General features: G+C 42.2%; 2 protein-coding genes across 2 annotated transcripts; both read left to right on the forward strand.

The window, feature by feature from the left end:
• Window positions 1-5,343: 5,343 nt before the first annotated feature.
• Window positions 5,344-225,774, forward strand: COL22A1 (collagen type XXII alpha 1 chain). The gene is made up of 64 exons (XM_074830381.1): window positions 5,344-5,440; window positions 10,236-10,802; window positions 52,366-52,440; window positions 69,396-69,507; window positions 78,493-78,616; window positions 80,667-80,942; window positions 82,008-82,088; window positions 82,695-82,808; window positions 83,388-83,432; window positions 88,727-88,780; window positions 89,573-89,608; window positions 112,935-112,988; window positions 114,338-114,391; window positions 119,311-119,364; window positions 122,217-122,261; window positions 126,987-127,040; window positions 128,855-128,908; window positions 129,615-129,626; window positions 130,636-130,671; window positions 132,334-132,363; window positions 133,259-133,312; window positions 134,260-134,313; window positions 144,033-144,086; window positions 153,075-153,128; window positions 153,489-153,542; window positions 154,528-154,581; window positions 156,980-157,033; window positions 157,455-157,490; window positions 160,761-160,823; window positions 162,762-162,815; window positions 163,883-163,924; window positions 165,813-165,845; window positions 169,167-169,220; window positions 169,748-169,801; window positions 170,956-171,009; window positions 173,005-173,058; window positions 174,633-174,686; window positions 175,674-175,778; window positions 176,298-176,342; window positions 178,867-178,944; window positions 186,573-186,608; window positions 187,533-187,586; window positions 195,725-195,769; window positions 196,218-196,265; window positions 198,185-198,298; window positions 198,487-198,540; window positions 200,711-200,764; window positions 201,507-201,560; window positions 203,098-203,151; window positions 204,434-204,487; window positions 205,316-205,369; window positions 206,451-206,504; window positions 207,103-207,147; window positions 210,399-210,452; window positions 211,426-211,479; window positions 213,438-213,491; window positions 216,013-216,084; window positions 217,843-217,878; window positions 218,140-218,184; window positions 218,490-218,669; window positions 220,804-220,870; window positions 222,237-222,419; window positions 222,787-222,864; window positions 223,806-225,774. The coding sequence occupies exons 1-64, from the start codon at window positions 5,344-5,346 to the stop codon at window positions 223,991-223,993; spliced, it is 4,809 nt and encodes a 1,602-aa protein (XP_074686482.1). The 3' UTR covers window positions 223,994-225,774.
• Window positions 225,775-231,559: 5,785 nt separating this feature from the next.
• Window positions 231,560-232,360, forward strand: LOC141929358 (uncharacterized). Its single transcript, XM_074842825.1, has one exon. The coding sequence runs from the start codon at window positions 231,560-231,562 to the stop codon at window positions 232,358-232,360; it is 801 nt and encodes a 266-aa protein (XP_074698926.1).
• Window positions 232,361-243,793: the final 11,433 nt, after the last annotated feature.

A 243,793-nucleotide genomic window follows, 5' to 3' on the forward strand; every position in this document is an offset into this window, starting at 1 on the left:
TAGTTCCAGCACCAAGTACTTCAGGGCAGTAATAGAGTTCAGCTAAGGCAAACTGATGGGTTTGCATGGTCTGCTGATCTTTCCCACCACCCTATTTCATCTTCTATAAAGCTGACAGATCACTTTGGCTAGCAGTCATGCTAACCATCTCTCTGTGTCTGATTGGTTTTTTAGGGATTAGGGTAGAAGTTGCTCTTGAGACATGATATTTCAAAAGAAGAGAAGAAATGTCTCAGCCCCTGCAGCCTCGCTGGCACTTAGAGCAGACATTGGAGAGCTGTTTGCTAGCAGGGTGCATGAATGTCCCCATCCAGCATACTGTGGAGCTGCTGACAGACTCCTCCTTGATTTCAGCAGACTTTGGATCAGTTGTAGTTGAATAAAGTACCTCAGCAACAACTCTGGTGTTAGCTGAGAATTTTCTGCCCTATTATTCACACGGGTTTTGAAATAATGCCCACTGCAATCAATGGTCCTCTTTTCATGAACTACAGTTGGCTTTGGATCAGGCTTGGGAAGATGCATATCTTCCAGAAATGCCATCGGATGATTTCTTTAAAATGCATCGAACAAAGATATATGACCGCATGGGCTGATCAGGGGGAAGAAAGTCCCATCTCTCTTTTATATGGTTGGCTTCCTGCTCATATCAGCAATAATTTAGATAATTAAATTGCTTAGTTCAGTAGTTGGAAGAGACATGATCAACAAGCTGAATCTACTGAGCTGTCAGATATATTAGTGTTCTGGGATTTTTTGTTTTTCTTTTTTTTTTGGTGTGTGTGAAAATTTGTGTAATTGGACACTGTCTTTTTCGCCCCAGGTTAACTTCTTCTTCAGAGGAGCATACCAAAGACATTTAAGATCACATATGAATGCCAGCATAGTTAGAACATTTATGGCATACAGTGATGTTCAGCGGCAGCAGATGAATGGATGAAATTAAGCGCAATAATAGTATCAGCCCACCTTGAATTTAACAGTAAGACGAAGTTCACTGGTATATTTTAGTAAAATGTAAGTAAAAGCTCAGATATGTTAACGAGCACACTGAAGTCCATAACTGGACATGCTTTTTACATTCAGCCTTGAATCACTGATCTTTTTACTGTCCCTGTAGGGTCTTTGAACTTTTGCTCACCTGAGGTAGAAGCAGTTTTATTAACTCACACTCCTGAAATGCTCATCTTACTATTGACTCCAGTTTTGTTTTGTTCTGTTTTATTAATATTTGTGACTGAATCACGCCTCTGAAGGATGAAAGAGACCACAGAAAGTGTTCTGTTTTTTTCTGTCTCTAACTCACATGGTTGTTGCTGTTGGTGACATCTTTCAAACCAGGACAGAAGAGCAGTCTCTGGAGAGGCTGAGGTAGAGAATATCGAGTGCTTGTGCTTAAATTTAAGGCTTGTCCTAGAAATGCCGTGAAGTTTTCATCTCTGCCACATTCTTTGCATCTGCCCCTTCTTTTCCCTTTATTTTTTCAAGATGCCGTTTCTAAACAGTTTTGCATCTATTATTTCATATAAGTTTTTCCTCCTTGTCCCCTGAATTAAAATGATGCAACAGCATTCTCTGAGAAATAAGGTTAGAACAAAGTCACTATATGTCTCTTCAGGATCAGGCTCTGGCAGGACAAAGAGAGAGCAGAATAGAAAACACCATTTTTGCAACGGACAGGGGTTTCATTTTCTAAATAAACTGATGTCAGGATATTCTTTGACTTTGGTTCAGTCAGGAATAAACCCCATGATAAAATGCAGCCCAGCTATATGGTTTCAGTCTGGATATGTATGATTCTTGGAAAGCAGAGCCCTAGCTGTATTCCTAGCCTCAAGGGATAAAGCTCAAGAAGACAAAGCAGCATCCCTTAAAATACAGGAGTTCAAGGGAAGCTCAACGGTGAGCAAAATATTAAAATGTGTTTGAGATGAGAAGATACAGTTGTCCTTCAGCTTTTTTTTTAAATTCTGCTTTTTATGAGCGTGTTTACTTACTGTTCAAAAGTAGAGAGGCCTTACCATGGGTGCTCATTGCCCTAAAACTCTATACCAACCCCCCTGAAAAAGCCATACTGACGTTGAAGGTTATATAGAGCTTGTGTCTATCTTCTGTATATTGTTTGTGCAGCTGTGAGGCGATATGAATAGCTTAGTACGGTGCCTGTATTTTAAATGTAGAGAGCTCACTTTAACATTTACTAGTGTGCTCCTTAGCCTGGATGCCATTCCCACATTATGTTTGCATGTAGCCAGAATTATTCACTTCTTTTTTTCCCATCAAACTATTAAAAAAGAACCTCAGACACAGAGCCCGCAGTTTGGTAATAAACTCGGACGTCACAGGATTTGTTAGTTCTTTTTGCAATATCACTTAATACATCTAAATGTGTCACAAGGGAATTTCAAAGTGATGTTTGTGAGATAAAAAGAAAAAAGGAGGTATTTTTAAAGGATGTGCATTGACTTAGGCCACTTTGAGGAAATTATTCCCACATGATAGGCTGAACTAAAAATAATAATAATAAAAAAATACATGTTGGCCATTTGGAAATAGGGTCAACTAAACAAAATTTCTTATTCCTGGATCACTCTGAAGCCTAAACAGTCCCACTTTTGGCTCCTTTTTGACCCTTTTTCCTGGAAGGGGAAATAAATGTTGATCAGCTGCTGTAGTCTCAAACTGGGCTCAGTCTCACAATGACAGACTGAGGTGGGAAAGAAACCAGTGTGGAAAACCCATTACAAAAAATGCTTTATCTCCAACCTTTCTTCTAATACCCCTGAAGACTTCCTTGCCATGATATGAGTCCTGTTGATGTGAATGGGGCAATTTTCGCTCACTGATATATCCATACATAAAGCAGCTGCAAATTAAGAGACTTGGTTCAGTTCTTCATGTATAAAAATGTAAGAAATGGTGTATTTTGGCCTGAATGCAAGAATAATCTTGAACCACGAATATGTATTAAAGCCACCACAGGTAATCATTATAGATTTTAAGCAGATATTCTGATTTGATGTGGTTTTTTTCCCCACTACTTTTAGTCTAAATGACTGTTATGAGATGCCTTTCAGCATTCATAATGCAGCAATGAGCTCTTGAAGGGTTTTGGCAAAGAGTGGAGAGGAATGATGCCTTAGAGACGCAGCTCTCGGACCTGGTCATGTCGGTGGTCCTTCTGCTGGGGCAGAAGTCATGCGTGTACCAAGTGAGCCACGTCCACCAAGCTCCCTGTAGCGCCACATATGCTGCCTGTTGAGCCAACGTTGGTCCATCCTGCCGCCGTTCTGCTGACTGACACCAGCTGCTGCTCTGCTCCTTTTATCCTGGCCTCATGTGGGTTAGCAGCTGGCAAAGACTGTTTTTAATATTGTATTTATAAAACTTCGCAGCCGTGCAAGCCCAGACACAGAGAAAGGACTTTTTGAGCTCTCAGCACTAGGAGTGCAGAACGCCGCACGGCAGATCTGGTTTCCCATCTCTCACTGCCGCCACTAACCTGCTCTCCCATCACCAGTGCCAGAAAACAACATTTCCGAAAAAATACATGGGAGGAAAAACCTTGGGCTGAAGCCTCCCATAGCTATTTTAAGTAATGCTTGTCCTGATCCCTCTGCAGGCGGCTGCCTGATCGGTATTTCAGTAATGTACTTATTTAAAAGGAAATTCTAACTACTGTAGGGTACAGTGATATTTTCATGCCCTTTTTACCCTGCAACCTTTTCCAGCTGGCTCAAACCTGAGCACCTCACTGTCTTGTAGGGACACCGTCTGGCTGACATGTAAACTACAGCACCTGCTTGTGCCCTTTGGATTTAGGGATGGTACATGAATTAGCATGCTTTTTTTTGCCTTTTTTTTTTTTTTGTAAATTCTTTCTTGCATTTATGTTCCACTGCTGGCAGATATTTCCAGTTTTTATCTGCAGCGTTTATTAGATGTATTGTTTTTCTCCTTGTCTGCATATGATATGGACGTTTGAAAATGTAGGAGCCTGTATTTTGTCCTGGAAGTAAGGATTTACAGCTCTGTCTCTACAACTGCATAAGATTTTCCCCCTTTTTATTTCCTAAACCAGCATGACATGCACTTTATTTCTGGGGTACATGGTAGAGATAGTCCCAACATTTGACTGATCAAAACTGGTTTTGAACAAATTCTGACACCACCATTCTTTTTGTCTGTGATTCCCAAAGAACCCTATTGCATTGAAAAGAAATGCAGTGATCTAAAACATACAGTGCAGCAATGCAGCAATGATCTAAAACATACAGTGTCCCCTTCGTGCCTGTTTTACCCAGCTATCAACAGTTAGAAGCTGATGTGCATGTTAAAAGACAGAGGAAGTGGAAATTCCCTAAGAAAATGGACAAAGAAATCTGCATTAAAGAGGAAAACACAGGTTTGGGAGCTGGGAGAGAGTTTTCCAAAATGATTCCTTAGGCAGTAAGAGCTACAGAGTGGAAACTGTTTTATCCTCTGTATGTGTACACAATAGATAGAAGTGCAATGTTTTCATGATCTAATAAAAAATAATAAACCAACAGCAATAAGTCAATAACAATTTATTTTTTTTTTTAAAGAAGAGAGTTGATCTAGTGTTAGAAAACAAAGCTAGACTTTTAACAGTCCAGGCACTTTGCCTGGCTTGTTACAATACTGACTGGCTTCAAGCTAAACTCAAACCTTAAATTGAAGATCGTCCACCTGAGCTTTTGTACTTCTTTAAACTAAATAGTTGAAAGATGTGATCTGAAGCTGCTGAGTTTACTCCTGTAGAGAAGGGCTGATGGCAACAAATAGGTACATGAAAACAGCCGCGTATTTTTAGCGTTTGTCATTTCTGAGGCTCCAGAACTGAAAGCAGCAATGGGTGAAGTGGCAACCAGTTGTGTGTGACTTGCAGTGGTTTGTATCTTGGCACTGCTTTGTGTATCTCCTAATGATGAATGCATGGGAGGGCCAGGTCAAGAATGGTTTCCACTCCAGTGCATTGATTGTGTAGTTGGCAGTGGGCTCAATTAAAGTATAATAATCTGGTAATGTCTCTCCTGTTTCCATTCAGGCTGCTGCACACTGAATAGAGCTAGCGAAAGACTATAGCTTTTGAAAGTAGGTGAACTCCTGCCTCTTTGTCTGAGTGGTTTGCGTCTAGTCAACTAAAATGACAAGCAGAAGAAACAACTCCCCAAAACGTTGCTCCCATGATTTGCATCATTACTGCTGTTTGTGTTTCTATGAGATAACACTTGCTCTTTATTTTCCTTTCTAGGCTACAGATTGGATTTCTAGAGAGCTCCTCACCACGGAGAAAAGACAAGCTGATGTGAGAAAGGAGATATGGATATATCCATTATGGGAAGATGCCGTGTGCCCCATCTCCTGGTTCTTCTCACATTCGTGTTCAGCAGGGAGAGAACTGAGGCACAAAGAGCAGGTATGCGCTGTTCGGCTTACTGCCTCGTGCTTAGTAGCTGCTGGACTGTTTACGTGGCTGAGAAGCTATTTTTCCTAGAAGGAAAACAATAAAAAACCCAAGCAAGACATTTACTGCTGAAAAGACATAAAATAGACCTTCGGGATGGAGATAGCTCAGGGATCAAAGTTATGATTTACCTAGGGTCTCTTGTTCTGCTGCAGGCTTAGAGAGGTCAGCTCAGCGACCCACAGCAAGGGGAGCAGCATAGTTTACACTGGATATGCTTTGTCTACCCCGCACTGGCATGAAGATCACTTCTTCCATTGCCTTCAGTGGGTGTCAGATTAGACCTGGTCAATCTTCTATCTGTCTGAGACTTTCCTAGTGAGCTAAACAGGGCCAGGGAACTGTTCATACCCTCTCTTGGTTCATGCTGTCTAGTTGCTAGCATGGTCCCTGGCTTGGCTTTTGGCCTGTGCTGAGGAGCACTTTCCCCCAATGCCACTGAATGCATTAGAGGATGGTGCAGCTGAGGGACTGTTCCTCTAGGACATGTTCTTTTTTGAGGGGTGGTAGGAAGAGTTGAGATCTGGCTGTGAATGATGCTACACCTCAGGGACAGAAAACGGTTCTAGACCCACACAGTTTATTGGTATAAAAGCCCAAGAATACTTTGAGATGGAGGCTTTGTCTCTTTTTCTAGGAAAGATGCTATTCTGTAGGCTTGGGTAATTTATAAGAAAGAAAAGGCTTTTTTAGAACTCTCAGTCTAAGGAATAGCTGCTTTACAGTTTTGTTATGTGATCTATATAAGGCTTTTTGGATGAAGTTTAACAGGAGAAGGTACTTAGTAACAAAACAAAGTGAAATCATGTTTTTTTCTGCCTGTGGATCAGTCACAGGAAGAATATGGTGGTATCACCTATGTTCATTCTGTGATTAAATATTTTTGGGCTTACGGCTTGTTTGTGAACTATTTTTAATAGCAATATTGCAAAACAGTTGACTCAGTGTCTGGGTGGATGAACACAACTCCTGGAATTATGCTTCCAGAGAGTATTCCTGTAATTGTGAAACTGAAAGTTCACTTTCTATGAATTATCTCCCATATTCCCTTAACATTAACTGTTTCTGCCAGTAAACAATATTATTATATCATTCTTGGAAAACAACCAATTTTGTCCAGCAGTGGACATTACCGTGCTAAAAATGCAGATTAATATTTACTAAAAGCTTGTCTGCAGCATTTCATCGCACTGCCATCAGGTCTGTAAGCAAAGAATCACTGACTCTAAGAAAATGATCCTGAAAGATCATCTTTTTATTCCCTGCAATACTGCCTGAATAGGCATCACTTTTTATACCTTAAACCCCGCTTGTTTTAAGGCTCATCACCCTTGAACACAGACAGGATTCATTCTGTCTGTTCTGTTTGTTTTTAAATTGCAGTCATCTCACCTGCTGAGAGTCATTAAAATAAGCAACAGGAAGGTCTGTACCTTGTGAGTTTTATACTCAAACCTTTATATTCTCTTGTTAGGCTCACCCAATTAATATTCTTTCAAACAGAATAGACTAATATGATAATTAATTTGAGGGGGGAAAGTGGAGATTTCTTGCTTACCTTTTACTGTCATATATTCTATCATTTATATTCTGCAAAAATCAAGCAGAACTGCACTTGACTGTCTTGCCGATACACACAGATGTAATGTGACTTACATCCCATAATAGAAAATGATATACACCATCATCTCCACACTCTGATTACCTTTAAGAGAGTTTTTCCAGCCAGACCTTTCTTGCTCTATGGTTAGAGATAAGCATTCCCTCACTCACAAAATGCCGTCACAGAACACGATCCCATGTGGACAGGTTGTTTCCAACGTGATCCCATGGATGAGTTGTTGCCAATGTGATCCCAATTCCACATGCATAGGTTGTTCCTGAAGAAATTGAAGGAGCAGCAGCTCCTGGAATGTACTCTGCTACAGAAGTTCACACAGAAACAGATGATGCTCATTTTTCATCATCACCTGCACCACACCGGGTGTATATTCAACCACTCTCATGGCCATCATGTAATACCATGAGCACCATACAGTGTTATAATGCCTACCTATAATGCTCTTACTCTTATCTGAAGGCAAATTCTCATCATGTGGCTGAGCTAACCACATTCTCCAGTGCAGTGAGCTGTTCTGGGATTCCTGTCCTCTTCAGGGCAGTTGCACAGCCCCAGGATGATCAAAAGCACCAGACCTAATTTATGAACTGTAAGGTCAAATTTGGATGTGGGAGAAGACTTCGTGACCTTCCTGTAGGCTCAAATGCTGGAACTTGGTGAGGAAATATGGCAACAGCATCATTCCCCCCACTTTCAGTAGCATGATTCATATTTCTGTTCACTGAGCTGGCTGCCAAGCAAGAGCTTGACTGGATGGACTGTGTATGGTACCTCCCTACTCTTTGGTCTGTTCCAGGGAGAAGAGTCCTGGTCCTCAGCTATTATCCACATTGGGTGCATTTACATCAGTGCTTTAGCTCTGGGCAGGTGTGCAGCAAGGACAGATGACTTCCTGAGGGATGGCAGGACAGGGACTCACCAGCCACAGCCTGTCTCACCACCCCCAGCCAGGGAGAAGGGAAGGCTGGGGGATGATAGCCAGGCTCAACTGACAATTCAAATTCCCAGACAAGCTCATAGTGATGAAGCAGGTCCAAGATCAAGCCAGGAGCATGAGTCAGACAGTCAGGGTCCAGATCAGGTCCAAAGACAGCATCCAGGGTCAGCCACTCCCCAGGCAAATCCACAGAGGTGAGGCAGGTCTGAGGTGAAGCCAGGAAATCAGTCCATGGTTAAGGCAAGGAACAAAGGTGGGAGCCTCACCCTAAAAGCAGCTACCAGAGGAAGAAGAGACAGGTCTTTCTTGAATGTTTCCAGAAGAGCTTTCTGAGGAACTCACCCAAGGCCAGGGAGCCATAGCATCCAAACCCAGGAGAAGGGGTTTACTGTCAGGGCCCCCACAAGGATTTCAAACTTTCACTGGGAATCTTCCAAGCATCTCCACTTACTGTGCTTTGGTTCATATCATGGAGCAGTCCTGGACTGACTTCTGATGAAACTGAATGGCAGTTATATGTGCACTTCAGATGCACATATAATGGGTCCCAGTCACTGATGGATATTTAGTTGCTGGGACCTGGTTGGAACTAGGCTGATGTGAGTGAAAACATGCAAACCGTACAGTGGGAATGTCACTTTTTAATGTATGGAGAGCTGAAATGTCCTCAGTGGGCATACCCTGGAGTTATGTATTCTAACAAATACTCTCAGATTTTCTAATCAAGGGAGATGGGTTGGTCAGTCCAGGTCAGAGCCCAGAGGAGTTTATTAACATGGTTGTGATGGGAACAGTTGGGGGAATCAGGGTTCTGCAGTGAAATAGGAGTCAACAGAACAGATCTGCTCTCAGTGGGTGTGGGTAGATGTGGGCTACTATTAGCTACACAATTAGCTCAGATCATGGTAAAGCAGTAGGATTTAAAGGCAACTGCCAACAGTTTAGTAGCCAGATAGAAAATCTCCAGTTCAGTGGGACACAGGAAAACCCTGTTACTCTGAGAGAAATAGTGTCACAGGCACTGGTATGGACCAGCTCTCTGTCCTGTATCATGTTACATGTGCTCTGTTCTCCACATGATTGGTCAAATTAGTTTTTTGCCATTGGTTCAAACAAGCAGTTGTACTTTTGAGATGACATAAGACAAGAAGTACTGGAGAAACAATGGTTGGTGGTTGCGACAACAGACAAATTGACTTTGTAGAGCAGCTTTCAATCTTGAAACTCATAATTTGTTAGGGATTATGGTCTATAATAGTGAATTAAATAAACATATGTATATATATACTTTTTTGCCAATTAAGGCATTATGTTGATAAATCTTTGGCATCTGTGGGACATTTATGAATCTACTGCCTCCTGGCTTGCATATATTCAGAAACAGCTAGAAAACATCTCCTGGGAGATCTACTTTCTTGGCAAGTGGTTGACAAATATATGACCTGTCTGCCTTCATAATGGCAAGCTGCCATTAAAATATGTTTGCCTTTCGGATTACATAGGCCTCATATTACAAATATCATGGCTGGAGGCAAAAGGGTGGTTGTGAGGGTAAGTGAACTTTTCCCTTACAAAGCAACTGCCCTTTGTTGTCAAGGAAGCCATCCCAGTATTCAGTGAGTCATCCTTTAGTCAATAGTCAATGGCAGAGGGCCTCAAAATCAAAATAATCTTGTTATAAACTTGCTTCACCAACATATCATGCTGAGCAAAAGAACTGCTTCTAGCTAAGCATAAATAAATCATAATGCTAATGAAAGAGGGAACATGAAAGCTTCACTACTTGTGGTCAGCATTGGCCTAGGCAAGGTCAGGACAGGTCTCTTGATCTGCCAAGGTCATTTCAGAGCATTGCCTCAGCAAAGGCACTGCAACGAAGTTTGAGAAAAATAGCTTCATATGCATGCAGATGGTGTAGGTGAAAGATTGAGCAGACGCAGTTAGTAGAGTAGGAAGAGAAAGGGTTTGCATTTCAAAGTGAAGTGTGTGCTGATCTGTAGAAGTCCTGAAACAGATGAGGTGAATCACAAGGAAGAAAGGCTGAGAATCTGCACTTTCTCTGCAGGATAGGGAGAGGGTTTGCTGCCTCCTCCAAATTGCTCACAAGGGAGCCATGCCTAGGGAGTATTTGGTATGTCTGGTACTCTTCTTTCATCTTCCCTTAGCGATATTTTCTGCTACTCCTGCAGGTTGCAAGAATGTTCATTATGACCTTGTATTCATCTTGGATGCCTCCTCCAGCGTCGGAAAAGAAGATTTTGAGAAAGTTCGGCAGTGGGTGTCTAATTTGGTGGAAACTTTTGAAATTGGCCCAGACAAAACCCGTGTAGGTGTGGTGCGATACAGCGATCATCCAACCACAGAGTTTGACCTGGGAAAGTATAAAACCCGTGAAGAAATCAAAGAGGCTGCACGAAAGATTAAGTATTATGGAGGTAATACAAACACTGGAGATGCTCTCAGGTACATCAACACCTACGGTTTTTCTAAAGAAGCTGGTGGGAGACTTAGTGATCGAACTGTTAAAAAAGTGGCTATCCTTTTGACTGATGGAAGGAGCCAGGATTATGTCTTGGATCCAGCCACTGCAGCCCATCAGGCTGGGATTAGGATCTTTGCTGTGGGTGTTGGAGAAGCCTTAAAAGAGGAACTTGATGAGATTGCTTCAGAACCCAAGTCTGCTCACGTGTTTCATGTCTCTGATTACAACGCTATCGATAAAATTCGGGGGAAGCTGAGAAGGCGTCTCTGTGAAAGTAAGTAGATCTTCCAGTTCTTCTACACAATTAGAATTATAATACATTCAGTTAGCATATAGGTGTGAAAAGCTGTGACTGTTTTCTTTCATACTTATAATTCTATATTGATAATTCTTTATTTTAGTGTCTTCCACTCTGTTCCACTCTGTAAGAAGTCATTTTACTACCTGGACTGTAATGAAGTGATCACTTCTGGGTTGTTTTGCTCAAGTCAGTATTAAATATAGGTCAGCTTCTAGTGATCAACTAGAGAACAAAATGTGAATTCCCTTTTGATTCTGATATAGTTCAATTCCTTTATAATATTTTGGACTACTGAATATTAAGGGTGTCATCTTATTTATAGCCAGATTTTGATTTATTTTGTATAGGAACTGTTTTTACCCCCCCTTGTTTTCTGGCATTGTACGGTGAAGAGAGTACTCTGGGTGCTGCTGAGAATGACCCTTTAGGAAGCGAAAGGATACTTGTGCTTTTCTGCCTTTCAGCATTCCAACTCTACTGGCAACTGGTGTTCACTAGTGCTCTGGTCATCAATCACATAAACCTTGGTGACATTTTGAATGACTTTTAATGGAGAACAATGTGTGAAATTCACACTGAATAAATGAACTTTGGAATTCCAGCCCCTTGGTGAAGAACACTGTAATGGCATTATGGCTGGTATCTCCCAGCACTTTAATGGGAACAGCAATCACGTAGCCCTTTCTTCTTCCATCACTGATAAATAACTCTCTTGTTCTTAGTGACTGCATAAAAGCTACCTGGTTTTGCTGCTTTTTGCAGCATGTGTTGTGGTTGCTGTGAGTTCTTTGGGTCAAAATCATGAGACACCTACAACAGTTGACTCCCCATGTGATTCTGTAACACATGGCAGCATTACAATAACCAGGTCTGTAGACTGGCAAATTGTGTTACTGCCAGGTTTCAGTAAGGTGCTAGAAAAAAAGCAAGCCTTTGTGGTGAAGCTCTTATTGCTGTCTGTGACCTCCATTTGCAAGAAAAAATGTGTTAACATAATGCTCTGGGCTTATGTATGCTTCTTAAAGAGTGGCTACCACGAGCAGGCATAAACTAGTTGGCACTGCCCAGCAGTATCAAGGTGTGACTGCTTTTTTGCAGCCTGAATGAAAATGGGTATGGGTAGTGTAATCCAAATACAAGTGGAAGTCATGGTTGATACTGACTGTAAGTTATGCAGACTGAAGGAGCTTGGTCTTTTTCCCTGAAAAATGTAATCATACGCACAACTAGGGTGTAATAAAGAAGGCTAAACTCTTCTGGTGGGCAATAGCTTCCTACTGCAGCTGCTGAACTCTCACAATGTGATTTTCCTTTGAAATTCTATTACTTCCCTTTTTTAAAGCAAGTGTTTTAAGTACTTTGTACCTGGGTCAGTGTTTGTCAACTTCTCAAAAAATCACGTATCCATCTGTCAGAGTATAATGCCATTTGTCTATGGCTTTCTGAGGCCATACTAATATCCACATGTGTGGGCACACCACTTCTCATTAGATTTCAAAGGATCACTGGGAGCATCCTTCATCCTGAGTGATAGCAGTCACTCTCCAAGGTGTTTATATCCACCTGCACTAGTGGGTTTGATGGGTAGACATAAAGCCTCTAAAAGGGTAAGTGAAAGGGAAGGGTTTAGTTTTATGAGATACAAGGAGCTTTTAAGGGGAAAACATGCTTGTGGTGGGTTAACCTTGGCTGGATGCTGTCACGGATGAAAGTATTGACACGGTAATATTTAGTAAGAAATCTAGGTTTATTAATAACTAACAGCAATTTATTATTATAAAATAATTCAGAGATACTAAAAGAAAGAAAAGCGACTTATTCAGATTCTAAAATGACAAGATTCACACTAACTTACTTAACGGTACCTATATATATATATACACATGCATGCACATAACAAAATGGACAAACATACAGAAACAAAGGTGTTTGGATTCAGTAGAATGAACACAGAACAGACATACACACACAGAAACAAGGGTACGTACACACACACACACACACACACACACACACACACACAGAGTAAAGAGAAGCTAGCTCAAAGAAAATTTCCCTCTCGAGTTTAGAGCAAATACTCACAATGCCTTGGCATTCCTCAACGGGCGATAATTGAGACTCGAGCGGGGGACTTCGCCCTGGCCTTCCGTCTGGAGCAGACGACACCTTAAGGGTTTGGTACCTGAGAGGCGTCCCAGCTCAGGGGAGATGCTGGTCACAGGCCCACTGCGATCCAGAAGAGCTCAAAGGGTCTCCCTGGTGGTCGCCATTTATAGGGTCCAAGATAATTGACTTTTGTCAAATGCCTTCTGGTGCCTTCCAGCAGTTACACAAGAATTTGATTAATGTGCGACTCTGTTATTGTTCCCATTTGACCACATCCCAGGCACAGGTGTGCCAGGCCCTTAGGAGTTGATGGGCCATTTTAACCATTTCCGAGCAATCGGGAGGGGCAGGAGCCAGGCTCGTTAACATTGTCAGTCCTTATCTCCACAGACTGGTGTATAGCTCGGGGGATGTGGGTGGAATCGCACCTAGCACCAAGCAGCCCAACAAAGAGGGGCGGGGGGGGGGGGGGGGGGGGGCGGGGGGGGTAAGGATTGCACCACCACAGATGCCAGATGCCCAACAAGCTGCTCTGTCACTCCCCTCCTCAACTGGACAGGAGATAGAAAATATGACAAAAGTCTTGTGGGTTAAGATAAGGACAGGGAGAGATCACTCATCAATTACTGTTGGGCAAAACAGACTCGACTTGAGGAAATTAATTTATTACCAATCAAATCAGAGTAGGATAATGCAAAATAAAAACAAGTCTTAAAACACCTTCCCCACACCCCTTCCTTCTTCCCGGGCTTAACTTTATTCCCAGTTTTCTCTACCTTCTCCCCCTCAATGACGCAGAGGGTTGGGGAATGGGGGTTGTAGTCAGTTCATCAAACTTTGTTTCTGCCGCTCCTTCCTCCTCAGGGGGAGGACTCCTCACACTCTTCCCCTGCTCCAGCGTGGGGTCCCTCCAATGGGAGACAGTTCTCCATGAACTTCTCCAATGTGAGTCCTTCCCATGAGCTGCAATTCTTCATGAACTGCTCCAGTGTGGGTACCTCCCATGGGGTCACAAATCCTGCCAGCAAACCTGCTCCAGCGTGGGTTCCTCTCTCCACAGGGCCACAGGTCCTGCCAGGACCCTGCTCCAGCATGGGCTTCTCACAGGGTCACAGCCTCCTTTGGGCATCCCCCTGCTCCAGCGTGGGGTCCTCCCCGGGCTGCAGGTGGAGATGTGCTCCACCATGGACCTCCATGGGTGCAGGGCACAGCTGCCTCACCATGGGCTGCACCACGGGCTGCAGGGGAATCTCTGCTCTGGTGCCTGGAGCACCTCCTGCCCCTCCTTCTTCACTGACCTTCGTGTCTGCAGAGTTGCTTCCCTCAGAAATTCTTACTCCTCTCTCTGGATGCAATTGCACCAGGGTTTTTTTCCCTCTTCATAAATACGTTACCCCACGGGCACTACCACCATCGCTGATGGGCTCAGCCTTGGCCAACAGCGGGTCTGTCTTGGAGCCGGCTGGCGTTGGCTCTGTGGGACATGGGGGAGCTTCTGGCAGCTTCTCACAGAAGCCACTCTGTAGCACCCCCGCTACCAAAACCTTGCCACACAAACCCAATAGAAGGCTGCTAAATGGATTGCTTTCAGTGTAAGGACAAAGGGAATCAGACAGCCATCAATGAACATTAATAAGGAAGGCATCAGAGAGGAGGGAATTAGTGGAACAAACAGCAAGTGGATAATGTGCACATAGTGAGGATCACTCAGGTAGAGATATAAGGATGTTAACAGTGACAAAGGCAACTGAGTATCCGGGTACATGGGACACAGTGTATGCAGGTGGATTTGAAGAAGTGGATGCCGGTAAAAAGAGGGGTTATCAACTAGACAGCAAACTCAGGTGCAATGGTGTGATTTCCACAGCAACAGCAGTTCTAGAAGAAAGGTCTGCCATAGCTGTTCTGAGGCAGTGTTCTTCTGATCCAAGAACTCTGGTGAGATGGTCTAACATCCCTAAATCCTTCATGCCAGCCTTGATGTGGGACATCATGTTGTCAGTGTCTGGCCTCAGTCCCTCTCGCTGCAATTGGAGCACAGTTTTATCCTGCTGGATATCAAAAATATTTTATTCTGTTCCTCTGTACATCAGTCTTTTCTGCTTGGAAGGCTGTTACATATCTTGCCTAAGTCTTTTCTTCCTAGATTTAAAGCAGGAAAACTGCTTGTTGGCAGAATCAGGCTTGTCATACTTACTTATTTTATTTATTGTTTTGCATGCAAAATGTTTTTAATAGGTATGATGTTTAGATCAGATCTAAACAAACAAGAAATTCTTGCTGTCACTGAAGCCAACAGTGAGAGCACCATCAGCACAAGTATTAAAGTAGAGATCAGGTAACTTTTTTGTTACTTGGATACATGAGGTGGAACTGGTTTGGGGGGGTGAGAGAGGGCTGGTGGAAAACAGGACTAAGTGGTTTCTTGTGCTTGTGCTGCTTTTAAATTTCATGTTAACACAGTAGGAACAGGAAAGGAGTTCACGGTAAGGGCTATGCCTTATACATATTTAGAAGGTAAAACTTTTAATAGCTATTGTAGTTAACTTTCTGTGGTTTTAATGACAGCACTGCATAAAATGGGAACATACAAACCACTGGGTGGGTGGAGGACGTGACAAGGGCACATGCCAAGCTGCTGTGTAGTTTGTGCTCATTCTAAGACAAAAGCATATATTGCCACAGCCAAGCTAGTGTTTTAATAGATATAATCCTTTGTGAGCTCCTGAGAGTCGCATGAATCAAAGGGCGGAAATGGTAGAAAGTTTTTTTCTTTGATGAGTCTTTCAGTCCTTGTACTGCTGTACTACTGAAATGTGAAGAATCCTGAAGTGTTTAAAATACTGGATTTCATGCCAGCAGCTGTTCAGAATCACTTGTCTCAGGTCTCACTGGACGTCTGTCCTAGACTCAGTCATTCCAATCTTGCTATATTTGATGGAATTTGTTGCTAAGAACATGACATTAAGTGCATTAATAGCATTTGAGCTCTCATTTGATCTTGTGGAAGTAAGCATAGCAGAATCGAAAAATAACATGTCTGCTCAGTGGGACGTTGTGGCAGTGGGAGATATTTTTGCCAAACATCTCCATTACATTCTGCACTATAGTTAGCAGGCAAAAATGGGAGATGCTTTCACAGGAAAGCAGGAGAAATATATATTCTGCTAAAAATTCCAGAGATGCTACATGCTTCCTAAATAGCGTTTCTGCTTATATGTTGTAGAGATAACAACAGGGAGCTATGGAATATTTAAAAATATACTAGCATCTGCTTCTGGTAGGTAAATAGTAGGTTTATGCTCATCAAAGAGAGCTAATTGCTTTGATTTCAACCCAGATTTAATTTAAATCTGGATCTGACAAGTTAGTGCATGTACAAAGTTTTCAACATGGCTTGAAACTGGTAGCACTGGTGTTTAACACTATCATCTGACATTTAAGCCTCAGTGGCGAAGACATTGCAATGGTGACCTAAAACACCCATACCTGCTCAGAGGTAGTTGTTTCTTAAAAACACTGATTGCAGTGCTTTGGATGCTGTAATATTTGAGTTGATTCTGTTATCATTAAGCCAGCCAGGTGATAAGATACAGTTTGCAAAGCTGAGCAAAATCATTCTCCAAAAACATTCTCACTCTTTACTGACTCTGTAATGCAGAAGCCTGTGACTTGGCACCTTCAGAATACAGGGTGTGTATGTGCGATTACTAAGCCTCTGCTCTACTGCAAAAAATCAGATTTCACAACTTGAAAATGAATTTGGCTTGAGAGGTACAGTCTCAGCTAAGATTTGGGTGCTTTTTTCTACAGCTAGTAATAGGAGAAAAATAAGCAGATGTTTTCTAAGGAAGTACCATAGGAGTACTGTGCTCGGCTTTGGTCTATGTCCAGTAGTGACTTTCATGTATAATGTAGCCGTTTCTACAACCAGTTTTTAGTTGCCTGTGAGCTTGATGAGCTCCTTGCCATGATGAGTTCCTCTGCAAGTCTGTGGAAGACCAAAGGACTATGTCATCATATGGATCTCAAATGCTTTGCAAACACAAGGAGATGAAGCTGAAATGTTTCAATGACTGGTTGGTACCAATGGCTTGTCACTGGTTTCTGTTGATATAGTGAGGCCTGTGATAAAATATCAAAAGCAGTCACATGTTCAGATGATTCATAACATTTTTTTTTCTATTTGTACGTGTCTTTGTTGACTTTGTGTTGTGTATGTAGTGCATAAAATATAAGTCTTATGCTACCACTGTACTGTATCTGATGCAAAAGGGCTTCCAGCCTTCAAGGCAACCCCTTGAACACCATTCAGAGTAATAGTCTAGAAGCTTCACAGACATCTTTTTTGAAGTCAGCTTTGCTCAAGTTCATGGTATGTTCACAGAAGAACAGCAAGCTGTTTCTTCTTGACCTTCAGTGTTAAAAATATCTCATGCACAGAGACCATGACAACGGGTAGGCATCTGAATTGCTGTATGTTGACTGACAGTTCCTAAGAGACTTATCGATATAGTCAAATCTCACATCTCACTAAAATAACGGATCACATCAGCACCTAACAGTATTTGCCTAACTGTTGACCTCCATTTTATACTTCCTGTTGAGGTCTGAGATTTCACTGTAAAAGCATTCATTTCTAGAGAGCTTTGCATTAGACATCATGGAATAGGAAAGGAACTTGAACTCCACAAGCTGACAGGAGTGAGAATATTAAGGTATTTTAATGAACTCAATTGTGGTAGTTGTTTTAATGCTTTTAGTTTGTTGAGCAGAATTTTTGGACTTGGGAATTTGTAGACTGGTTTTACTTTCATAGATGGAGTATGACTCTGTTTGGGTTCTTCAAAAGTTCAGCTTAGCTGTAGTTCCAAGTCTTGCTTAGTCTTACTGCAAGAGCTCTTTTTCATTGTTGTGATGGCTTGTAGAGAGCTCTTACAAATGTGAACATCGCTTCTTGCCATCTGGCAGAACTCGGTACATGCCACAAGTGCACCTATACATTTACTTGGAAAAATTTGTGGCACCTACCTCCATGCTGAATGCAGAGAAAATTGAAGTGTTTTGGAGTAATAACTGATGCCTAACAGGCTGGTTAAAGTCTGATTAGCACAATATGTCCCATGAGGATAATCTAACTCTTGTGCTTCAAGCTCATGTATACATCACACCTGTCACAGGCAGCATTCTTAGTAGAACATTCCACATTTGGCTGCTTAAGAGTATATCCAGGCTAAGTGCAGCTACTAACATTTTGATTCTCACTTGAAAATCTAGTCACTTCCAGATGGTTTTGGAAGTCTGTTAAAAGCTCAGCAGACAACTGCTGCATTTTTAAAAGCTGCAGCTAGGCAGTGATCCAGCTGATATCACCTCTGATATCTCCTGTTGCTTCTTGATGCTCTTCTCCCCCAGCTGCAGTGGTGGCTTTCTCAAACTCTGTAACATCAACTTCTCACAATCTCTCATGTCACAGATGACAAGATTGCTGGCTAAATGCAGCTTCATGTGAAGGCATAAAATGCCTGTGACAGAATTTCCAACTGATTTAACTTTTGCTTGAAAGAGAAGAAAAAAAATTCACTTTTAATGGATGATATGCTGGGAGGAGGTAAAATATTTGATGGGTTTAGTGGTGATGACATTACACAAATTTCTTCTGCCATGGGACATGTTGAAGGACAGCCTGGTGTCTTGGATTATGGCTCCAGGAAGCACAGCAAAGGTATTCTTTCTCTCTTACAGCAATTTTTGTTTTCAAATCAAATGCCTAAAACTCTCAGATCTGATTTTCCACTTGATCCAGTCATCACCAGCTTAGAGCAAGATGGTTCCAAGCTGGTGTCTGACAGGCAGAAGTCCTTGAGCTCAGGGAGTGTGCAGTGGCTGCTGGTTGGTGTCCTCAGTTCCTCCACAGATAATGTAGAAGTGGCTGTTTACCCATATCATAACTACACTTCTGTTCTTCCACTGTGTAATCTCCATATAATTTAAATTTTATGTGTCCAAAGAAGGGCAGCAAAGCTGGTGAAGGGTCTAGAGCACAAGTCTTATGAGCAGTGGCTGAGGGAACTGGGGATGTTTAGTCTGGAGAAAATGAGGCTCAGGGGAACCTTATAGCTCTCTATAGCTACCTGAAAGGAGGTTGTAGTGAGGTGGGTGCCAGTCTCTTTTCCCAAGTAACAAGAAATAAGACAAGAGGAAATGGCCTCAAGTTGTGCCAGGGGAGGTTTAGATTGGATATTAGGAAAAATTTTTTCACCGAAAGGGTTATCAAGCATCATAGCAGGCTGCCCACAGGAGTGGTTGAGTGACCATCCCTGAATGTATTTAAAAGACGTGTAGAAGTGGGTGCTTGGGGACATGGTTTAGTGGTGGACTTGGCAGTGTTAGGTTTATGGTTGCACTCAATGATCTTAAAGGTCTTTTCCAACCCAAATGATTCTATGATTCTAAATAACTTCCTATTTTGCTTGAAACTCTGAAATGAATAGGTTATTTCTGAGATTAGCAGCAGTGCTGTTTTATGACCAGTTGAAGCCAGCCCCACCGCTAAAAAAAGAAAGTCTTATGCTTCCTAACTTCCTTCTCCCATCGACCAGCACAGGCATTTATGTGGCTCCACCATGAGCTACAGCAGGTAGTGTCACAGATGAAAGTATTGACACAGTAATGATTTAGTAAGAAATCTAGATTTATTAATAGCTAACAGCAATTTATTATTATTACAAAATAATTCAGAAATGCTGAAAGAAAGGAAAGCAACTTATTCACAGATTCTAAAATGACAAGATTCACACTAACTTACTTAATGGTACCTTAATTTATACATATATACATGCTCCTACACAAAACATACAAACACACACACAGACAAAAGTATTGGGATCCAGTAGAATGAACACAAAACATACAAACACACACACAGAAATGAAAGTATCTGGATCCAGTAGAATGAAGTACGTACCCACACACCAATAAGCAGAGAAAGAACAGGTAAAAGAGAAGCTAGCTCAAAAGAAAATTTCCCTCTCAAGTTTAGAGTAAATACTCACAATGCCTTAGCATTCCTCAACGGGCGATAATTGAGACTCGAGCAGGTGGACTTCGCCCTGGCCTTCTGTCAGCTCTGGCAGCAGACGACACCTTAAGGGTTTGGTACCTGAGAGGCATCCCAGCTCAGGGGAGATGCTGGTCACAGGCCCGCTGCGATCCAGGAGAGCTCAAAGGGTCTCCCTTGTGGTCACCATTTATAGGGTCCAAGATAATTGACTTTTGTCAGATACCATCTGGTGCCTTCCAGCAGTTCCACAAGAACTTGATGAATGTGCAACTCTATTATTGTTCCCATTTGACCACATCCCAGGCACAGTTGTGCCAGGCCCTTAGGAGTTGATGGCCCATTTTAACCATTTCCAATCAATCAGGAGGGGCAGGAGCCAGGCTCGTTAACGTTATCAGTCCTTATCTCCACAGATTGGTGTATAGCTCAGGGATGTGGGTGGAATCTCACATAGCACCAAGCAGCCTAAAAGGAGGGGCGGGGAGGGGTAAGAATTGCACCACCACAGGTAGCTAATGAATGTTTTTGTTTTCTTTCCCAGATTAGTTTTTACTCAGATTTAGTTCACCATGCAGCCACATGGACATTTGCTGTTCCAGGGGAGGAACAGGCACAAGGGGAAAACAAACAACTAGGAGTAGGAGGAAGACCTGGATTGTGTCATTTGATACAATGCTAGTTCATGTCAGCTTGATGACCATTAGCTAAGGACTTCAGAAAGCTGAGGAAAATCCTCCATGTGCTCCCACTGTAAACTTGAGCCTCTGCTCTGCTATCCTCTGGTTTAAGTGTGCACAATGTGGATTTCTAGGCAGGTTCTTCCCATTCAAGCTCCACTTCTAGGCTTCAGCACAGCTTGTTTGCCTTGAATAAACAGCATTTTAAACAAAAATATCCCACCGCAGACGGATCTCTTCATGATTCTGTTCCATTTTCCTTAAATAGGCTTTTCAGTATGCGTAATTATTGCTGCTTTACTACTGACTTAGCTTCTGGTTGTTCAGGGGTGTAGCTGTAATGACAGAGCTCTCCCTCCTCGGACAGGTGCTGTCTCTGTCTGGGAGTCTCCCAGCAGGAGTCATTGGTAGGTGGGATGAGCAAGCTGACCACCACCTTCACTTAGATACAGACTGACTGTCAGTGCCTCCAGGCAGCACTTTGATATTTCTGTGATCCTGCACCCGGGTAGCTCCTCTCCCCCAGAACAGATGTTATCTCTGTTACAGTTTTGGAAAGTGATTTATCGATTTATTTTTCTTACCTTGTACGTTAGAAAAAGCAATGTCTTAGACATAGCCTTCAGGTGAGGAGAAAATTCAGCCTTGCAGCAGCTGTGGCCTGATTTCTTCTTTTTGCTAAGGGAGCGAAGGTATGAATCCAGCAGTCAGCCAGAGTCTTAGCAATAAGTCTGTGGCAGAAAATGGTGTTGCTTCTGCTCTGATACAGCTGAGGAGTCTGTTCCAAACCTGCAGCTCCATACAGACTGCTGGGAACCTTAATAAGGGACTCTGAAGGTAGAAATGTAATAAAATGAGATCAATTAAACCTTTTGCTCTTGCCTTTCTTATCTCCAGGTTCTTTAACAGTTATGTACAAATAGTAGCATCATAAAGCATGGACAAACACATAAAGCAATGAATCTCTGGACTGCCAACAATTTCTTGTCTGAAATCACAGAATCTAGCTGAATGATAACATCTTCCCTAGCTTGTAATAGTTTTTCTTGCATTTCAGACAAGAAATCTCTGTGAACAATGTTTGATGTACAGTAAAACTAATTGTAAAGGCAGAGAGAAGATTAGACTCATGACAAATAAAAGTAAGTCCCAGACATTAGAAAGAAACATTGAGACAATCAGGAAAAGTATGGGTCTCAGTGGCAGGAGAAATTACATCTTATGAAAAAGTAATGTGCCGTTTAGAGAACAAAAAGAGGAAAAATATGGTGACTATGGGAGCCATTTCTAAATAGTGTAGGAATGAAAGAGAAATACAGAAATAGGAACAGGCAAAAAGCTGGAACATATTGTCATGTGCTGAAAGTTATTAGTAGCTTGTTTTTCAACACCGCCTGCAGCCCTCATTGATTTTGCAGGAGCTGTGGGTGCTCAGCACTTTCAAAATTAGGCTGTGGAGCCCAATACTTATCCAGCTGCAATCAGAAGGAGGCTTTCTGTCTGCTCTGGTGGAGTCCAAATGATGGGGTGAAAGAGAGGACTCATCCTTAGGGCAGCACTATCTTCGTGTTTGCTTTCTGATGGACTGATGAGTGCTCAGTAGAAAGAATAACCTCTGAGGTTTCACGTTTAGTTACAGGCTTTTCTGTGCAAGAGAAACAGAGAGATGAGGAGAAAACCCTTTATGTGTGTCCTTCACAAAGCTAAAATGTTTTAAACCTCAGCAGCTCTTGTGCCGTCAGGGCTTTCTTCTTCATTAACAGCCCCTAAACTGAAAGGACACCCCTTACTTAATGTTCTAGGACTGCCTTTTTTTTTTTTTTTTTTTTTTTTTTTTTTGTAAACACTTTATGTAGCTATTCCCATAAAAATCTAATGGTATCTTTCAGCACAGGCTGTAAATGGAGGTAGACCATCACCTGCCCTGGATGGGTCCACCTGTAAATTAAAGATTTCCTCTGCTCTCCCTTAATTTGGGGATGTACTTCTATTTAGGTTACAGAAAGCCAAGTCCGGAGAGGTGCTGTGGAGGTATAGTTCCAGTTCTGGTGGTGGAGCTGGCAGAATTTACTGCAAATGTTAGAGAAGTGTGAATGTTTGTCAGAGCATGCAAAACCCCACACAATGCATTAAAGGTCCCATCATAGCATATTATAATTTTGCTGAAACCCAGTGGGTTTCCTGAACCCTACAGTTTCTTATGAAATTAATGTTTCTGTAAACCCTCTATAGCAATGGTGAGTTTGGTCTCTCAGGGCTGTTTGTTGCTTTTTTTTTAACTTCTGACTCCATGTATTCAAGCCTCAAAGTCTTGTGATGAAAAACTGCAATGAGAGCTGTGGTTCCTAATATTCCAGGCATTGAGGGAGCTTGAAGGTACCACGGGGGATGCTGGGTCTCATGGGAGGGAGGAACACAACTGTTGCTGGTCACAGACTGCCTGTGACACTTGGGTGAAAGTTTAGCACAAAAACTCTGGCATGGGTAAATAGCTACTTTCTCATCAAATAGATTCACTGGAAAAATGAAGACCTTTCACAGGATTTGCATCACCTGAAAGTCAAACTGATTTTTGGAAACAGTTTCAGAGGCAGAAGTGAACTGTAAGAACAAAACTGTGCTCAGACCTAGATAAGCTGTCACATTAAGACTTGAAACAAAATGGGCAGGACCACCTATTTTTAAGATCTGGGATGAAACCATTACTTCCAGTTCTGTGTCTTGCTGAGCTGTTTTTAGAAGCCCGTGTTGTTTATCCCTGTGTTCAGGACTGAAGGAAAGCTTGTCATTTAAATTTCTAAAGGGCTTATTTTGCAGCTGTAGGTAGATCTCTGATACATATAAACCTTGTGTCGACTCTCTGCAAAAGAGATCTTCATATTCTTACTGAAGTTCAAACTCAAACGACATAACCATTTCCCTTTTCATCCTTTGTTAATATGAAGTGGTGCATCCTTTCGTCTGTGGAAGTTTGTAAAGGTTCTCAGCCCTTTCTGCTACTGAATTACAACTTCTCATTTTGTTTTCAAATGAACTGAGCCAACAGGCAAAATGGAATTGTAATGTACTGGTCTGCTGAGAATATTTCTTCCCCAGTGGTAGAGCTGCAGTATGATTTAGCTGGTGGTCTATTTTTGTTAGTAAATTGTAGGGTTAGTGTTTCAATCCCATCAAATTTCCTACAAGTTACACCCAAATACCAAATTCCTTTTCAAATCAGTAATCTTGTTTATAAGGTGAAACAAAAGCAGTGGGAGCATTTTGATCACCTAGGAGAACTGCTTTTTGATAAAGTACTAATTAGGTTCTTTAAAATGCAAATAAGAGATTGTAGCAAGCTCTGCTATATTAATGTAGTTACAAATGATGGAGAACAGTTCAGAGTTCTGCATAAAATGTCTTTTGGCACACTCTCCATTTTGGGAACTGTGAGTACTACTGCTAATGCTGACTAGAAGTAGGGAGGGTATCTTTCAGGGAGCGTAGCTCAATTAGATACTGTGAGTTTTGTCACTTGTTATCCTAAACTGTTCAATAGCAGCCTTGTGTGATGTCAGGTGGGTGATTTGAGCCCAGAGGGCAACTGAACACCATGCAGCTGCTTGCTCACCCCTTCCCCTTCAGGAATGGGAAGTAAAAAATAAAGTAAAAGGCTTGGGAATCGAGATAAGAATAGGGAGGGATGATTCACCCATTCTGGACACAGGCAAAAGACAGACTTGTTAGGGGAAGAAAAAACATCAATTTAATTCGAACACTAACAACCACAGTTAACAGACAGAGTAAGACAGTGAGAAGCATTTCCACATGTTAAACACACCTTCCCCTTACACCTCCCTTCTTCCCTGGCTCAGTTTTGCTCCCAGTTTCTCCACCTACTCCCCCCAAAATGGGGGGTGCAGTCAGTTCATCATCAGATGTCTCTGCAGCTCCTTCCTCCTCACGGCAGGGGGAGGACTTCTCACATTCTTTCCCGGCTCCAGCATGGTGTCCCTCTCACAGGAGACAGTCCTCTACCAACTTTCTCCAACGTGAGTCCTTCCCACAGGCCGCAGCCCTTCCTGAGCTGCTCTGGCCTGGGTCCCTCCTGTGTGTTGCAATCCTCCCAGTGCTGAACAACAACGGTGGGGGCTTCTTCCCTCAGAGTCCCAAACTTCTTCAGGCTCAGTCACCTGCTCCACTGTGGGGTCCTCCATGGGCTGCAGGTGGGCATCTGCTCCACTGGTCACCTCCATGGGTGGCAGGGGGACAGCCTGCCCTCTCTCCATGGGCTGCAGGGGAGTCTCTGCTCTGGCACAACTCCTTCCCTCATCCTCCTTTCTTCCTCTGACCTCGGTGTTCGTGGAGGTGTCCTCCTCTCAACTCCTCCTTCCAACTCCAGCTCCTCCTCCCAGGTTCCCATTCTTAGATACATTATCATAGAGGTGCAGCTGATTTGTGGAAAACAGGCTCTACAACTCAAATAGAGTTATAAAGCAGGTATGTTTACTCCAGCACCGGGGTGCAAGGAGATTTCTCCACAAAGCTTGCACACACCCAGCAGATTTTACCAGAAACTTATAGTGTGTGGATATACACATTCATTGGATTACATAATACAAATATACATATGGATAAGTAAGGCTGGGTTAGTTCTAGAGGCTGGTGTCAGCAGTTTATGTTCTGTTTGTGCCTGCACATTGCCTCCTGGTGGGCGTCGTCGGGGGTCTTTTGGAGGAAGGCTCGTAGTCTTTTTCACCATGTACTTTTCCTCGGAGCATGCGCAGATTCTCTTGGCCAATTTCTTGAACAACAAGAGTGGTTTCAGCCAGTTTACTCATTCTATCTTATCTAAAAGTACCAGTGTATCGATTTCTACCATCCATATATGGCTATCTATTTATTAAAAGACTAAACTAGCTAGAGCACATCTGCTTTCCAAGGACAAGAAACATATTTTTGCCAAACATAGTAATTCTTGGTAAGTTTCCACAGACAACTGCTTTGTTTTGATGAACACAGTAGTCCTTGGTAAGCTTCCACAGAACAGTCAGGGCAAGCAGGATTATTAAGCAATATTCAGAAATCATTATAAGTTGCTATAAGTAAATAAATTGAAAAGCAGGTGATCATTTCCTTGTATCACAGCCACCATCACTAATTGACTCAGCCTTGGTCAGAGGAGGGTCTGACTTGGAGCCAGGGGAGCTTTAAAAAGCTTCTCACAGGGGCCACTGCTGTAGCACCCTCCCCTACCAAAACCACACATAAACCCATCACATCAGGTTTCAAAACTCTGTTCATTTCCTTACAGCTTAATAGTCAACATTTAGTGTCAGTTTGGCTATAACTTGATCTGTACTCTAGGAAATAAAGAAATTTATATATAAAATAGATACATATGTGTGTATGTGTGTGTGTAAAGACATATATTTTTATATATATAAACTCTGGAAAATAAAGCTGTGTCCTTTCAGCCTGAAGCATCTCTTTTTTTTTTTACAGTGAGGTAGATAAAAAGCCATAACACGTTAAAGCCTAGTGAAGATGAAATACAGGACATTTTTACTGCAGTGTAACTACACACGATCAACCCAATCCACCACCTCTGGGCAAGACTTCGTTTAGCTACACTGCAGTAGAAATCACTGTGCTTTGTTCCTCCAGGGTTTTATAGCAAGATGGATAGCATATATTAGTTATCTACTATAAAAACCTCTCAGTTTTGGCAGTGAAGACATAACATCTCTGTGAGTGGCTGCAATACTAATATGACACAAGTAGGATGGTGCAGTAGAATTTTAGTCGCGAGTGCTAACGCTTTCTGGCAAATGACTCTAATAGCTTGAGGGTGTTTCTGAGTTTAAAACAGATGTTGGATCAGAACTGAGATCCATAAATTGAATTAAACAACATTAGGTCTTTATATTCAAGCATCTTCAGTGGGATCCATATCATCTAACTGCAGTGGCCTGAGAGTTATTTGTCTAGACTCTTTTGATAGTCAGTGGAAAGGAATAGACACCTCCAGAGAGTGATTCATCCTTTTGTAAGAAGACTGTCCAAGACAGGTGGCATGATTCAACCTCTGAGTGCCTCTCTCTTTTCATTAATTTTTGAGAGAGCTTAGATAACTTGCTCGCACCAGATTCCTCATTTTGACAGCCAAAAGCAAAAGAGTTTAATTTTTCCCCACCGTGTTCTGGGAATACAATAATATTTAGTTCCTTACATCAGTAAATCAGTCTGTTGGGATTTACATTACTGATGCAGATAGAGGCCATTGTGGTTGCAAGCTCAGGTGTGTATGTTGCATTTCTCATCTAGCTACCTGACGCTGCGGTATTTGTGCTGTTGCAGGAGACAATGCCAGTTTAGAGAACTATTGTCAAGTATTGCCATATGTTTTGGGTCAAACATTGTACTGCTAAATTTACTTTATTCCTAAGGGGATACTCCTGCGAGAAGAATGGTTTTCTCTCCCTTATCTTGGGCTTCTTCCTAAACGTTGTGATAAACTGGCCCTTGAAGTGCATTGTGATGCTACCTGGTGCAGTCTTTTGACTCATTATAGCAAGGAGATAATGCTTTAAAAAACAACTAATGGCTGAAATACAATTAAGAGTAACAGAGGAGGAGACAGCTATTTTAATTAATGTTGTTGAAAGACACCTTTGCTGCAAATAGCCTCTTTTTTTTTGTTGTTAATTGAAGCATGAAGGTTGCATCCTGAGACAGGCCTGCAAATCTGCTCTTGCTTAATGATCTTTCCGGTTTTCACTGTAACAAAGTCAGACCCCAAAACAAACTGTACTCTACTGGAATCAAAATGGGAAGGATGCCAGCTCAGACCAGCTCTCATGTTATCCAAGTCTGTGTTACTGGTGCATACCGATTGTCCTCCCATACAAACAAGCTAAGAATTCACTTGTAGGACATGGTGAAAAAACCCTGTGGAAGAACTGCCGGTGCATCCTGTGGGTTTGGGGCTATGAACGTGAATGGAAAGCTGGCAAATGACTTTGAACCAGGAGAGTTCCTAAGTATGGGTTTAGGTAATTAAAAGATCTTAGTTCAAGTTTTTGATGATTTCACTGTGAGTGCCATTTGCAGAAGTGTCCATGTGAACGGTGGCTCTGCAGTAGTGTCTGCTGGAAGACAGCATGGCTTGTTTTGAATATTGAATTTGAATATTTGAATATAAGCATGACACATGTAATAAGGATCATGATAGACAGGGGATGTGTTCAGGGCTAACAATCTCAGGGGACTGAAGTGATCCAGACCAGCCTTTGAGTCTCAGATCCCTGAAACCCAATCTCAATGCTCCCTGGTGCAACACACTGCACAGCTCCAGCAGAGGTAAAAGAGGTCTGCTTGGCACTTTGGAAAAGTCACTTAGGTGTCTAGATTAAGAACCTTGGATATCCATTTTTTTTCAATTCCTGACACTATATTTCCCTACATATATTGTCAATGCCTAGCCCCAAGAGGCTTTTTAGAGTGCAAACTCTGGGCGTAATGCTCTGGCCCTAGCTCAGCTTATTGACAACCTGCAATCATGACTCCTCTTCCAGAGAAACGACCCCCATTCTACACTTGTGGACCCATTAGTTCAGAGCTCACTGCTTTAATGAAAAGGATAACAGAGTATAAGCCAGGGAAGTCGTCATTATCTCAGCTGTAATGCATAGGCCATAAGACTTACTTGAAGTGTGTATGTGTAACATCTCATGAAAAAAGGAAAATGTCCTAGAAAATTTACTGTGTTAGTTACAAATCAATATATTTAGGGAGATATCTGCTAACTATTCCTCCAAGCTATCAGAGCTCTGTGCTGGAATAATGAGTCATGCATGTTGATTTTTAACAGATCTGTTTAAGGACTAGTGTAAAATTTGCAGAGCTACAAATCTTTCAAAAATTCAACATCATTTCCACTAGCTGTTCCTATTTCTATTAGCAAGCATAGCAGCTGATGCTTGTCTTGTTTACCTATCTGATAAACTGTTCTTTGACTCTGTAGTGGCCTTGATAGTATGAATTAATATTAAGTAAGAATTAATTACTTTAGGCTAATATTATATTTATAATGTATTTATCACCAACTGAATATTTACATGCTCACAGCTTTATGCTGTGAGACACTGCAGTTTCACACAATGTAAGATGGTACACGAGAATCTCTTTAATTTATGGCTGGTTCATAATCAAGGACTTTTATCATCTATAATTAGCAGTTTATCCCAGTGGGTGGGATTTTTTTTTTTTGTTCTAAATCCTTTTGCATATTATTATTCAGTTAAAAATACTGTCCTGGGTACTTGCTGGCAGCACAAGAATACAGCATAGGACCACTAAACAAATGGAATTAGTGGATGGACTGCTACACCCTGCCACCACATCCAGCTCTACAAACTATTTTTGAGTTGATTACATCCCTCAAGTAATTTGGCTTTGGAGGTGGATGTGTTTATTTGTTTTACAGCAGGGGTCCTGTAATAAAGTCTCTGCTTTTTTCTTTGATTTTCATGAGCAAATGCCTTGATCATAAAATGTTATGCTCTGCTGAAATTTCCAAACCCATCTCTTGATCTCACAGGGACAAGAAAGTTTTTCCTTGTTCAGATCCTACTGCAGATTATTTCTTTTTTTTTTTATTCTTTTAACATTAATGGTCTTACTTTAGATTATAACTAAAGCAGTAAGTTTTATTTTGGGACTCTCATCTGGAGCATGGAGTAGTTTCACTCATCTGTGTTTATGCTCAGTAATATCTCACTGCTAATTATTTTCCATGAACTAGTAGGGTAGCAAGATAGTAACTGTTTAATTAACCAAACATCTCATAAAGTATTAGACTCTGATTTGCCACAACTTTGTACAGCTATTTACACTAATTTTGAGTTATTTCTAGTGAATCCAATGGCTTTCTAAGCTCACACAACAGGGCAGTAGAAGATCTCAGAAAAAAACCCTTTGTTGAGCTGATTTAGACGTGGTGCAGTTCCCTTCCTTATGGGAAACTCTGAAGATTTTCCGTGAGAAGTTTGGTGTACCCAAGCATAAAGAGGATGCGTGTTGGGGCTTAGAGATCCTGGTGTCATATCTAATATCTTCAGTCCTAAAAGAACTTTTGTCCTACTAGCAGGGAAGATATGAGAAACAGATTTAGAAATTCTTCTTAGGAGATTGTTCCTCACTCCCGACTATATGTGGAGGTATTGCGTATGGGGAAGGGGAGGATGACCCTACATCTTCCTAGTGTGCTCAGCACCGTCCAGCACTCAAGACGGACCTGATGGACCTGGCCTGGTTCTGTAGGTTCTGGATGGTGTTTCTGCTCATGTCTCTTCTACTGCTGGTTGACAGGCGTCACCAATGTTGTGCCAGGACGTTGGTGCAGTTCAGGAATGGTGCAGGAGCACTTGAGGCTGTAATTGTGTGAGGCTGGCCCTTTCATCTTCTGTTCTTTTCTTTTTTCTTCTCAATAATTGCCTTCCCTTCACCACAAAACGTACAGGAGAAAAACAGCTTTTCAGGAAAAGTGTTTTCTACCCGTAACTCTGTGCTGTGGTGGAACAAGAGGGAGGAATGCCAAGAAGGGCAGATAAATTTATGCCAATAAGTTCATAGTCACAGAGGTTGGTTTGTCTGTGGTTTTTCTCCCCCCATCCACACTTCATTATAGCATAAGCTTCCAAGTAACCTGCTGTCACCAGAAAGCAATGGGACTGAGGGCACCAAGGGCACTCCCCTCTGCATCTGCTTTGCCCAGGGAGCCACTGCCTGTGATTTTGTAGTTTCAAACTGAGCAGGAGATGAAGTGTTGATCAAGTCACTAAGTGGAAGGTGCTGGCTGGTCGTCTGATTGCGGATATGGGCCCTTCCTGGTGGTCACTGATGGGGGACTCCACATCTCCCATGGACTCGAGCATCCTCCACAGTCCTACCTTGAAATTAGCCTCTTTTGACGTACAGGGTCTATCCAGCATCCTTTCTTTTCTCCTCTTCTGCACTCAGTTCTTTTTATAGCATCCACTATTTTTTTAATGTATATATATGCTTATATATATATATTTAACTGGAAGTGAATCAAGTCATTTTATTTCAGTAAATGCAAATAAAATGTAGGGAATGGAAACCACAGGGGTGGCTAAACATGCTATTCATTCTGGGTGGATCTGTGCTCCCACGGGGGTAGTGGAGTGTCCTAATTTCAGAATAGTACAGATGGAGTTTTCATTAAAACAGTAGATGTTTAATTATATAACTTTGGATGGGAAAGTGGAGAATGTAGACATGTATCTTCAATGTATCTATAATTATATAGTAATGACTGTATTTTTTGTTGTGTTTTTAGTGGTGGGGATTTTTTTTGACACGTTGTGGATGATTTTCCTAGGGTTGATAGGACTTACGAAAAAGTAGCTGAAGTCAGGAAAGAGAAACCAGTGTCTGAGTGTTTTTCTGTTCTTAGGCTGAGCTTTTCATGTCACTTTCTGTCTGAAATGTCAGGCTGGATACTGAGTTTGATTCTCCCTACACTTTTGGGTTTGTAGCTGAGGAGGAACTGTGCTAGGGTGATAGCGTGGAGAAGTGTTTAATGTTATCTTTCAGTGAGGAAAACATAACACAGTGCTTACTCCCCTGCGATTCTGTCTAGCAGCATTTAACCTTCCCTGCTGGATACACTCATTCAGCTATGGCAGCTCTTTTCAATGAAGGTGAAGGATAAAGACATGAAATCCAAATGTGGGAGGTGGATACTCTCTTGGTTAAAATGGGCCAGCTCAGGAAGCGATTCTAGTAAGGTACACCACTGCAACATTAATTCAAAAGCAATTACATTTAGCAGTTTATCTGTGTATATAAAGTAGTTAATGCAAATAATATATTGGATCTACACGTGCAGCTTTGTATCTGTCTGGACAGATACTTTGTGATGAAAACTTGGGCTTGCTCAGTATTTGTGCAAGGTATTAAGAGAGTCATGGCACTGTGGACATGGTGCCAGCGCTGCCTCCATTGTAGACCCTTTCAAACACTGTCCTGTCCTTAGCTGTGTTTTCCCAGCCCTCCTTTCAAATCAGGAGAGAAGGTGTGTCTATAGTCTAGTCTTGTGTCTCTGTTTTCTATGCATAAGTCCAAATTCATTCTCACTCAATAGTTACACCAGGTGTGAATCTGCCTCATGATTAAAAGACTTGTTTCTGACCAGGGATGAATCTGGCCTTTCATCAGAACTTCACTGCCCAGAGACAATGCTGCTGTTCTCTCTTTATGCTCTCGATGTTTACTAAAAGGACTATATAGTCTCTGTGGAGCTTCTCACCTTTATTATATTTGGAGAAACATGATCTCAGTAACATTCTGATTAAAAGAATGGACATTGTGGGTTTTATATTTATCCTAGTCTAAGGAAACAGTTTAAAATATACTCCTTTAGAACAAGACTGCCAGTCTGTTTAGTGTATCACTCTTTACTTTGGGCTGAATCTGAATCTTACCTTTAAATTATTCTTTTATTTGGAGTTGTATATGACCTTGCAGTGACTTACTTAGAAAAGTCATGCCACATGAAACACTGGTATTGCTAATGACCAAAATTCCCAAGGAGATATTAATTTCCAAACAAGCAGGTATTGCTGTGGGACATGAGATGTCTAATGTCCTGTGCAAGAGGCCTTGATGCCGGTTATAGTTTTCTGTAGCTGTAAAATCTGTGAATCTGACAGAGAGCTGAAAAAAGCTCTTTGTTGAGAGGTCACCAATATATTTGCTTTACGCTTTCTCCCAGCAGAAGAGCCACCAGAGCATCTCTTAGACTATGAGCTTTCAGGCCCTGGTGGGAGGGACATTTAAATCTCTAAGTGTGTATATGTATAGGGTGATTTGCAGCATCTTGGCCCTGGCATGGGTGGAAGATGGGAAGAAGTAAAAAATGGAATACATGTCCTTTGATTAGAAAGCAAACTGTGCTTTAATAGAGATGATTAGAGAAAAATTGAAGACTTTGTCCATAAGGCAGTAGAGTGGTTTTTCTTATGTGGTGGCCTGGAAGCCTGCCAAGATGTTTCTCAGTAACTAATTCTGAATCAGTTATGGGCACAGAAAACAGCGCCACATATCTAACACTTAACAGGGAAAAAGGGCATATGCTCATGCTGGTGATCACTGCAGAAAGCAAGCTCTTGCTTTCCCACTGCTGGGTCCATTTTGCTCCCCCTGATTTATCTGCTTCCCAAGAGGAAGTGGTGGAACAATTCAAGAGGAACTGGCCTTGAGACTGATCATTATAAAGACAGTTCCTCTGTGAAGCTATTGATGTGATGGCTTGTGGATGGCTAGGAAAGAAGAGATCCAAGATGGAACAAGTCTACCTTTGAAAGGACTCAGTCCTGCATTGTCTTACTTCTTATATGAAAATTCCCTCTTTCTGTAACACCATATATCGTATAAAAACTGTCCAAAGAAGTGCCACTGTGTAGGATTTGTAGGATGGAATCACTGTCATCTGGAAGGCATTCTGCTTGTGTCTCCTATTGTTTGCCAAGAGAGCTACCACTAGTATCTTAAGGCAACGTCCTGATGAAGCTTAAGCTACCAGTAGTAGCTACCATGGGTACATACTTGTCTCCTTTGTGCTGAAGTAACTGAGCCACATGCCTGCTGGTTCTAGATAGCTCAGAGTGAGCTCTGGGATTGAGGCAACCACTTTAAATAAGGCATCCTTCTCTGTGGATGAATATGATGAGGAATAGTGGTGGATAACTGGATTCTGTGTGTGCACGCACAGTGGAGCAAGGAGAAATGCAACCCAGACAGATGTGCTGTGTTAACATATGTCCTTGGAAGCTACACTACTGCCAGCATAAGGCCTGGGCCATGGCACTGTCCCACCATAGCCCATTGGACACTTGGTGGGATGGATTCACTCTGTGCTAATGAGCTCCTTCTAAACAATGACCAGACGTGGTTCAGGTAATAACACAGTCCCAGGCCAGGAACCTTTCCCTAAGAGGCAGTGGGAATGTGGCATCCTGGTTTTGGATGGATGGGAGCGGGGAGGATAATTTGGCTCTGCATTCTTGACCTTTTGGCCAAAGAGCAAGTTTGGTTTGTATAGAAACATAGAAGTGTTGAGCACTGTAAAGCAGATGGGATGTTTGAGTGTGGAAGCATTGGGCCATGCTACTCCATTCTGGGGCGTGGGTGGGGATTCCCTCAGCTAATCCTGAATGCTGTCATTGTCCTTCCTTTAGCAGCACAGCTATCAGGTTTGTAAGTCGTCCTTATGCACATCACATCCTTCATGGTGTCTTCTTCTATGTGGATTTGCGGTTTTGTACAGTGAACTGTGAAGTCTAATCTGAGACGTTGCTGGGCTGAGGAGCCCAGTAAAATACAAAAGCTCTGGAACCTCATGGCCAAAGAATGTGATGTATATCATTGTAAGGGTTTCTCACTGTTTACCAAGCCAAGGCTGTTTTTGACTGCTCCATGTGGGGAACTTGAGGCATGCTGCCTTTCCTGTCTCCTTCCTTTGCTCTCCAGTAATTCTGTGTCAGCCTTATCTACATTAATGTCTATTCACCTGAATGTTTCCGTATCCTCAGAATGAGTTTTGGGGGCTAGAAGCCATAACAGGACACATCACTGTTTCATAGCAGGTCTTGGTCATTAGGCATAGGGCTTAGTTTGTGGTGTCCTATGTTGCGCTTTTAGCTTTGTTTCTCTGCTATCACCAACAGCAGTAGTCGGGTGTTCGGAAAACAAAACACTCAGCTACATTCTGCACTCATCTACATTGATGTAAATCCAGATTAATTTCACGTTAATGAATGAGTAACTAAGCAAGAGAGTTGGCCTATCACCACGCTTAGCACTAATTAGTATTTTTCTTACCAGTGCCTGCAGAAAAGCCGATCTGTTTTGTATTCCGATCCGAAAAACACCTTCTGGTTTGTAGTAATTTTCATCACCAGCATGTATGTCATTCCTCTGGGTTTCCACAGCTGGTTAGAACATCCTGTTGCAGGACAAAATAGTTTAGCCGAGCTGCTGACGCTCAGCAAGTGTGGGACGCGGAAAGCTAGACTTGCTCTCTGCCATGGGGACTTCCCTGGAATTCATGCTGGCCTCTGTTTGCCCATAGCTGGTTTTTGTGATAGCCGTTTTTCATGTAAATAGACCAGCTTTTGTGAAATACCAGCACAGACCTGTGTGAGTGGCAGCTGTGCTCTGCGGTAAGGGTAGCTTTCCCTTTGTTGGGAGGGTTGGTACTTGCTCTCGGTTATTCAGAGACTCAATTAAAGGAGGCGAGCTGTGGTTATTAGTTGTGCTCACTGGGGCAGAGCACAATGAGGTCGGCTCGGTGTGTGAGGGAACCCCCTGGATGGTTCAGACAGCTCAGGCCTCCAAAAGACCCAGGGGGAAATGGGGAGGGGAAGAGGACAAAGCTCCGTGTGCTGGTGCCAGGCAGGGACACTTGGACTAAACATGCCATACGCAGTCCCGCTCTCTGGAGGGGATGTGGGGCGATGCGTGGGAATGGTGCTGGTGCCAACAAATCCTGGCAGTGGGGCCTTTGTTCACTGGCGGTATTTGCTGAGCTGATGGATCCCATTTCCATCGCCCTGAAGTAGAAGGTGGCAAAGGGCCAACTGGTCCACACTGGGACTTGTGGGGTGTGTTTTGGAGTTATTTGAAGTTTTTTTTAAGAAATGGATTAACTTCCTTAGCTCTATTTTCCATCCTCTGCATTCTTCTCTCGTGTATTCTGCATAATTTTTATAATGAACTTATACTTTTCGCCGCTTCATGCTTTTGGCCACTCTAGCTAATGGTAATTATACAGAATATTTATAATCTTATCAGAAAGCACTAATGAAATGCTTTAATGTGTCTAGCTATAATCTAGCAGACTTCAACACTGTTCCTTCCCTCACATACAAAGTCCCAGCCCAGTATGTGCCCTGATACACTTCTGCAAGCACAAACTCATTCTCCTGTGATCCTTGCCCAGAAACAATTTCTTCTTCAGGTCAGCACATAAAATATCGGCTCCCCAAGGTGGTACCTCTGTAAGCCAGGCCAGGTAAATGTGCACAAACCTTCAGCACATTCAGTAAGGCTCAAGTCTCTCTCTTAAAGAGGGGAGGAATCCAGCCTGCAAAAGGTACATGGTAGCTTCCTTAGGCATTGCAGTCCCATCGATAACATTAGCTCCTCTTCCAGTTCTCCCTCTACATTGTTAATGTATAACTGCAAGCCAAACCTCACTGAATAGGCAACTTCTCTAGTAAATAAAGCTGTGATACTGTTTGCCCAGGAGAGACAGAGGCTATGATCCAGGTGAAATACCAACTCTGCATTGATCAGTAGTTGCATTGCTGTCTAACTCCTCTGTAACACACCCACACAACTTCCCCAGTGCTCCTGGATATTATGGGCAACTGGGAATGATCCTCAGGGAGCTTTCTGCAGAGATGATTTTCTGTAGTGCTCCCTGATAAAAAAAAAAAAAAAAAGCTGATTGCCCTATCCTTTGCCAGGTGTTTGTGAGCCCTTCTGGCAGTGCCCTCTTTTTGTGTAGAGAGACATGAACATCCCAGCCAAGCTCCGTCCCTGCTTCTCTCTGCTTTTATTTTGCATCGTGCCCAACACACTCTGTATAAAATATGGGAAGTAACCACTAAAGAACTCCAAGGATTACTTCTCTAGGTGTTGACTATACTAGTAATAATCTGCCTCTGTGCTAATGCTGGAAAGGGAAGCAACATCTGAGATAATAGATGTGATAGGAAAAAAAAAAAATAAAGCAGTAGAGCCTGCCCGGTTCTCAGTGCCTGTGTGGCTTTTTGGTGCAAGGAAAGCATCTTTGTTTTAGTGATGTACAAAGGCGTAGACCAATGGTGCTTCTGAAGTTGCATGTCCACCCAGTGCTGTGCTGGAGCCACCTGCGGTGAGCTGGACTGGGGAAAGACACAGTGGGTTGTGCTGAAGAGGACCACAGTGGATCCCCATGCCAGGTGATGTGGAGTGAGGATGGGGAGCTGACTGTGAAATCCCACTTCACAGCTACATAGCCCCACCTGATGCAGCAGTTCCCAGAATATAATCTGCAGAAGTGTCACTTAGGAAGAAAAAAATCCAAAAGGAAGAAAAGGAATTGTTACTTGGCCTAAATTTGAAATGCAGGTTCCAGGGGTCCTTGAAAAAAAAATTAAGGGTGTGCAAATTAAAAAAACAAACAAACAACACCGAACCTGTGGGAATTAGTGCTTTAAAATGTGCAGTGACTCTGCAAGGACACCTTCTGGAGATTGGTTTCACTACAGACCAGTTCTGTTCAGCTGCTATGGAGGCATTTGATGACAGCAAATGTATCCTTTCCTGAGTCCACAAGAGCTTTTTCTGAGACCACTTTCCTTCTCAGACTGGAGAGGAGCGTGCAGGATGAGCTATTGCTGGAAGTTGTCCTTCAGGACTCATCAGAGGCTCTTGAGCTGAAATACTGTACTTCTGCCTGCAGTTTTTATTTTATTTCTGATTTAAACATCAATTTCAAAGCACTCTTTCCTAACTGGCAGCAAATAAAATTATCCACCTCCTGCACCATATACCCCTACATGCATGGGCTTGTGGACATTACATTGTGTAGAAAAAGAAACCTCTCAGAATTGGTTTGGGACCTCTTAATTAAATACCTGTCATAGGAAAAATGCTAATCCGTCAAGATTGAAACTTCCTAGGAAAAGCCAGTTTGGATAAGTTTTTGGTGATGGAGACAGATTGGGAAAAGGTTTTGAAGTTATTAAAATGTCTTATTTTGACCTTTTTTTTTTTTTTCCAAAGTGGAGAAGTTCTGTGTTCAGTCCAAATTGTCGATTACTTAATATATTATAAAAAGTCAATGCAAACCATGTTCCCCTTCAGAGAATCAGTGTGCTTGGCTCCCTTAGGGAGGAACCATGGGGACGGGTACAGTTGTGCCAAGTTTGCAGGTCCTCTAGAGGCACCGATTCTCTCACACTGTGGTGTATCTTTTGTGGCTGCGTAGCCGAAACTTTTACAGCTTTAATTCATCCTGGCATGTCTGTGTGGAGGCTTGGGTTGTATTGCTGGCAGACTAGCAGAAGAATAGCACAATTTGGCTCCAACACATGAATAAGATGGCACAGGTGTACTGCACAGTGTGGCAGTCCTGTATTATGGCACAGGGCTTCATAAATGGGAGTTTTTCTGGCACAGGTAGGCTCTTAGTGGGGAATGAAGACCTCAGTATCCAGAAGCGGGGCTGGAGCTGATGATTGATACTTGCACGCTTTCTGTCTCTTGAATTGTTTCCGTTTTGTACTCTGGGTTGATTCTCTCCCTCTCCTCTTCTGGCAGGGTTGTCTTGTCTGAAGCATAATGTCAGACCTCTTTTTACTCCTTAAAAATGAGTCATTGGCGTTTTTGAGTGGGGAAGACTCTGTTGGGGGGGAAAGGAAGAGGAAGAATGCATTTGAACTATGTGCACCTGGCTTGAGGAACAGAGCTCAGGTTGTGCCTGCTTTGATTTATAGTCCCCAAACACTTGCTTTCCAAGCTGCCATTGTACCATCCTTTGTGTGGCGGAGAGAGGAGGGGGCAGATGCCCTCATAAGCACTTCCCACTTAGTTGCTTTTCTTTCAGCTGCTTTTAGGCTTCAGAGGAGAGATTCCTGCAAGTGCCCATGGGAGTGAAGTGCCCAGATCTTAGGTAAACCTTAGGAAGTTTGGGCCTGGTGGCATGTATGGGAACTGGCAGGTGGATAAGGCTATTTGGATAAAATTAATATTGGACTGAAATGGTCTTTCAAAACATAAGTCAGAAGTGAACCCAGTGCTTTCAGCCTGGCTTTTTTTTAAAAAAAGTGTTTGAAAGCTGTAAACCCCAAATAGTCCCTTAAAGGTTTTTAATTCTGTGAAGATGCCAAACATTGATGTAAGTGACCCTTTTAAACTCTTTGCATGTAAAGAAGCAGGCACTGGTCTTCATTCTGCCATCTTTCAGTCATTTTGAATGTCTTTTTCCAGCTGGACTCTGTAGCATACTGGAAGGCAGAACCAGGAGTTCACTGAGCTCTGAAAGTTTGTGGTGATACCCAGTCTGGGACAAGTCCTTGTTCTCACATTATCAGTCACTTCATCCCTACACTGTTTCCATTGGTGTCGCCAAGGTTTATCACCATGAAGATTGTCAGAGGGATGGTTTGCTCTTAAAGGATCTCTTCGGAAGAGCTCTACTGACAAGAAGTGTCACATTGGTTTCTCTAGTTGGTGATGGGGCCTTGCACATGCCCACTGCTACCTTCTCCCTCTGTGTGGCCAGTTCAGCATCTTGCCCATGAAAGATCAAATTCAGGTAGTGGAAGGATGTGGACTGCAACCAGGCAAACTGCAGAGTTTACTGAGGTTCATCCAGGCCCTTCTGCCTGGATGTTAATTTATCCTGCTTCTTCTAAGAGGAAAGTAAAGTCACTTATTTATCTTAAAAAACCCTCTGTTTTGCAAAGGTGATGTTACAATTCTTTACAAAACAAAAACAAACTCTTAACCAGAGTCAAGTCTTGTATTTGTATGGAAATTTCCTTGCTTTGCTCTTGTGATATAATTATACTGCTGCTGGTTAGAATCCCAAAGCCGCTGTTACAGTGGCCCCCAAAAATACTCACATGGAAGACGATACTGTTCAATTTGAAGTTGTATAATTACACTAAAAGAGTAATGTCAGTCAGAGTCCCTCTTAAACATGTCCTTGAGCTATAGTTTTCTCTTGAAAGTTATTTGAGAAAAACTAGTGTATATTTATTGATCAGCTGAAAAGGCATCAGCTTTGAACTAGACTGCGTCCAATTCATTCACTTTTGGAACTACTGTGAAGTAACAGAATGCCATACCTGGATTTCTTGTTATTATTCTGGACAAGTTATTGTTTTTATAGCAAGTTTACAAATAAAATTTCCAGTCTTCGTGGGTTTTGCCTTTTTAAAATCAATTATAAACCCTAACTTGGCATCTCACCATTTTGGCAGTGCTCAAATTAGGATACTCTACACTCTCGTGTTGTGGCATGTGGGAGGATAATGGACAGACTGGCCTCTGCCTCCAGCCAGCAGTGGGAACTGATGGCTTCAGCAGATCTGTAGCTGTACCGCTCCGCTGGGCTCATTTGGGAAACATACCTTTCATGAATGCCGAGTGCAAGTGAGATTGATGGGGTTTTATAGCAGAAATATTGTAATGTTCCTATTCAGTGAGAGCCAACCTACCGAAGCTTCGCACTGAGTTTATTTTTAATCTCAGTTGTTTCAATTACAGGACTAACATAGAATTGCTACTTTAAAAACCAAATGAAGCAAAAACACCTCTCTCTCGTGTCAATAGTGTTTTACAATATTTGAGTCCACCCTAAAATGAGCCGTTGCTACAAGAGATTTAGCATTTTTTGCTACTATTTCTACCATCTCCCTGTTGTGTAATTTGCTGCTGGCAAAATTTTGCTTCCATATTAGTTGTTTAATAGCACAGGAAAAAAGATAAGAGAGATCTGCTTCTGTTAGTGGAGATGCTTCTCCTATTTCTACAATCAACACTTGCAACTGTAGTATTGATCCTTATAAGTTTTTAAAGGAGTATAAGGCACAGATGTTTCAGCTCAGCTCTTCCTACTGAACCATAGAAATCTCACTTGTTCATTACATTGGTGGATATTGGAATTGATCCATACCCAGTGGTGCAAAATCAGGAAGAGAAAAACCTTGTTTTGTAAAACTTCATGAGTGAGAAGGGAGAGAGAACAATGGAATTTTTGGATGCTTGGCAGTTCTGCACCTGTGAGGTTGTGGTCAGATTACAGTCTCCCTGGAGTGCTTTCTGTGGCCATTCACAGACTATTCATCCTCATCTACATCCCTGATGAGGCACTATATGCTTATCTTCTTTCTGCACTTTTGGGATCCTCACTTTGGTAGGTGATGTAGCTTTGTCTCCCCACAGCCAGGTGAGTAGTACCTTTAATCCTTGTTCTTCATCTGGGACACAGGGGCAAGCAGGAAACTTCCTCAGCCTTGTAACACTCTGCACTCTCCAGCCTAGGAAGTACAGGCAGCAAATGCAGCTAAAATTGTCCCAAGGAGGCCCATAGCTGGGTCAGGAGTGACATGGTCCATCTGTTCCCATAGAGCAGCCACTGGGGAAGGGCTTGTCTGTGTGGCTGCTGGCCCTTGGAGGATGCGCTCCAACTCAACTCCAGACTGTCATCCTGTTGAATGATAGGTCATCAGCATGAAGACATTTTCATGTCAATTTATCTGCTAAAACGCAATGATTTGCCATGCAGGACAAACCCTGTGGTTCATTAGGATCAAGCACACTTTTCATGATGAAGCTTCACCTCTTTCCCAAGATGGGAGAACCAGAGAGAAAGGCGTGGACTCATGCCCCAGAGTAGCAGTCAGTGCACAGCCTGGGTGGAAAGCATTGCAGCTGCTAATTGCTTTCCTCAAACTCTTGTGCTGTTTGCCGACAAGCTCCTTGGCACGCAGTCTGTGTATTTGTTTAGGGGCAGACACAAGCAAATTAGCTTGGAATTGCTGAGGCCTGATGCTATATTCATAGTTCCCATAGTGCCATTTATTCCCTGTGGGAGCATGTGCAAATTAATTCCGTATGCTGCTCACTTAAATGGTGCTAATTACATTAGCCCTCTTGACAATATACATCTGCTGTCAGCTGTCCAACGAGTTTCTTGCATTTGTGTGGGTATGTTAGAGAGGTAGAGGACATCAGTAAATCCTGCAGTGTAGGTATCTCTTGGAAAGATGTGTCCTCACCAAGATTCAGGAGCTTCTCTAGGAAATTTTAAAGGACATCTGAAGATGGGCTGTGGGTTAGAGTATGGGATCAACCTGGAGATATGGCTGTTGGGCTGTTCAACATTCCCTGTGTTGGTAGGGTTTTGTAGTTGTCACTTCATGTGTGCTGCTGGGGTGTGAGTACCCATAGTAGGATGGTCCCTTTTGGAATAAAGATCTAGAGCATGGGACAGACAGAAATGAGAAATAAAAAAAGCAGTGGAAGGAAACAAAAGAAGAGAGAGAAGCCTAGATCCAGGGTAAGAAGGTGGCATTAATACATAGCACAGCCTGCCACATTGTCGGGAAAACAGTATTTTTCAAATTTATGTGAACAGTTCTGGTGCAAATGAGGCAGGGCAGGAAGCAAAGTGCAGGAAAAGAATTTAACAATTTTTTTCTTTTTTCATTTTCAAAAGGACTTCAAGTGTTTTGCAGATGCCAGAACTCCCTGTATTTCCCTTGTCCCTACTTAAATAGGATACAACATTTCTTGGCTGTGCGCTCAGCCCCTTTCCCACTTTCTTGTTTGAACTGAATGCATGTAGAAACTGGTGACCTGTGACCATAAAATGAATTTAGCATTTTTGCCCAAGAGGCTCCTTTTGATCTTTATTACAGAGCTCTTAGCAAAGGATGATATTTACGGGCTGTATCTAAACTAGTAACTGTAAATGTGGCCAGAAGCATTCCTGAGCAATGTAATGCCCTTATCTGCATCGGTGTCTGGCACATTTTGGCCCAAGTGACCTAATACTTTCTCGGAACATTTTTAGGGCCCAGATGGGTATTTATAATATACCAGGGAGTGTTCATGGTCAGCAGCTGCCTTGTTTTGGAGGCTAAGACCATTTGCTAGCATAGATGTGGGCTCGAACATGCCTTGGCCTCAGGAGGCACCCAACCATGCTTGTTTTAATTGGATGGGTGTAAATGTGGTGCCTTTGGTAGATGTCTAAGTTGGGAACCATGTGTCCTTGTGTTCCCCTGTAACCAATAGGAAGAGGGTAGCTTTTTCAGGGGTAAATCAGGGCACCTAAATTGGGTTTCTGCTCTGAATTGCCCTCTGAAGGAGTCAAAGAAGAGCATCCTCTTCACTGGGACCTTAAATGTACACTGCATGAACGCTCTCTGGGATATAATACATAGTAGTGGTTTTGCTCGCCCTCTATGTGGAATATGACATCTACTGAGCACTGCCAGGCACTGAATGTGTGGTTACTCAAAGAACCACATTTTCTGGCTGCTGTGCTGATAAAAGGGGAGAGAGCCCTGCAAATGCAGATATCTACACTCCCACTGCAGTGACTTGGGACCTACTCAGCAGCCAGGGTTTGTCTGAAGAGCAATTCAGCTGTGTGTTGGTGCATTTTTAGAATAATGTTTTAGTGGAAAAATGTGACAGCCTTGGGATGTTATGAGGAATAGGGTGGGCTGTAGTTGTGTTTGCTCAGTCTATGAGCTGTGTTGTGGGGAGGGTTTATTATTCCCTTTCCATTTCATCGTAAGCATTTATGAGGCTCATCACTGTGGTGACAGAGTGCCTTGGTGTGCCAATATGGAAACCTCATCCAGAATCAATGCAGGCATTATTTGAAGGAGAAAAGGCAGAATCCACCTTGGCTGCAGCAGCCATGAATGGGTGATTTTCACGGCACTGATGGACTTTAAAATTCACAGTGTGAAGATAGAGTGTGATTTCAGAAAGGAAGTGAGAATTTCATAAGGCATTAAACTGCAAGGTGGAATCATATAATTGCTGTGATGCTCTGTTTTACCTACACCTTGCTACCAATTATAATGTTAGTATAGAAGCAATTGCAGTATCATTACACTGTCAGTGCCACCACTGTAATTGAAAAATATGCCATTTTTTTTCCTTACAAATTTGTTACCAAGGATGGGTGCCACTTTAAGGGTTGGTTCATTTGCTGGGAAAGAACATCTGACAATGAACATTTGCAAAAAGTATTTAGTGAATATGGTCAGAGCGTGGAGGTATTCTTTTAAAAGAAGTATTTTTCAAAGAGTTGGGGAAAAAAAAGTTAAATGTTAAGGCTTCATAATGGTCTGTGTACAATATTTTATTAAAGAAAAAAAGAACAAATAAAGGTAGTGCTATATATAGGAGTCACTTTCGCCATCAACTGACTGCAGGGAGTTAAGTGTGCTGAGGAACTGCTGCACAGCGAACCGTCTAAGTAATTGAAGAGCAGAGCTAATGGGGTCTGAGAAAGCTCCTCTGAGAAACTACTTTCATGAAATCTTTTTAACTTTAAGAAAAATTTTCTCACCAAGCCTTTCCCCTTTAAGTGTAGGCTTTGATGGGAAAATTTGTTTCAGTGTAGAAAAAGTTTGCAACATTAACTACAGAAAAAATGGAGCGTGCCCACCCCCCACCCCCCCCAATCCCCCAAATCTCTCCTTCTTGCAAGGTTATTATTGTTTAGCTCTGAAAAGCACACAAGATTCAGAGTTCATCTTTGGACAGTGGCTAAAGAATAGTTATTCCTTGCAAATATTTTGAAGTCTGGTCTAAAGTTTTGGGAGACAGCTTTTAATGAGGCCTGCATTTGCCAGACTATTTCCTTGTCCATGGATAGAATTTATGGTGGGCTAAATATTGCTGTCAGGGCATGAGCCAACTCAAATGTTTATGTTGAGAATATCACACTTCTTGAGAGAAAGTGGAGATTTTCTGTTGTGAGAATAGAATAATGATGGAGATGCAGGGAGTAGCAGAATCTCTGGCAAGGCACTGGGTGCTGCTGAGATTCTGGAATCCTAAAATTCTTAGTTTGGGGAAAAAAAAAAAAGAAACATGGTAATAAATAATGTTTGCTTTAACCTTCTTGTGTTTCTATTCTCACCTCTCTACTTTATTCTTGTGTAACTTGACAGCTACACGTGTTCAGCATTCATTATACACAAGTCCCTGGAGGAGCCCTTGGCAGCTGAGGGCTTACTTATTCTTGAAAGAATAAAAATGAAAATAAAGAAACAGTTCAAGCAGAGTCCTAAGGACAAAAGGATGGAGTGCTGGCAACTGGGTTTGTGTTTAGCACTTTACAGGGAAGGTTTCTCAACAGAAGGGCCTAAGGAGCAGCAAGATCACACCGTTCCTAGCCAGGGATCACTGTAACAGACAGCATACCACGACTTCAGCAAAACTCTCCAGGTGACGGAGTTGCTGTCAAAAGAGTGTTTTAGGGAGCAACTACTCAGGTTAGACTCATGGACAAGGCAGTTCTTCCAATAATTATGCTTCTCCTACAGTACAAATAGAAACTGAGATTCATAAACTTGTGGAGTGAAGGGGGAACACCATGGTCTGTCAGTGAGGGCTCCTGCAGCCCTGGCAGTTTCCCCATGTGGTACCTGCCCACTGGGTCTGGCTGAGTTCCTGCTGAGCCCCAAGGCAGATGTACGCATAGGCTGGATCTGGGGTTCTCAGTGGAGGGAGGGCCTCATGTCCTCCTCAGATAAAACAGTCCAGAGGTGGAAAAAGGAATTATCAGAAAGGAAAAAGTGCCTTATGGTTTTAGTCTGACTTGATTCAGTTTCAAGGGACAATTTGGCAGATGTAATAGCCCACTAACTACAGTGTAAAATCATTTCTCTGTTCTTTCTTTCTTTCTTTCTTTCTTTCTTTCTTTCTTTCTTTCTTTCTTTCTTTCTTTCTTTCTTTCTTTCCTTCCTTCCTTCCTTCCTTCCTTCCTTCCTTCCTTCCTTCCTTCCTTCCTTCCTTCCTTCCTTCCTTCCTTCCTTCCTTCCTTCCCTCTTTCCTTCTTTCCTTCTTTCCTTCCTTCTTTCCTTCTCTCTTTCTCTCTTTCTCTCTCTTTCTCTCTTTCTCTCTTTCCCTCTCTTTCCCTCTTTCCCTCTTTCCCTCTTTCCCTCTTTCCCTCTTCCTTCCTTCCTTCCTTCCTTCCTTCCTTCCTTCCTTCCTTCCTTCCTTCCTTCCTTCCTTCCTTCCTTCCTTCCTTCCTTCCTTCCTTCCTTCCTTCCTTCCTTCCTTCCTTCCTTCCCTCCTTCCCTCCTTCCCTCCTTCCCTCCTTCCCTCCTTCCTTTTCTCCACCACTCCCCCTGCCTCTTTCTCTCTGCTCTTCTCTTTCTCTTTTCCTTTCCCCTTTTTTCTATCCTTTTTTTTGACTTTCTTTTGAAATGGCTTGGAGGCAGAGACTTAAACTATCAGATCATTCACATTGTTCTTTTCCAAACTTGCAGCCCTATTATTACAGTTTCACGACAATATGTTATTAATGTTAATTTAATGCTAGTGAAAGTTCCTGAGCTGACATGCTCTTCTGACATGTCTCTTACAGTGCATATACTCTGTAAGACGTACTGTCTCTTATAATTTTAAAATATTTAACAGCTTAGGGATTTTTTCATAGGGAATGATAGGATGATATGTAAAATTCAGGCTTAAATCACTCATTATCATCAAACATATCTCAGTATGATTTGCTTACAGAAAAGGGTGTTATCTGCAGTTAGATCACTTTCAGAATACTACATTGTGCTTCCTTGAACAAGAAGCTCATACAAACCAAGTCAGTTTGTTTAGTGCTGAGGAGCATTTCATGGTTATAATTCAGAGGAGGATTTCATGGTCATATGAAGCAGGACAGAGTGCCACATATCCTTCAGGTTCTTACGCATATTTGTGATGGGAAACAACTCACTTAACTTTACCTGCTTTAAAATAAAGCATCTATTACAAAAGAGATACTCAAGTTTTGTCCATTTTCAGTGCAGAGAGTGGTGCATCCCATCCTAAAACTGGTGTCAAGACACCTGTAGAGGATGCTAAAATAACTCAGAATAGGTAAGAGTTTCTCAGTGCCCAATGTATTGCATCAGTTCTTGGTGTGTTCCCTCTGAAATGAAGCATTGCAAAGATCACAGTCTGTCTCTGACTAAGGGTACCTCCTGAGGGTGTATCCCTCAAGATGCTGGAGAAATTAAGCCCTTTGGGGTAATTTTAAGCTTTTCTGTCTATGTTCTCTAAATCACCACTTAGAAGAGGTTATTTATCTTTTTTGACTGTAAATAAAATGTAGGGAGAGTAGTCTTTCTATGCAAAAGCTAAACTTTATAAATGCTGATCCTAACTATCTGCTTTCATCAAAACCAAATAATACTCTACCAGGTGCACAATCACTATAAGATGTGTGAGCATCTTTTGAAAGCCTTCAGGATATGTTTTCCATAAGCAAATGTCCCCAGTCTTTGGAAATGATTGAATGCCTCTTTGACAGATACACGGTATCCATTTTTCTTGGAGATTCAATGGTCACTACGACTACAATAATTTTTCCCAATATTTTCTGTTGTTACTCATTTGTACGTAAGCAGCTCCCACAGCAGACATCTTATCAAATGTACCTCTGTTGCAGAGGACCTTGTAGGTTGAAGGACCTTGTAGGTTGGAGCAAGGAAGGAGTGGGATCAGGGTGGAAAAAACAGAGTCCTCGATGTGACATGTGCATCTCCTGTCAGTTCTGTGTGCCTGTGGTTATCCGTAAAGATCACCCCAGGAGTTGGGCAGGTAAAAATATGTTGTCCTTGAGTCATCAACAATACTTTTGGGAGGCTGAATTGGGTTTTGTCTTCTCTCACTGATGTAGGATCTGCAAACTGTTCTGAACAATTTGGAGATGTGTGAAAAAAGAGTGAAAAAGGAGGCTACAAGATTCAAACGGTTACCTTGCATTGAGTAAGTCATCTCCTGAGGAGTCTGTCTCTAGAGGAAGGGAATGAGGTTGCAGGTGACAGCCCTGAATGGACCTTCTGGTTGTAAGAAGCAAGTGACTAGGAGAATTTCACCAGCCAACCTAACAATACATACAGTCGTCTTCAGCAAGATTGGAATACTAGAGCATAACAATATTAAAAGAGAAGATACCTGGGAATCATAGAATCATAGAATAGTTTGGGTTGGAAGGGACTTTTAAAGGTCATCTAGTCCCACCAACCTGCAATAAGCAGGGATATCTTCAACTGGATCGAGTTGCTCAGAGCTCCATAGAACCTGGCCTTGAATGTTTCCAGGAATGGGACATCTACCACCTCTCTGGGCAACCTGGTCCAGTGTTTCACCACCCTCACTGTAAAAAATTTCTTCATTATATCTAGGCTAAATCTACCATCCTTTAGTTTAAAACCATTGCCCCTTGTCCTATCACAACAGGCCCTACTAAAAAGTTTGTCCCCATCTTTCTTTTAAGCACCCTTTAAGTACTGAAAGGCTGCAATAAGGTCTCCCTGGAGCCTTCCCTTGTCCAGGCAGAACAATCCCAACTCTCTCAGCCTTTCTTCACAGGAGAGGTGTCCATCCCTTTGATCATTTTTGTGGCCCTGCTCTGGACATGCTACAAGAGGTCTTTCCTGTGCTGAGGACCCCAGAGCTGGATGCAGTACTCCAGGAGCAGTCTTATGAGAGAGGAGTAGAGGGGCAGAATACACTCCCTTGACCTGCTGGCCTCACTTTTCTTGATGCAGCCCAGGATACAGTTGGCTTTTTGGGCTGTGAGCGCACATTGTCAGCTCACATCCAGTTTTTCATCCACCAGTACCCCCAAGTCCTTCTCATCAGGGCTGCTCCCAATCCATTAATGCCCCAGCCTGTATTGATACTGGGGGTTGCCCTGACCCATGTGCAGGACCTTGCACTTGGCCTTGTTGAATCTCATGAGATTCACATGGGCCCCCTTCTCAAGCTTGTCCAGGTCCCTCTGGATGGTGTCCCATAACTTAGACGTGTCAACCACACCACACAGCTTGGTGTCATCTACAAATTTTTATACATATAGCTTTGTAGTACAACACTAATTAAGGGCTTTGAAATGATGATAATGTATTGCTATTAAAAAATGAAAAAATTATTTATATGTATAGCTATGGATGAATTTGCCTGAGCTCTCTCACAAAAAAGTAATTATTGACATCTAAGCCAGTGAATAAAGTATAACAGAATGGGAATTATTATGTATCCCCATTCAAGGATTATAATTTTATGAGAAAGAGGTCATCTCTAACAAAACTAATTTCTTTCTGTGGAGAGTTACAGTTTGGTTGATATGGTAACTACCTAGATATAATACATTTGTTCTTAGGCATTGTTATTGCGTATTGAATGACATTTGCATTAAAAAGTAACACTCTACAATGGATTAAGAGCTGACTGATCTCATGTAGCAGGTGTCAGTGGAAACTCATCATTTCTAGTGCAGCTATAAAAGGGATATATAGCAGTTCTGGTGTTAATAAAATTTTCCATGAACCACATGCACATAAATGCAAAATCTTTGCTGATAAAATTTGTGGATAAAGCAAAGGATTGACAGAGTATTACATAAAATTGAGGACAAGGAAGCTGTTTTAAACAATATGTATTTGAAAGCAACTGCAACCTCATATAGATTTGAATGATGTGGGCGGTGAGGATGTAACAAGGAGCAGTGGCTGAAAGCTCAGGTCAGTCTGTTGTATCTTCTCTTTTGCGAATCTGTAAATGTTTACAAATTAGTAGAGCTGTAGCTGCAGTGCAGATTTTATTACTCTTTCTGCCTGTTGTGGTGGATGCTCATAGCTGCACGTCCTCCAAGCACTGTGAGTGTTTGCTCAAAGATTGGCCTGGCAGTAGCAGAAAGAATAGGCATAAACACTCTTCTTTGAAGTTAAAATGTTCAGGTCTATCAGGGATCTCACAGAAAGGCTCCAAAGGAGAGGAACAGCTTTTCTCTTGCCTTTCCTATCAGTATACCCCTGGGTGTAGCAATGAAACCTCATCACTAGTTGGGATGGATTGATGTGCTGTCCGTCTGTCACACTGATCCTTTGGACACAAGTAGCCGTGCTGCTAACTTGGATGGTAAAGCACTAACCTCTTTTGTGCCTCTGTGAATTATTCTGTAGCTGGAAAGTGAGCATTGCAATAATTTTCTTTATTTTGTGGACTATTGATGCTTGTGCCTTAGATGCAGACAGGAAGGGAGAAGCCAAAAGGAGCACAGGACATTTGTAAAATGAAAACCAAAGTGAGACCACAGTTCTTTAATAGGTAATAAGAGATTTAAAGGACAAAGCTGAAAGAAAAGCATAATATTAGTAACGCTGGCATTTCTATTTTTTGTGGCAGGACAGTTCTGCACTGAGGCCAAGCACATGAGTTTTCTGTATAGTCCTGGTTCCAAAACAGCATATAAAACTAGGAAGATTTTGCTACCTCATGCTTCCTTGCTAGGGTGCCATGGTTCTTTCTAATTGGACCTGGTGGAGGGTGGGTGATGTCATTAAAGACTGATGTGATAATTTATATATCTATAATTCAGGCATTACCTCCCTGTTGCATGAAGAGGTGTACTGCTGTTTTGTTCCTCCCTGTTTATCTCTCAGGAGTCCTGGGCAGCAGAGGTGAATGACATTTTGTCATTTTATTCATAACTTCCATTTGTTTACTCTTTATTTGGGGAAACTTTGCTCATTTTGATTTCTTAAGTGCCTTATTTTACTGTATAGCCATACATCTTCCAGTTCCAAGACTGGGGCTCAGAAGTGCTGTTTACTGCGCTGACTCAGTGCTTGTAACCAAAAGAGCATTTGTTGTTAACAAAACTGAGATTTAAAGGATCAGTATAACACCTGCACAGGGCTTCTGACACTTCTAAGCAAATCTTTTGTCAGTACAGCTTAGTTTTGAATTGGCATAGACATGGCCTAACTTTGGCTCTTGCAAGTCTTAACGGTTTAAAAATTTTTCAACTTTTAAAGTTCACCTAGCAGAGGAAAGCTTCCCTATTGTGTTGGGAAGTTGTGCAGACCTCTGATGGAGGGGGAACTACCACATGGTTTCACATGTCTAAAGTTAAGACATAAGAGTGTTTGAGTGAAATATCCTGTCTTTCAAACCAACAAGCATCAGGGAGCAAAAGAGACCTCTGGCTAAAATTTGCACAAAGTGACCCTGTGCATCAGTCAGTATTGGTTCCTGCTGTGGTGGAAAAAAAAAGTGACTACTCTGAATTTTATCTGTAGAAGCAGAAGCCCTAAAGATGGTCCAATGAAAATCTGAAATGCCCTGGATAACACACACTTGCATGAGTAATCAGTTTTTGGTCTCCCCCAGTGCTGCAGCAAAGGGGTGACTGAATATGTTTGACTGCTTTTGGTTGCTGTGTTGGCTGTTGGGGCTTCTGTCAATGGCTTGTACGTTCCCCTTTCTTTCCACTGAGCTGAGAGAGCCTCATCTGTAGCTGATAATCTGGACCGTAACTTCATTAGCACAATAAAACAGGAAATATATCTGATTTCATTGCTAGGCTTAACAAAACGTTGTGGAATATTAGGTTTTTTACTGAGAATCATGAAGCTGGAAGAGAGAGATAGGGCCAGCAATGTCCTCAGAAAAGTCATTTTTATCTCATGATTTTGGATGTAGCTTCACAAACACTTCAAGGTAAACCTGCTGTAGAAGGCTTCAGAGAGTCCTGTGAGATTATGCCCCATTGGTAAGGGCACTGCCTGGGCTTGGGTCACCTTCGGCTCCTGGCCCCTATCCCTTACGGAGCAGTTGGCCCTTGCTGCTCCTTTACAAGCACAACAATTAATGATACTGAAGGAATAACATAGTAAACACCAGGTGGAGATGATGCTAGCTACCATATGCATCAAGATGAATATTGCAACTGCAGAGAATATGTGTATTATCATGTCTGCAACTAGGCAAATGAAGGAATGGGATTGGCTGTCCTCACCTGATTGTTTTTTAAATCAGGGAAAGGGCATAAACGTGCGGCTGTACAAGCTGTGAGAAGTCAGGGGTTCGTTTTTATATTCTCATTAAACTGATTCCTTGAGCTACCTCTCCCCATTGTTTACAAGTGTGCAATTACCTATTGATCTGGGAAAACAAAGTATAAATAAATGTTACTTCAAAGATATGTCAGGAAAGAGGTAGATAGGTAAACAGTTCTCTCCAGAAAAGCATTTACTTGTGATTGTGGTGACACTAACTGAGAGCATGAGAAATGGCTGACAAAGGCTGGGTATTTTCATGACTTATTTGAAACCTCTGTGTAGGGGTGAATATTCTTCAAAATTTTAGTCATATTTAACTCTGCTTTCTGCTTGAACAGACTCAAGGAGCAGACACATAAATTGTCATGGTCCTGGAGGAGTGTTAACAGGGGAATCACAGGTAATCCAGTAAGATACAAGAGGGTGGGCTTCATGTTTTGTCTCTGACCTTGGTATGACTCAAGTCACTTCATCCTTCTGTGCTCTGGATTCCCTTTCCTGTTTTAGCACTTCAGGTCTGACGTTTTTCTGAGTAGGAGCTGTCCTTTCTGAACAATTTGGGCAGCACCCCAATGTCAGCTGGGCCTTCAGAACTTCCCTTCCAACCAATCTGAGAGTGGAGTCATATTCTATATTTTCATAGGTTTTTGTGACTTTCATGCAGGTTTACAGACCGGTGAAAGAGAAAAACCCAGAGTGATGTCCTAGCTGAGGAAAAGGCTTGGCTCATCTATGCTGTTTGGCTTCTTGGCTGGCCAGTCAGCAACAAGTGGCTTAAAACCAAATGTAGTGTATTGGGTCTCTTGCCCAGCATGTGGTTAGGGGATAGGATAGAGGAAGGATATTTAGCACATGCAAAGACTGGGAAGAGAATTATCGCTGTAGGACCATGTGCAAGTGTTGGATTTTTTCCAGGAGATCAGCCTTTGTTAGTTCCAAAATTATTTTTGTTCTGGAAGCTTTGTTAGCTTCTAAAATTAAGTGTTTACATGTGATAATTCTGTACTGGTTCATTTGCTTTTCAGATGTCCTGTGCCCAAATGTCCACGTGGAAGGAGATCGATTCAAACACACCAGTGGGGGGACTGATGAGATTCCAGGTAAAGAGACACACTTTTCTGCTCTATATCTGGGTATTGAAATAGTATAACTGTATGTTTCTAGTGTGATGTTCTGATTCATTACCCCTCTCCTAGTTGGCATTTTCTTAATCCAACACATATTCAGTGGTGGAGAAGTATATTAGAAACTGCGGGGCTGGAAAAGAGTTATCTGTTGACAGTCGACAGCAAATTAATCGTGAGCTTTCTTTTGATACGACAACAAATTAAAAAGCTAGTGGAGCTTAGTGCAGTAGATAGAGGAATGCAATAAGTCTTGGAGATTACTTTTTTTTTACCACTCCACATTTGATGAAATTTAATGTCCATTAATTTGATCCGTGATTATTGTGAGATGTCCAAGCAGATGGAAATTACCACTGAAGAAATGCTTACATATGTGTATATAATAATAATTTTAAAAAAATGGATAAAAAGTCCCACGAAGAACCATCTTTTCTGAAACACTGGTGAAAGATCAGGAGGAAAGCTAGTGTGGTGATATCTCTGCTTTTCTGAGTGCTGATATATCTTTCCAGCCAGCTGAAGGACTTAATCTGTCAGATATATGCGTGGGTTGCGCCTCTTTTCTAGCCCCCCAAGACTGTTTGAGCTGTTGGCAGAGAAAACCTGCCCATCAAGGATGTACTAGGAATATCTGTGACTGACCCAAGAACATAAGTCACTGCAGTGGGAGGCTGGAGGTTCTTCTGCAACTTGATTATGAGTAGAAATGGTCAAGGTCTGACAGCTCTGCTTACTCGCTCAGAGTTTCTTCATTGGGGGATTTTCACTGCCTGCACAAAGTATCCGTTCCAACTGTGCTGTCTGTAGGCAGCTATTTTGGCTGCAGTCTGATTACATCTAAGCCTGTGATAATGCTGGGTGGTAACATCTTTTCTGGTTGTTAGACCCAAACATCCATTTTCAACTGCTATTGCTAGGTCTTGCATTAACCTGTTCTGACAGTCTTCCTGTCACTGGGCTGTGCAAACAGTGGAGCTACTCAGCAAATAGCTCTGCTGGTTCTGAATGAACCAATTTCCACTGCGGAAGCTGCAGCTCAAAATGAGTAGGAGGATAGTGTCCCTCCTCAGATGATCATCTTCTATGTGATCCTTCCCAGAAGAATGGAGTTGCAAATGACTGCCTATGTCTAGTTCATATTTATCTGAATTTTAATTCAAGTGCTAATTAATGGACTCTATGCTTTTATCTGATGTCAAAAATATGTCTTCTGTTGAGCAGTGTAAAGGACAAGAATCCCAATTCAGGTCTGGCTCAAAAGTTTTGAGTAATGTGACATGTAGATTCATATATATATGTATATTTATATATGTATATACATACGCTTATGCTCTTCTGTATAGTTTTTAGCTTATTTTTCTTTTTACCTTCAAATCCCATTCCCTCCTAGAAAACAAGTCAATATTCAGCATTTTAACTTAAAAAATGACTTTGCTGTCTTAGATCTGTAGACTAGTTCAGGTGGAAAGGGTCCTATGGAAATCATGTTGTCCAATCTCAAAGCAGAGCCTACTTCGAAGTTAAGTCCACTTTGAAGTTAGAACAGGTTGTCCAGGACCTTGTACAGTTGAGTTTTGAGTATCTTCAAAGATGGACGTACCATGGGTCTTCTGGGAAACTGTTCCAGTTTTAGTCATTATCACACTGAATATTTTTTTTCTCTAATATCTAAACAGAATTTAACTTACCGCAACATGTCTGTTCCCCTGGTTAGACTGATAGCATAGGGCTGTCACTTATTTGACCTAGGGAACCTCTGTTCACTGTACAGTGTAAATGTTCACTGTGCCATGCAGTGACTTAATAACAGGATTGTTACAGTATTTAATTAAAGTGACATCTCTGGCCCCTCTCCGCCAACACGAGAGGATTTGTGCAAGGCTCCTGATTGCTCCTATATGGTGAGACAATAACGATTTCTTTCTCCTCCTGTTCCTGGTAATTAAGTAAATGTACGCCTCTTTGGAAAAAAATAAATGGATATTCTGGGTCTGCTAATGGTCATTGTGCTGCTGGAGGTGGATCAGTATAGGACCAAAATGCTGTTCCACTCCTTATTTACTCCTTACATACTCTATAGCATTTTCTGAAGACTCTGGCCCCTGGGCCCAATTCAAACAGAAAATTGCTGCCTTCTCCCAGCTAAGGTAGCTGAAAAATTTATGTCGACTTAGTGCGCGGTGTTTTCTCTTCCAAAAGGGTGTGTTGTGCTGTTAGTTGTTGCTGAAAGGCTTTTGTATTCTGCCCCAAAGAGGACAGCACTGCAGTTTTGAGGAGCAGCCTTCTTCCTGCTCCCTCACACTTGTAAGCATAGTTCAGCTCTGGGATTTCTGTGGGTTCACTGGTGACAGCCCTGAAGGGGAGGCTGTTCCTCTGCTACCCAGGTCCTCATATGTTCAAGGATTTGAAGTTAACACCTGTGTCTTCTGCTCTGCTTGGAAGCTTAATGACAACCAAAATTGATCCTTGCGCAGTAGGCTCCTCACACAGAACTTCATAGCTACATCTTGCACAAGCTTATTTCTAGATAGATGCAAAGTGCAGCACCATGGAGTGGAAGTTGCAGTAAATCTCATTTTGGGGACAGGGAAGACTGGGTTAAAAGGCTTCTCAGATTAAACACCTCTTTTCTCTCTCGGAGAGGGACAAGACATCAGAATTGAAGGTAAGAGGGACAAAAGTCTTTCTGGGGATGTTTTTTCATATATTTTTATTGGGTGAAATTCACCAGCAGATGACACAGGCAGTTATTTCACAGAGAACATCACCAATGCCAGTGCTTTCTTGTATACCCTACCTGCATACAAGTTATAGCCTGACTCCACTACCTTTAAGTCTGTGTCTGCAGTTAAATGAGTGTGAATTGAGTCACTCTAGATTAGTAGAAGTAAAAATAGAAGCTAAATCATAAAATGAGCTATACAAGTACAAACTTTGGGAGATGAAGGGAACCGGTGATGTGACTAAGAGATGGAAGATGTGTGGGATTCTGTTAAGTCAGATGCTGAGAGTATGTATGAGTGAGGGTAGGGAGGATGGCTCCATGCATAATCAAATGAATAACTGCATCAAAAAACACATTATGAGCTGGAGGGGAGCCAACAGACTAAACCGATACTTTCCTTTTAAAAGGCAGGTGATTTTTTTCTTTAGATAAACAGAACTAAGTAAATCTCATCTATCTGGACTTCAGCAAGCATTTGTTGGAGTACTGTATTGAAAGTCACTGCTAAAGTGAAAATGGTAGAGATTAATAATCGTTGTAAAGTGAGCCAGAAACTGGCTAGCAGAGAGATAATGATGAAGTTGCTAGGAAAGGGAATAACAAGTCAGAGCGCAGACAGTGGTGGACGTCTTCAGGGTCCAGTTTTAGGTCTAATCTTCTCTGTGAGTTTCCACTATATAGATTGGGATCAGAATATTGTTGAAAGAGGAGCTGGTTGGCCTCAAAACCTGGGATTTTTTCCAACTGACTTGGGACTATTAGTTTAAAAGTCCTGTTGTGGTACGTATGGGTCAGTAACAGGACTTTGTGCTATAAACTCATACTCTGGAAACTGATGATGTCATAGTCCGCAAAAGTTTGTAAGTCACAGTGCTGTACAGCTGGGGAAAAAGGCAAAGATCATTACTACATGAGGTAAAGCAGGTCTTGTAGAGATAGGGAAAAATTCATGAAAGTGGACAGGGTTTTGGTTACTGCTTATCTAGAAAAGTGTGCTCAGACCTCCTCAGCTCAGGAAAGATGGATTCAGCCTCCAGGAGCTATTAGTGTGTTCAGGAGCCAGAGAGACTATTTTCAAACAGGAGATTAAAAAAATGGGTTTGGTTAATCTTGCAGTGTGCAGGTGGAAAGGGGAGATACTATTGCTTTCTGCAAATAGATCAGGGGAATAGCAGAAGGGAGATAGGGGAATCATTCAAGCTAAAGGACAAAGAGTATAATAAGAAATGGGTATCAACTGTTTAAGAGATACATTCAAGACATTAGAAGAGGTTTCAAACTGTCAGAGATATGAAGTACTGGAACAAGTGGTGAAGTAGTAGTAATGGAGACAAATAAACAGTGATGGACAGTCATGAGTCCTCTCATAGCAGAGGATTGTTCTCTATGACCCTCTGATATCATAGCATTTAAATAAAAAATCACTATCTCTAGCATTCAGTAAGGGCTGCCACAGTGAAATAGGATTGCATGGGGTAAGAATATATAGGCACCTTTACTCTACTACTGATACAAATTTTGGCAGTGAAGTGAAGCAGCATCTGCTTAGCAGTTCATAATGCGTAAATTCAGAATGTAAATGTTGCTGCGTGCATTAGAAATCACACAGGGAATTTTGAAAGAAAGCGAGAAATCTGGTTAGAATGCCAGGATAAACACTGTTTCTCTTCCAGAAAGTCTGATATTTTAAAGCAATGCTTGACGACACTTTGAACAAAGTTCTTACAGCATCCTTGTAGGTACCATGTTTTCTTTTTATCAAGTAGAGAAATGAAGACAAAAGAGGGTTTAACTCATCTGCCCTGAAGTATTCAAAATAAAACCCCAGTTGTAATCCTTATCTCTTAGATTGCTGAATTGTTGTTTTGGTTCCGTCAGCATTTAACAAAGGATCATGGCCTACTATTAATCATGACCAGGCAGGAAAACACAGTGATAACATTTTACACCCTGAAGATGTCCCCCTTGTGTATTTTTATGAACCACTCTATTGCATTGAAACAACACATGAAAGTTATTGAAAATGAATTATACTTCTTGAGTTTTTAAAACTTCACATTTGAATTATTTGTATTTTAAACTAGACCTACAGGACATGGGATTTGGTTGCTGAAATCTGGATGATGTCTAGAATTAAAAATGGCTTGAGCTCTAGTCCTCAACATTATCCACCAGAGCAGATAATACTCCTCAACAGACACTGACTGCTGTTTTCAGAGGCAATCTGCCACAGAAGTAAAGGAAGACTTGAAATGATATCCATAAGTGCTAAGCAAAATTAAGGATACTTCCAGCCACTACATCACATTATACATCTCATACAAGCCACACTGGATGGTGTTAATGGGGCAAGGAGGGAACATAAAAACCATGACTCTAACTCCTAAGTAGTCACAAAGGCTGTGTGTATGAAGAACAGGAGAAATTGCATTATGGCTTGTACCACAAATTGACCTCAGCCTCTAACTCTCTTCCCCGTCTCAGAAACCTCCATGCGCAAATGAGCAAAATGCCAGTGTATTTATGACCTCTGTGTTTTTCTGTAGCTCTATAAAGGATGTTTGGGCATTTTACGATAGAGGCACTGGTTGTAAAACTAGTATCCTACAATTATAGACTGCAGTGGCTGGGTTTAACTGTCAGCATGTCTCCAGTGTCCTGCAGTTTGCAGCACAGGGTTCACATTCCAGAGATGCCAGTGACTCACCAGCTAATTATAATATCCCTGGGACTATTTATATTTGCCCAGTAAAACACATGGTAGCAGGAGGAAATTGGAGTGTCCAGGCTGTTGAACCTGCAGAACAAGCACATTAGACCCATGTCCTCTGGGGAACAAAAGCATTTTTGTGGTGCCTGTGTGATGGGCATTTTTACCTCCCTTTGCACTTGGAAGTCTGTATTGCCCCTCTCAGAGTCTCCTTGGGAAGCCCCTGAGAGACAAGTGGAAAATGCACAAGTAATAAAAGAGTAATTAGCACTGACTTGAGTGCTGATGTTCTTCATTCTCTAAGGATCTGGAAAGCTGAATGTGAACTGGGGTTCCTGAGACACATACATCTGGCTATAGCTGCTGTATATCCATGAGAAGTAAACAGGGAAAGTAGCAGCTGACCTGTACCTATAGTCCTAAGAGTCATTTCAGTCTCCTGTAAACTGGAGACAATGTCTGGACTTGTGCCATGGAGTGGATTTGTCCTCTGGGCTGGTAGGTGGGATTTGTTCAGTGCAGGTGACCTTACGAGTCTCTTTTAGCTTTGCTTTCTAGGAGTCTCTCTACTGTGCAATAGCTAATCTCATTATAGCCAAGATCATTGCACTTAAAATATCTTTGAAGTTTTTCAGAGGTTGCCAAATGATTCACCCATGTTCAAGGATATTTTAATACCACGTAAGTCCAAGAAAACCAGGTCAAGCAATCATCTATGACTTCTAAGTGTAGTCATTGCAGTCCTATGGGCTAGCTCTAACCTGCACATTAGATGTGCGCTGTGGCAAGCCCGGTGTCCAGGTCCCCCAGATATCCAGCGTGGGGACCTGTGGTTGTTTCTTTTGGGCTTATGTACCAAGGAATTCCCCTGCTGCAGAAACCAAAGGATTGGGAAGTAGAAGTGTGTAGTCACCCCAACAGGGGTAGGGTGCCACCAAATGTGCATCTGGATTAGAAGCCTGGAAAAGCTCAAGCATCCTGCAGAATACAAATAACCCCGCTCTCATCAACAGAGCTGGGTTGAGGAGTTCCTTGAATTAAAACCCCATGTTTTAAATTAATCTTTTTCCTAGTATGGTCAGAGATGTAGCTATTACCCAACATTCTGGATCTCAGTGGACTTCTGGCACTGTGAATGACCTGACCAGCACTAGGCATCAGATCTGCATTGGGGCAGGTAGCCTGGCTGAGCTGCTTAATGGCAGTGTGAAACATGGAGAACAAATGCTGAAATTACTTTAGAGTCTGCTACTGCAGGAAGAAAACTGGTAACAGCTGAGCAGTCCCTGTGAAAGACTTTCCCTGGTCTGAATCCCAGCAGCAACAAATTCTGACTTCTGCATTCACATAAAAGACTTAACAAGGGTTAACCATGCACAGGAATGTGCACACAAAGTATTCAGATCTACCTGCATATTAAAAAAATAAAAATAAGTCTACCCCAAATGCTTTTTTTTTTATGTAGCACTATTTACTTTCTCCCAGAAGTTAAACAAGCCATGATTTTTTCTTATTGCAGTGCACGTGAGGTTGATGAAAAGGAAATAAATTAATTCGATTTTTAACTATTTGTAGCCCAAGAAGCAACCAGTCCTTTGGCTATAAGAAGGGTAATAGATTGGCTTACCATGAGGTACTTCCAGATATTTCTCGGTCCAAATATTTTAGATTAATTCTATTCTATTCTATTAATTCTATTCAGAAAGACATTCCTGCAAAAGAGGGGCCTGGATATACCATCCCATAAATTCTTCATCAGTGCAAGCTTTTTGGCCATTATGCACACATGATGGGAAGAAGGCACATACACAATTTCAATAAATACCTCCTAACACTTGGAGTTAAATCAGCCCGTCTGATGTGAGTGGTCCCTGATAACAGCTCTGGCCAGGTTTTTGTGTACTTACGTAGGTCTAATTTGTTTTGTACTGATCATCTGGCATAAAGGAACCACTACAGTCTCTTAGAGAGCAGTCCCTACCTGCTTTCATAATAGGCCTTGTTTGTAGCACCTGAAATTAATGGGAATATTTTTATTTTCATGAGTCGCACCTTGATGGGGTTTTCTTATAGCCCAGATAGTAGCATTACAAGGAGAATCTAGCAGGTTATGTCTTAGTAAGGTGTTTTTCCTTAAATACCTTTTCTTACCCTAAAAATAATACTAGCCTCTTGTATGAGCAAGCAGTAAGAATTGTTGGTACTTATGTTGATTTCATCAGTCCTGTCACTCTGCTCTCACAAACTTATCCACTGTCATTTTTCTCAGCTATATGTGTAGAGTCCTCTTGGGTGCTACCAACAAAACCTTTATTCAAAGAAGTGTAGGGTCCTCCCCCCTCCACTGTTATCCCAAGTGATGAGTTTGCAGTTCTGCCATTTTATGGATTTCCAGAGGAACACAGAGCACCTTAGGGCCCGAGGAACTCAAAAGAGAACTTCAAAATAGAGGGACTAATTAAAATCAGAACATAATACAAATACTCCTGGTAAGTTCAGCTGGTGCAAGACTATCTGGCATACAAGGACATCAAAGGAATAATGAACCTCTGTTTAATCTTGTAAATCACTGAAGCAGGAAAGGAGCTGAAAGAGGGCCCATGGCACTAAGCCAAATGTCTATCACTGAGAAAATGGAGAATGACTTCAGCACAGAAAAACCTTCAGTAATGAGGCAAAGAGTTCAGTGTCAAAACCAGCTTTCAGTGTTGTTCAGTATGCCACTAGCAACTGTCCGAAAACTGAGAGGCAAAAGGGTAAGAGTAGACTGATGTAAATAAACAGAACAATGCATCAAATGAAGTGATGTGTTATTAACATGAGATCAGGTGTTGGAAGGTGCTGCCTCAGAGGCAGCCAATGTAGACATGTATTTATTTCCTGTTTCTACAGCAGGCTGGGGATTAGGTTACAACAGCCCTTTCCACCAGGTGGGATGGCTATAACTGTATTCATTTGTTTGCTTGTGGTTTTGACCTCTCTCTCTCTCTCTTTCTCTCATACTGTGCGTTTGGACTAATTTTCTTTCTGGTTTTATATCCCTTTCATCTTTCCTGAAGTGTTATCTTTCCCATGTAAGGGTACCAAGTGCTATGCTGATGTCGACTTGCTCTTCTCCCACAATCTGTCTTATCTGTTTTTGACTGAAGCTTTAGGCTGATGTTTCTGAAACAGAGTGGCCCATAGTTCAACCTGGTGACCACCTGCTCACCTGCCTCACTGCCTCCTGATGCTTGCTTCTTTTTGAGGTGTAAGTGTGTGATATACCTCAAGCAATGCCCCTGACCTTGATAATCCCAAATATGGATTGGTGCTCGAGCTGAGATCAAGCTCTTTTTGTGATCTGCATGGGATTCCTGTGGTGCTTGTTTGCAAGCACCAGGAAAATGTATAAATTGTGTCTCCCAAGTGTTGTGATGCGAAGGAAGCAAACCAGGATCAGTACACCAACAGCCTGAGTGGTGGCATTGTGTACTGGGGGTAAATCAGGTCTATTACTGTTACAGAACTGATACCATCTAAAGGGTCCTCTAAACCACTTTATGGAGTGTCACCTAGAAGGTAGTAGGCTTGCTGGAATATACCTTCTTCATGCTGGCGTAAGAGCTGCTCTGTGTGCTTCAACAAAACCTCATTATTAGCTTAAGCTCTTAGCTGCTCTCCTCACTGAAATCTGGTGGATCTGGTGAGAAGGAAGTCAGACCAGCACAAAGTGCTGCTTAAATCCCAACCATAACATCTGTGGAAAGAAAGGGCAACTGGTTAATAGCAAGAACCTCTTTAAAACACTCTTGAGGCCCTTTAATCTATAGGCTTTGGAAAATTTTATAGTTCCAAAATTCCCTTGCAAGCTGCTTGTAAAATATAGCAAATTAATTCTTTTAATGGCTTGTGCAACCCCTTTACTCACCACACTACTTCATGCAGGGCTTGTGGGCTGCCAGTAAATCTCTCTGGATTGTTTCTCCAGAGGTGCGGTCCTTAATGCTTTGGGAATAAATCAGATAATCACTGCTGGCTGATGATGCTGAATCAAACCGTTGAGCTGGGAGTGCCTGATGTGGGGTGAATTATCCATGCAAAAATAAGCTTCTGTGTTTTCTGTCTTTGATGGAGAGGTGAACTAGAGGGGAATAAACAGTGCGAGATGACAGAATTCTTATCCGTTGTAAGTCTTTGGAAATCAGTTCTTTTGACAGCCAGAGAGTTTAAAAAAATTAGTCCAACAAAATACTTTCTTTCAAGCCCCTTTTTACAATCATTCACAATGAGACAGGTCTAAACACTATCTTTGCTGCAGGACTCTGACCTTACCTGTTGTCTAGATTATCACAAGCCAACAAGTGACATCTCTGTGCCCCACAGGGATGCTGGGACAATGTGAAGATATAGTGTCTTGCTGCTTTGACATTGACCCCAGGGTTGTTATCATAGACATTTCACCAACTCAAGCAGCTGGTCATCAAGAAAGAGGAAAAGGACTTTCTGACTGCCTCCTGCCAGCATGCCAGGAAGACTAGGACATTGAAGGATGATAGCATCAGTATGCACCTCACATCCTTCTAAATACTACTTCTTGTTGCCAAGTGGAACTATGATTGGGGCAGTGATGTACTGATATGGATGTAGGTAATTTTAATGTGGTGGAAGAGCCTTGGAGATGGAGACTTCAGTGAGCTCTTAAAAATATCCTTAATATCTGATGCTCTGTCAGCTCTTGCCAGGATTTCCTTTCCTGTGGAGGAAGGAATGTCAGGAACAGCAAAAAATGCTGTAGCAGATGATGGATACTATAACAATAACAGCAACACATGTTGAATAAAGTAGTAAGTCTCCCCTTCAAGGTTTGGACATTTTTACTTCAATCCCAGCCCTGAACTGAGACACATCTTGGTTGTCCAGAAATAGCTGGTTTCAGCCTAGAGCATTGTGGAAGATAAGGATGACAAAGGTTTCGATATGGTAGAAGAAAAATACCCCTCATCTACATTCTGACTTAAAGTAACTAATTGCCAGACATAGCTGGTTAAATGCACTATTTAGCTTCAGAATATGGCATGATAACATTTTTTTTCTGTTATTTTTAATTATATATTAGCACAGAAAGTACCTAAGACAGGTAACAAAACTGAGGACTATTTATAGTAGTAATAGCTTTGCAGACCATACTAGAGGAATTGAAAGGGATGTTCAGGATCTAGTGAGCATGCAGGCTCTTCCTTGTCAGCACAGGCAATCCATGAAAGCTTAACTTTCCAGACTGCAGAAATGTTAGGCAAGAAAATTGATAAGATCTTGTATTTGCTGAAAGGCTCCCGAGTGATACTGTTCTTCCTAGGAATTTATACACTCCTCTAGTCTACCATAAAGTTTATTGCCATTGACCTCCCTCTAGTAAAAGTAACATATGCTGTTTTATCACAGGCAATACAGATTGCTATTTTCAGAAGTCTCTGAGAACCAGTAGCTGATGACAACCTCCCTGACCTTGGTTATTGGTGATACTCCATCAAAACATTAACAAGGCTGATAGTTCATCTGAGAGTTTAAGCAAGACCAGAGTATGGAGCATTTCCTGCAAAAGCTGCTTTGTTTTATGTTAGTGCTTGTGGCTGGAAATCCACAATCCAGACACATCACCTGAGGCTCTGATGGCCAGTGCCTTTCCTGATTCCTCTCTCACCTGCTTTCCACATTTCTCTCCAGGCCACTGTCTCACCAGAAACTTTCACAGTTAGAAGTAGCCCAGAAGTTCCCCCTGTGAGTGTTACCTTGGGCTCCTTGGGAATGCAAAGCAGGACACTTTTCTCAGAAGGTTTCTTTAGGCTAAAGAAGAAGTTAATGGCTCTGTCCTACTTTGAGAAGACTTTCCAAATGTGCACACAGCCATGTTTTCTATTAAAATTTCCTTTTGTTGCTATGGTTTACTGGGTTTGGGTGCTCTTTTTATTTTGGGGGATTTCTTGCCCCTGAACACAGGACAGACAGGAAAATGTCAACATGCACACTAGCTGCCACGATGCTGTCCATATCAGATCCTTAATGGAGTCAGGCAGAAATCCAGCTCATACTCAGGGCAACCAACCATGGCCCCTTTAGTCTGGTCTTGAAATAATTACCTTGAAACAAAAGGACCACTGGACAAGTACAGGGCTGTTTGATTGTCCTTTGGCCACGCTTTAGGATGTGGTTGGGTGCAGTGTGGACATCCTGTAAAAGAGAATCTGGTCGCATATTACAGCTAGATGATGTAGAAGTTGTCGAGTGCCAAGTTCTGCCATCTTGTCCCTGTGACAGGCAGATCTGAGTGTGTTTTCTGATTCTGGAAAAATGGTCTGCTTCTTGTAAGGGAGTTATTACTTGCAAGTAGAGAGGCATTCGGCTGATTTGATCAGTGGGGCAATGCATAAGAAATTGCTTTCCAAGCCAAGTATGCTGTTAGGAATCTGAGCTTCTTTTTCAGGTCACTATTTTAATTTTAATGTTAATGGACTAGGGTGTGCTACTTTTCAGGAGATGCAATCATGTTAGAGGGTTTCAGTGGCCCCATATTGTTATAGTAACTATAATGAAGTAGGAGGCATGATCAAAGAGCATTATTCATCTTAATAATTGCCATATTTATGGCATTACTGATTAAATAGTTTATAAACCAATTGAGAAAACACACCTGCCCTGGTACACAAAAGAACACCTTTCAAATCAAATCGACTGAGAACAGGAAAGTCCTACCCTTTCATCCTGTGCTTGAGCATGGTGCAATAGGTAACAGTAGCTTTGTCCTTGCTAAATTAGGCAGGTGTATTCTCTCCCATTTCACTCATGGAGAGGACTGGGAAGCTATGTGTAGGATCTCATTTTCCCTATGGCACTGACAATGTGGTCCCTCCTTGGTGGTGGAAAAACCAATGGACAGCCCGTATTTCTGCTGAACGACAGACTAAACAGCCAGTGAGATGTCTGGGGAAAGATCTAAGTGTCTGTTTCCACTGCACTGTTAGCAGCCAGACACTGCCAGGTGAAAAATCCTGTTCAAGTGTTGGAGAAATTATTACAGCATCATCTATTTTTTAAGTTACCACTGTGGTTCAAGACTAAATTAAAAGCATCATGCTGTTTCCCTCACAATCCCAGTTTCAGTCCTAAAGTCAGCAAGGGAGCATACTCAGTACAAAATGCTTCCAGGCACATGAAGTAAACAAAATAATAATAATGATAATAAATGCTATATATATTTTCTTGTCCTTCATCTGAAATAATCTTAGGGGTTACTTTAAAGGATAATTTAATTTGGAAGTTTCCCTAGGTGTCTTTTTTCCAGTCCCACCTGGGCAATCTACCTTGACTAATTTCTCAGCTTGAATGACAATATTTTGTATTTGTTTATTTCTTCTCCACTTAGAAATGTAGTGGTATCTGTTTAAAGAGACTCTTACAGTGAACGGTCAGGATAGCAAACTTAAGATATTGCTAGTCTGAATTTAAAAATCTGCAACCTTTATTCAATCCTGATGGCAAATGAGACAATGTAAATGTAAGTTATGTGTGATTAGTTAACATTTTTTTCCTCTTTACTTCTGCTTCATTCACTGCACAAAATGGATAGCATTCCCTATGAGTAGAATATATCTCACCCAGCTTCTGCAATCTGAAAATTACTGTCTGTATGGGCTCCCTTTCTGCTGAATGGAAGGAGGTAGGCACTGCCAAATAGTAATTCAGTCTGTCTTTAAGTAGGTCTGAGACAGATGTGATGAGTTGTCTTCTTAGAGACTCCTATATTTCTCTGCTGACCCACAAGGGAACTGAGGCAACCTGCATACATCAAATGTCTCCTTTTCAGACAGATAAAATTAGGTGAGATGTATCTCATCCTCAGTATAGTTCTTCATTGTTTAGTGTATAGCCCGATGCCACATTTTCTGTAATGCTATTACAGAGTCACAGAATCATTCAGGTTGGAAAAGACCCTTGGGATCATCAAGTCCAACCATCGGCCCAACTCTACAAAGTTCTCCCCTACACCACATCCCCCAATATCTCATCTGAACGACCCTTAAACACATCCAGGGATGGTGACTCCACCCCCTCCCTGGGCAGCCTATTCCACTGTCTGATCACTCTTGCTGTGAAAAATTTTTTCCTAGTGTCCAGTCTAATCCTTCAGCAACCAGTGTCCATTACCTCCATAGGCTTTGGCTGGCAATGGGGTATCTAAGTGTGGAGGTTATCTCACCAGCTATAGACCTTTACTGGGTGAGTTTAGCATGCAACCTGAGCATCCTAAGCTCTCTTTATGTCAATGGAGAGAAACACACACTTTTGCATCTGTTTTAGTATGAGATTAATCTTTCCCTAGAAGTGCCTGGGTTTGAGTTCTCTGTGCCTAACTGAATGAGAGTTGCTGTTATTGCCCTGTCTAGCGAGCTGCTATTTAGGCAGATGAACCCCATGTGAAGTGCTCTGTGAACATGAATTAGTTTGTCTCATAGCTGCCTCTAAGGAAAGTGGAGGCAATTTCTGAATTTGACACAGAACAAATTAATAGTGTTTTTCAAACAAAACCATTTGCTGGTTTTAAGTGTGGACTCTGACACATCTAGAGCTTAACATTCCTGTGGACCTACATGGAATTTTTCAAAGAACAACCCTCATTCATTCTTTAATGAAAAATATATCAAGAAATTTGCGATTTGCCAATCCGTAGCCTGAATAAGGAAAATCCTATTATGATTTACCTGTGTGCTTTGTCCAGTACCGAATGCAAATGAGATATTCTAAGTTGTGCGCGTGACTTATTTTCATTATAGCACGTTCTGTTTGCAAAATAGTTTAATAACTTTGCATATGTTTCATGGTGTTACTTAGGCTTTCTAAACTGCAAGTTGTTAGGAAATCTCAAAAAGAAAAAAAATTGATTAACTCTTACTCTTAACTTGTTTCCACTGGAAAAGCATGCTAATGTGCACACCCTCACAGTTGCTCATGATATGAATGTTAGCTTGAGTTGTCAGAGAAAGATGAGAGCAAGTTTGGGTCTGAGCAAATGAAGTTCTTGTCACTGTATCTTGCACTTGCGTACTTTGAGCAATGGATCCTTACAGGCTCCATGAGGTGAACAATACTCCACAGCTTGAGGACTCTGGTGACTTGACATTGCAACGTCACTTGAGCAGCTTTTCAGCCTTCACCATCCACAGCTCACCTCCAGTGAATGGTTAACAATTTCCTTTCCAAGTCAGCCTGATCTCTTCTTACCAGCAACACTCAGCTGCCTGCCTCACATTTCTGTGGTTGGTGTAGATGAGGAATGTGTACTGCATGGTGAAATGAGCTATGGGAGAGCTTATATGGACAGGTCATACTGGTTTTTATGTGATAGCCAGGAGGGAGCTCTCATGTTCTGGTAGGGTCTATTTGCTATGATTTGTAGCTGCAATCGTGAATGATTACAGTATGTCAGAAGGGTGTATCATTAGAGTTGTTGCAGAGGTGATTATGATGTGGAGCCATGAGGCCCTAAAGCATCTTAACTGCATTATTTGCCCTCCTGAATGTCCAGTAAAACCTGAAAATAGAGTGGACAGGAGGGAAAAGCTGTTGACAGCCAGGAAAGTCATTATAATACAAAAGACCTCAACTTGGCACCAGGCAACCATTTAAGTCTTTGCAAACAATTAAGATTATATTTCCTCAGAAAAAGCTATTTCTTCAGAAAAAGTTCCATGATGGAAGCTTTATGTTTTATTTACTGTCTGCTGTCACATCTTGATTAGTCTTGGGACTGGCCCACACAGGTTTTTTACACCTATTTATTCACATAAATTTGAAGAATAATATTATTAGGTAGGTACCTTTTCCTGTTGCAGTCGTTTTCAAGCCCTGCAGTGACCTTCAGCCTGAAAGTTTCATGAGGGCAACTAAGAAACCCAAGAATCTTAGGGCCCAATTTCACCACACAAAAATATCTATCTATCCTAGAAAAGATTTAGTAAGTCACTAACTGAACAAAGCTAAAAGCACTGCCATAGTTTAAAATCAGTTTATCAAAATAGGCTACTCTAGTATCACCAGATTTGTGTGCTGGAGTGACACACACGTGAGTTAATATGTGTAATTGTGCGTGTGTGAGGGAGTGAAGAGGTTGGAATAGCCCAAATACAAGAAAAACACATATTCTCTGCTCAGTTGCTCACAATCTGCTTTTTGCAGTGTTTTTGCCTCTAACTCCACAGTGTGTTTGGTTCTGGGAGCGGCTGTTAGTTTGGATGTGCATCCTGTGGAGCCAGTTTGGAGCTAAAAGCAGGATGGTTGCATCCACACAGTACTGCACCTTCAGGAACTGGATGCATTCAGGAGTGTGGCACAACTGTACCTGCACTGTCCCTGGCAGGGTTTAGCAGCTGGGACTTCATGTCACAAAAGCATGGGTTCGTTGTGTCTGGGACCATATTGACGCTGGAGCTGCATAGACACGTGTGTGTAGTTTATGACTGAGCTAATAACCCTTGTCAGAACAAAGTCAGAAGCTTTACATGAATATCTGCATTCAGGTTTAATAGCTCATGATAATGATGATTTGATTTGACTAAGAATAAATCATATTAAAATGATATGAAAAGTGTATATAGTCGAGTGTCTTGGACTAGCAGTTTTCATTAAAGCGATGTACTTAGAGTGGATCCAGAGGAGAACCATGAAAATGATCAGAGGGGTGGAACACCTCTGCTATGAAGAAAGGCTGAGAGAGTTGGGGATGTTCAGCCTGGAGAAGAGAAGACTCCAGGGAGTCCTTATTATGGCCTTACAATGTATAAAAGTGGCTTATAGGAAAGATGGAGACTTTTTACCAAGGCCTGTAGTGACAGGACAAGGGGCAACAGTTTTAAATTGAAAGAGAGAAAGAGAGTAGATTTAGATTGGAGATAAGGAAAAAAAAAAGTTATGATCAGGGTGGTGAGGAAATGGAAGAAGTTTCCCAGAGAAGCTGTGGATGCCCCATCATTGGAAGGGTTCAAGGCCAGGTTGGATGGGGCTTTGAGCAACTTGGTCTAGTGGAAGGTGTCCCTGCCCATGGCAGTGACTTGGAACTTGATGATCTTTGAAGGTCCCTTCCAACCCAAACCATTCTATGGTTCTCTGATTCTACAAATAAATGTTTCAGTCCACACCTGTGCATTTTTCTACATAGGGATTAATGAATTCTACAGCATTTTCAGGGTGTTGTGGCAATGCAAACAATAACTATTAATTTCTGGAGAACTCTGTTCTAATCTCTCCAGGACATGTTGAAGTTTGAATTTATGCTTGTTTCTCAGTTTTTGGAATAAGCAGATTAGACCATGTCAGAATTTTGTTCTGGCTTTTCCCAACAAGAACAAGGTTAATCTCTGAAGTGATGTGTTTGTGGGCTAAGATAACTACCTAAGTACATCTGAAGACATGTCCCACTGCCTGATCAATGTCTCGTATTTACACTTCCATTATGGACAGGATTTGACCTGATGGATTCGTTCAGCGTGAAACAGATTTTTGGAATGAAAGAAAATGGAATTCAGAGCGCTTATGTACGACTTGGAAGCTTCCCTGTTGTTCAGAAAACTGAGTGAGTACCCTGGTTTTTCACTTCATTTTCATCTGAGCCTCTGCTTTACATTATTTTGTTCCTCTAGGTTAACCTTGAGTAGTTATCTAGTACCTACACATATATTGCTGCTTTGATCAGTTCTTTCAGTTCTGCTGCCACAGAATTTATAAAATGTGGTCGGGAGCCTCCACACCAGCTACATGCTTCATCCTGGTAGAGTATGAGCTGGTTTTGGTGTATCTCAATGGTTGTGAGGAGCAGTGTCAAGATATTCACAAAAGAATTTAGGGCTTAATAAATAGCTTCTAAAAGGAATATTTGGTAGCACTCCCATTGAGATATATATTTGCTAATCACAAGAGACCAGTTCCTAGTAGATATTGTTATCAGGTAGCTAATATGGGGTTTGGCCTTGTAAAAGAATGAGCAATTTTTAATCCTGTGTCAACATGGATTGAATCCTTGGAGCCTTTTATGACCTAAGGCTGCCAGTTGTGTCATAGTCTATCAGAACAGTTTCTCTTTGGGTTGTCATTTGAGTCCTGCTAACATTAGCCTTGAAAAGAGTGAGTGCATAATTTCACTGAGAAACCATGAGCCATAGATTGAATTGTCATCATTAACATTTTTGCAGTAAATTTCTCTGTGCTGGTTTGAACTTCAGCTTAAAAAATCGATAGTAATTCCTTTCCTTCTTATGGATGAAGGCTGTTATTTTTTATTCTGTTTTAGCCCCCTTACTCTGCTCACTGCATCTTTGAGATTGTCCTGTGACTTGCATTTGCTTGATTTCACAATATTTTTTTCATCCTGGAGCCAACCTGGATTGATTTGCCCTTCTCCCCTCCCCCTCTTTCTCCATATAAACACTCAGTCCTTAAAAAAAAAAAAAAGCAAAAAGATGATATACTGAAAGGAAAACTGTTTGCTCTAAAGTCCATAAATGATGTCAAGTCTCAGGGTAAGTAAATTCATGATCTGGGAGAAGGCCAGTCAACTAAAGACACCTTGGTCTTGATAAGCAGTATATACATAACTGGTGCGTGGGGGGAGGGGCATAAATCTATTTTGTTTGGCTCACAGCAGTCTCTGGGTAGAATCTCTGCTTGCTGCAGCTTGTAACAGCTAGTGGTAGTGTGCTTTATCATTGTAAAGCATTACCACCAAGACTACATAGAAAGAAGCCCTTGGAGCGAAGAAGTCCAGTTTGAACTTAAGTTCTGGGAATGATGATCTACTGAATCTGAGCTCTGGGTGATACTATGACAAATAGGACTAGTGCAATCCTTGGGTGTATAAGCAGGAACTGTCAAGTAAGAGCTGACTATCTCTGTAGTCATATAGAATTCATATAGAATGGTTTGGGTTGGAAGGGACCTTAAAGATCGAGTCCCAAGCCCCCTGCCATGGGCAGGGACACCTTCCACTAGACCAGGTTACTCAAAGCCCCGTCCAACCTGGCCTTGAACACTGCCAGGGAGGGGGCAGCCACAGCTTCTCTGGGCAACCTGTGCCAGTGTCTCACCACCCTCACAGTAAAGAATTTCTAATGTCTAATCTAAATCTACCCTGTTTCAGTTTAAAAATGTTAACCCTTGTTCTATCACTGCACTCCCTGATCAAGAGTCCCTCCCCATCTTTCCTGTAGCCCCTTTAAGTACTGGAAGGCCTCTATAAGGTCTCCCTGGTGCCTTCTCTTCTCCAGCTGAACCCCCCCAACTCTCTCAGCCTGTCCTCATACGGGAGGTTCTCCAGCCCCCTGAGCATCTTTGTGGCCTCCTCTGGCCCCACTCAAGCAGGTCCGTGTCCTTCTTATGCTGGGGGCCCCGGAGCTGGACACAGCACTGCGGGGGGGGGTCTCACAAGAGTAAAGTAGGGTGGAGAGAATCCCCTCCCTCAACCTGCTGGCCATGCTCCTCTTCAGGCAACTTGGTCACCACTGCTGGGATGCTATGTCCAGTCCTTGTTTCCATAATTCAGTAGATAGAAGTGGAGTGGATAAAAGTTTAAAGAACTGTGAAGCAAGTCTAATAGTGTGAAATTAAAGAAGTGCAGTGTAGTCAGGTAAAATTAAGAAGTGGTTAACAACTGAGGTGATTGTTCTCTGCAAGAACCTCTGGGAAATAAAAATTTAGTAAAGGGTCTTTGGTGCTAGGGATAGTGGTAGACTGAGGGTCAGTGGCTACCTGTTAACGACATCAGAAAACAGCATGGAAGAAAGTTATGCTTTTAACAATGAATGTAATTAACCACTGAAACAAGCTAGCATAGATTACGGAGAGTTGTCCATTTGCATTCCTTTTTCAAATTAAGGGTTGAAGTACTTTGTTGTTGTTTCAGTTGTTGTTTTCCCAGGAAGACTTACGGAGTGAAGCCAGACCAACCAGCTATGATGACTTTCCTTCTGCTCAGATTGCACCTATTTATTTGTTGCTGTTGTTCCTAAAATAAGTAGAATATTTTATTGCCCAGGACAATAAGAAGTAAAACAGCCTTAATTGGTAGATTGAAATGACTAAGCGTCCTTTTTGAATAATTAACTGAAACATGGAATTAAAGAAGAACTTTTATATTTTCAGCCTTCTGTATTTTAACTTTCATACTCCAGTGGTTTGGGAATGAACCCATGGAAGGTGTCTGCATATTTGGTTCATTTTAGCCTTTGGATGTCAGGATTCTGAGATGGTGCATATAGGGTCATTGCTCACAGAAAAACAAATCTTTTAAAGCTGCACAAAACTGATAACTGGAATAATAAACAAAACAAAAACATCTGTCCTGTCTTGCAGATAACCTCAAGCAATGTTTAGCAACTGATAACAACATCTCATAATTAGATACAAAATCATTAACTGAGTAATATATGTAATTCACTTTATTATCTGCTTAAAGGATTTGTATCCTTTTATATAAGCACTAGAACTTTTAAAAAGTGACAACTTATCTGCCTGGGATATGTACCTATTTATCTTCCGATCTGGAGCCTACAACTATGAACTTTCTTCCTCTTTGTGGTGAGGCATCCTGTGATGGTTCTGTGCGCAAGTAAACAGCAGCCAGGAACTTGGCTGCAGTCAATATCCTGGTCACTGAGAGACTTACAGGTCTCTCTAGCTGGCTGAGGGCTGGTCTGTAAATCTGGTTGGTGCTTCTCCCCACTCCTCAGGTAACTGGGGCTGTCCTATTGTTTGCTGACATGGTTCCTCAGTGGATCTTCTGGCTAAAGCTGTGCCCCATATTTCTGGTTGTGGGTACTAAGTCTTGTTTCTCATTACTGTTGTCTTGGCTAATGCCAAGATTTTGGCTCACTATCTTGTTTGGTCTTCCATCTATTTCTCCTAGTCCTGACTCCAGACCCTTCCTCCTGGACATGTCCATCCCTCAATTTTGTCTTGCCGGGTCTAGTTCCAGACTGGCTCGGTCCTCATCTCAGCTGCCACCTCACAGAACTTCCTGATGCTTGGCCTAGCTTCTAGTCATGATCTGTTTGCTCTTTATATTAGTACACTGTTGTCTTCCTCAGTTTCTGAGTCTTGGGTTGTTTTGGGCATGTATACCTTGGTGTGTTTGTCTGGGGACTCTGTCTCCTGACATCAACGTTGTCGTCAGTTACCTGCCTTGGGTTTCTTTGTGAGCCCTTGCCCTAGTGTCATCATTTGTTCTGCTCCACAGAGAAGAAGATTCTACACAAAGCTACCAAATCCTCTTACACTAAACATGAAACCTGTTGAATGCTTCCTTGTTCCTCACTTGTTCTCAAACATATATTTCATATGAGGAACAGCAGAGACAGCTAAGATTCTTCAGCTTGGAGAATAGAAGGCTTGGAGGGGATCTTATCTATGTGTATAAATACCTGATGGGGAGGAAGCGAACAGGATGGAGCCAGAATCTTCTCAGTGATATCCATTGACAGGACAAGAAGCAATGGGAACAAATTAAAATCAGGAAATTCAATCTGAACACAAGAAAAACCTTTAGACTAGATGATCTCAAGAGGTCCCTTCCACCCTCAATGATTCTAGCATTTATAAATCAATGCTGCACCCTCCCCCACTCTCTGCCAGCCCTGTCTTTCCCTTTCCCACTCTCTTCCACCATACCAGAGGCAGCTGTTAGGCCTGCTCTGTGACCTGTCCCAAAATTTCTCATGGTGCTGGAGTTGGAAAAAGACCAAGATACTGTGCTGAAGTCAAGGATGAGACACTTGACTCCTTGCTCTAAGAAAGTGGTGAGAGCAGACTCACAGCTGAAGGATCTTGCTGTGGCCCCAATCTGATCTCATAACCTCTATTGCCAGACAAGTGCTTGTCATGTAGAAGAAAAAACATGTGTGACCAAATATGCTGTGAAGTGAGTAGAAATATGTCTATTAGAAGCACACCTGAAGAGTTTTTTCTAGGTTGCTTCTTAACTAGCCAATGAAACAGGGTAAATTCATGGACCCCAGCACTAGACCCATATAATTTGTGCTCTTCACCTCTTCAAGTGTTCATGTCAAGATAGTTTTGGCTGATGTCAAGCAATGTTATCCCAGACAATGCCTGGACCTGGTGTGGAAGATGAAGCATGCCAGACACTGCTCCCCAAAGGCAGTTTAGATATGATCACTCTCTTTGGGAAAGGAGCATTTGGCTGAACTGCACTCACAGCTAGTGAATGGACCCTGACCATTATTTACTACAGTAGATGTAGAGTCTCCTACTTTTAACAAGCTAAAGGAGATTAAGCATGACTGAGGTGGAATGACTGAAGGCTTTTTTTGGTCTTTTAGAGAGTAAAAGACTGAGGGGAGAACGGATAAACATACAAAAGGCTGCAGCAAAGAGTGGAGAACAGGTTGTTCGCATGGTTCCCTGTGGAAAAAAGTTGCTTCAGGAAGATTAAACTGCAGCAAATGAGATTTAGGATAGACTTTTTTTTTGCAGCATGTAGGATAGTGAAACACAGGAAGAAATTACCTGGAGAGGTTGTGTCTATTCCATCACTGAGGTTTCTGAAGTAGAGGCCAAAAAAATGTCTGCCAAGGATGTATGGGTGGAGTTGATTCTGTGTTATAAACAGTATGATAGCCTTTTCTTTTCCTTTTTCCTTTTTTTTTTTTTTTTGGCTGTCATTCTAAGAGCCTCTGGTGATGTGATGCATATGGAAATGAACAGGCTTTCTCCAACCTTGTTTTGCAGACCTTAGTGAGTTACATTTCACATTAGTAGTTTTTAGCTGTTGTAAAAGTGGTCAAATTTCCCAAATACATTAATTATGCTCTTCCTCACTGAATGCAGACACCCTATTAATTGTTGTTACATTCAGTGTCCAAAATCAGAACTGATAAACTTATTTTCTCCATTGTGTTATTATTACAAATGTAGGATCTCATGCCGATTGTCACAGATGTAGGCTCTTGTGCCAAGCAAAGCATGTAAGAAGGGGTCTATACATTGAAAATGGGCAATGGCTAAAAGAGCCTGGTTATTACCAATTTTTCTTTGTGGACATTGTGATTCACCTGACCTTGTAAGTGGGTTAATTAACTCTTGGACTAACCTGCAGCACCGGGGGATTCTCTTGTCTTGTAGTTTTATAAGGGCCTCTTCTGCAATCTATCCTGTTGTCAGAATTATAGACCAAGGAGCTGGCAGAGTGCTCCCTGTAGGTACCGGGCATTCAGCAAAGCTCCATAATATGGATCATCAGTTCAATTCAGCCTTGGGTGAAAGAAGGAAATAAAACATTTCTGGGGACAGCAATTCCTGCCCTTGGATTCCTAAGTAAAGCTGAACTTCTAGATGGAGCTCACTTTTTAGAGGGGAAATGAATGAAAACTCATAAACAAAGTTGTTATTTATGCGGTAATGCATCTCTAAAAGATGCAGAGACCAAGGACTGCAGAAACAGCTTTTATCATATCTTCAGTGCAATGAGAGTGTCTTTAGATTTTCTTTTGGCATGAAGCCTTTCTCTGTTGGGAACTTGCAGCCAGTTCTTCGACACCTTTAAAAATCAGTTAAGGGTGACAGGTAATAGGTCATTATAGCTTTCTATCAGTTTAAATCTACCTGATGGGCCATTTGTCAGCCTCTGTGTGATGAGGTGTGGCCAGACTCACAAGGATACTTAGGTACCTAACTCCCAGTTATTTCTGTGGGCATTAAGCATCTGAAAAGCCTTTTTGAATTTAAGCTCACGTGGTCATATTCCTGTTCCCATCTCAGAGTATCCAGAAACACTGTCTTAGCACAGAGGCCAGCAGCTGTCTCTTCCAGATTTGGTTGTGGGTTGTCAGGCCCAAGGCTCAGCGTGGTGTCTTGGAGCATTAATTTTAACCTCCCTGCTCCACAAAGCAGTGATGCTACAGTTACAGCCACTGCCTTTAATTCATATTTGGAACCAAGCACACCTCTATATGCAGAGTTGAAAAACCATTAGGGAAAGGCAGCATTGCAAGCATGTGTCCTGCTGCTGTTGATGTGATGACAGCAAACGTACTATGGATCAGGAATAGAGCAAAGCACCCCCAGAACTGTAACTCTGCTTCCTTGTGCCACCATTGGATTAAATGAGGAACCATTACTCTGCTTGCTTTTCATTCAGGAGGAGGTTGGAATTGTTGGTGGCCTGTAGCTAGGAGAATAATTCAATAGGGCTGTCTGTGCCCAAAATGTGAATCAGAATCTTAAAGGGCAGGACAGGGAGGGAACTCGTTTGAACCCAGTTGTGACGATGAAAATAGGTGGTGAGTGAGTGAAGGGAAATGCACTAGACAGAGTTTGAGGAGCTCAGCCACAGGGAAATGCTCCCACTGGCAGCACTCTCAAGCAGAAACTTCCATGGTTTTTGTTCAAGAGGATGGAGCAATAAGCAATGTCTTTTCAGCTAGCAACATTGCTGAAGTTTCTTGCAGGGGTGGAGGAAAAGAGACCAAACTGTCAGTGATGTTAAAAGCTGGGGCATGCATCCTCATCTTTGACAAGCTTGGACACAATGAGTGTAGAAAGCCATTTTGACAGGAAATGTGCACTAAGGCATGGCAGTGGTGAAGGAGACCTGGCGGGGTGCCTAGTTGGGAGGGCTGATGTGACTGACCTGACTCTCTCTTGCCAAACACCCTGTAGACTTTCTTGGTGGCTTTCAGTGCCCTAGTCATGCCAGTTGTATTCTCCATGGCAACTCTGCCACAAGAGTGACAAACTGACATGCTTCTTGTTCTGTCATGAAGGGAGGGAGCGTCTGGCTTTTTTGTGTGCCATGGGAGAGATGGGTGCTGGTGTGAGGTGGATCTGTGACCAGGGAGGGCTAGTTTGTGAATAGCTAGTACCAAGAAGTGAGACAGCCTTGTCTGCTCTGTTAAGGGAAGGATTTTGTAAAGGAGATAGTGGGAGCCTGGTTCAGTTTTCTCTTGTGTTGGAAGACTTCAGAGTGTCTGTGTCTCCAGTGGGAAGACCAGCTGTGGTGCCTAGCATGGGCATTTTATATGGCAAAAGCCACAGAAGTGAATGAAACCACAGTGTTCTGAATTTTTAACTTGGTTAAAAAGATAGGAAATTCCAAAGTACAGATTAAAAGATGACTGAATATTTTGGAATTAGGAGAGTGTGGCTTTCAACCTTTGCTGTAATTGCAAAGCAAAAATATTTTGGAAATCTTGAGGACTTTTCAGTTTAAATACCAGCCACTAGTTTTGTGTGCCTTTGACTGTGCCAGTTTCTGCATAGTGATGGATTATGTCAAGTATTCCTTAAGAGAATCTGACTTCATTGTTTTGCTCTTCATTAATTGCTGCCGTTGAATTTTGTTTTCTAATGGGTGCTTATGCCTGACTGCTCAGATGTCCCAAAGCAAAGATGTGATATTTAGGAAGGGTTTATTTAGGAATGATCAGAGGAGCAGGCTGGCTTGGGCATGGGGAACAACAAAGTTAACTGAGACTCTTCAGTTGGGAAAAAAGATGGCTTAGAGGCTTTATAAGCAAAGTTTGCAAAATCATGAATAGCATAAAAAAAATGAAAAAGAATAGGTTCATTGTGTTGCCCCTTTAAAGAACTGAGGTAGGTCCTAAACAAACAAGAGGAGGCTCATTATACAGTGGGTAGCAGAGCTGTGTGATTCCTTGCCAAAGGATGTTGTGAATGTAATAAGTTTACCTGAGTTCAAGGGGAGACTGGAGAAATCCATACAAGATAAATCCATAAAAAGTTATTAATATAGAAATTTCAGTTGTCTCTGAATTTGACCCCTGGACCCCAAAGAGTTGGAGGTAGGGGGGAGATGTTTGTTCTGTTTGGTTCTGTTCTTAGGCATCCTGTAATGGATAGTCACAAAACAATGATACTGGGTTAGTTATCCCTTCTGCCCAGGCCTGCATGCTCCTGTTATGGTATGTTCTTATCTTGCGGCTGAGTAAAACAGTGGTGATTTTGGTTACTTCAGACTTATGCATGGATCATGGTGTCACACTGAGTAAATTCTGCCTAATGTGTTTGCAATGTTTGATTTGAGAAGGTTCTTCTGTCCTCCGAAGTCATCAGCCAAGGAACATCTTCCACAGGCCTGAAGTGTAGTGCCTGTTTTGGGGCAAATATTACAATATTTGTTGCTATAACTTGGTACATTTATAGAGGGTTTCAGGTGTGCATGCCCATTCTTAGATGTCACAGGTCTCCAGTGCATCTGGAGAAGAACAGGATGATTTACAGGTTGCATGAACTGAAGCATCAAGTGGAAAACAACTGTTTTGACATGATGGATACTAGACTGCAGATTTTCACTGTTTCTTACTTAATTTGAGAGCTTCACCATTGGAATGAAAAAGGGCTCCTCAAGGACAGAACCACCTGGAGGACACAAGCTCACATTCATCTGTCTGCAGGCTGCCAAATGCAGCAGATTTTGTAGGAACTATATGATACTTTGGGAAGAGTTGCTGGGAGATACCATAAGTTTTAGAAGTTCTGCACTTCACTGCTAAGCCTGATATACTCCTTTTTTTTCCCCTCCTCATGCCAGGGATGTGTTTCCACAAGGTCTCCCTGATGAATATGCCTTCGTAACTACCTTCAAATTCCGGAAGGCTTCCAGGAAAGAAGACTGGTATATTTGGCAGATTATTGACAAGTACGGCATACCACAGGTACAAGGCCCTTTGCAGCCAGCAAGAACAGCCTTGTTTCTCTTTTGTTGCGTGAACCAGCTTTCTTGCCTTAACCTCCCACTCCTTTTCCTTGTGGACTACTAAAAATCCCTTTACCTCTTTTTCAGTTCATTTTACTGGAAATCCTTTACCTTTAATTCAAACCTTGAAGGAAGGTTTGAATAGACCTTGATTGTTGTTAGTGTGCAGATAGATGCGTTTGTTGGAAAGGGGGAGAAAAATATCAGATCCTTGCTTTTGAAACCACTTTTGGGGTTTTGGTTGTTTCGTTCAGGTAGTTCTGTTTAGGGAAAATATTTTGCCTGTTTGGAAAAAGTTTGCCACACAGATACACTACAGAGCAGTGAGCTATGTCAAGTTTTTGCACAGACTTCTAGATATCATGCAAAGGCATTATGGGTTCCCTACTTAGGACATGGATGTAACCTCGAGTCCTGGCTGCTGCAGAATTTGATCTAATAATTTTTGTCAAATACTCTCTGGTTCTCAGAAGAAAAATACCATGAGAGTGTAATAAAGGTCTGTCTGTTCCTATATAACATGTTTAGGGGTTCGAGTGTGCTTGAGGAGGGAGTGATTTGGATGGGCTGTATGTTTTTCTGTGCAGTACAAGCTGTATGTTTTTCTGCTCGGTACAGATATGATGCTGATGGCATTTGCCCTTAACTCTAAACTGGGCTGTCGGCATGAGCTCACATAGCCAAGTGACTCAGTATTGCTGCTTTGGGACTGATATTTGAATGGATTTTGGGAACTCACAGTGAAGGATAGATGCAGTTTGAAGACTTATCTAACTAAGTTTTGGACAATGGCAAAAGGCTTATGTGAAAATTATTATCAGCTGCACTTTGTGAAATGAAACATTATTTACTGTGCTATGTGCATTCCTAATTCCTGTGGAGTGAGAATGTGCGTATCACTCAGTATTTCTTGGAGACAGATGAAGACTTGAACTGCTTAGGTGTGGAGAGAAAAAAACAGTTCAAAGTTCTCAGTAATATTTTGAAAAGTGCCTTGAATTGTGGTGCCAGAAGGGCCTTAGAGCCTCATGAGCCTTGTGTCATATAAAGTTGGTAGTGGTTTGGCCACTACTTTGCAGACCTGCATAGCTTACAGACTGCAGACACTTCTGAGCTAACGCTGATCCGAGCTGGCATTTCCAGCCAGCACAGTGCTCAGCTGCATGGAGATGTTGGGTCAGATCTGGAGTCAGCCTACCCTGGGCTGCTTACATCAGACACAGCTCGGTGCCAATGTGGTCAAACTCCTTCCAGCTCTGCAGCTTGCCGATGCACTGTTTGTTCCCTCTAGCTCTGTGCTTTGCTGCATTCCTTGCTGCTTGCTTATAACTGCCTGACTTTGGTAAAAAAAGAAATCAATTTGTAAATTAACTAGAAGTATAATGTCTTCAAAAGCCTATTTTTGCGTGCTCTGTAGCTTGCAACACAGTGGGGGTGTGTAGCTGTAGTTTTCTGTTCAAAGCATCTGAAATAAAGTGTGGGTGGTGCTACAGCTCAGCAGACTGCTTTCATACCAGGCAATAAATCATTTGTCCATGCCCCATGGGACCATTGAGGACATGTGATGGGACTAAAGAGCACAGAGCCTGCGGGGAAGTAGTGGAGGAGTGCACAGGATGGAGGGATCCAAAACAGGTTCACCTTTGTCTATCTGCCTTTGGGGAGGTGCCCCTGACATATGCCACCACCCAACCATGACCAAGGATTTCCTGGGAGGCATCAAGGTGGCATGTGCTGAAACCATGGCAAGGATTGTACTCACAAGAGAAGGCTTTAGATGGTCATGGGTCTGCACCCAAGCCTGTGCCCTGCCCCATCTTACTTACTAGAACAGGTTTAGGATCCCTGTCCATATCTCACACAAAACTCTGTCCTCTGCTCTTTGCTTGGGCTTCTCACCATATGCTGTGCCATCCCTGATTTTGGGGTGTCAGCCGTGACAGAATGCAGGCAGGAGGAAGGAGAAGGCTTTGTACTTTCTTAGCAAAATCATTTCTGTCTGCTTGCAGGTCTCAATCCGACTGGACGGAGAGAACAAAGCTGTAGAGTACAATGCCATCGGGCTCACCAAGGATGCTGTGAGAGTGGTCTTCCGAAATGCACGAGTCAGTGATCTTTTTGACCGCAACTGGCACAAAATTGCCCTCAGCATTCAGTCAAAGACTGTCTCGCTTTACATAGACTGCAGACTGGTACAGGTGCTGCCTATTGAAGACAGGGAAAATATTGACATTCAAGGAAAGACTGTGATTGGCAAACGTTTGTATGATAGCGTCCCCATTGATGTAAGTACTGTGTGTTCCAGTTAGAGCTGGGGTAACGTTCAGCATTGGGTTTGAGCATGCGAATGGGGTTTTAGGGGTTATGCTGTAATTGACCCTTTTCCTGAAACAGAATCACTGAAACGTTGCTTATGTTACATAGCTAAGACAGATTGGCATCTCATCATCTGCAAGACTTGCTGTCTTTTAATGTGAGACTGTCAGTATCTCCGTAATAGTTATTAAAAATGAGAAATCCATTTCATCTTTCTGTCTAGTCCCAGAATGTGCTATAGTTAAAATCAGAGACAAAATCATCCACAAATACCATCAAACTGGGTACTGAACTACACACATAAAGGTCTTTTGCTGTCTGATCTTGGCATTATGAATGTTTCTACCTGTGATAGAAAGAGATGGGGAAAAAAAAGAAAGCTTGTTAACTCAGGAGAGACATGATATATTCTCAGTTCCTCAGAAAAGATACCTGATAGTAAATGACTCTTGCTCCAATTGATCCGAACATGAGACTTGCAGGTTGGACCTGATTGTCCAGTAGCAGTGTTAACCTGATATAACTTATGCACGATTGTTTGGTGTTTTGAGACTTGTGTAATCTTTCTTAGCTGTGCAAAATGGATGGAATGTGCATATTAAATGTGCTAATAGCATTTCTCACACAGGGGTAAATGGTCAGAAGCTGCAAGGCGCAACAGGAGAAAAACAAACTTCATGTCTAGATGAAATTCTAGGAAGGATAGAGGTGGTCAGAATATGTCTCCTCAGACAGAAATTTGGCCAGGACATGGGGAGTAGCATGCCTCCTTATTTGCATGAAAACCTGCACCAGAATTTTAATAGGCATATTCAGGGTCTCATTAGTTCAGCACTCTTGGAGCACGCTGAGATATTTGTCCATTATTGATAGAGAGAGATAGATATTGACTACAGGATCCATAGAATCACTATGAAGTTAGCCCCATCTGGTTTTTGTTTGTATTCGTCTGCACTGTTTGTATCCAAGCAAAAGGACATGTGGTCTTTAATAATTCACTGTCTCTGAGACTATTGCCTCACTTTGTCTTCTAGTTTGATCTTCAGCGGATGGTTATTTACTGTGATTCTCGGCATGCTGAGCTGGAGACCTGCTGTGACATTCCCTCCGGACCAGTAAGCTTCTTTTTGTCATTTATTCATTTTCACATGAACACTCTTCGTTGAAATCCATTACATAAATCAGGGAAGTCTGGGCAGTCTGGGATTATAATTTTTTTAATGATGGTGAATGAAATAGCTATATAATTGGTAATGTAGCAGTGCCAGAAGAGGACTGCTGCAGAGGGATGAGTATGAGGAATTTGAAGTTTCCAAGTTTCTCTTTCCTTGTGAAACTGTCAGGGGAAACAAAACCCTGAAGTGATGATGGAACAACAGAAATGCAGCATGAAATATTCAACATGTTTCCCACTGGTTTTATTTGGGAAGAGCTAAAACAGTGCCAGTTGCTGCTTGGTTTCCTGTGCCCAACTCCCATCAGAAACTTCCACCCTCCTTTCACTCTTCTTCCCTTGGTCTTGGTTAAAGTGATTCATAGTTCTTTTTGCCACCTTTTTCCCCATTGCTTGAATGAATGGCTTTTGTGGGATTTTGTTCCTCACTAGGACACATTTAGCTGTGCGTATTGCAGTAATGCCTATGCGGTTTCTCTAAAGCGGGTGGAAGAGGAAGCTTTCTAGAATCTAAGGCTTCATCATGACCTTGGGTGTTTGGGTGCAGTGCCAGGTCACGGTCCTGACGGAAGCACCTCCCCTGGAAGTGAGGCCCACTCTTGGCAGTGAGCAAGTTGGCCATCTCAAGACTTTCAACTGCTCCTGTCCTGCTGGACAAAAGGTGAGTGTTGAGATGAGTTTGTTTCATTTGAGACATGCTGGATAGGTTTGGAAATGACACTGTGCAAGTGAGTTATAAGAAGGGCTGTATTTATTTGTGAAGTACTTTGAGACCTAGAGGTGGAAAGCACTTCATAGAAAGAGCCAGGCATGGCTTATTGACAGGTGGAATGTCTGTAGAGGTAATGGCAGTCTAACCAGTTGTTTTATCTTTACATAATTTAGTGATTTTGATCATGCTGGTAGTCTGGTAACAGTGTTGAAATCAAAGTTGTAATTCTTATCCAGCCCAGTTATGTGCATCCTTCTTCAAATAAAAAGGAAGAGATTCTGAAGGTAAATATAGCCACACTGAAAAAATCTCATAGCTTTTAAAAACAGTGTGCTTGCTTGTACTGGCTGTGACTGGGATCTCTGAGAAGCCAACTTCATTGCCACTGCTCTTGAGGGCATGTCAGTTTTGGTCTGTCTCCACTAAAAACTGAAAACATAATTGTTGCCCTCAATTGCTGTAGGATTGGGCCCCTTGCTTTGCTATATAGTGAGATCAGTCTGACTAATCATGTCTTTTTTGTCTTAGGGCGAGAGAGGTCCAATTGGCCCTGAAGGTCCTAAAGGTCAAAAGGTCAGTAATATGTGCTAGTTCATTTGTTTAATTAAAAAAAAAACAGCAAAAAGTTTCAGAATAAGTTGAGGAGTTGAAGATTTTGAGAAATCTTTTTGAGTCAATTTGGCATATGACTGAGTTCAGATAGTTTTGGATGAGCCCACGACTGCAGAAGCCTCTGGCCATCTTATATCTTTGCTCTAGGCTTGCATTTGAGCTTCTCTGTGGCTGCTTTACGTCATTCTTAGAGTAAGTGTGTTCCAAAATCTTTTCCTGTAGATTCTAAACTGGCATTTTTCTAAGTTAGAGTTATTCAGTTTGTCATGTACAGCTTTCATAAGTCAGCTGGAAAACCATGTGCTACTTCTGTGCTGTGCCTTGCTCAGCAGTACTAGATATCTCTAGGTTATCCCTAGCAGCCTCCCAGTCACACTCTACAAAATTTCCTGAGACTAGGGTAAAAGATTAGCCACAATCCATTATCCTTAGCAAGATTGTCTGAGTCATTGTCTGATTGTTAATATAGACCATTTTTCTCAGTCCTCTTCTTCCTAGATAATAGGGTAGGAGAGTGGTTGTGATGACTGCTTCAAGTTTCACAGTGCAGCTTCTATGTTATCCTGCATATTCTGCAAGCTTCTTTGACATGCACATGTATGCCTTCAGCATACACACATTTTCCTTCTGTGCTTGGTTACAAATAGAGCTGTGAGGCAATTGACTTCAAGGGAGCACTTGCACTGGAAGAAAACAAAGATTCACAACATTGCTGAAGAGATGAAAGTTGGTGGTGTTGGTGGTTCCCAGTTTCACCATGTGTGTAATTAAAAAAATGTTTGGGAAGAATTTATATTCAAAACTATTGCCATCTGAATCACTTCTACAAATTCAGTCACTGAGTTTATACCTGTTGAATAAATTAATCGCACCCCACCAAAAGTTACTCAGTTATGAAAGACTGTGGAAGGGGAAAGGAGAAATCTCTGGGTCTTGGAAGGTCAGACATCCTCAGCAATGTGTTGTGGATTTTTTGGCAAGCCTTGGTCTGCTCTCTGCAGGGAGAAGTTTTGGATGATGAGGAGACATGTTTAGAGTATGTTTTCTGCTGGTATAAAAGAACATGAATTCGTTAATGTTCAGATGTGCCCGACTGAAACTTCAGAAAATGTTTCCTGATGTTTCCACGTGTATATAAATAGCAACTTTCTATTTTAATCTGTGACAGCCTAAATAATGATGGGCTGTTTTGAAGAATGGCAGAGCCGTGACTGTTGTGAGGAGGTTGCAGAAGGGCGATGAGGATAATAATAAAAGCACCCTGGAGCAACATCCTGTTGTCTTTGACCGCTTTGACAAGGTCTGTGTGCTGATGAGGATGTCTGTACTGTCTAACATGGCATGCTGCTGGGGTGCAGGAGATACTAGTCGAATACAAAAAACTGTATATCCAAGTACAGCATCAGCAAGTTTTCTGTAACAGATCCTGAAATGGCTGTCCCACTCCTGTAGGTGGGTTGCTGAAGAGCTCTGCAGCTGTGTGTGACTTCTCCCTGGCTGTAGTGGTCTGAGACTTGTGTACAGCTGCAGTAAGACTGTGTCACAGTCTCAGGGAGCTGGAGATGATGCCATTTAAATCCAGGCTCTGACAACAATTTGGTACAAATATGATGATTTGAGACAAATGACTTAGCTTCTCTATTTGCTAAATAAGGCAAGTAATCGATTTTTCTCCTGACTTGCAAAGATGTGATTAAATAACGTGTACCACCCTTGAAAGCAGTTCTTGCATAGCTATTGCCAAGGACCAGCTTGTCACAGTCCCTTCTCTATGTGCAAGAACAACTATCTCTCTCCTCTTCTCTCTCTCTGCAACATTACTGAGCTACCTAGGCTAAAATACTGGCCATGGGGAAGAAAGTGAATGCTATTTGCAACTCTCCAATATTACCACCTGGTACTTTATTAAGACTAAGGCCCCACAAAAATATGAGTGGCTTCTGCATTATGTGGTTTTAAGTATCCATAGTATTTTTTAGGATCATTCAACTTGGCTCCTCATTTCTAAGGTGCAAGGGTTGTGTTTTTAAAGCTTTGTTGTTGTGCAATGAGGAGGGCTGTAAAGGTTTTTTAAGATTTCTATTTGTTACTTGAATCCAAGAGCTGGGGCTTCAAGAAACACTAAAAACAGTATTGCATGATCTCTACTATACTCAGGTTTGATTAAAACATGCTAACAAGTGAGTTCAGCATAAAAAAAGACCAAGCATTAATTGACTAAACAAGAGAGGTGGGAGTAAGCAAATGAATAAGGAAAGAAATTATCAGAAAAATGTGGAAACAGAATGATGTCAAGACTCTGAGTCAAAATTCATCATTTTCTCTATAGACATAATTGCTACTATGTATGTCTTATTTGGCATGAATTGCAAAGCTGAAATCTACCCCTAAATAACTGAGGCCCAAGGGATATTCAGGTAGGCTGCAGGTATTTGAGCATTATCCAAAAATATTTTACAGGCTTATAGTGAGAAATGCCCTGTAAGAGACGATGTGGCCATGTATGAATCCAGGAAAACAACTGGTTCAGCTGGTTCAGAAAAACAGCACACAGCTGGTGGGAGTCACCTGGGAAATGGGTCCCACCATGGGATACTGATAGGGGCAGAAGTCAGTGTTAAAAAAACAGAACACCTGTTTTGCCCCAAAACAGGGATATTTGGAGAGGTTGACAAAGGCAGGAGAACTGCGAAGCTCCATCTCTAAGCTAAGACAGTTTTTGTGTTTAGTTTTGTTTTGTTTTCCATAAACCAGTAGTAGCTGGTGGCTTTTTCACTCTTTATCCAAAGAAGGACTAATGCCTAAGTGGTTCTTCCTGTTTTCTTTAAGAAAAGGTCAGTTTGAAGGTGTGTTAAGAAAAGTGAATGTGGCTGTCGTCTATCTGAGTTGAAGAGGCAGAGACTGGTGTTCAGCCTCTGCTATCCTGAGCTCCCATAGCATATTCCTTCTTTCAGGGGAGGAGGTTTGGACAGGCTTTTCTTACGGTACCACCTGACCAGTGGAAATATTTGAAGTGTATAACCAGTGTGGGAAGATAATGAGTTTCTGTTCCTCTCTAATTTAAGTCTCCAAAGTCAGGGCAAAACAGGAGCGCTTGCAGTTATTAGAAAAAGGGAAAAAATCCCTCAGAGATGAACACCTCTGCCTCAATCACCCATGCTGCCAAACTGAGGGTAATGCATGGAGACACGGCGTGCATGTTTTGGAAGCAGATACAATAAAGGATGGTAGTGAGGAAGAGTGAGACAGGAAATAGCTTTGGAAGAATTGGCTAACATGCCTGAAGCTGGATCCTATTGATAAATTTTAGATGCTAATGACAGCCCAGTCTAATTTATTTTCCTTCTGCACTTGCTGTGCGTGCTGTGTTGTTTGCAGGCAGCCAGGCTGGCTGGTTGGGGCGCTGAGCTAATGGTCAACAGGCTTCTGCTCTCTTCCAGCACTGCTATCGATCCGAGTTTAGAGAAAACCACTTCTCTCTGAGATCTGTTTTTGTCCATATCATAGAAATGACATTGCTTACCTGCCTTTGGGAAGTTTGTGAAGTCCAGTGTAATAGACATGCTCTAGCAGGATGTATTTTTTCCTCCAAATTAGAAAGGAGTTTTGGTGTACTTTAAGTGACTTAAGAGACAGTTGCGTAAAAACTTTTATGAATTTTGTCACAGCCGACTTGAATTGACTGTGACATTGTTTTTGCATATATTCTACTTGCTCTATGAGATTTCTTTCTTCTGGCAAAAAAATGATAAAGAAAGAAACGTTCATATTTCCTGTGCTTTCAAAAGTCTATCTTCATCTGGGGAAACGAAAGCATGACCCCAACAAACGTTTCAGTGTCTGATACAGCTAAGCACATTTTTTTGAGGCATAGACCAGGACAAATTAAATAGAGCCACAAAATGAAATCCTACTGTGGTACATGTGGGGAGGTTTGGGGGGTGCAGGCATCATTGGATTTACTGCTGCTGTGGTACTGGAGGGTCATGCTACAGGTCTGAGACTTTTTCAGCTTGATGCCATGTCTACACTGAAGTCCAAAGTGCCTAAACTCCCTACAAGCAAAAGATGATGAGAGGAGCAAATAGGTGAGGACATTATATTTGTTAGTGATGGATGGGGAGCTCATCACAACATATTTCTGGTATATTCCTTTTGGGTGAGAATCAGGCAGGAGCTAGGTAGAGGCATGTGGGCAGAGCCCTCTGCTCCCTGGAAGCTCCTGCTGCTACAGGAATTAAAGGAACTTTAATTGAGTTAAAGGAACTAGCCTTAAACTAGTCTCAGTAATGGGTATATCCTCAGCTGGTCCTTCTTCCACTTTTGTGACTGCAGAGCAGTATGTGAAAATGATTTGCAGGTATTTTTTCTGCACTTGCTGATTTTGACACCACTTTTAGCTCTCTATCTGATGAATACTTAAGAAATGATGCATCTTCTTTGATTCTTTATCCCTTTCACCCCTGTCCTTTTTAGGAGACAAGTGAAGAAAAAGTTTTGCTTGGTTTTTGATTGACTGTTTTTCTCTTTTCCTCCCTGTGTATTTGCCTCTCCAGTTTTCATTACCCACTATAATTTGTATGTTTCCAGCTGTCTTTTTTCTGTGTTCCCTTCCCTCTCTTGCAAGCAGGGAGAGCGACTCGGTGTGTATTGCATGCTTCTGTGAGGGAAAGGAGTTAGCTGATCATGAAAATCTAGCATGAATGAAAACAGTGGGTTTTGATTTTTTTAAAAATAGCTCTAAAGTATTTAGAGGTTTATTTTTTCCATATTTAGGGTGTGCACCTCCAGGGTCTTATGCAAACCACCTTTCTAAGTCCTTCCTGGCTTGATAGAACATAAGGACTTTTGAAGCACCTCACAAGAGAAAGCTCTCTGCCTTGCCAATGCACTCTGAAGGCCTCTAGCGGTATTTTCATATGAAGAATAGAATATAAAATCAATCTGAGAACTTGGACATTCAAGTCAATATAAATGCAATGAGGTACACCCAGTCCTTACAGCAGGAGCTGTAATCTTGGTCGTAAAGACTGGTGGGAGCAGAAATGTCCACAGTCTCAGTCAAACCCTTGTTACATTGCTTCCCAAAAACTCAAAGCAATGGAAGGCTGACCACAAAATACAATCACTAATGTGGTACACTTCACGGATGAGTCCAACAGGAGGGTGTAAGAGGAAATCTCATCTGTTATTTCTATGACTGTCAAGAAAGGAATTAATTAACTCTGTGGTATTAACACCCTTTCTTTTTCAAGGGAGAAAGTGGCAGCCAAGGGCTTCCTGGACTCAGAGGAGAAAAAGGAGAGTCAGTAAGTAAGAAATACCAGAATGCTTTTATGTAAGGAGATGGAAATGCAAGTAGTTGTTTTCTCCATTATGGTGAGAACTCGCTCACAATGTCAATGATGTGCCCTGTTGAATATGTTCCCTCTGCTGTGCCTTAATCACAGGGGAAAGCTGATCTTTCTGGCAGACGCTGTCATTTTTTGGAGGGGGGAAATAGATAAGTTCATCCCTGGATATAGCCGATAACTGACTTCGTATTGGCCGTCTAATTAAAATATGTAACTTGGGTGTACTTGATTATAACACAGCTGCACATCTAATGGGGACAGTTTGAGGCAACTGAACACAAAGAAGATGCAAATCTCTCTAAACTCTTTTACATTCAGATGACCAAGATACAGCTTTCCCCAGCTGCAATTAATGCAAATGCCAGACTGAGGATTCAGGCGAGAAAATCTTTAACCCTATGTAAAATTCATTCTAATAAGGGTTGTTGTCATCCATGATTTTGGAAATGAAATATTAGATGCTGCCCCGAAGAGAAAATAAGATGTTTTCTTGACTGAAGTAGGAGAATTTGGGATACATTTTCTATTTTAATTTGTCACTGAATTACTAACAAGGAGTTATGCCCAGTGAAAATTACTTTCCCTATAGCAGCTGTCCTGTGACTTGTGTGTCTATATATATATGTGTGTGATAAATATGGATAGATATATCTCAGATATATAACAAGGAAAACACGAAATATATATTTATAGAGTCGTTTGACATCCTTGCTATCAAATGTACCTTTTCCCCTCTTTCATTTCTAGGGCAGAACCTATGGCAGAGGAGAAAAAGGAGAAAAGGTAAGATCTCATCCTTCACTAGACTAATTAAATGATTAAACTTGCTGTTGCCTTCCATAGCTCGGAGGTTGCTTTTGGAGTACACAGAATGCAAGAGGTGTGATACAGTTAGATCTTTGTGGGGAACTTTTATATTGTGTTATGCCTCCTTCTGCAGATGAGCTTTTGCTTTTCCTCTTTGTGTTCTTTGAGTTTCCTTTGTGCATTGGCCATGTAAAATGCTATCAAATTGAAATCATAATCTTTGCTTTGTGTAATCAGCGGTGAGTTCGTGGAGGATAATGCAGTAAAGCAACTGTCTGGAAGGATGAAAAACAAAGGGAAAGTATAATTTTGAGTTAATTGAATTTTCAACAGGTTTAAATTTGGGTCATGAGGAGACTGCTGCACTGTTTCTTTTTGTTGGATATTTTCATTAATAACCTGAAGGACAAAAGCCGGAGTATTTTCTTACTGCATATGTTAGATAGGACAGAGTATTAAGATTTGGAGGTTAACACTGAGGATACAAAATAAACACTGAAAATAGGTAGGTTATCTATCTTGGAAAATGCATTCAATGGGAAACAAGTAGCATAACAATGGGGAACAAGTAGCATAACTAGACTAATTAGCATTAAAAAATATGTTGGCTTCCAGGGAATTCTGGCTGCAAACTTCCCATTCCCCACAACAAAATGAGGCTGCAGGCCTAGACTGCAGAGGAGAAGTAGCTCTTTCTCTCTGTTGCTCCATATCACACCTGGCTGTGGATGTTTTTCTTATCACCAAACTGAAATTTCAAGTTGTGGGGAACAATGGAAAAAAGATTGACAGGAGGGTCTAGGAGATAGATGGATGTATTAAGGAAGAAGTCATGGTTCATCCTGAAAATGAGATAGAGCTCTTTTCCAGGGGGTCTGTGGCTACCTGATTGCTCAGAGAATTTAAAATAATATTGGCTTGTGGTCTGAAAGGAAGAATGCTGCACTAGCGAGAACATGGCATTTATGGGCATTGCATCTTCTCATTTGTTCTTTCTATGATTATGATATATTGATTGTATATAGTGGTGATACATCATGTGAAATTACAATCTAAATGAGGGTTGTTCATGGCAGGAAATATTATCGAGCCAGGCTAGAGACATGAGGGCCATAAAGCACACATTTCTGCATCCATCTTCCTACAGTCCTCCCACTGGCAGCCGCTATTTAGCCTTTGAGACTCAGGATTCAGCCTTTGGAAACCAGCTCATGTTTGGCAGGTGGCGAGAGTCAGCAGTCTGATGGGAAACATGAAGTTTACAATTTGAGTTGTGCTGCAGTTGAAGCAAGTTCTTGTTTTCTTATGTTTTGATCTCTGCAGAAAAGTGTTGTAAAACATCACTCCATCTGTATTATTGTCATGCCTAGAAAAATAGGTCTGCAAGTCTGGATTGGAGGGGAAAAAATAAAAAGACCCCACAGTATGTGCAGAAATTCTTTGACTGGGATAGCCAAACAACATTGACTGGTCCAAACAAATGTGTAGTTACGGACATCCCTGAGTTTATGTCCAGCTTGTTTAATTTATTTGGTACTCCTGCCAGTCAAGGCAGTTTGTCCTCATCTGTGGAGGAAATGTATTTGGTACCCGGTGTGTTTGTGCCCCATGTCTGCCCAGTTGCTGAGTGTCACCACTGTTGATGATGGAGAAAGAGCAAAGATATATCAACTGTACATTGCTGGCTTGATTAAAAAGGGAACCTGGGGATATAGAATCATAGAATATCTCAATTTGGAAGGGACCTATAGGGATCATTGAACCCAGCTCCCTGCTCCTCACAGGACTACCTACAACTAAATCGTATGACTGTGTCGTCCAGATGCTCCTTGAACTCTGACAGGCCTGGAGCCGTGACCACTTCCGTGGGGAGCCTGTTCCAGTGACTGACCAACCTCTCAGTGAAGAACCTTTTCCTAATGTCCAGTCTGAACTTCCCCTGATGCAGCTTCATCCCATTTCGTTGTGTTCTATCACTGGTCACCAGAGAGAGGAGATCAGCACCTCCCCCTCCACTGCCCCTTGAGAAAGTTGTGGGCTGTGATGAGGTCACCTCTCAGCCTTCTCTTCTCCAAGCTGAACAAGCCAAGTGATGTCAGCTGCTCCTCATAAGTCTTGCCCTCAAGGTTTTTCACCATCTTCATTACCCTCCTCTGGGCACACTCTAATAGTTTGATGGCCTTCTCATATTAAGGCACCCAAAACTGCACAATTACTTGAGGTGGGGCTGCACCAGTGCCATGTACAGTGGGACAGTCACCTCCCTCAATTGGCTGGCTATGCTGTGCTTGATGCACCCCAGGAGATGGTTGGCCTTTTTGGCTGCCAGGGCACACTGTTGACTCATACTCAACTTGCCATCAAACCAAACCCCCAGATCTTTTCCCGCAGGGCTGCTTTCCAACTTCTCATCCCCCAGTTTGTATGTATAACCAGGATTACCCCATTCCAGGTGGAGAATCCTGCACTTGCTCTTGTTGAATTTCATGCAGTTGGTGACTGTCCAACTCTCTAGTCTATCCAGATCTCTCCATAAGGCCTCTCTACCCTCAAGGTGGTCCACAGCTCCTCCTAGTTTAGTTATCATCTACAAACTTAGTTAATGTAAATTTGATTCCTGCATCCAGATCATTTATAAAAACATTGAAGAGCACTGGCCCTAAAATTGAGCCCTGGGGAATGCCACTGATGACTGGCCACCAGCCTGATGTAACCCCATTTACTATAACCTTTTGATCCCAACCCATCAGCCAATTGCTCTCTCAATGTATTATGGACTTGTCTAGCTGTATGCTGGACATTTTCCCCAGAGGGATACTGTAAGAGATAGTATCAAAAGCTTTACTAAAATCCATAACCAACGATATCTTCTGGCTTCCCCTGGTCAAATAGATGGTTGACCTTGTCATGAAAGGAAATTAAGTTGGTTAAGCAGGACTTTCCTCTTGTGAACCTGTGCTGGCTGTGACTGCTGGCTGTGTTGTCTCTCAAGTGTTTTTCAATAAATCCCAGAATAACCTTCTTCATATTTTTACCAGGCACTGAAGTGAGACTGACAGGTCTATAGTTGCTAGGGTCTTCCTTCTTACCCTTTTTGAAAACTGGAGCAACATTTGCCAGCTTCCAGTTGACTGGGACCTCCCCAGACTTCCAAGACCTTTCTGCCATGCCACAGCCTGTTTGCTGGTCATGGATTGCTAGTGCTCCCCAGGGGCTTCTTGTATACGTGTGGGGGGCTTCGCTGCTATTGCCTCTGGTCCCACCCAGGTCTTCTCATCTTCTGTGTCATGAACTGTGGGCTCTTGGTGGGTCTCTCCACTCCCCTCAGGTTCCTCCAGTTCTGGAAACCCCTCTGTGCACCGCACTAGAGCGCTCCACAGCCAATCATGCCAACACCAGAGCTGCCTCAGTGATATATTTGTGTGTATAACTTTTCCTGAACAGAAAAGATCATTTTCAGGTGCAAAGGTGAACCTTCAGCAGCAGAAGAGGATAGGACTGTAAGTGGGGGGGGATCAGCCATGCAGGCAGCGTACATACCGTGGATTGCTATTGCATGCAGGGGCGGAGTACCATGTCTGTGTCTTGGCATCAGAAGAAATGCCTATGAGAGGGAAGTAGCCAGAACCACAGGGAGTTGGGGTGCAAGTGCCTGCAGTGCTAGTTACCATCTATACTCCTGAAAAAGGAGAGCCTATGAAATTAAACCCTTCCCAGAGAGGAGAACACCTGAAAGGAGAGGATTCACATGGCATTCTCTTTGCCTGCTGCATTGCAATGGTTGCATGAGCACGAATTCTTTTTGCTCTGGCTGTGACAGCTTTATGTTCCCTTGATTTTTATGGGTACGGGCCAGTGCTAGGAAACTGGGTCAGAGATGCTGGACTTCGAACAGTTGCAGTCTGTGCAATCGTTGCTGTGCATGTGCTGCGGGCTCCTTTATAAGGACAAGGCTCACATCCTAAGTGTTGATAGAATGAAGTTATCTCACCTTTGAAAAGACTGAGATGACAAGATTACTATTGTCCCCTCGTAGTATTGCTCTCCAGCTGTGCAAGTGCCAAACACCTGCCAGATCATGCTGTTGCCAAGTAGTGTGTAGGGCAATTATGTGAGGTCTGAGGCATTTGTTAGAGGGCAAATCCTTTGCTTTTCCAGGACAGCAGAGGCACTGGCCTTGCTTCTCCAGGCCATTACCTCAGTTATATCACTAAGTTGAAGCCAAAATGATGCTTGTATTAGAATACATAACATGCCAAGAACGTCACTAGTGGTAAACCAAAAGATAATAGCAGCTGTGGCTAAAAACCTAATTCATGTCAATGTGAGGTCTTGTGTGACTGTGAAAACCAGGAAATTCACTGTGATGGCTCAAGCAACAGCCCAGCATGTTCTTCCAGGCCTAAATATCTCAGCCTGGTAGAGGAAACTTTTTATGAACAGAAACATGCTTGTGCAGACCAAGTAATTGTACATAGATACAAAAAAAGAAAATAACATAAGAGGTGCTCTTGTAAACTGCTCTCAAGTGGATTTCCTGGTTAGGTGTGATTCAGCTGCCACTACTCCATATTAGATCTTAAATTTCCACTGTTGACTGTTATCTTTCAGCCCTTGGAGTGTTTAACCCCTATGGCATTAGTTGTAGTCTGTCATATTTCTGCTCGTAAATCTGTGTCCCTTTACTGTGTGTTCATTCACTGGTTTTGCACATGCTTATGCTATTGAACTGATTATTATACATGGGCAAATATCCAATTCTATAACATGATCACCATGAAAGGCAATCTTTTGACTTTGTTCTGTAGGTTATTCAAATGGATATTTGCTAGACCAGATGGCCTGGTCCTGCAAGAGTTATAACTCAAATCTTCAAACCTCTGTTGATCCAAGAGGAGTAGGTGCAGGAGAGGAGTGAGAACAGAAGGAACAGCTGTTGAACATTTTTGAGGATGATTCAAGCAGGACGGGGTTTCAGTGACTCTTGATCAAAGTCAGGGTAATCATGTTTGACAAGGGAGGTTCTGTACAGTATGAGGTCTGCATTCCTGGGGCACAGCCATCCACATCATGAGCCAGCCTGCCTTTCTAATGCCTCCATACAAAGTTTAACTTCATAGAATCATAGAATCGTAGAATATGAGCTTGGAAGGGACCTCAAGGATCATCTGTTCCAACCCTTCTTGGCAAAAACATGGTCTAGACAAGATGGCCCAGCACCCTGTGCAGCTCAGTCTTAAAACTGTCCAATGTTGGGGAGTCTACCACTTGGGGAGATTATTCCAATGGCTGATATAGAAATCTTAGAGGCTTTTAAAAACTGATGCACTTGTCTTGCAAAGTACAGAGTATTATGTAATGGTGCTGAGACACCTTTCTAGCATCCTAAAGCCCAACAGTAGTGAGAAGGCTCCGCAGGTGGGAAGGTGCTTAGAAAAGTGATGACTTTGGAGAGGACATGATGAAAATCTGTATGGAGATATCAGTAGGAAATTTTAACTGTTTCTTCTGTTATAAAAGCTAAGGGGAAGCAAATCAAACTACCTGGTAGTAAGTTTAAAATGAACAAAATGAAGCTGCTTTTCATACAGTAGGTACTGGAGCTCCTCTTCGCAGTCTGCTCTGGAGGTTAAGATTTTGTGTGTTTAAAAAAGTGCATATGTGTTAATTAAAGAGAGACATCTGTAATCATCTCATCAGTACAAAGACATTATCTCTGCTTCAGGACATCAGCAACTGATGGCAGTATAGTAGGTGAGAGAAGTCTCCCATAAGGCTGCTGCTGCAGATGGGATAGGAGCTAGCTAGACCTTTGGCCTGACTGCTGGTAGCTATTCTTGGTCTTTTGTACAACTCTTGACTATTCCTAAGAGCCTCATTACCCAGAAGGGGACAAAAGTTTCCATAGTCCACTCAGGGCTTGGACCAACAGTTTATAGCTATTGAAGAGTAAGAAACACAAGAAAAGTGTCATTAAAGTATTGAGTCAAGTGATCACTACTGTGATTTTCCGCAGGAAACCAGTCTGGTGGAGGAGAAAACTAACCAGAAGCACCCACCTTCTGAAGAGGTGGTGGATGAAAGTTTCATTGTGGCTTACACTGGGACTTCCCTCACTAATGTGTTTCCAAGAGTATAGAAGCTTTCTTTTTGTGCTTTATCTGTTTCCCTTCATGCTAATAATCACACATGCAGCAGTGAATATGAGAAACAGCTTCAGTAGATTAAGTCTATATTCTCCTAACAATGTTTTTTTACATGGTAATGACTTGCTCTGATAAAAATGCAGAAGGATTATTATAGGATTTCTTACAAGAATAAAACCTCTGAAGTGGCTTGGCTTATTAGAGATGCAGTGACTGCAAGACCAAGCATAAAGAAGAAAAGCAGACAGATAGTTAAGACTCTGGGCTAGGCTGCAGGAGACTCAGGCTTAAAACTTGGCTCCAAGAGGTTTGTTGACCTTGGGCAAAGCAGCTAGTCTTTGTAAAATGTAAAATGAAGCTGGAGAACCTCTTTCCTTCAAGGCTTTGTATATCTTGCCTGCTAGATCCTTTAAACAAAGGCTTTGCTTCCTCTGTCTTCCAAATTTGAGTTACCACCATTTTTAGGGCTTCTTGAAAAGCTGCAGAAATCTACCCTGTTAGATAGAGTCTATCCACACAGAGCCCTGTGCTCTCTGTCTTTGCCCTGAGGCAGCTGAATGTAAGAAAGGTCTGACCTGAAAGCCATATAACTTTTTTCCCCCAGTGCTGTGCTGTCAGCAGGACTTAGCAAATTAGCACGAGCGCAGTGCCTCTGGGTCAGGCCTGGCTAGCATCCAGTAACTTGGGGTACAAGAAAATGAGTGCAGTTCTGCCTGAAAAAGGTGCCACAGACATAGCTGGAGTCTGATATTGCATGCTGGTTTGATGGCAAAGGAGAACTTTTGCTTGGATATTTTTAAGGGATGTATTTTGGGACCAGAAGGGCTTGACTTGGTTGCAGGTAAAGCTCAGGCTGGAAGTGGTGTTTTAGACACACAGAGCTATAATAAAGTTTGAGAGTCAGGTCCCTGAGTGTCAGGGTGCAGCAAGGACCAGCTGTACCCCAAGTGGAATGGAGATGGAAACAATACCATGTCTGGCAGGGCAGGGACCTCACCAGCCAGGGCTTATCCCATAGCACTCCAGCAAGGGAACAGGATGGGTCAGCAATGGTAGGCAGGTTGAGCTGAGTCCAGATCACCAGACTGATCCACAGTCATGAATCAAGTCTAAGTCCAAGCCAGGAAGGTGGTTCTGCAAGTCAGGGTCAGGATTATCAGGGTACGTGGCCAGGCCACTGCAGTGCAGTTCAAACAAGGGCCAAAGGTGGGAACCTCTGCTTAAAAAAAGCTTCAATGCAAAGGAGGGGGACCAACCATCTGAACTCCTAGAAGCAGGACACGCTCTCTGAGCACTTACACAATGTGGAGCCTGAGCTTGCACAAACTAAGAATTAGTCCTTATTCTTACAGCTTCCAAATAAAACTAATTGTTACTCCAGGAGATTATGTGTGTCCTTTCACTGCTGAAACCTTGAGTTGGGTGCAGGGAAGGTGCTCCACCTAGGTTACAGGCTGTCACATCTCGCTCAGACGAGGGAGACAAGTGACTCAGATTCACAAATCACCAATGGAGCGGACAACAAGTCTCCAAGTCTAAACATTTATTAACTACCCACAATGTACTAATTGAACACATGATAATTCGCTAAGTATATAGCAAGTTGTGACAAGCAATACAATATGCCTTGCATTTCTTAATGGGAAAGGGAAAAGAGGGAGATAGAGGGAATGGGGAAATAGAGATCACCAGTCTGGATTTCTGCGCTGATCCCGCCAGCGAGGGTTCCAGGAGGCAGCTGTTCTTCTTCGCTTCACTTCACTCTCCACCCCCTACCCCCCCCTCTTTCTTCCCTCTCAATTTATACCCACTTTCCTTGGGTCTGTCCCCTAGGTTGACCCGCATACCTACATATCCCATGTATGGGGAGGGGTAAGGTGTTTCATGGGATGATGTAATTAGCATGATCTTGTTAGTCTCCATTAGCATATTCAGGGGTGTTAACTTTAAGATGCATTTCGTGGATAATGAAGCAAAGGTCATTCACTGGACAGATGGCCCTTGAAATTTGACCAGGTGCACCAGAGCAGAGCCATCCTGTCTCCACAGGGCTCCCCCCTCCAGCTGCATCTTGTGTTATTCGGGCAGTCTTATCAGCTTCGACCTCCACAGAATGCACCCTGCGGCTATAGTTTTGTCTTGCGAGTGTTTGAGTCATTTCTTCGATCAGCCTCAACTTTTGCTTTCTCAGGCTGTTTTTCTTAGTTTCTTGCAGGCCTGATTTCTCATCTCTCACACAGGCCTTCTTTGGGCTGCTGTGGTGTTCAGACATTGTCACCAAGTCCCAAAACTCTTAAATGCCACCCAGTTTACCCAGGGCTGGCGAGCTGAAAGGTGTCTCTGAGAGTCTAAGGAAGCAGCAGGAGACTTTGTGCATCAGCATCCAGGTTGGTGGGCAGTGCTCTTTCAGCCAGCACATCTTGTCAGTAACAAGATGGGAAAACATCTCAAAGTTTAGAGATTCTATTGAGTTTGAAATTTGAAAACAAAACAAAACCCCAACTGCCCAGTAATTGGTGTTCCTTGGAGACAGTGGCTGTGCAAATATTGCCCTCCTTGGGGTTTGGTTCTTAGCACTCAGATCTTTTTACTTTATTGCAGAATAAAAAATAATGTGAGCATAGCTCAAACTGACCTGGTAATGAAAAGTGAAAGTGCAATATCTGCAGGTTTTTTCTTACTATTTTTTGTGCTGGGAATCATCTCTCTCAGGAACCATTCCTGGTTACTGACTTCATCTAGTTAAGGTCACTCAGCACTTAACTTTTCAGTCCAGCACTTAAACATCTGTCTAATAATACCTCATCTACTTCCTAAGGCTGTCATGCAGCTCACAAAGAGTCATTTGTATCTGTCATTTCTTTTCTGAATCTTCTGATTAAAAGGTGAGGCATATTAATGTTAGTATCTGCCTTAGTACTCTGAGTATGTTCTGAATCCTCTTGTGTATGCAGGCAATTTCAGTTTGCTCGTTGAGTATTTTTGAGTCCTCTTAGCTGTAGTTAAAGTACATTCTGCACAGCGAAATAACCACGGTTTGATGGAGTTCTTTTTCTTAACAAAAATTAGAGGGTTTTAGATAAATTCTGTGGTTTTCTGTGACCCAGAATAACAGCTGCAGATTGTAATAAACAACTCGAAGCCAGATCACATACTAATTGTGCATCGTGACAGCTTAATTCTCAGCAGTGCAAGAATACTAGTAACTTGGGGTTTTTTCCTTACATAAACTTAGAGAACATTTCTCCCTTTTCAGCATTGGCCCCTGGCTAGCAGGTACTTTGCTAGTATATAATGACATCTACTGGCAATCAGAAGTTTTCAAAGTCTCCAGCACTTGTTTCTTTAGAGGATTTCTCTGCCAAGATCCACTGGTAGTGTGGAAAGGAAGCACATGAGGAAGATTTGCCAACTTTATGCTTCTTCTGATAGAAGAGCTGGGGGGAGGAAAACAGATTGCCTTGATCCTGTCATTGATAACTGTTGTTTGAATGCAGGATGCTCTTGAGAGCGATATTGCAGTGGATAGATATGGATTAGCTGCCTGTTAGGTGCAAAATAAAAAAAGCTTTCCTAGCAGTCTGGAGCATACACTCTGAAATGGATCTTGTAGCCTAATGAATCATGGAGAGCTGAAGCATTACACAAAGCAAGTTGCTATCACCAGTCTATCAAAGGCATCTTAAGTGTTCCCTGCCCCTCTTCCTGCTACATGTTTTCACATCTATCTAGCTAAGAAGCCAGATTTTCTCCTTTCCACTGATCAAAGCTGTTGCCAAGCTGAGTTTCCTTGTTCATGGCTGAGAAAGTGCAGGTGCCTTTTTCATGGTCTCTCTGGAGGTGCAGGTGAGGGCAGGTGAGACCATGGCAGCACTGTGTTTCATGCTGTTCTTTACTTGCCCAAGTACAACTCTGAACAACTTTAATTTCCTCTTTTCAGTCTCTCACCCTTTTTTTTTAAGCACTACCTAGAGATTTTATGTCTCACAAAGTCCAGAAGGCCTGTTGTCTCTGGGGTTAGAAAGATGGTGATTTGTGTGTCAGACCCTGCTGGTAATAAACATGCACATTGTAGCAAGTGCCAGATGAGGAAAACGTGGGGTTTTTTTTCATGACAAATCTTTCCTTTCCTGGTGAAATGGTGAGTAGACCACTAGTGGTTGTTATTTCAAGGGAATCTGATGCGTTTTGTGTTGTGAGTGGGTTTGGGTCTCTGGAGACTCAGTTTGTGTTTTTGGCTCTATATCCTTGGCTCCATAGGGGATCTTGGCCTTAGCTCTTCCCCTTCTTGTACCTCAGTGCTCCCATAAGTAAAATGGGAAGAACGATCATGACCTTTGTGATGCACTCTGAGATTAAAAAGACCTAGGAAGAAGCATCACTTTATGAACAAATATGTCTGGTTGGACCAAAGTAGTTTATAATCTTGTCAAAGACTTGACTGAGCAGCCTCAGGTATGTTTGGTAGTCAGCAGAAGTGTATAACTGCAAGTTATAAGTGGGTGGTGATAAGACTTCAGGCAGGATGCTGTCCTAGTTTGGGCATGACATTTAAAGAGATATGTGGAGAGATGTTACCCATTGCAGAGCGCGATGTGAAGAATGATCAGTGATTTTGCAAATTTAACCAGCAGGGAGAGACTGAAAGGACTGGACTCTGTAAGGAGGGTAGAAATCATGGACTAGATGATGTGGTTAAACTTGAGGAAAAGCATTCTACGTATTTCAGTGAGGTGCTGGAATAGACTCCAAGGGGTGAATGTAAAATATCGATAGAATCATAGAATGTTTTGGTGTGAAGGGACCTTAAAGATTACCTAGTTCCAACCCCCCTGCCATGGTCAGGGACACCTTCCACTAGACCAGGTTGCTCAAAGCCCCATCCAACCTGGCCTTGAAAACTGCCAGGGAGGGGGCATCCACAACTTTTCTGGACAACCTGTTCGAGCATCTCGCCACCCTCAGAGTAAAGAATTTCTTCCTTATCTCTAATCTAAATCTGCCCTCTTTTAGTTTAAAAGCATTACACATCATCCTATCACTGCACTCCCTGATAAAGAGTCCCTCCCCAGCTTTCCTGTAGGCCCCGTTTAAGTATTGGAAGGTCTCAAAAAAGTCTCCCTGGAGTCTTCTCTTCTCCAGGCTGAACAATCCCAACTCCCTCAGCCTGTTCTCACAGGAGAGGTGTTCCAACCCGCTGATCATTTTTGTGGCCCTGCTCTGGACCCACTCAAGCAGGTCCATGTCTTTCCTGTGCTGAGGATCCCAGAGCTGGACACAGTACTCCAGGTGGAGTCTCATCAGAGTGGAGTAGAGAGGCAGAATCCCCTCCCTCGACCTGCTGGCCACACTTCTCTTGATGCAGCCCAGGATACAATTGTCTTTTTGGGCTGTGAGCGCACATTGTCAGCTCACATCCAGCTTTTCATCCACCAATACCCCCAAGTCCTTCTCCGCAGGGCTGCTCTCAATCCACTCATCGCCCAGCCTGTATTTGTGCTTGGGATTGCCCCGACCCATGTGCAGGACCTTGTGCTTGCCCTTGTTGAACTCCATGAGGTTTGCACAGACCCACCTCTCCAGCCTGTCCAGGTCCCTCTGGATGGCACATCCCTTCCCTCCAGCGTGTTGACCGCACCACACAGCTTGGTGGTGTTGGCAAATTTGCTGAGGGTGCACTCGATCCCAGTGTCCATGTCACCAACAAAGATGTTAAACAACACTGGTCCCAAAATTGACCCCTGAGGAATTCCAGTTGTCAAAGGTCTCCACTTGGACATCAAACTGTTGACCACAACTCTTTGAGTGTGACCATTCAGCTAATTCCTTATCCACCGAGTGGTCTATCTGTCAAATCCATGCCTCTCAAATTCAGAGACAAGAATGTTGTTCAGGACAGTGTCAAGTGCTTTGCACAAGTCCAGGTAGATGACATCAGTTGCTCTTCCCTTATCCACCAACGCTGTAACCCCGTCATAGAAGGCCACCAGATTTGTCAGGCATGATTTACCCTTAGTGAAGCCATGTTGGTTGTCACCAATCACCTCCTTATTTTCCATGTGCCCTAGCGTCATTTCCAGCAGGATCTGCTCCATGATCTTGCCAGGCACAGAGATGAGACTGATGGGCCTGTAGCTCCCTGGGTCTTCCTTTTTTCCCTTTTTAAAAATGAGGGTTATGTTTCCCCTTTTCCAGTCAGTGGGAACTTCACCAGACTGCCACAACTTCTCAAATATGATGGTTAGTGGCTTAGCCACTTCATCCACGAGTTCCCCGAGGACCTGTGGATGCATCCCATGGACTTGTGCACCTTCAGGTTCCTTAGATGGTCTCAAACATGATCTTCTCCTACACTGGGCAGTTCATTCTCCCAGTCCCTGCCTTTGCCTTCTGCCTCTTGGGTGGTATGGCTGAAGCACTTGCTGGTGAAGACTAAGGCAAAAATTCCATTGACTACCTCAGCCTTCTCCATGTCCTTTGTAACCAGATCTCCTGTTTCCTTCTGGGAAGGGCCCATATTTTCCCTAGTCTTCCTTTATCACTGACATTCCTATAGAAGCTTTTCTTGTTGCCCTTGACATCCCTGCCCAGATTTAATTCTATCAGGACTTTGGCCTTCCTAACGTGATCTCTGGCTGCTCAGACAGCTTCTCTATATTCCTCCCAGGCTATCTGTCTTTGCTTCCACCCTCTGTAGGCTTCCTTTATGTGTTTGAGCTTGTCCAGGAGCTCCTTGTTCATCCATGCAGGCCTCCTGGCATTTTTGCCTGACTTCCTCTTTGTCTGGATGCATCGCTCCTGAGCTTGGAGGAGGTGATCTCTGAATATCAGCCTTCTTGGGCCCCTCTTCCCTCCATTACTTTCTCCCATGTTACTCTGCCAAGCAGATCCCTGAAGAGGCCAATGTCTGCTCTCCTGAAATTCCAGCGTAGTGAGCTTGCTGTGCACTCCCTTTGCTGCCCTAAGGATCTTGAACTCCACCATTTCATGGTCACTGCAGCCAAGGCTGCCCTTGAGCTTCTAAGTAACAGCAGATGTTTAAGAGCAGATTGGCACTGGAATTTGGAGGACCCCAACACACTACTCTTCTGCCCTAATATGCTCTTCTCAGAGCTACTGAATTTTTGAGGGGTGTGTGGAGATCTGAAGGATCAGGAACTTCCCAGAATTAGAGCAAAAGGAATTAACAGATTTTTCTCACAAGGCAAAGTATCAACAAGACCAGAACTATTTTCTGTGTGCTATTTAAAGATGTAAGGACATAAATTAATCAATGTCATGATACATGACTGGGTTATTTTTCTACTTCAATAAACACTTTCCCTCTAACACTGGGCAAGCTGTTTGTCTGATCTTGAGCAGTGGCAGATGCCAGCAAGGAGCATCAGCTTGTACTTTGAGACAAGGAAGTTTTCAGAGCAGAGCTAGTATGTTTTTCACTGACAAATGTATCTTTAATTGAGGACTCTCTTGACCCAACCATGCAAACAAAAAAACCTGGAATATTAGGAACTACTGGTTGGAATCCAACCCATTGTAGTCCAGTTTATTTCTCAGGTTATTCCTCTGTGTAGTGCAATTGTGGGACCAACTGATTCCAGTTATCTTTTGACTCCTAATCAGTATGTTCAATCATAAATAGATCTGAAATCAATTTGACTGTTTCTTAATTTGAAGAATTCAGCAACTAATTGAGCATCTCTTCTAGCTGTTGAACAAAAGTATTTAAAACCCAACAGCTCCCCCCTGTTCTCTCCTGTGCTCTATGCAAACTAAATGCTTTCTTCAAGTTGTACTCCACTTTGACCAGTCTTGATGTTATAGGTCAACCAACAGTTGAACAGTTGCCAAAGGTGTCTGACCACCCCAGTCCTTCAGAAATCCCTTACAGAGTGAGTGAAGGTATATCACGGTGGTGATGCCACTAGTATGAAGCTAATGAACAGGATCTTGGGCACCAATGACAGCTTTGAAGTCTTTAGGATGTTTCCTGGCTATTCTGAACTCTAGTGACCTAGATCAGGTTTATGAGTGACTATGTTGCAAATTAACTGCTACACAACTTTTGTTTTACCTTTTGTTTTACGTTTTACCATTTTGATGCCAAGGTGGAGCATTGGATTTCTTCAGAGAAAGGTATCTGTTCGTATCCCTAAAAAATGATGCACCTGCTCACCCCAGAAGAACATTCAGTGAGTAGGATCATATGGTGAAGGGTCAGATGGTAGTGTCCATGATGTTTGTGATAAGGTTCAAGGGTTCAGAGACCTTTGAAAGACAAGGTCTCCTGAATTTGTACCTTTGGGGGACAACTGACTTCTATGCAATCCATTAAATAAATGGATCTTTGATATGTTTGCAGTACAAAAAAATGCCTGTAACTATCATTTAACCAGCTGTCTGCATACTGGACTGCGTTTCCTGATAGACTAGCCAAACCTTCTACTGACCCCTGTGTATCTTGTCCACATGACCTTTCTGTTTATTAAATCAGAATATAATACAGAGACCCAACAGAGATTTTCTTCATTTCTTAGAATTAACTAAAGTGAACTCCAAGTTGAGATTAATGTCTTATTTCTTGTGGAAACAGAAGACAATGCCAGTTTTGGTGTCAATTTTGCCAACATATTAATAGGGGTTTAGCATCGTAAGGCTAACAGAATCCTGCATCTGTGCATTGGAGAATGTCTGGTCAGCAGCTTTTGAAAATGGAGCTGGGTGACATATATCTACTGCAGCTCTATCTCTCAAATGATCTGCAGATCATCCCTGGCTTTTAATTAAAACTTTGTCTTTGCCTCATCACTCTAAAAAAAGACAAATACAAAATTTACAATATTTTTCAAGAAAATATTTATTTTGTATGGCTGCTGGAGACGAAGTTGTGAAATCTTTCATTTCAGCCTCCTCAAGTTGGTAGCTCCTGAATGGAAAAACCTAGAAAAGAAACATGTTACATCCTTCCAGACCATGTGGTCTCTTGGAAATCTTCTCAGGCATTTGAACCTGAAGACCACACTCAACTTGCTACACCTCTTCTGTCCTCCTTCACTTTTCTCATCAAACAGTGAAATCAGTTTAGTGTGTAACCAGGGACCAGCAGTAGGCCACCTACCCATGGTCTTCTAGTTTATTCTTTGTGAACATCAGGTTGCCAAATTAAATGCAGGCCAAAGAGCCAGGAAAGAGCAAGAGTAAACTTATGGTTAGGTCACTGGTTTAGGACACAAGAAATCTTGAGTTTCTATCTTTGTCCCAGACTGTGACCTTCCATATGTCTTCTGCTCAGTTGTACCTCTGACTTGTCACCCTCGTGAGATGAAAGCAATATTACAGTTGCTATAACTTCCTTCTCATTTCACAGGGATGCTGTGAAGTTAATTAACAAAGGAGAGAGGGGTGTGTTAATGGTGAAGTAGTAATAACACTACACAGTTCAGTTTTGCTTCTGTTTCCATTTTATCTTGCCACTTTTGTTCTGTTTCTCTTCAGCTCTTGCTATTTTGTCTCCTACCTTGAATATAGATCCCCCGGTCTGCGCAGCTGTCAATATGCTGAGTGCATGATTCATGGTGTTCTGCTTGGCAGATTTTTGAAGGTCTCCCAATGACACCTTTATTGACGTTTTGTGATAGAGTTAGAAATTTTGATTTCATTTTAGAATTAGAAAAGTGGCACTTCTTTGTTAGGTGTAGACCAGTTTGGAAGAGAAAATAAATAAAATATATAGAATTGATCTTAGAATGATCTATCTTCTGTCATCTTCTCTGTAAGCTGAAGGAAAAGTCCAGTGATTTACTCAAATTTGACAGGAAAATGAGAATCTAACCATGTGTTTTGGACTGATTTTTTTCCCATTATTTTCTTGTTTAGTTTGCTCTCATTTCCATTAACGTAGGCCACAACCCAGAGTTTGAAATAAAATATGTGATTATAGGCTACAGCTGTTCTCGAGTTGGAAGAAATATTTGTAAACTTGGCAGCTGCTTGAGGAGCTGCAAGTGGAGGAAAGAAAAGCAGTTAAACTTGAGTAGATTGCTTAAAAACAACACTGAGGGATTATTCCTTTGTGTGCTTTTGATGTCTCTCTAGGAGCAGGTAATACTGAATTGTTGTATCTCTGTATCTTTCCATATACCTGCAGATCCCTTCCTTCTCTAATGTAGGTCTCTTTCTTTTCAGAGAAATTCTGCTATGAGGCTGGATATGGCAAAATCACTGTATTAGTTGTTACCACTCTGAGGAAACATATCATCTAGCAATTAAGGTTATCCACTTTGTAATTTCATAGTTATCTCCATTCAGCCATCTGAGGATATACATGGGATGTAGATATAATTTGGTCACAGACCATATGCATAATGTTCAGGCAATTCTGAGGGGCAGTGAGGCTCAGTATAACCCAAGTGAGGTGAATTGTTGGATGATATGCAATAAATTAAACTATATGTGCATATGATGAGCATGTCTTGGAAAGTTTAAAAAAAACCCCACCTTTCATGATCATGGAGGGATCACTATCCTATGCCTGGTGTGATCTGGCAAATCCATGTGACAGTGGTGTACCCGGATCCTTGGCGTACCAGTATCTTTGCTCAGTTGTCTAAATGGAATAACTCTGCTGATGTACACAAGCTGATAAAGAAACCTCTCTGGGTGTGTCTATACTTCCCCAGCTCACCTCTATATTTTTAATGGATAATACACTTGAAGACAATGGGAGTATCTTTATTCTTCATCATGTCATTACTCTGCAGCAGCTGAGATTTGCCTGTGCTCTGAATTTCCTCATGATGTGGCATTTCCTTTGTCCATTGGATCTGGACAGACCATGTACCCATGCAAGCCCTGCTTTGAGACCCCCCAGGAAGGACAGTAGTGCTTAGGCCTTGCTCTGTATCCTCTGTGTGGCTCTGGCACTTCCATTAAAAAATAAATACAAGCAAATTCAAAATTCTGTCCTTTTTACTGAATTCTGCCTAAGCTTTTTGTTTTAGTATGACTCAGAAAACCTTCCTAATTTGCTTGCAGAATTTATATCAATTCTTTGAGGAATGAAAGATGGAGTTTTCAGAGTGATTTGTCTAGTGCTACATCCTTAGAGCTTGCAGTATTCAGTATTTTAGGAATTTCCTAAGCCCAGCTGCCACATTTGTTAATGCACTTCCTCACAGGTACAACTACCTACACATTGAAGTTTTTTTCCACAAAACTATTGACAAGAAAGCCATAGGTCACCTTACCTATAGCATAAAACTATTCCAGAAAGTGTTGGCTAAGCCTAAAGGAAGCTGCCTTAGAAACTATACTCTGTTGCCCTCCTCTTCTGCCTTTGCTGCTTCTTCCCAGTTTCCTGGAGAGCCTGGTCCTTGTTACCTTCCTATTCTGATCCAGATGTTTCTCCAGAAAGGGACAGTCTTCAAGGTTCAGATATCCATAAAGTAGATGGGTGGCAGTAGAAATGTGTGGCATAAACAGATAGGTGTGGTTTACATGTCACCACCAGAATCTCATTGTGTTGAAGCTGGGAATGCAGCCAGCCTGTGGGTATATAGTATTATTTTTATCCCACTCAGTTCCACAACCAGGTTTGGCCTTGGTGCAAGGAATGCCATAAGCTTTTCTTCCCCAGGGCTTGATGCCAGCTGCCAAAGACTGCCCATTTTCCCACTGTGGTGCCTGGATCCTTCAGCCCAGCACACTTTCAGACCATGTCTGCTTGGCAGCTATTTCACTGTCTCTCTGTCTCCGCTATTTCTGTATTATATTTACACATTGCTTGCAGTTTTAAACTGAGCTATGGAGCGTAGTGACTGTCATTTAATATTTATTCATACAGTGTCCAGCAGAGTGACCCAAGCAGGGAACAAATGAGGCGTTGCTGTAATGCAAGTAAATAATTGTAGAAGAACTACTGAAAGGCAAAAAATGGCATTTGTAGAAATATGTAGTTACCTGTGCACTACATAACCTCTGTATATTCACAGTCTGTGTCAGGATATAACTTCAGTGCTTGCAGTACCCTCCTGCTTCTCTTGCTCGGTGATATCTGCTTCTGTGTGACCAACTGCACTTCACAACCATATTGCAAGAAAAGTCCTCTGGTTGCTTTAGATCAGAGGGCAGCTTGCCAAATCTAGGTTCTTTTGACAAATATTTTGTCAACGGTGAGCTAATGGAGGTGTTTATTCTCTTGCTAACTTTGTTGGAAATGTTCAATTAAAGGCCACTGGCTGTGCAGCACAGAGGATGAAACTAAACATAGTGGCTGGCTTTCCAGTGGATAAGAGAAAGACAGCACACTCATGAGTCTGGAAAAGGGAAGGCACTCAGGAAAATCATCTGCCTTCCTTTTGAGCCTAATTTCTGGAGCTGTAACCTCCCCAGCAAGAACTCCTCTTGAACAATGTTGTTTCAGGCCCCTGTGATTTCTTCTTTGGCCAATTTTGTCATACTCTAATTGCAACTTTCCCTGGCTTTAGAGAGAGTTTTCCAGGATAGATGCCCTGGCAGAGCCCCTCAATCCACAAATGCTGGAGAGAGAGGTGAGCTCTTTTGCTAACCCAACTGACCTAACTGGAGGGGTTGAGGGGAGGGAACAGACACCTTTTGGGTTCACCAGCACGCCCCTAGGTCTGAGAAACATGCTGAGCACGATGCTTGGGATTTTACCTGATGAAAAAAATCTGGTGGGCAAGTGAAAAGGTGATTGTTCTGCAATGCAGTTCATGAGGTTAGGTAGTTAAAAAAAAAAAAAAAAAAGTTGCTTGATGAAGTAAATTGCTCTGGCAAGAGGACTCTGATCCAGTTAGCTGCATCCTCTGTGGGGGTTTTGGCAAGTGGCTGTGAGCTGAGAGTGCAAGCTGTTGGATGCTTTTCCATCCCTGTCTGTCACAGCTACTTTGGCACTATGCAAGAACAGCAGCACCGATGCTTTTGTGCTTTCTGCTGTTTTCTGCTGCTCACTCCTGTAGGTTACGCAGTTTACTTCGTGAACGTGAGCATTTTGACACAGGCAACACAGTCTCTTCTTGTACTTTTACTAAGGCTCAAACATCTGCTGAACCTACCCTTAGCCTGACAGGTTTTTCTGCTCAGTGAGGCAAACAAAGCATCTGACCAGGGTTAATGGGGGTTCAGTGGAATGAGCAGAAGTAGCAGCCCTTTCCATTCTGTAGTCTGGTGGGGCTCAGTGGTGGTTCCCCAGGAGATGTTAAACCTGTCTCTAGAGCCTAGGTTGCTTCTGTGCAGTTTTCTCCTTTGGGAAGAACTGCTAAAGCTGGTGAATACTAGAAGATTTCTACTGCAAGCAGGCAAAACTCTGTAGCTTTATTTCCAGCTCTGTGCCAGGCTGGTGTGTGACATGTGGTGCTTCAGGTTATGCAGCAGGACAGAGGTGATGGCAGTTGAAACGGGTGAAGAAAATGTCTTTAGTGAGCTCCTTGTAATGCTGGGCCTTGCTGGATCATGTATTCCCAGAGCACGGTGCATTTCTGAAGCCCTTCTTCCCTGCTTGGTGACCCTGGTCAGTGGGTGGCAGTCCAGGCTGACCAGCTGTCTCTGGCACGGATGGTCACCAAGCTGGGCACATTCCTGCAAATGCCCATGCAGCCTCTTGGCTGTGAGGGCCAACGGATCTGCTCTGGGCTTCACTTCTTTGTAGGCAGCTGCCTGAGATCTGTTAAAAGTCAAAAGGATAAAATCACACTGCTTTAGTTAATTAAAAAAAAAAAAAAAAAGGGAAAACAAAAAGCCATTTTCTCTTCCTGGGATGCTATTGGCCTAGGAAGCAAGTTTCCGTTTGTATGTGGGGAAAGAGGTAACCTTAGTGTTGGAGATTTTCAACACCAAATTGGATAAACGCTGAACAACTTGCTCTGAATTCACTGTTGATGATGCTTTGAGTGGGAGTTTGGACTTGAAACCTCACAAGGTCCAGTATGAATGACTCTGAGTGCTGTGCATCAAACTTATTGACTGATGCTCTGATTAATTTGTTCAGCTGTGCAAGGAGTTGCTCCTTCATGGGGTGGGGGGGAAGAAAAGAAGCTAATTAACCATATTCTTACTTTGCATAGAAAAGACACAAATTGTTCTCCTACCTATGGTGCACACTTTGCCATGGAACAGCAGTTCCTTCAAGTTATATTGACCTCTTAGAGCAAACGATTTCCTTAAAAATCACATTTGCTATTTGATGGGTTTTCTGTCTCATTAGGGAGCCATTCAAATACAGCAGATCTGATTTTTACCACTAGCTGCATTGCAAATTCTAGACAGAGTGCTTCGTGAAGGTTCAGTTAGCAAGAAATGTGATTATAAAAGTATCTAATGACTTCAATTTGCATATACAGTATAGAAACTTTCCAGATACTGTCTTTTATTAACCTTTAAGTGCCAAATATACCTAGAAATAAATAAGTCCAGATTTTGTCATACTGTCTGACATTGACTAGAACCTTGCCCTAGGAATACATCCATCTAAGTCTGCTGGACTACTCATGCAGGAAACAAACACCACAAAGAAGACTGAGAATGGCAGAATTTGTCCTGAATTTATCTAAATCTGTAGTAGTCCATATGTATATACAGGCAACTTAGAAATTTGTGCATCAACTGCTTAGCCACTTTAACGCTCTTTCAATAGGATTCTTCTATGTTCTTACATTTTTGCAAAAGCAGGTGGGGAAAAATCTCTCAGTCACTTAGCTTTGCTTTGTGGCACATCAATTGCCAGCAATGCTAGTGGCTTTACATCCCACGTATGGATGTCCACTGTTTCAGGTAGCAGAGGCACTGGTAACAGTCCATTGAAGGACTCATGCCACACCTCCTGTAAAACCCAGCAATGCTGGAACCTGGGTGCCATCAGTCAGAGCACGAACATGCAGGACAGACATAGGCAGGCTGCTGGATCACAGCCAAGTACCCCACAGCAACGGGCATAGTCCTGCTCTGTTCACAGAACTCTGACTGAAACCGGCTCTAAATCTTTGGTGAAGTTAGCTGTTGACTATGAGAAGTACCTACTGATAAGGCCTGAATGGATTAGCTTCCAAGGTTACATTTTTGACTGATATGAGCAGGTAAAGGGGAAAAAATTCCCATGTTTGTGTTTTTCCAAAAATTTCCATGCTATTGGAAATTTGGCATGGCAGTAAGTTGGCCATGCCAAATTTTGAGTCCCTGTGCTTTGAAATGTGGCAACATGAGAGTTTCTCAGTTAAATGTTTCTATGCTTCAAATTTATTTAACAAGTATAGGTTTCTAATCTTGTTCTTGGAAAAAGGCTGGGTTTGGATGGTGTTTACAAAAAAGGAGGGAAAGGAGGGATCAGCCAGAGGAAGAATGGAAATTTGAAAATGAACCTGTTCAAATATGGGCAAGTTACAGGTGACTGAGAACAGCATCAGTACAGCAAGGTGGAGAAGCTGGCCTCAACTCTCAACAGGTGAAAACTGTGCTGTCTAAAGTACACAAATATACCACAGAATCATATGGCATTTCATATGAGGTATATTTTCCATTGGTGTTTTAGGGTGAAGAAGGTCCTCCTGGCTTTCCTGGACTGAAAGGGGATAAAGGAGAAAAAGTAAGTCCGAGTCTTCATTAATTATACTGTGAAAAGTTAAGTTTAAACTATTGTGGAAGGCTAATGAAAACAGACCCTCTTTTAAGTCTTTTGTTTTACCTCTGTTTTCTTGTTTTGTATTAACAAGGTATTAAGAAAAGGAGACTATGCTGTTATACTATTTTTCAGCAAGTTGCACCTTAAAATCTTTAAACCTATTCATGATGCTCATCCACATTTGACAAATGTGTGGAGAACTCAAGGGCATGGACTTTGTGTAAACATTGTAAAACTCCAAAACAGAGTAGAAGAATGAAACAGAACAGAACTCAGTGCTAATGCCTCCACAGACAGAAGCACCAGTGTTTCTTCAACATAAGACATGGAAGGCCAAAGATTATCATGTCCTTTCTTGCACCAAATATAATAACTTTTGGATTCAGATAATCTCTATCTGCTTACTGTGTCATTATTTTAGAAAATAAAACAAAATTATCCTGCACCAAGCTTGCTCTGTCAACTAGCATTTACTTTGGACACATTTGTTAGATATGCCTTAAACAACATTTACAGGAGGGATTTTAGGAATTTAAACTTTTTCCACCTCTTGTGAAATAACAAATGTTCAGGACTGCAAGGCAAGATCCTCCTCCAAGTAATACTCAGCAAACCAGCTCAGTTTAATCGGAGCCCAGCGTGACAGTTTGCAGTGCCCATGTCTGTTTCTCATTTGAGCCTTTTTTACAATACACTTAAAAAGAAAGTGCTGCAGTGCCTAGAAGTAAAAATACCAAGCCAGTTCCTCACTGTGCACATTGGCTTGCCTGTTGTGTGTCTATTGTCTTTCCATTCTCTTATTTGTTCTTTACATTGCCAGCTGCATGCAGCAAAACTTGCCTTTTCCCCTCATTTGCTTCAGTCCCCATTAGCTGTGGTGCTGCCAACCTCAACATATTTAGTTCCTTTTGTCCTGGTGCATAGGAAGATTTAAAACGTGGTGCCTGGTTTTCTGTTTCTTTGCTTTCTACAGCTTTGTACGTTCACAGCTCTAAGACCTGCATCCTGGTGGCCAGGGTAGTTCCTGAGGACTGCTTGAGTTTTTCAAAGGCTTCTTTTCTGTTTGCTTTTAGGCTGATTACTCATGTGCATTATAGCTGTGCCTAGAGGTTTCTGAGCTTTGGGATGGATGCTGTACAAGCAAGGAGTAAAAAAAGAATAAAATAAAATTAGTATTTAGTTACAAAACACCAGTTTTTTGAGGCAATGGAATGGTGGACAGAGAGGCTGAGGGGAGAGGGTATTAAGATGACTCAAGGGTTAGTATCTAATTAGCTGCAGAGCTTTTATATTAATTTATTCTTAACTCATTTAAGTGGCCAGGGGTGCCTAGTTTCTCATTAACAGCTCATCAGTCGACCATAGTGTGTTAATGTCAGCAGCAGCTCCTCCAGAGACTGTAAATAAATGTTTGCTTTGAAATGATTGTCCTCATTCCTTATTCTTGTCTTGATGCTTTACTCAAGTCCTTGCACTTACAATGGGTGTTAATATTGTGCTGATGAGAATTCTGTTGTTGTTACAGGGGTCCCTGGGCTTACCTGGCCCCCCTGGGAAGGATGGAGCAAAAGGAGAAGCCGTAAGCCTTTTTGTTCCTCCCGTGTAATCCTTGCTTTTCAGTGCAAGGCAGGCAGTGGAAATCAATCTATATTGAGTGGAATATGTCTTGGGGATTTGTATGGCCATTTTAGGAGCAGCAAAAACAAATGGTAGGAGGTTAAGAGCCTCAACACTCTCCCTCGCACATTTGCAGCGATGGCAGGTGTCCTATGGATTAGCCATTCTGAGAGGCTCTTGGGACAGCTCTGTTACCATTCATTAAGATGGGAAGCGGGGCAGTCGTGGCAGCCTGTGGTTTGGGACCCGCTGCTGCGGCTGTGTTGGTTAATAGCTGCAGCTGCAGAGCCTGGCCGTTTGTTTTAAGTCTGGCAAAGAGTCATCAGATAGTGGAGATGGCATGGGGTGCAGGGGACTATCTTGCGTTTCTACAACAGACAGGGGTTAGAGAAATAGGTGACTTGGTCACAGAAGCAAGGACGTGAACTCCTCTTGTGCACTGCTAAAAGCTAAGAGCAAAGGAAGAGGTGCAGGGTTAGCTCACAGAAGAATGCAGCATACCAAATATTGCCTTTAAGAGGACTACAGTTGAAGCATAAAACCACAAACACCTTTTCCAGTTTCTTATATGTGTGGTTTAGAGCTTTCCGTCCTTTCCCCTGCTTGATCACCATGCCTTTGAATTATCTTCATCCCGATGGTGGAACTTTATCATCTCATTCACTGTCCCTTTGTGGCAGTCATTTGGTGGCGACTGGGGAGGAACTTGGGGAAAGGACTTTGGAAGGGCAGGCATACACAAAAGTAGTGATATACAGCAGAAAAGTTTTTTTTCCTGTTACTTACATCCTGTTTCTGCTTTGTGCCACACTTGTCCCTCTTTGGAAAAACTGTGATAGTTTTCCAGTACAGCTTCCAGAACTGATGCAACTCCATCACATCACATGTGGCATGGCCTGGGATTGGACAGTGACATACTTGCGCTTGCAGAATTTCTTATAGGATGTGTTTATTGCACTGAAAGGTCACTATTCAAGAACAAATACATCATGTTATCTCCAAGGAATCCATGTTTGCAGACTGTAGTCAGTGCAAGCTGTTCACAACTTAGGGAATTAATTTCTCGCTACTTAGGTGGTTGTGTTTGAAGAGCAGATAAATATCCGCTTCAGTTTTCAGTTTGTCTCTTCCTGCTTTTATTTTTTGCGAAGAAAGCACAATGCAAACTTTCAGATCCCTGGATAATGGTACTCAGGACTGTAGATATTGGAACTTCCATTTCTAAAGCTGTATGTAATGACTGTTTTGAGCCATCGCAGCCTTTATATATAAAGCATTAGCATTTACCACTGATATTGCTGTTACTTGCAGGGTGAAGCAGGACAGCCAGGAGCTTTTGGACTGCCTGGGCCAGCAGGTCCAAAGGTAAGCTTTCCATTTCTTCTTTTCATGGGCGGGCATTTTTTTAATTGACTTTTTATATGTGTGGATTGCTTGAATTACTTTTTGTTTATGACTTTTGATATTCTCACTGGTGAATGAAGAAACTCAAAATGCTCATTTTCATCAGGACTCTGCTAAGGTATCAGCAATTAGGCAAGGTATGTAAAAAGAAGAAATACTTTTTGTTCAATCAACAGCATAGCTGGAGAAGGTGGAGAGAACATGTTTTGGGGCACATAAGCCTTGCTTCATGTCTTCAGTAAGCCTTCCCAACTCTCACAAAAATGCAGATGAGAATTATTATCCCTACTCTACAACTGGAAAAATAAACTAATCATGGAGAGATCCTGGCTTGGATGTTTCTGCCTGTTTTGGGAGCTTTACTTTTGCACCAGTAGACAGTGGCATAATGATACAGAACTTGAGACAATGCTTATACCACTGGGTTTTCTTCAAATAAGGTGCTTCTAAATGGAGATCTGGTGAGACCAGCTGTGTCAAAAATGTGCCTAAATTCTGAAGCCCTTCTCATGAGCAATTCTTTAACCTCCTTTCAAAGTCTCAACTCTCCTTGCCTTGTTCCCTGGTTACTGAGGGGATAACTACCCCTCAGGTAGTTTCAGTCTTGTTGTTATAACACAAAAATAAGATGGCACACTAGATTGACAAGTGTGTTTTCAGGGGCATCATGCACAGCAAGTTTAGCTTAGCCTATGAAAGGTGCTGCAAGGCCAACAGACCGATTGCCCAGATTTACTTCACCCAGTTCTGTTCCTGTACAAGCAAAGACCTTTGAGCACCACATCTTCCTGGAAGAGCCATATCTAGTCATCTAAACCTCCCACTGAGTTCACCGATGCCTTTGTCCTCAAATAGGAGTTAAGTACCTGAACACCTTTCCAGATGTAGTCCTGATTGTCACTTGGCTCTGTCTAGAGAGAATTAAATTAATGAAGCATTTAATTTATATAGGTCCTTCTGGGCTCCTCAGCTATGGAGAGGCCCTTTCTTCAAAATGTCTTTTCTTTTCATAGAGGGAAATGTTCATCATTTCCTAAAGTCTCCTCCGGAGGGTATTGGAACTAATGGTGTGCTTGTGGATTAGCAGAAATACTTGGCAGCCATCCCACGGTTCTCTGTGGGAGCCATATTGCCTTCAGCAACACGAAGGGGTTGACTGTGGAAGCTGCATGGCAACATGTTCAGCAGGGGATAAATGACAGCTGCAAAGCAGGGCTGGGCTGAACTAAGTGGAGGCACTCTGGATATTGTTTTCTCCTTCAGTGGGATTTGGGAGTGGATGAAATGAGCTGGATTCCTCATGCACAAAAGCCTGTCAGCTTCATTTCTTCTATCGTATAAATATCTATTTACATATTTTCTCTCTGTCCTACATGTTTCCTGTAGTGGAATTGCAAACCAGTAGACTATATGATGCTCCTCGTGGTATGAAGTTCCTCACCCTTGCTTTGAAAAGCTTTTACAAACCAAGCTGAAATGAGGCATCTACATCTATTTCCAGGAGGGCTTGATCCTGGGAAATGCTCTGTATTTCTCACATCGGGCACATATAGTTCAGCCAAGTAAGGAGACAATGCTGAATAGAAGTTCAGCACTGTGTGCTGGGCAGGATAGGTGCTGGTGGGGCTGGACCTAAAGACATCTGACTAGACAGTGCCAAGTGCTCTCAGGGAAGAGGTGAGCTTGGCTAACCCCAGCCTCTCAGCTACAATGGCTAAATATAAAATGATCATGTGCTTTCAGTGACTTTTATTTACCTCAGTGAATGCGCTGGCTATATGCAGTGTCCTTGAGCTGGATTCTGGCCTGAGATGTTTTAAGGAACAATCATGACTTTGATGACAGGGCTTTAAAATATGAATCCACACTCCTTTACTCCCTGGCATAAAGCCCAACGACCTCACCAGTGTGGAATGAGATCTGTAGAGGTGGGCGGAGTTGGCAGAGAGGTCACATCTACAATTACTGTTGTAATGATTGTTTTATGCCAGATCACGTATTTTTATTTTTATCATCAGCATCAATACAGTGGCTCTGGGCACTACCACAGGCTCCATGGAGAGCCACCTTGCAGTTTCTCTGGTTGATTGGGTTGTGGTCCTTCCTGGCTCAATCCATCTTGATTTGCATCAAGCCAGGCAAGTGCAATGCACACTCAGCAGCTGTATGTGCACCCCAGGAAATTCAGCCCCCTATTTATGTGCTTGACTGAGGGATTTCCAGTCTTTTGCCTCAGTGGGAATTTCCAGAACTTCTTTGAAGGTGGTGACTTGCAGCTTTTACAGACCTCATTAATTGTGTTAAGCTTCCAGTAGCACAGATAAGGGTCCTACAGTCTTCTGGTAATAGGGCTTCAATCCACAGAGGTACCGTAACAGATGATGAGCCCATTAAAGTGCATGTATGGGTTACAGGAATGAAATGGCCTCGGTATGTCATCCCTGGTTTTACTGCTTTTGCTGCTCAGTGAAGTCTCCAGGGGAGATTGTTCCTAGCTCAGTGTCTTCATCATCAAAATGTATGGGGTTTTTGGTGTTTGTGTTTTTTTTTGTTTTTCATCAAACTTGGTGGGTAAACTTCATTTCTCACCAAGAAGGATGTATGATCTTGCTGGCTATGAGCTGGTGGAAGCAAAGAAGAGCTGTCAATGTCAGCCTTGTGCTAATAAGTGTTGGAGCTTCTGGTTATGGAACATGCCATGGTGGGCTGAGATGGCAAGAAACATCCACTGGTCAGTGGAGAAACCTCCCACATAAGTATGTGGGACCTGGCAGGTTAATTTAAATGGTAAGTGGGTCCAGAGAAAAAAGGCCATAGCCCAGGTCCCTCACTGTATATTGTAGCAGTGAAACAAAGGTTGAATTTTTGAGACCAGGCCTTTTAGCCTATAAAATTCTGCAACAAATATTCGACCTTTTCCTTCTTTTTTTTTTTTTTTTTTTCCTGTATCTTTAATAAAAGGTTAACGAAATTTTTTGTGGCTATCACTGCTATGGCACTGACATAGCTATAGCATTTCCATCTGAACTGAGTTATCTGCACTTGATAGAAAAAACAGGGAGAGGGGAAAAAATCAAGCCTTTGAAATATAAAGCATTAGGTAAGAGTTTCATTTTGACAAATTTCCTTGTTTGCTTCAGCTGTCGAAGGTCTCATACTTCTCTGGTTTACCAGACATGATCTCAGCACAGACCTCGAGTGGGATCAGCAAGTCTTCTCGTCCAGACAAACCCAGTTTCTCTAGCTATAACTTTTGCTGAGTATTATAACCATGTTTTATGTAATGGTACTGAGTTGGACTTTGATAATTTGGACAACTTGGAGCTGGCCTCTGTTTCTGTAGGGGCTTTGCCTAGACTTTGATAGTAGTATTTTTCTGCAGGCTGAAGGGAGAGATTTAAGTGCATGCTGCTCTCCCTCTGCCATTAGAGGAGTTGCACCACTTCTTGCTTTGCAGAGGTCCTCAGATGCCTGATGTGGAGATCCCAGAGCCACCTTTACTTGTGCTTAAACCCAGCTCTTCTTAACCTGTTTGTGAATCTCCCCCCTTCCTGAGTTTGCCATGTGGTTTGCTTGCAAACTTAGCACAGGTTCAACCACTTTACAGCTGGGCTGATGAGCTGCTCAGAAGCTTCAGGGATCAGCTTTATCTGCTTTAACAAGTCAAGTCCTCTCTGGCAGAGGGAAGGAACAGTTTTGGCAATGCTCTCCGTAAAGCAGTGGTGAAACACTAGCCAAGTACATTCCAGCCAGTCTGCCAAGTCAGTGCTTAACTGACTGCTCCAAATGACAATGTCATTTGGGCTAAGGCAAGTGTAAACAGTGGTGTGACATGACCAGCTTCCTGGGCACTTGCATTGCGACAAAAAAGTGTCAGTTCTGCTAATAATTCATTGCAAACACATCTTGCATTTTTAATTATCTCTTTTTAAATAAAAAACATCTATTAATATGAAATGTAGAAATGATTTAAAAATGAAACCTTGATCTCTTTTGAAGCCTTATCCACTACAGCTACCCAATACAGGAGTTAACCAGATGAGGGGAGGGGGGAAAGGGAAGTGAGATAAGTAAGAATATAATTAGTCAAATAGATTATATAGGATGCCAAACCAGTTCTCATGGTCAAATTTTCAGGCCCAGGCTGTCTCCATAGGATGGCTCTGAGGGCTGAGCCTGTTCAGCTGAGGATTCAGACCATTTGCAGGCATTGTAAGACACAGAAAAGCACACAGTGAGAGTGCTCTCTGTTTCAGTTTACCTTCTCCAGGGAGAGAGTCAGTGTGCAACCAGCTGAAGGACTGCTGAAATGTACCTGATCCCCTTGTATTTCTCCCACTTATACTGAAAATAAACATAGGAGAATATAGTTCTGATCTCTTTCTTTTCATTTAATCTTCAAAATATATAACATTTTGAAATCTGTGGTTCATTTATGCTGGGATATGGCCTTTGCTACAACATTTGCAACAATGTATGCCTGTGCTTTGTTCCACCAACACTGTGTTCAGGAGCCAAGACAGGGCTCAGTCACCCTGCACACAACAGGCAGGCAACAACTGATGTTGCTAAAACTTCTGAAATAACCTGTAGAGGAACTTGCATGGGACAGTTCACCTTTGTGTAGGGCAAGACTGAAAGAAAGATAAAACTTGATAATGTCTGAGCACTGGGGACAGAAAAAAACATTGGGGTGTCACTTAAGGTAAGTAGATGGAAAGTCAGACACTGCTCTCTGTGTCAGTGCTGAGAGTCAAGAAGCCTCAACAGCCCCCTGTGAGCCCAGGAGTGCAACTTACATTTCTGAATAACTGATTTTATTCTTGGTCTTATATGTGAAACAGTTTCTGGTATTTTACTGTATCTCAATTACTTGCCAGGGATCCGAGGGAAAACAGGGTCCTCCAGGAATTAAAGGCTACGTAGGTGCACCGGTAAGTCAAGGCTCTTGTAAAATTTTTACCAGTCTAGAACCTTCCTCTGTTTTTTCAGTGTGTTCTGTCCATCTATATATTTTTTTTTATTATTAAGCAATATAGGGTATGTCTGACCACTTACCTGTACTATGTCCAAATAGTGACATTTTCTTGACTTCATTGAGTTTCTTCTGACTTCTTTAAATGAGAACAGACCTGTAGCCAGGATAAAGAGATGTCAGTAGAAATTACTTTATTACTGAGATAACACCTGGTGATTTTGTAATGCTTCCACTGTAATGTAATTGCTTTGGTCTGTGTTGGTGCACCATTTATATGGTGCTCAAAAACTTCAACATAACACCAAGAAAAAATACTCAGCAAGTTTCCAATCATATTTTCAAAACTGTCAGGGAATAGCCTTTGGGCTCAGGGGACAAACATGCCTTGAATGAACAGACAGCAAGACCAAGATAAATCAGATTCTATCAAGTTAGCATCTCTGTCTTGTGGTTTCACCTTGGTAATTATGGAGGCAGCCTTTAAACTGGTGTTGCAAAGGCTGATTGGATTTTCTGAGATTTAAGGACCCAACTTGGTCTGGGCAACCCCTGCTATCAGTACAGGCTGTGGGATGAAGGGATTGAGAGCAGCCCTGCCGAGAAGGGCTTGGGGGTACTGGTGGATGAAAAGCTGGATGTGAGCTGACAATGTGCACTCACAGACCAAAAAGCCAACTGTATCCTAGGCTACATCAAGAGAAGTGTGGCCAGCAGGTCGAGGGAGGGGATTCTGCCTCTCTACTCCACTCTGGTGAGACTCCACCTGGAGTACTGTGTCCAGCTCTGGGATCCTCAGCACAGGAAAGACACGGACCTGCTTGAGTGGGTCCAGAGGAGGCCACAAAAATGATCAGAGGGATGGAACACCTCTGCTATGAGGACAGGCTGAGAGAGTTGCTGTTATTCAGCCTGGAGAAGAGAAAGGTCTAGGGAGACCTTATAGCAGCCTCCCAGTACTTAAAGGGGGCTTATAAGAAAGATGGGACAAACTTTTTAGTAAAGCCTGTTGTGACAGGCCAAGGAGTAATGGTTTTAAACTAAAAGAGGGTAGATTTAGGCTAGATATAAGGAAGACATTTTTTACAATGCAGGTGGTGAAACACTGAAACAGGTTACCGAAAGAGGTGGTAGATGCCTCATCCCTGGAAACATTTAAGGTCAGGTTGGACGGGGCTCTGAGCAACCTGATCTAGTTGAAGATGTCCCTGTGCGTTGCAGGGGGTTGGACTACGTGACCTTCAAAAGTCCCTTCCAAACCAAACTGTGTTATGATTCTATATGACTGTACATCAGTGCACTTTAGTGACATACCAGATGTACTTATGCACTGAAAGATTTCCCTGAGCTGGCTGAGGACTTACTTTACAACTCACTACAAAGGGGTCCAACGTGTCCAAAAGAGCTTGAGCACTTTTTTCCTTGACAGGTGCATGCCATTTCCCTGTACAGTCTAAGGCTGAATTGTATTAGGCTTGAAGATGATGAAATTAATATGGGGGTGGCATTACCTGCCCATATGATAGATTCTTGCAGTATTAATGAGATAAAAGGACAAAGCTATGAGAACACTTCCTTCCTGCTCCTTGAGTCTCCTTTTTGTGTGAGAAGCAAAGCACTCACGTGATGCACTATTACTGAAGGTCCTATCCATTTCTATCATAAGACTGCCATTTGGATTGGGCTGTTGGGAAGGAGCAAGGCAATAATCATCTACTCATAGTTATTAGTGCATTAAAGGAGTCATATTTTTAAACTTCCTGCTATTTGCTTTTTGGAAATAGTAGGGTTATTTCTTTGCAGTGTGGGAATCGGTGCAGGCTTGGTTTGGGCTGTTAGAGATGGATAGGTCTGTACAGAGTTTGCTCACAGTCAACCATAGCCTGAAATCTGAAAATCTTAATTATCTAAATCATCCTAAGGACCGAATAAACTCAGACATGTAGCTCTCATTAGCTTGGAGGTAAGCCTCCGCTATAAAGTAAATTGAAGTTTAAATACAAAGGTATTATTGGAATAAGAAACATTTTAAGCTTTGGCAGCTTTAGAGAGTTCACTACTGACTGAGCATATTCATCTGCCTGTAGCTATTAGTTGGTTGCTCAGTTGCTACAATAAAGGTAAAATACAAGGTGCTTGCCGTGCCAGGGGAAGGTGAAATCTGTTCCTGCCCATTGAGTCGATTGCCTGTGTTAGCATCACTGTCTTTCATCAAGCTAAGCCCCAGCAAATGGTTCTGGTGTTCCTGGGAGGAGATGAATTATGCAGTCCAGATGAACACTGCTGTTGGATTCAGAGCTCAAAAATATGCTTGGGCCTTCAGGACAGGGATTATCTAGCATTTGCCAGTTCTCAGAGGTACCTGCTGTCTGCCTAGCTACCTCATCCAAAACCACCAGGAATGGGCATTCTTGCTTGTTTATGCGATAGGTTTTTCCATCAGTACCGTCCTCTACCTAAGTCCTCATTGTTTATGAGCAACATGAAAAATGCAGAGCATTGGTTGTTTTCCAGACCATCTGCAGCTGTGGTGTGTTCCCTGTCCCTCCACACTGCTGTTGGCAGGAGGGTTGTGTGTCTGCAGGCAATATAATATTACAGACGTTCTTGGGCCCGCAGGTCATGCCTGCTCTGTAAGTCTGCTTAGACCACGCTTGTGGCCAACTTTGAGGTCTGGTAACACGGAGAATGTCCTTGAGGTTCACTTGAATAGACTGTGCAGACGTGCACAGAGATTTGGTGGCTAATTAGAGGAGATAACTATGCCTTGATTTTGATTGAGCTTTATAATCTCTTGCTTTTTATTTTTAGGGTCTACAAGGAGAAAGAGGAGAAAAGGGAACACGAGGAGACAAGGTATTCCTGCTGCATGCTAGGAAAAGCCAGGCTGCTCTTTGCCTTTGCCTGTTAGGTGGGGTGGGCTGCATTGATGATGGAGTTTCCTTGCTGTGCTGAACCTCACAGTGCTGTCTGGGAATCACCTCCCATGGGTGTCCAGGAGGGCTTCATGGGTCTCTGCTGTCCTCAAAGCACCCATTTAGAGACTTCTTGTCTGCGTGTAGCCTAGGGATGGAAGAGAGAGAGAGGAGGAGTGGAGTGAAAGTGTGCCACTGGTGAGATCTAGTGGGGTGTCCACATTGTGTGCACCGCCTGAGAGCTGTGAAGGGCCACTGACTGCTGCTGACCATGTCTGCATCCAGAATTTCCCCATCTCACTGCAGTTGCTCAGATTATCCAAATTCCTATGTTTCTGCCTTCTCGCATCATAATAAGCTCAGTAGTAATAAGTACCAGGTAGTTTCTATGTTAAAGGCTTCATCCAACTGGTGCTGCTTCCCACTTCTCTGCTCTCTCCTGTCTGGGAATAGCTGTTTTACAAAGCACAGACTCTCTGGGATTTGAATCATGTTTATGATTCAAGAAAGAGGCTAAATGCCTATTATACCTGGAATAAGCATTTAAAAGGAGAGCTGGGCAGACACAAAGCCTTTATTATTTGAGTTTGCACATTGTGTTCGGAGAGACCTCAGATGTGCACACCCTTCTGCTGCGGATCTGCCAGGCGGTGCTTGAGGCTCCCCAGAAATGCCATCAAAAATGTATTTTGCTGTCCCTGCCAGGTGCTGGCCCGCTCCTGCACCCCAGCAAGCAGCTGGAGATGGGGCATCACCAGACTCTTAGTCGGACCCAAGTCACCCCTTTTCTCATGCAGACAAAACAGGCAGCAGGACCTTTCTTGCCAGCTCTGAGTGGCTTACAGCCCTGAGCAATGTCCTGTCTTGTTTATGTCTCAAGCTGGTCCTGAGACAGGAATATCTCAGTGCTGGTCTGGCAGATTTGCCTGTGTTCAAGCTGTCTTTAGTGATATCTGGCTATATGTGTTTGTGCAAAGGAGGGAGTTATTAGCTTGCTAGCGTGGCCTTGTTCCCATTTCTCACTCTCCATCTCCTTTTGCAGAAGAAACCCAAAGATTTACACCAAGCTTTTGCCTACTGGGAAAAATGATCAGTAGACCCTTAGTGTGAGATATTGTGTTTTACTTTACCATGTGTTAAGGTGTCCGTTCCCAGTCTCCATTCTGCTGTTTATGATCAAGTAGCCACAACCATGTTTTGTGTTATCTATCCTCGCTGGTGCACCTAGAGCAAAAGGCTGGATCGTGCTTTATCTTCCTCGTGCTTTTGCTTCAGCCTTTTGCAGGACTGGCTCAGCGTGTTGTGTCTGGCCAGTGCCTCCGCCGCTTTTCCAGAGGCGAGCTTGTCTACTCTGCTGGAATATTTGGCTCCCGGAAGAAAATCCATCTTTCTGACATCACCATGATGAGAGAGGAAGCTGGAGCTGTGTGTGGGCAGGCAGCTGACTAAGCTAGAGGAAGATTAAAGTGGGGACAAAATGAATTAGGTTTTGTTTCATTTAAAGGATATGCACAATTAGAGGTCCTTTTTTTTTTTTTTTTTTTTTTTCATCTGGAGCAGCCAGATCTCTGCTACAACAATTGTACCTTGATTTTTTCCAGGCTTTAATGATGGTCTGAGAGCGCCCACTGCCATTGCTTTAACTTCTACCAGTCAGTACTACTGTGAAAACAGGGGGCGTAAATTCGGCGGGCCAAATATTTTCTTGTCTCCTCTTCAGTCTGTAACTTGAATACTGACACCTACGCAACCTACATTTTTTTGTGCCTGAGGAGAAAAGTGTTTATTATATCAGATGAGAGCACTAGCCCATGCACTAAGTATTGGTCAACTGAATCGGCACCTTATTACCACAAACAGTCTAAATATCCCATAATGCATCTTGCTGATATATTCTTACATCCTGGGACCTCAGATGTAAATATTGAGGTTTTATGGTGAGGTTCCCAAATCCAGTGGTATCGGTTACACCTGCACCTTAGGAGAGCCACTGCACAGCATGAGTGATTTCTCGTGTCCTCCTGCATCCAGTGGGCTCACTGTAGACCCCAGAACAGACTCAGTAGAGATAAGCAGTTCCCTGCCAACATAAGCCATATATGTATGTGATACTTGACATGTTAATTTAGGCACGTGCAGCAGTTCAACATGACATGGGGCATTGTTTTGGCTGCATAAATGTGTCCATCCTGTAAGTCCTTTTCTTGTATTGGAGAAAAGCTTGTGTAAGGGGCAGCAGGGCTGGTCTGCTGCTGCCAGGTCCCTCTGTGCAGTGGGTTTCCTCTCCTTCAGTCTTTCCCAGGGCCCTGCAGGCTCTTGAGGAATAAATTTTCCAACAAATTATTACACTTTCTAACTGGTAGAGGTCAGAAAACATCACTAAAGTTCCTGTGGAATTGGGATTTCTCCTGGTTGCTTATGACTCTTCACCATTTTGTTCCACTGGTTAAAAGCAGAAAAAAAAAGTAGAGCAGAAGGAAATGGAGTCTTAAAGTGAAAATTTGAGAATAAAACTTTTATTGTGTTTGCACTTTCTTTTGGAAAAAAAAAAAAACCACAAAACTTTCTCTAAATAACCTTTTTTAAAGAATGGAAAAAATAATTTAAAAAGTTTATAATGACATATTTTTTCTGAAGAAACAACTGAAAGCACAATTGTTTGAAGTGTTTTCAAACAGCTTTATTGTATACATTTGCATAAATAATACATTTGCCTTTCCCAGCCCCCATTACTAGCAGTAAGAACATTGACACTTTTCTGTTTTGGCAGCTGAAAAAGCATGTGTGAAGTACTTGTTGCTGCAGCGTATTGATGTTAAAAATTCTTCTGAGAATACACTGCACATTTTGTCAGCAATCCACCAAACTGTTGCTTACTGAAAGTCTCAAATTCGGGATACTTGTAGTTCAGTCAGTGCAAAGGAAACCATTAATGTGGAAACTATTACCTCAAAAGCAAGTAGATCTGGATGTCTGACACTGGTTTTCAACAGCTTTCTGTGGGGTACAGGTCTCTCTAATTTCATTCCTTGGATACATAATTTTGAAATAACATTTATGTTACAAGACTGATTGACTTTCTGAAGGGGAAAAAGAAATACATTGATTTGCAAATCCATTTCTCACTTGCTGAATCAATGTAGTTTTCAAAAGGAGCTAATTAAATCCAGCGCTGTGTAGGTTTGCAGATAATGAGAGGTCTAACAGGGATCCTGTGGGATAGTAATCAGAATTAAAATGTCTGAAACATTAAAAAAATAGAGTAAAACTAATATTTTGGTGTCACTCCTTGTACTTGTAGAATTTGTTTTTACATGCACATTTATGTTAACAGTGGCACTGTATGTGTGTATTTGATAATTTATATTCAGCTGTGTGTGCAGGATCCAGGCAAAATCAGTGTTTCATTTTACAGAGGTTTAAGCATTTTACAGAGTAAGAGAAAGTCCCTATTTCAAAGAATTTTAAATAAAAGAGGCATGGACAAGGGCCACAATCTGTAAGAGAGAAGTGAAGTTCAGCAGGAGTATGTCATTGATGTAGTCATCATCTCTGTCAAGGACCTGGATTATAAAATATGGAATGTGTAAAGCTTGAATGTGGAAATACAGTGGAGGTCAGGGTCAGAATTCAGAATGATCTTGAATACATAATCCCCCAAAGCAGCAGATGACATTGAGAAGGGGCAGCTACAGGATGCTTCATACGTGTAGGACAACAAATTGCACAGTGCTACTGATTAGGAACAACTGATTAAGGAGCTGTCCTGCAGAAGGGCGTTTAGGATAAATTAAATGTTATCCTGGGATTTAAACAGAAGAATACTCTATAAAACATGAAATAATCTTTCTGCTCAAAGTTAGCCTCAGCTGTGTCCAGTTTTGGGCACCTAACTACAGTGAAGATGTGGAAAAATTGGTCAATGCACAAATGAGAGCAACAAAAATGATCAGAGGTCTGAAAAACATGCCCATGAAGAAAAGTTGAAAGTATTGAGGTTGTTTAGTCTACAGAAGTTTGAAGGGGGAGTTTTATAAGTTTTCAAAAACATAAAAGGCCATTGTAAAGCTGAAGGGAACAGTCTGTTCTCTGTGGGGTGTTAGGGAAAGATATACTAGTCTCAAACTGTAGCAAGAAAAAGGCAGGTTTAGGTACAGTGGAAAAAAAATATCTTCTCGTATTAAAAATAAAGTAGTGGGATAGATTGCCTGTGGACCTTGTGGACTGTCCAACTCATATAGAGTGGACCTTGTGGACTGCCCAAGACACATAGAAGTAGATTAATTGTTCCCCCAGGTTGCAGAAAGCAAAGGTGAAAAATGAAAGGTTTTTCTGAACTGGGTAAAAATGAGCTATTGCTGGATTGTGGATTCATTATTTTTGTAAGAGCTATTCTGGTTTGATGTTCTCCTGGTGCAATTTGTCCAGTATACATGAACCCACCTCAGCAGGCAGAGGAAGGATGCCAATGTGGAAAGCTAGCACGCAACTGCTTCTGGTCGCAGCAAACTTTGTAGTACAGATGTGGGGACATTAGTCTATTGGGCTGGCTTGAATTTCTCTCCTTATTCCTCACTCTTGGAGCAGATAACATGGACATCTCTTGCAGAATGGTGACCTAAAACAGCACAGATTTGAGTTATAGGGGTTCTTTCTCTTTTTCCAGGGAGAGCGAGGCCTGGATGGGTTCCCTGGAAAGCCAGGTGTGGAGGGGAAACAGGTATGTAGCAAATACTCAACAACTGAAGGCTTTTCTTTGGAATGAGTTGAAGTTGACCCTATAACTGACACTTATCCTGGGTGGCTGCTGAGTCATGGGAGGACCCCACTCCATCAGCAGTTTTTGTACTCCTCATTCTAAGGATCTTTGCTGGCACAGTTTTCTTTTTTTTGTTGTTGTTGTTTGGTTTTAGAATTAAATTGTAATGCAATATACACTTAAAGGAATTGCCAGTCCTTTAAACATGATAGGTTAGATGATTGTCTTAATTTTCATTAGAGACATAAGGAAGCACATGTAAAAATTCCATTGTTTAAGCCTGATTTTTATGAACTTTTTCTCCCTTACACAACATGAAAGGGAGAGAACTGGATTTAATATATTTGGTTGTTTTCAATAAGAAAGGCTTGGAACTATTTACATTTTTAAGACAAGATGAAACCAGAAAATGGTCTAAAAGATCAGTACATTTCTGCTGATTAGACAGATAATGCTTTGTCTAAAATGGCTATCTGTAGATCTCACAAGAATGTTTTCATTACTCAGGGCATGATACCTAATGAGAAACATCCTTTACTCCCAAGGACCTTCTGGTCTAAATAGCAAAGGACAGAGTAAGAAGCAGAGGCTAAAAAGTGATTTGCCAACATCCATGCAGCTAATCATTGCCACCCATGAGCCTGAAGCCTCCAGGCCTCTGTGTCTGCATCCTATTCACTAGCCCTGGCTGTTTCCCTCTCTGGAAAGGACCATCTGGAAGCACGTTTTTGTAGTGGCAGAGGTGGAGGAGCTGCAGGTCGAATCCTCAGGATAGTTCATCTTCAGGTGGTTGATCCTGCAGCTCACACAGACAAAGCAGCTGCTAGGGTCTGACCTGAACGTGCTTTACAAGCACAGCAGACACGTGCTGCCCAAGTGCCTTGCATTCACTCCTTTAGCAGAAGGAGTTTCAACTTGATTTTGTTGGGAAGTATTTTTGTTTCCATATCAAATGTGTCTTTTGTATTTAGATGGCAAGGTATAGTGTCATTAGCAATCTTAATCTTTGTGAAATCTGCAACTTCCTCTCTGTGAGGTGATAGACATTATTGCACTAAATGTTCTGCTTCTCCAAGGGGGATTTGACAGTTAATCATCGCTTTCTCTCTGCTCTGCTCCTCAGCCACAGTTTACCCTATACAGAGAAGTATTTGTCTAGTTAGTTTTTATCACTATCCTTATAAGATGGAAATGTTTTTTTGGTGCTAGATGTGGCATTGGAATCACAATGAACTATGTTCACTATGCCCATTACATTGTTTGCAGGACTGGTTTATACTTGCTGCAAATGTAGATGAAGTGAGAAATTGCAGAGGGATGTGAAGGTGGATGCTGATTGTTTACTACGTCTAAGGAACAATTTCTCCAAGTGACACCCTATTACAGAAGTTGTGGTTTTCTGAAGTTTTTTTTCCTTTTTCATGTCTAGACCTAGCAGCGGGCAAATCTTCATGCCTGAATTTTATCCTAAATTTTGTGTTTGACACTGATGTACTCCCCGAATTGCAATCCTTCTGAACCAGCTGAAATTGAATTGCTGTTATCATGACTGTTGTGGCATCTCCATCCTTATTCCCCTTCCTCTCTACACAGCAGAGCTGAAGCAGCCTTGTGTGTTGTATTAGCTCCTACCCCAGTGCAGTGGAACATAACTGTTTGTGATGCTGATACCCAAACCTAGAGTCTTATGTTTCTCCTGCACTTTAAGAGAATTGCAATTGATGACCTGCAGGGTGTAAGCCAAAGATTTTTCTCTCTGTTTTACCTGTTTATAGGGCCCTGCTGGCAGCCCGGGCCCTCCAGGTGCCAGTGGGACCAAAGGAGAAAAGGTGAGTTGGGATGGGATGCACGGGAGGGGCTTGGACACACATTTTTTAATTCCTCCTTGGGCCCTCAGTGCTGGAAATATCAGGCCTAATATTTATCTCATCGTGCATAAGTGAAGCTTTTATGAATGTAAATGTTTCACTTTTCTGCCATTGCTTCAGTCTGAAATGGGTGTGAGTGTTAAATTGTGTCTGGTTATAGCTCCTCTACTCTTGGTTTAACCCTCATAGTGGGAGTAGAAGAAAGTAGAGAGTAGCTTGGCTCAGTAAATCTTCCTCACATAAGAAAGGTGGGTAGAAATGTCAATATGTGTGTGTAGATGCCAGTTTTCTGATCCAGGAGATGTAGAATTGACTTAGAAGGTGCCACTCAAATGAGCCCAACCCTCTTACCTGCAAAGTAATAATTCACTGCTCTCAGCAGCTATTTTGACCTCATTATTTTACAGTTGCTAGAGTTTCCAGGGCAGCCTTATGTTTCCCTCTCTGCTAGAGGTGATGTTGTGGTTTTGGTATTTCCTACCTAGTTCTTTGGCATGAGTGGAAAGGCATGCCCAATTCTGGGTTTTCTTTCTCCTTTTCTCCCCCAGATAAGGCAGTGAGCCTTATCCAAGAATGCAGAGATCAGAAGCAAATCTCTCTATTTCCTGTTACTTTCCCACTCAGATTCCACAGCTATAGGTGAGGTTTCAGAAGCACCTACAAGCAGGGCATATCCACTGTGGTGATAAGCAACAGCAAGATCTTTGTGCTCCAGCATATGTACAGTAGAGAGCAGTCTTGAGTTCTTCATCCATATCTCTGAAGTGACTGCATTTGGTGCTTCCAGAAGATGTTTATCTCCTTGCTCCGTTACTTTCAGTGCAACTAATGTGTGTCTCTACAGTCCTTCTGCCATAGTATGGACTCTAAAATAAATAACAAATTGTAATTAAACCTGCCTTAAGAGGAAATAGCATGAAAGATATGTTGGGTCATTCAGAGACCTACATGAGTAATGAATAAACAGAGTGTGAAAGGAAGCTCTATGATAATTTTTGCATTAGTCAGTACCTAAAGTAAAGGAGATACCTTCCGGAGGCTTAGTCTTAAAGCATAATAAATAGTGGACACTGCTGGAAAAAAAATATGCTGGAACAAATTGATAACCTAGATGGCAATAAATCATGTGAAGAGGGTGTAGCATCTCAATGTCCTTCAAACACTTATAGAGTGATTCTGCTCTATAAAACGACTTGGGGAAAATGGTACTATTTCTCATTTTTTTTCTTTTTGCAAAGGTTGTGTTTTTTTTCCCCTCATTAACAAACAAAAGCATTTTGGCCCCTGAATATCCATTCTGAAGACTCTGTTAGAGATCTGGGCATCAATAAGGTTTATTTGTGTGGTATGTGTACACCAATTACAAGATTTTTGAAGCTCAAATTTATGCTCTGGTGCATCCAGTACATCATTCATTTTAAGTCACTAAATATCATTAAAATCAATGTGTAGCATCACAGTAACACAGAGCACAACCAGTTCCTGCAAGTATTCATCTGGGAAAACAGAGTTAATTGGGATTGCATGTTCATATCTATTAATTACGGGCTGGTATTGAAAATAAGAATGTACGACAGCAGTTGGAAAACATGCTTGGAGTTTTGCTTTTGTTTGTTATGTTATGCATTGTGCTGTGTTGTGTTCTGTATTATGTTATGTCTTTTCATTTATTTCATGTTTCCCTGCAGGGTGAACCAGGACTTCCAGGATTGCCTGGCTCTTCAGTAAGCATTCTTTTTAGCTTTCTTAAACATTGTAGGCCTTCTCAAACAATGAGAAAAGAAGGTGAAAGCTGGGGGTGGGATGACTTTACTGACTGAGAGATGTTCTTAAATGTTTTTTCAAAAATAAGTGAAGTTTAAGGCAGTAAAGATTTTTGAAGAAGGCAAGTGATGGATTCCAACAAGTTGGTGCACTGCCACAATTTGGGGAGATTTTGAAATGTGAAGATTAGGACTTGAAGAGTCAATGAAAACATTGCCTCAAGTGCATCAGAGAGAGAAATATGGTGACAGGACTGTGTGGTTTCCAGGACAGTTGTTGAGTCAATGCCTAGTGGCCTTTGGAAAATAGAGTCTGTGAAAGTTATAAAAGCAAATGAAAGTTTAGAATTGAGTTGAATTACTAAGTGCCTTCCTCATGGGCTGTATGTGAGAGTTGGGAGGGGAGAAGAAAAAGGCAATTTCTGATGAGGGAGAATGATCTTTCATTGTATTATATCTGAAAAAGTCGTGGTGAAATATGAGACAACTAAGAGATGATTTGCTGAAATCAGGAAAGTAGTGATAAAAAAGCAAACCAGGAAAATAGGAGAGAGGGGTGGATCTTTCCTGTGGTACTAGATTTACATGCCTTTGTGCACCCCTCTGTGTTCAGCAATGCCTTCAGTGACCCCAGAGATGTCACTAGCAGGGACGTAAGGATGTCCAGAGGTTAGTATTGTATGTATGAGGAGGTCATCTCCAAGTGAATGGAGAAAGAAGATTTATTGCAAAGTATGCAGAGGAGAGGTCTAGAACTGAGTTCTGCAGGGGCTGGTAACAAAGCAGTTGGGGAGTATCCCTTTCACTTTTCAAAAAAATAGGATTAAAATTAGGAAAGAGCACTTTTGGACTATTGGTAGAAAGCATTAAAGGGTCACTGATACCAGCAACAATAACTGTAGTACTGTGCCAAGGAAGGACTGGGTGCTAAAGACAAGAATGAGAAGCTCCCTGGTAATCCTGAGAAAGGCAGCAGGCAATTTCCTTAGCCGGAATGTGGTAGAAAGGAAAGGACAGAGAGCGAGCGAGCTCTGGATAAAAGATCTGTTTGGATAAGAGCCTTTTACTGTCCTGCTTAAATGTGAAATTAGTGACGTGACAGTAGTTGCTAAGAGACTTCGCAAGATATGTATAGAACCTAAAATTCCAGGAGGAGGGTAGAGAACAGGCTGAGAAGACTGACAGCTGTCAGTCACAGCCACGGCGGCTTGCATTGAGAATCTGAAGTAAGGTCTGAATCATGCACATATTGAAAGTCAGCCTACTATTTATGTGATGCCTTTTTCATTCAGTAGGACTTTGTAATTTAAAATGACATCAGAGCTGGGGAATTTACTATCTTATTTATACCGATGAGATAATGAATTAAGTTCTCACTGTTTATACAGCCACACAAATCACTTCATAGGTAACTGAGTGAGCAAACCTTGTGTCAGTTTGAGCTGTTTAAATAGAAATTATCCCTCAGGCTGCAGCAGGATTTGAGGAGCTGTAGCAGTTAGCATGCATCTCGAGGGAATGGCGAGGGGAGAAAAATACACTGTGGAGGACCATCACACCCCTGGCACCTCCTGTGTTATCTTTCCTCTTTTTCTCCTTTATGACTCTGCATTTTTATTGCAGGTACATACTGAAGGCCTAAAAGGAGAGCAAGTAAGAGAGATTCAATATCTATTCTTCCATTGCAAGGATGCTTTTATGTAGTTCAATTGCCTGTTAGATTAGATTTTGCTTTAAAATAATGCTTCAAAAATTAAGGTGGATAGAAGCATTATGAGGCCATCAAGAAACAAGTTTTCCTGTTTACAGTGGAGAAAATAAACAAGAAAGGAAAAAGGGCAATGTCCTCGTCAGGTGCAGTGAATCTGACGTGTATGAGAAGTATAAGTTGGAGAGTGAGCTGTGCAATTCTTTAAATCCAGGGAAGTGTTAATATGAAAGTTAAACTGTATTTGAGTTTTATGCTGAGTTTGTCTCTGAGCCTGGGTGCTCAGATATGGGAGAGACACACCCGTTGCTTCAGTCTGTTAGTCCTACATATAAATAAAATACATTTAAATTTTGATTTTGTGTTGGTTGGTGCATAATTTGTATTTAACTGTTATTTAATATAATGATATGCATGATATAAATGATACTTTAAAGCCCTTCACAGCTGTGCTGTCTTGGGGGAAATGCCTGTGGACGCTGTTTGTGCAAGAATTGCTTTTCTCCACCACTGAACCCCAACCCACAGTGTTTTACTGAAGTATCCAGGCTAGCCCAGTGTCTTTGGTAGGGCTACTACCTTTGAAAACCAAAAAGCCAGTTATGGATAAATGCCTGCTGAGCGTGGGTGGATCAGTCTGTGTGCAGTCTAATGAGTGCTGCTAATTCAAGTAGCTGAAGGATTAAGGAGAAAACCAGCTGGTCTCTGCACTGGTTCTTCAGGACCTCTGAGGAAAGGGGTGGTATAGGTCTTGTAGAGATGCCCAACATGACTAATGTGCCCATATAATTGTTCATACAGATGCTTTAACACTTTTTTTTAAAAAAAACATTTCTGTAGGGAGAGCCTGGGCCACGAGGACCACAAGGCCAACCTGGACTTCCTGGACCTCCAGTAAGTTTTTTCCCTCACCACCTGCAGTTCCCAGAAGCTAAAACTCAGACTGGTGTGAGCATACATGCAAAATCTTATAGATTATTCAGGCACTAAGATTTTAAACAGTGCCCCCAGCCTCCTGTTTTCTTCACTGCTGGGAGGCCTCCAGCTGTGGATGGCCACTCTGAACATATGGAGTAGCACCCAGGACATGGGCAGTCATCGCACAGAGGCAGACTTTGCCTCAAGGTTGTTGTCATGCAGAACCTGATTGTTTTTCTATTTCTAATGTCCTGAAGAGCTGTATGGGCATTCAGCACATCTCAGAGGCACACACTGCTAACTTGGAAGCTATCATGTAATGAAGGTCAGAGAATGGTTGCTGTAAAAGGGGTTGGCTTTATGGCACAGTTCTGGCTAAAATATTTTGTGGATGAAAAGTAAGAATTGAGTACGTGTGTTTGTGTTTCAACACAATTTTTACAACAATTTAGACATGCCAGCATTCTTACTTTTGATTTAATTGCAGCTTATTCTAGTTATATTTTTATAACCTGACTCAGCAGGATATCTCAGTTCAGACTGTCACTGCCGCCTCATTTGCAAATACTCTGTATTTCCTCATTTTTGAATTGTTTGTTGTATTTCACCGTTGATTGAGTTTTGTAAAATTGATGGGATGGCGTTGTGAAGATGCGTTACTTAGGTAAATCTGGTTTTAATTATGTAATTTAAATATAGTTGTGTGCTCTGTATTTAATCAGGGCATTGTCACTTTTCTCTATCCTGTTTTCTTATTCTCTTCTGCTCACAGGACAACATAATTATCAGGTAAGAGTTGTCTAGGTAGCCATGCAGTAACAGTAGCACAAAACAGCTAGGAAATGGTTATATAGTTCATTGTTTTTTCTTACTCACTTAACTTTCTAAAACTTTTAACTTTCTAAAACTTTCCACTTTTAAAGGGAGAGGCTGGTCTGGAAGGCAAGCCTGGAGTCCCTGGTTTACCAGGTCAAAGGGTGAGTTTCTGTTTTTATTTAATGTAAGTCTCAAGAGGCTGGGCACAGATTTGTTAACTAAAGTTTGGTATTTTGTCCCACTTTACATATGCTTTTTTACTTCTTTAAGGATCCTGGAGGCCCAGATCCTTTCCTCTATTCCTTCTTTACGGTCCAGCAATTTTCAGTACCTCTTGGGGTCCACAGATTGTATTCAGTGTCCTGTGGGACAATAGCAAAGTTTCTTTCTTGTCATTTGCTCTTCTGTCTTTTTATCTGCTCCTTGCTGCCAAGGGGGGTTCTTGATATGACTCTGAGTGAGCAGAGCTACTAGTAATATGGACAGGTTGAAAGTTCAGAGAAATGCTGTTGTCCTGGAAGTCAAATATATGCAAAGACACTTGCAATACTTATTATTTTCTGTTCTGTTTGGTCTGTATTCACCCACAAAATGGGAGCTGGTGTACCATTCTCCACCAGAGGCTTAGATAGTTTCCTTCTGTTAAAAAAAAAAATATTAGATTTTTTCTGACTCAGAGTTATGTCTTGAAATATTCAAGTAAAAAGTAAATTTCATAGCGGGCCTGATATTATTAAATGAATGCTCTGAACCTGCCTTTCCTTGCTTCAACCCATTCCTAGGAAGAACATCTCCCAAGACAACAGATGAGGGTGGAAGTGAGATACCTGTTTAACCTTTGTGGAGACAGCCTCTTCACTCTCAGTATGGCTGTTTGATGGGTTACTTTTTTAAGTAGTCACAGAGACTTGATCATAGCTTAAGCTATAGGAGAGATCATGGGGGTTGCCTGTAATGCTTTGCACTTGAATCAGCACCAGTGCTGTTAAAAGAGTGGGTATGAGACTGCTACTTGCAAGCATGGGAGGGTTATGGGCAAAGGACAGTACAGGGAAGAAATATATACCTTGGTAGATGCTTTTCTACAGACTTTCCATTGAATTGCATGATATTAAATTGAGCCATAAGTGTGTCTTTTAGGAATCTTCTCCTTGGGAAGGTGGGGCATGCAGTCTCATGTTAATGCCACAGTGGAACAGGGCATTTACTGTTTTTTTCCTACTTTTTTAGTCTTTAGAAAATACCACCTTATCACTTTAACAAATAACTGTGCTGTGCTTTACTTATGAGTTGACAAGTTCTGGATTGTCCTGGTTTTAAAGCCTGCTGTGAAACATTTTTTCTTGAATAAGATTAATAGAACATATTAGCTGGGTAAAGGACAGTGATCTGTCAGGATCTGCAACAGGACACAAAATGCTCCTGATAATGATCATTTGATTAGAGATGTCATTTGATCCACACTGTCTTTGAATGTTTCCCTAGACTCTGTTGTGTCTAGATCTCCTAAGGGTCTTTATTAGTCACCAGCCATCTTAGATGGATAGATATATATTTTTCATTAAAGGCAATTATTCAATGACTGAATACGTGAGATGAATCAAAGTCCAGGGCTTGGTGGATCTAAATGGATAAGCTACATGTGAGAGAGAGAACAGAGTAACAGATACTACCGATTCACCATTAGTACAATTCTTGACAAAGCACAAATATAAAACCAGGCATTGATTACCATCTTACATATATTTGTCTGCAGAAAGCAAGTATTTCTCTAGACAGGCTTAGAAGTTAAAATGTCAAGAGCAGAAATCTCATTTGTTTGGGTTTAGTTTTCAATGACTGCATGTATGGCAAGGGCAGGCTCTGAAGGCACAGCTCAGAGCTATAGCAAACGCTCTTGCACACACCCAAACAAAAAGGGTCTTTAGCAGCATAACCAGTGTTGAGGACAGATGGGATCACAATACCTCAGTTTCATTTGTGGCTCCAGCCCTGGCTTGCTGTAAGACTTGGCTTGTTGACTGGATATTACAAAGAAGTTCTTCACCGAAAGGGTTATCAAGCACTGGAGCAGGCTGCCCAGGGAAGTTATTTAAAAGACATGTAGATGTGGTGCTTAGGGAATGGTTTAGTGGTGGCAGTGTTAGGTTTGCAGTTCTACTTGATCTTAAGGGTCTTTTCCAACCTGAATGATTCTATGATTTGATTCTAAGACACTCACATCTCTTCATTTCTGGAGCCTCTGTCAATAGGGGTAGGAGTGTAAGGCTGTGCAAATGTGTGGGCAAACCAAACAGCCAGAGCAGCAGTGTGATCATGAGTTTGTTTAACACTGAGCACGTTCCCCAGCACACCTTTGGGTCATGCCAAGTAGTTGTCTCCACAAATGTCCCTACATTGCAAGGTGACTCTATCTGGCAGGCTGGGTGACAAAGGCCATCCTCATTTGTGAGAAGGAGAGTTTAGCTGTATGAACACAAGCTCCTGTGCTTTTGCACGTGAAGCCCTGGCCCATTGTATTTAGTGTAGACGTAGCCTTTTTTGCTATGGTAAGAACAGAAAAATCAAACACAGCTAGAGACAAATCTAAGACTCCTTTTTAGCAGACCTGTGTAGAACAGATGAAAATCACTAACCATCTGCTTGCCTGGTCCCTCTGCTCTTTTATATGGGTGGGATTTCAAGATATGATGCCACACCAATTGGGCATCATATTTGAAAATTTGGTTCCTGAGGTACTTTATAAATATTCTGCAGTAATATCTTGTAATGTAAGGAACAGATTACAGTGCAAGATTGACTTCAGGACCCTTTTAAGTAGCATGCTGCAAAGGAGCTGATGTAAACCAGTTACTGTTTTCCAGTATGATTCAACCTCAGTTTTGCATTCTAGTCCTCAACCAAACATAAATGAAGTCGGCACATGCAGAGAGTCTCTGTCCTGACACAGGGATGCAGATTCGACCGTTTCTTGGAGTTCTTAAAAGACTGCAGTGCTTTAGATAGCTGTAATGCAGCTGACACAAACTACTAATGGACTAAAAATGTGTTTGGAACCATTTCATAGAGGAATTCATGTCTCATAACACAGTCCACTGGAAATGAAGGATACTGATCTGTGCAAAGACAGAGGCAATGTTGGCTGGTGTTAGAAATATAATGCAGAAGACACCTACACAGTGTGTAGATTTCATTGAAGATGACATATTATGCCAAATACCCTAGTGACAGTTTGGCTGACAGGAATAGGGTCATACATCTTGGAAAGATTTCTAGGAAGAGAGGAAGTATGGTATTCTTTTGGCCTGAAGCTGCCATTCCTTTTATTGCTGAAGAAATAAAAGAATACATGGGATAGCACAGTTGCCAATAAACAAAGCATAATCTTCAGTGAGTCACCATTTGTGTTATAGTAAAGAAAGTATCAGTTGAATTTCTTAAGATGGCTACTGCAAGCTTAAACTTTCATTTAAATGCATTCATTATACTTGTATCACCCCTGCTTAGACTGCACATTTCGTGGAGCAGTTGCAGTGTTCTGCTAATGTGTGGTACAAGTATGACTGAAGAAGACACTATAGGACCCTAGTTAGCATTAGAAACAGAAAGGCTCCTGAGCTGACTGAAGAATGTGATAGAGCATCTTCCTAATGTTTTCTTTAGAAAAAAAAGAAACCAGTCATGTTTGGGGGCAGAGTGTGAAGGGAGTGTTATGCTCTAAAAAAAGCTGGTGGTATAATTCAGATCTGATTGCCAAATTTATCATAAGCTAAGCTTACTGTATATGAACCTCTCCCTCTTGCAGCCCATTCCCAGGAGCTGCGATATGGAGTGTGTGTTTTCAATGTAATTGTAATAATGTGCACTCAGAGGCATAGTTCTTTAATATGGAAATCTAATAGGAGGGCTGCTTACATTCTGGGAAGTAGCCCAGTAGTGGAAACAAACTAAGAGCATAAGCTGGGAAGACAGATCATCTTTTGGGCATTTAAAAGGATTTCCCTGTTAGCCTGCTTTAGTTACAGGTCTTGGAAGTGTTTTATGGGCACAGAAAAAATGCGCAAAGTACAGCTCAGTACATCTGCTGAACTGCTAATCTGACAATTCACGTCCATTCTTTGATCCTGTCTGGGGACAGGAGAGAACAATTTCAACCCAAACCAAGCAACTGGGTTATGTTCATTTTATTAGCCAGCTGTTTCCAAGTGCCTGGCACCTGACGTCTATATTTTGATAATGATATGCTCATATCAAGTTGATGCTCGTTGGTGACCACCAAAGCCACTCGATCACTCTCCCTCTTCAACTGGACAGGGGAGAGAAAATATAATGAAAGGCTTGTGGATTGAGATAAGAACAGTTTAATAAAGGAAAAGCAAAGGTCATGCATGAAAACAAAGGAAACGAAAAGATTTTATTCTCTACTTCCCATGAGGAGGTGATGTCCAACCACTGCCTGGGAAGCAGGGCTTCAGTACACGTAGCAGCTGCTCCAGAAGACAAATGTTGTAAATAACAAATGCACCCCTTTCCTCCTCCTTTCTCTTAGCTTTTATTGCTGAGCAGACATCATATGGTATGGAATATCCCTTTGGTCAGTTTGGGTCAGCTGTCCTGGCTATGTCCCCAGTCTACTGGTGAGGGTGGAATGTTGGAGAGACAACCCTGATGCAGTGCGAGCACTGCACAGCAGTAGCCAAAACAGTGGTGTGTTATCAACACCTTCCTGGCTACCAATACAGAGCACAGCACCATGAGGGCTTCTGTGGAGAAAATTAACTCCATCTCAGCCAGTGGGAGGAAAGAAGCTTTGCTGTTCTCATCCATCCCATTAGACCTTTGAGTGATAGACAGTACTGTCTCTCCGATTTTACTAAAACTACCTGAAAAAGAGATAGAACTCTGAGAGTCAGGTTTTGTTTTAGGGTGGTTTTGAGGGTTTTTTCCCCACTTACTGTCCTCCTCTTTCTTCTGTGAAATTGTTTCTGCTCTTCAGTTTTTTGACACCTGATCTACTGAAATATTTGTTGGAAATAAACCCAACTTTTTTTTGCTTGATAGACACAAAAGGTGCAGTTGTATGACATGGTCCTGGAAAGCATGCAGGTCTTTGGGTAATCCAGCCTAAACACAATGTTCTTCTGAAGTGTGCTCCAAATAGCTTGGATTTCTGTAATTTGCCTCTTATTGAAATGATACAAGTTCATTCAAGTAATTGAAATTTCAGAAGGAATCCAAGAAGAAACATTTATCCTATAGCAGTATTTTCCACACAGGCATGAGAGAGCAGCTACCTGGACTCATTCTGAGTTTGATGTGCTGTACTGCAGTCTAGTTTTCTAAATTTACATTGTCAAAATTTTGCCATGCTCAAAGAACAATTAGTACAAAACAAAAAAGATACAGGAGTCTCATAGGATAGTAAGAGTAGACTTATGGGGAAAAAAAATAATGGAAAGTATCTTTTTAAAGTAGTAACCTTTAATAAATGTCCTTCTCCATGTTTAAGATTCTAATGTACATGAGTCAGGCAGATAAGTAATAATAATTCCCCTTTTTTCAAGTCACTTAATGCACAAAATAATTTATGCGAAGCACAGAATGAGAGTGAGTTGGATGTACAAGCAGAGATAACTTAGAAAAATTTTACTGCAAGACCCTTTTTTGTGAGCTAATTGCAAAGTTTGGTGTCATGGTCTGTCAGGTTAGAGGCAAGAGGAAAGTGTGCAGCTCCAGGAGTGTGTTACAAAGGGGTGTCTTTTGCATCTTTAATTCAGCTGTCATGTTTCACCAGTTTTTCATGTTCATATTTCCACATCCCCTGAATGCTTGTTCCTGAAGTCAGAGCAGCACAAAAAGCTTAACAGACCTTTCTTGATTCTTTACAACTAGATTACAAGGCTGTGAGTCTCAGTAAATGCTACATGTTTGTTTTACAATAGAGCCTGAAGGATCCTGTTGAAACTGGGGACTACTGGGTTCAGTGCACACCTTCTACCTAGAAGAGATGTGTTAAGAGCACTTGCCAGTACATGAAAGATTTGTTCCTGTTAGCTGTCAGGGGGGAGATAGATAGATAGATAGATAGATAGATAGATAGATAGATAGATAGATAGATTATGAAGATCGCTGGAGAGCTGCTGAACTCTTCTTTGTGTGTTTGATGGCAGGACAGAAATACATGTATTTGACTTTCTCCTTCTTGACCCATCTCTCTCCTGTCTGAGTGGGTTGTTGCATATGATATTCCTGTTCTGGCCAGTCAGAACTTGAATGGCCAGTTAAGTTTCAACTCTTATATCAACTCGATGTCCAGAAGTCCTTCTAGACCATCTTTGCCTTTGTCACAACCCCAATAATCACCCATAAACTGGCCAACCCTGATGGCATTTGAAGCTAGGGAGATGCTCTCACTTCATAATTTACTGTCATTATCTAATACACGTAGAGACTGTAAAAGGCTGGTGCCTTCAGGGAGCTCAAACTGAATTTCTTCTGGCTTCTCTAATAATGTAGATGTAAAAGGACAGGGCTGAAGAGGGTAATCCTAGCATCCCATCTAGCTTACAAAGGAAATAGTTGGCATTTATGCTAGCAGTCATATTTGTTCACAATTAAGGATGCTTCCTATGTACTTGGTACCAAATCCACCCCTGTTCCTGGGGCCAACCCTCAAGAGAAAAACATGTTATGAAAATGTATGACCATTCTGGCTATTGGACAGCAAGATGAGAAACAGTCTTGCGCCGTGATACCTTTAAAATTTTCCCTCTAGCAGTGTGGAGCCAACATTTTCCTTTGGTTTCCTGTCTTCTGTATGGTAGAGATCTTTCCAATGGATGATTGTGTTGACATATGTTTGTGGGTGCTTGAAATGTTCAGATGACATGTTCAGCTGTGCAGAAATCGAAATGTAAGCAAATTAACATAAAGTAGTAAAAAGGGATTGATGGCATAGTTTAAATCCAGAGTGAAGTTGTAATTGTCAGTAAGGTAAATGTATTAATTTCCAATAAAACATACATTTTTAACTGTGCTATTGTTCAAATTGCTGATGAAGGCAAATAACATATTTTTTTACAGTCAAAGGATACACATTCTCACACACTTAGCTGATTCTTACTATAAGTAACAGAGCATAATTGCTGGTTTTCACTGTCATATTATTAGGCAATGTGACATTTTGCTGAGCTTTGCTCTCATAGGTATAATTTCTCCCAGCAATTATTTCTGTACTTTATAAGCAGGCTGCAATGTTATGGAGCAAATTTGTTGTAGTTTGATTTTGGCTAACCTCTGAGTGGCCAAAATGTCCCCTTCACAATGGGAAATTACATTCTCAGCCTCTCTGTCAGTATAATTATATGTTGCTTTAAGGGATTTCTCAGTGTTTTGAAAAGCACCAAAGTTTCTTAGCATTTCACCCAAGGAAAAGATAGGCTTCTCTCACATCTCTCATTGCTGCAGCAGATTAGCATGCCCGGCCATCAGCATGGAAACAGAACAATTGGTGCATACTTGTCACAGGAGGCAAAATATGTCCTTCCTCCACCTTCTCGGCTTTTCAGATGGGTTTGGAGAGAAGGTGGTGTTGCTACCACCTTCCTCAGGTACCCCAAGTAATATATAGGTGGGACCAAGTTTCCAAAAAATGGCAGTTCAGCAAACTGTAACTAGGTAATGCCCTTAAGCTGTAAAGCTGCTAAAGCCACACCCTTGTGGACCTCCAAAATAAGGTCTATGTGTACTACTCACATCTCTTAACTTGCCAGGTTACAAGGCTCTTTGGGATTTTGTTGGCCTGAATGCTAATGTGTGTATCACCCATTGTGGTTTTGTATAGAGCACACAATGGGGTATGTTCATGCTCTCCAACTTGTGATATCTGATTTAGGGTGACTACTTAGGAAGCTAGTTCCATTATGCTCCTTCAAAGGATTATTAAAAATGTTTATATCAGGTTCCTGCCTCTAATGGAGTCTTGAATTAGAATCTAAGGAGATGCATAAACATTGCGAAGGGAGGTACAGGGTGGGTTCTAATTATGCTCAGTGACCAATGAGGTTGGTAGGACATGAAGAAATCAGTTACACTGTGTTGTATGCTGGCCTCAGTGGAACCAGCCACCTTAATGCGTCACTCCCATTTTGATAGGAAGCTGGAGATGACATGCAGGCATACTCATCTTCTGTGTCTGGCTCCACACAACGCATCTTGTATGCTCTATTCATAAGCTTATTTATTTAAATGGCTATTTTAACAGTGTCCTTTGCATGGTCACCTTGGCAGTTGGCAAAATGAGCATCTTTACCTAGAAAACTTACGTTGAATCATGTGGTGACATGAGTCCTTCAGGTTAAAAATGGTCTCTTTTTAGCAAAGAAGTGATGGATGTTGAAAAAATAGAGGGAGCAGTCATGAATAGTGCATGTACTTGAGTATAAAATTGAGATTTTTATTAGTATTAGGGTCCTGGAAAGGACTACTGACTCCCAAGGACCTCATAATCAGCCCTTAATTTTCTTCTTAAATTCTTTTGTATATGACAGCAGCTTTTTTTTGTTATGAGAAAAATAAGAAAAATACCAGATTCTGACACACCAACTAATGAATCTCAGTCAAAACCAGGGAAAATATGATGAAAACTTGTTTTGTTTGTGATGTTTTAGCTTTTTCATTCAGGTCAGCAGGAAGCTGTTATTTATAGGTGTTGTTTCTGAACATATTTAAATTAAGAAAAATAAAGGGAAAATTATATATATGACTCTTACACATCTGTATGACCAGTGACATCATCAGTGACATGAAACCTGTTAATTATAATATCCTTCTAAAAGGAAAATCAGTTTGGATGAAAAGTAGAAATGAGGGAGAAAAAAATCACTTCTTTCAGATATTTACATGGCTCCTCTTGTACCCTCCTTGTATATTACTAACAACTTCAGAAGTATTAGTGATTCAGTGTCTGTTACACATCAGGAAAGGATAGATTGTTTTTACAAGAAAGTTCAATCACAAAATATGTGCCTTGACTAAAGTAACACAGCAAGTCAGCTGTTGAGTTGAGAAATAAATCCAACCTCTGCCTTAGTTGCAGTGCTTCATGCATCCTTACTCCATCCTTCCTGTTTTTTCTAGTGTAGCACTTTTCCCTGTGAACTATTTGAGGTCAAGCCTATGGGGAACACACGTGCCGCAGCATCTATATAGGTGAACTTTTCTCAAGGGTATACTCCAGGTCCTGGCTCATCCTTCCCTTGCACTAGTGAAGCTCTCTCTGGAGGAATCTTTTTTGCTTGCAGAAGAGTCAGTGAGCTCCATCCCTTGGTGGTAATGTCAACCCTAGTTAGAAATGCCTCATAGATCCTGTTTTCTTGTTTAGAGATTGTGAATCTTTTATACTCATCCATGCACCAGAGTTCTTAATTATTTTCTTTCTTAATGCAAGAGACAGTGCAAGGAACACAAGGGACACTGCTTGACTTTGTTGGGGAGGGGTGAAGAGCTTGACTGCAGCAAGAAAGGTGCCTCTCCTCAGTATGTGTCTACACATGGTACCTCCCTTGGCTGCATCGCAGCGCTGTGACTTCTCTGGCCCTCTGTGGGCAGCACCCAGGTGGGACTGCAGAGTGTGAGAGACGCCAAGATGTGCATGAGACCAACCCTCATCATGGGGGGGCTGTTACCACAATATGGAGAGATACAGACCTGTCAAACTGGAGTTCCACATCCAAATGGCGTGCGCTGCCTTTGCCTCTAGCCTTTGTGTTTTGTGTACCCACATGGCGGTGATTTACCAGTTTTGTGGTGAAAGACTTTGGAAAATCAGCAGCTGCCTTTGCCCCGGTGTCTAATACTTGCTCTTCTGTTGAACACACAGGGTAAAAAGGGAGAACCAGGATTCCCAGGAATCAATGGTCTGATCGGCCCTCAGGTAAGTGATGATTTCTTCATTTTCATATAATATGTGGAAAAACATATTTTGTGGAAAAACATATTTTGTGGCAAAAGGTGACTTGGAACCGCAATGTAGCATACCATGACCTTGTTCTTTCCTCATCTTTGAAGTTGGTATTTCTCCTTTAAGATCCCAACAAATCTATCCTGTTGTGATGGAGAGAAGTCTGCCTGTCTGGCAGCAATTACTTTTACCTTCTGCAGTTTTTCAGCATCTTTGAACAGGGGCGTAAGGAGGTGTTTTGTATGTGATTTGCCCATTGCGTGTGCACAGAGCACTATCATTCCGGAGGGAAAGAAATGGTTTGTGTTCTGCAATATTTAGGACAGTGTCTCAGCTAATTGTTGGCTGTGTGAATTGGCAATTGCAGATATACCTTCTGTGCTGCAGTCTTGAGGGAAGAAGCAGTTTAAAAGGTATTTGCTGTTCAGAAAGCACACTTCTTTGAGCACAAGTCTGGTTTTGTGACTTTGATACTCATATTTCTACTTCTTATAGAGGGATAGGTGGTGGCTTACTGAGGAAGGTAGAGACAGGAGCTTAAAACTAAATGTTTATTCTCCCTGTGAGGAAGGATGTCTTAAGTTAATAACCCCTTAGCTCCTTTTTTTAAAGCTTTTGGCAAGATAGTGCTCCAAATTGCACCATCTGTAACATCATAAGGGCAAAATAGTGCTGTGTATGTTAAGCATCATCAGAGAGGATTTGGCTCCACTTTGGATCAAGCCATTCTGCGCTGTATTATAATAACACTGACACCTGCCTCTGGCTTGGTTTCTGGCTAACTTTGTAGCCAAACTCAGCTGACCCGAGTTGCTTTGTAGGGTCACCCCTGCAATAAGAAAAATATCTGCAGGAATGTCCTCAAGCATGAAAGATGCAACCTCACTTTAAACTCAGGAGAAAACTGAGCATTTCATTCATTCCCTTTTCAACAATAAATTAACAAACTGAGTCTTTGGCTTTGGTATTTTGGTTCAATAATTGGTTAAATTTTGGGCAGAAATGAAGAGCCTCCATTACTACAGCTGTTGGTGATGTATTGCAACAAAAAGCACACTGCTAGACAGCAGATGCTGATTTTTCATTTATTTCCTCTGGCAAGCTATGCCCTTGTAACCAGGAAACAAGATCTAGAAATGGTTTCTGTGGCAGAGCTTTTGTAATGAGCTGTTCACATGTCTGTGGAGGACATCAGAGAGGCAATCCAAGGGCTTGCGACCCTGTGCAGGTGAGGGCCCTTGTGTCCAGCTGGGAACCTTGCCGGGCGAAACACCACTTGATACTGGTTTACATAATTTTAAGACTTCTTCCTTTGGTACAGTATCTGGTTTGCAAGTATTTCATCAGCAGCCTTCAAGAGGAATGAAGACAGTATTTCTAATGGATTTTAAAGATATTGTTGGTTTTGGTTTTTCCATTGGATAACATTAAAAGGTCCCCCCAAGCCTTCTGAACCATTGGGAAAGGATTTTCCTTGCTTTTTGGGGAAGATTTTTCTCCATGCATTATTTCTGAGAAATCTGACAGTATCTATCCAAACAATGTCACACTTGCTCAACTCAAGTTTCCTGCAACTTTTAAAAAATATATATATACGCATGTGTTAGCAACTTCATAAATGTATCTGAGAAAACTGCTGACATAGCATTAAGTAATTTTCCTTTCAGCACAGGCTAAATAAAGTTAGCAAATTTTATGTTAATTAAAACATAGAATGCTACCCCATTCAAGGAATACTTAAATTGACAGTTCCTCCAAGCTAACTGTAAGAATGGAAAAATATTATTCCTATTCTTGCAGCAGCACTCTGTTCTGGACTTATTACTGCAGATTTCCATATTTCTGTTTGGAGAAAGTGCTTACATTCAGTTTGTGACAAAACTACTTTTCAGCTTAACGGCACTTTTTGTGACATTAGGTTTTTTAAGCACTTTATCAGCATTTTTTATTCTTAAGCAAACTATGCCTCAAAAATACCCAAGAAGAGAAGTGGTTTCCTTGTTCTGTAGTTACATGGATATTCTTTCAAGTCATGTATGGAACTCTCTGTCACCTGTTCCTGTGCTATCTCCATGGCATTGAGGGCCAACTGATTCGGGCTGGCCATATATAAACTAGTTTGGAACACTAAAATAACCTCCCTTTCCTCTGCTGTTTTAAATTTAAATACACTTTTGTTTTCTGACCTGATTCACCCCATTAATAGTTGTATGGGCAAAATGAAGGAGTGAATATAGAAGCTGTAGAAGGCATATTGTTGCTGAAAGACATAGAAAAGACAATCTGAAGTTACTGTTGGCCTTCATCAAGAGAAATATTTGCTGTTGTGCTCAGTCCAACTGAGAACTCACAGAAGGATCAGGCAGCTGGTGCAAGAGTACCAACCTGGGAGCTATTCTGGAGCAGGGTCAGCAGATCCAGTGATGAACTGCAGTTGAGATTATGTCAGTCCAACTCTCAAGGACCATTGACTGGGTGTGGTCACATTTGAGAGTTAATTAAGTGTCAAATCCTGTCAAAGCCAGGAGGCAACTTCTCAGCTAGCCTGGGGATGTTTTGTTACACTAGGGTAGCCCTAGTTTTGCCTTTCTCCTTGCAAACACCAACTCAAACTAAATTTTAATCCAAAAAGATTTTTCAACATTTTTTTTTGTTCTAAATCAGCTATAGTGGTGAACCCATGTGCTTATTTGCTCCATGTTGTCCAGCCAGCACCCCCAAAAATGAGCATTTATTTTCCAGATATTTTAGAAATGGTGCATCTTGCAACATCATTAAGCCATAGAGTAGACACTCTGGGTCTTATTTCCCCTCTGGATATGAATGATTTTCCTGCAGCAAGGACACAGATATCTGAACTCGTAATGTGTTTATGTTGTTATTATTTATTTGTACTATTTTAGTTTCCAGAAACCTTAATCATGGGCCAAAGTTCTATTGCAGTAGGCTGTTGAAATGCAGACTGAAAAATGAGCATTTCTATAAAGCACTTTCAGTTGAAATAGATGGATGGATACCAAGCAAAGGAAACAACGAAGCTGTGCATTTCTGCATGGTCACCTGAAATCTCGGTATACATAGATGTATGTATATATATTGTCTATCCCATCATCTGTTGATAGGAAGAGTTCAGAGAAGGGGTTGAAGGCAGTTGATGAGGTACCTTTGTGAATGCTTTTCTAGGCATGAGGGGTATCCTAAGGAGGAAGAAGATCTGCAGTTAGGCAGTATACACTAAGTGGACCATGCAGGCTCCTCAGAGAGGGGAGCTGATTCCCCAGTGCTAGCCAAGGGCTCAGACACTCTGAGCTGTATCACTGAATTACCAGGGCTGATATTCAGCTCCAAATGCAAACATTTGTTGGGTTAAGGATGGGCTCCTATTGATGAATATCCAGCTAATACCATCAGTGGAGTCTGAAGCTCTCCTAAAGCACATACTTACAAATGGTCCACTGAACCATTCTAGATTCCCCAAGCTGAGCAGGTATATGCCATCCACCTGTGAGACAGCAAAACAAGTCAAAACTCTTTGAGTTTTAAACAAAAATGCCATACCTCACACTTGCAATATCTCTGGGCTGTTATTGAGGTTTTGCCTTATGCTAGATAGCGTGGTGGTAAAACTAAGACCTGTGAGGAAGACCAGTACAAGCTGTACCTTTTATGGTTGTGGCTGGCAATGATTTAATTAGCATAGACTTGTCCTTAGGGTGTAAGCTCAAGCCGAGCTTTCTTAACTAATTCAGGAAATAAATGATATCCTCTGAAATGCATGGTATCCTTAACATCCTTTCTATAATGCAAGTTAATACTGTAGAATGTAAGAAAAGGATACAGGCCCCAGCTGCAAAGCTCAGATTGAATTCAGACTATGCCAGTGCTGCTCAAAATTGGAAGATATTGCTCAGAGCTATCTTTAATAAGATCTATACTTTTAACAAAAAGAAAGAAAAAGTCTTCACCGGTGCAGATCACTAGTAGTACTGAAACAAAAGAACATACGGGACGGTTTTTTGCTGTTTTTCTCATTTGCTGCACTGACTCAGGAATCCAACTCAAAGCGAACACATAGGGAAATAAATCTTCCTCTGCAGACAGAAGAGATCATGTCCATATCTTATAGTAAGTGATGAAATTAAACAAATACTGCCTTTCACTGGAAGCAAAAAATTCTCCTGGAGAGACTGCTATGTACAAAGTCAATTTTACTTAGTACTTTTACAGAGCTAGAGAGACAGTTCAGAGAATTTTTGTTGAAAAGACTTTATTTTTAAAAATAATGTTGGTGCTCCAATTACAATGTCACCTGGTTAAATAACTGGAGACCTCATCTACTTATGAATTACGACACTATCACTGAAGCTGACTATAGAGCACGCATCATAGGTAACTGTTCAGAACTGTTAGGCTTTTAGTTTTCAGTGTCATCAGAAACAACCTTTTTCTATATCCTCTTATTTTTGTCTTGGTTTGTAAGGCAGGATTTAGGCAGAGAGAGCAATATGGTGTTCTAATGCAGCATTACTGAAAATAATTCACAAGAATTGTGCTGGTAGTGCCTGGAGTGAGAAATGAGGAGCAGATTTGAGGAGATGATACCAGAAACCACTCAGATGCAATGGGGGAGAAATGGAGAGTTGAAGTAGCAAGGGACATAACATGGACTGCTCCACAAAACTAGCTGCAACAGTCTCGTTTCTGATGGGAGAGAAGTGGAAATAAAGGGGGAGACAGTGCAAAGACAATAGGAGGGGTCTGTGGGGACTTTGAGAGGTGAAATTACATGGAGTAATTGAAGTGGAGACAAGCACAGACACTGGAGGGGAAATGGCTGTCAGCAGCATAGTTACGCATTTTATTCTCATTGTGGCAGCAGACAGGATACTCCTGCATGTCCTGGAGGTTCTTCTCGCTCATAAAGCTGGTGCAATCCCTAAAGAGCCCAGACCACGGTCTGTTTTGACATGGGTTAAGGTCTTATCGCAGCCTTTCTCATAGCGTAAGAAAATCTAGTCATCAGCATGGAATATTATACAGAAAATATGTCCGTGCAAGCTTTGCCTCCAGAGACAGATATCTGGAAAAGTCATCAGACTTTGGTTTCCATCTTGGAATGGCATTTGTTCACCTCCTTCTAAAACATAGCCATCCCTTCTTTCATGGAAAAGAGATTTAGGCCAAGCAGCCTACTGATGTAGTCACAGACAAGGTATTTGTTCCTTTCCAGAGCTTCCTTAGGGAATGAAGAACCTAAATCTTAATAGCTCTGCCTTTCCCAGGCTGTCTTTCAGCAAGGTACACACTGGAAGAGGAGAGCATCTTTTAGCAGATCCTGGAGGACAAGCACAGCTGTTCCTCCAATATGGAGAGTGTCATATTTCTTTCCTGGGAACTGTCCCTGCATTACATTGTCTAAGGAATGACCTGGATGAAACACAAGCCTGAAAAAATACACACCCCCCATTGTTTTTAAAGATGTCCCACTCCACGACACACACACCACTGCATACATTATTTGGATTTTAATGAACATTTGAAAACTTTTTGTTTCAAAACAACAGTTTGAAAGTAATTTGGTTTAAACATTTTTATGAAAGATCCATGTTTTGCCTTTGTTTTCCAAACTGAGTTTGTGTAGTCTTGATTTAAAGAAAGTTTTCATACACCAGTTTTTGCTTCAGCATGTAGAAAGCACACATCAGAGTCTTTACCAGCAAGAAAAAAACACTCCATGATTATTTTCTTCTAGATCAGAGTTTTAAAGGGACAACAGAGAAGCTGTGGCTGCCCCCTCCCTGGCAGTGTTCAAGGCCAGGTTGGACGGGGCTTTGAGCAACCTGGGCTAGTGGAAGGTGTCCCTGCCCATGGCAGGGGGCGTTGGGACTAGATGATCTTTAAGGTCCCTTCCAACCCAAACCATTCTATGATTCTATGGTTTGTGAACACTGAAGACTGGATCTGGGACAGGGACTGTCATCTATATAATTCATCAAATGATCACTGAAAAAGGTGATCATTTAAATCAGGTACTTTAATCTGAATTCAGTTAAAAAAGGGAATCAAAGAAAACAGATGGCATGAGATTTTGAGGTTAAGCATTACAAGCTGTCCTGCTGCTGTTTTATGGGTTTTTTTTAATCACAAATAATTGGTGTCAGTTTGGTCTTTTCTGTATACTTAGAAAGAATAGTCCTTGCTCTGAAGAGTACTCAGAAATCAGGAGAAGGGCTACAATAACAAAAATTTATATGCAAGTGAACCTGATTTGCTCTGGACAGCAGCGGAAGGGCGGGCTCTATGAAGGACATGTATGATGTATTCCTACAGCTTTCATGTGATCATGCCATTTTATTTCTCTGTGTCCCGGTCATTTGCTGTAGCCCAGGCTGCAGAAAGCCAGAAATCCAGTAGGGCAGTAGATGTACTGGTGTACGCAGTCAGCTGGAGCAGGCTGTCAGCATCCTCTGCATCTCCCAGGGATACTGGTGGTCATTACGCAAAATTGTTCTTTCTACATCCATCTCAGAGAGGCTTTTATCAGAAGAGCTCTCCATTAGTGGGTGTAGCATTTGTTGGTGCAACATGTGGTGAAGCTACCTGAGTAAACCAGTCTTGGGCATGACGTTCTGGATGATTGCTCTCATGAAGAGCAGTGAAATGGATTATTAGTGGCAATTTAGGGTAAGGATCAGTGTGCTTCCATTTCAAGATGGTTGCATAAGGTTTTTGTGGTCCAGAATATAGAAAGTTCAAGAGAGTAATTACTTGGGGATGCTTGGGCTGAGACTGGGTCCTGACAGGATTTTCACCTCTTGATAGAAGCTTCCTGTTGTAGGGCCATGAAAAATGTGTGTTTCATAGTGGGAGGTGGTTCAGTTATTGGCAGAGAGAACAAAATCAGGCTATTAGGGAGGAACCAATGTAATTGTCAACAAAAGACTGCAAAGGTAAATTTTGCACTTTCTTTCCTGCATTTATGCATAGTTCACTCTGCCGCTGAATCAGTTTGACTTTGTTTTTCTAAAGGTACCTTTGCCTTCTTTCCCAGTACTGCACGCACTCTTCGTGGAAACCCCTTCTTGGAGCCTGTATCTTCAGCAGGGCCTCTCAGCAATACCACGTAGAGGTGGAGTAGGACCAAGTGGAACTTCCGTGGCCCTGCTGTCTGATATCACTCCATCCAGTTGTGTCTACAGTGTGGTATTTTTTCTTGTGCTGGGCTAATTTGGACTGTTGATTCCTTTCTTTGAATAGCAAAGCCTTTTTTAAGTGATGGATGGTCTCAACCTGGTGTCTCCTGATAGGACTAGAGCTCCTTAAATGCAGGACCCTCCTGCAATAACATCTGAACCAATGTCCCTAGAAGCCAATGCAGGGCTCCTCAGGAATTATGTCAACAGCATCAGCACATCCCAAAGCACATCTTTCTGGGGATTTTTTAGTTGTGCTTACATTTGAGGCACTCTACAAACGCTGATGTTGTTGGGATGACTCCATGTCTGTTCTGAGCTGCTATGAAAGCAGATCATGGGAGGCAAGTGCATCTGCATGTCCCTTTTTTGGTTGCTTTGCCCCATCTATTGGTGAGAGGCTGTCTTCTCTTCTGGCTGAATTTTACAAGTGTGTTCTGGAAAGACCACTTATCTGTTACTTTCTCTGTCAAACTATGCCACAAATAACTCCTTGTCCTCAGTTTTTTACACCATTTTCTTCTCTTCAGCTACATTTTTCCTTAAATGTGAAATGCTAATATTGATCCATGACTCATAATACCTTTAATCACAATAGCTGTGCTTTGTGATACTGAATGGTGACAGAGAAGATGCTGACTGACCATTTTCTATCTTGTATCAGTTGTTCAGTTTCAATTCTTTACGTAGGGTTTGCACAGGGGGAGGGGGTTGTTTGTTGTTTTTTTAAGTACAAACACACCAGAACTCCCCTTATGCTGAAAACTGAAAATGAATTAAATCATCGTGTTAGAAAGACAGAAAGACACAGCCGGGGTAAAATTTCAACTCAGTCATATATCCATTTCTCACATCCATCCTCATGTTGTTTGCTTAGGTCCTGATCCAAAAAATACATGAACACATGCTTCATTCTGAGCATGGGAGAAATCCTATCTTATCTACAGTGGAAGCTGGAAGTAACAAACACCTCTGCATCTCAAGCAACCTGTTAAGATCTGTCGAGTATAGAAACAAATTTCTCAGTTAGGAAGCCAAATTTAACAATTTGCTCAATACACAAAAATAAATCCCTCTGAAAATCAGATGGTTATCGAGAGAATATTTTCCCTAAGAGAAACAGCTGTTGCAGGGAGATGAGTAAGAAAGACTGTTAGGACATTTCCAACTGCATGTGTGCATTGAAGTATGAGTTTGTGAGGACGTTTTACTATCAACAAGGTTAATGTAGAGCACTAAAATGGTGGTGCATTTGTTTAAAACACTTGATTCACTGCATTGTTTCTTCATACTCCTGGATTCATATTTTTACCCCCACCCCCCCAAAAAAAGTCCAAACCACAAGCCTGTTCCATTCATTAGTTACTTCAGAGATCTTTTTGCAGAGGTAAATTGTTCACTTTGAGTCAATATTAATCACGATTAAATTAGACTGGATGCTACAAGGAATCCCACTGGACAAGCTTTGTGTTGTGCGTTACCATTGATGGCCTTCAACTCCTCTGTCTCTTGTACTGTAGTGGAGAATGGAGCTCAACTTACAGCAATAGTAATTAGTGACTTAAGCAGGAGATCCTGTTCTGCTGGTGAGCATGGTTCCCTTGGAGCTCAGTTTGGCATCTTGCGTTTTTTTTGGTAGAAGTTAATGAAATAAAGCTCAGTGCTTTTGCCAATTTCAAAGAGGACCCCAACTGCACAGAGAAGGACCTGAGGCTTTCAGCCCCTATCAGAGAGCTTGATAAACTGGGTTTGCTTCCATCTCTTACAGGGACCTCCAGGGCCCCCAGGCATTGCTGGACCTCCTGGACCACCTGGAGCACCAGTAAGAAAACAAGCTTGGGGTATTTTGTTTTATATCAAGGAGAAGGAAAAACAGCTGGGGAGAATTGTAGGTTATGGGTTTCAGTGGGAACTGAGTTAGGACCTCTGGCAATGTATGTTTTATATTTTCTCACTGAAAAGCCACAGCTGGTCCTAGAGGACAGCTTTTCTGTGCTGAGCATTGGAACCAGGTCGGTGCTACCTGGGGATAAGTCAATGTCTACAGGACTGCCCATAGACCTGACTGGTGTGGAAGGGAAAATTGCATTTAAATTGAAAGCAGCAACCTCCAGTGAGGTTGCTGCAAAGGACAGAAATACTGATTTTTATTTTTTTTTTTAATTATTATTTAATTTTTCAGGGACTGCCAGGAGAGATTGGAGTTTCCGGTAGAAGTGGACCACCGGGACCAGCTGTAAGTGTGGAGCAGCTGCTTCCTTTGCTTCCATGCTCTCCTTGACTTTAGATGCTTTAATTCTCAAGTCTTTGTCTCCTTTTCTGCAGCTTGTCTGCACACAAGGTTTTAATGTGGGCACCAACGCTGTCACCTTTAATACAGACATTAGCCTCTGATAACTTTTATGAACAAGAATTTTACCAGCTGCAGCTCCACTATTCCTACACACTGGGACCATGAAGTTTTCTTTGTATGATACATTTCAGAAGTCATTTTGCATTTGGCAAGACACTGTTCTTCCAAACCTGGAGTTTTCTGAATTAGGCCAAAGAACTGAAATTAGAATCTCAGATTTAGCAGAGCATAGCAATTTCTGTTGACTGTTAGATCAAGAAAGGTGCATTATGAAAATGTTAGTATTAAGAAGTGCCACCTACAGCCTGCAGTGTTTGGGGATTAACTGACACTTGAAAAGCAGACAAAACATTTTTTGATATTTTAAATGCATTACAGGAAGTAATTTTAATTCTTAACTTGCTGAATAATTCTGCCACTATACGTTGTAGATTAAATTTTAGGAATCTATGTATTGTATAAGAAATTACCAATATTTATAAGGAGAAATAGACTTTAACAAATATTTGTAGCTACAGATAATAGAAACTTACAGAGAATCATGAGTAAAAGCATAATTTTTAAAGTTATTTAAGAAGCCAGTTTATAAAATCTCTATACTGTTGTTTCTCTGTAACAACACTGACATCCAGTGGTTATTCACCAAAACTGGGATACTGGGAAAAGGACTGAGCAGGTATGTGCATTGTGAGAAATTTTGTATGTTTTGAGTCACAGTAGGGAAAAAGTAAAAAAAAACGCATGAGGTGGTTTTTCTTTTCTTAAACATAGGTTAATGCAAGTGGGATGAACTTATGTGCTTATGCTGAGCTTGGTGTTAATGATTTAAAGAACAGGCGCTTACATCTTACGATTTTCTTTTGTTTAGGGGTTGCCTGGCAAAGATGGATTAAATGGGCTTCCTGGTCTTCCCGGTCAAAAGGTAAGTGATGCCACATACACTGGTAGTAAGCTACTTACCTGGGCAGCTTATCTGGGTGAGCTAGTGTCGTGGATGAAAGTATTAACACAGTAAATGATTTAGCAGCAAATCAAGATTTATTAATGACTAAGCAGCACTTAATCATTAACCAATTTAAAGATGTACAAAATAATTCGGTAAAATATGTTATTATTGAAATAGGTACTTAACTACAGATTCAAAGATGACAAAATTCACACTAATTTACTGTACCTTAAATCTATACATATGTACACGCACATTCACAAATACAAAATGTACAAACACACAAACAAAAGTATTTGGATCCAGTAAAATATGTATGTCCCCACACTCGTGAAGATAACTGTGTATACCTAAACACATCAGTAAGCAGAGAGTGGGTGAAAGAGAGCTAGCTCAAAGTTAAAATTTCCCTTTTCTCGAGTTTAGAGTAAATACTCGCAATGCATCAGCATTCCTCAACTGACGATAATTGAGACTCCAGCAGGTTGACTTTGCCCTGGCCTTCTGTCAGCTCTATCGTGGATGGTACCTCGAGGAGTTAATGCCTGAGAGGAGTCTCACAGGCCAGATGCAGTCCAGGAGAGCTCAAAGGGTCTCACTTGGGATGGTTGTTTATAGAGTCCAAGATAACTGACATTTGTCAGATACTTATCACTCCAGCCTAGCTCAGACAATGAGGTGTTCTGGTGTCTTACACCAGTTGTGCAAGAACTTGATGGGTGTGCAATTCTGTTATTGTGCTGCCAGGCCATTAGCAGGTGATGGGCTGTTATAACCGTTCCCAAGGGATAAGGAGGGCAGAGCCAGGCGCCTTAAGGGGGGTCTTAGTGCCCTGTTTACTGCCATCAGCAGTACTTATCTCCCTAGGTTGGTATGTGGCCCAGGAGTGGGGAAGGAATCAGATTAATCACCAAGTGACACAGGAGGAGAGGCGGGTGGGAGTGGGGTGGGGGGTGTGTGGAATTGCACCACCACAGCTAGCAAGTGCAAGCAGGAAGGACGGCAGATCTTCAGAGCCAAACACACCTCACCAATCCCACATCACCGGTGAAGCTCCAGGGCCAAGTCAGCTGGTGTGCTTGCACTGTACTGAGTCATTATGAAGATGGAGTTGGTTGTGAATACAACAGGGATGAGACATCCTCTTCCAGTCTTCAACTACTGCATCCAATTCGGCAGACACAGCTGAGCATTGCAAACAGAGAAGCTTCTACTGTCACCCAGGAAAGCCAGTGACACTGTCAAGTCAAGGCATGTGTCCAAGGCACAAAGAAGAAGAATGAAGAATTGTGAAAGGCTCCAAAGACATTCCTTTCTTTCCTCCCTGAAAGGCTGGAAAGAAGAGATGACATCCCCTTAAGGCTTCTGTAGGTCTCTGTGGCAGAAAGACGGTTCTTCATTATTTTCTACTACTTATGCTCCATTTGAAAGCTTCTATAAATGACAGATTGGGAAAAGTTGTCTCCTCTGCTGTCTCTGCAGTGGGAGAAGGGAGGTAGGAGATTCAGAGGTAGGAGACACTTTGGTTGACTTGCCATCACTATGTAAATAAGTGTCAAAGAATATGAAGGCTAAGCTAGGCTTTGGGGACGATGACACTCTATTGCAATAAGGACAACAGCTCTTAGCCATCTACTGCCTTGGACTGCATTGGCAGCAGTCTTCTTGTCTCTGATACTTGAACACTATGACTTCTTCTTGTTCCAGTAACACACTATATTTATACTTGCCTCTCTCAACTGAGTACACTGAGTGGTTGAGCCCAGGTCTAGCAGAGTCCCCAGCTCCCATTTACTGATGAATAAAGATGAAGAATTTGGAGCCTAAAACAAATTTCTGGGGCTAAATAAATCTTTGGATCTATCCACAGCCCTGTGTAGTACCTACTGCACTTCCTAGCTATGTAGTGTGTTTCAGCTCTTAATCCACTGTTCAGTGTCCACTCTCCATGCTGACACCACCCTAGTTGAAAGATCAGTTTCAAAGTATTTACCTAAGAGGCCCAGTGGCCAAGGTCCCAATCCCATGATTATTTATTTTTCTTAGTAGAAATAACGTAGACTTTCTAAGCACATATATTTTGAAGAAACTGAATGAAAGTTTTGTTTTTCAGGTAATTTGCTATGGACATCTTTAATGTAACAGTGGTTGACTTTCTATTATTACAGAAATATTCCAGTAGAGTGATCAGTGCTGGAGATGTGATTGCAAACAGCACAAGAATGGAAAAACATTCCAGGAAACATTCTCACTTGGCTCTATTTACATCCTCAGGCTAATACTGAGGATCTGAATCAAAATATTCCTCACCATTGCCTGCAAACATGCTGCACTAGCAGAGGAGTTTGTATATAACTTCTTGTGTTCCCTGCAGGGAGAACAAGGGGAAAAGGGTGAGGAAGGCTTTCCTGGAAAACCTGGCCCTAAGGTAAGGAATTTTATTTTAGTTTACTGTAGCTGTTGAGTCAATCAAGGTTTCAGAAGGTCTTATACTGAAGTCAGGAGAGCAAGATCTGTCTAAAGTTGGAGGCATAAGAGGATGAACAGATGCGACTTACTGCCTTTCAGATTTCATGATGTTTCAAAATGCCAAACATTGATGCTTCTCTCTCAAGTCTGCATGTGTAGGCACATCTGACCTGACCCTTGCATTGACTCCTGTGGTCTGGGTTCCCAAGCCATCAAGAAGGCAATTACAGTACCTTATGAGAAGTAGGTAGAAGAACATGGGCCAAGACCATAGGGGACACACTTCACTAATGAGAAAGTACTAATGAGGAAGTGTTACTACTTCCTGACCTGAAGGATCAGGTCCTTGCAATATTGAAGTTTTGCTTTTGTTTTTCCAGGGTGAACGAGGGAGCCGTGGCCAACCTGGTGAGCAGGTGAGCAGGAAAAATAGTCTTAACAGCAAGGCCTACCTGTCAGCACAATATAAAGTGACCACATGCAATAACAAAGACATTTTCCAGTATTGAATTCTATGCAAATTATTTACATATGTGATTGAAGATTCAACAGATGAGTGGATGAGGCTCTTGGCTGGACAGAATAATGCAAAAATTCCAGAGGAAAAATATGCTAAATCAAATTTTTCATTCATTCCTGGAAAATTCAACCATCTTGTTCCTGGTGGATAGGGAAGTAAAGGAGGGCAGAGTAACTTAAAAGTGCTTGTGTTCCTTCACACCTCACATTAACCCAGGGTGCTGTTTCTAGAAGATGAGGAACTTGTCTATAACTATGTGATACAAAGGGTGATGCTGTCATTTCTAAGTTGTAAATGCTTGCTAGGAAATAACCCCAAATGACTGTTGGAAGTTACACAGTTATTTTGGTCTTTCTGTATTGGGATTTGGGTTTCAGCTGACAACGGCTGAACTAAGTGAAGAACCAGGGAAATGTCCTGTGATTTCCTAAAGCACTCATCTGTCTAGAACCCAGTCAAGACCATTAACCATAGATGTTAATGTTGTCATCCACATGCCAACTTTTCAACTGTACTATGAAAATCTGTAGAAAGAGAAATCTGTATAAAACAGACTCTCTTATATTTGGGCACAATCTTAGGATTTTGGGGTACAGAGTATATGCCAGCCTCAGAGTATCAGAGCCTCGGTCTTTTCTCACTCTTACCAGTCTCAGTCTAATCTTCTGCTACAAAGATGAAATGGGAGAATGGTCATGACCTCTGCTCCCATGTTGTCTTGTGCAATAAAGCAGAACATGCACCACAAACTGGCCTTAGATGGAGTAAGGGAAGAATCTGTCCATGAGGAGTCTCACATAGCAGCTTTCCATAAGGGGTTGTTCTCTCTCCGTGACCATTTAATTTTAGGAATTGCTGACCATTTTTCCTATTTGTCAGAGTGTCATGGTCAGCCCACCTGCCGCTATCTACCCTTGAAGGAATAAGCTTCTGAGTCCAAGGTACAAAGTGAGGTTTATAGGGATAAGGCACTTAAGTGGATAACAAATACACCACCATGTGAGTGGGGACTATTCTGCTTCTATTCCAAAATTCCTTATAATCTACCTAATAGGTATCACTGAGTTCCCAGGAAAGTATCCTTACCGGGCATCCCAAGTAAGGGGAGATCACCATGGTGCAAGCGAGCCATTCCTCAGGAGCACTCACATCGGGCTCTCGTGGAGCCATTTCTGTACCCTTCCTTGATGGTTCATATGGTCACCACTCAGTGGTCTCATTTTGCTGTCACTGGGCAAACAAACTGCCAGGCTTGCAGTTGCTGGGCAAGCTGGGGACTCCTTGCCAGGCAGATTTGGGCCCAGTGCAAGGAAAGGTCAGACCCCCAACCAAAGTGGTGCCATTTGGTCTGGATCGTTCCCCCACACAGGGTTGTTTTGAATTCTAATACCACCTTACAAAACACTTGCCTCTTTCTCCACAGTGTGGTGTTCTCCACACATTTCATAACTGTTCTCTTGTGTGTCACCTCAGTCATAAACTAAAATATTGAATGGTGCAGAACCTTAGAGGACTTCACTTCATATGTCCTCTGAATTTGACAGGAAACAGCTAGTAACAGGTGTGTGAATGTAGTTTCTTCAATCAGTTGTTCACCATCCTCTAGACACCGTTCTTCTATGCTGTATTTCTGTAGTTTGCTAATGAGAATGTCATGTTGGCCATGTGTCAGATTTCAGATGTCAAGAGGCATCACATAAATGCTTCCTTCTTGTCTGCTTGGTTATCCTGTCAAGGGAGGGAACTGGATGGGTTTGACATGATTAGTTTTTAACAAATCCATATTGGCTGTTTTATATTGCCTTTCTGTCCTTGAGCTCATACAAATTCATTGACATTTTGCTTCAGTATCTTTCCAGGGGCCAAAGTTACACCACATGTTTTTATTTTTCCTCTGAATTCTCCTTTTTTCTCCCTTTAATGTTAGGCCCTCTGTTTGTCTTCATAATCTCTGGGATCTCACCATCAGCCGCGATCCTGCGGTGTCTCTCATAAAGCACCACTCCCTCTGTCACCAAATGTCACTGTCTTCAGAATTCTTCAAACATCACTCCGATGTTCCTACTCATAGTCACCATAGCATCTTGTTTCTCACCTAATTTGTTCTGCAGACTCCTTGCACCTATATCATGATATTTTGACTCTTCCCATACTTCAAAGATAATATCTTTAAAGTGGGAATCACCTTTGTTCAGTATTCATACAGCACTTAGTGCATTTGGGTCCTGTCCATGTCTGAGATCATTTGTGATACTGCACTACAAATGCAGATAGCAGAATAATTATAAATAGGAAACCACATGGTTATTTTCAGATGACAAATCTGGAGCTAAATATAATTGAATACTCGATATATGTAGAACACATCACATGACACAGAGATCATAATTACTCCAATAGCAGGTATTATAAAGTAGAAACTCAAAGGTAAGGTTCAAACAGAAAGAAATCCAAATGTGCAATAGCACCTCCAGAAAATTCTAGATGTGTTTGTCCAACATCTGTAATGGTCAGATTAATACAGTGCAGGTTTTGCATTTCCAGACTACACCAGATCATTAAAAAATAAAATAAAAGTTAGATTTAATTTTTTAACCTGCTTTTATTTGATTTTTTGGTCCTCCTACAGAGCTGCATGAAGAAAACAGGTCCTAAATTCCATGGTGTCAGTTAACAGTGTAACACCAAAAAAAAAAAAGAGATCTTCGCTGCTGTTTTAAGTAATGATTTTCCAGGAATAAGAAATTATACGTTAATCAAACTAATCCCATTCTCTCTCAGCAAACTACATCTATAATCAATCCCATGAAAAAACTGGGGCAAGTTCTAGTCTACAGCATAGACCATATGTATTATGGTGTCACTAGGTATCTGGAAGAAAACATCTGCAGGCATGAGTTCTGAACAACTCACAGTCTAGTATCAGACATGCAAAGAGATAGCTAAATCAAGGTTTCATCCTTCCCAGCCCAAGGGCACTGTGGCTAGATTAGCCTACCCTAAAGAGCAGATGATGCATTTTTAACTGACAGGAGTAAGAGAACAGTTTGGTCCACTATACTGCCTTTTCATTCTTAATTATATTTGAAAGTAAAGGGGTTTATTAGTAGAATCCATGCTTGATGCCTCTTCCTAGATTTCACACACTTCTTTGTCTTACTTTCAGGGTGAAGCAGGTCTTCCTGGTCCTCAAGGTTTACCTGGACTGAGAGGAGAAAAAGGAGATGAAGTGAGTGACTGAGCCATAGCTTGACTTTTTTTTTGACATTTGGCACCAGGAGGACTTATCTCGAGTGTCCCTAGATGATGTTCTCTTTTGGTGTGATTGCTGTGGTGAGCAGCTGATTGACATCCACAAAGGTCACCAAGTACCCCTTCCAAAAAGGGACTTGACTGCCTAGTGACTGTTCCTAACTGCAGCAGAGGTGCTAATGAGCAGTGTCTATCCTAAATGCAGAAGGTTATGACTCATGAGGCAGTAGAAGAGATACAGTGATCTTTAGGCCTTACTTTCAGAAATACCTGCCTGATTTAAGACCATTTAAAAAAATTAATAACAACAAAAAATCACAAATCACCCATGTCACTAAACCCTGGAGAAGGCTCCAGATGGTTGAATCATTTCCTGATGGCCTAACTTCCGTCCAAGTCCTGGTGTCTACTCCTTCCCCTGGATAGCTCCAGACCTCCAGAGACATTGACATACCGGGAAATAGTTGGATCAGGGGCATGACAGTAAATTTAGCCATGTAAACAAGGCCTGTACTCCTGGTTGATAACTGACTGCATGCTTGAATGTAAGCAAGAAGGATCTAAAATCAACTGAGGTCTTACCATTCAGTTTGCTATATTATATGTATTGTAGAGCATAGGTTATAAAATATATTCTCTCTATATATAAAATCATAGAAATGTAGGTCACATAGCTCCTATTTGAATGCAGGGTAAATACATTTTGTGTATACACTGTGAGAAGTGTTCACATCCTCCTTGTTAAGCATCTCCCATTCAGATGACCAGGTTACCTGGGCAAAATAGAGGTAGGCACCAGTCAATGGATGATTCAGAAATCTTTAACATAAACAAAACTGGTAGTATCAATGTCCGCTTTGGATCTTAACTCCTGTTCTGGTGCCTCTCTTGTCCAACTAGAAAAAATCTGGGTTTTATAATTGCATCACAGAATCATTCAGCTTGGAAAAGACCCTTGGGATTATCAAGTCCAACCATCAGCCCTACTCTGCAAAGTTCTCCCCTACACTATATCCCCCAACATCTCATCTAAAAGACACATCCAGGGATGGTGACTCCACCACCTCCCTGGGCAGCCTAGTCTGTTATGGAGGCTCCCAAATGAGCAACCAACTATTAACACAGTTAACTAGCTCTCCGTAAATTACAGGTTCGAATGTCTGTGAGAGGAGAACAGAACAACTTTTTAGGGTTTAATGGCAACCCAAAACGCATAACAAAGAACTCTATGGGGTTTAATGGCAACCCAAAACGCAGAACAAAGTCCCACTCCCTAGGGTTTAACGGCAACCCAAAACGCTTTATCACTCACCTGACAAGTGAGGGCTCTCAACCTCGAGGACCTGCTCAGGGCAGTGTCCCGACCCAAGGCACCTCGAGGAGTTTCCTTGGGCAGCGTCCTGACCCAAGGGGAGAGTCCTCGACCGCAGCGTGCTGCTCCAGCGGACGAGCTCAAAATGGCTCCCCAGGGGACTCCATTTATAGCCAGGCCGAATCTGGCCTGTAGTCAGTAGCGGCTCCCATTGGCCAAAGGCCCCAATTACCGCGAGGCCCTGAGAACAAAGACAATCAGGAGCTGCTGCACTTCAGCAGCCAAGAAGCTCTGCTTTCATTGGGCGGGTGCACCTGCCACATATTCCACTGTCTGACCACTGCTGCATCAGGCAGCAGGATCTTCTACATGCAAGCTGATTTAGGATTGATGCTTTCCTTTCCATGAACTTAATTGCTATTCTTTGGCTTTTGAAAATAGAGTAGATTTTATGAAGCCATCTCCAAAATGTTACATTTTTAATTGCTTGCACCATACTTTGGAGGACAGGCAAGATCAGCTGAAAGTGTAAAATATTCTACTGAGACTGATGCAGTCAAATCAAAACATGCATATTTCCTGTTTTCTTTTCCCTGCTTTTAGGGAGAAAAAGGTAAAGACGGTCTCCCAGGATTGAAAGGTGAAAGAGGAGAAAAGGTGAGTCATGAAATGAGCATGCTCTTCCTTAGACAATTGAGGAAAAGAGGCAAGGACACAGAGACAAGTGATAGAGGAGAATATCTGAGGAAGATTAGAAACATTAGAAATCTGTTATCTGAGCCTTTCTGAGAAGCAGCAGAGAAAGCTGTGTGTGGGACAGAGACAACCATTTATTGAGTAATACAAGAAATTGTAAACAGATGATGAAATCTAAGGACAGTTTCTTTAATTCAAGGAAACTGTTTTAAAATTGTCTGATAAGAATGAGCCTGAAATTAAATTCTAGAGAACTTTTCTTTGCCTGCCTGTGATGTGCTAGAACAATAATTTAAGGAATGGTCTGGGCTTCTGCCATCACAATACTATTCATTTTAGTGAAAATGAAGGAACTGGACAAAGGTGATGTCCAGCAAAATTTACATTCAACCACTGTGAACATGAAGGTGAAGATGAAGCACTGACCTTGCAGATGCCTATGGTTGTATAGTGAAAAATTTGCCCTCATTATAGTGTCAATAGCCAGCAGGAAGTGGGTGCCACTTTGTTCTTCCTAGGATACATCAGCCCGAAGTTTACCAGTGACTTTCACCATCTGTGGAGGGTGAGAACTGGATTTAGAAACATATTTTTGATAAAAAACAAAGCTTTTTTTTTTTTTTCCATCTGCAAAAGAAGTTTGTCTAAAACATATTTTTCAATCTGGAATTTTGATCAACATTACCTTAAAATGCAAATCAAACTCCATATCACTCCTGCACTGGATGGGGTAACATTAGAAATTAATTGACCTGTGAAGTCAGATCAATGATAAAGTAATAAAGTGATAAAGACAGCAAAGTGAGAATCCTGTATGCAACAAAGCAAGGACAGCACAGATTCTGGCCAGAGCAATGGGATAAATTCTACCCAAAAGAGAAGTGCTACGGGATTTTCACTGTCACTGAGCTGACAAGTTGTCATTGGGTTACATCTCATCTGGTAATGTTGCATCTTCTAGCTGATAATGTTGAGTTTTATTTGAGCATCTTTTTATATCCTTAGTTATATTTTTCTCCTCTCTCTAGGGTGACACAGGTTTGCCTGGACCACCAGGTTTACCTGGAACAGTAAGTAAGATTGTGTTCTGTGCTGTAACAATATTTAAGGCATCATCACATTTCCTGCACACAAATTCCTCAGAAACATAGCTTTGCAAGATCCCTACTTCTCTGCAGAAACTGTAGGACCCATTTACTCTGAGGTTATCTCCCTTTGCTTCAGGAAAGCAATATCAATGTGTATTTGGTCCTTTTATTTTTGGGGAAGGTTGTGCCCTCCTCTGCCTCTTTGTAAACAGCATTTTTATATGCCCTTGCCTTGTGGTAGCACTTAAATTGAATTTGTGATTTGTTTAGCAGCTGTCGGAGCTGTCTGAAGAAGGTCATGGCTGAAAACAGGGAGTGTGTTCATACAGATTTTCCAGGGTGAGCTAGATTTTTCCAACTGAGACCTCAGGATAAGACTGGCTCTGAACAGATACCTGTGAACAACCGCTTGTCTTCTTGGGGAACAATTCACCTTCTTCCAGGAAGAATACAGGGTTCCACTTCTCATTGACATGAACTTAAGAGGTGGAGGATTCAGGTTCAGCAATGCTGTAGCCTCCCAGAGCCTCCATTGCATGCAGTGCCATGCTGTGCTGTAACCCCAGAGAGACCCTCGCATCCCAGAGGTCATTCTGGGTTCAGCACTGGATCCAACACACAAACCAGTCATACCTGATTGCATGTACCCTTTCTGCTAATTAAAAAAACCCAAACAAACAAACCAAAAAAACAAGAAAATATCAATTTATTGTTTTAAAAATGAGCCTGCAGAATTACTTCTGGGATCATGAGCATAATTACAATGAAGTTCACTACAGGCAATTAAACCAGCATTCACTAAATGTAAATAAATAAACCTCACAGTTCCCTCCAGCAAAATCTGAGTAAGCAGCTTGGAGTAAGCACTAGGAACAGACCTGTTGTTGCAACAGGAGGGTTTATCTCAGTCACAAATCCTCCAAAAAATGGCAGTTACCCACTTTTCAGCTCTGCTTACCACCACTGGTTACAGTTGCCACATTATGGAGAGAATTCGTATCAAGAGCTGTTGGTGAAAATCAAGGGCCTACAGACCTTCATGCGACAAGGGAGGAGGTGTTATAATTTATTCCCTGACATTAGTTGGGCCTCTTTAGTCTGTGCCAAAGGGTGCTTCATGGTATCATGTAGGAAGACTCCATGTGTATTACACAAGAATGATCCAGTCTCAACACAAAGGATCAATCTGTCTTAGTCAAGACAGAGAAGGCAGCTTACAAACACAGTACAATATGGCTAGATAGAGAGAAGATATGCCTGACTGCTCAAGCTTCCTGTGTTTGTAGGGAGAAATTATTTCTATTTCAGCTGTAAAAGTAGGTGATGGTTTTGACATAGCCTCATTTCATAAAGGATTAGTTTTATCAGTTTTGATAAAAGATACTGCCTCTCTCTACAAAACTTGATCATTTTTTTGTGGGTAGTCCTTCAGGATAACTATGTAATGCCTAGGACGACCATGTTGAGATGTGTATGTCTTGTGCATAGTACAAAGCAGAGACAGAACACACCAAGCTCAGCCATGGAATTCGGAAATTTAGTAATACTGAAGATGGCTCCAAGAGGAAAAGTGAGCTGGAGATTGCTATCAGTAAACTTGCTAACAAGGTTAAAGATTGTTTGTTTTTTCATAGCAGTGGGACATACAGGATGTTTTTGAGTTTATGTTCATATTTCACATACTCTAGGAAATGTCTAATATTTGTGGGCTTTTTTCCAAACAGCCAGATGTTACAATGAGTTGCTCACTTACAAACTTACTGATGGATATATGGAATGTGTAATCTGTAATGACAAGGAGAATACATAAATTATTGCATTTCAAGGAAAATAGGCAATGCTTCTTTTAACAATCCGGTTTCTCTTTCAGACAGCCTTCTTTACCCCACACCCTAGGATTCCTGTAAGTAACATCTCGAATAAACATGGCCTCTGGCTTATTACCTCTGGTATCTGATAGACACACAGCACCTTAGTATTTTCCATGTTATTTAAATGCTTTCAGTCAAGAACTCAGCTGGAGTCTGGTTCTGAGCAACTTCACCATTGTAACCAGCCATGATGAGAAGCACACAGCTGTCCTGGTAACAGCAGCATCCAAGCCAGCTGTGGCTGGGACACAGCTGTATGCTGTCCCAGCTTCTTAAATGAAGAGTGCTTACAGCACATAGTGGGAAATATCTGGCATTATATAGGAACACACCATTGGTACGTGATTAAGCTTGTTAAGGATCAGGAGGCTTTATGGCATATATTAATGGCAGAGGTATGCTGTAAGAGTGCCATTAAAAAAGAAAGTGCATATGCCAGGTTCTTCAGAGGCTGAGGAAGGAATGTGAGGTAGTACTGGAAATAGAGGCAAGACCTCTTTGGTTCACTTTTTTCCTTGGCTTGTAGTTTGCTATTATATTGTAAGGAAATATGCAGAACAATGACATCTTCCATGGTCTTTGTAGAGCTACAGTCACAGAAGGAGTTCTCTGTTTTGCTCTGAGCACTTTACTCTTGTAAATGAGCTGCAAGACAGTAAGGAATAAAAGGGCTGAAGTGTGTCAGCATGTCAGGTCACTGGGATCTCTCCATGTGCAAGATGAGTGTGGTGATACTTGCTGTAGCACAGGTCTGCACATCGCATTGCAAGCTTTGGGAGGAGAAGGGGCAGTGAAGATGTAAACCTTTGGTGTACAGCTCTACAAATGAAGGTGTCAGAAGGTGGTAGTAAGCCTTAGGTGAGTGTCATGGGTTATTTTATAGAGGCTGCAGGACCAGCAAGGTGCTGAAAGTTGTCATGCTCTCTCCAAAACACAATACCTGCCATTGCTTTCCATTGAGTAGGTGGTGTATAGTGCCAGAGAGCAACTTACACAGGCAGACACAGGAAACACAGCCTGGATAGAAGACAGCAGCACTATTACTCTATTTACTTATTATTAGTTAAAATCAATTTCATTTAAAACACACCTTAGTAATTGTCAGAAATAGAAAATCTCTGACCGAGTGAGTCTGAGCTCCCATTTACCCACCCCCACAGCTCTGTTATGTGTTTTGGGTGCAGCCTGTGCTGTGAGCTCTGCAGAAACTTGCTAATGCAGCAGGGCAGTAAGGGGGGATCAGCTTCTTCCATGGGGTGCAAGCTAGTCAGTTAAAATCATTAAATATTTCTTGGAGATGGGGTGTGTGAGAACCACAGTGGTGGTCAGGTATGATGGTTAGGAAGAAGCAAAAACCAGTAAACCAGGAGATGGCTCCTTACTTTGATTTCTGTCTCCCACTGCAGCTGGGCACAGATGAGCCCCCACTGCATTTGCCTTCCTTTAAGTGGCACAGAAATGACTAACACATTAATTGACACTACAGGAGGACACTGCTGAGAGCAGGTTAAGGCAGCTGTAAGCCCTCATCTGGCCCAGGTTGGTAGCAGCTGTTAGCTGTCACCACAGCATTTCTGTTCACTGAGCTGTAGGAAAGAAGTGGGTGGCAGTGGATTAAGTCCAGCTGCCAGGGACTGAGGTCTCCACAATGTGCAGAACTAGCAGACAGTGTTAACAGTCTCAGCAGATAGTCCTGGGTTCGGCAAATTTTGAAGGACTCAGGCAGATTTGCTGGCAGGTTGGGTTAAGAAATGCTGCCTCTACCTGTGTTTGTGGCTGTGCAAGGACATTAGACTGGAATTTTGCCGATTTTACATAACCATGCAAGTCAAGTATTTAGGAAGAAGTGGGAGAAAGGAGAATATAAAAAAAAACTTCTTCCCTTGTTGAATTACTTCTTCCCTTTGCGGTCTCCCTCCACTACCACTTTTCCCTGGTAATACGTGCCCTTATTCCCACTCAGTAACACCATCCCTGCCTAAAATGTTATTGTCGTATGGCTGTAATTTGTTGCTCTGCTCTCTCAAAATGGTTTCAGAGCTTGAAATGTCATTACGCAAAGCAGCTTCCAGGCACAACCATACAGGTTTATTGCATAGGAGCCTTTGCTGGAACTACTTTAGGTGGTGCCGTTATCTTTCTGAAGGCCACTAGATGGCATCAGGGACTGCCCGATTAAAAGTTGATCTAATGGGGTGCTATTTGTAGAGTAAAATTCCTCCTATTATTTATCACAGATGATAATATTTATTCATAATGCATAATAAATACAGACATAAGTAATATTTATGCAGTTACATCTATTTTGTCTGTTAGAGAATCATTTGCAAATGGACTTTGAATTCCCAGGTGTTGTAGAAATGATTGGCAAATAGCTGATGTGAATAAAATTCAAGCTTATTTGTCTTAGGCTCTGCATTTTGACTGATCACTATTCCTTGCATGTGTATGTAGCTTAAATCACTGATGTTCTTACTCTTCCTTGATTGCATAATTGAAACACTTTGTATGATAAATAATGAATAAGTAATGATTGCTGTTGCCTGAATACGTATGTTCATATAAATATATAAATATGAATTTTCATGTAGTGCCTGGTTTATTCCAGCTAGTTCCATAATTGTGTGCTTTTCAATTTAGAAAAAGCAGAAATATGGACTTATTGATTATTGTTGTAGAGCTCAGAACAAAGCTGATGAACTTCTGTCTGAAAGCATCGTCAATTTATTGTAAGGAAGAAGATCAGGAATAAATTAATCCGATTAGTCAGTGATGGTGGTGCATGAAATAATGTACTGACTTTGCAGGAGGGAGCCGAAGTTGCATGAATGTGTGGAGATGTTAACAGAACTAGAGATCAGGAAAAGCTGCATAGTGCACATCTCTGAAAGTGCTCAAGATGAGCCCCTGAACACTTCTCTCTTATAGGTGGAATAGGGAACTGTCTGTATGTGGGATAATTTCCCCAGTTGTAGGATGGCATTAGGTGTGTGGTCCTACAGAGAGGTAGTGCAGTGGTGCTGGTGCTTTTGCACCATCTAACCTTTTAATAGATTGGAGCTGAATTGATCAAATTTTGGAATGGTTACTGACTGTTCTCTGTGATGGAAAACGGTTATCTTTTTAAATTGAACATTTTTGCAATTATTATCATAACAGTCCGAGAAGTCTAGACAGTGTCTTAGTGTGTAATACCAGTTTTGATTCACTGATCTCAAAATCATTTAAAGAAGGTACTGTATGTCATAAATTGATAACTGATTGAAAGAGCCTTCTTGCCAAACAAGACTAGTGTGACTTCCAGCCATGGAAATAGCTTTTATTTCTGTCTATGTCTTATTGTTTTATATCAGGGTGAACCTGGACCAAAAGGGGACAAAGGAGATCAAGGGACGAGCGGAGAACCTGTAAGCACAGCCAAGTGTTTCTTCACTTGGTTTTGAACATTAGCAAGGAGAGGACATGAGAGCTGCCTGTTTTGGAGGGAGAGGGTGGGACGTGCTCCTTCCATAGTTGGGATGCTTCTCTCATCAGAAATGGCCACAGTGGTGCTTGGCTTTGTACTGACTGTAAAGGAAGCTACATGACTACATCAATTTAAGCACCTAATTTATAGCTATGGGCCTTAGTAGCTGAAAAGAGGACTATGGGGTTTGCTAAACAGAGCTTGGCTGACAGTAAAGTTGTACAGGATTAATTAAGGGCTTTTGAAGTGATGTGGCCCAGCTAAATTGTGTATTTGACTACTCCGTTTGTATTCTGGACTGTTCTTGTTCTGGTTGAGCCCCCAGGAGAGACAGAGTCCTGTGCAGTCACAGCCTCTGTAAAAAACACCATTTATTCTCTTAGTGGGAGGAAGGAGAAACATCTCCTGCTCAGGAGAAGAAAGGAGCAGTTTCCTTCAGCTCCTTCACCTCTCCCTCTGTTTTTGCAGGGATTACCTGGGGTCCCAGGTGAACAAGGTGTCCCAGGACCTGCAGGAGTACAGGTAAGAGGGCTTAGCCTTGAAGAAAATCTGTGACATAACCAGAGAGGGGTGCCTTCAAGGTCTATATCACCGTAAATAATTCTTCCCCTGTATACCAACAGCCCATTTCTCCTTCCTCATTGTTCTAAGTTCAGGGACTTCTGCAGAGGTATTTACTTATGCTGGAGATCAGGACAACATGAGGAAAATCAAAGCAGAAACATAACATCTCTTTAACATGATCAGTATTGTCTGAGAGACTCCTTCCATCTTCAGGATCCTTCAAGAGGGCATCTTGTATTGATGCCACTGACCCACAGGTCTCACAGATAAGTTACTGCAGTACATTGCCAAAACATTGCAGAGCATTCAGATTCAACCCCAGCCCATTCGAGCTTGAATGCACTATGGCTCATGTGAAATGGTTTTATAGTCTCGGTTTTCTTCTGAAAGTTTCTTAGCTCACGCCTATTATTTCCAGTCATCGCTGAGGTATGTTTTCATGTCAGCATGGGTGGGCGTCCACTCTGACACCATCTGTGCTGTGCCCAAGCCATATGTCAGCTATTACTTGGGCATCAACAGCTTAAACAGGTTAACAGCAGTCTTAGCATTATGAAAAAAACCAGTAATATCATGCAACTTTTAACTAACATCTGGTAAATGGGGGACTGTTCCGTGAGTAGACTCTGTCTTGCCAAAATCCTTAAAAAAAGGCTACATGGTATGTAGGACTGGGACAAGCCCTCCAAACTGTGATCTGTTTTGACCATTTCTAAATGGCTATTTTTTGTATTTGAGAACTCCAGGCAAAACTTCCTCTGTGCAGGGAGACCATCACAGTTGAGCTGGAAATGAAGTAGCTGGTAGGCCTGAGGATAGGAAGGAGTTTCACCCAGATGAATGCCTGCAAGTTTCAGCCTCCTGTGCTGAGAAACAGCTCTGAGCTGATCAGTCATTAGTAATTCTTCTTATGTCTCAGGGTTTTATTTTTATATTTCATTTTCTCACTGCACAGAGAACTGGGAGCCATTTCCTCAGCCGTTAAACTCCTCTGTGAATTGATTAACAAAAACCATTGCCTGGTACACGTTCAGGCATCTTGAAATGTTTCTGTCTGGCAGGCAGTCTTGTCCCATCTCTAATCAGCTGGTATCTTTCTTCTTTCTGCACAGGGTACAAAGGGGCAGAAAGGAGCCCGGGGAGAAGCCGGTGCCCCTGGAGAGTCTGTGAGTAACTGCTTCCCTTGCAGCATTTTTCCCTGACAGTAACGCACCTGAAGGGACACTGAAGTCAATGCTTTGCAGATTTGCAGTCCCAGGCTGCTTGGGCACAGGGCATGTCCTAAGCTGCAGCTTGTAGAGTCGCTGCTTGTGGGCAAAGAGGTACAGCTGCACCATACAAATCAATGCCCCAATCGGCCCAGCTCTAAATTGTGCATCTTTTGTTGTCCAAGTCTCTCCCTCTGTAACAAAATGCCCTCTTTTCTGGGTGAGGTGCCGGCAGAGCTTCTTACTGCACTGCGATATCAGCCCAGCCCAGGCAGCCAGCTGGTGCAGGGAGCTCACGTCTCAGCAGCAGCCTGAATTAGTTTTTGAGCACGGTTGGTTTTAGGCTTCTTAGTCAATTCTACTTTCTTTAATACAGGCTCATCAGCAGAGGAATCATCACATACCACTTCTGAGGCATGTGTTGTAGGGAGCGCTGCTATTGTCTGACTGTGTGCTAAGGAACAGCAAAGGATCCAAGTCCCGTTTTATTATTGTGAGAGCATATAAGCCCTTTGCGGCTGAATAAAAGGCCACATACTTTCTTTGCAAGCAAAGAAAGAAGACTGAAGAGCTGTTTGAAATAAAGATTGAGAGAGAGGATGTTTGTGTCTGGGAGAAGGAGGGAATAGGAAATCCAAATTAAGCATCCTAGAGCACTGAAATTTCTTCTCCACCTTTATGTTCATGGTTTTCCTTCTTGGGCTTGTTCTTAGGTGTCATCTCTAGCAGTGTTTTGACCCTAAACTCTGAACTGCCTGTCCCCAGCTCTCTTTCACTCTTTTTTGAAGGACTCCTTAATCTTTTTAAGGAGAAAAAAAAAAAAGAAAAAGTCCCCCTTCCACCAAACAGATCCATTGGTTTTATTTCTTTGTATAATCTGGTGGCTCAGAGGATACTAATGACAGGGAAAGGTATATGCAGGAACCTTTTCTTTTGCCATCCTTTCACAGAGTGCAACTCCTCCAAATGTTTCTGTTAGCTCATAGACCAGGGACCGTAAATAACACAGAAATGAGGAAACCTTTAACTCTTTTCTAGGGAGCCAAAGGCAACAGATAGACATTCACTTTGTGAACAGCTGTGCTGTGGAAGATTTTCATCATCTCCTGTTTGCATTGTCCTTCTGCAAGACATTACTGCTCAGCGCTTCAAGTAGAAGGGGTTTCTCTGTACTCTACTCCAAGTCAGATGTTTTTAGATAGTCTGTCTGGTTTTCCCTAAATGGATTAGGTATGCTAATAGAAATCCTTTTCCTTGCTAAGCTGTGATGACAGGTGAACCCTGGCCAGTGCAGGGTGATGAGGAACTACAGAGGTAGCAGCTTTAACCTAATACGGTCAAGTATAGAGGAAAATATCTAAATATAGCCTGGTAACCCCAAACATACACCTCTATGGGGACATAAATCCCCAGATAGATATCCTCTCATGGCCCCCATGAATTTTTGGGGACAGACATGGGCTTTCCCACCCTAAAAAGCAGACAGAAAAGACTCAGTTCAATTCAGAACTATAACACTCTAAATGGTTTGTGCTGTTCATCTACTTAGTGCAGATGAATGTTTTCAGGTTTTGTTCCCCAGAGTAGAGAAAGGTAGAATTGTCAACAAAGCATATTTTTTTGACCTAGATTTTTATTTTAATGATAAATCAGCATACTTTCCTCTGTTCTTTTGATGTTTCAGGCCCTGACTTTTCTTCCTGTATCTCAGCTAGGTTTAGGATTTATTTTGATGGAAGGTAATTTTAAGCTCCCAAAGAGAGTCTTCATCCATTTTGTATTGTTTGATGCTTCTTTACACTACAAAGTGTTTTGCAAAAATGCTATTTTTTGCTTTATGCTTGTACAACACCTTGTCTGACATGAACTCCAATGTCACTTGGAACATCTTGTTCCTATGGTGGTAAAAGTTGTGAATTACATAGGCACACACGTTTCATTTTCTTAAAACAGGGTGTGACTGGACCAGCAGGGCCCCCAGGTCCAAGAGGCTTGCCAGGAAATGTGGTATGTATGCACCAGTGTATTTGTTTTCCCATCTCTGCCCTGATTTCTTTATTTAATATGTTTAGTTTTCCCTTCCACAGGGTTTACTATCAGGGTCAAAAGGCTGTGTTTCATTACACTTTTTTTATCATTGAATTGAAAGATCTGGAGGCATCTGGGAATGGTGTATCCATGAAACATATTCTCATATTCATTTCTAGCAAGAGGGAGTCATGGAGCTGCTTCATTCCTCACCAAATAGTCAAAAGTGATTTTTGCTGCTAGCTCTTCAAGAAAAAAATTGCAGTGTTTATTGTCTCTGGTTTTGTTTCATTTACCTTGTTTTCATTTGTTCTTTCCTTTTGAAACATGACTTCTTGATATAAAAATTGCAGGGTAAACTCCCATTTTTATTATGAAAACGTGTAAGTATTTGATCCTACAATCAGAGCGTTGAAATCAATACGGTGTCCTCCTTACCTCAGTAGGTGTTCATCACCATTATTAAGTTGTGCATGACAGAGCTTTTCATGTTTGCAAAAGAAATCTTTGGACTAACTCTACTCCCTGCTCCGCTGGTGTAATTTTCTTTCTGGTGCCTGAGGCTTCTCTGGGTTTACACTGGAGTAAGTGTAAAACAGCAGTTAGACCCCATGTAATAAGGTATTCAGGCACAGTGGTTTAGCACAGAGGGCTCTTTAGGGCAGAGTTCATTACCTGGGCAATCCAAGAAAGCTTAAATTGTCTTTCTACTAGTTGTTAAGATACATTTGGTTTAATTGTATTAATGTGGTGATTTATTTTCAAACTGAAAGATGATATTGAAAATGAAGACCTTTTCCAATTTCATATTCCTTTAAGCAAAATTCTATACCAGTAATACAAATATATTACCTCTAAAAGCTAATATGGTTGGAAATAATTTTTAGTGGTGCAGAAGGGAAAATAATTATTGGATCCATCCTGTGAGGTCAATCCAATCTTACTGGTGCCAAGATACCATTTCAAATCTTAAAATGGAGTACCAATCCATAATGTGTTTTGGTGAGTTAGGAAGTAACAGCATTTAATTTGGAGCTCTAAATCATCTATATTTTGACAAGGAATCCTTTGAGATTTGCCAAGACATGAAAAGGATTGAAAACTGAAATAGAGGGTAAGACGAACATAGCTGCATTTTCCAATGTATACCTTTGGAGCATAACAGCCATAAAAAAAATTAATATTGTGAGACTTTTGGCTTCTCTGATACAGATGTGATGACTGAGAGTTTGTTGGTAATGGATTAGGAACTGCTGAGGATTTCACAGAATGAAAAAATAGTTATTGGTAGAACGAGAATGCACAAACCTGGGATTGGCTCAATTTCTGCTTTTGCTGCTCAGTATTAAAAAAACCCCAACACTCCTTTAAGCACTTGATACACAGCTCTTCTGTGGTGTTCTCTGGATTACAGGTTGTCTGTACTGGAAAATGTAAAACTGATACTAATCCTTGAGGTAGTTTGTACTGAACTCACAGGTCTATCCATTTGTTTTAGAATCAAATACTGCCTAAAAATAAAGTTTTAAGCTTTAAAGTTCTTTTCTCTCCAGGGTGTGCCTGGAGACCCTGGACTACCAGGAAAGGAGGGAGAAAAGGGGGAAAAGGTGAGTTTTGTTCTTTTATGGGTTTTTTTATTTTCTTCTTGGGCATTTTAAGCAACCTGGGACAGAAGCAGTCTGAACTGGGAAATTATTTCATAGGTTCAGAAACGGTTCCGAACGTAGGTTCTGAACGGTTAAGACACATGGGCTCATTAGATCATCGTGTCTGACCTCCTCTATTACACGTGCTATAAGGTTTTCACCCTGTTGCAACTTTATAATTCCCCTAAAAAAACCACTGAGATACAACTGGATACAGTGAAGTCACCACTACACATTTTGCAATGATGATCTTCTGTCCTCATTGCCTGACAAGAGCAGGGATTTGGTGTTTTAAGTACCTCCTACTTATCACTGTAAATCCAAAGCTGGAAGAAAAACTGGCTTTCATGGTTAGGAAACTGAGATGTTTGCTTTTCTGATAAGCTGTTATAACTGGACCATTAGTTCAGCTTTCCAGTGCATCCTCACTTACCTTTTGCCTTCATTGCCTAACTGTTATGTCCCATCTCTTAGCTAGCCAGTGAGCTTTCTGAGGTTAGGGGTTTGTGATTTGCTTATTTGTTGCACAGTGCCCAGCATGCTGGAGTCCTGGTCTTTGTTTACTGGAGTAGGAATGATTAATCAGAAACATGGCCCCATATATGCATATATACAGGGTTTAAAAGGGGATGAATCCCAACCCCTTCAGTCAAATCATCTTCCAGATAACTGAGATCTACTTCAAGGTCATGTATGGACCAAGGGTTCTCAAATAGCTGGTTCCCAAAACATCTTGAAGTCTCCTTTTACTTTCCTTAAGGAAAATTACAAATGCTTTGAGATTACTGAAGGAAAAGGCTTCCTGTAAGAGAGCGTTTCCTATGATACCAAGAGAAATTCAGATGAGAAGACTAGAGAAAAGGCATATCTTTCAGTCCCTATGAAAGACCTGAGACAGAAATAGCCTTTAATATGCTACTGAGAGTTTTGCTGGATTGTCTTCTACAGGGTGATCCTGGAAAAGAAGGAAAAGTGGGTTTGCCTGGGCCAGCTGGTGAGCCAGGGCCTGCTGGAGAGCCAGGGTTGCCTGGTAAGGGTAAAGATGGAGAACAGGTAAGTACTGCTGGCAAGCTTTGGCTTGACTAGTGCAGTGTGAGATAGACGAGCATGATTTCTGCAGAATGGTGGGTCTGTGGCAGAGTTAGGCTGCATTGTCACAAGTGCTCACAGGCTGTCTACCTGAAGACACAAAAGGACTGGCTGTGCAAAATGCTGCAGATCACAGTGCTGCATCCAAAAAGGCAGAGAGAACTGAAGCTGTATTTCTGAACATTAAACCCCCTCCAGTGTGCCATGGTGGCCACTGAAAATGGAGACCTCCACAAGGAGTAACTATTGTCCTTGTGACCAGTACAAAAATGATTAGTTTGGTGGAAGTTCCCTAAAAGCATTTAATTCTAGCCAAGTTAGCAGATTATTTAATTTGCTTCCATGTTGTCAATAAAACATTGCCAGACGGTGTGAGACAAGGAGGGGGGTGATGGGGATGCTTGCTGTCTTGACTGTCTCAAAGTCCAGGGTCCTGTTTGGCTGCATGGTGACAGTTTTCTGGTTTTGGCTCTGTCACTTTAGGGGCAGAGAGGCCCACCAGGCTTGCCAGGACCCTTTGGACATAAGGTGAGTATGGACTTTATTGTGGACCGCTTTTCTCAATTGCTGAGAAAAAGTTATGGTGAAAACATGGTCTGTTTTTCACTGAAAAATAGAGTTTGTGAAGCTGTCACTCAAAACTGCACTTCTAGTCTTTTAGGAATTTCCTTTCTTTATGTCTGTAGATTTAAATATTAAGATATGAATTAGCTGTGTTCACTTTCCACATTTAAAATTCATTCCAGCATTATGTGAATTCACCACAGACTAAGGCACATTTTCAGGGAAACTGTGACTGGGGACCTTTAATCCATGCAGCTAGAGAGAGACATTGCATAGCTAAAGGGTGATCTACTCTTGAGACCGCCTGTCAGCCCCTCAAAGAGCATTCCTCCATAGCTCTCATTTCCTTCACCTCTCTCCAAGGACGATGTGAATTATTTTCCAGTGGGACCAGATAGTCCTGGTTTGTCCTCCTATATTCTAGTTAAGGCAAAGACTAGCTAGTTGATGAGGTTAAGGACACTAATTTTTTCAGCTGAAAGTAATGTTTATTCCCTTATAAGTACCCAGCAAATAGAGAAAAAAAAAATAAAACAACAAAAACTTTTGCTTCTGAGAGCATCTGGATTGTGCTTGAATCTTCAGTCAGACATGTCAGAAATTCTCCTCTTTGAAATGTCCTGATCTAGATTGGAAGAAGAATAGCACGTTGAAACAGATTCTGTAAATGATATAAATAGGAATATAGCAGCATGACACTAGGTCCAGCTAGGTCCCATATTTCTGAAATAACCACATTGCTATGAAATATTTTCTTTTCATTTTGCTGCATTCTGTATAAATGCATTGTAGTCTGTTGCATATATCTTTGACAGTTCAGAACACACACACAATAATAGACTGAGAATTAATATAAAAGTCAGAAAAAAACCTAAAAGAAATCTCATGAAATATTCTATTCAATATCAACACAAGATGGTAAGAATCTTAATTGTGCATGGGAAAATACTATTGAACTTTTGTTTTGAAATTATGTTCTTGAATAAAATAACACATAAGGGATATGCTGGAGTTTTTGAACTAATCAGAATACATGGTTTCTTATTGTCCTTACACTATTGTTTCTTTGTAATATAAGATTAGGAAAGAGAGAAAGAAAGAGAGGAAGAAAGGAAAGGAAAGGAAAGGAAAGGAAAGGAAAAGAAAGGAAAGGAAAGGAAAGGAAAGGAAAGGAAAAGAAAGGAAAGGAAAGGAAAGGAAAGGAAAGGAAAGGAAAGGAAAGGAAAGGAAAGGAAAGGAAAGGAAAGGAAAGGAAAGGAAAGGAAAGGAAAGGAAAAAGGAAAGGAAAGGAAAGGAAAGGAAAAGGAAAGGAAAGGAAAGGAAAGGAAAGGAAAGGAAAGGAAAGGAAAGGAAAGGAAAGGAAAGGAAAGGAAAGGAAAGGAAAGGAAAGGAAAGGAAAGGAAAGGAAAGGAAGGAAAGGAAAGGAAAGGAAAGGAAAGGAAAGGAAAGGAAAGGAAAGGAAAGGAAAGGAAAGGAAAGGAAAGGAAAAGGAAAGGAAAGGAAAGGAAAGGAAAGGAAAGGAAGAAGATATTGCAGTCTGAATTGGGTGGGCAGAATCCATGGGTAACAATTTTTCTATCATGCTTCTCTATAGCTGGAAATAGTGTAATAATAAATAACATAAATAAGATTCATTGTTATAAATCTACTGCCAACATGAGACCAAATCTCACAACTGCAATACAATCCATAAAAATCTTATTTGATTTCTCCCCTATAACAAGAGAACAGACGTTAAATTTAAGTACTGCAGCTGAATTATTTCTTAATCTTCTGCCTGCAATGCCTATTAAACAGTGTCAAGTAGTTGTCTGTGCTCTGCAGGTTTTACTGTTGAAAATCCTGTTTTCTAGAGGGGAGGTCTCTCCTTTTGTAGTATAGTCCTCTGGAGAGAGTTGTAGAACTGTTGAATTATTTTTTTTTTCAAAAAATTGTTCATACAGTTCTGTGAGTAGGCCTACATTGATTAAGGAAAAGAAAATATTAAGATGTAACCGAACATCCCTAATTCTGTTTTCCCTGGATAAATAATCTGTATTTAGCAATGTTTGCAGGTTAACCATCTACCATAGAAACACAGAGAAAGAAGAGTGCATTATGGTGCTTAGTGTTTCCACAAGCCAAGGAGAGTGCCTAATACCCTGCAGGCAATTGCAAGTGCTGGAAATGGGATGCTGTGCACTAAAACCAATCAAAATACTTGTAGAGGCTGTGTTCACAGCTCAGTTATGTGATGTGGCACACATTGTCCTTGTGTGGGTGCTCACGGTGGTGGGCTGGGGCTTGCGTGAATGAAGGGGGCAGTTTTCTTGACATGATATGACAGTAACTGTGCCATATCCCCATGCTGACACAACCTGATACCGTTCCTCCGTGGACAGGATCAGGTCGGGATGCATCAGTGTTATGTTCTGTGGTAAAACCTGATTGCATTTCAGCCTATTTCCTCAGCAATGCACAAAGCCTTTAACTTCTTCCTTTGTTTCAGGGTGAGAGGGGAGCTCCTGGCCTCCCTGGACAACCAGGAGACAGAGGCGTGCCAGGAATTGGGCTGGCTGGACCTCCGGTAAGTAGCAGGCCCTGCTGCAACCTGTAACAAGGCAAAACTTACCCATCACCCTCTGGGGAACGCGTTGCCTGTGCTCACCTGTGCCAAGAGCATGTGGGACATTTTATCCTCTGAAGATGCAAACCACAAACTAGTCCAGAGGCTGCCATTCATGACTCAGATGTCTACACGTCTGTTGTGAGAGCTCTTGATGCATTTGGTTTAGTTGACAGAGAAAAGCAGAAAAGTGCTATAGGAGTGATTGATATCACTGTCTGTTACTCCTGACTTGTCTGCATCATCTTGACACGTTGGCTGTGGATGTGAGTTGAGATCTGTGCTGAGACAGCAGGTCTGGTCTACTGGGCAAACGTAAACTTGCTGTCACCCTTTTAGAAGGGATGAGTGTGACACACATGCCCACATCAGTGACATAGTCAGCACTCTGATAAGGAAATACAAAACCAGATTTCTTAAATTGCTGCCTTCCAAGAGACCCATTGTCCCCATAATTTCCCACAAATATTTAGTTGGACCTCATCCAGCTCTGCCCTCACCTCCTGCTTATCAGTAGGCCACAAGATGTGTCTGGGAGTCTGCTCTGAAAAGTTTCAATTTTCATATCACTGGGGTTTGATCATTCCAGTACTTGTCATGAGCAACTCTTCTTGAGATGAGGGGGATTGGGGAGTGCTCTGACTGTAGCCCTGCTCAGAATACTCCAGATATGCACTGAATTTGCAAGTGAAATATATTTAGGAGGAAGTAAACTTTATTCCTAGCTGTAATCGCTAGAGGATATATGAGACCTTGCATTTTTTTTTTGCAGCCCCATTATACTATACCAATCACAGTCAATGTTTTCATTCTCTGGTTATCTAGATGTTTCCCAAATAGTATAGGAAATTACCTTGAAATGATAAATCATATTGCTGTGTAATACTGGTTGACCAATACAGTCTGGGCTGCATCAAGAGAAGCATGACCACCAGGTCGAGGGAAGTGATTCTCCCCCTCTACTCTGGTCTCATGAGACCCCACCTGGAGTAGTGTTCAGCTTTGGGGCCCCCAATATAATAAGGACACAGATCTGCTTGGGAGAGTCCAGAGGAGGCCACGAAGATGCTCAGGGGGTTGGAGCACCTCCCTTATGAGGACAGGCTGAGAGAGTTGGGGGTGTTCAGCCTGGAGAAGAGAAGGCTCTGGGGAGACCTTACAGCAGCCTCCCAGTACTTAAAGGGGGCTACAGGAAAGATGGGGAGGGACTCTTGATCAGGGAGTGCAGTGATAGGAGGAAAGGTAACAGTTTTAAACTGAAAGAAGGTAGATTTAGATTAGATTTGAAGAAGAAATTCTTTAATGTAAGGGTGGTGAGGCACTGGAACAGGTTGCCCAGAGAAGTTGTGGCTGCCCCCTGCCTGGCAGTGTTCAAGGCCAGGTTGGACGGGGCTTTGAGCAACCTGGTCTAGTGGAAGGTGTCCCTGATCATGGAAGGGGGGAGTTTAAGTAGATGATCTTTAATGTCCCTTCCAACCTAAACCATTTTATGATTCTATGATTAATATTTGCTTTTACCATGCTGAATACTATATAAGGTAAAGCAGACTGGGTCAATCTTGTTTCACACTGTGTCTGTGTCATGGCCTTCATGGTCCTCACAGGGTTACCGATGATTGAAGATTTGCTGGGTGTTATTTGTTATGATTTATCTAAGGAACAGTGATGTTCTTGCATTTCTTAATGTTCAGTCATTAATACTAAAATTAAAATTAAATTAGCAAGTGAGTATCTGGCTTGTTTGAAAGTCACTAGGCTGTGGATAATTTTTAATTACTGATTTTTAGTTTCAGTACAGGGGTAGATGAGTTCACTTCTGCATCCTGATGTACAGCAGATGACAAAGTTATTCTTCACTGGGCTTTAGCATCTGCATATCCATGAACACAAATGACTAAGAACTTGATTCCATATGTAGACATCACTTGTCTTACACTAGAATATTACGTTTTTCAGTGTCATCATTGTTTGACCACTGTCAGGATGAGTCGCCACCTACTTACCACACTATTTATGATTGATTTGGTTTTAATTATTTAATCTGCTTCACTAAATACTTTCTTTAAACAACTATTATGATGGTTTTCTCCACTGTAGATTCATCATAACCTCAGCTTCAGTGCAAAGAGTCTGGAATTTCAAAACACTGTATAACCTTGAATCCATCAGGCTTTCACAAAGAATAAGTCCCACAAAAAAAATAAAGTCAGTGGAGCTGCTTCAGCATACTACACACTGAATTAAAGGTGTCAGCCTATACTCTTTTTAGTGATGTGACAAAATTGTGTGTATGATACTTTCAGCTTCAGAGCTAAGAGCCAGCAACTCTTTTTAATTGGAGTCCTCACCCTGTTTCCTCCTGTGACCTTAACCTGTCTTGGGTTTTGCTCCCTGCATAAAAGTTATATATAGATGAGGATTTTTTTACATTGTCTGCTGAAGTATTGAGTCTATGTCAATGGCCAACTGGAGTGCAGGGAGCTGTGCCAGGGGTGAATGAGGAGCCGACTGAGAGCTTATGGGTCAGGATTAAAGGGAGGGCAGGGACAGGTGACTATAGTGGGGGTCTGGTACAGGCCACTTGACCAGGAACACTGAGTGGATGAGGCCCTCTATAGACAGATAGGAGCAGCCTCATGTTCAAAAGTCCTGGTCTTCATGGGGGACTTCAACCACCCCAATATCAGTTGGAGGGACAACACATCAGGGCATAAGCAATTTAGGAGGTTCCTGGAATGTGTTGATGACAACTTCCTTCTCCAAGTGATAGAGGAGTCAATGAGGAGAGGTGTTGTGCTGGACCTTGTTCTCACCAACAAGGAGGGGCTGGTGGGGAGCGTGAAGCTTAAGGTCAGCCTTGGCTGCAGTGACCATGAAATGGTGGAGTTCAAGATCCTTCAGGCAGTGAGGAGGGCACACAGCAAACTCACTCACTGACCTGGACTTCAGGAGATCAGACTTTGGCCTCTTCAGAGATCTGCTTGGCAGAGTAACATGGGAGAAAGTAATGGAGGGAAGAGGGGCCCAAGAAGGCTGGTTAATATTCAAGGATCACCTCCTCCAAGCTCAGGAGCGATGCATCCAGACAAAGAGGAAGTCAGGCAAAAATGCCAGGAGGCCTGCATGGATGAACAAGGAGCTCCTGGACAAGCTCAAACACATAAAGGAAGCCTACAGAGGGTGGAAGCAAAGACAGATAGCCTGGGAGGAATATAGAGAAGCTGTCTGAGCAGCCAGAGATCACGTTAGGAAGGCCAAAGTCCTGATAGAATTAAATCTGGGCAGGGATGTCAAGGGCAACAAGAAAAGCTTCTATAGGAATGTCAGTGATAAAGGAAGACTAGGGAAAATATGGGCCCTTCCCAGAAGGAAACAGGAGATCTGGTTACAAAGGACATGGAGAAGGCTGAGGTAGTCAATGGAATTTTTGCCTTAGTCTTCACCAGCAAGTGCTTCAGCCACACCACCCAAGAGGCAGAAGGCAAAGGCAGGGACTGGGAGAATGAACTGCCCAGTGTAGGAGAAGATCATGTTTGAGACCATCTAAGGAACCTGAAGGTGCACAAGTCCATGGGATGCATCCACAGGTCTTCAGGGAGCTGGTGGATGAAGTGGCTAAGCCATCATATTTGAGAAGTTGTGGCAGTCTGGTGAAGTTCCCACTGACTGGAAAAGGGGAAACATAACCCCCATTTTTAAAAAGAGAAAAAAGGAAGACCCAGGGAGCTACAGGCCCATCAGTCTCATCTCTGTGCCTGGCAAGGTCATGGAGCAGATCCTGCTGGAAATAATGCTAGGGCACATGGAAAATAAGGAGTTGATTGGTGACAGGCAATGTGGCTTCATAAGGGTAAATCATGCCTGACGAATTTGGTGGCCTTCTATGAGATTACAGGTTGGTGGTTAAGGAAGAGCAACTGACATCATCTACCTGGACTTATGCAAAGCATTTGACACTGTCCTGAATGACGTCCTTGTCTCCACATTGGAGAGATAGATTTCACAGATAGACCGCTCCATGGATAAGGAATTGGCTGAATGGTTGCACTGAAAGATTTGTGGTCAACGGCTTGATGTCCAAGTGGAGAGCAGTGACGAGTGGTGTTCCTCAGGGGTCAGTATTGAGACCAGTGCTGTTTAACATCTTTTTTGGCAACAAGGACAGTGGGATCAAGTGCACCCTCAGGAAGTTTGCAAACGACACCAAGCTGTGTGGTGTGGTCGACACACTGGAGGGAAGGGATGTGCCATCCAGAGGGCCCTTGACAGGCTTGAGAGGTGGGTCTGTGCAAACCTCATGGAGTTCAACAAGGCCAAGTGCAAGGTCCTGCACATGGATCGAGGCAATCCCAAGCACAAGGACAGGCTGAGTGATGAGTGGATTGAGAGCAACCCTGCGGAGAAGGACTTGGGGATATTAGTGAATGCAAAACTGACAATGAGCCAGCAATGTGCCCTCACAGCCCAGAAAGCCAACTGTATCCTGGACTGCATCAAGAGAATTGTGACCAGCAGATCGAGGGAGGGGATTCCTCCCTCTACTCCACTCTTGTGAGACCTCACCTGCAGTGCTGTGTCCAGCTCTGGGGCCCCCAATATAAAAAGAACATGGACCTGCTCAAGGTAGTACAGAGTAAGCCATGAAGATGATCAGGGGTATGCAGCACCTTCCCAATGAGGACAGGCTGACAGAGTTGGGGGTGTTCAGCCTGGAGAAGAGAAGGCTTCAGGGAGACCTTACAGCAGTCTTCCAGTACTTAAAGGGGACCTAGAAGAAAGCCGGAGAGGGACTTTTTACAAGGGCATGTAAAGACAGGACAAGGGGTAGTGTCTTAAAACAGAAAGAGGGTAGATTTAGATTAGATAGAAGACAGAAATTCTTTACTGTGAGGGTGGTGAGACACTGGAACAGGTTGCACGGAGAAGCTGTGGCTGCCCCCTCCCTGGCAGTGTTCAAGGCCGGGTTGGATGGGGCTTTGGGCAACCTGGTCCAGTGGAAGGTGTCCCTGCCCATGGCAGGGGGGTTTAAGTAGATGATCTTTAAGGTCCCTTCCAACCCAAGCCAGTCTATGATTCTATGGGTTACTATTTACATAACACTGAGCCATAAACTGAGTATTAGCAGAGTATGTCCTTCCCAACTGAACCATAAGCAGAAGAGGGGACTGCTTGGAGAAATGGGTGAATTCACATGCTTATGCTGAATTTGCCTAATGGACGCACATGCTGCGTTAGTAGAATAGTTTTGCTCTTGCTCTGACTTGCTCTGTTCATATTATTGTGGGTTCAGAATTATGTATTTAGCCTTTGCTTGAGCAGAGCATTAAGGCGTCTTGCATGGAGGACTTTATGAGGATTAGTGAATTAATGTGCCTGAAATAGAAACCAAAGGGAGAGGAGTCAGTGTGTGAGCCAATTTATTCAAACACAGCCACAGAGATGTGAGGTCAAGCCTTGTTTTGGGTGTGTTTGGAATGCCAGATTGACTTATCGATGCTGGATATGGCTACTTCATTACTTCTCTGACGTTCCTATAGAAATGGGTGCCTTCTAGTGTCTCACTCAGTTGCAACTCAGTTGCACTTTTTTAAGCTTCATCCCCAAACGAATACTGTGTTCAAGCCTGCTGGACTCCCTGGTTTGACCTCATTTAAAGAGCACACTCGTCCTGTGGGATGCTTTTCCTTGTGTTAGAGGTAGCTGAGTACAGTGGTTTTCAGGACCTGGGGGAACTGTCCTATCCCAGCCCAACAGATGCAAGGGTGCTGTGGTTATGTGTCCCCAGGTCCAGGCAGTAGTGAGACTGAGGACATATTGCCAGTGGGCGTATGCATATGCGATGCACACACATATACACACATGTATGTGGCCACGCAGAGAATAATGCCTTTGCAACACTCATAGAGACCTAAACAGCACTCAGAAACATGAGCAAGAATGTCTCGATCCCGCTCCTCCTCTCTGGCTGATGAGGTTTGAAGGCCACTGTTGGAATATATACATGAAATGTGGATCTTTCCAGCAGCTGGTCTTGGACACCTACTCTTCCCTGTACCCAGGACTCTGCACTCTAGTGTCCTCCAGTTGCTGGCACCCAGACTTGAAACCCCCTGGATTCACAGCCTTGCAACCCAGTTGCTGACACCCAGACCTGTCCTACTCATGAGCTCATCTAGCTTGAAGCTCACTAAGATTCAACCACATGAGCTGAGATTAATGAGCTCACTCATGCTGAAGAGTGTTACAAATAGGATTTAATGACAATATAGTAAATGGGGTTACGTCAGGCTGGCAGCCAGTCACCAGTGGCGTTCCCCAGGTCTTGATTTTAGGGCCAGTGGTCTTCAATGTTTTTAATAAATGATCTGGATGCAGGAATCAAATTTACATTGAGTAAGTTTGTCGATGATAACTAAACTAGGAGGAGCTGTGGACTCCCTTGAGGGTAGAGAGCCCTAACAGAGAGGTCTGGATAGACTAGAGAGCCAGGCAATCACCAACTGTATGAAATTCAACAAGAACAAGTGTAGGATTCTCCACCTGCGATGGTGTAATCCTGGTTGCGCATATAAATGGGAGGACAAGAGCTGGAGAGCAGCCCTGCGGAAAGAGATCTGGGGGGTTGGGTTGATGGCAAGTTGAATGTGAGTGAACAGTGAGCCCTGGCAGCCAAAAGGCCAACCATCTCCTGGGGTGCATCAAGCACAGCATAGCCAGCCAATTGAGGAAGGTGATTGTCCCACTCTACACGGCAGTGGTGCGGCCCCACCTTGAGTACTTGTGCAGTTTTGGGTGCCTCAATGTAACAAGGACATCAAACTATTAGAGTGTGTCCAGAGGAGGGTGACCAAGATGGTGAAAGGCCTCAAGGGCAAGACTTACAAGGAGCAGCTGAAGTCACTTAGTTTGATCAGCTTGGAGAAGAGAATGTTGAGCAGTCTACAACTTCCTCAAGTGGGGCAGCAGAGGAGAGGTGCTGATCTCTTTCTGGTGACCAGTCATAGGACACATGGAATTGTTATGAAGCAGCATCAGGGGAAGTTCAGATTGGACATTAGGAAAAGTTTCTTCACTGAGAGGGTGGTTGGCCACTGGAGGCTCCCCGGGGAAGTGGTCACAGGACCAAGCCTTTCAGAGTTCAAGGAGGGTCTGTATGATGCTCTTAGTCATATGCTTTATTTTTAGGTTGTCCTGTGAGGAGCAGGACATCAGACTCAAATGATCCTTATTGGTCCCTTCTAACTTGAGATATTCTATGATTCTATGACTGTGGTGATGAAGTTCAGGGTTCAGACAAGCATCATGTTAGCATACAGCTGACCCCTCTGGTCTCTTTTTCTCTCTTTCTTTCTCACACTTTTTCCTCCATGATCCATGTCAATTTCTTCCTTACTCTGCCTTTGATCCTTCCCCTAAACGTCCTGCTGTAATCATTGCAGGCTCCAGCGATGTCTTTGTGAGCAGCCTGTCAGACTTGCTCCTTTTCTTCTCCAATTTTTGTTATCTTGGTGCTTCAGGACCCACCCTGATCAGCCAAGATAGGGTGTTAATTTTAAGTGTTTTGACTGCTGCTTCTTTTCTGTTTGCAGGGCCCTGTGGGACCCCCAGGAGAAAAAGGGCCATTGGTACAGTATGTCTTTCTAACTACACCTGGATTTTATAGGCATGGATCAGTCACATTAATTGTGTTCCTACCAGTGATTTCATGAAGGCATATATAATTAGTTTATTTTTGCCCAAGGATGGTAGGGCCACAGGGTGGCTGGCCCTCCAGCGAGGACTTCTCTTTGTGCATTACCAGCTACTTGTCTAATATATTGAGTTGTGAGAAAGAGTTGATCAAGACTCTTGGCATGGTGACAACTTTTACTTGCTTGTCAATAGTCCTACAAAAGAAATAATGAGTTACTGGTTTAACCCTTCATTCAGAAATGTATTTCAAGGGATATAGTTCAAGGCACACTGCTATGCCTTATAGCCAAGGCCTCAAGGGTTTAAAACAAGTGGTTTTTAAGCATTTTTCTTACTTAAATATTAAAGAAAACCCTGCATTTCAGTATTCAACACTTAGTTCCTCAACATGCAGTTTTGCAAGGATGCAGTCCATTGGCGTGAAACAAATAACTGTATACCATGGTCTCAGTATACACTGGCATGAATTTCCAGCATGACAACCAGTCCTATCCAGTGTACTAGCTTGGTGCTGAGGAGCTGGTCCTTCTTTTCTCCTCTACAGTCCTGTGCTCAGTCATATTTTCTCCTTGTTCATAAACTTGCCTCCTATAAAAAGTCATTTTTACCTTTCCAATCAAGGTATGAGAGACTTGACTTTAGTAATGCAAAGTCCCTTGAGGCACATTGTGATAGTGCAATGTGAGATTAATTATTTTGTTTCTTAAACTCTCTCATAGTTGTTTAACTGCTAGTTGTTTGTTTGTTTGTTTGTTTTTTCTCAATAGCTATTGGATTGAGGATTTCTTCTCTTCAGCTAAAAAGCACCTCATAAGTACTAGTCATGTTATTGGGTTTGTCTGTTCTCTCCCTACCAGGGTCCCCGCGGTGTACCTGGTATCCCTGGACCACAGGGGCCTCCTGGCCAGGATGTAAGTAAAATAAAAGTGTAAGTGCTCAAGAAATTTGCCAATGCTCGAATCTCATTTCCCTTAAAATTGTGTTCATACTCAACCGCAGTTATTGAGTGTTACGAGCATGGTCCAAGGGAGATGATTCATAGAAGTGGAACTCTTACAAGTTAGGATGTCATGGGGGAAACAGTCTAAGTTGTCTCAGGGAAAGCAGTTGACTTTACCACTGAAACATTTTAAAATTACACTGGAGAAGGGACTTGATGGCATACACTGGGGAATGATCCCACACTGGAAAAGGATGGTTGTTAAGCTGTCTAGGAACTTCTTAGAAGCTGCTGAGATAAGTAACCTGTAATATTTCTATGAAAACAGGGCCACAGCTGTTAAAAGCTCTTTGTGAGTTCATTTTGCTGCTGCTACTGTGCATGAGAGATGACATTTTAACCTCTTGGTGCGTTGTCCTCACTCCTGTCATCTCAGTGGGTGAGTCATGGAGCTGAGGGATAGAAAGAAATGTGGCAGAGTCCCAGCTGGAAAGCTGACCCCTCTCACTGCCTGGCTTTGTTGCCCTGTTTAATCAGAAAGAGAAGTGGTTTTTTTCTTTGCTGGTCAGCCAACTCTGTGATGTGGAAACGAGTCCTGGAGGAAAATCAGCAAGGAGGCTCTGAAGATTTTGAAAGGCTTGATCTTTGGTTTTGTGCCTGCTGAGGGAATGCTGTGGGGAGGGGGCAGTGACCTGTAACTCTCCTTCTCAGCACTGCTTTATGATGCTGTCATGTCTGAAATGGGTACCAGTTTTCACGAAATCCATGGCAGGTGATTTTTCAACCTTAGTGTGGCTTTATTGACCTGCATCAGCTGGCCTAAAGGGTGTACTTTCTTATGGGATGGATCTCCTTTCCTCCTGTAGGGTTTGGAGAAGAAGGTCTGGTTTTCTTCCCACCTACTTTTCACAAGACAAGTGATTATGGCCAGGGTATTCCTCAACAGCTCATGATAGTAGAAATGGTCCTTTGCTTCCATCACTCTGTGTCCCTGAGCAGCCACAGATTCAGGATTGTTCGTGTCTTGCTGACTGACCCTACATTTCCTCACCTTGCCTCAGACGTTTGAGATTTTTAATCAAGAGGTTTTAAACAGGGGATTCAATAGATGGGCTTATTACAACTTTATTGTGTGAGGAGAGTGCCAGAGCCAGCTTTTCTGAGTCTTTCTGGCTCTACTGAGATCAGCATTGACTGGTCAGCACAGAAAATTACCCAAATAGAACTGTTCCTTATGGTACTTCTAAAACACATCCTCTATTACACTAACTGTTTTAATTGCACCCAGATGTCTTTTAGGAGCTCTCTGTATTCAGGTTGATCACCTGTTAAGCAATTCTACCTGTGTTTTAGGAAGTGTAAATGTAACTACTGGGCACATTCCAACATTTCTTGATGTAGCAGCAGGGATACCTGTTTTGTCAAGATCATGCATTTGCAGTTTCTTGATCTCTACTTTCATTTATGACTAGTACAAAGGATTTTTTGTTCTGCTTTTGCACTCCTGTATATCAATGTAGTATTCCTGTATTCTTTGAAGCGTGCCCATTTTTGTACTCTGTTGTGTTTAAATAGTATGTCATCAGTTAGGAAAGCTCTGATTTGAATTGCTAATATGAATTTGCCATGCAAGTCCCAAGCCATTCAGTGACTTGTCTCAATGTCTTGTTTTTTGCTGTGGCCTTTGCAAATCTATTCCATGTTTTTTTCTGAGACTGAATAATCCTTTTAAATCATATTTACACACATTAGGTTATTCTCTGCATTATTTTTTCCAGTTGCAGACCCATCAGATGCTCTTTTAAGTGTCTGCTATAAATTGTTGTATTCCCTGATACTGCAAATCAGATTTACAGTTGTATTTTGGGAGGTGGAAGAGTCAATACTTCTTTTGCAATGACTTTGGCCAGAATTATCCCCTATAGCTGAATAGATTGTTTTTTTCACATGACTACATTCTAGTTTCTTTCTAGTGCCCTAAAATCATGTGCCATATTTTTTGCAATAGCACTGTCCAAGGTCACGTTTTGAAACATCTGTTGGCAACACAATCAAATATCAAGAGTTCTCAGGACAGTGTATCGTTTTACTAAAATTTAGGTTTTGAAAATCCTTGTCTAGGTTTACAGTACAGTTGTGCTGGTTTAGCTTTGTTCCGTTCCTCTTAACAAAAGGCTTGGTGTTTGTTTGTCCTCTAGAGTTCACTATGTCCACAGATCCCTACAGATTCTCTTCTTCTGGGATGAAGCTGGGGCATATTGTCCTGTCCCATATATATTATTTTCTCATCTTTAAATTCACATTTTTTTCTGATTAACTAAAGCTCCAATTCTTAAAGCATGAAAAGTGCTTTCTCTAGGCTTTTTTGTGGTCTTTGTTTTTCCCTATAGTAGGACTAATTTGTTCCATAACAGGACTACTATTGCACCTACTTTCATGCCCTCAATTACTTCAAATATTACTTCCACTTGCTTTTGGGAAAAAAAAAAATCCAAATCACATTTTAAGCTGGCACTGTTCCTGTATTGAATATTAAAAAAAGTGTAACCTTAAGTACCTTCTTTCAGACAAATTGGCCGGTCTCATATTCTAAGAGTTACAAAAAATATTCTGCATATTAAGTGACATTCTGTGTATGCCCATCATCCTGCAGCTGCTCCAGACCAGGTCCCTCCTGCCTGGTGCCCAGGACCCGGGGTCTCTGCCCAGGTGGAGGGATGCAGCTGCTGCTTTCGCCATTGCAGGTTCAACCAGTAATGAAGCTGCGCACGAATCCCAGAGATAGAGACATGGATACACACAGACACAGAGAACACTGGCTGATCACACAGATTGACACAGGCGCTGCCTTCAACAGCACCTACATACAGGACTGACATATAACAAAAGCACAGACAGCCAGGTCCCCTCCTCCTTTTCAGCTGGCAGAAACAGAAGGTCACTAGTGGTGGCATGCGCGCTGCCCCCCCTCTCCCCACCCCAGGTTCACAAACACACACATATTTGCAGATCTCTCGAGCACTGGCACAGCCCCTCTGTCCTGGCACCCCTGCCCAGATCCCAGACCCCCTTACCTGCCCCACGGTCCCCTACTTGCCTGCTGGTCCAGCCTGATGCTCGCTGCCAACATGCAACACTCACACACTTGTCCCTCGTGCACTCCAGATTCATGGTTCCCCATGGGCATACCAGCGTGGACCCCCCGCTCACCTGATACCCCAGCCTGGACTCAAGTTCCCCTGGTTGCCAGCTGGTCCAGCTTGAAGTTTGCTGATGAATACACACCCCCTACACACACACACCCCAGGACTGGGGAAGGTACAGACGCTTGCCCCATGCCAACTGGCATCAGGCACAAGGGCTGTGACCTGAGGTCCCACACCAGCCACCGTTGTGAAGCCCCTCGCTTGTCTTGCTAATGCTGGTCCCTCCAGTAGGTAGTTTTGGGAACACACACCATTCCCCAATGGCTGGAGGTTAAATACCACTGCGCTCACTCACTCCAGTAGCTAAAAACAGAGGCTGGGGGAACCTACACCCCCCGTCTGACTCCCGTAGCTGGCACCAGTTTTCACTCACATGCAGATGCAGTTCTCGGCAGAAGCTGGCACTTGGTCCTTGCAGGACACATATACATTATGCAGAGAGATAAAGAAAAGGTTTAATAAGAAGATAGAAAACGATAGGACAAACCATGTTGATCAGGTACAGGACTCAGCCAGACAAGTGCACTGACCAACCCCATTTTAAACATGCCCAGTCCCTTTTATACCTGTTTCTGTTTCCCCCTAGTATGTTCCTCTCTGCTCCCCCTTCCCCTGCACATGCCCTCATGTATCTCCACAGCTGTATCAATTCCTGTACCCCCTCCCAGTTCAGGGTTCCCCCTGGTTTACAGTCTTACCACTTGCAAAGTCCTGGTTGATCTTCCTGGAAGTGCAGCCTGTGGTTTCTTGATAGCCCATCAATTAATGTGAGTGGCAAGGTTTGTTTCTTGTTAGGTCTGTGTCTTGCTATATTTTGTTTCTGATTTCCTCCTTTTCCCTTAGTTTCTAAATTGACCGAGTCCCGGATCAGATAACCTTGCTGAAATAAACCTCACACTCCCACATGCCTTCATCAGTTAGTATGACTGCCCAGGTTTGGTTCCCATCATTACCTCCCTTATTTGTTGGTCAGATTTGTGTCCCTGTATGGTCTTATTTATGGCTTCCTCCTTATTTTCCCTGTTGCATTGAAAAAGATCCTTCACCAGATACCCCTAAAGGAGCAGACACTCTCTGGCCAAATACCCTTAGACTACACATTTTTCAGGAAGCATCCACTCTCCTCTGACTGCCTGCTGGGAGATAAAATGTTTCTGTTCAACATACTTAGTTCCCTTAGGTTAGAAAACAGTCTGAATGAGACATTCTCTTGTCCTACTATTAACAGTCAGGGCACCCATTTAATAGGCTCTTTCTGTATTTTGATTATGAAAATTTTAATTAACATAAACATTGAATTAATCACTTTTTAATTATGTTAATTATTTATGGTAACTAAGTTCCAGTATTAGTGGGAAGTTAATCTTCCCCTGCATTTATTTTCATAATTATGGAAACTTTGTGGATGCATTACTGCTATCAGATCTGAAAAGCAGAGTTTTCTATTCTGGGGTTGATTTTCCCATATAGTTAGAAGGACAGTTCCAAGTGTTTATTTATTCACACTTCCAAGTATTTGTGTTTATTTTAGGGTACATACACCCCAAAATAGACTACACTTACTAAACCTCCTATTGGCTTTTTATTCTTGGGACTTATAACCTATTTAAGCTATTGCGTTTAATTTTCAGTCTTAGAACTACACCACCCTAAGCCTGTGTGACTGGTTTCCTTATACACTTTCTTTTATTTTTATGTACATCACTTACCTGAGCATCATTTTTCAACATGTCATCTGCACAGCTTCCATCAATTCCCAGTTAGGGACCATTCCTGTGTGTTAGATTTTGCAGACCAATAGAGTACTCTGGATCCTGTTCATACCTCCTCACTGCTGACATCTTTTTATTGCACTAGTATGCTGTATCACTCATTCCACTATTGGCTGCAAACTCCTGAAAGTGTTCAAACTTTATGAGCTTTCCAACATTGGTTGTTATTTGGGTCTGTACATGTTCCTACATCACATTAGCAGCGTTTCTTTTCAGTGCCATGCAGGTTTTGGGGCAGACTGGTTTTTGGTTTTTTTTTTAATTTTCTGGCTTTCTCTTTTCTAGTTTTCTCCTTTTAGTCAGCTTGTCTGATGCAGTTATACCCTCCATGCCTTCCTTCTAGCATTTTCATTCTGCTCTGTGAGAGACGTGACATGCTCTGAGCAATGTTTGCAGCTTGGCCCTTGTTATCAGCTTTTTCTACCTCCAGGCCTGTATAGTCCAGGAAACTTTCCTCTGCTTTGGACTCTGCTTCCAGTTGCCTGTTCTCTGACAATGCGATATGATGAAGTGCCATCATCCTACATCTGGTTTGTTCATTTCAGCTCAGACAAGCATTCTTCAAAGGACACTCTTCCTGCAGTCTTGTACTTTTCAACTCGATGTTTCCTGGGGATGCAGCGGTTTTCAAATTTGCCAGCCATGGCACAGAGCTTAATTTCTTATCCTGGCTTATTTGCACCCTGTTAAAAACATCACCAGCTCCACACCATAAAGCATTCAAGAAAATAGTTCCATCCTTTTTTGTCTCAAGGCGATCTGATACCCTGATCACAGCCATGCTTAAATCTTCACCAGGATTTCAGTTTTAGTCACTCCCTCCCTGTGTGTCTTTTCTCATAACTAAGAAGTCTTTTCTTATATTATTCTTCAAATAAATCTTCTTTAAATGCTCTGATTCCACCACTAGTACCATGTCATGTTTCAGATCCCTAAACAAAAGGCTGTCAGCAAGCCTTATGGTAGAAATAGTTTATTTATAGTTTATGTTAAAAGTCAACATGAAAGACATTTCTGAATTGTCTTTTCTGTGTTGCTTTCTGATCCAGGATGATTCTCATGGCTCAAGTCTTTGCTTTGTATCACACTCCTTAAAGTAAGTGCTGTGTGAGTCTTCCTGAACAAAGCAGGTCTGGGAATATAAGATCTGTGTAATCATCATTTAGACAACCCTCTTCCCACTTGCAGAAGTGGTTGAGAACCACAGTAGATAGGATGCCAAAAGCATGACCTGACAGTTTGCATCTGTGAAAGTGAAGGGACTTTGGGAACATCCCACAATCTTCTACATGCACATTGCTGCTCTGTGGAAGAAGCCAAACTATAAATGTTTATAATGTTTTCTTACATTTACTCAATTCCCCAGAAGGACAGTTGTGGGGAATTATGAGCTAAGAATATCTTTCACACTTTATCTTCTCTTGGTTCTTGCCTGTATATGGTTTAGTTCCTTAGGAAACAAGCTTTCATCCACGGACTTCAGTACTACTGAACTACTTCACTTTAGCTCCACTTCAGTTCATGTTTAATATTCATCTCTTAGAAAGTCAAGGGAACTGAAGGGTTGTTGTTCACCCAGAAGTGTTTAATGTGGCTGTAGAAAAAGAGCAATCAATATATTTTCCCATTTTCTCTCTCCTCTAGCAAGAGGTACGGGATTTAACTTTTAAATGAAATACAAGGATGAAATTCAAGTTTGATCTATAGCTATAATTATGGTGTAGCAGGTTATCACGACTTTGCCTGTGTGCACAAACTGCACTTAAGTCATTAATCCCCAGGTAGCCAACTAACTCCCCATCTTGTTGTCTGCATAAATAATACAATGAACTGACTGGAGAAAATGGACCATCCTGAGACAAGGTGATTGACAGAATGATTAGTGCCCTTCCTGGCAAAGCATTTGACCAATTTTTAAAGGAGGTTTCCAGGTGGAAATTTTGGATACTCTCAGACAGTCCCATAGGTAGCCCCTGCTAAGCCTAGACCGATTGAAAGCCAGTACTTCTATCTTCAGTGTGTTGATTAGCATCCTGGGTGGGGAATGTAGCACCATCCCAGAGACCTCTCCAGGTGGGTCCTGCTGCAGAACCAACAAAACTGAACACAGATAAGATGCTTTTAAAAGGTCAGTAGAAAATGTTCCTGCAGATGCAAAAATAGTCACATAGGACAGCCTTTTGTATGTGGTTAAGATAGAAGATATTTTGTATGTTCTTTAAGGTACCCAATATGAATAGAGCATGCATGTACTTGGGTGATGACACAGGGTGACAGGCCAGCTGGATACAGGAATTTAGGAGAGAATGGTTTGGAGAAATCTCACCCAGTCCAATTTAAAACACCACTGCAAGGATCCTTGCAGTGTGGATTTCTGTCACCATCTGGACAGTGACCAGCTGTCCTGTTCAAAAGATTTAGTTTCCCATGTGAGCATTACTTTATGCAACAACTCAAAAATAATCTTTAGTTTTGTCTTGGTTTGTTTGTTGTTTCTTTGTTGGTTGGTGTTTTTGTTGTTTTTTTGTTTTTTTTTTTTCCCCACGAACTAAAGACTTACTAATGACAGACAGGAGATGCCCATTGAGCGGGTATGGGGAGGGAGTGTGTGTTCCTTTTCCAAACCGACTTCCTGGACCTTACATTCTAAGGATGCTGGTCATTTCTATGCCTTCATCTAATGAAAACTGATACCAATACACCCCCACAAACAAAGAAACAAAGAGGTTCATTCCTGTTACAAGTGCAAGGGACCTGTTTTACAGGCTTGTGCAAAACAAGGTCTTGATTTTGCATGTTACAGGTGTCTTCAGGATTTACAGTGTCATCCTTCACACTACTGCAGTTCATAGTGTTTCCTGTGACCAGAAGACAAGCTAAAGCAATTTCAGTCTTTGTGTAACTCGAAAGAATTTAACAAGGTTACATGGTAGATAAGTGAGATTTAAGAGGGGTTCAGGGGATGTTGCAGATATTTAAAGGAGTTTACTGTTTGTCACATTCAAGGAGCAGTGGTGCTCAGTGGCAGAAATTAAAATGTGTGCTAGTCCAGAGCAGTGAGGAGAGTGTGGGAGCAACCAGGGAGTTACTGTATGATAAGTTCACAATTTTTTCTTTCTCTTGATCTGTAGGGTCTACCTGGAAATCCAGGGGAAAGGGGACCTCCTGGAAAACCAGTATGTAATTTCACTTCTATACTATATCTTCCTTTTAACTCAGTTTCCACCTGTACATCTCACCTCAGAAGTGCATTTCAGTGCACTTCCACTGCTGCTTTTCCCAGCAGAGCAAAGGGAAAGACACTAAGAACCACTAATGGGTTATGATAAAAATATCTGTGATGGCTTTGGAACAGTATGAAAATAAATGGATATCTTGCATGTAAATAAAAGCCAAAATGTTAAAGGCACTTTCCTAGCGCCACTATCCAGTACCCTCAGCAAGAACTCATCTGAGGTGTGATGAAGTGCATTGATAACGTAGGGCAGGAAGCACATGTTTGGCCCAGTGAGTCCTAGGCAGGGTAAGGGCAACCAGTGAGAGTCCATAAGCATGCTCAGGAAAATTTCTTATACCTTGATGCCTTTTAAAATTGCCTGAGATAATGAATTTCTCATTTCACAGGGTTCCTCACCCCTGCTCTCTCCAGAGGACATAAATCTCTTAGTAAAGGTAATTGGCCTTTGGTAATGGTTTATCTGTATGTTGGATTCAGACCTGACTAACACTCTGTGATGGGAAAGTGTCTGAGTTGCAAGTGAAAAAGGTGCCTTTAAACACTCTGTCAAAGCTTGAAACTTGCAGGTCTCCTACTTGCACTGATATTGGGACACTAGAGCGCACGCTGGAGATCAAAATCCAATGCCTTTTGACCACCACCAGCAATGAAATGACCTACAAAGATCTTCGTAACATGGTGTATGTTACAAAAGCTCTGAGACTTTTTTCAGCTTTCTGAGGCATGCATTCCCAAGAAGAAATAAACTTTGTCAATTTGTATTACCTAAACCAGAAAATGGAAATCATTTTAGTAAAATGTCTGATTTTTCACATACACCTTCAGCAGTGACTGGAGTATTTTTGAAGTCCGTTAGCATAGTGCATCTAAAAGGGTGCAGGTAATTAATCCCAGATGCATCCATGTTTCAGAAGTGATAATCTGTCTGTCTGCTTTTACTTTCCAAGTAGAGATTTGTCTGGGAAATAAGTCAGTATCTGATAGGTGTTGACTGCAAAATCTTTACAGATTTACATAGGCTGAGTTGGGAGATTTTCAAGCAGTCTTGGGGCATGGCAAGAAATCCTTTCTTATTGATTAAAAGAAACTAAAAAATTACCTTTTTTTACCAACTCCATTAACAAAATGACCCTTTTAAGAATGTGACTGTGAAATTACTTCATTGAAGAGCTGTCTTTCTTAATGGAGCCAAGTATTTTTCTGGAGATTTCACTGTATGGTATTGTTTGGGATTTCTGATCACAGCAATAGCAAGAGACTGATTCTTGGCTACAGGATGTAATTTTGATGTTCCTTTGTTTTCTTCCTTTGATTATGTTATGGTTAAACACACTTACATGCCTTGAGTATTGTTTCTGCTTGATATTGGTTTTACTCCACACGGTGCAGATCTATATAAAGCTGCACCTTGAAATCCCAGATGAAATTAAGGGCTCTGTTGTTCTGCATGTTTCTCAAGCACTTATATTGTAAGTAGATAAATATGCATGTAGGGACTGAAACTTAAAATGACAGTTTATGCCACAATTTTGCAACAAATCACTGACAAAGTTGGGTGTTGGAGCAAGGTCTCCTAACTCTCGGCCTGATGATGTGTCTGTTGTGCTACACTGTCTCTTATAGGCAGGATTCACTCCCCTTTTGCTGAAGGGAGTCTGCCTTTGAAATGGAAATGGCATACCCATGGTATTTAATTTCCTGAGGATAGCAGGAATGTAAAGACTACTGAGATGATGCTTCAAAGAGTTTTGGAAGGAGAGAGGTAGTAATTCTCCATGACAGAATTTGGCCAGGACATTGTGACATTCACTTGGTCTTCACGAACTCCATTGGATGAGTTCTCCTTGGCTACACTAGCTGCTGAATAGAGTTTCTCTTGCAGAACACCCTTTCTGACATTGTGCTGCACCTGGGTTTTCCTAGCAGTCTTCCCTCTGAGCAGTAACCCAGCTCTTTCAAACTGGTGTAGACACAGTTTTCTAGTAGTCTTGTAGTTTCAAAACAAGGTTGTTCTTGGTAGTCTTGCTTTATGGCTCTCTGACCTCCCCGTTAGGAAGAGTTTTTCCTTGGTTTCTTGATCCTGGATGATCAGTTAGGACCTGTCCAACTAGAACTGATAAGAAACTCCCCATGGGAGCATGTGTGAGCTCAGCTGCTGACCCTTGTTCTGCTCCATACTGTCCTCATTTCAGTTCTGTAAGACAAAGTAACCCAGATCCTACCCAGTGTGGTCAAACTGCAAAGGCTTAGGGATTATACTAGCACCACACTTCCACATTCATAATGGATGTCTATAGGGTCTGATAAGTGCCTTCAGTCTATCGTTAATTTATTTCTCCATGTTGTCTCCTAGGATGTGTGCAGTGAATGCCCTCCTGGCCCACCAGGACTGCCAGGCATCCCAGGTTTCAAAGGTGATAAAGGTCTCCGAGGACCACCAGGTAGAGATGGCCAGGATGGGAAAATGGTAAGAGAGATGGGGAAGTGACCATGCCTTGGATGTTATGTAACCTTGGTTTTCTTATCATATTTTTAGGTAGTTGATTTTTTAAGTGTGGTTTTTTTTTTTTGTCAGCAACCTACTGAATCTTTCCTAGATGTCTGTGGAGTCAATGGACTAAACTAGTGTTTACCTCTACCTCTTCTGCATTGCAGGGGAATGCTGGTCCCAGAGGTCCTGCAGGCCCACCTGGGCTGGATGGCCCAAAGGTTCGTTGGTTTTCTTCAGATGTCTAATGAAAACATATTTGTGACTAGTTAGTACACTGGCTGAAGCAGGATCATGATGACATCCATCTCTGTGTAAAGAAGTCGGACTGGCCTGTTGTGTGGGCCCTGTCCTGGCAATTCACTGGAGTGCCACATGCACTCAGAACTGCACAGCTGCCCACACGGACACTGTTTCACTTCAGCAGTGTCTCCTACCATGCCTTTGTTCATACACAGACACAAACACACACACAAGCATAGGGCCTGATTCTTGATGATGAATTTCATTACACTGGTATTTTGATGACAGGTAAGGACTTAAGAGCAAGTTTCATTCCAAATCAGATGAGGAAGACATTAAAGCCTCAGCAGTAGCCACCTTGCCTGTTCCTCTCCTTTGAACTCTGTATGCTTGAATCGCTTAAATTAAGGGTGGTGCAATAGGCTGCTGGCTCCATATACACTATCTGCCATGGTGGTTTTATCCACAGACTCTGAATGTTTCCTGAAACACGCTATAGGAAGAACTTGTTTCAGCTATATGCTTTCTGCCTAATGATCTAGGGACACAGGCCCACATAAAACTTCCAATGTCTGAAAGATTCCAATATTTGAAGCATTTCCTATGAAGAGAGGTCTGTCATCAGTCTTCTCACAGTGCCAGTGCCTGGTCACAATCAAAACCTTTACAACTGCCTAATGTGAAATAAATTGAAACAAATCAATGGAGGGAGAGATAAGGCGATTTCATGATGTACCACAGTTTCTTCCAGACTTCCCTGCATTACTGACTTACTGTCTAAACCAGCTTCTGCTATTTTAACATCTTTGTATTTGCACTTATTAGAGTATGGGACAAGCTAATAGAGATTCATGAATTAATTTTATATCTTGCAATTAAAAGTGTAGTGGGGAGAGTGGTAGAGTCTCAAAAGTAAATATAGGGTTGATCAAAATCAAAGTATGTTCCAGGATAAAATTTGCAAAAGAATTAGTAACCCATAAAGACAATAACTGGCAGAAATGCCAAGCAGTCTGAGACATAACACGTCTGCTGCTTTCTTATATGCTATGAGAAAACAGAGATTTGGGCAGCAAGAATGAATGTTTAGGTGAAGTAACAGGAGCAATTTTAAACTGTGCATATGCATAAAATAAAATCATGCAATCGATAAATAGTCTAAGTTGTATTCAATAAAAAGGCGGTTTCACAAATGTTAAAAGAAAATACTGTAAGACCCCTAAGAAGGTGCAGATGCAAAGACAGTCTTTGGGTCTTCCACTGCAAGGATCCTCCTAATTTATTTAGAAAGGAGTCACAAAGAGATCTGCACTTTTGAAGAGGTAGTATATTGTCCTTACCAACACCATCCAAACTAGTATTAGGTCCCATTCTGAAACAGAGCAGTAGAACTGTGGGTCTTTGGTCATGAGCAGCTTCATGCCTTCTGGCAATATGAATTAGGCCTCTTTTAATTAATAAATGGCAGCCCTTTCTCCTCCACTTGTCTCCTAGATCTCATGTAGTAAATCAAGGTATTATTTCCATAGACAGCAACTCATTAGTGTTGTGTGCATTGTTCATAATTTGTTCGCCATCATCTCAGTATTTTTCACTGTGTGAAACTTGCCTTGCTTTAAGCATCGGTAATACAGACATCTACACTTGAGTTAGATGCTTCTGTTCTGTTGTCACTAGGAGAGAAAGAGAGAGAGAGAAAGGTGGGGGAGCACTTTCTGGGTATGAATTTTCTGACTGCACCTTAGAAATGCCATTTTTATTGCTGCTGTCTCTGAAGGGAGAGATTACTAGCTCATACTGTGGATGCCTTTTCTGGGCCAGATGATTCCTTACCAAGATTTGATTTAGTGAAGTTCCTAACTACCTGTCTACTTTCTAAGGATGTGTAAGTCCTTTTCATGTCCATGAGACTACAACATTAAAAAAAAGGCTATGCTGGGTCTGCTCAAAGGCTGTTCTTCACATATATTCCTGGCTCCAACATTGTTAGTGAATGTCTAGGGAAGAATTTAAGAGGAGGGCAAACAGGACTCAGTCCTAATTTATGAGTTTTATGCTCAAATGTCCAAATGCTTTGTGAAATAGCTCAAAAAGCTGATCCAATATAGAATCTAAGTGACTTTCAATGGCTTTTTTTTTCATTATCAGGGTGCTAAAGGAGACCGTGGTATGACTGGGGATGCAGGAGAAAAAGGTGAACAGGTAAAAATAGAGTGTGCTTTCCAACAGTGCTGTCACTGTGATTGTTCCTTCGTCAATAACTCCTATAATGTCTGTAGAGGAATACCCTTCTCAGAGGCAGAGGAGGAAAATGGGAGCTCTTCATCACTGATAAACCTTGAATGGGCTATCCTGAAGAGTGGAACCGTAGCAGTCCTCCGCAGGCTACCATCCCCATCTCCAATATCTTCCTCTATTATCTGTTTCCTCACCTCTAGATAAGATGCATTCAGTTCTCTACATTACCTAACCTTTAGTCATTTCCCCAGATAATGCCTAGATGAGATCCAGGAGGTCAGGTGTCTTTGGGTCAAAAAAACCAGTGTTTCTATTTGTCCTAGAAGATGAATGTAAGGATGACCTCTTTTAAGAGAGACTGAGATACCTCGGGAAAGAGGGAAATGGTCTAAATTAGAGCAAACTTTCATAGTTAATTTTGCCAAGGGCTGAGTCAATAGTTTAAGGTGCAAATCAGCACCTCTTCAATGAGATTTGTAGGATATTTTAAAAAGGTTTGGTTCCCAGCCTGATCTCCTGCCTTGTACAATTCCACAATATCTGTTCTCATCTTCTATTAGCATAAATTGAGGTACACATTAGAAAAAGTACACCTTAAATTTGTCTCATTTTGATGTTGCCTCACAATGTTCAATCACCAGTTTATAGTTTATGCAACTACAGATGTGAATAATGTGTAAATAAAGTCTCTCTTTTTGTTCTGCAGGGTCACCCTGGAATGCCTGGCTTCTCAGGGGCTCCTGGAAATCCTGGTCCACCTGTAAGTTCCTCTGTTGCAAAGATGGTCCTGTATTTTCTTTACTAATAAGGTTGTTGCAAGATCCATGTAGAAGGTTGTTGCAAGCTCCATCCCATCTGTCTGTGCATTGCATTTGCATTTTCCAGTGGGTTCCTAATGGTCCCCTGAGTGTCATAGAGTTCCCCACTCATGATAATTGCTATTTAATACATTGGCCACTTTTCACTGATTGCTTCAACTCACTCTGTAAATTGATGCTAAGCTTCAGTCACTCGCTTTATACAAGATAATGATGATGAAAACTCTTCCACAGAGACTACTTAGTGGTTTGTTTATAGGTGTTTTCTTATATGTGGAATATGTTCTCAGTCTAGAACCAGCAGATCTAAGAGTATTTTAGTTCTCAATTTTACACAGTGGTATGAGACTGGATTTTCTCCAGTTTTCATATCCTGTGGGTTACTTTTGAATTAAAGGGCCTTTTACATGTGTCCCTCTCCATCACAGTCCTTCTCATTCCTAGCTCTACTCTCTCTGCAAATACAATTATGCTTCTTTGTATTTAAAAAGGGGTGACAGTGCAGAAGCAGGGCTGAAATAACTTGGCTGTCCTGCTTGTGATATCACCACTTACATCCTCCAAGAGCTGGAACTTTTCCTGATTGAAGGAGTTTTCTTTCCAAACCACCTTTCTTTGCCCACAGTCATCACTACTCATATTGCTGCTTACAGTGCAGTTTGGCTCTGCCATGCTGGGGGTGTGCAGCCTTCGTCTGTTCTGGGGATCAGCACAGTCTCTTCAAAGCTGAATTTACATTGCACTGACTAAATGACAGGAGGTACCAGAAACAAGGATTAGCTTAAAATTCTGTTGTCAGATGGTAGCAGTGCCTAAAGGATGCTGAATGCTTTACCACTGGGACAACACAGGGACCTGCTTTGTGGGTCATTTGTGCTCCCATGAGCATTATTTTAGGAGAAGCTAAAGACACATTTACTGTATCTGTGTTAACCTCATACTGCCACAACCATAAGGTTATTTCAGTAGGATTAAAATTCTTAAAATTGTTCTATGAGACCCTCTGAATAGACACAGTCAAAGGAAATGTGCAAAGTAAAACTGAGTCTGTCAAAGCAGAGCAAAGTGTGATGTTCCCCTAGATATTTTTTTTCTTCAACTTTTACTGACTTTTCCCTCTCTCTGCATTGACTCGTGGCTCCAGGATTTTGCCTGCCACAGAGTGTTCTTCAGACTGCTCCCGTAATTTCTGTCCTTCAGAGTTATTTTTGTCACAAGATTGGCTTTTTCCTATTTGTCCCCTATTTTCAGAAGGAAGGGCCAGGACCAAGCTCAAATATCTGAATATTTCTGGCTTTGGAGGTTGATTGAATGCAGAGGTTGGCACTGCTTTTCTGTGATGAATGAAGAAATAATGGAATGAATGCTGAACTGAGTGACTGAAGAAAACTTCAGTGTTGCCAACTGTGGTAGAGAGTGTGTTGACAAATGTACAAAATGCATTAATCACTCACGTTGTTTCTGCTTTATTTTGTTTAGGGGCCAGATGGGGCACCGGGACCAATAGGACCAGCAGGAAACCCAGGAGACATAGTAAGCTCTAAACTGTGTTCCACCACTAGCTTTACTTATATTTAGCTCTGTGAAGTAAAGCTGAGCTGGAACCCATGTAATGTCCTTTGAAAGATCCCCAAAATATTCAGCCTGAATCAACTCTGCCACTGCAAGTAGGACCTCCACAAATAACCACAGATTACTCTGGTTTTGCAGTTTTGTTTATTCACCAAATGAAGTTCCAAATTAGCCAGAGCATAATCCACTCCATGGGACCTCTAAGGAGGATTTCGTTCCTCTTGTCTGTCTGTCCTCTTAGCCTCTAGAACAGGATGGCTAAATCTGTTAGCATGCTTCATGACCCAGGCTAACACCTGAACTGTGCATATGGATTGTCAAAATGAAACCAGCAATGTGTTGAAGGATGTCACAGCATGGACTGCTCAGATGCCAGGGCCTGAGACCATTCCCTGGCACCACTGAAAATTAGTGCAGATGTAACCTTCGAGAAGGACTTTGCTACTGCTGTTTCATTTGATGGGTGTTCAGATGATACTTTATGGTAATGCATCAGAAAACCCTGGGTGAGACAGGTAATCTGATTGATGCTAACTTTAAGTTGAAAAGGAAAAAATGAACCTTCCCTGAGTAATGCATGCTGTTGAGCTGGAACAGTTTGAGAATGTGCAATTCTGTGATTAATTTCTAGAGCAGAGTTTCCTAATGAGCAAGGTGCCTTTTGCAAATCCGTTTCAACCTGAACTTCATCATAAGTGAACACTGATGGTCCTTCTGATGGCTGTTTTGAAATCAGTGAGCACTCTTAGCAGAGAGGCTAGAGACTATATGGGCAGGCTAGTGGAACTTCCCTTTCAAATGGATGAGCAAGGTTGAGACACTGTGAAAGACCTGGGATGTTATTGTCCAGTCCTATAGAGTAAGGGGATTTCTTGGGACTGTCAGCAAAGACCTTCTTATAACTACTAAATATAGATCTTCTACTTCCTGGCTGGATACCTCATGCAGGAAGTTAAGGACTAAATATTAAATATAATCAAACTTCAGAAAAAGATTACCAGTGATTTCAGTGGTTTCTCCATCTGTAGCCACTTATAACTAACACTGGATGTTTTATTCGAAAAGAAAGCCCTCCAGTTTAAACTAGAAGGAATTCGAGGAAACCTTGTATACTATGTGACATGGGCTACAAGACCAGCTTCTCACAGTTGTCCTTTGTCAAACTCTACATTTGATAAGACTTCATCTGATAGAAGCATCTGAGGAGCTTGTCTGACCTGCAGTGTTTCTGCTTTCTTTCCAGGGTAAAGATGGCCCTCCAGGTCCACAGGGCCCACCAGGGTTGCCTGGACTTCCAGTGAGTGCAATTCAGCTCCTTCTAATTCAATACATTAAAATGTGTTTATGAACATAAACACATAGGTGTGTAAAACAAAGAGGTGACATTTTTGAGGTGCTTTAAAAGCTATGCACGATCTGTAATGGTATCTGTCATCTTGATGCTATGTCCTTGCTCCAGGACAGTGTGCATACTGTATTTGATCACTTTAAAGCTAAATGTTAATTACCAGCATGAATTGGGTCTGTTCCTCATCTGCCTCCTCATTGGAAGAAATACTTTAATGCAGAGCACAAAAATCAGCTAATAGCTCCAGTGTATGGGCACAAAAATTCATAGACTGGAATACGGTCTTTATCTGAATCCACAGTCGAAATAATTCTTTTGCACTGACTCAAGTTCAAGTGCATCTTGGGCATAGACTCTTCTCTTCTAGAAAATGTATTTGTACATTTTGGGTTTTTCTAATCTGTCTTAGGGATAGGGTCAGAGCTATTTCTAGTGTAAAGTAGCCTAGCTGAATGAAGATAATGGTATTATAATGATTTATAACAGCTGTTTTTAGAATCCTGATTTACAATTGTTGGAGTGCTCGCCTTGCTGAAAAGGAGGAAACCCCTTAGACTTGCCATATTAGAAAGGGAAATGGTTTATGCTGTTGTAGTGGTGTGGCAAGGAGAGGTTTATGGTTGAGCTATAGAAATAGGGTAGTATTTGGAGGGTTAGGCAAACTTAAGTATGCCATGGTGAAGCAGAGTTGTCACTGTGAAACTCACACTGACAAAAACCACACCAATCTTCCCTATTGACTTCTTCCTTATACCCTGTTTTGCATTTCATTTACAGGGCATTGCTGGGAATGATGGCAAGGATGGCAAGCCAGGATCTCTTGGGGAACCGGTAATGTAATTTAAAAGTGGTTTGCTAAGGCAATCAGAGCCTACATCCAGTTATTATTTTTGGAGCTGCCTATCTGTGGACTCCTTAGGGGGGGCAGGGAGCCTGTTTTCACATCTTTTTTTAACACCAGAAGGACTATATTGTCTTGAGCAATTTATAAGAGTCACACACTAGCAATCTTGAAAAGAAACTGGGTTCTTTTATCTTTACAGCTACCATAAATACACTAAAACTTAGCGATTCCACTTTTACAACTACTGTAAATAGTGCAGAGAAAGAATGTTGTCTTGTAACATTAAACCTAGTGATCCATTTTTTAGGTAGAATATTATGGGGCATTAAAAGTTTAGAGGAGGCGTCTTTAAAGAAGCCTTTTCTAGATTGCTCTGTGATAGTTCTGTTGTCCAGGATTTGAAGTTTTATATTTTATTTTCTCTACTTTGTCTATACTTGCATTTGCTGAGGGGAAAAATCTGAGCTGTGAAGTTGTCAGCCAAAAGGAAATGTTAATAAACTGGACAGTGAATGTTATTCCTTGCAGCTGTGTTTTTTATATAAAGAATGTGCTTTCAGTATCTGGCATTGCCGTCCTCTTTCTGGGACTTGTCAAATGGGACTTAGTGGTTCTGGGAAGAGCCAAGTTCCCAGTCATTAGGACAACTGGTATGTGGAGCAGCACTTGTTACCACAGCTGCAGACAGTTGTGTGCTTGCATCAAAACACCTGGTTTCTATGTGCAGATACTCATTTTGTACGTTCTGAGTAGGTATTGGTGCAGTTCTGTGCATTACCCCTCCATACCCCTCCGACATTAAAACACTGTAAAGGTGCACCAGTCTGGAGGTGTAAGCTGCCTTTGAATCTCAAAGGCTGCATTCATGACAGTGCAGGTGGGGGTACGTATGGGAACGTCTGTCACTACTGTCCTCCTTGCATGCTTAGACTCCATCATTGCTGGAGAAACCCTGGGCAATCAGAGTTCTCAGTGCTGTTACATCTAAGGGAGAAGAGTGGGAAGTTTTCAACAGCAGAGGGATTGACCTGAGACTCTCACTAACATGAACATGATTGTTTCCCATAGGGAAAGCCTGGAGAACCAGGACTCCCAGGCCAGGAAGGTGCCAGAGGCTTACCGGTAGGTGCTGCTCTGAAGGGTTCAATCCAGTCACTCATCTGTACTGTAGTTGGGAAACTTTTGTTCAGCAGATGAGGTCCTTTGCTGATGCAAACATAAAACCAAAGAGCTAGCCTGACTGAGGATTGTCATGGCATTGTGACTAAATAAATAAATAATCAACAAAATTCAAACACAGGCATTTCCAAATGCTTCATGCCTGGAGAAGAGTAGGTCCCTTACTTAGAAGTTAAAGCACATAACCTCATGACACCCCTTCTACCAGAAAGCATAATCACAGCTGTAGACCTTGTGTTCTGTTACATGTCCTCTGAAAGGATGGGAACAGTGAAATTTAGGATTAAATAATCTATTGGGTGGTCACACCAGGAACACACACACTACAATCTTGGTCTTGCAGCCTAAGGAGCTATGGAAAGCTCTTCCTGTGATGTGGCCCTTCCTAATCACTCCCAGGGACATAGCAGCTCCATGCTGAGCAGTCCCCAGTAATCTTAGGCAAAATTGTGAAGGTTATTAAATAAACATTCAAGCTGGAGTTTCCTTAGCTTTTCATACTTTGGGGTGATGGATAATTATTTATTTCATTCTTTTGTAGGGTTTCAAAGGACAAAGCGGAGACACGGGTCCCCCAGGTCCTCGAGTAAGTAATGTGTACTTCATGCATGACCCTTTGGAGAAAGATTGTGTGAATCGAAGTTGACCTTTCTGAGGCAATAGGTAAAAATGATGACAGATCTGTTTTTAACATGGCTGTTTTCAACTACAATTCCATGGGCCACAGCCATACCATAAAATCACAGCAGCTGTCTTGGTTGCCTCTGCTGAAGTTCTGATTCCAGGTAAGTGAGGCAGCTGGTAGAGCTGAGTCCTCTGATACTCCCTTTGAGATAGCCCTTTGTGAGGAAGAGCTTGTGGGGGAAGTAAAGGTTGGAGGCCGTCTAGGGTGCAGTGATCATGAGATGATTGAGTTGTCGATCCTTGGAGAAACAAAGAGAGGGGTTAGTAAAACTGCCACCTTAGACTTCTGGAGGGCTAACTTTGACCTCTTCAAAAGACTGATTAACAAAATCCCTTGGGAGGCTGCCTTGAAGGATATGGGAGACCAGGAAGGCTGGGCATACTTCAAGAGAGAAGTCTTAAAGGCACAGGAGCAGGCTGTTCCCAGGTGCCGAAAAACAAGCAGGCGGGGAAGGAGACCGGCCTGGCTAAACAGGGACCTTTGGCTGGATCTCAAGAACAAAAGGAGAATCTATTGCCTTTGGAAGAGGGGCCAGGTCTCTCATGAAGACTATAAAGGTGTAGTGAGGTTATGCAGGGAGAGCATTAGGAGAGCCAAAGCGCAGCTAGAGCTCAACTTGGCCACAGCTGTTAAGGATAATAAAAAATGTTTCTATAAATTCATTACCAGCAAAAGGAGGATTAGGGAAAATCTCTCTCCTTTACTGGATGCAGAGGGGAACATGGTAACTAAGGATGAGGAAAAGGCTGAGGTGCTCAACGCCTACTTTGCCTCAGTCTTTAGCAGTGGAACTGGCTGTTCCCTGGACACCCAGCCTCATGAGCTGGGAGATGGAGAGGGGAAGCAGATTGAGGTCAGCACAGTTGAAGAGGAGGTGGTCAGAGACCTGCTGCACCACTTGGATGCACACAAGTCTGTGGGACCGGATGGATTACACCCAAGGGTGCTGAAAGAGTTGGCAGATGTGCTCGCCAAGATGCTTTCCATGATTTACCTGAAATCATGGCTAAGTGGGGAGGTCCCATTGGACTGGAGGGTAGCAAAGGTGACACCCATCTACAAGAAAGGCAGAAAGGACAATCCAGGAAACTATAGACCTGTCAGTCTGACCTTGGTGCCAGGGAAGGTCATGGAGCAGGTCATCTCGAGTGCCATTAAAAGTCATATAATGGACAACCAGGGGATCAGATCTAGTCAGCATGGATTTATGAAAGGCAGGTCCTGCCTGACAAACCTGATCTCCTTCTACAACAGGGCGACCCACTTATTGGATGAGGGAAAGGCTGTGGATGTTGTCTACCTTCACTTTAGTAAGGCCTTTGACACCGTTTCCCACAGCATTATCCTGGCGAAACTGGCTACTCGAGGCTTGGATGATCGCACGCTTTGCTGGGTAAAAAACTGGCTGGATGGCCGGTCCCAAAGAGTTGTGGTAAATGGATTTAAATCCAGTTGGTGGCCAGTCACGAGTGGTGTCCCCCAGGGCTCAGTTTTGGGGCCACTCCTGTTTAACATCTTTATTGATGATCTAGATGAGGGGATCGAGTGCACCCTCAGTAAGTTTGCAGACGACACCAAGTTGGGTGGGAGTGTTGATCTGCTCGAGGGTAGGGAGGCTCTGCAGAGAGACCTGGACAGGCTGGAGCGATGGGCTGAGGCCAACTGTATGAGTTTCAATAAGGCCAAATGCTGGGTGCTGCACTTCGGCCACAACAACCCCCAGCAGCGCTACAGGCTTGGGGAGGAGTGGCTGGAGAGCTGCCAGTCAGAGAGGGACCTGGGGGTGTTGATTGACAGCCGGCTGAACATGAGCCAGCAGTGTGCCCAGGTGGCCAAGAAGGACAATGGTATCCTGGCTTGCATCAGAATTAGCATGGCCAGCAGGGACAGGGAAGGGATCTTGCCCCTGTACTCGGCACTGGTGAGGCCGCAGCTCAATTACTGTGTTCAGTTTTGGGCCCCTCACTACAAAAAGGACATTGAATTACTCGAGCGTGTCCAAAGGGCAACTGGTGAAGGGTCTGGAGAACATGTCGAACAAGGAGCGGCTGAGGGAACTGGGGTTGTTTAGTCTGGAGAAGAGGAGGCTGAGGGGAGACCTCATCACCCTCTACAACTACCTGAAAGGAGGTTGCAGAGAGCTGGGGATGAGTCTCTTGAACCAAGTAATAAGCGATAGGACAAGAGGTAATGGCCTCAAGCTGCACCAGGGAAGGTTTGGACTGGATATTAGGAAGCATTTATTTACAGAACAGGTTGTTAGGTGTTGGAATGAGCTGCCCAGGGAAGTGGTGGAGTCCCCATCCCTGGAGGTGTGTAAGAGTAGGGTCGATATAGCGCTGAGGGATCTGGTGTAGTTGGGAACTGTCAGTGTTAGGTTAATGGTTGGACTGGATGATCTTCAAGGTCTTTTCCAACCTAGACAATTCTGTGATTCTGTGATTCTGTGAAGTTTCAAGGATGCCTCCGTACCACATCCCTATGGTATGAATGCTGACATACAAGGTGAGGAACCATACTGCACTTGTCAGACAAGTGTCAGCTCTCCTCTAAAAAATGCCTAAGAAGTGCAAAATAAGTTCTAGAACAAAACTTACAGAAATAAGAATAGAAACGTCTCTAGCCCTTTGACTTAGTTGCCTGTGGATCATAAAAAACAGAACTCAAGTCCTGCATGAAAATTTAGTCTCCTCTCTGTTCTGAGCAATACAGTACAAAAAGCTTCTTGGTGTAGAAAGTGGAATACAAAACTGAATGTCATTCTGCCTAATTCTGGCTTTTTACGGGGAAATAAAATGGTCTCCTTGCAGGAGCTTAGCTGAAAAATCCAGTGCTGGAATTCTTCATCTCTTCCTCATTACAGTAGTTTCTGTATCATGAATAGGTTGGTGGTTTTCAGTGACTGCACTAGCAGTAGCAAATATTCTGCTGGAAAGCAGTGCACTGCCTTGTGCATCGCTTACAGAAGACGCTTCTGAGTTATTTTTATAAGCTGCATGTCACATATGATGAACGAGACTCTTGCTGGCTTTGAAAAAGTTTTCACTGAGCTCAGTCCGGTGTTGCAGAAACCCCATACCACGTATGGTGGTCTTACTGCTCTGTCTTTGACCTTGAGCTGATATTGGTTTCCTTTTTTTGCTGAATTGCAGGGGGAGCCAGGTGTGACAGGTCCTGCTGGTCGTGAGGGGCCACCAGGGAAGGATGTAAGTGTACCGTTCTGAGCAGAAACTAATCTCCTTCTCCCTGACAAATGAAGATTTTAATTCACAGTGACCCTGACCTAAAACAGCTGCAGAAACTCCAGTAAAGGGTGAATTACTGCAGCGGTGCACCGGGAATGATTTGTGCAAAGATCATTAGGGTAACGACGAGTTTGAGGGCTGTTGTCACTGCTCAGCTGCTGACGCTTAAATGTCAACTATATCTTCAGAAAAGCGGAGAAAGCTGCGTTGTTTGAATCCCAGGCTGTGCTGCGTAGCTACGGACCTGCTTTCTGCCACCCCTCTCCGAGCAGTGTTTCATTCTGCAGGTCCCACTGGGCCAGGTTCTGTCACACTTCCTCTGCAAAAGCTGTACCTTACTGCCTGCGTAGCTCCACTGAAATCAGTGAAATACCTATGGAATAAGACGCTGCTGCTCAGGGGAAAGAGAGATGGTAGAAACAGATCCTCTGACATTATTAGTGTCAAATGCAGTCACATAACAAAGTCCTGGGAGAGTGCAGCTGACGTGGGATCCTGCAGCAGCTGCTGAGCCACGTACCAAGTGGCTGATGTGCCATTGCCATGGGACCTGGGGAAGTGGTTTCTCATTTGCACCCCCTTGTATCACTGGAAAACTGCTGTGCTTTAAATGGTACCCTACAAAGTAAAATGGAAGACAGACCTAAGGGAACCCCACAGAGAAGACAGAAGCAGGTCTTAAGCCTCCCTCAAGAGAGGTAGTTAGTTCTTGAGAAATACTAAAGAATATCTGTTCCTGAGAAATCCAGCTTTAAGACAACCTGATAGTAATGATTTCTGCCTGTAACCAGCTTCAGAAGGCTGGTTTTCCTCATACGTACTTCTTTAATGCTGTTTCCACCTAATATGTGACCAGTGTAGTTTAGTAGGAACATTTTTAAATGCTTGTTGACTTGCCCTGTATCACTCACCAGAATACTTTTCTTCATTTCAGGGTGATACTGGTCCCGTAGGACCACAGGGCCCTCGAGGACTCAGAGGGCTGCCGGTGAGTTTTCTGTCCTGACAAGCCATTTCTGGAGGTACATTGTGTATAGTGGGAATATCCTGCAGTCCAGAACTCTGGTTTGGAAGAAGAGTCTTAAGCAAGATTCAGGTGATGTTTGATTAAAACACTTTGACTATTTTGAGAAAGACAAATCAGAATGATATTGCTAGAAACTGATGAAGGCTTATAATAGTGCAATGAAGTAATGGTGGCTGACTTGGTGGGAAGAACGGTTTAATCAATTCTGCCAGGACCGCAGTGTCAGAAGTGCTCGTATGCCAGTCCTGCTTCTGGCATCTCACTCGCTTCTCACGTGGCCTTAGTTTTCAAAAGTAGACAATAATTGCAGGTGCCCAGTTTGAGATATGTGGGGTCCAGTTGTGATACGATTCATTTTTGTCATGCTCTCTGTATTATTTTTTTTAAAAAAGCATTATTTTAGAAAAAAATTTGTTTAACACCTGTAGAGTTTTGTTACAACTTCAGTAGAGAAATGGCTATTTAGTTGACATTTCAGAAAGTGTCATTTGGGATGGCTGAGTAATTACTTTTATTAATTGCATGGGTTTTTCAATTCTTTTAAAAATCAACCCTTTCCCAATTTGAATGCAGGTCTCTGTTGCTGAACCTAGGCACATTTTTAATATGTTGCAATGAATGATTTCTTTTCCTTCTCAGAAGACCTGCTAGTAAAACAGATTCTGCAACATGTTCTGTAATCAGGGCAAAATGCTGATTCAGCCAGCAAAGCCAGGAGCTGGGGCAGCAGGTCCCTCTGAGCTGGGAGGGTAAGGGTTTAAATTAGTCTGCAGCAACATATGGAGAGCTGCTGTGTTTGCCTTGTAATTTATCTCATTATTCCTGTAATGCTGGCATCACTCGCTAACGTGTCATGCCCCTGCACAACACCAGAAATTAATAGAAATAGATGAGGAATCAGAAATTATCATAACTCCAGGACATATTCTTCTTTGGAGAAGAGATACTTGGGGGTTTGTATGTTGTAGGGCAAAATATCAGTTTCTCTTGTTCTTCTGCTTTGTTTCTTCTCTAATAAGAAGCATGAGGCATGATTTTGAATATTGCCAGTAAAAGGGCTGGTCTTCATGATCAGCTCCAATGCAGGGAAAAACATCTCTGCATAGTGAGTTGGGAGGAGAGAGGAGCAGGGTGCAGAATTTCATCTCACCAAACTTTAGTCAGTGTAGATGGTCAGATCAGCTACTTTGATAAGGAGTGGTAGGAAACAGATCCTTTTAAAGGATGATTTGGCTCATTCTGAGTTGACTGGTTTCAGGGAAGTATCAAATGCCTCAAGGCTTTAGAACAAATGTTTCTCTCCATTCCCCAAAAAGGGGAAGTCTGAGATGATAAAAAATAGATGCCTGGCCTCTGGACCCTGATTCAGATGATAGCCCTGAGAAGAAGATGGTAGGTAGGCAGTAATTTGCAGGACCTACCTCAGTCAGTGCAGAGAGGCAGTTTTCTAACACAGGAAGATTGGGGGGGGATCTGGCGATATCTGTCAGCTAGTGCAGAGCACTCTAACATTGATCACTGAGTTGCCAAGAGGTGCTTCAAACATGGACTAAAGGGGCTTGTCTTAACACTGGTGACTTAGAGCAGCCATAGTAGGTGGCTCCATCTATCCCAGAGGATGCTCCATATGATGGGGATAAGGGTGAGGAAAAGGAGGAAGACAAGGAGTGCTGGTTTGGTCGTCTTTAGACTAGGGGATTTGGGTCCACATCTCTCAATTTTTGTCCTGAGATGGGGTCAGCCATGCAATCAGGGATGCAGAAGTTGTTGGGTCAGCCGGAAATAAGAGATCCCTACTCTGCAGTCCGCCAAGAGAGGAGGTTGGACAATGCTAAAGAAATCCCTGCTGGTGTAGCAGTAGGTGGACATTTTTAATTGTAGTATGCATTACTTCACTAACCTTTCTCCTTTTGACATAGGGTAAGAATGGATCGCCTGGATCTCCAGGAGAACCTGGCCCAGCAGGTAACCCAGTAAGTACCACAAAGGGAAACTCATGCAGCAAGCAGTTAAGTCAAGGAGAGGTGACTGATGAGGTGTAGATGGGGTGGATTATGTGTAACTGCTTACCATCCCTGAAGTTGCAGTGTCTGAAGACTGGTGATCTGAAAATCACTGGCTGGCCACAACATTGGAGGGTTTGGCTAAGTTCCTGGAATTGAACTGCTAGCTGGGTCATCATTTTTCCCAGCAAAAGTTAAGCGTTCACAGAAAAAGGAAATGATTGATTACCTGGTATGAAAAAAAGATTGGCATGCCTCATCTTCACCAGTAGATTTAATTTTGCCAGGCAGAGACTGTGCAGCCAACAGAGAGTTGTCACAAGGGGAGGGCCTCGGGGAGTTGGCAGACTGCCATTGAGGAACAGCAGCAGCAGAAAAATCCTCCCCAGGCACTTGGGGAGAGAGCAGACAGTGGGCAGTAAACCAAGATCAGGAAGCAGAATGAAAACCCCCTGGGGCCATCCTGTATGGAAGAACAGTGTGGTAATGAAGAGCTGTAAGGAGGACAGTGAGGAGTTGTTGGTTGTTTTTTTTTTTTTTTCCTCTGTTCTGGTGCTGAAAATCGCTCAGTGTTCAGCAAATCCATGTACCTTTGTGTCCAGTAGCATCTATTGCAATGCAGGGCTCTTCCCACTCTTTGTCCACCTAGACATTACAGTTTGCTGTGCTGTTAGGTTCAGATAGAAACAAAGGCATAGCAGGAGAAATCTGAAAAATTGCAGCATGACTTCACTCTTCTTTATGGCCCTTGCAATGCCATAAAGCAACCTCAGCCTCACCACAGATTTGTGCTCCAAGCATGTATTGCTTTGCTGCAGGGATGTCTCCTCCTAAGTAGTCAAAGAGAAGCCACACCCTTCTGCATGGGGAGGTGATAACTCTCAGATTACAGGTGGGGCAGGGGTGGTGCAGTCCCCACAGCCTTTCTGCAGTCAAGAATAAGTGCTACAGCTTTTTTCTCCTTGACATGAGTTCTTACATTCCTGGGACTACTGCCATTGCTTCTTATCCCGTGGATCCCCGCTGTTGCCTTTTCAACCGTCATTTCTTCTTCTCATCACACCCACCCCTGTTCCCAATTCCTGTTACTGCTTTTTGGCTTTCTCGGTCTTCATCAGGCTACTGTGGCTTTGGGATACCCTGTGAGTGCCAAATGTGTGTTATTTTTTAATCATCATTGTGTTCTCACATTACCTAAACAGTCAGCTAGTGACCTGGGAACACACCAGGCAGCTTCCTTCACAAACACAGAACTACAGCAGTCTCTGCTCCAGAGGATTTAGAGTCCCAAAAAAAAAAAAAAAAAAAGAGATTGAAAAAGGATAAAGTCCAATGGATGAGAAAGGGGAAACAATGAGGCAGTGTTGGTCAGCAGAACAGTCATCTCATCAGTATCCTTCTCTGTCGTTAAAATGAATCCTTCCCCTTTCATAAAGTTTATTATGGGAAGTATTTCCTTGTGCTGTACATGAATCCGTTTATTTCCAGCCTTGTCTGGAAATGCACTAATTTCCTTCACAATGTAGTGTGACAAGCCAATATATTATATTTCTATTTTGAAAAAAGGTGAAGCGAGAAAGGTTATCATGGCAATAAGGGTTTATTTTCCACCTTCATCATTGCTGACTTGTAATCACAAGGTAAACCTGCCAGGAGCCTTCTCCTTTTGCATCTGCTGTTTGACAGTGCCCATCCCAATTCACAGGGCTTATGCTTAAGCCTTCACACAGCAATGCAGTCCAGCCTCTGAAATCTCCAGAGCTGATTGCACACCCAAAAGCCATGTCTTTTGTGCCTGTCAGGTTCATTGGTGCTCACCTTTCACAAGACGGGCTTAAAATGAAGATGAGTTTACTCTAAGAAGAAAAAGGGATATGTTCTGACTTAAGAAGGTAGGGGACAAAGTTGTGAAAGAAAAGGTTAAAATAAGAGTAAAAAAAATATCAGAAGTGTACATGAAATGGCACTATATCATGAATTGACATTTAAGCTGCCCTGATCTGTAAGAAAAAGGGATAGTTTGGCAGAGTATCATGAGAGATAAGTAAAAGGCAGACATTTTTTAAATTGAACCAGGAAATAAAGGCAAAAGAGCAATTCAGTAGCTGTCTGTTGATCGTATTCTCAGCTTTGAGCAGTATGACCGCCTGCACTGTTTCCCTGTCATTGCACATCACAGCATTTCCACTCTGCAACACCACCTTATAAACCATGCAGCGCCAGAATAGCCACTGAACATACCTCCTGTCACTTCCATAATTGTCACTTCCTTTTCATCTTTTCACAGGGACCCCACACAGCTTATTAATAATGCAAGCATGGTGTTTGCAATCTGCTTTTCTAAATGACTTTGTTCTTCCTTTCCTTGTCAGTTTTGGGAGTCCTGCTGCTACAGTGAAATTTCCCAGTTCCAATGTATCTGTAAATGCATGCTCTGGAAAAGAGATGTTGGAGAAGGGGCTGCTAGTGTCTGTCTCATTTCTGTCCTAAGGGTCCTAAAGGAAATAAAGGAGAAAATGGCAGCCCAGGACTCCCTGGCTTCATTGGTCCTCGAGGACCACCTGTAAGTATGTCTGGGGATGGATTAGACCCACTAGTTACCTGCTTTTAAATGTTGGACTGATGAAGATGGGACACAGTCATCTTTAATTAGGTAAAAGAACATAAGCAGGACATCTGACAGATCCAGAAGCCATACAATTTTCCTTCCAAAGGAAACTGTACTGCAAAAAGAATATTTTTCGTATGGACAAACATCCATAATCTCATTTGCTGAGCTGGTAGCTGTCAGTCAGCCCTGATGATGTGTTCATTAATTGGACTGGTTCAATAGTCTTCTTAACATGGGTATGGGGTATTTAAGTTCTCAGACTATATCTCTGTATGAACCCCAGAAGAGATAAACAGGGAATTTTTAAGAGCTGATAATGATATAGCTATTTCTGATATTTGCTGTTCCAAGGAAAATTACTTTGTTACCAACAACAGAGGTACATCACAATTAAAACATTCATATATCTCCCAAAGTGATCTAAAATACTAACTATACATGTGAAACTATCACAGTGTTGAAATCCAGTATCTTTAGCTCTTCCAAGGTGAGTAAAACATATTACATTCCACTGGAAGGGTGGAAAAGGTGAATGTTAGGTAAATATTTTTGTTTCTAGCTCTGTTGTGACTTGAAATGAGATTTGAAAGGTTTTCATGTGGATGTAGGAGAGCTGAATCTTTCACAGGATGATTTTTATTTTTTTTTTAATGATTGGAAAGGGAGTTTCATGATGAGAAAAGGAGAAGGAAATATTTATCATCTGGAAAACTAATTTAAAGCAGCAAACGTGATGGCCATTTAAAACTGAAGTGGCCCTAAGGAATAATTAAGTGAGTCTGATGCTGCCTAATTTGGAGCTGATGTAATCACACACCTGTGATTAGTTATATTACTCATGCATACATGTATAGATGCTAAGCACTGTCGAAGAAGTTATATGTGATTCCAGGTTATGGGAAGTATACCACCTGCATGCACACATTATAGATACAATCATGTATATGGATTGTAAATGGACTATAAAGATGAATCTTTCCATTCATGATATGGGAAACTGGGCAGAAATTTAGTAATAACTAGTTTAATGTTTGTTTTGCTTTATCAGTGCACTTCAGGACTGCAGTGACATTTTTTTCATTGAAATGGTAAAATGCAAAACTGTATTGCCTAATTATCACATTAGAGCATAGAAAAAAAAATCCTAATAGGATGCTTGTTCAAATTGAGGTTATTTAATGTATTTCTGAAAATACAGGCAAGCTTTCAGGCTCCAACTTCCTTTATCACTGTCTCTGTATCCATTATCTCAGCTGGTGTAATACAAGATGGTACCTCTACTTAAAAAATTTACTTCACTTATAACTTTAGACTGTTATGGGTATAACATTGACACTGCTGAAGCTAAACCAGCCCAAGTAAAGTGTACAAAGCTTTGTGAAATGTTTGTAAGAAAAAGGAATAAAATATATTGAAAGCAGGAACACCCTTTCAATGAAACATCTGTCCTGCCTCAGCTGGTTTGTTAGAAATTACTTCCTGGTATTTACATTTACATGGTATGTAGCTTTACTAAAAAATGCTTTCTAAATAGTAGGATGTGTCTTCCCAAGAATGACCTATAGCAGTAGGATAAGGATAAATCGTCCAAACCCACTGCTGTGTAGCAGAAAACGTGGGCTCTGAACAGAAAGCAAGACTTATGGTTATTAGTTAGGGTCTTCCAACTCCTTGCAATGCAGTGCTAAATCCACTCTCTGTATCTCTCAGGGAGAACCAGGAGAGAAAGGTCCTCCCGGAAAAGAGGTAAGTTAAATTCCCAGTTGTTTCAAAGTAGGGCTGGTGTCTTTGGAAGAAAACATCAAGGATGCTACCTGGGTTGCAACAAATTGATTTTTTTCTTGAATTGTTCAATATTTGAGAGCAAAAAGGGAGCTCTCAGGAATCTGTGGGACTGACAGGGGAATAAATTTTCCCCAGGTCACAAGAATCACTGCAAAGGCATGTGCTTTATTATTTGCTGTTATTATGGATAGCTCTTTAATGCTCACCCTTATTTTGTTGCAGGGTACACCAGGAAAACCAGGTGAAATTGGCTCCAAAGGAGAGAGGGTAGGATGGAGAATATTACTACTTATTTCATTACGTTGAAATAAAGAGAGCTATTTTGAGTTAGGGGCCGAGGGAAGGGGTCATTTGAGTAAAGCATGGCCTGTAGAGATCTGCCATGCTTCCCACCCTCCCAGCCCTCTCTTTAATCATTCTCTGTCAGTAATAATTTGTGGATCATTTGTAATGCACCAGATGTTGTATTCAGTAACTTTGCCAGCTCAGCTCTTTGTGTTTCGCTGTGCTTAGAAATCAGAAGTTTACCTCTTTTATTTTGTGATGGTAATGTCATTTTTTTTTTCACTTAGGGAGAGCCTGGCATCAAAGGTGAAAAAGGCCCTCAAGGAGAAAAGGGCCCTCCAGGTGATCCTGGGATACCTGGTCATAAAGGCCATCCAGGACTGATGGGTCCCCACGGACCCCCAGGAGACACTGGGCAAGTTGGACCTCCCGGTCCTCCAGGTCAGCCAGGATTTCCAGGACCAAGGGTAAGATTGCCAGAGAAGGGTTTTGTACAGGAATTTTACTGCCTCAGTGTGTGACCAGAAAAGTACCTAAGATTACAGTAAGGCTGATAAAAACCAGAGCAAGTGTGTGTTATAATGGGGAGGCAGTGTCTGTTTTATCTCTTAATACATAAAAAGCAGAGCTATAACATATCTCAGGGAAGTGTTGTGGGGATGTTAGATTGAGCTTCAGGAAAGCTGAGCAATCCAGACCTATAGCCAGGGTGGCCAGTCCCAACACCTTATACCCCTAAAAGCCTAAACCAGGTCATGTGACTATGGCCATGGGTCTAGAGTCTGAAAAAACCTCTTTCTATAAGGGTGTTAATGCACAGCATTTCATATGGAGGCCTTATGCCTTCCTCTGCTGCTGGTTGTTATGAGAGACAAAATGCTGAGCTGTGGAAAGGTCACTGCTCTGTTCCTGGAAATCCTGAAGTCAGCTCATCAGAATTCATTAAATCCTATTTTTGCTTAATTTTTTTTTTTTTTTTTTTCCCTAATGGGAAACAATCTCACTACTGAGAGTGCCTGAGGGTAATGTATGTAGAAGAATGAGAAAAACTACCAACGCTAGTGAAGCTGCTAAACCCATCCCAAGGATTAATTTGAGATTACCTCGGAGGGGAATAAACAGTGAAATAATCTCTGAGTTAAACGCTGAGTAAATTTTAGACACAACATTTCTTTGTGTGTCTCGACAACATAGAGATTTGATGAAATCCAGTGATGATTATGGAGACTTAATGCAATTAATAGGGTTAAAACTTGAAAAGATAATTTGCAAGCCTTCAAAGTATGTTCCACAATCATGTTTACTTACTGGGATATTCACTAAGAGCCATCACAAATGGTTAGTACTTAATGACAAAATTGTTTCTTTTGTCACCAACAAACACATCTTTTTCTCATTCAAAATTTGTGTTGGGAAGAAGGCAGCAAATAGACCCACTCTGTACTTATCAACAAGGTTATTGCTTAAAATTGTAATGTCTCTGAGTTATTTAATAAAATCTACATTTTTAACTGAAGAGTAACTTCTGATTCAGAAAACCTCATGAGGTTTTTATAAACATAGAGGACACAGACTACATCCTTGTATGTTAAAAGGAAAGGTGTGAGGGAAAAGCAACACTTTCATGCAAATAGCTCATACACAAAAGAACGCAGTCTTTAGGTTGACCAGAAGTATTTTCAAAAGTGGCAGAAATTCAAAGAATAATTTTAGCCAAAAAAGGAATGTATTTCAAGTGAAACATCTCACTTTGTGATTTACATAGGAAAACATTTGATCTTGCTCGTTCAAAATGGTTTATTTTTTAAATATAGCTACATTTTTGTATATTTGAGTTTATGCAACCACTTTTTTTATTCTTTTGGAAAGTGACCACCTAAAAAATTCGCCTTCCAATGCTTTCATCATTTTTTCAGTTGCATCATCCACAGTTGTTCACATAGCTTTGAGTTTTGACAGCAATTACAGCTGTTCAACAGCAACATCGCACAAAAGAGCTGAGAGACAAGGTGAAAGATACTGTCCCTTGGAGGCTGAGTAGGGGACCAAGGCCAGGCAGCCACATCCCCTGTCTCCCTTCAACAGCCTGAAATCAGGCAGAACCTTCTACTCATTTGGAAGAATGAGTATCATATATGTAAACTGGCTTCTGTTTGCTGAGATGGGGCCTGTTGGCAGGCGATGCATCCAGTATGAGTGTTTATAGCAAGTCTAGGTACCCATCTTAACTACCCTGGGGTCATGTGAAATGCTGAAAAAGGAGGTAGGCTTTCCAATATGATCTAGCAGGATAGAGAATGGCTTCTGATTTGATTTCTACTTCTTCTCCTGTGACTGTACAGGAGGGAGATCTTCTCTAGGAAGGAGATGGGGACAGTGTCCCAACTCTGCCCTTTGACCAGGCTCCCTGCTTACATTGTTGAGTGCATGGCTGGCCAGCAGGTTGGGAACTGTGGATGTTTTGAGTCCCTTTACATTCTCTTTCAGCCCTGTGTGTGCTGTGGGTGATGAAATGCAACTCACTAAACCCTTTGGTTTAATTTGCACATCCCCTGGCTGTGATTATTATGTCTTGTTATTGCTGTGATTATTACTCTCTAGGGGGAACCCCCATCTCTAGAGACTCTGAGAAGGCTCATCCAAGAGGAGTTAGCCAAGCAACTAGATGGTAAGTAATCAGCTCTGGGAAGCCAGAAGGTATATCTGAGAGCATGAAGAATACTTTCCATAGCTGTGTGGCACCTGAAACTCTCCTGCTTAAGGCAATGTTGCAACAAGCCTGCCTGGAAGGAGGAATGTGTAAAATGAAATGTGCTTAGCAAGCTTTACCATTCCCCAAGCTTGATGATCCCAGCCACAGCACAGGGTCTTTCTCCCTTCTTTGACCCAAGGCCTGTGGTAAGCAGCTCATGGCTTTTTGCTACCAAAATAACTTTGCTGTAGACTCATTCCTGCAGATGCCTGGGCTGACATGGTAGGACAAGAGAAGACAGAAATTCAAACAGATTAATTTGGGGCCCTGGAAGAGAAAGTAATCAGAGTAGGATGTGAACTTACTTTTGAGGTCTCAGCTGGAGAAGAAATGTTCCTGATTTCTGGCTGTGACATTTGATACTTATCAGTGTGAGAAGGGGTGGAGTGGATGTGGGCTGCTGCTTCTCTGAAAGTACATGACTTGCAGACCACTACTGACCCCAATCAACAGTGAAATGCAGAGCTGTAGTGCTTCTCACACAGCTCTTGGAGCAGCTGACACATAGCTGCAGGCAATTTCCTCCATGCTAAAGATCATGGCTCAATGGAGTGATTTGTTTTAATGATTTGATTTACACACTCAGACTTCAAATTCCATGCCAATCTAAAAGCATTCAAGAATTTGGATCAATGAAGAGAATTCTGTAGGATGTTTTTCTGATGCTGAGTATGTCTTAAGAGCTCTCTAAGCTGTTCAGGATCTTAATATGGAAGTGGCAAGCAGTGTGCCTGCTTGGAAATTGGAGAATATGCTGATGCAGGGAGCTGCCTTAGTTACAGTTTCTGACTTCACAGCCAGAGATGGGTCCATTAGCTTTAACTCCACATGTGTAACAGCCCAGAACAAGAAAAGTAAGCTTTCTTCCTACGGAGCAGCCATGTAGCATCTTGTTCTGTGTAGCAGAAGCAGTGGAAATAGGCTGCTTTTTTTCAGAGCAGCAATGATTCCAGTTTGACAGAAATCCACCAGCTGAACAGCTAAAGGAAGGGACATTTCAAATCCTTGGTGGACAAGAAGCAGAGGATGAGAGAAGTGCTTAGGATTAAGTGTAAAGTTTAGAAGTCTAAACTGCTGAGAAATGAGGTTTAAATAATTTAGAGAGGGTCGGGGAGTCGTCGTTATGGCTTATGGGGAAGGATTGTGTAGGGACAACAAATGGCTGGCCCTGAAAAATTGATCTTTGACAATACTTGGACTTTACCAGGCCACTGGTTCTGTCTCTCCATCTCTTGAAGCACTGACCTTCTAGTCTAACAAACCCATTTCCTTCTCTTCTCAGCAAAGTTAGCCTATCTCCTGGCTCAGATACAGCCTGCACATGTAAAAGCATCCCATGGCAGACCAGGACCTCCTGGTCCCCCTGGGAAGGAAGGACTCCCAGGAAGGACTGGCCCTCCAGGAGAGCCTGGCCGGCCTGGACAGACTGGGTCTGAAGGGCCACCTGGACCTATTGGTCCCAAAGGTAAGTGAAACTTGGTGTGTTTGGGCAGTCCAGTAAAGGGATGTGTCCACCACACTTTGTCGTCCACCTCTCCTGTTAGTAGTGTCTAAGTGGTCCTCAAAATGCATGTGTTAGAAGCAGCCTCAGTCTGTTGAACCAGAGGTGATAAATGTGACCAGCAATTGCTGGTGTGTTCCACCTCTGACCAGAATTGGAGTGGGGTGAGTCTTCATGCCTACTTAACGTCCCATCTCAGAGGACTGGCCACAATTAGTAACTGGTTTTAGTAAATATATTGGCTTCAATGCGGCTGAAAGACCTATGGTAGCATTCTTCAGTTCTGTAGATCATGCTCATCAGTTCATCATTTTTCTTTTCCCCTTTACAGGAGAAAGAGGAGCAAAGGGTGAGAAAGGAGACACTGGTGTTGGCCAGCGAGGGGAAATAGGTCCTCCAGGAATTCCAGGTGTGTTTATTCAGAACACCCCACAAAACACATCACTGAGAACCACTACAAGGACACAAGTCTCAGCCATATTAGATAGACAATCAGGATAACACAAATTCAGCATACACAATTTCTGTAGAAAGCGGCCCAAAGGGAATAAATATATCAGTAGCATCAAATCTAGCTATCTTTGTTTCCTCAGCCTGATGGACAGGTATAATGAGCCCTCTCAGTAACAGCTAGGTTAATTGACCTTTGGGACTAGTCCAAAGTGAAGCTTTAATTACTAGATATACTGTGAAGTGTCCTATCTGCCCTTGCCAGAATTTTATTGGGACCAAGATGAACCCAGAGGTCCGGGCAGCTTCAGATATTATGAAAGGTCATATCCAACACCTGTGCTTCAGGCATACAGCTCGTGCTTTACCTTTGCTGTCAAAAAAAACAGAAAATATATTTTGTTACTAATTTGAAATTAGGACCATTGATCAGCTTTGCCTTCACCCTGCTTTGTTGTGGGGGGAAACTATGGGAAGCCTTGGTCTGCATTTGACATATTGGCCCTGCATTGCCTTAAAATAGCAATGGACCCACTATGCTTCGTATGAATGAGTTATCTCCCAAAGTTGGCTCTTACCTGAAGCTTTCCCATCCTCACCTCCTCTCTCTGAGGACTATATGCCATTAGTTGGCTTGTGCAGCTGCACAACTTCAACATGGTGATAGAGAAAGAGCAGCCATAGCAGAGTTGTGCAACACAAGGATGCCATAGGGGGTGAAAATCTTCTTTCAGAGGAGAAACTCTTGTCACCTCCTTGTAGATATATACTAGCCAGACCAAAATCTGTGGAAGCTGATTGCATCCCAGTTTGGCAGCAGAGTCATCTCCTGTGATGTTACACTGCTGAATACTGCACCCTGGGGTGTCACTCACCAAGGGCATTTTGTTTTTATTTTAGGCCTCCCAGGGGAGCCTGGCTATGCCAAAGATGGGATACCAGGACCACCTGGCCCTCCAGGCGAAGCTGGTGTGCCTGGTCAAACGGGTCCACAGGGACCTCCGGGAGCCAACGGACAGTGTGACCCCACTCAGTGTGCTTACTATGCAAGCCTGGCTGCCAGACCCGCCAACGTCAAAGGGCCCTAGCATGCAGGGAGTATTCCCAGACTTGTTTTTAAAACTTGAATTCATCACACCTGCCCAGAGCTCTCAGATGTCTTTAACTGTGTTTCTTTCATGGGAGGCCCTCTAAAGCCAACAAATGCTGCCAGTCGGTCAGATTATTTTTATGAATTATAATTATTATTATTATTATTATCTTTGATGTGATACATGAATTTGTTTTTGTTTTCTCTAACATCAGGGCATATTACAACATTAAAAATAAGTGGTTTTTTCCTCTTTTCAAGAGCATACAGTATTGATGCATTGTGTAGCTGTTTATGAAAAACCATTCTGATGCCAAAATTTTTGTCTGTTATCTGGTTAATTTGTTCCAAAGCTTTACCCCTCACCCTTGAAATTGAAATAAAATCCTGCACTCTGCATCCCAGGGCATTAACTCTGAGACACAGGCTGATCACAGGATTGTTGGTGCTATCTGCATCCACAGGGAGGGGAGGAAGACAAAGCCATGCCAAAGCTGGGCAAGAAGTCTCCAGCACATTCAACTCACAATGGACAGACAGTTATGAACAGCCAATGTGTGTTTTCCAGAAATTCCCTATTAAAGTTAATGTTCTTCTGCCCATAAATGAATCTGTATCCTATAGGAGCTACTTTTTATGGGACCATGTGGGATCTCACAATAAGGCCTGAAAAGACTGCAGGGATGATCTAAACCTCCTCACTGCTCCCTGTGCAAGAACTTCAGTACTTGGAGGGTTTGGTTCTACCAGATGGAGCTTAACTTCCTTCTGTCAGGGAGATGCCTCTGAAAAAAATCCATGATGCTGTCCTCTATCAGCTCAGGGATGACAAATCCCCTTTTCATTGTCAGCACACACACAGCTCCCTACCATTGCTTCACCCAAAAGTCATCCAGAGCAGCATAGAAAATCACCTGACATTAAAAATCTCAGGAAGCCAAGTGTGACCCAACTTCACCATTTTGGATGATCTGCTACGATTATAACTTGGCAGGGTTGTGTTTCAGAGGGTATGTGAGAAGTTGCAGGCTGGTCTAGAAGAAGGTTGAATGAATGACCCTGATGAAAGGGTCAGAATAAGGGTCAGAACAAAGAGGTCTTCAGAAACCCAGAGGAAATGTTATTTGAGGGTGAAAGCAAAAAGTCAGACACTGACCCTTTTCTCCTATCAGCTAATTGCCAAAATCAACTTGAGACTGCAAAGAGAAAGTAAAGAGGGGATGGAGTCTGAAAAGACATTCAAAATAGGCCATGTGTGAGTTTAACCCTCTGACCAAGAGAATCCCACCCACAAAAGTGTGGAACTGAGAGGTGATATGGCCTCAGACGTATGTGCCAGCCAACAAAGTAGCTGCATTTTCAAAACTCTTCTGCACGAAGCAGTTTGGGCTGAGAGATCAGAGTAATGAACCTGACACAGGCACTAAGTGCTGAATGTGTTTGGAAATCTCATCAGGTCTTTTGGAGACAGAAGAGGCACCATGCCCTGCTGGCACGTTCACCATATGGCATGATGCTTCCAAGCTGGCTAAGCTGAGCATAAGCCACAGCTGTGTCTAACCACCCCACTTCAGACCCCACTGCTAAAGCCTAGAGATAACCATTTGCCAGCCCTGGAGTCTTTTTCTTACCCAGTAGCAGATAAAATTTGCCTCTGTTTTACTGAAAAATGAAATTAATTAACATGTTCATATGCCAGGGTTAAACAAAGTCTTTACTGTGTAGCTCTCAGTGGTGCTATTTTTGCTATTTCCTGTGCAAATAAACTCTTTGACTTGATTTTACTGTGTTTCTTGCTATGGAAAGACCACTCAAAGTGAAAATATCATGAAGTGAAAAGCTTACCACTTTTAAGTAACTCTCAATGGTATATCTGTTACTGTACTGCATCTTAGGTTAGCTTGTTATATTTTGGTATTAAGCAAGCATGTTGATCACATTCTATTTAATAGCCCCATTTTTCCTAGTCCAGGCTGAGTGAAATTGCATCCCTCCAGTGGTGAGGCAGAACACGATTTCTATGCAAGAGATAGATACCTGCCAACATGGCACGAGACATGGTTTTGAATAACTGCGATGGCAATCCCCAGGTTTTATGGAGGTCGAACATGTTAACTGGGCCATGTTAAAGTGATATTTAATTCCTGTCATGATGGGGACTCCTCAGCCTCTCTAGACTGTCTCTCATCTCATGTTTCTGCATGTGACGTGCATGGCATAGACTTCAATGCCCTCCAGTGCACCATGCGAAGGGCAGATACATAATGAAGTTCTGTTAAATAAATTTCAGGGTCTTTCACCCCTGTGAGATCATGGAATCAGAGAATCATAGAATATTGGAAGGGACCTTTAAAGCTCATCTAGTCCAATCCCCAATGGATGAGGTGGTGCAGTGGTATCTAGTTGAAGGAGATCTAGGGGTATTTTTTGGATAATCCTTTTCATTTGAATGTCTGTTGGAGCTATGGCCAAGAGTCTGTGTTAGGAACATGAGGGACACACCTGTGACTTTAACAACAATTAAAAGAGCTACATGGGTTAGGCACAGACTACAGCTCCGCAACTTCACCCAGAAAAGGCGACGCAGCCTAATTCCCTTTGCTCCAGCATATTCCCTAGCATATGGTTGTCTGTTCAGTCTGTTCCTGGAGACACCCCAGACTGTCTCTGTGCCCTGAATTCAGTGGGTTCTATTTGCCTGCTTTTTCTTAAATCTTGTTTTCTCTCCAGCCAGTTAAATGGCATTTACCAAGCATAATCTGTCGCTAGTGAGAGCAGTACGAGACACATGCTGCAGGCCCAGATCAAGACTTGTGTTTATAGCCACCCAGTTTCTATGCATATAGTCATCAAAGAGAGTCTTCTGTAGCTGCCACAGAAGCAAGCTGTATGTGAATATGCCTAAAAAGTCACCTGCGATAAAAGGTAAGAAAGGAGAGTGCATTTGCAGGTTTTCTGCCCTGCAAGCTCAGTCACCAAAAGCTGCAACAGCGTTTGCCTCAGTCTGTTCATGGGTATTTGCAGTCTTTGGGAAGGTGGCCTGAGATTACTTTCCAAATTAGGTCTGCCATCTGGGCAGACAGTGAACCTACAAGTACAGCCCTGGGCATGGTCAGAAGCTGCCTTCCAGAAAATGCAGATGCCTCTGTGCCTGAGCAGGTGATGGTGTGTGCTGGAAGGTGACAAGCAGACGTGTGTTATCTATCCAGCATCTTGCAAGGTGACCATGCAGGCAGAAGGTGGCAGGTAGGGCAGAGGCAGTGCTGATGGTCTCTCCCCTAACTGCTCTTGAGTAAAGGAAGGCTGTGATTTTGCATCACAATGTTCCTGTCTCTGCAACAAAGTAGTTGGTACATCGCCATAAAGTCTGTTCACTGAGTCTGAGTTTTAAACCCGGGAAAACGTTGATTTTTTTTTTTTTTTTTGACTGGTCCTATGGTAAAAGAGGATATACTGTTAAAATTGCATTAGAGAGCCAGACAATGTGTTATTTACAATGTATTACTTACATATTCAAAAGGTGCTAATGACACATGAATTTTGTGGCACCACTGTGGGTTGTTTTTTGTTTTGTTTTTAAATCAAGTGTGTAAATTATTGCAATTATATCAAACAGAGCATTATTACATTCAATTTTTTGCCTGTAAAATAAATAAATTAAAAAACAAAACAGAACAGCTGGATGATTTGGGGAAAATATTTCTGTGTGTTAAATTATTTAACAATTTATATTTGTTTTTTAAACAGTTTTGAATTAGCTGCTTCTTGGAAGCTGTAGCAGGGAATGGATTATTTCCCTTCTTTGCCACTTGTGAGTGGCTCTCCTCAGTACAGCCTTGTGATGTTGTTTTCCTGAGCGGTCCTTTTCCCATCTCTTGTTTTTAATATGGAATAATCAAACTGTGTAAGGGTGCTCTGCTTTACATGTTTAATTAGAGATGTGTAATCAAAGCAAGACTACTATGTTCAGGACTCAACCAAATGTGTGGGCTTTTTTCCAGATAGACAATAAAAATGCTGTAGCAGCTAAACCCAAGCTCTGTGCTCTGACCACAAAACTGACTGGGAGATAAGCACAGATTTTACATTCTGGGCAATTTAAAAAAAATAATAATTAAAACTATTTTAAAAAGAAAATAGAGTTTACTGATGGCTTAATCTTTTAATATGGAAATTGGTCAAACTCTGCCTTGCTATAGATTGCATTTTGGCAGTCTCTGGATCAGGACTTGCTGCCTAGGCATGACTGGATATCACCATCCAACAATGTCTTGAGTGCCAGAGACACTGACAGGGAACTGGCAGATATGATGTAGGACCTACGGGAGTCTTTCCAGACCTGCAGTGGGTCACTCTAGGGGACATTATGTATCACAACAAATTATGTAAGATGCTGATGTCTGGGTACCTCAATCCTATGCTCAGTCTCTCACAGTGATTTTCAGAGTCAAGCCGTGGCACCTGCACTTTGGTGGCTCCAGTGTGAGCTGTGGAGCCTGGAGAGCAATTCAGATCATCCTGAAGTAGTCAACTGAAGCACTCTGGGCTGTGTTGCCTACATTAACTAGGTCTTCATGGATAAAAGATCTGGTAGCTGTCTTCATCTTCTACCATTACTGACTCATGTTCCTACTGAGTTGGTGTGGGGATATATGTGTCACAGATGATGAGATGTTGGGTGCTATTTGACTGGCAGCCAGGCAGCTCAGAGGTAGAGGGACAAGGTTATGGCACAAACCTGTACAGTCTGTGTGCCAGGGAATAATAAGAAAATTTTCTTAAAATTACTGCAGTAACTCAACAGTAACGGCATAGACTGAAAAAAACCCGACACTACCACCTCTTTCAGCCTCTGTGAACTGGAGTCCCGTGCTGCTGAGGGTTAAGGTTGCTGCTGCATGGCTTGGGGAGGAAGAGCAGCACAAGGGCAAAGCCAGCATGGGGGGTGAAGGCAGTCTCTGGCCCCGATATGCAGCCCTGCATAGGGGTAAGCATCCATCAGAGACCACGAGGAGTCCTCCTTGCTGCTGTCTCTGCAGATCTAGCTCTGCTGGGGGAAGAGTCTCTGCATCAGCCACCCAGTTGCCTCCTGCATCCAAATTTCAGCACCTGTCTGAAGTCCTCAGGGTGATAAGGGTCCATCAGAGTCTGGACTGTACTTTCAACACCTTTGTAAATGGTGTAGTTGAATTAAGAAAAGAAAGCCTGCTTAGCTTCATCAGTCTGGATTAAACCTGGAAGTCACAACATAGATTTTGGTCTACTGACTTGTGAAAGGGGAAAAACTTATTGGAAAAGCATGAAGACATGATGAACAGGAGACTGGTTTTCAGAGTTGCTTTACAAAGCAGATTTTTGCTGTAAGGGCTAACTTCTGAATACCTTGCATAGTTTGACTCAAGAATATCGAGGCTGGCAATATTCTTATTGGAGTTTGTCTGAACTGAGAATGAGAATATCCTGCTGAGTCTCTAGGGAGATCATGTGTTGAAAATATGGGCTCCTGTTATTTTACATTTTGGATCATGGACGTTATGTGGAAAGCACAAGGGGACAATTTGACAGAGGGACATTAATCATTCTCTGACATTCCCAATGTGCCAGCGATCAGCATCAGGAAGAAGGATGTGCTGCAAGATGGAGCAGAAGAGAACCTGCCACCTTGGTAAAGGAAAACCCAGGGTCAAACACCAGGTGTGAAAAAGTTCAACAAGAGAACAGCGCCCAACATCACAAAAACCTCTCTCTGACCATGGCTTTGGCTCTGCATGACATGCTGTCTGAAAGACTTAGGTTTTGATTTGAAGAGATAAGCATTTTTAAGCAGAAGGCAGCACACATGGCAATTCAGTTTATTTCACAGGACAGACGTATATGACAATGTGTTCTTAGAAACACATTTTTACCCTTAGTAATGTGGGGGATGGCTTTTGTCCAAGTCTGAAATGACTCTCATTGAAATAATTTCTTCATCACTTTCTTGATGGGAGCTGAGTTTAACTTTAAGACTTATTTTTATGGTTAATTGTGAGGTCTGTCATTTCTGGTAAGCAGTTTTACCTTCCAAATGAAAATCTCTCTTTTTCTTGGCTGCTGTATCCATCTCTGATGTACATATATTTCCAAGTTATTGTACTCATTCTTACTTATGAAGAACTATTAGACTTTCTCGAGTTCTACTGAATCCTTTTCATGTAGAATGTCCACCCTTTCTTGATGAAGCTAGCACAGCCTTCAGATGCCATTGACATTAATGTTGACCCTAAAGAACAAGACATTGTCCCCAGGATCTGCTCACACTGTTGTGTACTCAGCTGTGATAGCCCCAGCTCAATAGCTTGTGCGGTCCCTATCAGGCAGCCCATCAGGCCTGTCTCCAGACACCAGCATCCCAGGAATTTATAATGCCAAAGCAGCCTCACAGGCTCCCTGAAAACTCAACGGAATCCTGGACTGAGGAGATCAGAACTGAGTAGGTTGGGAAAGCAAAGCTGATGTGTCCCTGTTTCAGAAGACCTGACCAGGTAGACCTGCTTAGACCATACATCTAGCACATTGTCTTCTACCTTTAGTAGACTGTGGGATGCTGTGGTGACCTCTCTCCTTGAAAAGCATTTGAAATAGTTGTCCTAAGCATTTTTCAGCTGAAAGACTAAGGATTAGAGGATGAAGTAAAAGAGGTGGTCTCTCTCAGCCTGAGGCTTCAAACTCACAATTTTCTCCTTCCAGGAAAATGCCCTGCTCTCTACATTACATGCTGTGCTGGGTGGCTTGGGATAAACCTGGCATTTTTAATCTCTCCTACAACAGTTATGCCAGTGAGGAATAAAAATTTGCTTTTAAATATGCCAGAGCAAGTGGAGCACAAGTTATACTATATCTCTGTGGTGCGAGGGTTCATATGCTCAGCAGGAGGGAGGACTTCCAGATTTCAAAACTGATTCTTTATGGTGTTTGCTGAATGTTAAAGGCACAAACTGACATCAGAGCAGGACCTGTTCATGGTTCCCAGCTCCTAAGCCACCAGCTATGAGTCTGTCTTCTTGTCCCATTTACCTTGTGCTTTATCATGTGTTTACCATGTGTTTTACCTACCCAGCATTGCTGCTTCCATTACAATCCCTTGGGACTGACCAATGTGAATTCCTCAGAGAATGGCACCCTAGGCTCTCCCAGAAGGAGAGTGCTGCACACAAAGATTTGAACCAATCTACTGAAAATGACAGGCACAGCACTGTTGTTTCACTTTCAACACTGACAGATATTTGTTACCAGCAAACTGTCTGCAACCACAAGAGGCAACGTCATAGCCTGGGAGCTGGGTTTTGTGTACACTGCTGAGCTGGAAGGGAAACACCTGATCAGGTGAGGACACCAAGTGTTTACTCAGTGGGATGTATCTGAGCAACCCAAATGCTCTGCATGTGCGTTGGTAACATGCCTGGCAGAGAGGAAAGCTGACGGAGGGCCTTGATCCACCAAAAACCTCAGAGGTTGCTCGTGGAGTGTGCAACAAATCATCAGTGACCATCTTAGTTCAACCAGCCACGGTTCTGGTGGGACAATGTATGCAGCCACCTCTTTCGGATGTGCCTCTTCAGGTCCCAGTCCACTCTGGAGGTACCTTACAGAGCATGATCCGAAGTATGAAGGGAAGAAGAAACTCAAGATCTCAGGCAGAGATCTGTCATCGGTTCCCACACAGGTCTTCGGCTTGGACCAGCTGCAGGTCCTGGAGATGAGCCCAGAACGAGAGAGCTGCCTGAGGTACCGCATGGAGCTGCTCCCCCAAGAGATCAGCCGCCTGAGGAACCTGACCTGCCTCTATGTGGACTCCAACAACTTGAAGAAAATCCCTGCCGAAATTGGCACTTTGAGTCACTTGGAGAGGCTCACTCTGAGCAACAACAGCCTGAGCTCACTGCCCCCAGAAATGGGGGCACTTCAAAGGCTGCGCAGCCTCCACCTGGCCAACAACAGCCTCACCGAGCTGCCTGCACCCCTCTGCCAGCTGAGGAGCCTCACCTTTCTCGATGTGAGTGACAACAGAATAGGCACAATCCCCTCCAGCATTCGGCATCTGGAGAAACTAGAAACATTGCTACTGCTCTTCAATTCACTGAAGAGTCTGCCTGAGGATGTCTGTCTTTTAAGGAATCTGCACACGCTTTGGCTGGGAAACAACCATCTACGGTCCCTTCCAACAACCTTTGGGAAGCTGGTGAACCTGGACTGGGGATACAACTACTGTTCATGCAATTTTGAGGGTAATCCACTGGAAAGTCCTCCCCCTGAAGTCTGCAGCAGAGGCCCTGAAGAGATCAGACACTATTTCTTGTCATTTCATAGGACTCAGAGAGACTAGGCAACTGGTGTCAATCCTCTTGAAGTGACTGAGATGGATTTATTCTCCGCAAATCAACTACATAAGCAAAATGTGTTTCAAGTGGAAAAGTCTGGTGAAATCACTCTGTGGAGCTCAAAAGCTTCCTTTCTGCTGTGAGGTGATTTCTCTGGTAGTCTGGATTTTGATGCTAGTATTGAACAGTGGTGTACACCTTTCAAAAATTCATTCAGGGACATCTATAATCTTTTTGTTATTTATAGTTGTGTAGACATATCTCAGGAAGTGTTGCAGGCAAAAATCCAGTCTGAGAAAATGAACAACAGCTAGTCTGAGAGGATAGAGTCAGGTAAACAACTGGTGATATGTAAATAGCAATAATCCGTACTGTTTGCACACTGGGTTGGTGCTTTAGTCTGGACTTGAAGTAAGTGCAGGCTGAGATTTCTGGAAATGTTTAAGGCGATGTGGACTTGTGGATTTGGCTTTGCTTCAGGTAGCCCAGAATCTCATTACTTTCTGTGGTATTTTACATCCAACACACAGGTTGAATCAGCTCAGGCTTCTGTCTGGCTCTGGATAAGAACCAACCTTTGTCCAGGTCCCACAAGGTATCATGCAAGTGACGTCTCCATTGCTTTGGCAGGACATAGCGTATTTCTCATCCTGTTTCTCCTGAAGAGCAGTTTCTATGCAGGGCTGTCACACTCTCTGGAGGCAGCATGAACCTGGAGTTGATCTGCCAGTCCATCCAGAGCAGCCCTCAGTGATACTGCTCCATTAAGCTTGGTGATGCACAGGGGTAGCCCAGATTTAGAGCATGCAGCACTAGCAAAAAAAGTTTCCACTTCTACCAAGGCTGGGAAAGTGTTCAGAGATATTAAAATATGAGTATGCAAACTTCCTGCAAGGGAACATTTCTGAGAATCCCTGTCTATAATCATAAAAGGCTTCATCAGTGTTACATTATGGAAATTTGCTGAGACTCCTTTCTGTTTCATTTTGCTCTCTCTTCCCCTTAGCCACTCATCAGCATTTTCCTCCCACCTCTCCTTAGCTTTGCTCTTCATGAGTGTTTTCTCTGTGGCTACTCCTTCTGACATTATCTTTGTGTTTCATTATATTCTCATCAAAAGCCTCTCATTCCCCTATAAATGCTTTTCTTTGCCCTCTGTCTCCTTTGTTTCCTATTTCTCCTTTGGCCAACATACAGAAAGCTGCAGCTTTGTGTCTTTCCTGGAAAGAAGAAGGGCTGAGTCAGGCCTGCTGGGACCTGAACATGTTCTTCCAGGGTTCACGGAGAAAGGGAGGGAGAAAGGGCTTGAGACATTGATACACGGTCCATTAAGTCTCTTGTTCAGTCATTTTCTTCTCTTCGTAGTGAAGATCAGCACAAGGAGAATAAGGGATCTGAATCAATGCTGAAATTTTACTGGGTGACAAAAACACAGCTCCAGTTATTCTTAGCATAAACTGATTTTTACACTTCTTTGCCCATGAGTGTGCCCCTGACCTCTGTGAAGCTTTCAAACCAGCTGTCAATTTTTGGTGGTACAGTAACCAGATTGAGTATAGAAGTAATGTATCACCCAGTGATAAATCGATGCATGGCAGTAGTGGGCATGCAATAACATCACAGCAGTTTGTTCAGTTTTCCTGCAGCTGAGTATTTCTAAGATGTGTGACATAGGGAAGAAAGGAGTAAAGGGACTGTGTTGCCTTGCCTTTCTGTGGCAGCATGGGGAATCAGAGATGAAGGAACAGGACAATGAACTGCAATTCCTTTGCATTTGATTGTTTTTCAGAGATTTGCAGCGTGGTCAGGCACTGTGTGTGAAGCAGCTCCTGAAGCTGTACTAGGTCAGACAGAGGGTGTATCAAGGTGGTGACATTAAAGATGTTGAAGGACTGGGGGTTTGTTCCTGTTTCTGCCATTGATCCATTCTCTAGTCTCAAACACATCTGCTGTCTTATTTCCCCTTTCCTCCCACCCCATTCAACATTTGCAGTCATCCTGCCTTTCTAAAGCTTGTCTAGTATAGGACATAAATATAAAGGCAGTACTAGCAGTGGGGTACAAGTGAAAAAATGCTATTCCCCTGTTTTGGGACATGTGTGGGAGTGAAATTCTAGTAACAGTGGTCTTTTTTAGAGGCTTGTGTCTAACACACTGAATCCTTCCAGACAAATGGTAAGGGGGACAATTTCTCATGTCCCATGTCAAAGTCTTCAGATCCTATCTCGTTGTTTTTCTTCTATATTGTGTAGGGTTTCAGCTTGAGGATCCATTTCCAATTTTGGCTACCTTTTCCTTCTGCTTCTTGGCTGGTGTTTCCCAAAAGGCAAGCTGACTTTAGCTTGTTTGGGGAGTTTATAGCATCTCACAGCTTTAACTTGTGGTTTTGGCTGATCAGGTTTCACTAGTTTAACTAGTCCTCTCTTAAAAAAACCGCAAACATAATTTCTGAAACCTGATTATATCTGTTGATAATATACCTGTCATTCCTGGGAGTGAATGGAGCTAAAAAGGTGGTTAAAGCCTGCAAGAAAATGTAATCTTTAATAAATAGTGCCAATACCTTTGCTGTAATTCTCCAGACTGCTGGGATCAAGAGAAATTCTGATAAATTAATACAAGTGAGGGCACTTTGACCATACTATCAAGCTGCTTGAGCAGACTGAATATGTTATTCAGCTAGAAGAAATTCTGTGCTGACACCACGCTGTCTGTCACCTCTTCCTCTCCCTTTGTCCTGCTTGTTTCCTAAATCCCACTTCCCAAAATGGAAACCCCAATACTGCATATGCACTGCAGTATTCTGGCATCTGTGTTAGTGGCATAGTTACGCAAAGCAATAACTAGATCTTGGTGTTGTCATTAAGATGGCATTAAAATCTAATCCCAAACTACTTATCCTGTATTTGTTGTACTATCTGTATTGTTGCTAAGCACCCTCCTTTGCCTGTGCTCATTAAAACTTCAAGTGTTAGTATCAGAGAATGGCAAACTGCTTGGGGAGGAGTGGCTGGAGAGCTGCCAGTCAGAGAGGGACCTGGGGGTGTTGAACATGAGCCAGAAGTGTGCCCAGGTGGCCAAGAAGGACAATGGTATCCTGGCTTGCATCAGAATTAGCATGGCCACCAGGGACAGGGAAGGGATCGTCCCCCTGTACTCGGTACTAGTGGGGCTGCACCTCGATTACTGTGATCAGTTTTGGGCCCCTCACTACAAAAAGGACATTGAATGACTCGAGTGTGTCCAGAGAAGGGCAACGAAGCTGGTGCAGGGTCTGGAGCACAGGTCTGATGGGGAGCGGCTGAGGGAACTGGGGGTGTTTAGTCTGGAGAAGAGGAGGCTGAGGGGAAACCTCATCGCCCTCTACAACTACCTGAAAGGAGGGTGCAGAGAGCTGGGGATGAGTCTCTTGAACCAAGTAATAAGCGATAGGACAAGAGGGAATGGCCTCAAGTTGTGCCAGGGAAGGTTTGGACTGGCTATTAGGAAGCATTTCTTTACAGAACGGGTTGTTGGGCATTGGAATGGGCTGCCCAGGGAAGTGGTGGAGTCCCCATCCCTGGAGGTGTTTAAGAGTAGGGTTGAGTTAGCGCTGAGGGATATGGTGTAGTTGGGAACTGTTAATGTTGGGTTGATGGTTGGAGTGGATGATCTTCAAGGTCTTTTCCAACCTAGACAGTTCTGTGATTCTGTGATTCTGTGATATAGGCCCCTGGTGAAAAGACCTGGACATAATCCATACTTGGGGGGTGAGGGGGAGGGAGAGGGGGGAATGTTAAAGCTGACATTCAGCATTGGTGGGAGTTGTGCATGCATTTTCCTTCACCCCATGCTGTACTGCAAACAGGTTGGTGTAGGAGAACAGCATTGTCCCCTGGAATTGCATAGGACTTTAATTTGAAAACTTTGAACTCTTGCAGCAGAACAGTAATGAAATGTAAAAGCAATGAGTGAAAGAAAGTTCCTAATAGAAATTCAGGAGAATAATATATATAAGGGCAGAGGACTCTTTAATTTAACATACAAATGCATAACACTTTCACAGGCTGGTAGCTCAAGCCAGACAAGTTCTGACTACAGATAAGCTGCATATTTTTAATGCTGGAGAGTTCACCTGAGGATATGGCAGATTCTCTACCACCTGAAGTCTGTAAAACCCACAGTCTAGCTCACCTAAAGGTATGACTGTAACACTCCACCTTGTTTTATGCAAAGTGAAAGTCACAAAGACTCCTTCTGTCCTTAAAGCATATGGCTACAATCTATAGCGACCATAAATCTAAAAGATTAGATGCCAGCATTTACTTACTTCTCCCTCAATTTGCCTCTGCATGAACTTCAGCTTTTTAGTTTTCAATGGCTACAGGCAGTGCTTAAAGAACTGAAGGTCACCAAGCCAGGAGCGCTGATCAGAGGGCTCTTGTGTTGAGTGGTGCTGTCTTTGAGTTGGCAAAACACAAATGAAGTGGCAGTTGCTGTTCTTCTCATGCCTTTTGGAGTCAGCAGTAGATTTCCAGGCTCAGAAATGGAAGACTGGTCCTGAATTCACTTGGAGTCGAGTTTAGCACCGACCCGTTTTCCAAGTCTTTGAAAAGCCTTGCGGTTGATCAATCAAATATATTGCATATTAGCAGACATCAAAGGAAACACAACTTTTCAGACCCCTAGAAAACACAAGACACTGTAGGTAGTGTCCTACACACAATATAAACAAATTTGATATCTGAGAGTGCTAGCTTGTGAACATGCAGTTGTTGGGGATCTGTCCCCAGAGGTTTTCTATGGGTTCTCTAGTCCAGGAGGGTATACATCCAAAAGGCCATCATCACTGAGAGAGGCCACTGTTCCTGTAGCTGGATGGACCCCAATGCCACCTGCATTTCTGTCTTCCTCTGTGCTCTGTAGTCTCATCTCAGAACTTGACAGTCTAACTTTAGAAATGACAATTTTCTGGTGATGCAACATTGAGTCACTGCAAGAGGCTCAGGTCTGACATGAATCCATGGGATCAATAGGTTTAATTATCACTGATTGCATATGATCAGTCACTGTCAGAGGCACCTGATTCAATGGAATATGTTTCCCTACACTTGGGCAATGGTACTACAGGAGAAACAAAGCAATCTATCACAAGCAAGTGCCATTTTGTTCAGCACATCAGATTGCAATGAAAGCCTAAGTAGCATATCTAATGAAGATCACTCTAAGCCTTACAAAAAAGGGTTTTTAACTCCCCAGAGTGTTCTGCCCATGAACCAAGAGACAGGTAGTAAATGGTGCTTAAATAAATACTACATCCAAACCATAGATTTCATATGTTTGTTAAGGATCTCAGCGGTCGTCAAGAAGCTTTTTAATTTTCTGCCACCCTAGGGAAAGTATAAAATGCATTGCCATTCTCACTGCCATGCAAACAAACTTTCCTTGAACAGTTCAGGCAGCAAGAAAATAACAAGAAGGGGAGAGACTGATGCCATGAGCAAAGCCCAGATGGAATAGCCCACACTTAGTCTTTGTACTGAAACTCACTGGGTTTTGCTAGACTTAAGTGTCTGACAACCAGCCTGGAGCTCACTGCTGCCGAGAGTCCCAAAGTGATCCCACATCCAGATATTTGGTGCATGAACTCTATGAGGACTTGCATTCAGTAGGATGCAGTGACTCTCACATGAAAGGTATTGGTTCAGCTGGAGTCAGGTCATTAGCACAAAGTTAGGTCAAAAGAGAAATCTTCTGAGTACTTTGCAAGTCTCACTGTTGAAAACTGAAACTTCATCCTGTAATGCAAGTTGGGATTTTTTTGTTCTATTCCCCAGAGACTTAGAAAAGAGATTATTATATTCTTGTTTGCAACAAGTCTTTTACATCCATTAAGCTTGTTGAAGAGATTCTGAAGAGACTTCTTAAAGTTAAACAAGCACTAAGCCTGTCAGTCTTTCTGCTCTGGTCATGTTTTCCACATGTCTGGTAGCGCTTTTCTCATCTGGACTATTGCTACACACCTGTACTGAGCAGTCACATTCATAGCTGAATACAAGATGGCATCTGAAATATTTCTAGTGCCAAAGGAAGGACTACTGCACATCTTGAAACCCTGTTTGTCTGCTCTTCTATGGTGGTGATCTCTCTTTTTCACAAACAGTACAGTTTGTCCTCTACTGTGATACCACACTTTGCTATAGAGCTGCTATTGGCAAATTTGGTATTGATGTATTTGTATAACCTGAAGTTTGTAACCTTGCACTTATCCCTGCTGAATTTCAGCTTTCCCTTTCCCACCCCAGACAGGTTATACAATTCTTCAAAATAATTTTGAATTCAAATCTTGTCCTCCTGTGCTTACAATGCCTCTGAGCTTTATGCCATCTGAAAATTTAATAACCATGCTCTCTTTTCTATCGTCTAATTCATTAATGAAAACATGCCAGGATTGGATCCAAAACAGACCTGGCTGAACTCCACTTTCTATATCCTTCCACTCTGAGAAAGCACCACCGATAACCTTTCCAATATGTTATCAAACCAGCTTTGCACCCAATCGATCATTGTCTCATCTAGACCATGCTGCTGTGGCTTGCTTATGAGAATGTCACATGCAACCATTTCAAAAACCTTAGTAAGGGTAAGATTTGTGACAGCTACTTTTCCTTTATTCTTAAAGCCTGTTACATTGCTAAAAGTGGAGATTAGATCAGTTCAACACAATTTATTCTTGACAAATCCACATGGGCTACTTGTCCTTGCTGCTACATGAAGCAGCTCCTGTTGCAACTTGCTATCTTGTAGGTGCTTATGAAATGTGCATTTGTTCCAGAATTTTTGTAAGGCTTCAAGGAGGGTGAGGATTGTTTCCCATCCCTCTCCCCAACAAAAACAAAACAAAATGTCTTTTAGCTTAAACTATGTATATTCCTTGCAGCTACCATGACTTTTTGGCCTCACACAGGCCTGGTGGTGTGTGAAACAGCTATCTTTAATGCAACAGCCACTTGTTGCTTCAGCGTCAGGAGAAAGATTCAGGCCTGGTCAGGGACCAGGACTCCAGTAGAGCTCATTAGGGCACAAGTACATTCAGGCTGGATTTGGTAGGGTCATGGCCAGTCCTGATGTGCTCTGGGTGGGCCTATGGTGTTAGTGGAGGGCTACAGCTCCTCTTGCAGTTTGGCAAATGCAGCTTAGAAACCTGTGGGAAAACATTAACTTCCATTTCCCTACTTGGTTGCTGTGCAGAGGACTTCAGCCTGGTCATGGTTCAGGGAAAAGGCAGTCACTGGGAGGGGGAAATGACACAAGTCTCAAGCTGCCTAACCCATTTTGGTCCTGTCTTGTCAGCTGGGAGTCTCCTTGGCTTTTCTTTCTGCATCCTATTTTCAAATAGTCCTTAATCCTATTTCTTAGACTCTGAATGGGCCGTAGTAGCATGCAATTTCTAAGCAGGCAGCAGGAAACTGGCAGTTTTGATCTTGTGATAACTATCTTCAGTAGCTCACAGTGTGTGTCTGTGTGTGTTCCCTGGGCAGCTATGTCAACTAGAGGATATCTGCACCCTTCAACTTGTAAAACGGGTGTTTCAGATCAGCCCAGACATCTTTTGATGTAGATGAAAGGAGGATTCCTTTTTGTTCTCAACACTACTGCTGGAGGTTAGGAGGTTGGCCCTTTGCATTGGATCTGTACGTTCACAGAAAGAATAGGAAAAAAAAGTTAGCTCACATAGGCTAAATATCTGCCAGACTGATTGCTTCTGCATAGTTTTCACACATAAAATACTGTTGCACGTCAGCTATTTCTAAACATCCACACAGCAATAACAGCATGGTTTTGTGTCTGGTTACTGTTTGCAAAGTTTCCTTTTCAGATGTAAATGGCATTATTCAGACTGAATAACTGTGATTTGTTCCTAGAGCACTAATAAACCTAAATTATCCCTTATTCCTAACTTTTTTTTTTGCATCTGTGAGGTTCAAGCGCTTTGGTCATGCCCTTGATTCCCTCCTCTAGTGTTTGGTGGTGTCAGGGTTTGCGCAACTGGGAAGAAAGTGTTGCATGGACTATGGTATATGGGACTGAGAGACAGAGCTTCTCTGTAGACCCCTTTTTGAGCTAATGTCTATCAAAAGGCTGCCTGGCCTTCCAAGAAGTTAGACTTGATGATCCTGCTTGCTTCTTCCAGTTTTGTGCTCTTAGTGGTCTTTTTGCTTATTAGTGTTGCTTTTTGGGAACATGCTAAACTGATGCTATGTATATCTAGACTGTTTCTGTTTGAAATGTTAAGGTTATATTTCTTCAGCTTTTTGTACTGTTGTTTGTACTGTACAGGCTGACACCAGTTCTGACACATTCTGCACAGTCATACACACGGGGATATTTTTTTGTTTCCTAGAAAACTTTTGATGATCTGACTGAATGGAACTAGAAAAGAAAATGAAAGAGGTTATAAGATGCCATAGGTATGTGTGCATGTGGATTCTGCATCCTCATTCAACAGAGCCATTAGGCAGATGCCTTGTACAGATCCCAGTTCCTCGCCCTGTTTTAGTATTCAAAGCACTTTACAGACTCTTCTTGATGTCATTGTGTTCATGCCAGACCTTCAGATGTTTCTTCAGAAAGAAAGGATAATAACGGACTGACATTATGCAGGAAAACTAGCACTTGCTTTATTTGAACTAGGTAGATTGTCACTGGAAATGACTTGCATTTCAGACTGGTAGAAAGAGTCTAAGCCAAAATGATCTTCCTCCTCTCTAGAGAACAGCACATAGAATATTTTATAATTATTTTTCAAAATGAAATGTGCTTTTGCACAAGTCCTCCCCCACCCGTTCCCAAAAATGAAATAAGAACAGTGTTTTATTTCAGAAGTATCAGAAGTTTGCCTTTAACTTTTCTTACTACATTTTATTTTCTTTTTCTTTCTGTGAACACTGCATGTATCATATGTTGGCAAAATACAGACATTGTTGGAGAAAAACCTGAAGAATTTTTAATCTAATCCCTTGAATAAAAAGAAGGTGGCTACAGGCATAAAGTGAAGTTGATGTTTTCAGAGCTGGAGCTGTTGAGCTGCAGGATCATTCAGGAATCTGGAAAGACTGATTCCCTCTTATCTCAAGAATCGATTGCAGTCATTAGTCTTTGGCACTGATTGCAAAGAGGTCCTTTGGCAAATGGTCTCAAACCAATTTCCACTGAGGACCCCTCCATGTGACAGTAGTGCTGTGCATTGCCAGCCTTGTTGGTGCTTCTTGGAGAAGAAATGACCAGAGGGACCCTAGAGCAAAGTTCTTCCCCAGAGGGATTCCCTGCAGTCCCAGCTTGCTAGAGCTGATGGGTGTTTCCTTGAATAGGATGATCTAAGTTAAGAACTGCTCCCTGGGTAGGTTGTTTATATATTTTCTGAAAACACTTGTCAGCAGTCTTCTGCAGGCATCTCCTAACAAACGGGTCCTGGCTTGACCCCACAGCAATAGGCTTCAGTAAGCTCTCAAATTTAATATCTACCACAGAGAAATCAACCATCTCATCTATGGATCCCTGCCCTTCACCTGAATCTGCAGCCAGAGAGGTCTAAAACAAATCTTCAAACACTGAGGTCAAAATTTTTGGAGGTGATATGGAGGTATTAATTGCACACTGTGGTGCTCACTGGCCATTTCTGTATGTGATAGTCTATGCCTGTGAACCTCTGGTCAGTGAATATGGCTGAACTACTTGGTGTCTTCTGGCTACACACCTGGAAAAAAACCCAGAGGGTTTAACCTGCTGGAAATGGTGCCTGGAAACACCATTCTTGTAGCACTAGTCTGTTTTATGCACCCTGAGCATGAAGGTCAGAGCTTACAGATGGATTTGCATATACATTTTCCTGAACGTGAGACTCCCCCACCCCCAAAATTCCCAACAGAGCTTAGAGCCTCAAAAGACAGGTTGTATCACAACAGGAACTACGGCACTAATGATTTTAAACCCAAGAAAGCTCAGAGTTGGAGAGAACAAATGAAAATTGGTTTATAAACACAGTTCTGTACTGGAAGTGTAGTCCTTTATTTGAGATTTGTTGTCTCTCTGGTAATCTTTCAGTAGCTTCTGGGATCACAACATAATGCACATGGTACCCTCTGGAATAGTTTTTTTTCATCCCTTATTAGTCCTGGCTGCCTGTCTCTGGAAGAAGAGCCATGCTGGTTCAGATCAAGGGTTATCTTGGACCATCTGTGCAGTGTTCGCTCTCTAATTAGGGCCATAAAAAGTAGCCTAAGGAAAAATAAGAACAAGGGAAAAACATTTAATAATACCCTCTAATGCTTTGCTGGTTTCTGAGTATTTACGGTTCAGGAGAGACCTTAACCTGATGTAGCTTCTCTGCTTAACACATAATCCCAGGATCTCTCTTCCAAGTACCAGTCCAGTCTGCTTTGAGCCCACACAAACTTCTTGCATTCACACCATCTTTGGCAAGGATTTTCCTAGGTCTGCAGCCCACTTCATAAAGAATCACTTTCTTTTAGAGGTCTCCAATGGCCTAACTTCATGGTACTCTGAACAGTCAGTCCCCATCCATTGTCTTTTGCTGCTTATGAGATATGGGCACCTTCTACCTCCTGCCCATGCTGCAGCCTCCCTTCTGGACATGTTTCTTCTCTGCCCATTCCACAGCTCATCTTGAAATTTTTTATCTTCCAGGCACATTTATTTATTCTAAGGAAGGCTCAAGCTTCTCCCTTCTTGATGCTTTTACCTGATCAGGTTGTTGCATCACCAGCAAAACAGATGTCCTTCCTTCTTACTGCTCAACCACAGCCTTTGAAAGGAAAACAGATAAACAACAGGTGAAACACATATGACTGGTCTCACTGAGTTTTTTATTGTGCTTTAAGGAATCCCTTCTTTTTTTCCCAGCCCCCTCCACTCCAGCAGTTTTTCTTTGCTCAAAAAATGATGCTTATTTTTCAATTTAAAATGGAACAAAGACCATTTTTGAGCAAATATGTTAATTAAAACTAAACATATCTGGGGCTGAATTACAAGGTTTCTGTAGGATAAAGGACATTCCAGTAATACTAAGAAGAAAAGATGCAGAGTCATCTAGTATGAAAGTGCAAGCTAGATCTCTAGTGAAGACTGCTTTAGCTCCACTCACTTCTGTACAACCGCAGCAATTTACTGCACTTGACCTTTAGCATGAGATTTAGAAAGGAAATGTTTGATATTCTACTCTATTTGCAAGAAACCTATGAGACAGATAAGTAATACCACCATCTTTTCCAGATTGTTCCCTGAATAATTTCTTTGATACACAGTCAGAATTCAGAGACCTTGATTTCTTGCTCAGTGATCTCTTTAGGAAGAGACAGCCTGACACCGAACACACTGCATCTTGACATCACAAGCCCAATCAGTCCAGTTTTCAAATTCTTCCTTGAAGGCCTTCAAGA

The sequence above is a fragment of the Strix aluco genome, chromosome 1 (genome assembly GCF_031877795.1).
Source record: "Strix aluco isolate bStrAlu1 chromosome 1, bStrAlu1.hap1, whole genome shotgun sequence".
Taxonomy (NCBI): domain Eukaryota; kingdom Metazoa; phylum Chordata; class Aves; order Strigiformes; family Strigidae; genus Strix; species Strix aluco.

Coding starts and splice junctions, on each gene's coding strand:
- COL22A1 (XM_074830381.1), top strand. CDS start 5,344: ATGGATATATCCATTATGGGAAGATGCCGTGTGCCCCATCTCCTGGTT. Junction 163,925..165,812: donor CACCAGGTTTACCTGGAACA/GTAAGTAAGATT, acceptor TTTCTCTTTCAG/ACAGCCTTCTTTACCCCACA. Junction 205,370..206,450: donor CAGGATCTCTTGGGGAACCG/GTAATGTAATTT, acceptor TGTTTCCCATAG/GGAAAGCCTGGAGAACCAGG.
- LOC141929358 (XM_074842825.1), top strand. CDS start 231,560: ATGTATGCAGCCACCTCTTTCGGATGTGCCTCTTCAGGTCCCAGTCCA.